General features: G+C 44.5%; 7 protein-coding genes across 31 annotated transcripts; 4 read left to right on the top strand and 3 right to left on the bottom strand.

Annotated features, from left to right (window-relative positions):
- Nucleotides 1-3,793: 3,793 nt before the first annotated feature.
- LOC111840685 (sp9 transcription factor) lies at nucleotides 3,794-6,268 on the bottom strand. Its single transcript, XM_023805758.2, has 2 exons — nucleotides 6,106-6,268; nucleotides 3,794-5,751 (listed from the first exon to the last, which is right to left on the bottom strand). The coding sequence occupies exons 1-2, from the start codon at nucleotides 6,124-6,126 to the stop codon at nucleotides 4,453-4,455; spliced, it is 1,320 nt and encodes a 439-aa protein (XP_023661526.1). The 5' UTR covers nucleotides 6,127-6,268; the 3' UTR covers nucleotides 3,794-4,452.
- Nucleotides 6,269-6,449: 181 nt separating this feature from the next.
- On the top strand, nucleotides 6,450-57,984 carry ola1 (Obg-like ATPase 1). Of its 3 annotated transcripts, none has more exons than XM_023805932.2 (11): nucleotides 6,450-6,552; nucleotides 13,235-13,335; nucleotides 17,344-17,487; nucleotides 17,907-18,034; nucleotides 34,580-34,755; nucleotides 41,517-41,597; nucleotides 41,929-42,026; nucleotides 51,756-51,896; nucleotides 52,382-52,478; nucleotides 54,336-54,458; nucleotides 57,464-57,984. In XM_023805932.2, exons 1-11 carry the CDS (start codon nucleotides 6,547-6,549, stop codon nucleotides 57,563-57,565), a joined length of 1,197 nt encoding a protein of 398 aa, XP_023661700.1. In that variant the 5' UTR covers nucleotides 6,450-6,546; the 3' UTR covers nucleotides 57,566-57,984. The 3 variants fall into 3 exon arrangements, with proteins under 3 accessions (XP_023661700.1, XP_023661701.1, XP_023661702.1); XM_023805933.1 differs by lacking the exon at nucleotides 6,450-6,552 and adding an exon at nucleotides 12,501-12,607; XM_023805934.2 differs by lacking the exon at nucleotides 6,450-6,552 and adding an exon at nucleotides 13,043-13,150.
- Nucleotides 57,985-65,446: 7,462 nt separating this feature from the next.
- LOC111840812 (transcription factor Sp3) lies at nucleotides 65,447-72,051 on the top strand. Of its 4 annotated transcripts, none has more exons than XM_023806081.1 (7): nucleotides 65,447-65,617; nucleotides 65,921-66,018; nucleotides 66,211-66,306; nucleotides 66,866-68,156; nucleotides 68,955-69,144; nucleotides 69,611-69,807; nucleotides 70,113-72,051. In XM_023806081.1, exons 1-7 carry the CDS (start codon nucleotides 65,611-65,613, stop codon nucleotides 70,409-70,411), a joined length of 2,178 nt encoding a protein of 725 aa, XP_023661849.1. In that variant the 5' UTR covers nucleotides 65,447-65,610; the 3' UTR covers nucleotides 70,412-72,051. The 4 variants fall into 4 exon arrangements, with proteins under 4 accessions (XP_023661849.1, XP_023661850.1, XP_023661851.1 ...); XM_023806082.1 differs by having other exon boundaries at nucleotides 65,447-65,656; XM_023806083.1 differs by lacking the exon at nucleotides 66,211-66,306.
- Nucleotides 72,052-74,541: 2,490 nt separating this feature from the next.
- Nucleotides 74,542-76,013, top strand: LOC111840772 (dynein beta chain, ciliary-like). The gene is made up of 4 exons (XM_023805995.1): nucleotides 74,542-74,787; nucleotides 75,095-75,238; nucleotides 75,376-75,575; nucleotides 75,794-76,013. The coding sequence occupies exons 1-4, from the start codon at nucleotides 74,542-74,544 to the stop codon at nucleotides 76,011-76,013; spliced, it is 810 nt and encodes a 269-aa protein (XP_023661763.1).
- Nucleotides 76,014-76,336: 323 nt separating this feature from the next.
- On the top strand, nucleotides 76,337-144,242 carry dnah9l (dynein, axonemal, heavy polypeptide 9 like). 11 transcript variants are annotated; one of them, XM_072714491.1, is made up of 78 exons: nucleotides 76,337-76,412; nucleotides 76,685-76,896; nucleotides 77,170-77,403; nucleotides 77,815-77,982; nucleotides 81,447-81,563; nucleotides 81,896-82,033; nucleotides 82,353-82,477; nucleotides 82,924-83,119; nucleotides 83,234-83,338; nucleotides 84,594-84,989; nucleotides 85,297-85,629; nucleotides 86,230-86,442; nucleotides 86,710-86,879; nucleotides 87,092-87,314; nucleotides 87,740-87,856; nucleotides 88,779-88,865; nucleotides 89,213-89,371; nucleotides 89,562-89,645; nucleotides 89,746-89,904; nucleotides 90,037-90,159; nucleotides 90,248-90,370; nucleotides 91,641-91,865; nucleotides 92,964-93,055; nucleotides 93,136-93,262; nucleotides 93,340-93,498; nucleotides 93,946-94,179; nucleotides 94,341-94,472; nucleotides 95,405-95,565; nucleotides 95,880-96,036; nucleotides 96,122-96,267; nucleotides 96,479-96,595; nucleotides 96,784-96,922; nucleotides 97,027-97,119; nucleotides 97,480-97,674; nucleotides 98,430-98,507; nucleotides 98,724-98,856; nucleotides 99,901-100,028; nucleotides 100,155-100,303; nucleotides 100,571-100,721; nucleotides 101,114-101,245; nucleotides 101,326-101,499; nucleotides 103,063-103,267; nucleotides 104,796-104,961; nucleotides 105,291-105,393; nucleotides 105,714-105,953; nucleotides 106,262-106,423; nucleotides 106,993-107,186; nucleotides 107,282-107,444; nucleotides 108,194-108,317; nucleotides 111,537-111,679; nucleotides 112,369-112,530; nucleotides 114,351-114,584; nucleotides 117,601-117,747; nucleotides 117,982-118,095; nucleotides 118,204-118,347; nucleotides 118,614-118,796; nucleotides 122,249-122,350; nucleotides 123,854-123,988; nucleotides 124,104-124,277; nucleotides 125,763-125,998; nucleotides 126,511-126,633; nucleotides 126,724-126,928; nucleotides 128,407-128,571; nucleotides 129,366-129,506; nucleotides 129,615-129,785; nucleotides 129,899-130,021; nucleotides 130,213-130,406; nucleotides 130,494-130,642; nucleotides 132,138-132,265; nucleotides 138,398-138,625; nucleotides 139,059-139,250; nucleotides 139,350-139,469; nucleotides 139,787-140,029; nucleotides 140,197-140,379; nucleotides 140,704-140,819; nucleotides 141,412-141,524; nucleotides 142,319-142,459; nucleotides 143,745-144,242. In XM_072714491.1, the coding sequence occupies exons 1-78, from the start codon at nucleotides 76,340-76,342 to the stop codon at nucleotides 143,990-143,992; spliced, it is 12,591 nt and encodes a 4,196-aa protein (XP_072570592.1). In that variant the 5' UTR covers nucleotides 76,337-76,339; the 3' UTR covers nucleotides 143,993-144,242. The 11 variants fall into 11 exon arrangements, with proteins under 11 accessions (XP_072570592.1, XP_072570594.1, XP_072570588.1 ...); XM_072714493.1 differs by having other exon boundaries at nucleotides 86,188-86,442; nucleotides 89,213-89,281; XM_072714487.1 differs by having other exon boundaries at nucleotides 86,188-86,442.
- map3k20a (mitogen-activated protein kinase kinase kinase 20a) lies at nucleotides 144,233-178,458 on the bottom strand. Of its 4 annotated transcripts, none has more exons than XM_023805826.2 (20): nucleotides 178,237-178,458; nucleotides 175,492-175,670; nucleotides 174,985-175,072; nucleotides 168,720-168,821; nucleotides 168,045-168,110; nucleotides 167,585-167,613; nucleotides 167,347-167,484; nucleotides 166,984-167,070; nucleotides 164,155-164,229; nucleotides 162,659-162,765; nucleotides 160,946-161,081; nucleotides 153,926-153,970; nucleotides 153,699-153,729; nucleotides 153,346-153,485; nucleotides 152,590-152,652; nucleotides 152,398-152,484; nucleotides 147,640-147,756; nucleotides 146,530-146,604; nucleotides 145,911-146,061; nucleotides 144,233-145,772 (listed from the first exon to the last, which is right to left on the bottom strand). In XM_023805826.2, the coding sequence occupies exons 2-20, from the start codon at nucleotides 175,648-175,650 to the stop codon at nucleotides 145,069-145,071; spliced, it is 2,400 nt and encodes a 799-aa protein (XP_023661594.1). In that variant the 5' UTR covers nucleotides 175,651-175,670; nucleotides 178,237-178,458; the 3' UTR covers nucleotides 144,233-145,068. The 4 variants fall into 4 exon arrangements, 3 of the variants coding, with proteins under 3 accessions (XP_023661594.1, XP_023661593.1, XP_023661595.1); XM_023805825.2 differs by lacking the exon at nucleotides 178,237-178,458 and adding an exon at nucleotides 177,936-178,164; XR_011992409.1 differs by lacking the exons at nucleotides 144,233-145,772; nucleotides 145,911-146,061; nucleotides 146,530-146,604; ... (2 more) ...; nucleotides 152,590-152,652; nucleotides 178,237-178,458 and adding an exon at nucleotides 177,936-178,163 and having other exon boundaries at nucleotides 153,387-153,485; nucleotides 153,894-153,970.
- A 69-nt stretch (nucleotides 178,459-178,527) lies between these two features.
- LOC111840792 (rap guanine nucleotide exchange factor 4-like) lies at nucleotides 178,528-220,597 on the bottom strand. Of its 7 annotated transcripts, XM_023806027.2 has the most exons (30): nucleotides 220,500-220,597; nucleotides 216,636-216,778; nucleotides 216,344-216,432; nucleotides 214,300-214,446; nucleotides 204,253-204,325; nucleotides 203,021-203,085; nucleotides 197,413-197,519; nucleotides 195,298-195,419; nucleotides 194,886-195,069; nucleotides 194,634-194,718; nucleotides 194,481-194,541; nucleotides 194,205-194,281; nucleotides 193,930-194,076; nucleotides 189,794-189,909; nucleotides 189,384-189,469; nucleotides 188,931-189,009; nucleotides 188,674-188,824; nucleotides 188,335-188,423; nucleotides 188,182-188,212; nucleotides 187,745-187,820; nucleotides 187,418-187,564; nucleotides 183,969-184,066; nucleotides 183,436-183,561; nucleotides 183,084-183,262; nucleotides 182,515-182,605; nucleotides 182,154-182,204; nucleotides 181,038-181,125; nucleotides 180,245-180,309; nucleotides 180,035-180,089; nucleotides 178,528-179,583 (listed from the first exon to the last, which is right to left on the bottom strand). In XM_023806027.2, the coding sequence occupies exons 1-30, from the start codon at nucleotides 220,580-220,582 to the stop codon at nucleotides 179,456-179,458; spliced, it is 3,039 nt and encodes a 1,012-aa protein (XP_023661795.1). In that variant the 5' UTR covers nucleotides 220,583-220,597; the 3' UTR covers nucleotides 178,528-179,455. The 7 variants fall into 7 exon arrangements, with proteins under 7 accessions (XP_023661795.1, XP_023661798.1, XP_023661800.1 ...); XM_023806030.1 differs by lacking the exons at nucleotides 214,300-214,446; nucleotides 216,344-216,432; nucleotides 216,636-216,778; nucleotides 220,500-220,597 and adding an exon at nucleotides 206,307-206,610; XM_023806032.2 differs by lacking the exons at nucleotides 214,300-214,446; nucleotides 216,344-216,432; nucleotides 216,636-216,778; nucleotides 220,500-220,597 and adding an exon at nucleotides 206,246-206,265.
- Between the last annotated feature and the right edge of the window lie 12,539 nt (nucleotides 220,598-233,136).

The raw sequence follows: 233,136 nt of genomic DNA, 5'->3' as shown, positions 1-233,136 counted from the left end.
TGCTATCCATACAGCCTATAGGAAATTGACGTTTATAAAACTACATAAAATGTTTGGTTTCTTTAAATTTCATGGTAGGCCTATTTTATATGCTGCGTAATTATGAACGTGCTGATAAACTTGGTTTCCAGCATCATGTCTTGACCAAAGTCTTGTAATTTGTTGATGCAATCGATCATGAAGGGAAAATTATATACTTGATTATATAATGTTTTTTTCGCCATATAGATTTATAGAATGCTCTTTTAAATGTACTTTATTATGGTCATTGTTATTATTATTATTATTATTATTATTATTATTATTGATAATAATAATAATTCTATGCATGTAATTTCTGTAGACGCGTCTACATTATTTTCAAATAACAATAGTTTGGCTATTTAGGGTTTGCATTTGAATTTCAGATTTATTCGGTCTTTGACCTATGTTAAATAACTTCGATGTTGGTTCACCTTTTCATGTTGAATGTCAGCTACTTGGGGCTTATATTGTGTTTTATTCATGTATTTCAGAAATTCGAAAAAAGACAAGTTAAAAATATGCGATACATATCGATGAATACTTTTTTCATCAGTTGAACCACCTTTATTCACCGGAAACAGTAATTCCTTTCAAAAGTTATTATAGATGAATATCACTTTAGGTTCTGCAATACTACTTGCATTTTTTGTTTCAGGCAACTTATTTCTGAGCAAACACTTTTTATAACATACTTGAGTTTGGTCGTTAATGGTCGTTAGCTCTTCCCTAAAAAGGCATTTTAGAGCGTTATACAATACACATTTCATGGATGATGTCATTAACCATTATTAAGGATCAGCGCAAAAGGTGAAATATTGGTAAAAATTTTGTGTTAAGTCAGGAAAGCACATTAACGAAAATATTTCTGTAAAAAAAACTTCGAATAGAATATAAAATAGCTGGGTTGTGTAGCTAAAATGCTAAAGTGAGAAATTAACCGTATAAATTATTTTGTTCCTTTGTTTAAAGAAGTCACCGAAATTTGTCGTGAATTAAATCTGAAATTTGAATGTCGTATGAAATATCAGGTTTGTTATTGGACGAGTCATCTAAAGCATATTTAGGAACATCACATAGCGATACACAATACTCGTAATATACCTAATTATACATTTATCTCTGTGGAATGCCATTAATATGGTAGGCCTATATTTTGTTTAATGTAGTCCTATTTATTAAAGTGTATTTCGTTAACTGAATTTGGTACTTACATATTTTTTTTGGTGTCATTCTGCATTTATGTCCATCGGTAAAATGACCGTCAAAGTGTTTTAACCATTTTGATTGAATGGAATTATTTATTACAGGATTTTTTGTGTGTTTTAAGTGTTCCGCTCTTGAAAGTTAAATTAATATTTATTAAGTGCCGTATTTATGTTGTCATTGATTAATGCTTCTTCTCAAGCTCATTAGATTTCGATTAAGAATGATTTGATGTTAATGTAATTAGTATGTAATTCTGATGTACATAATTACTGTAATTACAACACTCAGGTAACCCGGTTTGAGCAAAAAGGTTAGCTTCAAGCTCCATTTACTTTTCATCCTTAACAAGACCAGCGTTCGTATGTTTATCGCTGGAATACTTAGCCCATTTACTCAAATATTGCGGTTAAGCGTGCGTGGTAAAAGATATTATTAATTCATGTCATGTTAAGTTAATTTGTTTCAGGATAACAACAAGGTGGAACAACAAGATGATGCAGTTATCTCAAAGTTGATACGAGAAAGCATTTCAATTTTATCGTCTAATTTTTTTAGCGAGATATTCACTTTAACCTAAAGGTGGCACTAATGTGTAATTTTCATGCCAAATGTACGTCAATAACAGGACACGAATTTTATGTATCTATTTTATATAGATGTTTCAGTTGCATTAAGTTGGGTGCTCCATAGACTTGTCGCATAGCCTATTTTCTTCCGTGTTTCGTATTTAATATAGAACCTTATTCTTGCAATTACATTAAATGGAAACATTGTTATATGAATGGTGTTTAGGTATTTAGATAACTGTTACTATAATTAGAATAGAATATTTGAAGTGATCAGTAAATACAAGCCAGGTGGAATTCTGCATTTCATATGTAATGAACAATAAAATAGTTGTTCTTGCGTTTCAATGAAGGGAAATGCCTTACAATTTGCTATCCTTAAGACCTAGATGCCAGCATCGTAAAGTCCTTGATCATCGAGCCGGACGGTATAACCCCGTGTCCTGCTAGGCTGGATGTAGGTTCATCTCTTTGATCTCTTTTCATTGTGTCTTTCAAACAAAGATGACTTCTACTCAAAGCACAGCGAGAGGACATTCCAGTGTAATGCAAAAAAAGCACTGACTGACAACAACCACTGTCCGCGACCCCAGGCGTCTCATTGCCTCAAAAAGCAAACTTACTTAGATCATGTCGTATACAGACCCGTTTATAGATTTTAATATAACCATGTAATTGCTTATTGTGTTCCTCGAATTTCCATCAGTTTCTATGGCATTTCTTCTTTTTATAAGAAAATTATAAGTCATTTGAAAACAGTCGGAAGTTGATCGGTGTAGAATAAATGTAATCAATCTTTAATTTTTATTATTGTGTTTCGTTACATTTTGGTGTATTTATTTTTGGCTGTGCAATTTTTAAATTAAAAAGCATTGTAAGGGTATATATCTGCTTGATTTTTGGTGTGAACCATTTCCCTTAAAAAGCTTATATTAAATTCCAATTTGGTTTGGCAGGTGGATTTTTTTCACGCCAGCATTTTATGTTGTTTTAACAGTCGTCCGTGGACAAAGGGAAATGAAAATAATTTTCGTCAAAATAATTGCCTTCTGGTCAATTTAACTTCCCTGATTCTGAAAGAGATTGCCTAAATGAGATTCCTGATGCTAACGTGTTTCCCAGGCCTGTCCTCGCTCTCTAATTATGCCTTGGGTTTTTTTCCCCTTTAGAATCGGACGCTGCACTGGGTTCGCACAAAGAAGTCAGAAAGCATCCTCCAACCTTTTCAATGCGGGGCCACTGATATTCAAATAACATGCAGGCAGCACTGACGGCGCGGCGACAGCGGCATTTCAAATTCCAAATTTGCATTTATCTTTTTTTCCTATTCAAAATGAGTAAGAAACAGTTGCCTTCCCATAATGTCAAATCAAGTGCCACGTTTTTATATACAATCTTAAAAGTGGCTTATGGGCTTATTAGCAACTGTTCATTTGACATGCAAATATAAGCAGTTAATTTGGACAATTAAAATAGATATTCAAGAGCGCTTTGTCACCAAGTCCATAGTCCTCTTTTCGGAAAACCTCAGATAACACAAGGCAGGACAAATTATAGAGATTAATTAGATATTTCATAAGACACGAATCCCCAACCGGGAATACAAGACTCGCGGGACTGGTGTGTGCTCTAGGTCATAATTAATAACATTTAACAAGATTTTCATTTGGACATAAAATGCCTGTTCCGTACAATTAGCTATTCATATATTCAATACAGAAATGGCTCGTCGAAGCGTCCACATATATCCTTTATTTTATACTGCAATAAACTTTAGCAGATTTGTAATTTTGAATCTGTTAGTAGTGAAGATGTAAATACAAACACACTCACACACACACACACACACACACACACACACACTGAGCTATTCTTTATAGCAAATCACTATAGGTAATTATTCACTGATTTCGGGGAGATGAGTTTCACTTCGATGTGAAAACGGGTGTTTAAAAGTAAAAAAAAAAAGGTATTTGGCAGTATTAAACCACAAACGCTTTCGGATTCACGCAGATCGTTTTAATTATAAGAAAATGAAAGGCTTATACCTGCGATCTTTATACAAGTAAACGTTTATAATATCTTTAGAATGTCAGAGGCTCAAATGGTTAACTAATTTTTAAATAGCTGTTTACATACAGAGTGATATCCACAAAGTGCGTCGAAAATAATGGAAATTCCCTGAATTTCAGGAACCCAACCACGGACAGAACGATAATAATTAAAAATTTACAAGAAAAAATAACATGTTCCTCATTATATATACACAATGAATGTCAACAATACACATTATCTCACGAAATTCATTGGGTTTGCTCACCTCTGTGTGCACTTATCCGTACAAAAAATAATTTGTTTACGTTTTTATATTATCTGTCTTGAATTGTCTGAAATACGCGTCGTAGTCTTTGCGTAATAGAGGCCATTGGTACATTAAATAGCATTTCAGATTACTGGGTATAGTGAAGTTATCTGAATTAATTAAAAAAGAAAGGAAAAAAACATTAAATATGTTTCTGGTGTCGGTCACATTTCGCAATAAGTCATGTTAAACAAATCCCAGACCCGTTTTATTAAAACAAATGCAAATTTTAAGTAGCTAATTTAAAAAGCAATCTTCGAGGTCATTCGTATTTCATTGCGATGGCTCTACTTGTTACTCGTTGTGCGGGGATGAGTCCTTGACCGTGACGCTGGTGGAGTTTACCCCCTCCAGAATGAGTTCCGGGGACTCGGACCTAGGAGTCTCCAGGTTACTGGTGTCCGTGTCGCTGTCGCTTCCTTTTTTGCCTCCTCCTCCAGCGGTGTGGGTTTTAATGTGCTTGCTCAAGTGATCGCTTCTCATGAAACGCTTGTTGCATACTGGACAAGCAAACCTTTTCTCCCCAGTGTGGGTGCGAAGATGCCTCTGAAGTTCGTCAGATCTTGTAAATCTTTTACCACAAAAAAGCCAATTGCAAACAAACGGCCGCTCCCCAGTGTGCCATCTCAGATGAGCCTTGAGATGAGACGTTTTCCCATAAACTTTGCCGCAACCAGGTATGTGACAGCTGTGGAGACCCTTTCTCCGGAGGCTTGCCCCTGCAGGCCCCAGGCGTTCAGCCTCCTGACAGTTCGGGCAGTCGCACGTTGCCCTACCTGAGTACCTTCTGGATGATCTTGACGAGCCTCCTATCCCCGAACTGGCTCCTGAGATCATTGCATTTGCAGTGGAGGAGTCCGTATACGTGGGGATCACAGTTTTGAAACCTTCCTGTGTCAACAGGTGCTGGCTAGTGGACAAAAGGTGAGAGGCTGTAGGACTTATTCCGGTGGAGCTGAAAGCGGAGTGGGTCAAAGTGGAGAAATCTGGATTGTAGCCGCTCAGTTGAGAGTGTATGGCCTGGGGAGATCCCGAGTGCAAAGAGGTTTGCAGGGTGTTTGCTGGATTTTGAACTTCGAGCCACGAAGTCGGGTTTGTGTGAACGTCCCACCAAGAAGACGCCCCGTTTGCAACATCGCCAGAAATGGTTGAATGGAAGCCAGGCTTGTACCAGGACTCATACGGATGAGCCATCCCTACCCTCGGATACAGACTGTCTGTTGAGGTGTGAACTTTGGAAATGAACGCAGATTGTCCCGATTCTTGTGAAGATACGTTTGCCGAGTTGGAAAACAGACTGCTGTACTCGACAGTGAATGCAGAGGAAGTCGGGGAGGTGGAGGCTAAGCAGAATGCGCTGTTGGCTGTGGCAGTCGTTGATGTTAGTCCAGCGGATCCCCGACTTGTCGCCACTGTGAATCCAGGGAGGCTGGATCCCAAATTGCAACTAGAAGGCGATCTCTTCCATGGATGAAATCCGCCCTTCGCGAAAGCACTAGAATCGGGCAAAGTGGTAAGAGGACTGGTGTTACCAATTTTGTTGCAAGTCGCAGCCAGCATGGCCAGAGGAGTAGTTCCAAATCGTGGTTCTTCCTGACAAGAGAAAGAGTAAACTTAAATTTTATCTACACTAACCTCTACGTTATGCCATATATACATAGGCTATATATTTATGTCTATATGTGTGTGTGGGCGCGCGTGTGCGCACGCATTACGTACTTGGTCCGAACAACTAATTTTAGTCGTGTCGATAAAATGAAATTGTACATGTATTTTTTACGTTAGTAAACGATAAAACAATATTGGCAGTATATTTTTTAAAAAGCACGTTGCATATAAGAAAGCAAAACGCAAACTAATACACCAGTTCATCGGTTTCGTCTTAATTTAATCACTTTTTCTACGCATGGGGAAGATACCGAATATAAATTATTTTTTTCTACTTACCCCAAGTATAGACGTAGCCATAGCCAAGGCCTGTGCTATTTTTGAAGTGGTCACAATGACTAATCTGTGTAATTCGATTGGAATCAAACACTGCGAGCTCTCCAGCAGTTACACGACTGATTACACACTTGGCTCAAAGCTCCTATCTCTATCTAGTTGTAGAGAGCGCCTTCTTTGAAGTGCAGCTGGCTGGAGCACACAGCCAATCTAAACACTGGAAATCTAAGCAAGGAGAACGGCTCAGCCAATGAGAGCATCGGAGATGACAGAAGCATTATAGTTGCGTGTCAATCAATAACTGTTGCATTAAGCGTTTTTGCACTGAAGCATTAAATGCATTGATTTTTGAACATTTAGTTTTATATATAAACATTGCCCATCGAGCTCGAATTTCTTTTTTAGATTTTGTTGACAAATTGAAATGAAAGGCACCAGTTCTCTATGAGGGTAAGCATTAAAGTAATAAGGAAACGGCAGTTAATATTTGTAGTTTTCCGGAGCAAGGGCATTGATACTTTGGCATTTATATATTTTTAACTCAACAAATTTAGCCACGATAACGATCAAAAGCGAACTGCGTATTCGAAATTGATATAAATGAAATTGCTGCATTTTCAAAGGCAAGTATATCGTAATGGTCACATTTAATTGTCCTACTATTTGTAATTCTCTAGAGGCATTTTTCTACCGTCGTCGCGTTTATTCGAACATATACATTACCATGCATATGCACCTGAGGCATTTAAAAATACAATGATCACAAAGGAATTACCTGTCTTTTAAGAAAGTGTGTTAAATCTCACCGTGTCGGCACTTTTGTTAGTGTCTTTATAGCCAAATTGGACCGATGTCCTCTCATGGTTCGCCAGTCGAAAGGTTAACTTACAGCTTTAGTGCCGGTGTGAAATATTCTGTAGCATCCTATTGAGGTAGTAGCTCGGTCAGACGGAATTTATCACTATACGGGATAATTTGTGAAAGGTGGTACAATATAGAAGACGCATCGGTATCTTCCATGATGACTAAAGGATTTCATACAACAGGTGACTTTTTGTGCTTAGATGTAACTTGGTGTTCCCGTGATGTACGTGTATGTGCTTGCGTTTGTTTAAAGTTGTCATGAAAAAACAGTAGGACTACAAATGGACGACACCACGAGTGATGTTGTTTCGTTAAGTTAGTAATTTATTTGCTTTGCAATATAACACTGGTGTATGGCTATTACGACTGAAGGAATTTTATTATTAGCTGCGTCAATATTGAGTATTACGTAATTAGTAATAGCCTACTAAGACGTAGGCTATTTATTATTTGTTATTATTTTAAATAATTTGACAGTGATCAGAATATATTGAAGTCATTACTATTAACACCAATATATAATCTATAAAAATTCAACTGTAAACTCCATTCTATCAATGATTATCTGTTTTCCACGTGACGTCCCTCTTTTACCCTTCTTTTTTAAAGATCAATGCATTATGCCAATGTGTTGTAAAAGCTGTTAAAACATTAGTTGTAATGGCATAATGTAACAATGGTCCGCTTTGAGGGAATCGTTGTCCCTTTAAAAGTTAAAGCAATTTTCAAGAGAATGGCTTTCACCGAAAGCTGTGCATTACAGTATTCAGAATGGCCAAATAATGCTCTATTATGGATCCTGAATGCTGCCAGTCAGTCTAAGTGTAATTTGTTCAAAGGCGCTGTGCCTTAAATTCCCACCTATGGAGAGGTGAATATAAAACAATTTCTTCAAATCCAAGGCATAGAGCTTAGAAAATTGCTTCATTTCTGCAATCATGGCAATTTGACTTGAGTGCAATTAGCACTATTAAATGTCGATTCTGCATAAACAAATTTGATTGAAATGCAAAAAATGCAGACCTTACGAAACGAAAGGCGCGTGTGTATCTGTTAAGGTAAACGCGTATGTGTATCATCTTGCTTTAGCCATCTAATGTTTCCACTTTTAGTGCAGCAATATGTATATGTAGGTTCATAGGGTGGGCGACTGCATGTTTGTATATTCTAAATCTATTGAAAGTAAATGATTTGTTCGACGGATAAGCTACTAAATCAAATCCGGAATAAACAGCAGTGCACAACCTGACCGATTTCTGTTTAAAATTTCTTGTCGAGGTACTTTAACTTGAAGATAAAAGGAAGCAGATCGTTTGTCCGCAAGACGACAATAAATGTTCTCTGCGAAGGGTTTTAATTACAGACTATTTCCAGCTTAGTCAACACACATCTGGAAGTTCATGTAGGCCTACCCCTTAAAACATTGTCACAGAAAAAGAGCAAAGCTCTGCCCAAAACAGCAGCATACCAAAGAACAACATATACTTGTATGCACTCAAAAAAATAAAAAATAAAACCGGAATGCAATTTTCGGTTGTGTACTGACAATCTAGTGTCCAGTAGTATTTTAGAATATGTTTTTCAAACATGTGTGCTATTGTTTCATATGTTGGACTAATCGAATTACTGTCGCGTGATATCACTGCAGGTTTCGACGTGAAGTCATACTTAAACACGCCAAGTTTGGTCTCGACCTCGTAAACATGATACCTGTATATATATACATACATATACATAAACACATATACAGACATATAATTTTGGGGAAACAATGCCGGTAAATGTAATGTTAAATGCGTGTTTAAATGTAAAACAGAAAGCAGGCGGAGAGTCTCCCAGCACTACACGTGAGCCCTATAAATACTTTACTCTAAATCAGCAAAAGGGGTACAGAGTAATAAAGAAATTAACGTGCTATAGGATGGCTTCCTATCACTTCATTTTCAGGCACAAGCCGACAATTCCATGATGGCAATTAGGAGCCTATTAAAAGGCATTAGATTGATCAATGTACCTTAAACAACTACAATGATTTATTTGCTGACAACAAAACGCTCGGCATCTATTGTATTGAGCCTGAGAGAAGGTGCATCCATCACGACGTTAAGCAACAAAAGATAAATGATTAATCCAAGCGTATTCATTATGATACTACGTACAAAGAACCTCTGCATTCCTCCTTTTCTGTATTATTTCAGTCTCGTTTTAAGCATGTTTAACGAACCACGGTGTAGGATTTAAGGCATATCAAAGTGAAAACCAAAGTTCGTTACTCAACAGACTAATTAGATATTTGCCTCCAGGGGAAAAATAAATTATTTGTAAACAATTAAGACTAATCTGCATGATCTTAAAATGCGTCGTGATAATAAACTGTTAATTTAAAATGCCTGGTTTGATTTAAGTGTTAAACGCGTGTAATTAAATAAGATAGGACAAGTTCGAAATTGGTTCCTAGGTCATGTAACGAACAGATGTTTAAAAAAGCGATGCCAGATGTAGTCGTTATACGCGTCATGCTTGTGTATTACGATAAACACAAGTAGCCTACAAGCACAAGTATATTCTAAAACATGCATAGAAACTGACTGCACTGTACGTCCCTTTTGACTTTGACATGACCTTTTATGAAATAATCAGTCTCTGGGAATATAATTAAAACACGTTACACTGGTATTTTATTTAGATTTCTAGACGATATTATGGCATTAAGTATCTACTATTATTTAAGTATCGTTAGAGATTCATCTGTGTACATGTAATACATTCTGTTTTCCTTAGAAGACTAGGCAAGGCTGAATCATAGAAACGTGTACATTTACATATGCAAATGTATTACGCAGCATGCTTCATCATGGAGCTGTATTTTCTCTTATCATGCCCACTGAACTATATTAATAAAAACAGCTATAACGAACAATGAAAAAAAAAAAAAATATATATATATATATATATATATATATATATATATATATATGACCTATAATATACACGTAATTATAAAATTCAATCGCCACCTGAATTGCTGGTGAATTGTAAACCGACACCGGTGTCCCACAGGAAAGGAAAAAAAACATAACTCAGCTAGAGTTATATAAATACCTGTATTTTAATTGGTTTGTCTTTGCTATATTGTAAAACAGTATACACTATATTTATAGCACATTTTCAAAGACTGGACAAATTTGCATTCATTTAAATAGAATACACAAAATAGGCATACATACATATATACAGGCTACACACACACACATATATACATGCATACATATGTGTGCGTGGTATTTCTTCGTGCAGTACAGTACTGCATTAATGAAAACTGAGGTGAATATTTTTGGAATTATTTAAAAATAAATTGTGTAACAAGTCATGTCATAAACAAATTATAATTGTTATTAGATATACGTCAAACTACCGCTGTACAATTTATTTTTCTGCACGTAGTCCCTTTAACAATTGTATTGAAGTAGGTACAATTTCAGTGTGGAGTAGCCTAAATGTCATGAATCATGTGGACGTTTACAGTGGCGCTTCACAGCTCATTTCTCCGACGCAGGTGAAACAGAGAGGTTATCTGTCCTTTTACAATTAGATTAATTTATCTGCGAGAGTTTGGTTTTCATGCCACTTCGAATAAATGGCATACAGTCAGTCTAAGCATTAAGCCACATATAAATAGCACAATTAGGACTGTTAACGCATGATTAGCTTATTTAGATGCATAGTATATAAAACTTCATATGTATAGAGGCAATAAAAATATAACCATCTATAAATAACAGGGGCGCAGAGTTCAATGACTACATAAAGAGTTTTTCTGAATGCTAATTTTATATTTGACTGCTACTGGTTACTTTGATTTATTTAACTTTTATTAAACCATACTTTTAAGAAAGTTATAGCTAAAACTATTTGATAGCATTATATAATATAATAATATATACATAATATTTGTGTAAATTTACTGTTAGCGGGTGGTTCTAAGATTGGACTAAAAGTACTAAATAAGGTGAGAAATTGTTAAAAAAACAATCCAAGGATCCAAAACTCCTCGGACCCCTAATAAGTCGACTCAGTAATGGACATTATTTTGCAAGATATTTTGATAAATACCGTATAATTCAGTATGTATGAGCCTTTGAAATTGCACAATTGTATGTGCAGTAGAATATGTACTAGAGGGATCTGACAGTTGTTAAAATTACTTTGTTACACTATTTCCTCTTTCAGACGTTAAAATGTATTTCTATGATGCCATTTAGTCATAATTATATGGCTCCATTAAAAACGGCGTAAAAGCGTATACTGTTTACCGTTTTATCTAATTTCTTATACATTTTCCCTTTAAAGACTAAAAAGTCTGTCAGCAGGACACTGTTGGCAAATACATTAAATTTGACAGACGCTTGACGACAGTAGGTACTTGCGTATGAGTGAAAACAGATTACACACCAGATAGGGACATACTGGGTTTGAGATCCGTTATCAGAACATTTAATCTTTTAGTAGAGTATTAATAAATTACTTACACAGAACACTCTACACTCCCTCTCGGTTCAAGATTTTATATAATGTCCACATATACACTTTGTTACGTTATATCTTCTTACCTTGACATGGCATTCACTTTTTTGGGACAAAAGTTAAAAAGCACATCTATTCTAGCACATATATATATATATATATATATATATATATATATATATATATATATATATTCACGAGTAGATATAATTTGTTGATTTAAAATAAAAATACCCCCACTATAAATGTAATATTCATTATAAATGTAATATTCATGTTACTTTTTAGATTAATTTATCCAACGCTTTTATCCAAATCGATTTAGTAAATTGTAAAGGGTGTAAATGGTTACAGTTTACATGTTCCCTGGGATTTGAACCCACTACTGGTTAACGTAATGCTATACTTGTTGAAGTACTTAATTTTATCGTATTTTGTGTATCATCTCTCTGACACGCATAGAATACATTTAATATACATTCGACACTCACGCTTTCAGACTCTCACACAAGAAATCTTACTGCATACATATATTATTCCATTATAAACCTAAAATTAGCTACATCAAAAGCGTTGGGGTAGTTTGCAAAGCCCACAGATTATTTACAACGTAATAAAACTGTTACATACATGTAAATGCGTGTGCATGTGTATGCAGACTTGTCACGAATTGAAAATCTCGCTCCAGCCAACTGACCAAAGTTGGCAACCCTGTACTTGTTACGATGTTGTCAATACAAAAGTAACAAAATAAATTAAAAACTAAAAAAAGAATTTTGTATTGCAAGCCTTTCTTAACGTTTACTGTGAGATATATGAACCTCGTACAAGACGTATTTACCACGAAACTACAAGCATCTGCAAGTTATAACGATACATTGTCATAAACAACAACACCGGCAATCGCAAGGGTCGTCTTTACGTCTTCTAGTTTCTACGCAATGACGCAGACGCTTAGCGCAACACATTTTATCCAATGAAAAGGCGAGGATTGCTGACTCTTCCGGTCTACACGCTAGCGTCCTCCTTTTCTAATTCATCCTGCTTAGGGTTAGCGCGTGTTCCTGTCGACTACTGTCTCGTCTCTTTTCCAGAAGACAGCTAATTAGATTTCAAGGTGAACCCAAAGTGTTTCCATCGCCAAACCCATTGTTTTATAAAATTTGTGCATTCTATCATGTATTCTGCCATAATTTAGCTAGTTAAGAAACCCATGTTTCTGGTAGCTGCAAAGCTAACGTCAGCTACCAGAAATAGTGGAGTCTGGGTTATGTGTTCCACAGGTTTAGATAGCTAGCATGTTAACAACAACTAGTAGTAAGTAATTCATCATATTCATCAGTCACGGTATCCATATATATTCCATATTATTTTGTAGTCTTGTGTATGTTGTAGTCTTATCATAAATACATTTTGGTTTTAATATGGTTCTTATCGGCTGGTTAGCGAAATAGTAACTAAATATAGAAGTCCAGGGAGGCCACGGTCTCATCTTTCTTGTCTAACAGATGCGCGGTCTATTTTAGCTCTGTGTGGCTGCCTACTAGCCAGTGGAGCGATTTGTACTAAGCGGGGATTTTTTTAAAACGCAAGTTCATTGGAAGTGGCTTTCATAGTTGTCAATGTATTGCAGTGGTATGAAAACATAGCTCCTAAAAAGGTTTGTTTGTTAGTTTGAAGCTAGGATGAGCGTAGCAGGATCAGCGTCTGCATCGAAGCACTGAAATCACGTTGTCTCTTTCAGATGCCTCCAAAAAAGACAGGTGATGGACCAAAGCCACCACCACTGATTGGACGGTTTGGGACGTCTTTGAAGATTGGAATTGTTGGATTGCCAAATGTCGGGTATGTTAATAATATGCTATAAATAAAGCTTCCTTTACAATGATAAATCCTAGGTTAAGTCAGATGTCTAAATATATTGAGTGCAGGTTTTGTCAGCTATTAGGTGCTAACATTGCTGATTTTCATGCAGCCAATACAGGAGAGGAGTAATGATTGGGATTATGGCTCATTGTAAATATGTTTGTGTCATGACTGCTTATGTATTCTGTGTCTTAATTGGCATGTTGTGATTTCATTTTGCATGTCACTTGAACTTTATCCTCTCTCCCACCGATATTCACCATTGTACAGCTCACATGAGAATATTTAACCTGCCAAGATGTCATAGATAAAACTGGTCCCATCAAAGAGAAATGCTCAGAATTTTGACTGCATTATAATTGTATACAGTGCAAGTGTCATTTATTCACCGTTTCACTTTTAGCATGCTGATGGAGTATAAAGAGCCAGCATAATTGAAACAAAATGAATATTTTATAATAGGCGTTCATCTTCCAGAATCTGTGATCCCTATTGTGCAAAACATCTTTTCATCAATATTTTTCATCACAATATTCTGTGTCAACTAGATTTTCCCCCAGATGCCAATCAGAGTAGGAGTAGAGTTCACAGCTCCCTGTTGTACCCACTGCCCACATATAATAACTGCCAGCAACCTTTGGTGACTGACTTAATGTTGTCATACACCCAGCCTCTTGGGCGGGGGCGCTGCGTATATTTTCTTATAGGAGTGATGAGTTGCTATATACACTTTTGATTTTAAGGGCATATAGCTTGTGAGTTACACATACCTTCCAGAGCTCAGAAATGTTTTGGTTTATTTAAAAAAAAAAAAAAAACACTTGCAACGTAGTGCCTTTTCTACTCTGTGGCTGGCAAAATCATATTTCATAGTGTTTTCTTATGAGGTATAATCTTTTTACTGTCAGAATTACCTGGCTCAGCTACAGCTCACTAGAAAGCTCAGATACAGTCCTTTTTAATAATGTGCTGAAATCGAACTTTTCCGTAAGTCAAAGCTTCCTCAAGGTCAGAATTTCAGAGTTCATCTCGTGAACTAGGGTTTTTTTTTTCTTTTTACTACTTAGTTTACTATTTTGTTAAAAATGGCTTGAAGTAACACGTCAGTTTTTGTAATGAAATATGTAAGTCTCCTTGTATATAGAACATTTAATCTTACTCTCTTTTTTATCTGGTTCTTTCATAAAAATAGCTTAAAATATACCTAAAGGGTGTGGAGTATTGTATGTAAATATGTTGCTTAACATCTGGGTTCTGTTTTGTCCAATAGGACGTTAGGCCACTTGGATGGTATGCAGACATTAAGTATACTGTATGAATGGTATATTGCATCTGTACTGTACCTGTGCAGCAAAACAAAACAGTGTCTTTTTCTTTGTGTGACACATTACACATTACTGTGCTTTTATCATTAATATAACATAAATACATAAATGTGTAACATGGATGTTTTATCACTGTCAAGTGTTATAGGTATTATAAGTTATATATGTACTGTAAAATGACATGGCTGGAAAAGTAATCGCTCTGTTTACACCAGCTAAACATGGGCCACTCTGTCACCAGGACACTGAGGGCAAATACATTGAATTCGACAGATGCTTGACTACAGTAGGTAGTTGCGTATGAGTGAACATGGGTTACATGCCAGATAGGACATACTGGGTTTGAGATCCATTATCAGAACATTGTTTCTTCTTTTAGTAGAGTATTAATGAATTACTTATATTGAACACTCTTCACTCCCTCTCCGTTCAAGATTTTATATAATACCCACATATAGGTTTGGATCGGCATCAATAGCGATCCGAATATCGGATTGGTGCATCTCTTAGTGGAAGTGTTTTCTGTGAAGTGACAAATCACACTTCTCTGTCTGGCAGTCTGATGGACGAGTGTGGGTTTGGCAGATGCCAGGAGAACTTTACCTGTCTGACTGCATTATGCCAACTGTAAAGTTTGGTGGAGGAGGGATAATGGTATGGGGGTGTTTTTCAGGGGTTGGGCTAGGCCCCTTAGTTCCAGTGAAGGGAACTCTTAATGCTTCAGCATTCCAAGACATTTTGGACAATTCTATGCTTCCAACTTTGTGGGAACAGTTTGAGGAAGGTCTTTTCCTGTTTCAGCATGACTGTGCCCCAGTGCACATAGCAAGGTTCATAAAGACATGTTTGGGTGAGTTTGCTGTGGAGAACTTGACTGGCCGCACAGAGCCCTTCCCTCAACCCCACTGAACACCTTTGGGATGAATTAGAAAGGAGATTGTGAGCCAGGCCTTCACATCCAACATCAGTACCTGACCTCACAAATGCTCTTCTGGACAAATGGGCAAAAATTCCCAGAGACACACTCCAAAAACTTGTGGAAAGCCTTCTCAGAAGAGTGGCCACTATTATAGCTGCAAAGTGGGGGGGGGGGGCACCTCCATATTGATGCCTATGAATTTAGAACGGGATGGATGTCATAAAATGTCCAGTAGGTGTAATGAGCAGGTGTCCCAATACTTTTGTCCATATTGTGTGTGTATTTCATTATAAAGAATTTGACTTGTTACTCCAAGCTTTTCACTGTTTTTTAATAACCTAAAGTTGCAAAACAAATGCTATAGCTGAGCAATGTAGCTGTTATAGTAAAAAAAAAAAAAAGTTAAAGCTCATAGGATAACACTGTACAGGTTTCCCCGCTTTATAAATGTCCATTTTATGCTACTTGACTTTTATGAAAGTCCCACATTGGCACCTGGTTTCACTAGCTAATGGAAGTCTGAAGAAGTTTTTCGTTTCTTACGAAAAAGGAGAAAAGTAAAGATGGCATTTAGCGTTTATCAATGAGCCAGTTATAGATGGACAGTTTTGCGTTGCATAACGACTCTTCAGTCAACCACACGTGGCAAATATAATGGCGGTCCCGTAGGATTGTAATGGAGCTGAATACTTCCTATTGCCCAGCGACGTCGTAGCTGTCTTAATGTCATGGTGCAACACGTTGTTCACTTGTTTGTGGTGATGCTGGTGTAAACACACGTACTGTACTGCCAGTTGTATGAAAGTGTAGCACATGCAATTATGTACAGTATGTAATGCTTGATGATAAACAGCTAGTTAATGGTTTATTGTATTTACTACTACTTATTGGTTAGGCTATGCCATGCAGCCTAGGTGTACAGTAGGCACGCCTTTCTAGGTTTGTGTAAGTATACTCTGATGCTTGCACAATGACAAAAATCACCTAATCATGCATTTCTCAGAATGTGTCCTTACGTTAACCGATGTATGACTGTAAAGATTTTGGTGGCACTACTCTGTATTTAAATTATTTCTAATTTGTAGAGGCCGTATATTTATCATATTCTTGCTTTTACTCTATTTTAGTGTTTTATGTGAGGTTTTATTGCTGTTAGGTATGATTCGGTTTGTTATTTTTTGGGTCTGGGAACACTTAACAATTTCCCTATAAATTAATGGTAATTGCTGCTTCGCTTTATGTCGTTTTGGCTTACAAAAGGTTTCATAAGGAACACATTACTTTCGAATAGCGGGGAAAATCTGTATTGTCATTTTTTTTTGTTGTAGAAAAGTCACTATCTCAAAGTGTTTCTGAGCTCTGAAAGGTATGTGTAATTCACATGCCAAGTTTCTTCAAAATCAAAAATGATAATGCAGAAATTATTGTTTTGGAAATTTGTTGAATTAAAATGGAATAACCCTGTAGTGGAATTGATTATTTTGCTATCTTATTGTTTTTGGATTTCTCTGACCTCATCATTTCCTTGTCCAATTGCTGTGCGTGGTGGAGAATATCATTCTGTCTTCTAATATCCATTTATTTTGATGTAACAACAAGGTCAAATTACTGCTACCTTTTTATATTATCTGGTGGCATATTTGTCCATTAATTTCTCCACATGTAGTGGACACAAAGCCTTTAGTGGCTGTTTCATATATACATGTTCCAGGTGCTAATTCCCACAATGTATTTCGATGACAGGAAGTCAACTTTCTTCAATGTGCTCACGAAGAGCCAGGCTGCGGCAGAAAATTTCCCATTCTGCACCATCGACCCGAACGAGAGCAGGGTGCCCATCCCTGATGAACGCTTTGATTTTCTCTGCCATTTCCACAAGCCTGCCAGGTATGGACATGTCACTTTCTTCTAATAGAACTTACCTTTGAAGGACTGACTTGTTTTTTATGCATTGAAAAATTTGAATACCACTGAATACCAAATGGATACTGCCGGAAAAGTATAGTTTCTCTGGAGAGGAGCTGCATAAATATCTAATGAAATTGGGTAAATGAACATTTACAGAAGTATCCTTGCCTTAATTGTGAAGGTTTGGGTGAATATTTAGTTTTAATAGATGGGTCCAAAGCTTTACAGTGTAACTTTTATTCAAAGTTAAGAATGATATTTTTGGGGATGTTTTCCAGCAGTATTTATTGGATTGAAAGTTCTAGAATATGTCTTTTTTTATATGGCCATATAGCTTATGTGGTCACTTTTGTAATGTATTGCTTACATTCTAATTAAATTGGCTGTATCCTGTGTAGTAAGGTTCCAGCATTCCTGAACGTCGTGGACATCGCTGGATTGGTGAAGGGGGCTCACGCCGGGCAGGGCCTAGGAAATGCTTTCCTGTCGCACATCAGTGCCTGCGACGCCATCTTCCACATGACACGTGAGTCACGGTGCTGCAGGACAGTAAGGGCGCGTATTTACACGGGGAGGTGGGTGCATGAACGTAACAGCAACTATTCAAGGCGCTGAAGGGAAGCCAGCCGCCTTCGCAACATGCCTGTTGATTTTCCCCTCCTGAGATGCAGACCTTTGAGTAAGAGGATCTCATTCAGAGAGGATGTCATTAGAGTGTCAGAGTTACGATACTCATAAACATGAGGTGTAGCAGGGATAACCTGGTGATTCACATGCTGCCTCATACCAGAGATCTTAGCCTGCAAACTACTCTAAAATGCCAACATTTCATAAGAAAAACAATAAAGTCAGACAGATCATTGTAATATTAAAGTTGGCAGTGTAATGACAGTTAGAGATAATACCAAGATTTTTGTACAGCCTTTATTTTCTTTTTTTTCCCCCTCGATTTCTCTTTTGACTGCAAATTAAACTTCAGCAATGTGTCTGGAAAGCAGTTAAATTAGCCTTTTTTTGTTTTTGTTTGCTACACCCACTAATTTCCCATCTCTCCCTTTAGGTACATAAGCAGACTCTCACAAAATACTTATCACATCATCTTACTATGGCAGCATAGAAATTACTTGCAGTTCTCCGTCTGCCACAAGTTCCTTTGTGTCTTAGACATTGTCTTTGTCTGCCACAATTAAAGTGTTACACGCTAGAATAATTTAAATTGCTGGTGCTAAATGGAGATGGGGGTTCTTTCAGAAATAGCTGCATTTGTTTACTGATTGTGTGCGGCTATTGACGTTACCATTTTGTGAAAAGGGCTCCTTGATTGCTGGATCTTTCTGGGCTTTTCCAGGCAAAGACAGATCAGACTTGGTCAGTGTTACAGTATAGTTTTTCCTCTTCAGTGCCCCTTGTCTCTCGGACAGTGGATTGTTGTAGTAATTGTGGCTTTTTGGTTCTGAAATTGTGATCATGTACTGATAGTGTCTGGGTTTTCCTTATATCAAGAGGCTGGCACCCCCCCCCCAGTGATGGATACCTGTTTGAAATATTTCCCAGGTTTTTTCCCCCCAAGATAAATAATAGAAATGCCCAGCTTCTTGCACTTCTTATCACATTAAAATGTTCCAAAACAACAACTTTGCTTCTACAGTGAACTGTAGGTGGTTAGTGTTAGGAGTTTAAACGGTTTATATGTGGGTTTTACCAAGAAGCCATATTTGGTCATTGTTCTGTCTTGTCCACAAATTAGCAGCTTGATGAAGTATATAACTTGTAATTACGGGCAACTACAAATTCATCAAGTAGGAGACTGCATTGTCATTGCCTGTCATTTTGTGTTGTCTCAAGGCACAGAAATGTCCTTACAGGTCATGGCATTAGTTACCATTTCCCATATTGGAAAAGTCACACATTCTAGTTCATTATATGCTGCTTTTTGTCTTGGCTCTTGGTGCTTTTTTATTTTTATTTTCTTGAGTCCACTGCGATTAGGTTGTCTATTACTTAACAGTTAGCTGTTAATTTTCTCTGGTGGTGTTTTTTTAATGAAGGTAGTAGTTTTATGTAGTGTCACGGAGTGCGTGCTACCAGCATTTCGCCTGCTGCCATTATATTGCTTGATTATACGCTACAGAAAGAGAGACTTTTACAGTCTGCCGTGGCGTGTTTGGCTCCATGAGAAATTAGAAACAGGTTCCACAAATCACACGTGTTACGAAAGGGACCAAATCTGTGTGGCAGCTGTATGTCAAATCCATCTTATCTTTCTAAGGTGAAGCTTGTTAGTACATGATCCTACACCTAAATATTAGCTAAATTAAAAGGAACACTGAAGCAAGATTCAGGTATAATTTTCCGAACGATTTTCAATGCAACTGGCTTTGTTTTACTTGACCGGGAATGATCCTTAAGAGTTTTTCTATAGTTCTTCAACTGTGCTGCTTCAATCTCATCATAATCATCCATCATCATCATCATCATCATCATGGTGTCTGTTCTTTATAGGGCTTAAAGGATTAGAGAGAAATCAAGGCGTTTGACCAGCACTCCCTAGTTAATAGATTCAGGAAACTTCAACCTGCTAACAAAGTTATCAGTTAGGAAGTGAACACAGTTGTATTGCTCCCAAACACCTTTGGATGGAGTAGAATAGAATGTTGCTGGTTGTTCTGTCGATCAGTTTTGACATTTTCCTTTCTCCTTCTTCTACTTGGCAGTATTTCTGTAGCCAATTTTTAAAGAATTACCTGTATTATAATGATTTGTCTCCAGTTCTGTTATATTGACTTTCTCCAAAATATGATCCAAGTATAGTCTGTTCTTAGACTACCCACAAGGCTAGGCAGTGACCAAACTGGATTCTCTGCTTTGGAAAATGAAGACTTTATCTCTATGGCTTGGTGAAGTCCTCGTAGGTTTGCTCTTTACTTCTGGCAGGCTTTTACAGCAGTTGGGGGCATCCTTCCCTCTGTCATCACAGAGGGCATAAATTTCAGGGTGGAGGGGGGTCATCGCTGACTGAGGAGAGACTCTCCCACAGATCAATAATGAACAAACTATCCCTGACTCGTTGCACTTGCAGTGTGCTCCTGAGTTCCCAGCCTTTGTGGCTCCATTCCCCACATTCAGATGTGCTACTGAAATGTACACAGTATACAGCCTTGGGCAGGCCTTTTGTCTTTAGCTATGTGGTATCACTAACCCTGCCCTCCTGTCTCAAGCGTGATGTTTTTTTTTTTTTGCTTTTTGCATAATTACTCTTCTCTCTGATGTTTGCATTGTTTTCTCAAGGAAGCAATAGAGAACTGGCTGTAAAGTGAACTTTCCAGGCGTAATGGAAACTGTCAATGGGATTTTTGTGTTATTTGACTTCCGTTGTCTCCTTGTTGGAGAAAAACTGTGCAGAACCAGCACTGGAGCCTGCAAGAAGCTTTATAGCCCCCATAGAGTAGTTTCCGTAGTTTCTGTGTCCATTTCTTCTGTCGCACTCCTGTGATCTTTTTCAATAGGACGTTGGTGAAAGACTGTGGACCACTTTTGAGTTCAGAATGTCTTCTCTCAGGAGCTGGTCAAATATGAAGTCGCCTAAAGCAGTATTATCCTGCATATGCTTATGGTAGATCGGTTTCATTGTAATCAGATGGTCAACAGGGTTACTAACCAACCCTGAAAGTCACATTAAATCCGTGTCTCATTGCACTCAACTCAATGGTTTCCTCTTAATGCTGGAGTGGGTGGATGTCTCACGTCTGTCATGAGCCTTGTTGAAGAAGTGAACCTCTTAAAAGCCCACACCTGTGCATTTGCCTGTGTGGCTCCGCCTTTTCGTCTGGTTTAAAGGATCTGTTTTTAGTGGAGTGGGCGAGAGCAAATTAATGTGACCCTGTGTCAATACGTGACTATGGGACCGGAAAAGAAGTGAGGTGTGATTTACTTACAGGTTACAGGATAATGTACATAGTGTTCATTTTGTCTGTTTTTGCCTGTACCTTTACCATACTGTAGATTTTCTTTAGATTTTCTACAGTCCTACGGTCTTTATTGGATTCTCTGCAGTCACCTATGAAATGAAGCTTATGCACTGAGTGTTGTTGAAGAGCATCTCCCGTTGACTCCTGGAGCTGCTCCAGTCATCACTTATACGTCGGTATTTTTTTTCCCCCTTTACCATTGAAGGGTAAAGCTGCAAAGGACAAAATGTGTGCTGGACAGGCTGTCAGCTGAAGTGGCTGTTACACACGACGCTGCATAGATTCTGCTGTCCCCTATTTCCAGGCTAAAAAAGGTGTTTTTCTGCAGGTCTGTCTCTTTAAGTGGTTATTACAGTACATGACTGCCTGAGTGCATCGCTCGTCTCGCCGCAGAATGAAGCACAACAGGTAGCCAAGCTGCTTGTGGCAGATGCTGGCCTTCAAAAAGGGCAGAATAGAGAGGACAAAGAAGCTTCTTACTGCAGAAGAAACATCCATGTCCTGATTGTAATCTAACTCTGAAACTCACGAGGATTGCTTTAGGTGTGCTAGATGTAAATGTTAAACATAGCCGATTACATTTATAATTGAAGTTTATTATGCATTAGGACTTCTGAATGGAGTCTTGGGTAAGGAGACTGGTGACAAAGCAGTTCTCTGCAGTGCATCCCTTGCTAGATGGATGCTGTGGTAAGGTTTTGGTGCATAAACTCTGTATTACACTTAAATTCCTGTTAATCAGTGGAAACGGTCCTGCAGTCAGATGCATCTTCAAAACAGAGGTTGAGTACATGTGGCTCACGCAAAAACGAGCTTGTAGGGTTGTCTTCCTTACCATGTTGAAGGGTTCTAGTGTGGGCTGCATTTTCCTGGCGTGGTTTCGTTGCACTTAGAAAGGCAGAGTGAAGGTCGGTACATACGCTACCTCTCCCAAGTTTTTCACACCAACGGTTTTCACAGTCATTTCATAAACTGCAGTGTTTTTATTCTTAAGCGTTGGAAATTTGAACGAACAACCATAAATGAAAATATAAGTCAAATAAAACAAGTTTGCTTTATAACATGGAAAGAGTATGTAGCAATGCATGTCTGACATCCTGGTAACTGGTTGTGTGGTGATGGCATAGTCAAATTCTAGGCCGTCCTTTAACATTAAATGCACTAGTTAACTTTCATCCCATGAAACAGAGCAGCATTTAATGTCCCTTGTAGAAAGACTTCCTCATTTTCTCTGCTGTTGTCACTGCTAGAAGAGGTTACTTTCGACGAATCAAATTTTCTTGCTAATAAAGGTACTTGAATGGTGAACATACTGTACATTTATTTCTTAGCGAAGAATATTGAGTGTATTTTTAGTAAATGTTACGTGAGTAACAAATGCAGAAAATGTCATTGTGTGCAAAAACTTTTGACTGGTAGTGTATGAGACTGCCCAGTGTGGTCATATTCATACTATCGTGCGGCGTTCTTTTTTTAGATGGTTTGTGGAGTCCTCCAGGATGACAGTGCTCCCATTCATAGGGCACCAGTGGTCAGAGTGTGGCTTGGTGGGCATGCAAATGCATCAAAGCCCGTGCCACTGCCATCCCAATTTCCAAATCCCATCCCAATCCAACACACATGGGGGGTTCTGGAGCGGAGTCCTAAGTGGTAGTGTCCATCAGATGCAGTTCCTCATGGAGGAATGGTTTTACAACCCTCTGACACTGTTCCCAGTAGTGGTGGGTGATATGGCGATAATTTATCGTGACCGGTTGCAGTTGTATCTGTAACGACACTGCATTTACATTTACTTTGATTTAGCCGATGCTTTATCCAAAGCGACGTACAAGTGAGGCAGATAACACATTACAAACATACGGGTTGCTGAGGAGTGAACCGGGCATAAATGTAGACTGAGCTTCCAAGTACTACAATTCCCACGTACCCTGCCATACACATGATGCAACAGAAAATGGGATTGAAGAGACCAGGCGACCTTCCATTGCTTTAAGGTTCAGTTTTGACTGTGGAAGGGCTCAGCATGGGCGCTCTGACTGACCTGCGGGTACGTTGCCCCATACGCAGCAGGGCTTGATGCCCTATGTGTCGTGAGACTCCCTTGATCGTCGTCAAAATTATCTGCCATTTGTACCACAATAGCCTTTCTGTTGGTTTGTACCACATGGGATAGCCTTTGTTTACAGCCCACATTGACGAGTCCCGTCTGCTCAACACCCTGTCCTTGATTCTTGATATTTCCCTGCTTGGCCCACTCTCAGTAGGATCTTACCCTGGCTGACCGTGAGACAATCCTTTCCATGTTGGAAATGTTCCAGTTGTAGAGCAATGATAATAATAACAACAATAACAATAATGATAGATTTTATTTATATAATGCTTTTGAAGATCTCAGAGAAGCTTTTATAGAATAAACAGATATGAAAGCCACGTTGAATCCATTTAATAATAATTTGCCCCTTGTCGAAGTAACTCATCTCTATCTCTGGCTATTTCTTTGGCATTCTACATGTCGACCATGAATACCCAATGTTAGCTTTCTGTGTAATATTTTTTACTAGATATTTCAGGCAGATTTACTATTCGAATTTCTCCAGTCATTATTTGAATAATATTTGGTTAACCCTGCCCCCACGACACACGCAGAGGAACTTATATGGAGTATAGATCAAAATATTTAATTCTTTCCACACAAAATGAGAACATACGGCATTTAAAAGTAGCTTGAATAAATTAAATTGAAATTGAAATTAAACTAGTGACAGCTCAAGTGCAGGAGCATGCAGTAATGTTTAATAGCCTTTTTCTTGGGCAGTTACAGCAAATGACGATTTATTTTTAACACAATTCTAATAATACTTTTCTGGTTTATTGGATACTCCATTAATTTATTTCCATAGAAAATGATATCACTCATTGCTGCAAAATGATAACATATCATTAAAAGTAACCTTGAAACTAGGATGGAATGATATTGGAAAAATGTACATTGTGATGTTTGAAATATTTACAATAAATATTCTGATACTTATAAAACAAAAAATACCCAAAATAAGTTCTATTTGGCTATAGTTTATCTGCCAATAATGCCTGACAAACTGCATACACAATGGCCTTTTTCTAGATAAGTAAGTAATTCTTCTAGGATTGGCCACCTCTGGTATATACCTTTAGTGTATGTGTTACAGTCCTGTTATGTTACAGAAACTGTCTGTCATAGTGCAAAAGACAAATAGAATACAAAACTTAAACATATAAAAACCATAAATAATATAAATGACATTTTCAAGCATGGACATGGAATACAAGGAGCCACCCAATTGGGGCATGAGTCTGTAAATTGTCACATATAGTAAGACTCAGTAATGGTCAGTAAATATATGTATAATTTCAGACCTTCAAATCACAGCAAGGACTCAGGTAAAAACACGTTAACGTTCACAGTTCCAGGCGATCCAGCCTGTACTTCTAGAAATTGTACAAGTTGGTGAGTGTGGGTGAGTAGAGATTAGATGGGCGGAGCCAGTATTGGGGCTGTCTGGGGAGCACAATGCTGTCGTTTGTGACAGCACCAATTTTAATTAATAACTAATATGTACATATGTATTATTATGTGCGCCCTTTGCTAGTGTTTGATCATGTTTTTTGTTCATTTTTGTTTACTTCATTCTCATTACAGGGACTCGAAAGAGTCCCGTATGGTTATTTTTCGTCGCTACCTCCCCATGTCAGGAGTGGGTAATTTGCGCGCCTGCTGCCTTCCTTGGATGTGGGAGCCGTTTCTCAGGCTCCTTCTCTGGAATCGAACCCTGTGTCCCCGTTACCTGTGGTCACCATGGTAGGCACTTATAGTACCATCGAAAGTTTATAGGGTAGGCATTTCAATACATGTATTAATTAGTTTCTTTGTGCGTACTGGACCAAAAGTGATGTAGTATAAACATCTGAGAGCTGTGAACAATTTTCTTTTGTGAACATATTGTATGTATTAATTGAAATTTAAAAATTACCCAAAATAAACTCCTCAAATAGAACTTATCTACCAATAGCCTGTCAGATAAGTTGGTGATGTTGCCACGAGCTGTGCCCACAGACACAGAGTGCCAACAAATCTCTTACTTTTGTTCAGTATTATTTCTGTGGAATCTAAAATATTACCATACAACGGAAGGCAAATATTTTTTGGTGGCCAATATTTTCTAGCTGTTGTTCTCTGTACTGATTTTTGTGAAATTTCTCACAAAGCCGCCACACGGCCTATGAGTGCTTCCATCTGCAAGGACGAGAATGATTGCAATTGGCTCAGAGAGTCATGCAGAGACCTTGCAAAAGCAGCAGCGGTTAACTTAATCCTTTTTTTTAACATGCACTTAATAATCCTGGAATCATCAAGTTTAATTTCCTGTGACGGAGTTAAATGTTATAGATTAGCTATTTGTCTCTATCCAGCTAAATATCCCGATTCTTCCAATGATTGTGTTTGCATAACATGCAACGGTGACATTAACATCACACTCGGTGCAGACCTAGTACTGAGGGTGGTGCACTGGGGAGTGCTTTCGCGGCACAAGGCTGCTTTGTGCGTTTGGAGTTTGTGTGTTCTCCGTGTGTGTGGGTTTCAGCTGGATCCTCTGATTTCCTCCCACAATACGCAACTTTAGTGAACTGGATAGCCTAAATTGAGTGTGTGTGTGTGTGTGTGTGTGTGTGTGCGTGTGTGTGTGTGTGTGCGCGCGCGCATGCACCCTGCGATGGGCTGGTGGCCTCTGCAGGGCTTCTTCCTGCCTTGCGCCAGTTGCTATAAGTATTAAATAAGCCATAACACGATTAATCGTCAAATTAATAGGTAGATTACTTGATTATTAATGAAATAATAAATTGCAGCCCTAAAGCTTGTGTCACGCATGGTTTTCTTATGTTATACTACAAGCTGCTTTGGAGATTGTTTGTTCCTGCATGCAGATGGTATGTGTTTTAATGTTTGTTACAATTGTTATAAGCTCTTTGTCAGCATTCTCTGATCTGTTGTAGGGGATGTAATCATACTGAAGTACAGCTTGGGTCTGCTATGGTATTGTGTTCCCAGCTAATGAGCGTTTTGGTTTGTCGCATGTAAGAGTCCGTGTTGGCATCCACTCAGTGCGGGTGATTAGACTAAAATGTCTGCCTGAACTGCCTGGATATTGCTGTGTCTTCATCTCCAGACGACACCCTGGGTGACTGAGGGCTGAAATATTTTGAATTCTAATCGGCCCCCGGATGAATTGCCTGAAATAGATTGTAGAATTTGCCGGCTTTTTGCTACCCCATCTGCTGTGAAAAGAAGCTCCGAGAGCAGCCAGACTTGATGATCATAGAATTACTGGATGGTGATTCTAAACCCTTTAAAGACAAGTTGCTATGGAGATCCTGTACTGAACAGCACTGTGATTCACCTTTGAAAGGCTGAAGGGGCTCAAAGACGAACAAATCATTGTTCAGGTGGCCGCTGGTTAGGAAATTGGCAGTGGCTGTGCAATCAACACTCTTGCAGTAGTTAAAGATCTAAAAAGGGTTGTTCTCTGGATGATGTGGGACAACAGTGATGTGCATAAATGTCTTCCTTTCAATCAAGCCACCACCACCCATGAAACACTTGGCTGGAAAAAAAAAATGAGAAGGGAATGATTGCCTTTGCTCTTTTCTGAAGCTAATGAGATCTGAAACCGGTATGTGCAAATCTGTACATTTACAATACGACCGAAATAAACCTTTTCCTGGATTGTTGACACCGTGGAAGAATGGCGGTGGCTTTGGTTAAATTAAAAAAAATGTTACTTCAACATTTGTTGTGCATAAGTAAGGTTAACTTGTCACTGATTTCCTAAATGTTAGAATCCTTTTCTAAGAAATGAAAACCATGCACTGTCTCACAGCTTTATTATGTTTTGTTCAATTGTTTAGTAATTTTTAACAATAGTTATTCATTTTTGTAGGTTGTGTAACACCAGAAACATTTGTCGCTGATAACACAGGCCTGAGTGAAATCACAGGACTGCATTTTTCGTTTTTATTTGTTTGGATGCCAGTGTGTAACACTTTACTTACAAACTGGTGCACTTCTTTGAATACCTGGAAATTGCAGTTGCAGGCTTCCGTGGATCACCCCCAAGCTAGCTGAGCTTCCGTGGATCACCCCCAAGCTAGCTGAGTTTCCGTGGATCACCCCAAGCTAGCTGAGTTTCCGTGGATCACCCCCAAGCTAGCTGAGCTTCCGTGGATCACCCCCAAGCTAGCTGAGCTTCCGTGGATCACCCCAAGCTAGCTGAGGAGCATACATTTTCTCGCTATGCTCCTTCCCTGCATTTACATGTGAAAACTTGCACAGGAAGTTAACAAGCTTGGAGGACTGTAATTTGTTTCAATCATGTCATTTGATCGCATGCCTGCCTGGTGATAGAACCAGTGTTGGCTGTGCCAGGATTAGCGAGATTGACATTGATCTGGAATGTCCCTCTTCCGTTTCTGCCGTCTCTTAGCTGGCATCATCCCAATACCGTAAAGCTGTTGTTAATCTTGTTACTGGCAAACTAACTCCTCACAGTTGTATGATTAAGTATGCAGAAGCAGGATTGTAATTAAAAAAAGTGGGAATGAGTGAGGGACCTACTCCATGGTACAGGTGCTTGTTTTGTGTATTGTTCTTCTTAATATAGAGTTTCTGTAACAGAGCCTGGTGTTGTTGGTAAGTTATTCTGATTTGCAGAACTATGAAGTTGGGTGATTTTATTGGACACTGCAATATACAGAAAGATATTTCACATATAAAAAACATCTATAATCTTAAATCTGGTACACTCATGGGATTTTTGTATCCTAATATTTTGTGCTGCGTATGATTGTCTTATGTAATTTGAAGATAATAATGGCAAGAACTAGGGATGCACCGAAATGAAAATTCTGGGCCGAAAACGAAACCGAAATTTTTGGATGCACTTGGCCGAAAACCGATACCGAAACCGAAAATGGCTTCATTAAAAAACATGTTTAAAATATTTTCTTTTTGTTTGTATTAAAAAAACTACAAATTAATTAAGCAATCAAACTTTTATTGATAATAAATAACAGTAATAAGGCTGTTTAACAATAACAAAACTAAATAAAATTTCTTTCTGTAACAAAATTGTGCAAAAAAAATGCTAGCTGCTTTTTTACTTCAATTTTAAATTACTGTACCAAACAACAGTGCACAAACAGAAGAAAAATAAATAAATCCAACCTCTTACTGTAAACAACATAACTATACACACTAAATTGGTCTGCTTTTAATTTAAGCAAAAGAAGCAGGTTTATCTTTATGAACAAAAGTTTTTCAGTTTTCTGGCTGAAGACACAGTTCCTCTTCTCATGAAGAACATACTGCACTGAATAAAATCACTCAGTCTGTGCTAGCTTTTAGTGCCTTTACGAATTGTGCAAAATATTACCTGCATTAAACGTTTTACTTCAATTTTAAATTACTGTGCAAAACAACATTGCAATAACAGAATAAATAAATCAAACCTTTAACTGTAAACAACATCAAATTAGGCTGCTTTTATTTTAGCAAAAGTGGCAGATTTCTCTTTATGAACAAAAGTTGTTCAGCTTTCTGGCTGGAGAGACGATTTCTGTTCTCATCAAGAACATGAGATGCTGCACTGAATAATCTCTCACTGTCTGTGCTGGTGCTTGGGGCAGATAAGTACTTGCGCGCAGTCCATGCAAGCAAAGGAAAGCGATCTTTTTTCGGGAGGATGGGAGAGGCGTGGCGACAATTTCGGCTTTTATTTTCGGCGCTTTCTTACGTTTCGGCCGAAACCGATAATGCTATTTCGGCCGAAAATTTTCGGCGGCCGAAATTTCGGTGCATCCCTAGCAAGAACAGATGCAACTAGCAGTTAAGAAACAGTATAATACTTTCATGCAGTCAAAGCTGGCTTTTGATTTCTTTAAATGGAATTGTTTGGAATGGGATTGGCAGGCCACTTCCCTTGTGGGTTGTGGTTAATGCTCTGTTTTTGTGGGTTGTATTTTTCATCCAAGCACCAACCTGTGCCTGATAGAACAAATGAGTCCTCAGTTTGTAAAAGTGATTTCTGGGTGGGGCCCGCATGCATCCAGTCATGCTTTGGTGTACAGGTTGGGTTCTGTGGGGCCCGCATGCATCCAGTCATGCTTTGGTGTACAGGTTGGGTTTTGTGGGGCCCGCATGCATCCGGTCTTGCATTGGTGTACAGGTTGGGTTCTGTGGGGCCCGCACGCATCCGGTCACGCTTTGGTATACAGGTTGGGTTCTGTGGGGCCCGCATGCATGTGGTCATGCTTTGGTGTACAGGTTGGGTTCTGTGGGGCCCGCATGCATCCGGTCATGCATTGGTGTACAGGTTGGGTTCTGTGGGGCCCGCATGCATCCGGTCTTGCATTGGTGTACAGGTTGGGTTCTGTGGGGCCCGCATGCATCCGGTCTTGCATTGGTGTACAGGTTGGGTTCTGTGGGGCCCGCACGCATCCGGTCACGCTTTGGTGTACAGGTTGGGTTCTGTGGGGCCCGCATGCATGCGGTAATGCATTGGTGTACAGGTTGAGTTCTGTGGGGCCCGCATGCATCCGGTCATGCATTGGTGTACAGGTTGAGTTCTGTGGGGCCCGCATGCATCCGGTCATGCTTTGGTGTACAGGTCGTGTTCTGTCATTAGCCGATTAACAGAGCGCTCTTGCTGCAGCGGGGTTTGTTGTCTCTTGCCATTTGACCAAACCTGTCACGGTCACCATGACGCCCCATGGAACCCGAAGGACAAAGACTGAGCTTTCAGATATAGGCTGAAGGCTCACAGGCTTCAGAAGGGGGCTGGGAACCATCTCTGTAGTAGCTTGACAGCTACAGAAATAGATCTTAAAAGTTCTTGGGTCCTTGTATTGAATGTTTAAAGAACAAGCAGTTATAGTCTGGGTTGTAATAGTTAGGCTTGAATATATTGAAACGTTTTACCCTTTTTCTTTTTTTCCACATTGTGATGGGAATCCTGCCAAGGGCACAGAGCTGATCTCCCAGGCTGCTCTCTGGTCAGTTTGCCGCCCTCAGGCTTAAGCTGCCTGTGTCATTTAAGGCCTTTGTTCCTCTTTTAAAGGCACACCTGCTAATGCTCCTTTCAAAACATACACTGATGGGAATTAAGTTGTAAAATTAAGCTGTAAACTGCCGATAGACTTCAGGAACCAGCCCCCCTCCCCAGATTTTTTTCTCTCTTCTTTTTTTCTTTTACAGTCTTACTTGTGGCTTTGTGTGGCGCCATAGTCCTATAAGAGCTGTCTTCACAGAAGCCTGCCCAGACCCAGTCGTTAAGAGCCTAATTGTGCAGATCCCCCCTTTTCCTCTGCTCTGTCTTCTTTTGCTCCTTAGAGCAACTCTGCCATTAGGGCTGAATGGGGCCGGTGTGAAGTACGGGGTTAAACTGGGTGAAATTAAAGCAAATTACGGCGAAATGTGGAAACCCAGAAAGCAGACGGTGCCGGTGGTTCCTCGATGTGGCTGCTGATCAGCTGCTTGGGCTCAGGGTGGCATGCGGGGCCGGAGGGGAGGAGGCCTGACCGGCAGGCAGTGAAAGAGCAAGTAAATGAATGAGTAAGCCTGCAAATGGCCAAACGGCCTCCCCCACCTGGGAAATGGACCCCCGCAATGCTGGGATCCATGGTTCGGGCTGACCGTCGAGGCAGCCTGACAGTAATATTCACTCCTCATATTCAGTTGCAGCTGGAAACCACATTATGCGTGTTGTCATACATGTTGCGTCATCCCAGCTTTCTGTTTTTGGCCAGGAGGATGCTTTATATCGCCTCATAGCTAATCATTTTATGCATCCCTTGTGAAATGTGCATTGTTTTATGCACAATTTCTACAAAGCCAACTGTTAAGCGCATTTTCCCATCAAATCAAACCAAACTCTTTAGAATTAATAGGTGAAAATAAAGAGACTTGACATAAATATTCTTTCCGTTGTGCTCTCCTCCCCTTGAAGTCTTCATTTTACATGTTAATGGTCATTCAGGAAACAGCCCTTTAATAATTCCCATGCCCCCCCCCCCCACCCCTGAGTAGTTCAAACATGAGCGTTGCACACAATAGCAAATTTTCATCCCAATCAGTGTAGAACCCGGAGCCTGCAAATTGTAGCAGCAAAACAATAATTCCACTGATTAGCCCCTTTCTGTGTCTTGTAAGTGAACTGTTTATACTGTGGAGTACCTCTGGAAGGGGAGAGGAACCCAAACAGGCTGATTAGGCAAAGAGTAATTGGATAACTTCATTTCACCCAGAGGAAGGATTGTTTGATGACAGCTCACACCGAAGTGTATGCCCTCTGTTGAGTTAAATAAATAATTCCCAAAGACTGAAATACATGTTTTTTAAAGTGTACATGGGTTTTACATTTTCTGATGGTAAAACAACATTTATAAGTTTTACATTCCATAAAAATTTTTATTGAACAGATCTTTTTGTTGTATCTTGATCTTGCTCTGTCTCTGGTCTGGAAATGTGCTTGAAAAGAGGGGACTTACTTTAAATCTCTGGCACTTCCTCAATTGCTTAAAATTTTAATGATGATAATTAAAAAGGTAATCCACCCCCGAAGCAGAAGGTCTTTGTCTCTGGGAGGATATATCCATGCTGAATTGTGTCCCATCCCCCTCCTGTGATCTCTGGAGGAGGGTTGGTTTGTGATCCCTGCTACTGAGGTGGCGGGGGGGGGTTACAGGCGCGAGCTGGGCACGTGAGTAGGATCAGACATGGACAATGGGAGGGTTTGGTCAGGCCTTTCCTGGTTGGGGTCATTTCTGCCCATGTGATTGACGTACTCAGCATCTCCCTGGGATCACTGCACTAAAATCAGGGGTGGGTTGGGGGGGGGGGGGGGGGTATTGTCAAAACATGTTGAATCCCCAAAAAATTGTACTACTTAATGCAATGTTTCTCAACCCAGTCTTGAGGGACCCCCAGCCTGTCCACCTTTCTAAGAACATAAGAACTATACAAACGAGAGGAGGCCATTCGGCCCATCGAGCTCACTTGAGGAGAACTTAACTAATAGCTCAGTGTTGTTAAAATCTTATCTAGCTCTGATTTAAAGGAACCCAAGGATTCAGCTTGCACTACGTTATCTGGAACACTATTCCATACTCTGACTACACGCTGTGTAAAGAAGTGCTTCCTTAAATCCAGTTTGAAATGTTCTCCCGCTAATTTCCACCTACCTTTCTGCTCCCTCCCAGCCCCCAAAGTGTACTATCTGGGGGTCTCCGAGGACCAGATTGAGAAATACTGGCTTGGAGACTAAAGATGATGATCACAAACCTTCAGCTACATGATTAAGCCTGCCCCCCCACCCCATTTAGTTAGTTTTGTACCTGTCTGCAGTGTTCTGCAGTGTGCTGCAGTGTGCTTCTGCTGTTTATGAATCATTACGTGTGTGGCACGGTGACGAGCGGCACACATACCATGCTCCAGTGCTCCTGGGCTTTGCCCACCAGCTGAGGTCTGCTGAAGTGTCTAACTGGACATCAAGCCCTAGGTAATGTCACTGCGCCCTGCAGATCAGAGCAGGCTGCAGTGTGGCCACCTCAGTATGTACCTTAACGACACTCATTTATGGAGAAACTTTGCTGAAAATAGGGGAAAAAAAGTCAACTCAATCAGTCACTGAAGTCTTTCCCAGATTGGGCAAACGAGGTGGTGTTTAACTGTGACAAATTAAAATAAAAGTTAATTTAGTTCCCTTTACCCTTACTGTCTGAGAGAGCGGGAGTTGTCACTAAAATAGAAGTCCCTAAATTATATGCATCGTATTTCTGTTGGCAGTTTCTAAATGATGGCTCTGGCAGAGTTCGGTAATGGTATGTTCACGTAATGAGGGCTGGTGCTTAGATAGCAATGTGGTAATAGGCATCACTCACATGTGACAGATGACACCCCCCCCCCCCCTGCCCGGCCTTGTGATTGGCCACTGGAGCACCTACCTTAGAATCATGAGTGGGCAAATGAGCCGCTGGCTAAATTTCGTGCCCGAACGCCTCATTATCCAATCGCCATCAGGGCCACTGTAACAAGGTGGATTCATCTGAAGGAGCGAGAATCTGATTTTTGCTTCTGCCTCCTCTTAACGTTCCTGCTGGTGAGAAGATATGCAGCGTCATGCCTCAGATTTGTAAAAGCGCATAGTTTCTCCGAGCCAGTTTTGATTGTCGCAAATCGTTTCGTGTTCAGAATATAAAGCGAGTCTGTGAGGGTAAGCACATCATTGCTGGGCCCCAAGAGATGTATTAAATCCTATTACTGCATAAAAACAGATGGTTCAATTTCTTCCTTCACTTTTGTTGTGGCTGCAGAATAAACACAAACACATTCTGCCACAGTTAAATATTGTGGTTGCATAATTCACAAAAACACAGACTATTCATTTTATAGAAATGAATGCACATTATAAGAGGGAAGAACTCGCCGCAGCAGGAAGAATTAGACAGTTTTATTGTTCAGTTTACAGTGTGTTAGCTCACTTGTGAAACTAACGCAGTACTTGAGATATGTCTATAAAAACAGCATTTAAAGTGACTTTCAAGCAAGGTGTGTCTTACGAATCTGGGTCAGCGGTTACATGTTAAAGACCTGTTAACACGGTTGCATTTACAGTCCTCCTTTGTGTCGTAATTCTACGATTTATGCATCCTGAATGCCTATATTAATTCCTCCTTATTTTCATATTCCTGATGTTTAACCTCTAACATGTATAGTGGAGTATATGTAAGCAGCATTCTCTCATTTTCATCTTGAAAGAGTGGACGTGTATTTGAGATTCCTTTAGTGTAGTATTTCCCAGTCTGCTCCTCAGGGACCCACAGACAGTCCACGGGAGGAAAGATGTTGACTGTCTTGGCAAGGAGCAAAAGCATGGAGCGCCTGGAGGTCCCTTAGGGCCGGGTTGGGAAACACTCATTTAGGTGTCTTCTCCGGATTCTCTGGGAGCCGTCCAAGCTTTCTGTCTCAGAGGGGAATAGGTCGGTTTTCAAGTCCCACCTGTCCCTCTTCATAGGTGCGTTTGAGGATGAGGACATCATCCACGTGGAGGGGAACGTTGACCCGGTGAGAGATATCGAGATCATTCATGAAGAGCTGCGACTGAAGGACGAGGAGATGATCGGACCCATCATTGACAAATTGGAGAAGACTGCAGTGAGGGGTGGCGACAAGAAGCTCAAACCTGAATATGTGAGTCTCTACCTGGATGGGTTCCTTGCACACGCTTTGGTCATGTATGCGCAGGCTTCTCCTTCAAGCCGTAACACTAACCAACATTTAGGCCACACACCTCAGGTAATTTGCATTAGTGTTCCACCGAAGTGGAATTTTTGGCCAGTATTTTTATTTGTCTTACTGATAACTGTAACTCCTGAGCTCCACAAAACTGTAAAGAAAACCAGCGGTGCTTCCTGAAGCATCTCCCACAGGTTGGGTTGGATTGGCTTGACGGGCACTTCTTATGTACCATTCAGCCAAGCTGCTCCTATAACAGCTCAATACAGTTGAGATCCAGTGACTGTGCTGGCTACTCCCATTATACACAGAATTCCAGCTGCCTGCTTCTTCCCTAAATAGTTCTTGCACAGTTGGTAGCTGTGTTTGGGTTATTGTCCTGCTGTAGGATGAAAATAACTCCAATTAAGTGCCGTCCACAGGGTGTGGCATGGTGCTGCAAAATGGAGTGATAGCCTTCCTTCTTCAAGATCCCTTTCACCCTGTTCCAATCTCCCACTCTACCATCAGCAAATCAGCCCCAGACCACCGCAAATCAGCCCCAGACCACCGCATTGCCTCCACCGTGCTTCACAGATGGCGTCAAGAGCTCCTCCAGTGTCTGCTCATGTGATCTGTCTCACAAACTGTCTTCTTTGTCTATCCATAAATAGCACTTTTTTCCCCCAGTCTTCCTCTGTCCAGTGTCCATGTTCATTTGATCTGTCTCACAAACTGTCTTCTTTGTCTATCCATAAATAGCACTTTTTCCCCCCAGTCTTCCTCTGTCCAGTGTCCATGTTCATTTGATCTGTCTCACAAACTGTCTTCTTTGTCTATCCATAAATAGCACTTTTTTCCCCCAGTCTTCCTCTGTCCAGTGTCCATGTTCATTTGATCTGTCTCACAAACTGTCTTCTTTGTCTATCCATAAATAGCACTTTTTCCCCCCAGTCTTCCTCTGTCCAGTGTCCATGTTCATTTGATCTGTCTCACAAACTGTCTTCTTTGTCTATCCATAAATAGCACTTTTTTCCCCCAGTCTTCCTCTGTCCAGTGTCCATGTTCATTTGATCTGTCTCACAAACTGTCTTCTTTGTCTATCCATAAATAGCACTTTTTCCCCCCAGTCTTCCTCTGTCCAGTGTCCATGTTCATTTGATCTGTCTCACAAACCTGTCTTCTTTGTCTATCCATAAATAGCACTTTTTCCCCCCAGTCTTCCTCTGTCCAGTGTCCATGTTCATTTGATCTGTCTCACAAACTGTCTTCTTTGTCTATCCATAAATAGCACTTTTTCCCCCCAGTCTTCCTCTGTCCAGTGTCCATGTTCATTTGATCTGTGTCTCACAAACTGTCTTCTTTGTCTATCCATAAATAGCACTTTTTCCCCCCAGTCTTCCTCTGTCCAGTGTCCATGTTCATCTCAGTCTTTTCTTTTTATTGGCCACTCTGAGATACAGCTTTTTCTTGGCAATTCTGCCTACAAAGCCAGCATCCCGGAGTTGCCTCTTCACTGTTGACGTTGAGACTGTTTAATGATGCTGCCAGTTAAAGACCTATGAGGTGTCCGTTTCTCAAACTACACACTCTAATATATTTATCCTCTCCCTCACTTGTGTACCGGAGCCTCCCTCTCCCCTTTTTATTGTGGTTAGAGCCAGTTTGTTCTGCTCTGTGAAGGGAGTAATACACAGCATTGTACGAGATCTTCAGTTTCCTGGCAATTGCTCTCATGGAATAGCCTTCATTTCTCAGAACAAGAATAGACTGACGAGTTTCAGAAGAAAGTTCTTTGTTTCTGACCATTCTGAGGTTGTAGTCGAACCCACAATTGCTGATGCTCCAGATATTCAACTAGTCCAAAGAAGGCCAGTTTTGTTTCTTTATTGCTTCTCTAATGATAAATTAACCTTTTAAAATGATAAACTTACATTAGCAAACAACATTCCACTGGAACACAGGACTTATTGTTGCTGATAATGGGCCTCTTACACCTATGTAGATATTCCATTAAAACGCAGCCGTTTCCAGCTATGATAGTCATTTACAGCATTAACAATGTCTTTCTGCTCAGTCTGATGTTATTTTAATGGACAAAAAACTCCTGTTTTTTCAAAAGCAAGGAAATTTCTAAGCGACCCCAAACTTTTGAACGGTAGTGTAAATACATTAGTATGTCAGCTAAACACATACAGTTATATGTTTTTTTTATTAGTCTAATGGTAAAACATCATGTATATAAGATGAGCTTGTAAAGGAACACTTACCTGGTTGGCGAGATTCTTCAGGGTTATGAGGACACTAAACAAAGAAATTGTCAGATTTTTACTTGAACAGTTGAAAAGAAAGAATAATGTTTTTTTTTTTTTTAAGATCATGATGTGAAAATAAAAATCTTTTAGCATTAGCAGTTGACACAACCAAAGTTAACCCTTGAACATTCCTCACAGATCAGGCACATGATAATAGACCCATGAAACAGGTTGATACAGTGGTATTTTTTGGCAGAGAAATCACACTGGTGTGTTCCTGACTTTGGTGTTTAGAAGTGGAAAGGAGCAACAGTGCTGGCCAGAAATGGAGACAGCTTCAGGTGCAGCGAGCGACATGTGCGGCCCCCTACACTAATGAGTGGGGACCATTTCACCTGCTGGACGGGGGGCTCTGGACGATCCCCCCCACCCCCAGCGTAAACCCCCTCGACTGTGCCAGGCAACCAGGGAGCCATTCAGAACAAGCAGGTGGCTGCTGACGCACGTAATTGCCGACACTTTTAGGCAATGAATAAAAATGATCTACATTACTTGTCAAAGACTGTATGTGCCTTGCCAAGTGGCATCTATGGGAGGCCTTTTAGAGTTTAAAGAATAGCTCTTATCAAGGGATGCAGAGCTTTTTGGGGGGAGGGGCTGCAATAATGTATTTCTCAAGACCCCTATTTTGGTATCTGGTATCTTCAAGTTGGCTTAAATTAGGTAGAAGTGGGCAATGGTTGTTGTAGGAGATATGTCTTATATGGGTTTAAAGTCAGTTTGTGCTCCTATTTATGTATTTATTCATTTCTCCTTCATTTCCCCTATGGGGGATCCTCTAGCTGCCTGATTTTTATTTTCAGCTTTTCAGAGATTTGTGTGCAAAGAACCCAGTCCTTTGTCCGAGGAGCTTTTTCTGTTTATTTAAGCTGAAGTCAGTTTTTAGGCTGAGCGTACTCTGAAACTGACATCTGAACTCCTGAGACAGGCTGCAGTAGAGTGTATCGTCTCAGCCTCTCCGCTACTTTCTGCACACTTGTTTGGCTGTGATCTTGGTCGCAGGCAGCGCAATGTAGCCTAGCATAGGACACTGACCCAAATCTCACCAGTTTGAGACTGTCTTAAGCTAGCCATGTACTTCAGGTGGAATTGATGGAGTCCACGTTGTTCTGGCAGTGCGACGTTGTATGACGCGTAATAATTGCAGTGATCACCGTTTCGGCACATCCTCTTTGCTGGGTCCCCGAGGTGAACTTTTTCATTTATGATCCCACTCACTGTCCACAGTAGGCTGACATAAATGTGACACTGTGGGGTTGGTCAGCAGGACGAATCACGCGGTTTACTGTCATGCTTCGCATTGCACCGCACGTTAAATAGTGTAAATAAATGCAGGCATGTGCATTCCTGTTAATAGTAAATGTCAAACTGTGTAATGTTAGTTATGGAATGTATGCGTTTCGTTAGTGGCATTTAAATTGACGACTTCCCTGTCTGTGCACACAAAGTCTAGCTACTTATCAATGCTTAAAATATATGTATAGTGTGGGTTTGTAGGACCCCCGCACCCCACCCCCCCATCCCCCGAATGTCCTAGCTAGAGGTGTTTTATCTACTCACCTAGGGGAACAAAAAATTTTCAGTGGTTTTCCCAGAACACGGGGGACCTGCGCCCCTACCCCCCCTCTAGGGTTGTGGTGTGATAACGAAGGAACAAGGTGCCAGTGTCCTTTTAAGTATGTGACAGAGTGTTCTCGCCCGACGTGTTCGATTTTGCTTTGTCCAGACGTCATTTGAAGTACATGGCCACCTCTAGTTTATTAGGCAGAACAGCTAAGCTATGACACATTAATTGGTGCATTAGTGAGCAAAACTTTTATGTTGCGAGTGTTACTTGTTTTAGTGTCTGTACTTCTTGCCCTCGCAGCCTTGTGACTTGCTGACACTGTGTGTTGGCTTTGTTGGTTAGTTAAGGCTACAGTACAGCAGTAAGCTTCAGCAGAAGCTGCAGATCTTTTCAGGATTCAGTATGACAGCCATTGCGTCCCATTAAATGCCAGTTGCTGGACCAACATGACACCACATAGGGATTCGGTCTTCAGTCTGCTTTCCAACTCAGCGAGAAATTATTAATCAATGAAAACACATCTGCTTCTTGTCAGCTTTTTTTTCTTTTTCCCGGTGCATCTTTATCATTGTGTTTAATTGTGCTTTTTTTGTCTTGACGTGTATTGGGTTTAATTACAGGTAAGGCAGGCAAAACGCAGACGGACAATACAATGACCGGACTGGTGAAACAAACTGAAACGCAGACTAAATACAGAGGACTAATGACAACAACCAAAAACAGCTGATCACACGGGGATTCCACACGGGGTTAACGAGGGGGTGTGGCACATGGAAGGAGCGGACGATCGGGGCAGGACACGTTTTTTTAACTTTACACATTGTTTGGATACATTTATTTTCTTACTTTACAAATTACTGTTTTGATAAATGTGTTTAGATGTGTTTAGTACAGTATATGCTGTTCTTGTTTTATACGGTTCATTTTGTGTTTAAATGCTAAAAATGAATTGATTTTCCATTATTTCTTATGGGGAAAATTCGATCACAACTCAAACTTTTTAGGATTTGATCCGGAGTTCTGAACGGATTAAATTGGAGTTCTGAGGTACCGCTGTATGTCAGTCCTAATACATTAGTGTTTCCGTTGTTTGTTAAAATGCATATTTGGTTTATGAGGTTTGTACTGGAGGTGACATATTACTATGGAAAAGGCACAGATTTGTGTGCAAGCAAGACACCAGAATTGAAATGGCATCTCTTTGGGAAAGGCATGATGTGCTCAGGAGATTTCATCAGGAAGCAGGTCTGTAGCATAGACCAGCCAAAATAGATTTAAAAATCTATCTGGGGGGCTTGTAGTGAGTGGATGCCTTTCGGGGGCCCCGTGACAAGAGCCCCACAGTGATGTGTTTTTGTGGGAAATGTGGTGGAAATACCTTAAATTCTTTTTCAGAGAAGTGAACCTGAGTCTGCAGGCTGGGAAAGACTGAGATTATTTGGCTGGCAGTAAATTCGGGCATATAGACCCAGAAGATGTTTACTTCCTAAACTGCTACAAACCACTGCCCTTGTTATCCAAAGAAGCCGTCCTCTAAGCCTTCCAAACGCAGTGATGCTCTATCCTAACTCCAGCCTCTTTCTTGAAATATTAAATGTGGCTAATATTGACAAATCTACATTTCCTTGTTTATCTAACACTTGTACCGATAGTGACTTACAGTAGAGGGAACGGTAACAATTTACATGTGATCCTTGGGATTTGAACCCTCAGTCTTTGCGTTGCTTGTTGCTGACTGGTAGGTAGTGGGTTGGTGGAGAGTGGTGTGTTCCTTCACTTCCCCCCTTATGAAGGAAGCGAGTTGTCAGCCCGCCCGCCCGCCCTTCACAGTGGTACCGGCAAAGCCGTTGGCTCCTGGAAGCCCCCCCACGGCGCCTGCGAATGTGTCTGACCCCAGCTGCACCCCGAGCGCCTTTTAACAGCACCTGCCCACGAGCGGGGGGTCCCACCACGGCCAGCCCAGACCAGACGGGGTCCTGGGGGGGCGGGGGGGAGAAGAAGGCAAAGCCCGTGTCAGTCGCCATGTGCTGGTTCCATTTCACAGACGATTAGTCTTTCTGTGAGGGCGGGGGGCTGGCTGCCCATGACATGTCCCCCCCCCCCCCCCCACCTCAGCCAACAGAGGCACTGAATGGCCTTTAGAATTCCTGTGGAGAGAGATGCATGCAGTGCGAATGGGCCTGGCTGGGGGTCAGGGCTTGGAGTATTCCCCCTCCCCTCCCATTGTGACTGTTACAAGCCACATTCATTTTGGGGTTGTGGGGGTGCAGACTTGAAGTGGCACTGGCAGTGGGCAGGGAAATGGAGCACACGGTTTCCTTACATTCTCTGGGGTTGGATTAACAATAAGAGGCTCACTTTCTGTGTTGCAGCATTTTGCAGTGTAGCGCTGTCAGCATTGTGTGACATGCTCCTGAAACAGAGCAGCTGACATGGCAGCCATGACTGGGGGGGGAGGCGGCTAAGCTGACCTTAATTGCTGCCTGCGCCTTGCTAATTCAGCATGAGGTCGTGTGCAGCCGAGAGACCGGCAGGGACGCCGGAGAGCAGCGGCCGTCTCCCTGCACCATGTTCACGCTCTCTCTGCGGCCTGGTCAGGTGTACAGCAGCGCTGTTTGTCATCTGTGTGAATGGCACCCTCCGGAAAGCATCCCTCCCTGAATCGGGAGCCCCCCCTGGCCCCCCTCCCCGTACACATTCAGCCTGTCATCCTTCCAGTATGGGGGTACATTGTTTCAGTCTTGGCATCGGGGCACTGCGCATTTAGGAAATAATTACCCAGGCCCCCGCTGGGTTTACGTTCTTTTTCATCTCTGCTAATGACGTCTCTCTCGTTCCCTGTTAAACCCGAACAGGACATCATGTGCAAAATCAAGAACTGGGTAGTGGATGAAAAGAAACATGTCCGCTACTATCACGACTGGAACGACAAGGAGGTAGGCCTTTGATGCCGCCCCCCAGCCCCCCTAAACACACAGATTTATTAATGGGCTTTATTTATCAGTGGAGTCTTTTCATCAGAGCTGAAAGCTATGATTCTGCTCTGCTAATCACAACTTAATGTGCCTGTTCCCATTCTAAGGAAATATTTCAGTGTAACTTTTAACAAACGAATGTCATCTGTCATAACTGACACTGATCTCTTTGTAGCCCCCCCCCCACAGTGCCCAGACCATAATTTGGTTTAGTTGACCCCCCTTTGTCTTGAGCATTCCTCCGTCTTTTTCTCCCCATAAGCAGAGCCTCTCCCTTCCTGAATTTTTGCAGATTGACGTATTGAACAAATACTTGTTTCTCACATCCAAGCCAATGTTATACCTCGTCAACCTCTCCGAGAAGGACTACATCAGAAAAAAGAATAAATGGTAAGTGCCGGAGTGCTGGGAGGGGCCTGCGGGCCCGGCGCCTGTCCGCTTAGGGAAACACACCATCTATACATGTTAGGTATGACTGAGCAGCAGCTTTCTCTGTGTCTCTGTAATTGGCACTTTGCATGCAGATGATGATGTGAGTAAATAAGATGAGAGGTCAGGGGTCTGCACCGAGTCCCCTGCACTGCAGGGGGGGGGGTTACTGTCAGTACCTTGGGGAACACAGAGTTTGCGAACTGTATGAGGGGTGGGGTACCAACCTGATCCCACTAAACCCCCCACCTCCGCATCCAGCCTGGCCTCCCATCCTGCATTTCATTAAGTACTTAACTGCACATGGCTTCCATTTTCCATTAAAAAAATTCTCATTTCCATGTGATATCAAAGAGGGGGGAAAAGGCCTTAAACCGAAAAAATAAACATGCATAGACTGGAAGCCAAAGCAGTAATTAAAGTCATATGGTCTCAGCCAATAAATCATCATCGGAGGCTCTCTTTGAATCCTGCACTGTCCAGAATTGTCTTCTGCTTAAATCTGGTCTTTCTGACATTTTCTGATCGTTTACTGTTTTCAGATGTTGTTTTCTTTGTTTGGGGAAAATTATAAAGTATTTATCTCTTTTTTTGGTGTGTAAATTCTCAGATTTTGATAGATAACATATGTGAATGTAAAAATGGTCAAGAGGAGTTTGGAAGCTGGCCATCATACAGGCTTAAAGCCAGAACACTCCGTTGCTTCAGGTCTCAGGCTGAAGCTGGCCTGCATAGAGGTCTGAAGCTGGAACATTCTTCATTATAGGCCTCAGGCTGAAGCTGGCCTGCATAGAGGTCTGAAGCTGGAACATTCTTCATTATAGGCCTCAGGCTGAAGCTGGCCTTCGTAGAGGCCTGAAGCTCTAAAGTTCTTCATTACAGGCCTCAGGCTGAAGCTGGTCTTCACAGAGGCCTGAAGCTGTAACATTTTTCATTACAGACCTCAGGCTGAAGCTCACTTTTACAGAGGCCTGAAGCTGTAACATTCTTCATTATAGGCCTCAGGCTGAAGCTGGCCTTCATAAAGGCCTGAAGCTCTACAGTTCTTCATTACAGGCCTCAGGCTGAAGCTGGTCTTCACAGAGGCCTGAAGCTGTAACATTCTTCATTACAGGCCTCAGGCTGAAGCTGGCCTTCATATGGGCCTGAAGCTGGAACGTTCTTTGCTACAGGCCTCAGTCTGAAGCTGTTTCCTGAAGTTTTGTAGGAGATCTGCAAATCCTTTTTCTGCTAGAAGCCAGTGACCTCTCACTGGGGAAAAGCAACAGAAGTGTGTGGAAACTTAAAACCCCAGGAAGAGTGGATTGTGCTGTCAGTCTGCGATGAGTTAATAACAGAGGGAAGGTTGTGCTCTTCACACCACCTCCAATCGGAGGCCGCAGGACGGATGCTGGCATCATCTTACTCTTTTTAACTTGATTTGGCTTTTTGACTTAGCTGACGCCGGCTCCCTCAATCTTCAGTTTTAAGATGTTCTTTTTTTTCAGAGAGTGCATCCGTCTGTCTGGCATTGTGACGTGGCTCCCCTCAGTGGGAGGAGAAGCTTCTGTCAAATAAATCAGGTGATTCATGGCTTTGTTACCTGTCTGTCATCCACCGGATGGCAGATGCAGGTTTTTGTTCTCTCACGTTGTTTTTCAACGGAGCAAAACACAATAAATCTCTGGCTGCTGTCAATCGGCGCCCTCTAGTCCCAAGCTACCAGCCACGCAAGCCTGAGAGGGCGTCGCGCTCCGCCTGTGACTCGCCTCCTACCCCGTCCACCTGCATGGGGGGGGGGGGAGGGGGGCGCTGTGATCACAGGTAGATACGACGACTCCTATTGGACAATGCAGGCGTCCCTAATGCTGTCGCCTGGTCCTTCCGTGATTCCCTCCAAAGCCACTGGGATGATGAGACGGCCGGCGGGGGGGTGGGAGGCGGCTGATGGGGGGTGAGAGGCGGCTGATGGGGGGTGGGAGGCGGCTGATGGGGGGTGTTGGGCTTTAATGTGCAGGGAGATGTAGTTTGTGCTGAGATTAAGCGTAAGACCAGTCAGGCTGGCGGCTGAGAGCTGCGGCGGTTTGTGACGCACATGTGCCCATGTTGACTCCTCGCCTTTCCTCAGGTAGAGATTTTGGGCCATGAGAGCTTATCTTACCGGCCTCCCAACCCAGACCGATCCAGTTATGTTCCAAATTTTTTAGGGCCCCTGCTGCTCCGGGGCCCGTGTAACACTCCCCTGCTTTATGGTGCCCCTGTCTGAAACATTTACGTTTGTTTAGCAGATGCTTTTATCCAAAGTGCCGTACAGATAGCGCACTTTAAGCCTAGTAGCATCAACGTTTCAGTTTTATTTTATATGCAGACAGCATGTCTGACCTTCATGTTTAAGTCTGCAGGGTCGCTGTCCTTGAATTTTATTGAAACTAAAGAGTGTCCATCCCAAAAGACATTAATTTAAGCCCCCCCCCCCCCCCCCCCCCCGCTGGATCTCTGCGCCCATGTGTGTGTAATCCCAAGCCGCGTGTGCTTGCTGGCGCATGGGAACGCACGCTTGCGTACGTTTGAACTCACAGCCGAGGCGACTCTCGGCTCATTTAGATCGCAGCGTAATTGCAGCCCGGGAGATCAAAGCCGGGCCGGTCCCAGTGATGTTCCTGAGAAGGGTCTGCATCAGCGGGGCTGCCCGCTGCTCCCTCCTGCCCTGCGGCCCGCCGCTGACGACCCCCTGCGCATCCCCGCTCGTAAAGAGCCGGCGAGGAAGTGTGTGCCACGTGTTTACGAGCGGCAGGCATCGCGTGACGGGCGCTCAGCCGGCCCCAGACGCCTGTCTGCCTGCCTGAGCAGCGCAGGTTCTGCGGGTTAGGAAGCGTGAGATGCTTTTGCTGTGCGTCAGGACAGCCGGCGGCGGCCTGGGCTGGGAGAGTATGGTGGCCGCCGTCATCCTGTCTGCCGTCTGAGCTCACCGAGACACTGAGCTCAGAGCCGAGGTGGCAGCGTGTGCCGCAAGCTTGCCGGCTCTTTAGCAGGGCGTGAGGAGTGTGAGTGACGGGTGAGTCATCCAAGCCGTCATGTGCATCCGGTGTTTGTCCAGGTTGATCTTTTTTACAGCGACAAATATCAAGGTAGTAAAAGAGCCCACTTTAAGAACGATGGCATCCTTTTCGGCACATGCCCCGAAGTGTGTTTGGGACCAGTGTAAGAAAAAAATAAGCTAGCTTGACTCGTCCGACTGCATTGCATGGTGGGTCGTCAAAGAGGATACTGAAGATTTGAAGCTTTGGGTCTGTGCGCATTCCTGCACGTTCATTTAATGTAGCAGACGTGCAAAGGTGAAATCACTCTGCCGACCACAGGACCTAACCTGCGGCCTTCTGATGGGAGGCATGAGCCATGCGCTGCCCCCATCCCTACGTGTTTGTATCACTTTTAGTGTTTTTAGTAGTGTGTAGAAAGTGGACAGGAGGATATTTCAAGTGAATAGATTCTCTCACCTGTCTGCAGGTGGCGCTGTGATAACAGATCACAGCACAAATAGCTAGTTGGTGCCTCTAAGCCCCTAATTCTCTAGCACGTGCACAGGCCTCGTCGGGTATCTGCTCAAATCCACCACACCTGGTCCCCCAGGCCTACCCTGAGCTGCCCTGCCTCTGGGGGACCAGTCCTGCTACAGGAAATGCCAGCTGAACTCTCCGTTTTGCTGGGAACTCTGTTTTGCATGCCGTGCCTGTCACCCAGTCAAGAGTCAAGAACCATAGTAACCAAACTGCTTTGAAGACAACAGCCCCATCCAGCATACACTTTAATAACTTTATTTTAATTTTTTTAAAGTGATGCTTTACTTTTGGTCGGGGAAAATTCAGAAAGATTTATGACTATTCATTTCTGTGAAGAGGAAATTTGCTGAATGGGATCCATGCGAGGAATTCCTCTAGTGTGGAGCCCTGAACTCTCTTTAGTGGTCGGATTTGGATGGATGGATGGTCCTAATACATTTGTGATAAATACAAATGAGAGAGAAACCATCCAGTTAAACAAACACCAGTGGAGTCATGCAGGAGCCCCCCCCCCAGCACAGCTGATGTAGCCCAGTGTATCGGGTCGCCGCGTGATTCGCTGGCCTGTGTAGAGCGAGGCCGGCGGATGTCTTATCGCTAATGAGATCCGGGCCGCCGGTGTCACAGTGCATCTCCTCCCCGGTGGCCGGCCCGAGGCTTGTTTGCTCCAGTTGGACCTGTCACCATAAACTGGCCAAATTGGGCGAGTGAAGAGAGTAAAGAGTAAAGCGGCGACAGTTTGCAATCTTAAAGCAGCCAGCAGATTTTCAGCCCGGCTGCCTGGCCGCTGATCAAAAGTCCCTCCTTATGAACAGGAATACACCATTAAAATCCATTTTTTCCCCCCAGTTTTTATGCAAAGGTTGCATTTGAAAAATGTTGCTCAATGCAATGGATACATTCCTGCCAAAACAGAAAGCCAGGCTGCCCTGGTACTAGAAAATAGCTCTTAAAATGGCTATTAAAAATAAAGAGAGTCCTATTTAGCATTCCTGGCTGGCTTTTCATTTGATATTGAGCATAGAAATGCGTGTGACTTTCGCGGCTGGTTAGTGATCCTCGTGATCGTTGTGTGTATTATAGTCGCGTCGCAGTAAGCGTGCTGCGGCCGACCTTCTTAACAAGCTAGATAAATGAATTTCATGTTGACACACACGGCCTCTGAAAGCTTGTTATAAGAGCGATTGTTGAACTGTTGTGAACGGGGCAGACAGAGATGTTGAAACAGGGGCGCATGATTGCCTGATGTTACATATGTCCCTGATTACCTTCCTCCTGCTTTTATTCTAATAAGTGACATTCTTTGTACTCCCCTGGACGGCTAGACAGCCTGACACTAGATGAGAATAAATATTGCATGTGCTGCACATTAAGCTGTCAGCGGCGACAGCGTCTGAGACGGGGAGACGCCGAAATCGGCGAGAAATCGGCTCCTCTTCTTTTTTTTTAATTTTATTTTTTTTGCCCATTCTTGTCAGGATTGTCAGTTCTTGACAACTTTCTCTCGCCTCGTCTCTCGCAGTCGGTCGTGGTGGATGACGGAAGCCACTGCCTGTGCGAAGATGGCCCAACGAGATTCCTGCTTTGCTTTCGTTTATCACGCGGATCCGCCGCTCTGAACCGCGCAGCCCCGGGATGAATGCATGGGAGCGGGCAAGCATGGCCACGTCTTTGCCGGAGTAACTAGCCTGTGAGGATTTTTAAAGTGTCCCTGCTTTTTGTTTGTAAGACTTTTGAATCCAGCAAGGTTTCTTACGTGCGGATATACCCAGGATTTTTCTCTGGCTCTTCATTTCAGTTTCCTGACCCACAGTTGCACCCCAGATAGTACTGCTTACTGTTACCTTCAACAGTCACACTGTTGGATGTGAAGTGAATCAGCTGCCTTGGCCCCTTTGTCAAGGACAGAGTGGCAGGCTTTCCGTACTGGGACACCCGGCCTACCTTTCCTTACCCGGCCTGCCATGCATGAGTGCGGGCTGGAAAGACCCGAGTGCCATTAGGGTCTGGTGGCACAGGGCATCACCCGGAAGGGTTCCTGGCCGCTGAGATTGTGCCAGCACTCTACCTGTGGGGGAGTTCAGTAAGAGCCCCAGGGGCGGGAAAGCCCTTTGCTCAGACGAGCCCTCGGAGGATTACCCCTACGCCCTGTCGGCCGGTTGCATGTGAAAGGGGGTCTTCCCAGAGCCCAGGTGCGGGCTGCCCTTTGTCACCTGCTTTTACGAGCTTACCTGCTGTAACGGCTGTAATAAAGCCTTTCAGCTGAAAGCAGGTAAAGCGACGGACCGGCGCCGCTCATCAGATCGGGTAGTCGCACCTGTCCTACTGCCCCCCCCCCCCCCCCCCACCCCACGTTTCCGCCTCCTAAGTCATTATGGCAGATCAAAGCTGTCCCACAGCCTGGGCCGGCCGGAGGCAAGCCAGATTTTTAGAATTGTGTGAGATTCTTGAAGCAATAACAACATCTTATAAAAAGCCCAGCAAAGCCATGAGAGATTCTTAGCTCCTCTTGCAACCCGCCCCCCCCACTTCAAGTGGCCTGTCTCAGTCGAGCAAAATCGGTCCATTATCCCCCGTTTACACCTTAAATGGACCATCCCTGCCATGCAGTATGCAGACACAAGCAGGCTCGCTAAATGCATCTTTTACTCATTTACTCACTGGCTGTTGCGATCTTAATTGCAAAATAAATAGTGGAGCGCAGTGCAGGCGCTTGCTAATCTCCAGATTGCACATTGCATAGCTGTGCTTTCAGCAGCGCGTGGGAGGAATACCATTCCGATCGCAGTTTCTCTGCTTGCGTGACTTCATATGCGACTGCGTGCGTGCTAACATGCGTCAACAGGCTAGCGCTGACGTTATAGCTGTTCATCGTCAGCCGTCTTCATTTCATTATCATTTTCAGGTATTTTAATATTCCTCACATTTTCGGATATAGCTAATGTTTCACCAGTTCACGTGTTAATGAGGTTTGAATTGAGTGTTGTTAACGCATGCTAATTGATACAGTTGGAATTTTCCTCGTAGACTCTCGCCTACATGCTCCTTAATCGAACGAATATCGCTAATCCAGCCTTACCATGTGCGTTAAGGATAAAGTCTAATTGTGAACATCTTGAAATAAATTTAACGCATCTTAATTTAAAGAATCCTCGTTACTCTGCATTGTGTGTTTTCTTTTCCCCTTGTGCCGATGAGGTACCAGTACCACAAACACTTCCTCTCCCACTGCCTTGTGCGGGATTTTTTTTAAGCTGCTGAATGATTAGCAGAAATAATGTCTTTGTCAAACTTAATCACATTAAAATGTATTTGACATCTAATTCCCCCACAAACACAGACACTTAACATGCGAGAATTTCCACTAGATTTGCAGTGAAGTCCTCTGGAATTCCATTAGAAGAATAAAATTTTTCATGCATCGTTTCTTCAGAGGGGGTCTGGGCTGGGAGATGCTGGATCTCTGCATTAGCAGCTGCGTGCGGCGGTGAGGTGCGGGGAACTGCTGTCTTATCCACTCGGTGCTGAGGCGTCCTCACTATTCTGCACACGCTGTTTATGTGCCCAATTCTACCAGTATAACTGATATGTGCCATCTGTACTGCGGTCTCCTTACGGATTGGACTGTCCCAATTCTGTCTGTACCTATGGTGTCCTTCGACTACCCTTAGTTCTGTGTGCCATTCAGATGACTGTTAGGTGAATTGTTGCCTGTAGTTCATTCCTGTATTCCTTGTGATAGCCTGGCTGCCTGGGATGGACTCAAGGCTCAACGCAACCCTATCAAACATAGACAAAAAAAGTATATCAATCATTTTGTGGATTTGTTTGTGCTTCATGTTTGGAATTTAATTATTGTAAATTTGTGTGATTTTATTGAGATAATATAGCAAGCTTCATAGCTTGGGAATAATCCGATGAGGCAGAAAAAAATGCCGACTGGCTCCTGATAGTTACCAAGCTTTTTGTGTGGGTGTGCAATGGAGATGGGCACTTCTGTCCTGGTGTTTGATGCCTTCTGCTCTGTGTTAGGCACTGGGGGGGTCCCACCTGTGCTTCGTTTGGCTCCACTTCTGACCTCACCCTCCCTCCACCCCCACATTATGAAATCCCATCCAGCTTCTGGCCCGGGAGGATCTGGGCTCTTGTTGAGTCTTCACTGATTACAGTCCCAGGTACAATGGCCTATTGACGGGCCCTCATGCTGCCCCCCTCGGATGAGTGATTCACGGATCAGTGTCCGGCCGGCCGCCTGCACCGGGCACGGTACCTGAGGAATGCAGATGGTCTGCCAAGGCAGCAGACAGCCGTGTTCGGAGTGACAGACCACAGCTGTTATTATCTCAGATTGGCCTGTTTTCTTCTCCTTGGGGCAGCCGTCTCCTGCACTTTCCAGTCCTGTGTTTCTGTAAACTGTAAATGTTTTTCTGAGAAGTGGCCACCGTCTCAAAAGTAGCGGCTGTCGAATTTTAAAAGTCCAGTTCTAACGATAACGGGCAATCACAGAGTGGGAATATATTCCAACTCAGTGCAGCATAATTGGCAAATCACTGACGTATCAAACTCTGCAGTTGTTGAATGTGGGGCTATTGGCAAGATACTATAGTCACAGTAATGGTGATGCTACACAGGGCAACTTTTTGAGTAATGTTGCTGGGCAGTTGCCAACCAGAAGAGATAAAGGGCAACTCATCTTGATCTGGATGATCGCAAAAAGTTGCCCACTGCCCACATAGTTTTTCAAATAGAAATTTGTTGCCCAATATCAATGGGAAAATGCCCTAGCAACACTGCTCAAACAGTTACCCTCGTTTATCATCACCCTTAGAGAAGAGCTTCCAGCCTGCTGCTTGTTTAACAAATACCCAACAATAAAGGTCCAAGTCCAACATCCAGGCTCTTGTGCAACTATGCTATGCACTTCCTGTGAACTCCAGCGTCTAATGAAACTGATGTAAATGTAGGGACTCTCCTAATTCTACCTTGACCCTGTATCAGAGGACTGTGACCTTCCGACCAGATGGCTGCCTGCGGGAATAACGGTCACGTTGGACAAATCCGCTCATGGGGAACTTTGAACTGATTCTAAACAGGAAGCTAAGATTACATATAATAGCAGGAGTCCTACTGGCAGTGAGTGGGGACAGACCCAAGGTGTGAAAATTGGCTTTGTTAGGCCTCTCTTTGGGATCGGCCCAGAAAACCTGCTAAAAGGGTGTTGGCCTAAGCTCATAATTGCTCCCATCTCCATCCACTTTGTTCAGGCATTGAATCGTGATTAAGTGCCAGGTTATCTTTGCCCTGCAATGTCAGGTGTCCTGCTGTTTCTGCCTCTTGGCTAGAACAATTATTTCGTCTCCAATTGTTAAAAAAGTCACTCTTGAGAGCTTTACAATGACTGAATGACAAAGATATTTAAGCAGATGAATGCTTCTCTGTGGTCTGCAAGTCCCTTCTGCAGTCAGAGTAAACCCCTATCCAATAAACAAGAATAAAAAAAACCCTTAAGTAAGCAAGCAGAACCAATATTTTAACATTCCCACTCCTGCATTACACGTCAAACATAATGCTCCTAAACTAAGAACTAAAATTAAAAAAATAATTTTGTTCTTTTTACCTATGTGCACATGTCTTATTAAATTATAGTTTTAGAATTACAGTTGCATGGGCTGGTTAACAATACTTTCTAATGCCTAGCTAGCATTCGGTATCTGTTTTCCTAATCCAGGTAGCCTAATGAAATCAGGTTTTCTAAATACAAAACATTTAAGTTTAGTTTATCTTGGTTCACCTGTGAATTTCATAATTGTAGTGGTTAAAAAGGCTTGAGTGGTCATGTTTAGAGAGTCATTTTGATAATTGGATGAAACTACATAAGACAAGGTGTGGATTCAAAGCCAGTCTGGAGTTAGGCAATAATAGGCTAAATCAAATTGTTAAGTTGTATTCAGAATTACTGTGTGTTCATTCCTAGCAAAATATTGACTGTTTTCATTCCTCCAGCTGGATTGGAGCCCCAGGTGCAAGGTGATTTTAAATCTGACCACTTCTAGCTTGCTTGTTCAAACATCTGAGAAGAGAGAGTCTTCAGGTGACCCCAGAAGAAGCTGTGCAGTGACCCGGCGGGATGACCTGTCCTCTGTGTCCCCAGGCTGGCGAAAATCAAGGAGTGGGTGGACGTCCATGACCCCGGGGCGCTGGTCATCCCCATCAGCGGGGGGCTGGAGAACAAGCTACAGGACATGAGCGAGGAGGAGCGACAGAAGCACTGCGAGGAGCAGAAGACCCAGAGGTTCATTAGCATGCGCTCGCCTTACACTTTATCATCAACTGTTTCCTTGTACTCACTTAATTGCTTGTGCTGATAGAATAATAAATGGCAGAGTAATTACCATTATAAAGAAGGAATCCTTCCCTTTACAGAACAACTCACTCAAAGGATTTTATTCTAAATTAAGTTTTTAACTGTCATCTGCCATCTTGGGGATAATTATAACTTGGTGCTTTTTAGGTACATTGTTCTCTGTATAAAGGCCCAGGGAAAAACGGTGAGCGGTATATTTCTGGAATAACGATGTATGGTGGATGTGTGAGAGGTGCTGAGTATGAGGCCTCCGATGACAGCTGGGCCACCATGCGCAGGAGCTGCAGCGCCCGTGTCGGCGTGCTGCGTGTCATGCACGGTCACGGCGGTACCTGAGCGGAGGCAGGCCCACACGAAGGGGGGGTGAGTGTGTTAGCGGGCTTCTGACGTTGTGTCCCCCTCCCCCCGAACAGCGTGCTGCCCAAGATCATCAAGAGTGGCTACGCAGCCCTGCAGCTGGAGTACTTCTTCACTGCGGGGCCGGACGAGGTGCGAGCCTGGACTGTCCGGGTGCGTAAGACCCCCCCCCTCCAAACTAGGAGGGATAAACCAGGATTCTGTGTGTGTGTGTGTCTGCGTGTGGGTGGGTGGGTGTGTGTGTTTCTGCATGTGTGTCTACATGGGTGTCTGCATGTGTACATGGGTGTGTGTGTGTCTGCGCGTGTGCATGCGTGCACCTGTGTGTGTGTGTGTGTGGGTGTGTGTGTGTGTCTGTAAGCTGCTGGGCAGTGAAAGTGAGGAGCGCATTGATTGAGGAGGCCCAGCTGAATGTGTCCATTACGTACCGGCAGTGTTTCCATCCTGCCAAGATCAGGCCGACCTCCTCCTGCGGCTGCAGATAAGGTTGTCCCCCCATTGTGCTGCTTAATCTGCCCGACTGCCTTCGTCTCCAGCCAGACCGATGCAGCTTTTCATTTGCCGGTTATTTATTATTATATTCCTGTTTGCCGGGTGGATCCCTTTCCGCGCGCGTCTCGGTTCCCGCTGCCCGCTGCGTCACACGTGCACCCCAGACAAAACAATTACATGAGTGCGACTGCTAGAATGTTCCACTGGGATGGATGCGTAGAGACAAAGGAACAGGGGAACAATCCAGAACATATTAAGAAGAACTTCTTGTGCAATATTTTGCCCCAAACTTCCTTTAGCACGTAATAACAGTTCTTGTACATCGGCACTCTGTTGACGTGTGTGGCTGCATGTTTTTGTCTGAACAGCAGCGCAGTGTTTAGGATGAGATGGCAGACAGCTGCAGTGCCCTACAGAGTTATTGCCCCCCCTTGATAAATAAAAGCAAAATGGGCTTTATTTATTCTCTTGATCTTTAATTCAAGATTTTAAGAGAAATCGTTAATTGAAGTAATTGAAAGGAACAGAAATGATCATAAAACAAATATTTTTCTCAAATAATATATGTGGGTGAATTCTACCTGAAGTGCATCATGTTTTACCTTTTTAAGTTCATGTCACTGATTACGAAGTCGGAGGAGGTCAGCCTGTGAAGACGCACCACTGCCGGGCCTCCCCCATCTCAGAATAAGGAGGGGGTGCCTCTGTCTGGCAGGCAATGGGATTAACCCTGTTCATTTTTACAGCGCAAGATGTACAACAGAAGTCCCCCCGTAATTCCCTGTAACCATGCTTGGTTTTCCCATCCGTCAGCTTGCCTTAAACTCCCAAACACTCGCTCTGTGTGTTTGATGCACCGTCTGCCACCTGGGCAAACCCCCGATGATGCTGATTTATGTGAGCCCGACTCCCTCAAAAAAATGACGCCATGGGTCATAATGTATTGGGGCCATTAAATCCGCATCATTCTTTTGGCATGAAATATGTTGACCCCAGCTTTATTATACAAATAATTAAAACTGTGTTGTGGTGCTGACTGAGAGGAGCAGCCGGCAGGAAGCTTTGTGATGCTGAATAGTAATGTACAGTGTGCCGGCCCTGGCTGTAATACTGCACGTTAAAGCTGCTCATCTTATTGGGGTTTCAGGTGGTCCCACGTCTTTAACAGCGCGTTTGAAAGGGCGACGTGCTGTTTCCCTCCCGTCGCTGTTAGTGTAGCAGTTCCGCCGGTGCACATGTGGCACAGTCTGTGCTCCTTGCATGTCCTTGCACTGCGGGCTCAGTGCTTTTGGGGTTTGGAGCAGGTGTCCAGCGTGCAGCTCAGGTGGGAGATGGATACCAGCAGGGGGTGGTGGTCAGAGATTTCCTGGGGGAGCACTGAGAGCAGCACCGCCCTCAGGGATGGGCTGGTACAGGAGTGCCGTGCCCCCCACCACCCACTCATGCTGACTGTGCTGCTATGTATCCTCCCCCCCCCCCAACAGCAATTCATTTTCCTTGTGCCCCCCTCCCTGACAGAAAGGCACCAAGGCGCCGCAGGCCGCCGGAAAGATCCACACTGACTTTGAGAAGGGCTTCATCATGGCCGAGGTGATGAAGTTCCAGGATTTTAAAGAAGAGGGTAGCGAGGGTGCTGTCAAGGTGAGGGGCGTCTGGGTGGAGGTGCACGTGCGCACACACACGCACACACACACACACACGTTTGTATTCATATCTTTGTGGGACCATCCATTCATTTCTATGGGCAAAACCCTAATCGCAGCTATAACAACCTTAACCCCTACCCAGCCCTAACCTTAACCATAAGTAACCAAACAAATTGCAAACCATTTAGCATTATTAGTTTTTTGATTGGTGTTTCCCCTTGTGGAGACCGAAAAAATCACCATAACAGATTTTTATCACATTTGGTCCCCGCAATGTAATATTTACGTAACCCACACTCATGCGCAGAAACGCACCATGATTTCACTGGTGTATCTCTGCTCTCTGGAGGTTACTAAAAGTCAGCCGGCGTGCGTCTTTACCGCACTGTTTGGGTAATGTCGTGATTTGGCCCGTCTGTAATTCCCACGGAGACCCTCAGGCTAGAACAACATTCCCCAGTCCAGCATGTCACACGAGGGATTACGGCTGTTCCTTCCCTCGGCGTGATGGGACTTGGCTGAAGTAATGGCTTCGCCTCCGTATCCTGCTGCCCCGGAGAAACGAAAGCATCAATGTGTCAGCGGCTCTTGTCGGAAGTCGCTCGGATGAGTTATCGCCAAGCCCGCCTGCGCCGCTGCTCCTGAAGCGACTGACGAGTGACGGCGACTGACAGGCGTCCGTTTGCGAGGGAGGCCCACGCTGACACAATCATTATCTTGGCTGTTTTGATAATTAGGTGTCAGACATGATCAAACATGACAGGAGCGGCGTGTACGTCTGACTGCAGTCAGAAGGGTCAGGCCTCGCTAGCATAAATACATCAATCTGCTCAGAGACAGTGGGAGCTGCAGCAGAAGCGGTGTGTTTGCAGCTTCTCCAGACACTGCGGTTCCTGTCCTGTGTAATAAGCAGGCTTTTTCCTCCTCTCCCCCGTCGGTACAGGCAGATTAAATGATCACTTGCACAGATCAGTACAAAGCAGAGATCACAGGCGAGCTCGAACCTCATAAATTACTGTCAAGCGGCAAAGGCAGACAATGCCTTTTGTGTGGGATATTAGTGTGTAATTGAGGCCGGTCCTTTAACCCTGATTAGAGTCGGGTGAGGAAAGAGACACGCAGGGAGGAACATGCAGGCTTGTGCTAATGTCACTGAGGGGACTCTGAGGGCACCTCTTCACCCCCTGGCAGCGAGCCGCTCCACCAACGCACACTGTACTCTCCACTTCCCGTAAATATTATGTCAGTCCTCCTCGCCGCGTTCACACTGCCATTAGGGTGGACTCTTGTTATGCAGCCCTTATATTTATACCTGTTTCATGCTATATTTCAACAAGAAATTGGACTAGATTCTTAATTAATCTCCCCTGTTCCAGCTGCTTTTGTACTTCAGTATTTAAATATATTATGCATATATTAAACATATATGCAGCCATTTGGCTACCTGGTACTGTAGGTCCCCTTTTGGCCTCAGGACCACTTCAGGGGTTGATGAGATGTTCATTCAGAGTTGGCCTTTTTGCACACCACTGTGGCACTGAGCTGTTATATATGAACTTGTGGCCTTCCTGTTAGCTTTAATGAGTCTGGTCATTCTCCTCTGACTTCCCTCATTAGCAAGGTGTTTTTGTCCCCCAGGAATGCCACGGGCTGCATGATTTTCGTAAAGTCTGCGTACTGTTGGGCATAGACATCATAGGAGGATGACTATTTCTGATGCAGGCAGTGACTGAACCTCATGACCCTGTGTGCTGCATGTATTCAGCTGCAGCCTCACGATTCGTTATTTGCGTTAATGAGCAGATGTGCCGAATATTGTAGCTACCGAGTATAATGTAAACATTGTAAACATGCTTGTCGGTTTTTTCTGAAAGGTGTTCTGCAGACATGTGTAGAACGTAGATTAAACTGGCATAAGCTAGTTTATTTTACCAGGAAGAGTTTGTGTTAATTGTCAATAGCTTAATAAAATTGTCACTGAGACTCTTGATGAAAAAGAGAAGTGGAGTAGTACGGGTTCAAGTGAAGGGAGGGACACTCGTTGAATGCTTGACGACAGTGTAGATGCGTAATGTCAGGTCACTTTGCTTGTATTGTAAGAAACGTAGACACGTCGTGTTTCTAGTCGAAATAATAAAACTGCCCTGCAGTGTTAAATGTTTCAGAACACAGTTATTTAAATATACAGTTGTGATGGTCAGCATGACGATGACCAGAACAGAATTACTTAAGGTTCTATACTTGCCCAGTATAGACACTCCAAAATGAAATGCGTCGCTTGGACAGCAGTAAGCAGATGCCTTCCCACGGGCTCGTCCTGATGGCCTGGATCTCAGCATCCCCACGAGGTCGGGATCTTGCTGCACGCCGGTGAATTTGTCCCCGGGTGCAAAGCCACAGTGGAGGCTGCTCTGTCAGAACGTCACTGGGCAGGAAGCTGTAGCAGGGATGGACCAGCATGCCGGGAGTATTACGTTATTAGTAATCATATCTGCACGGCGCCAGCAGATGGTTGCTTTCAAGTGCAAATGAACCGCTTCGACGTGTCTGGTTTTATACATACTCAGGAATTACAAAAGGCCATTGATTTTTTTTTCTTTCTCTTCTTCCTCTCCCTCTTCTCCAAACGCGTTTTCTGGTGGCATTGAGTCTGGATTAACCGGTCTCCTGGGCCCCTAAAAGGAACATTGATTCCTTTAATTAATTGTACACTGCAGAAGCAGAATGCATAACCAATCCATATTAGCACTTCAAGTCAATTATTTTGAGTTTGACTGGAGGAGGGTGCTAGCGCAGGCTTATAGAAAAGTCATGGAAACAGTTTTTTTTTTTTTGTGAAATAGTGACATAAAATACATGTTTTTATAAACAGTTCACTCATGTTTATGAATATAAATAGGAGGAGGCTCGGGAAAATGGCAAAATGGATCCATGAATAAAACATACTTTTAAAATGTGTTTTTTGTGTGTTGTTATTTTAAATGAAATGTCTCCCCACAGTCTGCTGGAAAATACAGACAACAAGGCAGAAACTACGTCGTGGAGGACGGCGACATCATCTTTTTCAAATTCAATACTCCAAACCAGCCCAAGAAGAAGTGATTTGGGTGGGGGGACCCCACGCACCCACCTGGATGAACTGCTCACTGAGGAGAACGGGGTCCTTTGTTTTAAACTGAATGAAACCAGGAGGTTTGATTGGGACCTGTGAGCTGCCCTGATTCCTGTCCATTGGGGTGGAAAATATAGGGCCACTCCCCTCCCAACCACCACCACCTTCCAAAAAAGTCCACTAAACATGTGACAGCTTTGCTATTTAAGATTAGGATCCCCCACTCAGAAAGGGGGCTTTTGAAGAAACGTATCACTCTCCAGATACTTCATTAATCTCCGTCACAGGTGCCAGGGCTGACATGCCAGACAGCCAGGACAATGTGGCCTGCTCCTCTCACAATCTACAGATAATGCATGTTTTACAGTAGCCCAGATGTCTACACTCAATAAAACATTTGACAAAACCAGCTTGCGTGTGCTTGTACGTCTGTATTGACTGGTACCCGGCAGGCAGGGGGCGATATGGGGACCTGCTGGGCACTGATTACAGAATTAAAAGGCGGGATGACAGTGAGGAGACAGCTTTAATTGTATCTTTTGAGATATTCCTTTATTGAAACAAGAAGGGGGGCTGCTAACGATTACATGCAGCGTTGTGTGGGAGGGGGTCCTTGGTTTTTGGTTATCGGGGTAAGACGCTTTTCAAATGAACTTTCCTCCAGAGTTATGAACTCTGCCGCGGCTGTGTCACTGTCACCAGGCTGAGAAAGGGGGACCCTGAGCACTGATACAGGTCCCGTTTTATTTTCGTGTGGTCACGTGTTTAGTGAATCTAAGGCATTTTACGTTTTGCCCTAAATCTTATTATGTACCAAAAATAAAAGCTAAACATCTCTGTGGATTGATTATACTCAGCCGGTAATCAATCCATTCCAGTGTCTGTAGAGAATGGTTAAGCATTGGAACTAGAAGACATTGCATTTTATTAATTGTGAGTGGAATCATTTAGATATTTCGAGATGTTGGAAGAAATGCTACTTTATCCCACAGTTTAGCTTCTGTGCTGTATTAATGGTAATCTGTGATGAATTCACCGCAATTGGACCGAGCTGACAGACACCACTGCTGGAGGCTTGATGCCCTGGTGGAGGAATGAGCGGCTGTGGAGCAAATCAGCCGCATTCTGGTAGATTCCTACCATGTAAACATCGCAGTGTGCCTGGGGAGTACAACAGCCTGTTGACAGTACAAAAAGTTAACAGGAGATGTCCCTGCGCAATACTGGAGGTATCGCAAAATGATGCATGTAAAGTTTCTTCTTCTCCAGAGCGTTTGATGATTGGCATCACTGTCCTTGTGGTTTAGAAGAGAGAGACAGACTGACAGACAAGGTCAGTGATTAAAAGGAAAGCTGAAAATGCGAAAATTAATTTGCAGTTCAGTTTAAGGTAACACTGGGAAAACTTGTCTTTTTGCTTAAGGGATCAAGGACTTGAGAGACCAAACGGACTTGAGACCAAACGAACTGATGCGGAGATGTATCAAATTAAGCACTCTGGGATGTCAGGGAGTCCGGGATTCAAGTTCAGATGTCTGTGCTTCTAATTAACAAGTGGAAGTTGGCAGTAACTGCACACACATGCACACACAAATACATGGTCTAGTATCCCAGGTACTGATATGTATAAATAAAATTGCCAGTTGGTTAGTTATTTAGTGGCCATCAATGTAGAAACCATAGGAAATATATAAAATATAATATATAAATATAAAAATAAGGAATAAAGGGTACTGAATAAAGTATAAATATTGCACGAGATTATAACCACTTACTGTTTTGAAAGGTGGTAGTTAGATGGCTTGTTGCTAAGTTTAAGGAAGATTAATCCAGCTAAGAATACCAAGGCTATTTTGTGGATGTGGATCTAGCCTTAAGCATGTGGTCTCCCCAGTTTGGGAGTTCTCCAGGGCCTGTATGCTGTGATGGTTTTGAAGATAGACTGTGGCAGAAGTGTTGGCCAGTAATGACTCCCCCCTCCCGGGCCGCGATTGCAGCCCCACGACCGCAGGATCACTCTGTTTACTGTGGTTTGGCCCAACTCTTCCCTTTTCAGTACAGTGAGAGAAAACTTGAACAAACAGCAATAAAGTTATTTAGAATTATGCAGATGAAACCTGTATACAAAACAACATAAAAATTCCTTTGGTCTTCATTCATTTCATTGTGACACAGTTTGAGGTTAACAACCAATAGGCTGGATGCAAGAGTGACAAAGTCTTACAGATTTAACTCTTGTCTAATTAAACATTGCCTGTTAGGTCTCATACATTCTTATCTGACATTCTTCAGGTGCAAGAACATATATGTGTTTAAATACTGGACAGATGTTACAAAAAAGCACCAAAATGTCCTAATCAGATCGATGCCCTAAGCCAGGGGTGGGCCGGTATGTACGCAGGGTTTTGGCATAACCTTTAGTTCAGTTGTTCAAACCCAGGTGTGAGGACTCTTCAGCCAATCAGTCCTCTGATTAGTAATCTAATTAGGGAGTTGCAGTGAAAACCCGCATACACAGCGGCCCTTTCTGGATAAGGTTGCCCACTCCTGTCCTTAGCAGATTTCTGGATATTCAGCAGATGTAATGACAATGGTTACACATTTTTATGGAAATGTATTGATGTATTTTGTTTTATTTCCACTGAGAATTATTTAGCTAGTGATGTCATTTAATGTTGTTTGTACAACTGGTTGCGAGTCTGACTCTTTGAGCCAGAATGGCATTCCGTCAGTGTCATCAATCAATTGGTGCCAGTCCACCCTAGAGGAAAACCACTATGACAGGGCACCACTGGCAAAGAGAATCCAGTCCGCCCCCATCAATGGGAAAGTATGAACACATGAAGAACCAAAGTATGGTATTATAAATCACACCATCTGAATAATAACTCGTACTTTGAAAAAGTCGTCTTATTGAACATCAAGGAAATACATAAATAACTAACAAAACAAGTGAAAATAATATTTGCTCATCTCTGTTTTTCCTGCTTTAAATAACCTTTACAACATGAAAATAGTGGTGGATTACAGATACTGCAGCAGTGAGGGAAGTTGTGTCTGTTATCGACGCCAGTGTACTGGCCTTTACCTTAATGCTTAATCTTCACATCGTCTGAATTTTGTGACTGAAACCGCACTGGAGCTCCTGGAGGCACCATCTGTGCCCTTGCAGCAGAAAACCTGTAGCTGATATGCGTCGTGTTTCACTTTCTGGCGGAAAGTGTGGATTTTACGACAAGTAGCACAAACAGAAGTTTATATGGTGATATACTAGTTTTACCCAGAGGTTGAATAAACATATAGAGTCATTTTTAAATTTATTTTGGTTAAATCGTCCTATGTGTTGGTGACTGGTCTGAGGCTGTTGACATTTCCTCTGGATTTCTGCTATAGATTAATCGTTTTGCTGCAAATTACATCCAGAAATGTTAATATGCAAAATGTTCACGTTGCATTACTTGCATGTCAGTTGTACGTTTTTTTTTTCTGAAGGATGACACAAACCTCTGAAGACTACCTTACAATGTCATACAGAGTTATATATGTGAAAATGTTTTTCTTTTATGCTCACAGATAATGTGTAATGGTTACTGACACCGTTCAATGCAGTACGGCCCTGGTCTGTTATCCTTTTCCAGTGCTATAAATGACCCACGAGGGGGCAGTGTTTTGCGAAATCTATAAAAAATGTTTGCCCGTCGTATTTTATGCAACACGTTTATAATTCTCTTGATTATTCATTAACATTAATAACAGTGTATAATTGTCAATAGTCGGCATTGCAAAAATGACAATCCTTGTGCTATGGGATGCAGTGAACACAGCTGCTGGAAGAGTGCTCACATTGAATCAAAATACAAGTTTAGATAAATATGAAAAATGGATTTGAAATACTTACCAAATTTTAAATCAGCTCCTCATCATGCTGCTCACAGTTGTTTTAATTGTGGAATAAAAACGAGCTATTTTGAAAACAATGTCAGACTCCAACTGTTATTGTTTATCAAAATAATTATGTGTCCGCTTGACTTCCTAAGTGACAATGGAGAGTCTGGAATGTGCTAGAACAATGACAGCTGAAATCAATTAGGACACTGTGGGACAATCAGATGACCCTCTGTTTTAAAAAATTAAGGAAATGCATGCCTGGTTCTCAGACCTGAACTAGGTTTGCAATAATCTCACTGATTTTCTAGTGGTTGGACTGAACTATGTTTAGGAAGCCAATCATTATTCACTGTGGTTAAAATGAGACAACTTCAGTTAAAGGCTTTGATTTTAGATTCAACCCCCTGCTGAAGTGAATCTTATTTGCACTGTCTAATGTTTTTGCTTGGCATTCATATAGCAAACCATAAGAAATGTAAACCCTGACTTCCTGTTGAGAATAAACACGAGATCCTAGTTCATTAAGATCCCAAGTAAGGCAGTGTTTCATGTTTCAGGTCATTTTTCAAAATTTGAAAATCATTTTTTGCTGTTGAGAAGATCGGCAGTTCAGGGTGTAACACTGTGGCCTTGTGTCTCCAGCATGGCCGCGGCCTATGCTAACTGGCACTGCCCTGTGTGTGGAGCTTGCATGTTCTCCCCACTTTCTCATAGATTTCCTCCAGATACTCTTCTCCTGTGGTTCTGTCTCAGAGTACCCCATGATGACCTGGCTTCCAGTCAAGGTGCCATGTGCCTCCTGGAATAGTTTCTGGCTCACTAACAAACCTGCACTGGATGAGCAGTCACAGAAAACGAATGGATGGGCTTCTTCTCTTATCTGTGTGACCCTGCAGCATTTGCTTGCCCGTCACTGAGAAATGTAAGTGCAGGTGGTGTGTGTGAGTTTGAGATGGGACACAAATGTGCATCTTCAATTACAAATAGCATCGGTGGCTATGCTGGACGGATGTTCCTCTGTAAGGGTTTATTGATTTAATTGATTTAGGTTGCACAGAGAATTGTGTTAAAGTGTAAAACTTTCTGGTTTCATTTCATCTGACCAAGATTAGCAATGTGCCTTTTACATAGAACCAAATTCACTGCAAGTGACTCATCAGATTTTTTTCCCCCAACCTTTTTTACAATGCAAGCTACAAAATATGCTGAGTGGTAATGGTTTATTTTGCTGAAGGGGGGATCTCCTCAGCTGATTTTGCCAGTCAGGGGGATTCCCCCTCAGTAGATTTAGCCTATCTGGAGGGGAGGGGAGGGGGGGGTCCCTTTCAGTATATTCTGCTGTTTGGGGGGCAGGCGTGAAGGTGTCATGATTGACTACGAATGACTTAAAGATCGACTGGTTGGTGATAAATGATATGTATGATCTTTTATGGTACTAAGATACTGACTGTTAACTTGGCCTAGCATGCATTTACATCAGTGTAATCTACATTAGGCGGAAAGACAAGTTTTTTTAAGCCAAGTCATATGGTTTTACTGCTTTACTTGCAACAGTACACCAAATCTTGCAATATTATCATAGTGGTGTTTTTTTGGTAATAGCAAGGTGTGTATAAGTACAAAGGGGTGTGTTTATTATTAACCTACTGCAAGGCTCTTATATTCTCCACTTTGCCTAACTAATAAAGAAGCCTTGCAAAGCTGTTAAATACTCCAGCTGTTCTCCCATCATTAACGCGGCTAATGTGTTGTGTAAATATACAAAATGTCATAAAAGACACGGATGCTGGGCATTGTATGGTCTATTAGTGCAAAAGACTGCAAAATATAATCCTTGGATATTTTATTAAATGAATCTGTCTAGACCAGATCCCGGCCAGATATTTTGCAGCAAACACTTCTGTACTGTTGTCTATAAAGGGTCTTTCAGAATAAATATTTATGATGATGAGACAACAATTATGAAATGGTTTGCAACAATACGTTTTGTATTACCCAAGACACATTTCTTATAGAGTGCCGAATATCTGAAACTAAAGCAGAGTAAAGTGTCGAGTGTTCCTGGAGGCTTCCTGGGTCTAACTAATGAAATTCCACCTCTCTGTAGGGCATGGTCACCAGAACTATGTGAAGTAATTGCTGTAATTAAGCAATTGACAAATTGGGTGATGAAAAAATAGATATCTTCATCATTTCAGGACCAGGTTAAAAGAACTTTCTTTGGTTACCGGGTGTTTAAATTTCATTATTAGAACTTAATTGCTGAAAATATTGATTAGTGGTTAAATTTAGAAATTTTGTCAAATTTGTAAGCAGTTTTTGTAAAATGTTTTGTTAATTTGTATATATACTACATTTATAACCTATAGAGTCTTTCAATATTTAATTTCAAGAGTCTGAACAATTACATGACCACTGACTAATACAATTATAAGTAAAGTAAAACAATTAAAAGCACAAAGAAAAGCACTTTTGTATAAAATTTTTGTGAAATTATAGATATAACGAAAAGAAAAACCTCACAATTCTACTCCCGCAATTAGCTCTCTGCTCTATCATCTCCAATTGCTGTTGAAAATGCTGGATTATTGGTCAACCACTATTGCTACCACATAAAAGACAGAAATTATATATTTTTTAAACTCTGAAGCTTTTAACAGGGTGACTGCAGATATGTTGCTTTCTGGCTTGCCGTGAGCGAGCGAGAGAGACCGTCACGTTGCTCTCTAAAGGCCATGTTTCTGCCGGCCTGTGTTTACCTGACACTTGGATTGACAGCAGAGCAATTGAAAATATCCACCATTCACCAGCATGAACCCCTCAGTGCAAGAAAAGTGCTTTTTATAGTCTGGCTGTAATGGGCCAAGTTTGAATTGCAGGTTGGGGGAAAATGACCCTGCTCTGTGCCCACTTGGAGGGCAGCTGACATACTGACAATGATGCACAGCAGTGCTTGAAGGTCTTGCGTGGTGGAGTGAAAGTGAAACAGAATGGATCCTGCGCTGATATTTATCAGGGGATGTCCTAAATCATTTGTGTGCAGGCTCTTAGACATGACATGAATGTCATTGTCTGAAAAGTGCATGATGTTATACCAAATGTTCCACTATTTGGGATGCATTTTATTGAATTTCATCTGTGTTCCAATTTCTGAGGCATGACAGTCATGTATTTTTCAATTTGATAAGGTGTAATGACTAACTCATAATGACTATGGTTCTAAGTAGTGCTTGTAAAGAAATAATACGTTCAAATACAACTAAGATAGATATGTAATAATGCAAAAATCAATTTTAAATATACCGATAAAATTTAGTCTACATTGGAAATTATATTTTTACATTTTTATTACTGTTTTCTGCTCAACAGAATGAACCTTATACATTACAAACTACCTTTGGGAAAATGCCATATTTAATAAGTCCATCGTTTGACCCATATTTTAATTCTCGAGTATGCAATGTTTCTGAATGATAGAGGTGTTTAAAATGACATAAAAAGCATTTTAAGTGTCACACATCTGTTCCACTGAAGCAGACATTTGCTGTAGCTGTCAACAGCGCGGGATTTCTGATCTCGGAGGTGAGCAGCTATCAGTGGTCTTATTGCCATTTAAACGATTAGGTAACTCGGTCCAATTTGGTGTGCCGGCAATATTTCTATGTTGATTTGCTTTTACTAATTATTGTAACTGTTTTATTCTACATAACTGACATTCACAGTGCATTAAGGGAAAATCCGTCTAACTATAACATAGTAACGTTAATGGCCGAATTGCTTTCACAACCAACGTTACTTCCTGGCATTTGCTCGAGTTCCACTAGAAATTCCCTGTTATTTTGTATCTAGTTCTGTTTAACAGGAAGCAGTATGACGACAAGTTTGACGGACATGACATCTGGCGAATGGTACCCCAGCGACGCGAAGCAAGAAGCCAATCGCTTTGAAGAAGAACGGCGGGACTTCCGGCGCGTGACGTGAAATTTTACAGTCAAGGCTGGAAGCCCCACCTTTTGTGTTTCCCGCACCGTCAATCAAAATAGAAAAAAATCGACTCGAATCACCGATCGCCGCCCGCCTTTGATTAAAATGATCATGTTTGGCGTTTAAATAAACCGAAAATCATCCGATTTAAATCATTCGCGTTATGACTGGTACGTAACATTTAAGCTGATTCAAGCATGCCAACACCGGTGAGTTTATGCAAGCCCTCAGCTTGCAATGTCTTAAGCTAATCTTTTCAGCAGCTCAGCCAAGAGTGAGCTGGCTACGATTTAAACACAAGGCAAATCTTTAATTGTTATCGAAATAATTACAAAGCGTTAACAGGAGGCAGTATACGAGTTACGAGCCCTGTGTTGTAATTTGTCGTCTGTTTAGTGTGGTTTTTACCGTGCTGTAATTAAACTTAAGCGGTTTGTTTTGCTCCGTTTCCCTCTCGCTGCGCCTTTCTGTAGCCCCTGAACAGCCAGTGAAACAGGAGGAAATGGCTGCCTTAGACGTGGACAGCAGTCAGAGCGACTACATGCAGCACGCCAGCGCTGGAGGCGATCAGGTATTTTTTATTTTTCCAAAGAGCTTCCCCCTCGGTCGCTCCTTCTGCCAGCTTTGTCGTGAGACGCATGGGGGTTTTTGTGAAGTTCACACGTTTTAAATTTTGATGTTCCAAAAAAAGTGGCACTTCCTGTGTAGCTGCGGACTAACGGCCACCCACTTTCTCCTTTTTAAACCCGCCCATTGTGGGTAGGACGCTCAGCCGTCACCGCTCGCGCTGCTGGCAGCTACCTGTAGCAGGATCGGCTCGCCATCGCCGGGGGAGGATAACGGTGCCGCCGATGGCGCGGTAAGTCTGCCGGTCCCGGGGCTTTGCCGGGCCGTGTGCCTCAACGGCGGAGCGGCGCAGCGGTGTCGGCAGAGCGGAGGGGCGGCTCGGCCTTCCTGCCCCTGCGAACTTTCTTTTTCTGTGACCATAACGAAGCCTCCAGCCTCTGGGCTTTGGCCGTGAAGGGTTTAGTGAACCCACAAAAGTCCGGAAGCGTATTGGAAATAAAATCCTTTTGGTCATTTCTTTTTTTCCCCCCCCAGTCAAATTTTTTCACAAAATATCAAAAACGTGTGAACTGTTAAGGGCCCTTTCGTTTAATCATGTGTGGTACAAAGTGCTTTTAAGAATTAGTCTTGTCAAAAGATCATTCAGGTGAGACCTCTACTCAACTCAACTCTATATGCAGTTGAGTTAAGTAGTGAACCAGATTGAGCTAACGGTGACAGAAATTGACTTTATGGTCAAGATGGACAGAACTATGATGCACTGTCCTCCTGGGTTCTCATATGGTTTTCCTAACGTGGCTGTGTATATTGCGGCTGTCACAAATGTAATATTTATCTGCTTCTTCTTTTAGACCACAGACCTCTCATCTATACACTTAACAGGGACATCTGAGAGATGGGAGGTTTTGACTCCATCAGCATCTATAAAGGAGGAGCCGGGCATAGTGCGTATTCCCAGCGCGGGGATAGTAACGTCAAACGGACAATACGTTCTTCCTCTCCAGAATATGCAGAGCCAGCCGATTTTCGTGACCTCTGCGACGGACACGTCCACCAATGCAGTGCCTAACATTCAGTACCAGGTGATCCCGCAGATCCAGACCGGAGATGGACAGCTGGGCTTCGCTGCCTCTGCAGTGGAGGGTGGCTCCCTAAGCCAGGATGCCACGGGGCAGATTCAGATCATGCACAATGCGGGTCAGAGTATAAGTGCCACCGGGACCTCTTCCTCTGACATCCTTACCAACAGCCAGAACCTCGTATCACAGACTGGGCATATCCAGCAGATTCAGGGCGTTTCCATTACTGGGTCATACAATAGTCAGGGTCAGGTTGTCACTAGTGTGCCTGTCGGCTTGCCAGGGAATATTACCTTTGTTCCAATAAATAGCGTGGACTTAGATTCGCTGGGACTCTCTGGAGCTCAGACAATAGCGACGGGGGTCACTCCGGACGGGCAGCTGATCATGGCCGGCCAGGCCGTGGAGAACTCCAATAGCTTGGAGAAGTCTGGAGACGGGATCCCTCAGACACTCTCCATAAGCGAGTCGAACTCTAACCAAGAGATTTACGTGCCAACGACAACCTCGTCACAGCTCCCGGAGACGATAGATGGCACGGGGGTTCTGACTACGGTCACGGCTGTCTCCGGCGCCCAGACTGGAGACTCTGCTCTCCAGGAGAGCTACATCAACCAGAACCAGGTGCAGAACATTCAGGTATCGTCGGCGCATCCTGTCATCCAGCTGCAGCCGGTGCCCGTGAGTGCGGGCGACGCCCAGGTGGTGCAGGGCCTCACCCAGCCCCAGGTCCAGGTCGCGGGGCAGAACCTGCAGCTCATCAACCCCGGGACATTCCTGATCCAGGCACAGACGGTCACGCCCTCAGGGCAGATCCAATGGCAGACTTTCCAAGTGCAGGGCGTCCAGAACCTGCAGAACCTCCAGCTTCCCAGCACTGGGGCGCAGCAGATCACGCTGGCCCCCGTTCAGACACTCTCGCTGGGCCAGGGGGGCACGCTGAGCTCCAGCCCCGTCAGCATTAGCACTGGGCAGATCCCCAACCTGCAGACTGTGACCGTCAACTCGGTGTCCCAGCCCGGCATGCCATTCCTGTCGTCCGAGGACACGGACAGCCCCGCAGGTATGGCCTCGCCGGCAGCCCCAGGACCCCTTTTATTGATGACACGCACATCTGTATGTGCCATTTGCTGGAGGAAGGGAAGATTGCACTCCAGTTGAATTGGAGCCTTTACAGCACTGTTGTGCTAGGTTCCCTGAAAGGATCATTCAGGCCTACTTTGTGAAATTAGCCTTAATACATAACACATGCACTTTTTCCCCCCATATATTTTTCTTGGGTTTTTCCACCCTTCTCCCTTGTGAAATACAGATAAATTCTTGGCGTGGGCAAGGGGTGTGACTTTAAGGGAGCCTGCGTTGAAATATCTGGATCGTTTTGGCTTGTTGCTCAACTCCCTGAGTATTTTAGATGGCGTGTGGAGCCGAAAGGCACTGGGGAAGCCAGAGATGTGGGCGGATGTTAAATTTTCCTGCCTTCATAATGAGAGTTGAGTAGTTAATGCCAGGCTGTCAATTAAAACTTTGTAAAATGTGCTTTTTATGGGTAGGGAAATGACCTTGGGTTATCTTTTCTAATGTAGACTCTTTTTAATGTGGAAATGATGACCAGCAGTGTTTTATGGAAGCTCGTAGCTACGTATGACTTGCATGAATGTGGTTTCTGAGCCCTGATATTTAAAATGTAGGCATCTGAGCTGGGCGTTGCGTTATGAGCAGTGCTGCTTTATGTTGATGGTTATAAGCTGCCTCGTATCGCCAGCAGAAGAGCCTGTGTGATGCAGAGGAGACTAGCAGCTGACCGCTGTTTGTCGAAGCCACCTCACAGTGCCCACCCACTGCTCCTCTTATTGTCTGACAGATATACAGATCAAGGAGGAGCCCGACTCTGAGGAGTGGCCACTGGGCACGGACTCCACGCTGAACCCCAGTGACCTGTCGCACCTGCGCGTGCGTCTGGTGGACGAGGACGGCGAACTGCACGGACAGGAGGGCAAGAGGCTGCGGCGCGTGGCCTGTACCTGCCCCAACTGCAAGGAGGCTGGCGGCCGGTGAGTGTCGTGGGGGGGGGGGGGGTGTTGCAAAGATCACATTTGGGGACCAAAACGTCCCCAAAGTGTGTGAGATCCTGAAACTTCCTTACTGTTGGGGACATTTTTCAGGTCCCCATTTGGATAACCTCAATTTTACATCTCTGTAAGATAAACGTTCCCGTTGCAGTGAGTGATGGCATTTATCAAATTACCCTGATCAATGTTGCTGCATTCATTAGGGGTTAAATACTAGTACTAATACATGCATACATGTTACTCAGCAGTGGCTCACTGGATAGCGCTGTGGCTGGGGTTAAGGGTTTGAATCTCACTGGGTGTACAGCAGTGGGCTGGCATCTTGGTCTGTTTGTCCCCTGCCTTGTGCCCTGGCCTCCCTGTAGCTCTGTACTGGAAACACAGCCCCATGGAGAGGGTGTCCTTGCTTCCCCCACTAGCCATTCACGGCTCTGTATCCGCACCCCAGGGGCTCCAACACGGGCAAGAAGAAGCAGCACGTGTGCCACATCCCCGGCTGTGGGAAGGTGTACGGGAAGACGTCTCACCTGCGTGCCCACCTGCGCTGGCACTCGGGGGAGCGGCCGTTCGTCTGCACCTGGATGTTCTGTGGCAAGCGGTTCACTCGCAGCGATGAGCTGCAGAGGCACCGCAGGACGCACACGGGTGAGGGCCGTGGGGAGCTGGGCCTCCTGGGTGATATCTGGGCACAGTGTGTGGCTCAGAGGTTTAGGACTCCGTGCCTGTCATCAGAAGGTCATGGGTTCAAATCCCATAGTCCGCCATGTGATTTCACCCTCGGGCCTTAACCCCCAGTTGCTCCAGGGACGTTTGCTGTATAGTGCTTTGGATGAAAGCTAAATGAATGGGGTTTAGAGCAGGTATCAGATCCAGGAGTTTGGTAGAATTGTCCTCGTTTCTTACTGCATCTCTCCTCGTTAAATTAAGCTTCTCATTAATGCCTTGGACAGGGGAGAAGAAGTTTGTGTGTCCGGAGTGTTCCAAGCGCTTCATGCGCAGCGACCACCTGGCCAAGCACATCAAGACCCACCAGAACAAGAAGGGCGTGGCCGCCGGGGCAGAGGTGGCGGGAGTGTCCTCGGACGGCATCCTCACCGCGACGGGCGCCACCCTCATCCTCACCAACATCCAGCACGGCTCCGCCCAGGGCCTGGGCACGGTCAACGCCGCCAACGCTCAGGAGATCCTCTCCAACACGGAGATCCCTCTACAGCTGGTCACCGTCTCAGCCAGCGAGGTCATGGAGTGACGGCTGCCTGTCACTGGGACTCCCTAACCCCTCCCACCCCATTTTTAAAATAAATATATATAAATATATGAATATATATTTTAAAGAATTATCATTTGGTCTTTTTACAGATTGGGCAAAAAATAACAATACATGTGGTTCCAATATTCACACTGAAAATGCCTTATTTTGTATCATAGTCTGTAGTATAAATGGCGTTGCATGTATTATATTGTTTTTTAAGCTACTGTTCCATATGTAAAGCCTCTGAAGGAAACGTTTCCAAAAATGCAAAGGAGTGGTACAGGAAACTGGAGTCTCGTCAGCCGAATTTCTCCTGTGTGCCCTAAGAGGGGCTGTGCTCAAAAGATCTGCCTCAAGTTTGCGTTAATGACCCCTGATCTCCCCCAGTCTGGCCGTCTGTGTGTCTCTCTGGTTTTCCTGCTGTTCCTGAAGTGCATCCTTAAGCCCCTCTCTCCTGTCATTTTTGTTTATTTCCACCTTTAAGTATCAGCTTTTTAAAGACATCTTGTAGATGTTGACAATTAAATTGGATCTTTCCAAAAAAAAAAACATAAAGGATTTATTTCTAGTCATATGTTCTGTTGCAGCTTGAATAATTATCCAGATGGTAAATAACAATCATGTAAAGGTTTTTTTTTTTTTTTTTGGATATTTCATGTCTTCTGTCCTTCCTGTACCAGCTTGTATTACAGTACAAGTTACTTGTAAATCAAGTCTTTTGATCGAAAAACTATTTATAGTAGGCTGTACTTAGTAAATGGGTTTTGTTGTAATAATCGCCTTTTTAAAAATTACTTTTTAAATATGTAAGATTTTTTTTTTTTTTTGTAAAAATTTCGAAATGGATCACAATTAAAGTCCTTTATATGGAAAAAGCCATGTTAGGAAGGTTGATTTGCCAAACCAGACTCCTCTTGATGCGGAGCTGTCGGTGTGCCGTCTGCCCCACAGCCTGTCAGGTCCAGCTTTGGGTTGTACGACGGATACAGTGTGGTGATGGACCAAAAAAAACTTTTATGCAGTTTTCCTCTCTTCTGTGTCGTGTCACTACGTAATATGTCAGGGTCTTAAAGTTACAGCTTTTCTTTAAAATAAGCTCCCTTTTCCTGCCAAAGCCAGGTACGAGAATCTCATGTTACTCTAGAAACACCCTCAGCAAGCCAATGCAAGCTGCAGTCACTTGATGGCTCTTCTTTGTTCAAGTGGACACCTTTCTATGGGTGACTCACACTGTACTAACCAACTACAGCTAAATAACTTTCTACTTGTATAAATTTTTTTAAATGTTTGGCCAGGGATGTTTTAGGCTGTACAATTTCTTTGTTGTCAAATATGTATTTCCTTTTAAGTATGTACCTATATGATCTGTTTAATTTTTCTATATAGAAATGTTTCTGACATGCATTATGCAGATTGTATAATGTAAGATTGTAAGTAGGTTAAAAATGAATGAATGCTATACAATCTTGTTGCTGGAGTTAATTGCTCTAGTGACTGGAGTTTTTGGAAGAAAAGGATTTATAGCATTTTATGATATTATGACTCACAGGGCCCTGAGTCCCAGAATCTACTTTCATGTAATTGAAATATATTCTACCATAAGTGGTAATTAATAAAACACTATTTTGATATTTTGATTTTATAGTATTCGTTCCCAGCTTTGTCTGAAGACCTGTCTGTCTGTTGTCTTTTTAGCCCAGACTTGTGCTGTTTCTTTGTCATTATGTTTGTACTGTTCTGTTTTTTTTTTTTCCTGATGCTGTATTTTTGCAAGGGATTTCAGGGATATCTTTTCAATGTGGCAATTACATTTCGATTGTATATCACAGAAGCTCGCCTTGGGACGTTCTTTGGCCTCGGGAATAACACATTTGCTTTCTCTTTGGGGACTGTGTTGTGCTCTCTGTGGCTTCGATTGGCTCTGCCGTCCGGTGTGAATATCCTACTCAGTCCATTTGGCTGTAAGCATGCTCCCTCGTGACAGGTAGAGCTCCATTACAGCCAAGCTCCTGCCGCCCCCATCAATCACCTTAGTGAATGAGTACAGGTGGCGGCCGAAACAATGTGTTATGTCAGGCTGTATAGGGAGTTTTTGTTAATTTTCTTCCTTACCTGCTTTTCCCTCAAAACCGAGAATCATGTGGCATTGATACCCAAATAGGGGAATAATATGAACAGAGATGTACTGTATATACAGTTAATACATTTTTTTGGTGGTTTTGCATCACGATTATATATACAATTAATTGGCAAGGTGTTCCAGCACTGCAGAGGGCTTCTAAGAGCACCCTACATCATGTAGCTGTTCTGGACCAGCCAGTTTCATTTTGTCTTGGATGGTGCCCATCTCGCCCCCTCTGAAGTCGGTGCCCGCCTATGCCCCCTATAGCACTGGCCTGCCCTGTTTGGCTTTCGCTAAGATATGTAAATGTAAGTATGTGGAGCTTCTTATTTAACAAACGCGAAAGCCACGTGAAACTGCAAATTCAGCACTCATCTGGAAGATGTTTAGATGATCATGTTTCAGTGGTGCCAGGACATCCATCCATTTTCCATACCCAGTGTCATAGGGGTCTGGAGCCCATCCAGGAAGCTAAGGGCACAAGACAGGGAATAACCCAGAATGGGGCACCAACCCACAAGATGTCAGTCCATGTTTCAGGAGTTTCATTTTTAGTTTAATGTTTAAAATGACCACTTATAAATTCACCCATATCCCATAACTGTTTAGTATAGTCGTGATGCGCTTGCAGTCTATTGTAGGACCACCTGTAAATATGTGTTTGAAGTATTGCTTCGGTATTTAGTGGTGGACAGGCATCTAAAATCAAAAGCAAGTTGAAAAAAATGTAGTAGTGTCCTCACCCACACCGAGCCTCAGACCAGCCGGACCATACCACCTTTGACCCAACCTGGCTCCTTTAGCCTAGAGGCGTTGAGATTGCTAGCTGTTTGTTTACAAATGTCGCACTTTTCCAGCAGGGGTGCAGCCTTTGTGACACTCTGCCTCTTCTGCTTTCTGTGAGTCCAGAACATAAGTCTGTTAGGGCTGATATCCGACACTTCAGGGCAAACAACAGCTGGTTCTGAAATTTTGCTGGTTTGAGGAGCTCCAAACTCCAAAAGAAGTAGAATATAAACCCGAAATCTGTTTTTTTTTTATGAGTCCGTTTCATAACAACCTTCATTTGCATAATCAAATTAATTCAATTCACTGTGAAGCAGTAGCGAGTGGCCCAATGAACACAGAATGACAGTTTGAGTTAATGAAATGTGTCAGTGGTATCATCATTTGCTTGTATGTTAATTAGCCCAATTAATTTCCACTGCATGCTAATCCGAATATTGTATTAATCCTGTTTTCCCCTACAGAAATGAAACCCCCCAAACTCGGCTCACGGGGAAAGCAGAGGAACAAGCAGGTGAATCATACCCTTGTGTTGTTTATCAGTGCAAAAGGTCATTTTAATAAAGATAACTAGATTTCTAGCCAGCTTGATATACTGTATTAGGAAATGTATCACAAAATGTACTTACAGGTAATTCTTAAACTTATTCTTTTGGTTTAAACATATGAATCCTTTGGAGATTGTCTAGTCATCCATCATTCCACTTAGCTTGAGTCTAAACAGTGATTCGTGGTAAACAGTTTCTGATAAAACAGAAGAAGTTCTAGAAGCATCCACAGTTGAAGATCACGGTCCAGCACAGCCGGCGATGCTTCTGTAAGATGGCTGCAGGTGCATGTTATGTGTTCCACCTGGGCTTCTCTGTAGGCACAGCAGATAACGGGCCAGCTTGGGTTTCCCTGGGAACAGGTGCTCTGTGTGCTGTGCTGAGGTGAGCTCAGGTTACAGTGAGCTCACGGTGGCTATATAGCCCGTGAAGCACAGGATATCACTGCCCACATCCACAGGGGCAGCTGGGAGAACAGGAGTACTTTTCTACATGCATGAGTGCAATTTCAATGGGAGCTGTTGCTTATAATTTTTAGCGTTAGGAGCCAACAAGAGTTTAGATTTTTTTTCCCTAAAGAGTGAGTGGGCAGGGATAGGAGGGCACGCACACATACCTGTGCTCTTTCTGAGTGTGTTCCCTTGCTGAGGGGGGGGGGCATCACTACCATCATGGCGGAGAGCAGCCCCCGCGTCTCCCTGGACCCCTCCCGGGTGGCGGCCGTGGCCGACGAGCGCGTCGAGTTCATCCGCCAGCAGGCCTTCGCCTCCCTGCGGCTGAAGACCGATAAGTGGAATCGCTTCATCGCCACCGAGGAGAACCAAAGGCTTCTGCTGGACTTCCTAGATAAAGGCTGCCACCAGCGCCTGGTTCTGCTCACTGGGCCGGGAGGGAAGCTGCATGCTGGCGACGGGCAAGTGAGTCTGACAGGAACCCAGCCGGGCCCAGGCTAGCGGCAGGGCTCCTCTCACCCAGTACCAGGAGCTGAGCGATTAAAGGGCAGCGCATTGTTTCATGGGATACTGGGCCAATGGCATTTCTCATGTCATTTACTGTATATAAATCTGTCTCTTTGAAACAGGCCAAATGATTTATATTTATTTAAAAAAAAGAACCCATTTGCATGTCAAAGATCCTTAACGTTTCTTTCTTTGAAATAAGTTGCCGCTTATTTCCAGTGCTTTCGCCAGTGAAAGCATTCCCGATTTGCTTTCTTTTTCGAAGACCCCTGCACTGTGGAAAAGCAAGCTTTTGTGCATCCTGAAAAAAAGGAACACGAAAGTGTCCCAGTCCAACTTCAGGAGAGAGCTTTGGCTGGGGGAGGTATCAAGCCAGTCCCTGGAACAGGTGTCTGTACTGGTCTCTGAGGTAACCCTAGTCCATCGATACTGATGAGTTACGGAGTCCGTGGGTCTTTAATCATTGATGGCTGCTCACAGTGGTATAACTTATCCTGCTTTTCATCGCGTCCGTGGGGTTGGGGTGGGGGTTGTCCACTCGAGCAGGTGCTGGTTTCCATCCTGGCCAACACCAGGAACCATGGAGGCTGGCCACAGGCTGTGTCGGAGGACGTCCGCAAGCACATAGAGAAGCTGAAGAGCCGCCTCACCACCCTAAGGGGCAGAGCGGAGGGCCGGACCCTGTTGCCGCTGCCCCTCTGTGTGGAACAGGCCGATGAGGAGGACGAGAAGGGTGCCCTCTTCAGGTCAGAGGCCGTCACGACTCCCCCATGCTCACATTTTAGTCCCCTGCCGATACTCAAACATCGGCATGTTGTGGTGGAATAGTGAACATAAATACAGCTTGCAATGTGCTCAAAAAGCATGCCTGAGCGTAATCATTTACGATTTTTCTTGCCTTAAAAATAATATGTTGTTAACACACTGCTTGTTGTTTTTTGACGGTCTTTCTCTGCGCCCGCAGGTCAGCTGAGGGCAGCATCGACTTGCCACTGCTGTACTCCATCGAGACCATGGTCATCCAGTGGACTCAGCAGATGTGGGAGGTTCTGCAGAAGGATTCCAGCCAGGTCCTGCTGCGGGAGGACAGTGCTGGACCTGACGCTGAAATCAACTTCTGGGTCACGCAGAAAGACGACCTGCTAGGCATTCAGAAACAGGTGCGAGCCATTACAGGATTTTAATTTCACTATTAATGACATTTTGTTATTACATCAAACTAATTAAATCAAACACCTTTCTGAAAACCTCTTGGGTAGATATAATCATTGTTCCTCTCACAGTGATTATGTTTTGTGTATTAAGTTTCTTGTAGTTCCCTGCTTTATTCATTCTGCCTTCATAATCTCTTGTGTCAATTAGAAAAATCTTAAAGAAAATTAATAATTTGCCTAAACAGGAGCGCTCGGCCGGTAAAGTGCTTCATATAATGGAAAAGGCTTGTTTTACCCTTAATGTCATTCTGTTGTTCTTATTGGCACAGTTACAGAATCCCAAAGTGGAAAAGATTATGGAGATTCTCAAGAGGATCAACAGCAGTTACGACTTAGCTTTCAGTGACATTGTTACGAAGGTAAACCGAGGTAAATATCGGAGTCGGCCCCTCGTCCTTCTTGTGGAGAGCAGCTAATCACACTTGGCTTGGGCCATCTTGGGTGTTATCAAACACCTCTTCCTCCACTGATTGTTACTGTTCATTTAAACCCAACCCACTTGAGACAGTTAATGGGGACGCTTACAATTTATCACCGGTGGAGCTGAAGTCCATTCGGCGTGAGATTAAAACGGCTTCAGGCCAGTTCTTCTGATCAAGTGCGTGTGGAGTGAAGTCACCCTGTGTCCCTCACCCACACAGCCGCCCTGGAGGCCGAGGACATCGAGCTGCACCTGCGGCCTCTGAAGAGGCAGATCAGCTACCTGGAGGAGTGCAACTTCGCTGGCGTGGAGCCTTTCATCGGGCCGCTCTTCCACACCCTGTGCCTGATCTGGAGCCGCTGCCGCCATTACTGCATTCCGGCGCGGATCGTGGTGCTGCTGCGAGAGTTCTGCAACCTACTCACTGAGAAGGTGCGCGTCCGTCGTCCTGCCTTGGGCTGCCCCTGATGACACCTGTCTGTAAATATTTTGCATGTTTTTGAACTGCAAACATTTCTTGCTACCCGGCCGATCAACGTCATTTCACTGCCCAATTAAACAAGCCATAGGCATTCGATTGTTTTGTATTGCAGTGCCCGATATTCAGGAGGACTATTTGCGAGGAGAATTTTGTTTGTTGGTTTTTTATTGTCTTTGCTTTCTGGTTGTTGAACTCTTGAAAACCCCGTTCTGTATCTTCTCCAGGCCTTCAGCTACCTCATTCCAGAGGAGCTCTTTAAGATGGAGCTGGAGGAGGGGGTTGAGAGGGTCCAGCGCACCATCCACATCATCAGGTGCTTCAAGCAAAGCTTCCACCTGCACAGGGAGAAGATCAGTCAATACTACCCCAAGGGGGAGGAGGTGAAACCCTGGGACTTTCCATCCAGCCTGGTCTTCCAGAGGACTGACCGCATCCTGGAGAGACTGCTGATGATAGAGGTGAGGGTTGCTGTCCTGGGAAGGACAGTGTGGCTTCCTGTAGTCAGGAGACTCGCTCCTCTGCTAATTAGCAGTGGGCTACTTGAGTTCATGCATATTCAGTTGTTAACAGAAGCAGAAAGGACTCAACCAGCTTTGATATGCTTTGCATAAAATAATCAGCTAACCAATTGAATATAAGCATGACTTTAGCTTTTGGGGCTGTGAGTATCTGTGCTTATGCCTGCTTAGTCCCCCAGGCATCCTGACTGCCCCCCCCCCCCCTCCAAGACCCCAAGCTTTCCTCGCTTTTTCATCACCTTGGATAAATTAATATCTGTAATGTAATGTAAATGTATTATTTAGTTCCATACTTGCTTCATAGCTGTGATAACGCTGGCCCCGTGTCCTGCTCCATGATATTATGTCCAGGAGCTGTTCGCGTCGGCCCTGGACTTCCTGAAGCTGGAAAAGGTGGAACTAGGTGGGTGTAGGGGGAATGTTCTCAGCGAAATGGTGTACAGCATGAACGAGGACTTCCATGACAGCTGGAGAGGCCTGCGGGAGAGCAAGGAGGACCCCCTGGACTACACCAAGAAGGTGACGTTCAGCTGCACTTCTGACTGCTTATATATAAATATATATCCCTCCCCCACCTCCCCAGCCCTGTCATTTGCCATGGTGCACAGTTCACTGATGGCACCATCACAATGCCTCGTTTGCTGTCCAAGTCAGAACTGTTCTTGAGGGAGCGAGACATTCTGCAGGCCAGCGGTAAGACAGAAGGGGCTTTGTTTCTTCCAGAACACTGTTTGTAATGAAACTTACAGTGAGTTGTTTTTAAAAAAAAAAAAAAAAAACTGAAAAACAACAACAGGCAGTTGTCTGCGAGGGAGACAGCTCTCCAGAAGAAGTGACCTGTAGGAAAAGAATACATGATTGAATAATAAACGGAAGACATTTCGACTCTCCGGCACTCGCAATTTAGTGCACAATTTAGAGTAGAAAGGAGTCGTCCTAAGTGTCCATCTTTTGAGCTGGTTTTGGTTTCGAGGGTGTCGCTCTCTGCCGAAGGCTCCCTTTCAGTACGCCACTCTGCCTCAATTGCTCTGTAATTGCTCACAGTCTACCTCATCTTCTATTTCATCCTGTGCAAAGTACATAAATACCATAAATGTCCCCAACATGGGGACAACTCAGTAATGTCTGGAATAAAACTGGGAAGATGTGCTGTACTGGTATGACAACTAGTACTGTATATTGCTTTTTTGTCTACTAACATGATTTTTGTTACATGCGCTGTTATTTGGCTACATAGAACTTTGATTTCAATATACTGTATCGGCCAACTATCGGTATCGGCCGATATAACATGAGCCGATATTTACTGCCGATAATTTCCTTTAAAATGGTGACTCATATTGCTTTGCACACTTGCATACTAAACAGTTAGAAAAATGTTTTCTGTGTGGATATTAGCGATAATGACGTTATAAATGTTTTTTGCAAACATTGCTAAAATTGAGTGAGAAGAATCTATAAATAAACATTTCAACACCACAAATTTGATTGCACCCCTTAAAGCCAGACAGGGAAGAGTATGAAGAGTTTGCTAAAAACAAATCCTACAGTACTGCAGAATAATGCTGATCCATCAGTAATGCAAACATTTGACAGCAAAAGAAAATTCAGAGCAGACAATGCAATGTAGCTGCTTGATCCCTGTGGTCCTTGGTTCTCTGTGGCCCCTGGCTCTCTGTGGCCTCTGGTTCTCTGTGGCCCCTGGCTCTCTGTGGCTCCTTGCTCCCTGTGGCCCCTGGTTCTCTGTGGCTCCTTGCTCCCTGTGGCCCCTGGTTCTCTGTGGCTCCTTGCTCCCTGTGGCCCCTGGCTCTCTGTGTCTCCTTGCTCCCTGTGGCCCCTGACTCTCTGTGGCTCCTGGTTCTCTGTGGCTCCTTGCTCCCTGTGGCCCCTGGCTCTCTGTGGCTCCTTGCTCCCTGTGGCCCCTGGCTCTCTGTGGCTCCTTGCTCCCTGTGGCCCTTGGTTCTCTGAAGCTACTTGCTCCCTGTGGCTCCTGATTCTCTGTAGCCCCTGGCTCTCTGTGGCTCCTTGCTCCCTGTGGCCTCTGGATTTCTATAGCTGCTTGCTCCCTGTGGCACCTGGATCTCTGTGGCCCCAGGCTCGTTGTGGCTCCTGATTCTCTGTGGTTCCTTGTGCCCTTTGGCCCCTGGCTCTCTGGGCCACCTTGCTGTGTGTAGCCCCTGGTTCTCTGTGGCCCCTGGCTCTCTGTGGCTCCCCGTGGCCCCTGGCTCTCTGTAGCTGCTTGCTCCCTTTGGCCCTTGGTTCTCTATGGCCCCTGTCTCTCTGTGGCATCTGACTGTGACCCCTGGCTCTCTGAGCCACCTTGCTGTCTGTGGCCCCTGGTTCTCTGTGGCCCCTGGCTCTCTGTGGCTCCGTGCTGTCTGTGGCCCCTGGCTCTCTGTAGCTGCTTGCTCCCTGTGGCTCCTGGTTCTCTGTGGCCCCTGGCTCTTTGTGACATTTGACTGTGGCTCCTGACTCTCTGTGGCTCCGTGCTCCCTGTGGCCCCTGGCTCTCTCTAGCTGCTTGCTCCCTGTGGCTCCTGGTTCTTTGTGGCCCCTGGCTCTTTGTGGCATCTGACTGTGGCCCCTGGCTCTCTAGGCCACCTTGCTGTCTGTGGCCCCTGGTTCTCTGTGGCTCCGTGCTCCCTGTGGCCCCTAGCTCTCTGTAGCTGCTTGCTCGCTGTGGGCCCTGGTTCTTTGTGGCCCCTGGCTCTTTGTGGCATCTGACTGTGGCCCCTGGCTCTCTGGGCCACCTTGCTGTCTGTGGCCCCTGGTTCTCTGTGGCTCCGTGCTCCCTGTGGCCCCTAGTTCTCTGTAGCTGCTTGCTCGCTGTGGGCCCTGGTTCTCTGTGGCTCCGTGCTCCCTGTGGCCCCTGGATCTCTGTAGCTGCTTGCTCCCTGTGGCCCTTGGTTCTCTATGGCCCCTGTCTCTCTGTGGCATCTGACTGTGGCCCCTGGCTCTCTGAGCCACCTTGCTGTCTGTGGCCCCTGGTTCTCTGTGGCCCCTGGCTCTCTGTAGCTGCTTGCTCGCTGTGGCCCTTGGTTCTCTATGGCCCCTGTCTCTCTGTGGATCATGTTTACTGTCACGGTCTGTTGCCGGCATTTCAATTCACTTGACAGATGCGAATGGGGGGAGCGTGGCTGTGATGGTCCCCTATGGAGTCAGAATAGTGCCATATATACTTGTATGTGTACTTTCCAATTTGTGCCCGTAAAATGAAATTTGCAATTTTCATTCGCAAAATACTAAACAGAAATACGCGTCACGTGATCTTTACTTGTATATGAAGATTTGTGAATGAACGTGAAAAACATTTTGCAAATACACGTCAATATTTTTTGTAAATACGAAACCAAACATCTTCATAAAAATATTTTTTTACAAAGATAGAATTATTACAAACATACAAGTATATATGGCACTATTCTGACTCCACAGTCCCCGCTCTCGCTCTATACAGCAAAGAGTATTTATCATTGGCTGTAATTAAGTGCTTTCTTGTCTTGGCAAAATTGCAGGTTTACATTGCAATGCAGACATTGTTATTTTTGAAAGGTGTTAAGTGAAATTTTACTGTTTTTTAACCAATATAAGTAATATATTATATATATCTATCCAAATTCTGAAAATTAAAAAATTTCGAGACGGCATCCTTGTTACTGGCTTGATGATAAATAATGACACCATCAGTACATTACATGTTCTGAAAGAAACTTTGTGCTAAAATGACTTTTTCGTCTATATACAGACACACACATATTAATGCAGAGACTCAGGGGTTAGCCTGTGGGTGCCCACAGAGGCAGAGATGATTGTCATCAGTCTCCTGGTGGTAGTTGCGATGTCTCCTGGTCCCTTCGGGCCTCTGATGGCAGGGTTGGCAGAGGTAATACGCGCAAAGCCAGCCAGCGTCTGGGATGTGTGCTGGGGCCAATGATGTACATATCATCTTCCTCACTTACTGATTGAAGACTGTAATCTTTGCAGGACTTTCTCTCTGATTACACCCGTCTCATGGAGCAAAACAAGGACTTTGATCAGCGGATGGGCACCGTGCTCCACCTGGCCTTTCAGCATTCAAGGGGGCTGCAGTCCGCCTTTAAGGTGAGCACAATTTTACCCCCATTTACACTGTCATTACACGCCGAGTGGACAGTTGGCAGGCGCCCAGGGGCTTCAGCGGACCCCACAGTCATGCTGCTTAGTTTGATTTCCACGGCTGTTTGCCCTTGTCTGTGTTCTGAATCTGCACACTTAGATAAAATTGCTGTTAGATATGGGAAGCTCTTACCTGCCGTTTTCACCAGCATTGTGGACCCAAAGTTTTACCGTAAACTGGAAAGCAGATTGGGCCGTTGAAGGGCTTCACCCTGCGCCCCTCTTTGTATGAGTATAGTGTGCTGAAAGCAATCAGCTGCTGCCATTTGTTGTGGTAGCTCCTTCAGATGTTCGGAACCCTTCTGGAGAGACCGGGGATCAACAAGCTATTTACCTCCAACTACGTCGTCCTGCTGCACGTGTTTGAGGAGGAGATGAACTGCTGTCAGGAGGTCCTCGACAGCCAGAGAGAGAAGGTTAGATGGGTACTGTTAAGACAGAAAATAGTAACCCTCCAATCAAAATGTCATTATCTCCACCATCCTGGTTCATGGTCCAGAAGGTACTTTATTGCTAACGAGAGCATGTTTAGCTCTTGAAAGTTGTCTTTCTAGGCTCTGTGATGATGAGAGTATATTCAGTTCTTGGGGTCACATACCTCATACTGTCATGCTCATTTCTTTTGCATTTATTTCTCTATCTTCCACCCTTTGTGTTCTCTAGCTTTGAAATAGCTACTCTCTTAGACCCAGCAGAGCAGCACTGACTGAATTCTTGTTCCGTGTGCTATTGCAGCTGCAGAATGGCTGTGCTGTGCTGGGTAAAAACGCACCTGTGGTGGCAGGGCACCTGAAGTGGTCCCAGGAGCTGCGTGACAGAGTCCTGGCCAGTCGTAGCAACCTCACTAACCTGAGCCACATGTAGGCCATGCCCCTCAGCTTCCCACCATGCTACTGGAGACAGAAAGACAGCATCTTCTACCATAGTCTAATTTCCTGATAGACCATACTAAGCACAAATCCTTATCTGACAGTATCAATAATGAAAATGCATTGTCTTTTTCAAGTTATCTTTGTAAACCACTTTCATATAGTTGTGAAGTTATTTTGATTATTTATTAAACACAGTCTCTTACACTTTGATTACATGGACGTTCTTGAGTTTAGCCAGCATCCGGACAAGGATCTGACATGTGATCCGCTCCTAGATGTGATGTTCTGCCATTGTCAAGCTCACAGTCACCTCAAACATGGAGATGTAGTCACAGGAGATGTAGTCACAGGAGATGTAGTCACAGGAGATGTAGTCAATATGTCTTGAGGGCATCAGACACTATGCTTACATGTATGTGTGCGTATTTGTTTAGGCCTATCGGTATAGGCAAAGTAGAACAGGTGCTGAAGAAATGTGAAAGGCTTTTGGAGCTCCTGGAACAACACGATGAGGAGATCTACTCATCCTGGACAGCAGGGCTTGAAGAGTTGTGCCATACTCACCTTCAAGAGCCTCCGCTCACCCTCAACTCGGAAACAGATCTTCTCGAGGTTAACTTCAACCCAGCTGTAAGTCACTCAGAGCTCCCTAAATCTCATTAATGGGACATTGATTGTGAATGTTCAGATAACACCCACTGGATTAGGGATCTTGACCTGATGCTTGCTGCCTGTATCTGATAGTTGACTTCAGTTTTGCGGGAGGTGAAATATCTGGCAATGCTGAAATACAGTGACATACCAACGGCGGCCCTCCAACTGTACTCAAAAAGAGAGACTTTGTACTTGGTGAGTTTTTCCACTTTGTCTGCTTTTGAAAGTTCTCCCCTGTTAGTCGTTCACATCACGCAGAACCATGTTTTTTCAGGGAACCACCGCCATTCAGCTGTAACTCAATCAGTAGAAAATAGAATATGCTAGATTATGTATCTCACACCAGCTGCCCTGACAAAATGAAGTAATATACTGCAGACCATTTCATTAATCTTGTTTGTCACAGTAGACTAATTTTGTTAAATGAAAGCTTTTGACAAGAAAGTAAATACCCACTTTATCGAAAGTCCATTTCTCATTAGCCAAGAGTCTCAGGAGTGAAAGATTTACGGAAATTGCCCCTTTTGCTGAGCTTTACTGCATGTCCTGCAACTTTAGAGCTGTCATCATCATCACCAACTCCTGTTCTGTTTCCAGAGCAATCAGGCAATGGCATCATAGTATAGCTGAGCGTGTTGGGACTCCTCAGTGTAATCTCCACTACATTGTCCCTATAGCCCTGTAATACAGGTATAAAATATGCAGTATGTTGAATATATACCTGTTAAAGGTTCCTGTGAACACGAACATGTAACTTAACCGTGCTGAAAGCATGATGCTCTATGGCAGGGCTCTCAAACTCCAGTCCTGGAGGGCCGGAGCCCTGTGTAGCTTAGTTTTTTCCCTGTTCCAACAGAAGTGATTCAACTCAAGAGCTGTGTGGTAATTAAGTAAGTAGTTGAATCAGGTGTTTTTAATGAAGGTAAACCAAAAACTGTGCAGGGCTCCGGCCCTCCAGGACTGCAGTTTGAGAGCCCTGCTCTATGGTGACGATTAACGCAGATTTGACCACAAAAGCACAAGTGCAGTATTTATTATATTAGCAGCCCCGCTTATTCAGGGTACTTTCAGTTCCCCTGTTTCCTGGTGCTGCCTGCTCCACGGCAGGTGAAATGTCATTTTGTGCTCGCATCAATCCACTAATCTCTGCGAATCAAACATCTAGATGCTTATTTATTTATCATTGATATGTATTTTTATTTTGATTTATTTTTGAAGTGCTGGTGAAATGAATAACTTAGTAGTAATATGTTCCATGAATATAGTATAAAATCCGCTATAATACACCATGCTAGTGATGCTACGTTTTGAGCTCTTTGTCTTCCATTGGATTTTGTTGACACTGTTAGCCATGTTAGCTTGTGGGATTGCTGTACCTGGCTCAGTGGTACAGTAGCAGCCTTATCTCCAGTTACTGGTCAATCCCTCGCATGTCTCTCTCGCTGTGTAGTACACCCAGACCCTGTCCCTGGTCACACGCTTCTACAACAGACTCCACAGCACCATTCTGGAGGTGGAGCTGCATTTAGTCCAGGAGGACATGGAACGGGTGAGAAGGCAGCTGCGTCCTGCACTGGAGAGCCTCTGCTGGGGTCAGGAGGACCTGTGGGATTACATACAGCAGAGTCGGGACCTGGTGCAGGATGTGGACGGCCGGGTGCAGAGGAGCAAGGCCAACGTGGAGGCCATGCAGGAGCTGATGCAGAGCTTCTACCAGGCTCCCTTTGCGGGTGGGAGGGGCCAGCGGCACGGCGGCCTGCTGACCGTCAGTCTCGTGGATGACAGTATCCACAGGCAGTATGCCCAGATCACTGCCACCGGGGAGAAGATCCAGCAGCTGCTCCTGGTAGCTCCTAACCCTAAGCCTGGTCACTCCATGGTGTTCAGGTTGCATGCTATTTAATTAAATCAAATGAGCATTTCCAAGCTGTCATTTTAATTTCTGAGGGCCTACTGTCATGCAGATTGATCCGAAACAAAAAAAGATCATGACAGTGACTCAGCTAAACATTTCTGAGTCATTTGTGGAAATAGTTGATTTTCTTGAAATTGCTCGCGCAGTTCTAAATGTCAGTGTACATGTTTTAACAGCTTTTGGGTCGTACTGTGTATGTCAGGTACTCATCTGAGCGGATTGTATTTCCTGTACCCAGGAGAATCAGGAGCTGCTTTGTGCTGACCCCGGATCAGCAGAGTGGCAAGCGTACACAGATTACATCGACCGCATCATCCTGCGGGGCTTTGTTGGCGCTGTCCGCTGCCGCTTGCAGTACTTCGTTGAGAACACGGACCCTGCCTGCAGTATCACACCCCTGTTTGAGGTTCAGCTTGTCCTCAATGGCAGTGACATGAGCTTTAGGCCCCCAATTAATCTCACCAAGAAAGACAACTTCTATGACATGATTGACAGGATGTTGGATAACATTTTTAAAATGGCTTCCTGCATACGAAGAGTAGCCAAGCACAACCAAACAGAGACTTATCAGGTGAGAAAGTCTTCCCAGAAATCATGTACAACTTAAATGGATTTAATACAGAAATATTGTGAGTAATTCAAGCAGAGGATTTACTGTGGTGCATAGAAATCTTACTGACTTCCCAGATTTGTTTTTTTCCCCTTAGTCCTCAATCCCTAACGAACAGCTGGATGAACAAGTTTTTGTTCCAAATTGTGCCAAAAAAGGATGGGAAATTATGGACATTGTTAGATAATTAGGCTTGTCTTGGGAGACAATTTAATAATAGCCAAAAATGCAAAAGATGTGTCGTTCTTTGCCCAAGGTGCTGATCTTCAGTGCGGATGAGCTCAATAGGGAGAAAATTGTTCTGGGCGAACAGCATCGTTACTTCTAGCTGCCAGGCTGCTTGTGTGTTTGCACAACACAGTTTGAAGTGGCAGGATGCCCTTTGCTGACATGTCTTTGTGTACATCCTCTGCATCCACCAACAATCGCTGTAGCACAATAGGCCTTAAATGAGCAAAGAGCAATGAGCAAAACTGGTAACACCCTCACTAAAACACGACCCCCCCTCTAAACCTTCAGCCAGATCTTGACCAGGTAGCGGAGTTAGCTGAACTTTCCCAGGTCATCCGCAGCCGTGTCCGAGACACCATCGCCAAGGTAGCGGAGTTCCAGGGCACATTTGCCAGCTACCGCTACCTGTGGATGGACGACCGTGCGGAGTTCATGAGGCAGTTCCTGCTCTACGGCCATGTGCTGAGCGCCGAAGAGAGAGAGCTTTATGCTGACTATGAGCTGGCCAAGAATCCACCCAAGCTGGAGAACTTCAAGGAGCAGGTACCTTTGACAGTGAGCCTTAGGTGGGCCACTTTGTCCTTCTTTAAGCAGTTTTTAGTTGTCTTGAGGTAATTTCCTCTAAATAAACAATATTTTTCTATTGTTTAATTATTTAATCTGTTGATAAGTTATGTTTACCTAGGTCAAAACAGTGTATATATTATCCTGCTTGTAGTACTTCTGGAGTACTGCTATGCTTCAGACTTTGTGTAAATCGCTTTCTTCAGTCTTACTCCATAATTTCGACTGATTTGGTTCTTTCACTAGATCAGCAGCTTCGAGTCGTTGTACGTCACAGTCAGTAAGTTGGAAGACAAGAAGATTTTCGCTGGCTGGTGCCAGGTTGACATCAAGCCATTTAAAGTTTCCCTGATGAACATGATCAAGAAGTGGAGCTGGATGTTCAAGGAGCACCTACTCAATCATGTCGTCAATAGGTTGGTGTTGGGCTCTTGGTTGGTACAGTGAAGAGAATGGGGTCCCTTTCCTTACCATGAACTCTGAAGAGCTGTAAATTGTTAAAATGAGCACAGAAGAACGTATCCAGTAAAAGCTATTTAAATCAGTCAATGCTTCTGAAGGGTTCCTAAATATTTTGAATTTAGTACTCTCTATAACGCCTCATCTCACTGACTTTCTTTGCTTTCAGTGTCCAAGAGCTTGTGACCTTCATCCAGAGAACAGAAGAAGGGCTGTCCAGCAAGGTGTCTGACGGAGACTATGCAGTCCTGGTGGACATTATGAGACACCTCATGGCTATTCGGGACAGACAGATCTCCACCAGCCAACACTTCAAACCTCTCAAGTGTACAGTGGCCCTCCTAAAGAGCTATGGACAGCAGCTCCCAGAAGAGGTCTACATGCAGCTGGAGGTAAGGAGAACCACTGTGACCACTGTCATGCATCATATCAGTATGTAATAAACGATAATGAGAAGTATAGATGCTGGCAATGACCAAATAAACTTTAAAGAACTTACCATTTAGAGAAGTAAAACAGTTTGTCAGCATCACCTGAACCCAGGATTAACTATAGCTAAAAAAATGACTGCCGATCAGATTCATCTGGATTGCTCCTGGTTGGTGTTCTCTGGGAAAGATTTTATATATTTGCCCCGTTACATACTTGCTGATTGCGGGACTGTGCTCTGTCTTTTCTTGGAATAGAATCCAAGGAGTCAGTTTTGTCATCTCGGTAATTCATTGCATACATATGTTTATGTGTTAGTGTAAATAGTATAAGTGAATTTGACCACCATAGTTAAACAGGTTTGGGGCCATTTTGACAATCTCTCCAGGAGCTACCGGAGAAGTGGGAGAATCTGAAGAAGGTTGCGCTGACAGTGAAGCATGAGGTCGCGCCGCTGCAGTCCAGCGAGGTCTCTGTTATCAGGAGGAAATGTGTCCGATTGGAGGTGAGGGAGCCTTTGTGCGCAGAAGCACAAACCACTTTTCCCCCTTTGTGCCCATAACAAGCTTCCAGTAGGCTCCAGCGAAGCGACAAATTGTGAACTCCCCGGCAAGGCCCCGTGGAAAGAAAACCATTCTGTTTTTGTTGGTAATGTGGTGGGGGCCGGATCAGATAACACTACTCTGGAATGCAGTGATGGTACCTTCCTTTGTAAGGAGATCGGTGTTTACTGCCCTATCCTCATATTCACCGATTGCCAGAAATACCTTCATTTTTCCACGATACATATTTCAATACATATTTATTAATAATACATGTATTTCTTTTTTAGTCCACAATATTGTGTATAAGTAGATATATGTGTGTGTTTGCGGGCATATATATCTGTGCATTTGCATTATTGTGAACCAAAAAGCAAACAGGAATGATATCCGTCTTTTTTGATGCATTGTAAGGAATTTTTAAAGCTTTTTCTTTTTTTTTTTTTTTTTTTTTTTTTTAAAAGATTCCTTTTCAAAACTGAAATTGCTTATTCTTAGAATTTTCATTCTGAGCAGACAGAGCAAATTTGTCATTGAACACAGAACCTCAGCTATCTAATTAGAGCTTAATAACATGGCAAATGATTTAATGCCACCGTAATCCATATTCTTAAAGGTAGAATGGTAGTTGTCCAATAAAATAAGGCTTATTAAAGGGACGTTTTATGGTGTTCTCTTTCAAACTCTTGTATTTGTGGTCTGATCTCTGTAAAACTGTGTGAAGCTCATTATAGCCGCCACAGTTGCGTTTCAAGGCTGTTCCCATTATTTCAGCGGTGTGAGGCCTGTCAGATCTCTACCAGCACCCAAATCAAGCTGTCAATTACAGCATGTGTTTATGGAAATTACATATTTGTTAACATGCAGGGGAAAATGTGCTTTCAGATCAAGCAGCATGAATTCAGGGAACATTTTCGCAATGAAATCATCTTTCGGATTGACACACGTGATCCGTATGTGCTCATAGACAAGGTAAGCACTTCATAACTCATCACGCATGGATTGAAACAATACTCATAAAAACAAGTGTCATGTTATAAATTCTCCAGGTAAAAGGATTTACCCATTAAATCTTCACTGAATAAATGGGAAAATAGAAATGAATGGGAAATAGAATAGAATGATCTTGACTTGCCTCTTTTTGTCTCATGTTGTCTATAACATTTCACACCTAAACAGACAGGTGATCGGTTGTCTAAGAGCTGTTTCTTGTGTAATGTCTGTGCATTTTTGCGCTAATCTGTAATTTAGCCCAGCTTTATACTGAGGCTGGCATACATAGTTTGGGTAGCAGAGCTGTGCACTTGTGCGTGGTCCAGGTGAACCGGGCCGTGGTCCAGCTGGAGGTGGAGATGAGGAGCTTGCAGGACACAGCCAGCCTCTTTGAGGTCAGCTTCCCTGACTACAAACAGCTCAAACAGTGCCGCTCTGACATCGTCCTGCTGAAATCCGTCTGGGACCTGGTCGTATTCGTCAAGGTGACGGAGGCCATTGCATGATCTCATGAAAGTCATAATAGCTAATCCTAGTGCAGGGACGCTATTGTTATGCTCAGTTTATTTAGGTATTGCTACTGTTTCCTGAGGGTAAAGTAAAGTGAAAGATGAATGCAGTCACTTCCATCAGTAATTTAATTTCAAATATTTAATTCCTTTTATACAAAAATAGAGCAGCATTAAAGAATGGACGAAGACGCCTTGGAAAGAAATTAATGTTGAACAGATGGACATGGAACTAAGGAGATTTGCAAAGGCAAGAGCAGCAGTTTCAGCTTTTTGTTTAAGTGTGCAGAGATGCCGCCAGTCCTCAACCTCCAAAAAGACGGTGCTGCGTTTGCGTTGGTTTTCCACAGGAGATTAAGACCCTGGATAAAGAGGTCCGTACATGGGACGTGTATATAGGCCTCGAGTCCACCGTGAAGAACCTGCTGACATCACTGCGGGCTGTAAATGAGCTTCAGAACCCAGCCGTGCGCGAGAGGCACTGGAAGCAGCTGATGGCTACCACTGGAGTACGAGACCTTGCTGCCCATGGCCTGCCCCCATGCCTGTCCTGCTCCACACGCTACACGCTACACGCTACACGCTGCGCACTTCAGTCCTGTGCTGTCTCCTGACCTTCTTCAGTGTATCCTTTCCTCCAGGTCTGCTTTGTCATGGATGAAACCACTGTCCTGGGGGATCTGCTCGAGCTGCAGCTGCACCGCTTTGAGGACGAGGTGAAGAACATTGTGGACAAGGCTGTCAAGGAGATGGGCATTGAGAAGGTCTGCTTCTTCTGCCATTATAGGCTTAATCTGAGTAAGAGTGTACAATAGCGCCCGTGGTGTAAGCTGCCTGTCGTCATTGCTGCAGGTGCTAGCAGAGATTAATCAGACGTGGAGTGTGATGGAGTTCTCCTATGAGGTGCATCAGAGCACAGGAACCCCGCTTCTGAAATCCGACGAGAATTTGATCGAAACCTTGGAAGATAATCAGGTCACTGAAATGCTCCATTACCAAGGGTTGCTTCTCAGTGGTTTTCAATTACTATGGTTTGAAAATACAGGATAAATATAATAAGCTTAGGCATCAGCCTACACCTTTTCAGATATTGATTAGTTTTATCGTGTTATGGACTTGTGGAAATTATCATTGTTATCGTGATTTTGAAGTCATTGTAAAAGAGCCAAATAAATTCATTCATGTACAGTGGTACCTCAGAACTCAAATTTAATCCGTTCAGACCTCCGGATCGAATCCTAAAAAGTTTGAGTTATGATCGAATTTTCCCCATAAGAAATAATGGAAAACCAATTGATTGGTTCCCACCCCCAAAAAAATTACACCTAAATATGTATTTTTTTTTAGCATTTAAACACAAAATGAACCGGATACAGCAAGAAGAGCATATATTGTACTAAACACATCTAAGCACATTTATCAAAACAGTAATTTGTAAAGTAAGAAAATAAATGTATCCAAACAATGTGTCCTGCCCCGATCGTCCGCTCCTTCCGTGTGTCACGCCCCCTCGTTAACCCCGTGTGGAATCCCCATGTGATCAGCTGTTTCTGGTTGTTGTCATTAGTCCTCTGTATTTAGTCTGCGTTTCAGTTTGTTTCCCCAGTCTGGTCTTTGTATTGTCCGTCTGCGTTTTGCCTGCCTTACCTGTAATTAAACCCCGTATTCCCCGATACCCTGACGTCTGCGCCTTTGTCTCCGTTCCATCCCCGCTGGGCACGACAATATAATTATAATTAAATGTATTAATGGTTTATTATTAATATTAAAATAATTAATAAGAAATCTTTATTTTAAAATGTATTTTATTATATAATCATAATTACTATCATTGTCTAAATGTATTTTTACTGTCTAAATACATGAATTCAGCTAGTGTAAACATGCAGGTTGCTATCACAGCTAATGCAAGGCTGAGACTGAAGCTTTACCCTTTGTTTCTGCTGAGAGACGTGCTGCGTGACTCATTTCCTCGCGCAAACAAGTTCTTAGGTCGGCAACCATGCTTTGACTTCTGAGATTCAGTTCAAGCTCTAGGTAATTTTTTTTCGAACTGGTTGGTTCGTCTTTTAAGAAATTCGAGTTCTAATGAGTTCGAGAACTGAGGTACCACTGTATTTGTATATTTGCTTTTGAATGGGTGTTTACAGGTCACATGAATAACCATGCTATTGGTTGTGATCCTGTGAGAAATATGTAGTCCCTTAGAGATGACAGGTTTCTTGACACCGAATTCCTTGCACAGGTACAGCTGCAGAACATCCTGATGAGCAAACATGTTGAGTACTTCCTGGTGCAGGTGAGCACCTGGCAGAAGAAGCTGATGGTGGCCGACCAGGTCATCTCCATCTGGATGGGTCTGCAGCGCACCTGGGCTCACCTGCAGAGCATCTTCACCAACTCGGAGGACATTCGGAACCAGCTAGCACAGGACGCCCAGAGGTTCGAGGGGATCCACCTCGACTTCCAGGTGCCACACTCGTCTGCGAGTGCAGGAGTGTGAAAATGCCTGTGAGCAGCCCTGTTCCAGTCGTGGATGCTTCTGCGTCAATCTGTGGAAAGGCACGAACAGCTTCAGCCAGAAAGAATCTCATCCATGGAAATCTTTATTTTAAGCTTTCAGATTTTTGATAAAATAATAATAATAATAGTAGTACTTCATAGCATTACAGAATGGGTGAGCATGTAAAGACCCTGAGGTACTCACGGTCAGCCGTACCCCAGAATGCTCTCAGGAGGGAAAGACTGTGATCCGCCGACAGGGTGTTTGGTGGTCAACACCCGTCGATGGGTGTATAAGAGAAGGCTATCCCGTCTGGTTCAAACCAACATAAGGGTTACTGTGGCACAAATGGCAGATAATGTTAATGATGCCCACAGGAGTTAACATCGAATGCCCTGTGCGTTGTGCCAGAGTACTCCTGTCATTAAAATTAGCTGCCATTTGTGCCACAGTAGCCCCTTCATTCAAATCTGACATCGGCGAGTCCTGGCTGCCCAACATTCTGTTAGTGGCTTTTGGTTTTTCCACCCTCGGCCACTTTAGGTAGGTACTCACCATGGCCGACAATGAGCGCTGCACAGGCCTTGCTGTTTCGGAGATGCTCTGACCCAGTCGTCTTGCCATAACAATTTGGCCCATATCAAAGTCACTCCTACCTCTACCACTGCTCATTGCCTTTGCATTAAACACGTCAACTATGAGTACTGGACGCTGGCTTACAGTCTAATGTATCCCAGACATTGAGTGGTCAGAATGTTTTGGGTCATTGGTGTATGTTATACTCCGGTTTCCCTCCACAGTCCAAAAACATGCTAAGGTTAATTGGTCTTGCCAAATTGCCCATAGTCGTGCGTGTGTGAGTGAATGGCGTGTGCATGTGCCCTGCGATGGGTTGGCATCCCATCCTCGATTGTTCCCTGCCTTACGCCCATAGCCTCCAGGATAGACTCTAGACCCCCCGCAACCCTGAATAGGATAGGCGGTTTCAAAAGATGGATGGATGGATGTATATTAAACATATTGTATGTTTATATTACGTTTCTTTGTTCGTGGTCTGGGATTTAGACTCTGATGGCAATGGTCGTCCAAACGAAAAATGTGATTGACGTTACCAACCAGCCTGGATTTTTGTTGACACTGGAGGATCTCCAGCAAAGGTATCTGTGCGCCTGTTTCTGTACACAAGGTAATTATCCATAATCCTCATGCGAGAGTGACTATCGGTGGCACCTTCCAGGCTGTCTGTCTGTGAGAAGTCCCTGGCTGAGTACCTGGAGACCAAGAGGCTCACGTTCCCGCGGTTCTACTTTGTCTCTGCCGCCGACTTGCTGGAGATCATTTCCAAGGGGACTCAGCCAGCACAGGTATGACGTGGCAGCCCTTTCCCTGCTGGCATGTTTATCATGACACACCAATCAGCTGCTGTGTTTCCGTGTTCTAGGTCACCCGGCACCTTCTGAAACTCTTCGACAATCTTGCGGACCTGAAGTTCAGGGAGGCAGGTGGTGCAGAGGAGGGGGAGGAGACAGTAGCGGTGGGCATGTATAGCCGGGAGGGGGAGTACGTGCCCTTTGCTGAGCCCTATGTCTGCAAGGGACAGGTACTTTCTCTACACACACATGTACATGTGTTAGTTATTAGTTATTAGCATGGTGGTTAATGGTACCAATTTCCTAGTCTGGGACTCTGTTGTATTGCTTAGCTCCAGACCGGCTTTTTACAGGAAATAAGGCATTTATCCATCTAACTGCTTCACTGGTATAGGGTCGTGGTAAGCCTGGAAGCTGGAGTTAGGGGGCACCAAACGTGGGGTGCAGGTCCAGTGCAGGAAACTCATACTACGGACAATTTAGCAACACTCATTTGCCTAGACCACGTTTTTGCACTGAGAGAACATGCATATACAAACATAGGTAGAACATTCGTTACAAAGTGTCAGTATGCTCATAGTGCTGTTTTGCCATTTCGTATTTTGCTTACAGCAGGTCGGCATCATTTGAATCCGATCCAGCTTCTCCCCATGTCTCACAGCCTCCTCTCTCTCCAGGCCGAGCACTGGTTGGGTGGACTGGAGGCCAGTATGCGCCACACCGTCCGGCACGAGATCATGGAAGCTGTGGCCGCCTATGAGGACAAGCCACGAGACCAGTGGCTCTTCGACTACCCTGCTCAGGTGGCCCTGACCAGCAGCCAGATCTGGTGGGCGACCGACGTGGGCATCGCCTTTGAGCGGGTGGAGGAGGGCTTTGAGATGGCCCTCAAGGATTGCAACCGAAAACAGGCAAGCCTCCTTCAAAGCAATGCATGCTGGGTTGGAGTTGAAAATAAACTGGATTTGCTGGTATTCTTTGGCAAGTGGTTGTTCTGCAGTTGTCCACTGATCATATAGTGCAGTGACATAGCTTCAGCAGTCCCTGCAGACTGATGCGGTTTCTCCTGCAGATTGCCCAGCTGAATGCTCTCATACACATGCTTCTGGGGGAGCTCACGCCCGGGGATCGTCAGAAGATCATGACCATCTGCACCATTGATGTCCACGCCCGAGACGTGGTGGCCAAGCTCATCGCTCAGAAGGTAATTGTTCCTTTCCACTTACACCCCTAATGCACTCTGAAAGTGGGGGTGGAGGGAGAAACAACTCATTTCCTCGTTAAAAGGGCATTTTCCCCAGCATATGTCAGGCCAAGACGGCATGTTTTGATTTTTTGCACAATTTTGCCTTTCACTTTTGAGCAGAGAATAGCAGAGCTATTTCCCGCTAGCAGTGGCACTCTGCCGCCTTTCTGTAATGGCTCTTTTCACTGACACTTCTACAGTTCAGGTATTTATGGTAAGAAAGTGCACCAAATTAAGTCATACAGATGAGGAACACTGAAAAGAAGTAGCGTGTAAGGAGCTGAAATGACAGAGCTGTGGATATGATGGGAGTCATGGAAGGAGATCTGCTTACAGTGGAGCCATTTCGGCAGAGATGGTCCTCACCCATGATCACAGCTCGACCCATCGATGAGCTTGTCAGCACAGAACTGCTTTTCACCTCAACTGCCATGCAGTCAGACAAAAGACTGCAAATCTGCTTCTGTTTTAAAATCATGCTCCAAATGTCTGATGTGCTACTGTTGAATGTTTGTGGTGATGCCAACATCTCAGAGGTACCCTCTCCATCTTGCTCCTCTAAGAACACGGAAGTCTGAAGTCCATCAGACCTGAACAGACTGTCTTTGTTTTATCTGTGTGTAGGTCTACATATGAGTGCTTGTGTTCTTCATCATTTGCAAAAGTTCCATGTGTGTACACATTCCTGTAAACTGAGAGTGTCGAACTGAGCTCGGCAGTAGTAATGATTCATAGCAAAACAGACTTTGGCCCGATTGAACAAAAACCTCGTAAGATGGGTATTTTTAACCATAAATAGGCCTGTGTCAGAAGTACTCCTTGGCGGTACTTGGATAGACAGAAATTGTGTTCAGTGCTTCAGGCTTTTGTGCTAAATGTTTTTCTCCCAGGTGACCAATGGCCAGGCGTTCGCGTGGCTGTCCCAGCTCAGACACCGCTGGGATGAGCACCTAAGGCACTGTTTCATCAACATCTGTGACGCCCAGTTCCAGTACTCTTATGAGTACCTGGGTAACACACACAGGCTGGTCATCACCCCGCTCACAGACAGGTTAGTCAACCTCCACATGCTTCCTGGATTTCTCTACTGCAACATAAGAAGGGTGTTTACTATTGACTTAGGAGGTCTTCATGAAGCCTTTTATATAATGTTACACTACAACCACTCATTTTACAAGATAAGCTTTCAGTTCTAAGATGAACTCTTGAGTCTTTTGTAGCTCTTGTGGTACTCCGGTCATCTTAGCTGAACTGTAAACTTAACAAATTAAACTATTGATATAACTGAAATATGAAACTAAGTAAACGAGTATTTTTTAACCAGTAGGCTTCTGACATTGAGCCAGTGTGTGTGTCTCATGAAAGGTGCTACATCACCCTGACCCAGTCTCTGCACCTCACCATGAGTGGAGCACCTTCAGGTCCAGCAGGCACTGGCAAGACAGAGACCACCAAAGACCTTGGTCGCTCCTTGGGGATTATGGTCTATGTTTTTAACTGCTCAGAGCAGATGGACTACAAGGTCATTGTTATATAGACAAAATAAGAGTGTTAGGCTGAGATTTAAAGGGAGAGGATCCTAACTTTGTCCTTTTTTGCCCTTGTAGTCTATTGGGAACATCTATAAGGGTCTCACCCAAACTGGAGTGTGGGGCTGCTTTGATGAGTTTAACCGCATTTCTGTGGAGGTGCTGTCGGTTGTAGCAGTTCAGGTCAAAACCATACAAGATGCCATCCGAAATAAGAGACAAAGGTCAGTTTTTATTTTCCAGTTTGACTTTGATCGGTACAGTCATGTAATGTGACTTTCTCTGTAACCAAAAATTCTAGTAATGCAAGTTTGTGTGCACAAAAATGAGAAGCACTGTAACTATCAAGAACCATTGTTGATAGCAACTACACTCTATATTAGATGTATCTTTTTACAAAATAATATTACATATTAATGATGTTTTTCTGGCTAGGTTTCTTTTCCTTGGGGAGGAGATCGAGCTGAAGCCCACAGTGGGCATCTTCATCACACTGAACCCCGGTTACGCTGGGAGGGCTGAGCTGCCGGAGAACCTTAAAGCTCTCTTCAGGTCTCGGCCGGTTCTTTTCATGAGTATTTCTGTAAGCCCTATCAATAATAGGGCAAAATTGAACAATTTGGATTCATAAATATTAATATAACAAAAATAATTTTCTACAAAATCATTTTAAAAATTATTTCATATTTTACTTAGTCTTGTTTTACTTTCTTTCCTCTCGGTTGCACTGGGCCCCACAGACCGTGTGCCATGGTGATCCCAGACTTTGAGCTGATCTGTGAGATCATGTTGGTGGCAGAGGGTTTCATTGATGCCCGTGTATTGGCACGCAAGTTTATTAGCCTGTACATCCTCTGCAGGGAATTACTGTCCAAGCAGGTAGGAGGAACCCCCCCCCCCTCGACCCCCACACACCCTCCACACCCGAACGGGCATCTTGTTTTCAAGCGAATATGGTTGCTGTTGTAATAATGTTGTTGTAGGACCACTACGACTGGGGTCTGAGAGCCATGAAGTCTGTGCTGGTAGTGGCGGGGTCCTTGAAGAGAGAGGAACGATGCAGGCCTGAAGAGCAGGTACTGGAAACATCTCGCACTCAAGCCACGCTGGGTGTAATGATACGCTCCGGGCACCAGGGCTGTTCTTAACAAGCAGACTGAGGAATGACAGGTCCATAAACATTGCTTATGTAGTTTGCACTGTGACAGTATGGTTGCTAATTGCAGTTTTCCATCAGCTGCAGATGTGTGGTAATTGGAGTAACCAAAAAAAACACCGTCCATCTGGGTATGAATAGAACGTTAATAAGCCAGATGGGCTGAGATTGTTGGCATCTGATCACTCTTTTGTTTTAGGGCTTTTATGTCTTTCGTTATGTTTTCCTCCCTTTTTTTCATCATTGATCCTCCCCTGGTGCGTCATGTATACTCTTGGAGGTCCTGATGCGGGCCCTGAGGGACTTCAATCTACCCAAGATCGTCAGCAACGACGTGCCCATTTTCCTGGGTCTGATCAGCGACTTGTTCCCCCTGCTGGACGTCCCACGGAAGAGGGACCCTGTCCTGGAGCAGGCGGTGCGACAGTCAGTGGCCGAGCTCCACTTGCAGCCAGAGGAGAACTTCATCCTCAAGGTTGGCATGGCGCTGTTCCACACAGCTTGCCCTGGAATGAAGGGGGGGGGGGGGAGCTTTATTAGCTGCCCCCCTCCCCACCCCCATCCCCGGAACCACTGCCAGCATGTGACTAATGTCTTTCCAAACCTTAGTCATGAATACGCATTTTGAATTGGCTGGTTGACATTGCACAGTGCATACCCAAAATGGCTCATCGGTCAACAGAGAGCATAGTTGGATGCATGGGTGTAAATTAAGGGGGAGTTGGGGGGGTTGTAACCCCCCCAATAAACCTGCTAATACACCCCCCCCCCCCAATAATCATGTTTCCCCCTAAATGGATGGAGACTTTAACCCCCCCAAAGTTCAAACCAAAGTTACACCCTTGGTTTGGTTGGATGCACCCAAACACCCAGTTCTTTCTTTGAACCATCGATACTGCAGAGTCATAACTAGCTCTGACATATATGGAGATACCCTGCTTATAATTAAGAAACAGGGGTTTGATGCTTATTAGAATTACTCGTTTGTCCTCTATAAGTCCAAATGTACATGACCAACCAATGCCTACATCTTACATTGACTGGTCGATGGATGTTTAATGATCGATGAAGTGCTGTACCCGAGCGCGATTAAACAGTGTCCTGCAGCCTAGCCTTAGCTATTTTAAGTAATAGCAGAATCAGGCCACGCCAATGGGGAAATTCACTGTGAATGTTGTGCAGAGAGAGAGGCCGCATGGATTGGACTAATTGTCCCACGTGTTGGTACAGGTGACTCAGCTGGAGGAGCTGTTGGCTGTGAGACACTCCGTGTTCGTGGTGGGGAGTGCAGGAACGGGGAAGAGCCAGGTGCGTCTGAACACATGAGCTGCTCTCAGGAGACTTCACTGGCAGAGAGAGAGAGAGAGAGAGAATGTTCTGGATGCTGACAGCAGAGTCATTTAGCATGAAAACAAGTCTGAATTAATGACTATTCTTTATTTTATTTGCTGAATGAGTAGAGGAAAAAAAATTAAACAGCCATGGAAGATGTGATATTGTCTCTCCTTATGTGTGATTTGAAAGATCCTGAAAACCTTGCATATGACCTATGCCAACATGAAATTAAAACCAGTGTGGACGGACATCAACCCAAAGGCCGTGACCACAGATGAGCTGTTCGGCTTCCTCCACCCCGCCACCAGAGAATGGAAAGATGGTGAGATAGACACAGGGTTATATGCTCAGACCAGACGCTGATTTTCTTGTTCTCTGGTTTTTGATAAAATTACCACTCTACTGCAGTAACATAAGAACTTTTAAAAATTTATTTAAATCACTAATGATTCCTCAGAACAAAACAAAACAAAGGTAATATACAGATGTTTGTCTGAAGGCCATCCCAAAAATCACAGGGTGCGAGACAGTGGACAGCAGTCCATTGAAGGGCACACACTTACACACTTATGGGCAATTTAGAGAAATCAGCTTGAATAAATTGCATGTCCTTGGATTGATGGAGGAAGTTGGAGTATGCAGAGAAAACCTGCATAAGCAAAGGGGTAACATACACACTCCACAGGAATCGAACCCGCAACAAGCCAGGAGATGCCAGACCACAGTGACACCTTGTTAGCCTCCCTGCGGCACTGATATATAGAGAATATATCATTGTATTCCGAATTCTGAGTATCAAATGACATAATTAAATATTTGCGGTCACTGGGAAAAATGCAAACACTAGCGCACAGAGACAGTCTTCTTTAAGCCACACTGGGTGCCATGCGATGTTTAAAATGACCTGATAAACTGTTTTGGGCGACATTTTCAGATTATCCCTCTGAGGTTTAGTTGAATACCACTGCGGCTGGTTGCAGCCGGCTGGTTGAAACGTGGGAGGCTGAAAGCAGCTTGAAGTGAAATGGATTATAATTTTATTCCAGTCGCGAAAATCTCAATGTCAGTGTGAAAACCTATTTTCGATGTTTATGACAGATTTGTTTTTCCTCCCCACAGTTCTGTGGTGCGGCAATCGCTTTAGTGTGTTCCCTGCAGATGCATTTTCTGGCCAGTGCTTCTATTTTTGCGATGTAATGACTTCCAGGTGCCTCAGATCTCCAGATCGCAGAAACACATGTAAATGCACATTTTATGAACCGCAGCTGCTTTTCTGAGATGTCTGTATAGGCTTATTTCAGAGCCCTCCGTGGTCTATTTTGAAAGTTTGAGAATGACAACAGAAGTATTGGTATTGCGCGTTTAGGCCTCTTTTCTTCGACCATGAGAGAGCTCTCCAGCATGTCCCACGATGGCTCTAAGTGGATTGTTCTCGACGGGGACATTGATCCAATGTGGATCGAGTCTTTAAACACGGTCATGGATGACAACAAGGTTAGTAGCTTCATCCTTGTAAGGAAGCCCCATAATACGCTTTGTGTGTGACCTTTACACTTAAGGCCTTGGTTTAAATCTCTCCAAAAGCCATACTAAGCTAACAGTAGCTCCCTGTCCCTAAAGGTCCTGACTCTGGCCAGCAATGAGCGTATCTCCCTCACAGCCTCCATGAGGCTGGTTTTCGAGATCAGCCATTTGCGGGCCGCCACACCAGCTACTGTGTCCAGGGCGGGGATCCTGTACGTCAACACGCAGGACCTTGGCTGGAATTCGTAAGTGTCCTCCCACCTTTCATATCATGCAATGGTAATAAAATCCGGATGCAGGCAGGGTTTGTCCCGGCAGTGCCTCTCACATCAGATACTTGGGTTGGCCGCAACTTTCCATTTTTCTTTGAAACCACAGTTGTGTCACGACTTCAATTCGAGGCTGAAAGAGTTAACTCTCCACTTTTCCAAGCCGCCACCAGCTGGCTTTGTCGCTCTGTGCATTATGCCCATAATTGAGTCTCTTTAGAGGTGCTTTTGTTTCTTTTTTAGGTATGTAACGAGCTGGATTGATACTCGACATGCTCAATCAGAAAGAGCTAATCTGACTATATTGTTTGACAAGTATGTTCCTTACTGCTTGGAGCAAGTAAGATGTAATCTGAAAACAATTACACCAATTCCTGAAAACAGTATGGTGCAGGTAAGTAGCATTTTAGCTCTTGTAAGGTTTAATTTTCCTGAATTTTGTCTGCTTTTGGTGGCCTCTTACTGGAGTTTAACTTCTCACTTCGAGAGTGAAAGTACTTTGTCAAACTTTTATTCCTCAATTGTGCTCCCACCGTTACTTGCAAAATTATTAAGTCTCACGGTTTTCTGGACCTCCGTCTTTTGAGACAAAAAGTGCAGAGATACAAGGTGATTTTACATCATTTATGTGAAAATGTCATTGGCAGCATATGTTTGTTTTGCTGATTGTTGAAATCGCATTGTCAAAAGGCTCCATTATATCTGAACAAACATTTGTCATGTGAGTGTGTTGTAGGAAAGTAACTACTGAAGAACAAGTTCTGGTTCCTCCATCTGTCCCATCAGACCTTGTGCTCCCTGCTGGACTGCCTGCTCACCCCAGAGAATACCCCTCCAGACTCCCCCCGGGAGCTCTATGAGATCCACTTTGTCTTTGCCTGCGTCTGGGCCTTTGGGGGTGCACTCTTTCAGGACCACGTGAGTGTCCCACTGTCCTTCGTGTTCACCTTCACGTGTGATGGCAGCTGACCGGTTCCCCGTCGCATTTCTTGCCACAGCTCATCGACTACCGCGCCGTATTCAGCCGCTGGTGGGCCAAGGAGATGAGGGTGGTCAAGTTCCCTTCACAGGGCACTGTTTTCGACTACTTTGTTGACCCCGAAACCAAGAAATTCACCCACTGGAGTGAAAAGACACCTTCCTTTGAGCTGGAAGCAGACATTCCCCTACAGGTGGTGAACCGTAATTTGACTGTGCCACTGCTTCTGGTGATTGTGGGATCTTAGGAGAATTCTCTGACTGTTTACCTTTTGGGATAGAAATGAAATCAAGGTCTGAGTGGATTTCAGGGTGACAGTGGGGTGCTATCCCAGTCCCAACTGGTTTCTTATGGTTTTATCTCTCCTGGTATTTTGTTCTCAAAGGCAAATTGTGGGCTCGTCGTCATGCCATTCCGTCTCTTTTCTGAAGATGAGACCTAAATTTTGTCTGACTGCCCAGATTTATGACTTTTCTGTATTTCACGTGGCAGAATCAATAACGGGACTAAAGTAGCGGAGATAAAAATTCATGGTATCTTGCAATTTAATGGTTGAAAAGATGCAATTTGAAAGATCATAAATTGTGAAGGAGTCTCCGCTTCATTGCCCTTGATTCAGTGCTCGCTGTTAGGACTTGATTTGTGAGTGCCTGCAAAGTGTGATTAACGAGGCGATCGATGCACTGTGCCTCTGTACAGCGCCTAATGCTCCTCATTAGAATAAATAAAATAAATTGACTGCAGCTCTACAAAAACTCAGTAATGGTTAAAAATCAAACGATGTCATCCCCCTTCCAACCCCATGGTTGAATCCACCTCCACCGGGCCCCCCCCCAATCGTTCCTTGCCCCCAAAGCCAGGAGAGCCCCGCTGGCAGGCTTGCAGTGTGGGGGGCGGATGTGGGGGTGGGGTGGGGTTAGCTGTTCAGTTGACTCCACTTTGTCTGCATGATTTTCCTTCTGTTCGCCCTCCCTTTTGTTGTTTGATAATCATAAGTCAGGCTTTTTTGCCATAAATTGTTGGGAGAAAAAAGCAGTTTGCGGTGTGTTAATGCAGAAAATTGCATTTCAGGCTGATAAACAGCCTTTGGAAGGGCTTGTCTGTAGATTGCTCTTCTGCACTTGTTTTACATGAGCAGGACTCCTTCTCTGTGATAACATTTACTGGGGGGAGTGATGCACTGCAGCCCCCTCGCCTGTAAGGGCAATAGGGGCACATCTGTGACGCTGACTCAAATTCGCACTTAAGGGGTTTGTACTAATACATACATGGGTGTAAATTATGGGGGGGATGGGGGGGTTGTACTCCCCCCAATAATCAAAACCAGCCAATACAACACCCTGGAGCCCCTTAAATGGGTGGGGACCTCAGCACCCCTGATGTTCAGCCCAAAGCTATGCCCTTGAATACATATCCTTACATATTTTTAATGTTATTATTTTCAGCAACTAATTAATGTCTCTCATTGCATTCATTTGCTAAATCCTTTTTAATGTTATTTAAGCATAGATTCTTTATAAATGTCTTTATATGTTTTTAATGCAGTGGTTCATAACTCATTTGTATGGGAAATAAAAATGCTTTTAGCACATTGTGTTTACACATCTTCAGTTTTTTTTGTTTTCTCAATTACAGTTCCGCGAGTAGATGAATCTATTTACATGCACATTTTAGAGACCTGTAGGTCGCCTCCCAGTGACCCCCCGCCCCAGATGCTGCAACAGGTGAGCCCAGTATCTGTAATCCCCTTCCCCAGATGGTCCTGGTCCACTCAGCGGAGACCATCTGCCTGACGTACCTCATGGACCTGCTGCTGCTGAAGGGGAAGCCAGTGATGCTGGTGGGCAATGCCGGGGCGGGCAAGACCATCCTGGTGTCAGACAGGGTGGCCCGGCTGAAGGAAGACTACGTGTTGACCAAAGTGCCCTTCAACTACTACACCACCTCCGCCATGCTGCAGCGTAGGTGGCCGACTCCCCCCCCTCCCACTCACCCCCCACTCACACTTGCCATGTTCTGGTCCTCGTTGGTCGCGTTCCCACCATACCTGACCTAAACAGTCCATTTAGTGCAAGCACTGCATGTTGCCATGGCAGCGCACTGGCACTTGAAGATGCATGCGCATGTGCACGAGTACAAAACGCTTCCTGTTCCATCGCCCTCGCTATTTTAATTACTTGTTGCCAAAATTAAACACACATGCTGCCTTTTTAAATATGAAGCCTTGTATAATGTATGAACGAAAATGAAAGATTATTATTTTTTGCTCAGTTACAAATCATATCACAACGTGTTTGTTAAAAGGTTTGCAAATAATTACTAATTACCCTATTTCTGATTATTTCATGATGGTCATTGAAATTATATAATTGCAACTTTTGGTTCTGACAAAAACACTTTGCGACCCTGGCAATAATTTGTTCAAGTGCCTAAAGAAAATAATTTTCCGTCTTCATGTACAGGCAGCCTGGGGCCCCCATTTGTGTCGCTGTGTCCTTACATCTCCAGGGATGTGCATTTGAAACTTGGCCCTGGCTTTGGGTGTTCAGGCGTGTTCAGTTTGCAAGGCCTCATTGTGCTTGCAAATTGTCTGTGGCCTGTCATGACCTGGAATCCTGTCCAGGGATCCCTGTGCATCCTGGGGTCAGCTCCAGGCTCACTGTGACCCTGCATAGGATGTACGGGACCCTCTGCGGTCCTAGTGATGTCGTGGTTACCAGAGGTTGAAAGTTCGGGTCCAGAAAGTACAACTCCAGACCAAGATAGCAGATAGGGTTGGGTGATATCACATGCATGCACAATAATCAGCAGGACTTCAGATGATGTGTGAAACAAGTGACCGGACCCCAGCTTTTCGATACTATACGGGTGTTTATTTACGCCCACAATTTGTTAAGCTGATTAGTAGTATGGCTAAAATATTAATGAGGTGTGTTTTGTGACACCCCTCGTATCGTTATTAAATCCGGTAAGCGAAGCACCCCCCATAATACTGTATAGGTATACTGTGGTTTGGTATATCGCACTGAAGTGGCGGTGAAGAAAGGAACAGCTCAGCAGCCACAACATCGTTTAAAGAGGAGATCTTGTGGATAAACAAGGTAAAAAGACGTGTGTGGGGTGGCGACACTTTTTGTAGTTTAAAATGTGACAAATTTATTAAACATAAGGATAATCAGAATTTATACTGATTACTAACTTTTGGACATCATAAAATGCATCATTAATATTTTAGCCGTACTACTAATCTGCTTAACAAATTGTGGACGTAAATAAATGTCCATATAGTACCAAAAAGCTGGTGTCCGGCCAAATGTTTCGCCCGTCCTATGAAGCCCTGGTGATTATTATGCGTACGTGATATAACGTTGATGTGATATCGCCCAGTCCTAGTCACAAAGTACTGAAGTAATCTTGGTTTGGATTTGTACTTTCTGGACCTAAACTCTCCACCTCTGGCTGTTACCCAGTTCTTCATCTGCGCCGCAGGTGTTCTTGAAAAGCCTTTGGAGAAGAAAGCTGGCCGAAACTATGCCCCTCCCGGCACCAAAAGGCTCATATACTTCATTGATGATCTGAACATGCCAGAGGTGGACACCTACGGCACAGTGCAGGCTCACACGCTTGTGAGGCAACACCTGGACTACGGCCACTGGTACGGCTGGGGCAGCTTGAGGGATCTGCCGGGACTCGCTGTGCATCACGGTGGATGCCAGCCCAAGTGGGAGCTGGCGCATTAATGCTGCGCGGCTCCTGTCGCCAATAACTACTGTCAAAAAATGTGTCTGCTAGTTTCTCTGTTCAGTAATCAGCAAATGAGACACAGTCAGTGATAAATTTTTTCCCCCACTTTTCTACAGCAACATAATATATCCACATTATTGCACAAGTATAAAGCATACATTTCAAAAAGAAATTACTTTTGGATGTGGTAGCGTGCTAATTACTTGTTAGTTAGTTGTTGAATGTTAGCTCATTGTTCAGGTACGACAGACAGAAGTTGACCCTGAAGGAGATCCACAACTGCCAGTATATCACTTGCATGAACCCTACAGCTGGAAGTTTCGTTATCAATCCTAGACTTCAGGTAAGTACTACACATACCATGCTTCATACATAGGTGCTATGTGGCCATACCTGGTCCTTTTAGGAGAATGTTCCCTGTTTTATTTTCTTAAACAAGTTTCATCAAAAAGTGAAAAAAAAAAAAAAAACACCACAGACCAAATGAATACATGGGATAAAATACCCAAATCGTTTATAGTGTTTGAGAAAGGTATTATCTAGAGAAACGGTTAAGGTTGTCCATGGTTGCAGTACAAATAAAGTTTTCCTCACCTACTTACATTCACATTGATGAGACAACTGACAGGCCCTCTTCCTTTCTCTCGCTTCCTGCGATTACAGAGACATTTCTCTGTATTTGCCGTCCATTTCCCGGGCCCGGAGGCTCTCTCCACTATCTACAGCAGCGTTCTGGCAGCCCATTTCCAGCAAGGTGGCTTCAGCTATGGGGTCTCGAAATCTGTTGAGACCCTTGTCCAAGCGGCCATATGCCTTCATCAGAAGATGACCCAGAACTTCCTGCCCACTGCCATCCGCTTCCACTATATCTTCAACCTGAGGGATTTGTCCAGTATTTTTCAGGTGTGTTCAGCCTCCTTGAATAAGCTGGAAAGCACTGCAAGAATTCTTCATAGGGAGAAGGTTGTAGAGTTGTGGGCACCTTGAGATTGATGAAACTTCCATGTTTAAACACTTCTACACCATAATGGATTCATTTACACTCCTGGTCAAAAAATGGGCCAAACCATAATTGCACAGCATTAAGATTTGGCCTATTTTTTTGCCTAGGAGTGTAGATTTAAATTAAAGGGAGAACCTGCAGGTTTCACAAGCTTTGAGAGCACCTGCTGAGGGTAACGTCACCCTGTCGGTTGTTGGTGTGTCCTCAGGGGATCTTGTTTGCCCTTCCGGAATGCATACGTTATCCCATTGATCTGGTGCATCTATGGCTGCACGAGTCCTCCAGGGTGTACTCAGACAAACTGATGGAGGAGAAAGATGTTGAGCTCTTCAATAAGATCCTCCTGGATACAGGGAAGCGTTACTTTGAGGTGAGAATCACCAGACAGTAATATCTAAACTTATTTTAGTGATTCACTTGTTTGGCTCTGTGACACACAGCATTTCAGACTGACTCGGTCTGACTTCAGGTAGTTTTGATCAAAGTCTCTAATTCTTAGATTGAAGCTTGCAGTTGTTTTTTCATGTAGTGACATTATTTCAAGCGCTAATTAATTATGCTATAAAAATGAAAAAGAAGCATACTATGAATGTGAGTCATTAGTAGCATCTTGATCTTTTTCAAGCTTAAAAAGTTGGTGGACTTTTATCTAGGATTTTCATCTATATTTGCTTGAATAATAGAATAGAATCGAATAGAATACCCACAATACTAGGCAGCAAATAGTCTCTGGCTTTATGAAAATATAGTTCTGGGGTTTATCTTATTGATTGTATACAATTTTGAATACCTCCCCCCAACTTTTGCTCCAAATTAAAAAGTTTTATGCTTTATCTTCTCACGGCGTCCGTTAGGCATCCACATCCCTGCTGCTCTTCACTGAACCTGCTCTCAGTGCACACATGACTTGCCTTTATGCCGGCTCTCTCTCTGCTTCAGGGCATCGACGAGTCCATCTTCATCCACCAGCCACTCATCTACTGCCACTTCGCCCACGGCCTGGGGGAGCCACGCTATTCTCGGGTGTCCGACTGGGAGCGGCTGCAGAAGACGCTGGTGGACGCTATGGAGCACTACAACGAGCTACACGCCGCCATGGACCTGGTGCTGTTCGAGGAGGCCATGCAGCATGTGTGGGTCTCTCTGCCCGCCCACCTGGCTCTCCTCCATCCCTTCTCCTGGCAAGAAATATGCCTTCAGAGGTTCCTATGCCTCTGTTCTCTAACAGGTGCCGGATCAACCGGATTTTGGAGTCCCCGCACGGCAACGCTCTCCTGATTGGAGTGGGAGGCAGCGGGAAGCAGAGCCTATGCCGTCTTGCCGCCTTCCTCAGCCTCCTGGAAGTCTTCCAGATCACACTTCGCAAAGGATACAACATCGGCGACTTCAGGGTATCACACCAGAGTCATGTGACCACACTTTGCATTGTTCCTTCAGCTTGCAGGTCGGTCTGCAAGGGCTTGTTAGAATAATAGTGATGATACTTCTTCCATGAGAGGGACATTTCAAGAGACCCATGCAAGTAGGTTAGTTTTTATGTTAATTTCTATGACTATATGACCAAAAGGTATATAGGCACTCCTGTTAATTAGGTCATTAAGCCACACCCATTGCTGACACAGGTGTATGATTAAGCACATAGCAATACCAACTCCCGTTATAAACCCTGGATGGGTGATTGTATGGAAGGTTAGTGACATTCAACTTGGCACCATCTTTCCAGCAAGTCAGTTGCTGCCCTGGTCAACCACAAGTGAAGTGATTGCAAAGTGGAAATATCTGGGTCCAGTGGTACCCACACACTCGCAGAGAGGGATCTGATGCCCCAACTTCTGTACCCAACGTGAATGGCAGCAGAATCCACCAGCAACGTTCCAACCTAATGGAGTGAGAGGCTACATATGTTGCTCCAACCTCTTAGTAATACCCTTGGATTTGGAATGAGATGTTGGATGAGTTGGCGTCCACATACTTTTCGCTATTCAGTGTATGTTTCAAATGGCTGGTGATGAGGTAGCTGGAGCAGACCGACGGCTTTCCAGCCCTGCAGCCATTTCCTTAAAGTTCAGAGTGTCTCTGGGTGCTCGGAAGTGCAGCTAAGCTCCTCGCACCCTCTCCCCGTTGTGTGTCCTTCCCCTAGAGCGACATCGCCGCCCTTTACATGAAGGTGGGGGTGAAGAACATCGGTACGGTCTTCCTGCACACGGACGCCCAGGTCCCAGATGAGTGCTTTCTGGTTCTTGTCAACGACATGCTGGCATCAGGTATGTGCAGAGTGGGATGGGGGTGGGGGGGGGGGTTCACCATAATTACAATCCCCTCAGCAAACCTTTAATGGAACGCGGTTCGCCACGGAAGACGGCAAGGGGTGCGAGGTCGCCTGGGCTGTGAATAGGCCTCATCAGCAGAGGGTTAGGGGCCAAACGCACGCATTAGTCTCACCGCAGATATTAAGTCACCTTCGGCGACCCAAGGAAAATAAGCCGCTTATCGCAATTATTTGCAATCAGTAAATGTGTGATTCATTATGAAAAGCTTTTTTATTTCCAGATATAATTTGCTATTGTTCACATGAAAAAACCCACACAAAAGAACACAGTTTAAGTGTTATTGTAGAGAGCGAGGCCTCTGTTTAAGTATCTCATTTTGCCTGCCATGAAAAGCTGATTTACCCTTTAAATGATGAGAGGGAATGAAATAGATTCTTATTATAATCAACTGACCTTTACAAAAGTACTAATGACTCCTGTCTTCTGGAACAAATCTATATTATAGAGATTTCTAAATAAAAGCTTGAAACAAAAGGAGGGAAAAGGTGGACAGCTTATATCCTGAAATAAACGTCTTACTCAGTCATCAGCCTGGCCCTCTATAGCTGTATTGATTATTGCACATTAATATATCATAATACCCCCTGTGTTGATTGTTCTGCATTATGTTCGTTCCCTCTCAGCACTGTGTAGTTTATGTGTACTTTGGCATCATGTCGCTAAGATCTCTTGAGATCCTAGCAGGTTGTTTTTGCCTGGAGTATATTTTGACATAGTTCTCAGGTTGGCAGGCTGCTCCGCTCTGGGTTTCATTGAGTATATTTATTGTTGAGGACAGAGGTCAGATCTGGAGGTTAATATCTTGTCCCTCTGCTTAGCAGCACTGCTCATTGTGCAGGTAGGTTTGTGCGAGTAAGGCAGTGTAGATAAGCTTGTGCAGGTAAGCCTGTGCACCTGCGTAGCAAAGTTGGTGCAGATAAACCTGTGTAGATACTCCTGTGCGGGTAAGCCTGTCTTGCTAAGTCTGTGCAGTTATGCATGTGCAGGTAAGCCTGTGCAGGTGTAACGAAGTGATTCCTCTGGTGTGTATAATTAGTCCGTACAGCAATGGAGGGATTACTCCATTTCAGCAGGTAGGCCTGTGCAGGTATAATGGAGTGATTCCTCTGGTGTGTATAATTAATCCGTACAGCAATGGAGGGATTACTCCATTTCAGCAGGTAGGCCTGTGCAGGTGTAATGGAGTGATTCCTCTGGTGTGTATAATTAATCCGTACAGCAATGGAGGGATTACTCCATTTCAGCAGGTAGGCCTGTGCAGGTATAATGGAGTGATTCCTCTGGTGTGTATAATTAATCCGTACAGCGATGGAGGGATTACTCCATTTCAGCAGGTAGGCCTGTGCAGGTATAATGGAGTGATTCCTCTGGTGTGTATAATTAATCCGTACAGCAATGGAGGGATTACTCCATTTCAGCAGGCAGGCCTGTGCAGGTGTAATGGAGTGATTCCTCTGGTGTGTATAATTAATCCGTACAGCAATGGAAGGATTACTCCATTTCAGCAGGTAGGCCTGTGCAGGTGTAATGGAGTGATTCCTCTGGTGTGTATAATTAATCCGTACAGCAATGGAGGGATTACTCCATTTCAGCAGGCAGGCCTGTGCAGGTGTAATGGAGTGATTCCTCTGGTGTGTATAATTAATCCGTACAGCAATGGAGGGATTACTCCATTTCAGCAGGTAGGCCTGTGCAGGTGTAATGGAGTGATTCCTCTGGTGTGTATAATTAATCCGTACAGCAATGGAGGGATTACTCCATTTCAGCAGGTAGGCCTGTGCAGGTGTAATGGAGTGATTCCTCTGGTGTGTATAATTAATCCGTACAGCAATGGAAGGATTACTCCATTTCAGCAGGTAGGCCTGTGCAGGTGTAATGGAGTGATTCCTCTGGTGTGTATAATTAATCCGTACAGCAATGGAGGGATTACTCCATTTCAGCAGGCAGGCCTGTGCAGGTGTAATGGAGTGATTCCTCTGGTGTGTATAATTAGTCCGTACAGCGATGGAGGGATTACTCCATTTCAGCAGGTAGGCCTGTGCAGGTGTTATGGAGTGATTCCTCTGGTGTGTATAATTAGTCCGTACAGCAATGGAAGGATTACTCCATTTCAGCAGGTAGGCCTGTGCAGGTGTAATGGAGTGATTCCTCTGGTGTGTATAATTAATCCGTACAGCGATGGAGGGATTACTCCATTTCAGCAGGCAGGCCTGTGCAGGTGTAATGGAGTGATTCCTCTGGTGTGTATAATTAGTCCGTACAGCGATGGAGGGATTACTCCATTTCAGCAGGTAGGCCTGTGCAGGTGTAATGGAGTGATTCCTCTGGTGTGTATAATTAATCCGTACAGCGATGGAGGGATTACTCCATTTCAGCAGGTAGGCCTGTGCAGGTGTAATGGAGTGATTCCTCTGGTGTGTATAATTAATCCGTACAGCAATGGAGGGATTACTCCATTTCAGCAGGTAGGCCTGTGCAGGTATAATGGAGTGATTCCTCTGGTGTGTATAATTAATCCGTACAGCAATGGAGGGATTACTCCATTTCAGCAGGTAGGCCTGTGCAGGTGTTATGGAGTGATTCCTCTGGTGTGTATAATTAATCCGTACAGCAATGGAGGGATTACTCCATTTCAGCAGGCAGGCCTGTGCAGGTGTAATGGAGTGATTCCTCTGGTGTGTATAATTAGCCCGTACAGCGATGGAGGGATTACTCCATTTCAGCAGGTAGGCCTGTGCAGGTGTTATGGAGTGATTCCTCTGGTGTGTATAATTAGTCCGTACAGCAATGGAAGGATTACTCCATTTCAGCAGGTAGGCCTGTGCAGGTGTAATGGAGTGATTCCTCTGGTGTGTATAATTAATCCGTACAGCGATGGAGGGATTACTCCATTTCAGCAGGCAGGCCTGTGCAGGTGTAATGGAGTGATTCCTCTGGTGTGTATAATTAGTCCGTACAGCGATGGAGGGATTACTCCATTTCAGCAGGTAGGCCTGTGCAGGTGTAATGGAGTGATTCCTCTGGTGTGTATAATTAATCCGTACAGCGATGGAGGGATTACTCCATTTCAGCAGGTAGGCCTGTGCAGGTGAGCTGCAGGCATGTTGGGAAATGACAGCTGTGAAGCTTGGGCTGGATGTGTGTGTGTGACAGGGGACATTCCAGACCTGTTCAGCGAAGAGGAGGTGGATACGGTCATCTCCTCCATCCGTGTGGAGCTGCGGGCTTTGGGACTCCTGGACACCAGAGAGAACTGCTGGCAGTTCTTCATCGATCGCATACGCAGGCAGCTCAAAGTCAGTATCCTCCTCTTCTAGTCAAATCCAGTCCAGTCCACTGTTTTAGTTCCTAATGGTGTTACTCTTATGCAAAATGATTTACCTCAGACATTGTAACCAAATTGTAAAGCAAACCTGTTATCATCAAGTTTTTATCACTGAATGATTCCCTCACATACTCTCTGTGCTGTAAGTTTTCTCGTTCCATACGAGAAAGACCAATCAAGACCAGTATTTTTGTGGAATAATTCTGTTTTTAATTCACCCAGTTCATTATAAAACTGAGGGCAGGTGATTATTCCATACAGCTTTAGAAAATGATTATCCTGTGTAAAATTAATCTGAGGGTCGTACAGAAGGAATATTTCAATAATTCGGATTCAGTGCACTGCAAATATGGATAATGACAAATAATACCTTTCCAAGGGTACAATGCCTGGTGTCCCTGTGTTTGAATAGAGAAAGGATTAGATACTAAAATTCTCAACTGAGCTTTCAAGCTTGTGGAATATAATTTTACAAACTGTTTAATATGAGAAGTCTACCACCTGTTCAACTGTACAGTTACATACTAGGCCTGTGTCCGTGTTGTTTTGCAGCTGTGATGCAGTTTCCAGGCTGACTTTCAGTGTGGTTTTTGTAAGTGCTGCAGTGAGTGCTCAGGATGCCCGTGTCTCCCTGGCCTGCACCCTGCTGTACCCTCGCAGGTCGTGCTGTGCTTCTCCCCCGTCGGCTTCACCCTGAGAACCCGGGCGAGGAAGTTCCCTGCCCTGGTGAACTGCAGCGCCATCGACTGGTTCCACGCCTGGCCTCAGTTGGCCCTGCAGTCCGTTAGCAGGACCTTCATTGAGAAAATCGACGGCCTAGAGGTGAGTGCCGGAATCTGTTCCCCTTGGTGTCTGTTCTCTGCCAGCTTCATTTGTGAGGTAAGAGTTTCTGTTTGCGCTTCATCTCGCTGGGGCTCCTCACTCATTCCGTCCTGGATGCCTTATGCACGGTGGTTCCTGGAATATGCTCATTAAAAATGGGTGGACTTTTTACATCAATTTATTAAAGGACCTCACATCTGCACTCTTTGATATGGATTTTTTTTTTAATTCATGCTACAGTAGGTCCTTTTTTAACACCTTACCCAATTAACCTTAATCAGAACCTTAACATGCAAATAAATTTGTATTAAATTATTTAGCGTACTAACAAAACAATAAATTCAGAGTGTAACAGTGTAACAGTAAGATGCTCTCATCACGATGCTGCTGCCTACTTCTTAATGACATCATTACCTTGTGGCACGTTCTTTTGGGAAAGACCCAAAGTCTTTGGGGCTGTTTCAGGCTGTGCTGTAACCATGGCCGTGAAATGCTGCAGTCACGTTTTGGATCCATGTCGCAAAAGCGGGTTCCTTCCTCTGATGGGGGCCTTGTCCCCCCCCCCACCCCGCCAGACACCTGAGGAGGGGCCTCTCCCCTCGCGGCGGCATGTGCATCTGTGTGACAGCCCCGTGCTGCAGAGCCCATTTGCCGCTGCCCCTGATCAGTTACGGCGCCGCATTAATAATTCATGAGCTGGGAGACTGCGTTAATTAGCACACAGTGGGGGCCTTTGATAACGGCGAGCTCCCATTCGGCCGTCAGTCAGCCCGTGATAGATGAGCATCTGCCATCGACGAGGGCTCGGTGAGCGTCCTGGTGAAACCGAGTGCCCCTCGGAGGCAGTGTCCCCCAGCATGGGGAAAAAACGCCCCCCCCCCCCTCGTGTTGAGCAGAAAGAGCCCCCTGTGCGCCATCCCAACATCTGTGCCAATAAGCTGCCCTTTAAAGATAAAACATGATTTACTCAAAATGCCTCTGCTGTCTTTGTGTTTGAATTTTAAAACTATCTATTTATACTGATTTGCACAGTATTTATCTGCTTATAGATATAATCCTTGTGTAATTCACACTAGAGTTGAAAAGTAGATGTTTTAACTTATACACAACTTTATATGCAATTTCATTTAACTTTTATTTACTCAGAAAAGCAAACTTTTGTACAGGGAAAAGAAAGGAAATGTCTGAAGCACTATTAAATTTCTTTGTCCCTGCTGAGCGTAAAATGTGATTATGAACTCGCCGGGCAGCTGAGTGTAGGGCTCCGAGCCGTCAAGGCTGGCAGTCAGAGGCACGGGGTGGGCGGGAAGCCTGCCTGTCACCGGAGCACGGCAGAAGACAACAATAAATGGCTAATAATCACACTTAATGAGCTTGATTAAGTTGATTTGTTATGAAATAAATTAAGGAGCAAAGGGTGAATGTGGGCGAGGTAATAAGTGGCTCATTTCAATTGCGACTAAATTCGGCGGGGTTTCAGAACAATCGCGGTGGAGAGAACGTTCTGGAATGAACAATTACGAAGCGGCAAGGAACACATCACGTGCAGCTATCTTTTAGATAATTGTGCAAGAATGAGATACGTCTCCAATTTTTTCATAACCCTCATTGACCCCTTCAGCATAATTTCCCAACTGTTTTGTGTGTTTTACTTCAAAAAAAGATTCCGGTATTGTGTTTAAAAATACAGTGGTAAAATGTGAGTCCTGGTTTTTATTTGGTGTCATTTTTTTCATGTTTTGTGCACAAAAAGAGCAAGACATACTGTGATGAAACTGTGGAAAGTAAGCTGTCCGTCGCTTTGTGTTTTTTCTCTGTAGCCTGAGGTCAGAGCATCGATCAGCGAATTCATCTCTTACGCTCACACCAGCGTGAACGAGGTGAGCGTGAGGTACCAGCATAACGAAAAGCACTACAACTACTCCACACCCAAGAGCTTCCTGGAGTTCATGAAGCTCTACGGCAACCTGCTGAGCAAGAAGAGAGCGGAGTTAGTGCGGAAGATGGAGAGGCTGGAGAACGGCCTACAGAAGCTGCAGACCACTTCGTCTCAGGTGAGAACCTCTCTGCCGTACCCTAGGCCAAACCCGGCCCCAGCTCCGAGATGTAGGGTGGTAAAGTGTAAGTTCAGAAAGTGTATCTCTTTTTGGCTTACTTTGTTCATTTTTACAATTATTAAAATAGTCTGTGATTGGTTGGCATTTGCTCAGCCTTAAAGTGAGCCAATCCTGGTGCCCCTGCAACCAATTTAGCCAATGTGGAGAGGAAGCTGTGGATGCCTGAAGGCTGAACTCACCGAGAAGTTGTCTCCTCTTACCCCCTCAACCAAGGCGCCTTTCCAAACATTTCGCCCCTTAAAACAACATGAAATTCTTATTTTCTAATGACATTGTTGAGGGATGCAGATAAAATGATTACTTTTATTGTGTAGTCGGCAGTGAAAGTCAAAAGGGCCTGAAGGAATACTGGAAACCTTGTATGCTGAATTATCTTTGCTCTGTGAAATAAAATGGATTTAAAACAAACAGCAGAATATTTATTCCGAGCCGATGAGCTCTGCTTTATACAGCTTCTCAGATGCAAAACATAAATACCTAGAGTATATTTACCAAGCCACCATTTTCCGAAGAACTTCAATCGAATTAGTGGTGACATCTATTAATGTGTAAAAATCCTTTGATTCATTTACCAAAGATGCATTTACCTGACACCTGCATGTCGTTTTCTCATTTAATACAACAATGGGAGGCAAATTTGTGGATTCCTTGAATACTCACTTCAGACAAACCCATTGTAGTGTTTGCCACACAAGCGAAAGCCATTTCTGACTTTCTTTGTAAACAGAATCGGATATTAATAATATCGTAACAGATTTCCCCCCTCCCCCATTCCTGTTGCCAAAACGATGAAGTGGGAGACTGGGGGGAAGTTTAATTACGTGAGGACCTGTTGTGGTGGGTTTCCAATGGCGGCCCCTCCGTATGGGATAATTCACAACGTTCATCTGTGGGCGACGTTCTTTATTTACGCACTGAAATGCGGGTTGGTGCTCTCCTGAGAGAGCCGCTTAATGGAATACATTAGAGGGGGAGGGCCTGGGGCCTTATTTGTGTTTTTACTTTTCTGAAACTTGTTTAAATGAGACCAATTGCTGTTGCAAGGCGTCCCTTAGAGTCTGCGCTGTGTCTCACCGGGGCTGCTTCTTCGTACAGAGGGGGGTTACTTAACCTTAAGGTAATTTGAATTCCTTCTGTATACCGAAGAACTGAAATTAATACGTGGTGGGGTGGGGGGGGGGTCTTATTCAGATGGTAATGTAAGTGGCAACATTTGTCATTAACATTTCAAGGTCTAAACATCAGTCAGCAGGAACAGGGATTCAATCAACCATTGAAAAATGAAAAGCAGCTTCCATCAAAACTGTTCCGAATAATTTTACTGTGAAACAGGCTTTGCAGAATTCTTTTGTAGTCTTTAAGAAAATATCAAGTAATGTTCTGGAATGTTTTTAATGAGGTTTTCTCTAAATGGTATTTAAATACACATTGATCCTCGTTGTAGGTTAAAAAATGGACAACCATTAAAAACATACCGGCTTATCAAATAAAATGGCAGTGACCAAAACAGGATCTGTGGGATCTGAGTTTTAGGAGGCCTCCAGTACAGCATCTGTAAGCAAAATGTTTTCACAGTTTCTTAATTACTTTATTGGCACAGTAATTAAGTAACTCTGAGCCGGCAGGTCTTGGTGCATTGGTGCCTTTTTAGATAAATGCGAGAATTCCACTGGCCAATGGGCCTTCTGTTATAATGAGCCAATTTGAAGAGGGCGGTGGCACCTACAGATAATCTATCTATCTATCTATCTGTCTATCTATATCTATCTATCTATCTATCTATCTATCTATCTAATCGTATTTTTGGTGAGGGGTAGCAACAGGGCCGGTCATGTTTTTACCTGGGGAGGCCATTACTGGAGGAGGGAGGGGTGTAGTGTCGGTCAGAAGCACTGAGACATTTCCTGCTGGGTCAGTGGTGTTTCTGGGCCAGTCGAGCTGCCACACACTCTTTAAGGTTCTCATAACTAAAAGATGGCCCCTCCCTACGTGGTACAACCTTACTTTGCGCGCATGTAGCTATCGCGGAGATAGTTGCAGATCCCTCCTAACAAAAAACAAGATTCAAACCTGCTTTCCATGAAACTCACCCATAGGATGGGCGATACGACTGATTTTCAGTTTGATTTCAGTTCAATCCTAGGTTTGTTTCGGCAATATCGATCTCGATAACAATATTCAGTGTCAGGCCAAAGCTGATACAGAAACTTCCAGGTGGGGAGAAGGGGGGGTTACTGGGGGAGGGATCGATTTCACTAGTGTCTGGGCCCCTTCCAGTAGTAGTTCAAGTCCTTCTCCTATAATAATATAGACATTTAAATTACCAAGCAAAAATCAAAACTTTTACATTAGAATAGATTCTCAGAATCAATCCACACATGCCTATCACATTGCATTCTACGATGGATGGCCAGCCAATAAGAATAGAGAATGGTGGTGCTGAGAGATCACGCCAAGGAGGCCATTCCTGATCTATGCTGGCATAATATTTGTCAGATATTCTTAAGCTTTGAAACAGCACAATACACCTACATCAATCCATCCATCTATCCACCCGTCTGTCCTTTATCCGTACCCACTTGTATTCAGGGCCCTGGGGGGTCTGGGGTCGATCCCGGAAACTATGGGCTCAAGGCAGGGAACTCACACACCATTCATTCACACACACGCACCCCATTTGATAATCTTTTAGTAAATAGAGTACATTTTCAGTTGATTTAGAAATTGTGTAATGGCACATAGTTGTATACTGTTATTCAGTGTCCATTAATAGTTTGCTATGAATAGGAAGGTTTGGTCAGAGCCCTAGAGCTGTCACTGCTGGGCTGGCAGGATATTGTAGATTCTTTCTGCTTTTTGTACCTGTTTGCCCTGTCATCAGATTCGGGTACAACATAGGTAATGTGACAGTGAAACTATGTGAATAACAAAATACAATAATGTTTCCAATCAGGTGGAAGACCTGAAGGCCAAGCTGGCCGTACAGGAAGTTGAGCTGAACCAGAGGAACATAGACACCGAGGCGCTCATCGCCAAGATTGGCCAGCAGACAGAGAAGCTCAACCAGGAGAAGGTTGTGGCTGACGCGGAAGAGCAGAAGGTGGGCTGCCCTCTAGTGGACAGGAGGATTGCTGAACCTTGGGTCTGAATGCACAATAATTGCCTGAATCAATTTACATAGATATTTCCTTAAAAAATTATTTTGAACATTAACTAAGCTTCAGGAAATTGCTTCTATTTTGCAAAAGGTACTGTGAGGAACAAACATAATAAATTGTGCATTAACCACTGGATGTCAAGCGCTTCACCTTCATTACCTCCTCATAACCTGAAGGTTGCGGCAATCCAAGCTGAGGTCTCAAAGCAGCAGCAAGAAACGGAAAATGACCTCGCCAAAGCCGAGCCGGCCCTCCAGGCTGCCAATGCCGCGCTCAACACCTTGAACCGGGTGTGTCTCTCTTTTTACTCATCCTCGGTGTGTGGGGTGACTGTCTCCAGGATCGGCCTCCCCTGCGTGTGTGTGTGCCCTCACCTCACCTGCTAATCTGTCCCCCAGCTAAACCTAACGGAGATGCGCACGTTCCCCAACCCCCCCACCATCGTTGCCAACGTGTCAGCTGCTGTCTTGGTCTTGCTGGCTCCACAGGGCCGCATCCCCAAAGACCGCAGCTGGAAGGCTGCTAAGATTTACATGAGTAAGGTATGCTAATGTTAGCCATTGCAGCATTTCCAATTCCACATTGGGGCATACAGATGTGACTCACTTCATGATAAATTATCAGGCAGTGGTATGATACAGTTACAAATTCATTCCCTGCGACATAAGCACATACCCCGAGATAGTCAAACTCATGGTCTTACATGGCACATGAAGAAAATGTGATTGGTCGGTATATTCACTGGGCTAAAGGGTGCATATTGGTCATCACTCATGATTGGACGTCTGGTTTGTCCCTTACCTCTTAGGTAGATGACTTCCTGCAGGCCCTGATGAACTTTGACAAGGAGCACGTTCCTGATGGCACGATCCGGGTCCTGAAGGAGGAGTACCTGAGCGACCCGGAGTTCAACCCCGAGTTTGTGCGCCTTAAATCATCCGCTGCAGCGGGACTGTGTGCCTGGGTCATCAACATTGTCCGCTTCCATGAGGTATGGCCTGCATATATATTTATATATTCTTATGCAAGAAAAGACTAACCTGGATGACATGCTCGCTCAGTGGGAAGTGCTCTCAACTTACTAACTAGTACATTGCCAATCCTTTGTGTGCCCTTAAAAGGACTGGCATCCCATCTACACGTTTCCTTGCTTTGTGCCCTGTGTAGCCCAGGATAGCAGCAGTTGGAAATTATGGTCGGCTTTTATGGCTCTGTTTCATAACTTTGGAATGTGAGCATTTGAATAAGTGGTCACTGAAATTAATGACAAATGTGCATCGTGCCGTTTAAGCTGAACCATAGTGTTGCTACGGCAATACTTCTGCCATTGCGTACATTTGAAAGACCCAACCCATCAGTGGTTCAGCGGCAAAGGTACAAAGCAAAAGCGGAGAGCCGCGCTGCCGGGTTGAGTGCGTGGCCGTTATTCGTCACGTTCATCGCTTGCGGCTCGTTAATGGCGCCACGCGAAATTCACTCCCTGCCGCTGCTGTGCTGTGCAGCTGCTCATTGTTGTCATTGTGTCTGTTCCCTCTTTCTCGTTTCCCCCATATTCTCTGCTGCCATCTCACCATAATCACTGCTGCCACCAATAAGATGTATGTAAGTATGACCCTTATTTACTACTCTGATGCCTTGATTTGTTTTCGCAACGTTTGCCTGTTTTTTTTGCCTTGGATAACGCCGGAGCTTCTTTGCGGGGAAATGCCTGCCGAACCAGTGCTTTTGTAGATGTTTCTGGATTGTTTCCTTCTTGGCGTGTTTTTTGTGCCTGGCGCGCTGCCTCCCCCCCTTACTGGGAGAGGGTACCACTTCCTGTCAGCCGCTGGGGACATGCCACAGCCATTGTGGTGCCAGATCACACTTCAGGATGCGCTGCGGAGGGCAGGATTTCATTAAGCGCTTTGACTGTGGAATGAAGAGATATCACATGGTTACACCCCCCAGCCCTGTGTGTTATTAATGTTCACCACTGCATTATTCTTACCCAAAAGTCCCCCCCCATCAAAGATCTTCACTGAGGTGTTTGCTTTAATGTTGTGTGACCCCTAATACCTGTTAATATTTGATTATTAACTAGTCCTGACGCTGAACATTATTCATTTAGTGAGAGAAAGTTAAAAATTAACACATCTGCCTGTACTATTCTTTTGGAACCAAAATGTTAAATGAGTTGTGCATTTTACAAACCACACAACCTGATACATAGGAGTTTTACATGCGTGGCATGATAGACTTGCGGTTCATGCCCGGTCTGTAACCTGGTATGACAGACTTGCGGTTCATGCCCGGTCAGTAACCTGGTATGACAGAATTGCGGTTCATGCCCGGTCAGTAACGTGGTATGACAGACTTGCGGTTCATGCCCGGTCAGTAACCTGGTATGACAGACTTGCGGTTCATGCCCGGTCAGTAACGTGGTATGACAGACTTGCGGTTCATGCCCGGTCAGTAACCTGGTATGACAGACTTGCGGTTCATGCCCGGTCAGTAACCTGGTATGACAGACTTGCGGTTCATACCCGGTCAGTTACATGGTATGACAGACTTGCTGTTCATGCTCGGTCAGTTACATGGTATGACAGACTTGCGGTTCATGCTCGGTCAGTTACATGGTATGACAGACTTGCGGTTCATGCTCGGTCAGTTACATGGTATGACAGACTTGCGGTTCATGCCCGGTCAGTTACATGGTATGACAGACTTGCGGTTCATGCCCGGTCAGTAACCTGGTATGACAGACTTGCGGTTCATGCCCGGTCAGTTACATGGTATGACAGACTTGCGGTTCATGCCCGGTCAGTAACGTGGTATGACAGACTTGCTGTTCATGCTCGGTCAGTTACATGGTATGACAGAATTGCGGTTCATGCCCGGTCAGTAACCTGGTATGACAGACTTGCGGTTCATGCCCGGTCAGTAACGTGGTATGACAGACTTGCGGTTCATGCCCGGTCAGTAACCTGGTATGACAGACTTGCGGTTCATACCCGGTCAGTTACATGGTATGACAGACTTGCTGTTCATGCTCGGTCAGTTACATGGTATGACAGACTTGCGGTTCATGCTCGGTCAGTTACATGGTATGACAGACTTGCGGTTCATGCCCGGTCAGTAACCTGGTATGACAGACTTGCGGTTCATGCCCGGTCAGTAACGTGGTATGACAGACTTGCGGTTCATGCCCGGTCAGTAACCTGGTATGACAGACTTGCGGTTCATGCCCGGTCAGTAACCTGGTATGACAGACTTGCGGTTCATACCCGGTCAGTTACATGGTATGACAGACTTGCTGTTCATGCTCGGTCAGTTACATGGTATGACAGACTTGCGGTTCATGCTCGGTCAGTTACATGGTATGACAGACTTGCGGTTCATGCTCGGTCAGTTACATGGTATGACAGACTTGCGGTTCATGCCCGGTCAGTTACATGGTATGACAGACTTGCGGTTCATGCCCGGTCAGTAACCTGGTATGACAGACTTGCGGTTCATGCCCGGTCAGTTACATGGTATGACAGACTTGCGGTTCATGCCCGGTCAGTAACGTGGTATGACAGACTTGCTGTTCATGCTCGGTCAGTTACATGGTATGACAGAATTGCGGTTCATGCCCGGTCAGTAACCTGGTATGACAGACTTGCGGTTCATGCCCGGTCAGTAACGTGGTATGACAGACTTGCGGTTCATGCCCGGTCAGTAACCTGGTATGACAGACTTGCGGTTCATACCCGGTCAGTTACATGGTATGACAGACTTGCTGTTCATGCTCGGTCAGTTACATGGTATGACAGACTTGCGGTTCATGCTCGGTCAGTTACATGGTATGACAGACTTGCGGTTCATGCTCGGTCAGTTACATGGTATGACAGACTTGCGGTTCATGCCCGGTCAGTAACCTGGTATGACAGACTTGCGGTTCATGCTCGGTCAGTTACATGGTATGACAGACTTGCGGTTCATGCCCGGTCAGTTACATGGTATGACAGACTTGCGGTTCATGCCCGGTCAGTAACCTGGTATGACAGACTTGCGGTTCATGCTCGGTCAGTTACATGGTATGACAGACTTGCTGTTCATGCTCGGTCAGTTACATGGTATGACAGACTTGCGGTTCATGCCCGGTCAGTTACATGGTATGACAGACTTGCGGTTCATGCCCGGTCAGTTACATGGTATGACAGACTTGCGGTTCATGCCCGGTCAGTAACGTGGTATGACAGAATTGCGGTTCATGCCCGGTCAGTAACCTGGTATGACAGACTTGCGGTTCATGCCCGGTCAGTAACGTGGCATGATAGACTTGCGGTTCATGCCCGGTCAGTTACGTGGTATGACAGACTTGCGGTTCATGCCCGGTCAGTAACGTGGCATGATAGACTTGCGGTTCATGCCCGGTCAGTTACGTGGTATGACAGACTTGCGGTTCATGCCCAATCCCAGGTATCATGTGAGGTGGAGCTGAAGCGGCAGACTCTGTCCCAAACCCATGCCGACCTGCTGGAATCAGCTGACAAGCTGGAGGTCATTCGCAGGAAGCTGGCCGTGAGTGTGGGAAGAAGCTGGTCCGAAATGGGGGGGGGGGGAATCTGCCGTCTGCAAGGACTCTTAGACATCGAGCCATTATTGGTTCTGAGACCACATTACACACTATGCCCACATTACACACTATGCCCACATTACACACTATGCCCACATTACACAGCCTCTATTACAGTCTGCCCATATTACACAGTTATGCAGTATGCCCTCATTGTACAGTATGCCCAAATTAATAGCAATATTTATTTAGCTGTTAACATTTGTACTTTTTTGGCAAATGTACAAGCTACAAATGTAACGTCTGGGGTAAAAATATAATACATTTTTACTCTTGTGAAAAATACACGAAGAAAGTAACATTAGCAGTTAATTTTTGAATAAATAGTGTGAAGAGACGTGGTCTTGGCTGACTGTTCAGTAAGATGTTTCCCTCTTTAAGTCTGGTGAAGGCTTTTATTTGAAGCCTGAAATCCTCTTTAATAGGGAGGCTAAAGAAAGTTTTAGAGCGACATGGTGATTAAGAGCAAATGTGTGAGGCATTTATGTAGCAAGACTGCAAGGTAATTAACTGGCGTGTATGAAGATTCATGCTTTAGACCCAAATTTTAATTTGGCACATAAATGTGCCTGATGTAGGCAGCATTTAATCACCTATCTGACAGGAGCAACTACTTTCATTTAACCTTGACTGAAGATCATGAATTCTAACACGCTTAATTGCATACACCATTTAATAGAATGAACAGAGCAAATTTCCCCCAATTCAAAGGCTCTGATTGACACACTGTAGCAATAAGGCCTGCCACAATTAAGGTTGATCTGTATTCGCAGCCCCATCACCATAGTGATGTGATTTTGTTTGATCACTACAGCAAAGAAGACTTCCTGAACTTTACCTTGTTTTGAATTAGCCCAGAATCAAAGGCTACACGGACCCCATAGAACAGGATAGTGCTCTTCACCCCCACATCCCATTAGCTCTAGCATTAGGCTGCCGATAACCCTGGTCCTTACCCTGACAGCACAGGGGACAGCAGCTCCACCGTTCCGCCTCAATATGCCATAAGCTGAAACTCATGAAAATTACTTTGTATGCTGTCGCAAGGTAATTGTTTTCTTTCATGCTATGTTTTCATTCATAGGAAAATTCCCACTTCCAATGTGAAAATCTGTGTCAAGTGGCTCACGCTGAAGCGTCTGTCTGCAGCTTAATTGTTTTCTTGCTATTACACCAGCACAGGAGGGCTTTCAATCAACTTGCCAGACTTCTCGCCTGTAACAAAAACACAACCTGCTGAAAGACACTTAGCAACCAACTTCATGGGTTTTAATAATCCCCTGTAACTTTTTTTGTCAAACAAAAAGAAATGTTATTTAAATTTGTTTTCTCAGCAGGTAGTCCCAGGTTCCTCAGAGCCTTTTGGCTATAGTGATGATTTCCAGGTGTGAGTTAGATCTCTTTGTAGGGTGAAACTACACACTGATTGATTTTCATTGCTGTTGCAGGAGCTGGACACCAGTCTGGACACTTTGACGGCAGCCTTTGAGAAAGCAACGGCAGAGAAGCTGCGTTGTCAAGATGAAGTCAATAGGACCAACAAGACCATCGAGCTTGCCAACCGACTGGTGAAAGGTCTGGAGGTGAAGACCCAGGGAAGGTTCTGCTTGGCCATCTTCTCTCTGGATCATCATATCTGCATGATCTTTTATATTTAATGTTTTAAATGGTTTCTCAATTTGTGTACGTGTGTGTCAGTCCGAGAACGTGCGATGGGCCCACTCCGTGGCTCAGTACCACGAGCAGGAGAAAACCCTATGCGGCGATGTGCTCCTGACTTCAGCCTTCATCTCCTACGCTGGCTCCTTCTCCAAGAGATATCGCCATGAACTGCTAGAGAACCTATGGATACCATACCTCCACAACCAGAAGGTAGGCATCATCTACCAGCCTCGAAAAACAGGTTATTCTTACCTAGCTAATTCCACAAGGTAATGCGGGTTCTGAACTCATAAGATGGGTTTTATTAATCAATGTCTCAGGTATCCCAGTGGAAACTAAGAAAGCAGTTGTGTTTAACAGCATTTTAAGTTCAATTGTTGGTTTACAAGCATTATTTCTCGCATCGCCGCTGCAAGATGCCCTTTGTGCCAAAGATTTATAAGGCATTACTCAGACACAGGACTGAGTCGGTGCTGGATATTGTGTGCTCTGTGCTTTTCTTCTAATGTTAAGCCTTTGAAAGCACAAGTTAATAAACTCTGGCTTTCTCCAAGAAATCCAAGGGGATGTTCCACAAAGCAGGGTTTCTCAGTTAGCTAGGTTAACCTAAGCTAGAGGTCAGGATTGTCCAATAGGAATGCTCCTTACCTAAACTCTTACTGGATGATCATTACTTCTAGCTTAAGTTAATCAAACTAACTGAGAAACCCTGCTTAATTAAACCACCACCCCCCCCCCCCCGAAATGTAAGTGGACCATTGTTATTGTCGTTGTGTTTGAGGGGCATGGATGAAACTGAATCAGATTTAGCTCGATGAAAATGAACAAGAAATACTTAATTTTGAAAATGTAGCTTCCTGAAAAGGCCTGACGTTCAGGTTAATATGTCGACAGCATTTTGGCTTTCTGGTTTAATACTGGAACTATGCACAATAACCATCTTACGTTACACACTGGGGGCAGGTGGGTACACGTCACAGGAACTGTCATGGTAGCTTTATTGTTACATTAAATCGAGGGCTGTTGGTGAATGCATTAACACACTTCCATTTAATTTTTCCTTCTAACAATTCAGTACCCGTTGCACTGCTGAACAAAAAAAAACAAATTCAAAGTATTTCAAAGAAAAGACTTGGAGTAAAGCCTGTAGGCATTGAGTAAAAAAAGCTTTGTGACACGTAAATCCTGCCCCTGACAGCTGGTAAGGGTCTCTGCAGATGTTCTGCAACAGGCAACAGACATATGTAACAGGCAGCACAGATCACGGAAAGGAAATGGAAACCATTAAATTCTTGCACATTCTGTTGGCCCACAATAGAAACAAGTGGAGGGAATAATTTTCAGATTACATAGTACTCTTCTGGTGCTAATTGTCTGAGAGCTCTTCTCATTCTTTCACTTAAAATGTTCTGCATAGTGATTTAAGTAAATTTGTAGGGGCATTTTATGTGAACAATTTGCTTGTTTGCTGGGGTTATCGTATGATTGTTAGACTGTTTATGTAAGTAACATATGGCAAAACAGTTTCTCTGGGATTTTCTGTAGAACCATTACAAGCCATTTTGTATTAAAATGCAGAGATGTTCCTATTTTGTGCATCAAAGAAAATGAACCAGAATAAGAATGAATCAGTATTTCTATAATCTTCCTTTAAATGTATTTGGAGTTTTTGGAATTTTGCGTTTCCTTCTTCAGATCCCTATCCCAATGACAGAGGGTTTGGACCCTGTCTCCATGCTCACTGATGATGCCACAGTTGCCAAGTGGAATAACGAGGGCCTGCCTAGTGACAGAATGTCCACACAGAACGCCACCATCCTCATCAACTGTGAGCGCTGGCCCCTCCTCATTGACCCCCAGCTGCAGGGCATCAAGTGGATAAAGAGTCGCTATGGTGCTGACCTCAGAGTCATCAGCCTGGGGCAGAAAGGGTGAGGGAACGTCACTCAATGACACGTCGTGCCCAAAAGTGTGACAGGGGCTGCAGGTCGTGACTGACCTTTATCTTTTTCATTCTGTTTGCTCTTTGCTTCTTCAAAGAAATGGAGTGAAGGTCCCTCCACTGTGTGAGGAACCTTTGCCTTGAATTTGTGCTTTTCACATTCCATCTGGCCCAGAGACCAAAACCAAGAGCCGTGCACAGGCCGGCCTTCAGAGCTGAAAGGCTTTGGAAAGGCGATTATCTTCCCTGTTAAAGATATTCTATGGTACTTAGTTTATCAATGCATACAATAGTTAGTCTATGATTGTAGCCTGAGAGCTGTTATGATGGACACGCTTTTTGGTCTAGTTGTTTTTCTTTAATTGTATGGGTGCAGGTCCTCTATCAATTATCTACCATTATCTAGTGTGCAGGACAATGAATTCACTGTCTATTGTCCATTTTTGATATTGTTATAAACAATGTTATTCATGAATGTATTGCTTGACCTCCCCTCTCCAGGTATGTTGATGTCATTGAGCAAGCTGTGGTCACAGGAGATCCCGTTCTAATTGAAAACCTTGAGGAGACAATCGACCCGGTGATCGACCCGCTCTTGGGGAGGCACACAATCAAGAAAGGAAGGTGCGGATTCACTCAGCTCCTGTCAAGTTCAGCCCATTGATAAGTCAGGTAGTGTGATTTATTTTCCTCCTGATTCTGCTCTCTGTGAAGATATATCCAGGTGGGGGATAAAGAGTGCCACTTTCACCCAAACTTCCGGCTCATCTTGCACACCAAGCTGGCTAACCCCCACTACAAGCCGGAGATTCAGGCCCAGACGACCCTCATCAACTTCACAGTGACCCGCGATGGCCTGGAGGACCAGCTGTTGGCTGAGGTGGTCAACCTCGAGAGGCCTGACCTGGAGCACCTGAAGGTAGGTCATTCAGGAGTCTCCCCCAGCCCTTTGCCCGTCACCGAGTGTGACTGGCCCCATATCCACAGGGTCAATGAAGACAGCAAAGTAGCTGAGTGCAGAGGAGCGTACTCCTGCCTGATTGATATTGTTGGGTTAAAGACTATAATATTAAACAAATGAGCTGTGGAGAAGGGTACAGAGTCGCACAAAGGTTGAGTGCTGTGTGCAGCAAGTAGGCAGCAGTTAGGGAGATTGCTTAATCATGTTTCTGCCGTTTTATCTCCTAAAAACCTTCTGTTTAGATGCACAGTGGGCTTCCTTATCTTCACTAGCATGTTATTGAAAGACAACCTCATTGATACAAACAGTAATTCTAAGTGAGAGCAGGCATTTACCAGACATCTGAAGTATTCCGTTTTGTGTGTATCTTTCAATAAGAGAAAAGTTGTAAAATAGCAGTAGTTGAAATAGAAATGGAAAAACAGAGGCTTTGGAGTGTTTTCACCTCCCGAAGAAAGGTGAGACACATAACTCTCGCGGATAAGATTGCGAATTGTGCCTTTCTGAGAAATGATACCTTGGAAAATCTACCTATCCATCCATCTTCTAACCATTTATCCCAGTCAGTCACAGGAACCTTAAAATATACAGAACAGAGAAACAACGGAAATGAATATTTTGTTGCTCAGGTGTCTTAGTGTGACTAAGCAGTCTTCTCAGAGTGGTATTTGACCTTTTTTTGATAGCTTCACCTTCACCATCCCCCTCCTCAGAGGTCCATTTATTTATCATAGACAGCCCTGGAAAAAATGAAAAGACCGCAGCAACATTTTGTGTCACTCATTTCTCGATTTATGGGCATGTGAATAATATGTGTATTTTTTATTCTCTGCTTCTCATTAATGAAGGGCTTCTTCCTTGCTTTATGGGACTTCAGTCCTGCTTCTAGGAGCCTGATACAAACTGTCCTAGCAGTGCACTTCACACCTGCACTTAATGTTTGCCATTCCTTTTGAAGGTCACTTGATGTCATCCTACAATTCATGAGAAACTTTCAGATAAGCTGACAGTCATCTCTGGCATTAGAAAGTTGTTTCCGCACTTTAGCTGATTCCCAGTGTCTCCTGCTTCACCTTTTTCTTGTGTACTGCTGTCTTAAAAAATTTTAACCTGGAAGCAACCTGCTGCTCAATGTAGCCTTCTGCCAGCAGAACCAGAATTAAGCCAGAATTTAACAATGCAGATTTAAAAAAAATATAGAGTGGTCTCTTAATTTTTTTCCATAGCTTTATGTTGTATGTATTTAATATGTTACCCTTAGCTTTCAGTTGTAGTACTGGAGAATTAAGACTAAACAACAACTGACAAGCAATGGTACTTCTAGTTAATAAACAGAGTAATGGGGAATTTGTGTGTGAGTGTTTTGGCCGATATCCAGCCTCCTCCGCTAATCCTCCCCCTCCTCCTGTTGGTTTTGCTGTCTGTGGTTTTTCCAGTCGGATTTGACCAAGCAGCAGAACTCCTTCAAGATCGAGCTGAAGCTTCTGGAGGATGAGCTGCTGACCCGCCTCTCGGCAGCAGAGAGCAACTTTATAGGGGATAATCTGCTGGTGGAGAAGCTGGAGACCACCAAGCACACGGCAGCTGAGATTGAGATGAAGGTGGCACCTTCCTCACTTAGTTTCTCACCTGAACCACATATTAAAACACTTTAAACGTGGTCACCCAGAAGGCCTGACTGCAATCACAGCATGATCAGCATAATACGTGGGTCACCCAGAAGGCCTGACTGCAATCACAGCATGATCAGCATAATCATCACACGGGTCTGAGAAAACCTGTCTACACTGATAGTGAAGCCTGAGATAGGAGGGACCTTCGTAGCTGTGGTTTGTTAGTAGTCACAACTGATTTTTGTAACAAGTTTTATTTGTGGTGAAGTGTTTTAATGTCATAATACTGATCTTGACCAAAATGCCATGATAGTTTTAACTCTTCACCTTTGTGTTTTACTTAGACAAACAAACCTGACGTCCTGTTTTGGTTATTTCTGTTGCTTGCTTTTCAGTTAGTTTTTCAGTTTAATATGTAACATGTACCCTTGGAATAGACTCATTGCTTTTTTTTATGACCTCCATTTTGCATGTAATCGAAAGACGCCTCCTGACATCATGTAAAACGATTTTTCTAAACATTCCAGGCAAGGTTAAGATTTCAGTAAAAACAATGAACATTAACTCATGTTTTCATGACACCTCTGTTTTGCGTGTGTGTATCTGCGTGTGTGTGTGTGTGTGCGTTCGCGCGTGTGTGTGTAAGTGCGCGTGTGTACGCTTGTCAGTGTACCACAGTTTGCGGCTCTGAAAAGCTCGAGCTGTTGGAAGTTGTGCTGGATTACTGCTGGCCAGTGACCAGGGCCTCTGACTAATGGACAACCATGAATTCTGTGTTGTAGGTCCTGGAGGCAAAAGTTAATGAAGTAAAAATTAATGAGGCACGTGAACACTATCGTCCTGTGGCCGTGAGGGCTTCACTGCTCTACTTCATAATGAATGATCTCAATAAAATCAATCCAATGTACCAGTTCTCACTTAAGGTAAGATTTAATTTATACATTACAGCTCCGCTCTTCCCCCAGCCCCTCTTTGCCCCCTCATTCAGGGTGAGCGTGTTCCCGACCAGTAATTTCCCTCTTCCTCCTTAGGCGTTTAATGTGGTGTTTCACAAGGCTGTGTGCCAAGCCGAGCCCTCTGACGATGTCAGGAGGAGGGTGAGCACTCTCATCGACTGCATCACCTTCTCCACCTTCAACTACATCAGCCGTGGCCTGTTTGAGCGGGACAAGCTCACCTTCAGTGCTCAGTTGGCCTTCCAGGTATGAGCACACTGGCTTTGGGGCTGGAAGCATCTTCTAACCATGTACTGAATGCATTTTTTCACACCCCACCCTTGGCATTTGACTGAAACCCTTCTTTTCTGAACCTGTAGCTTTTGCTTATGAATCGAGAGATCGATGTCCGTGAGCTGGATTTCCTGCTAAGGTTCAACATTGACCACAGCTATGTCAGTCCAGTAGAATTCTTGTCCAACTCAGCCTGGAGTGCCATTAGGGTACGTAGATATCCATTAGGATATTGCATGGTCTATGACAATTATGGATCTCCACGCTGTGATTTTTTAAAATATAAACCTAAATGTGCTTGGTATGTCCTCATAAAATGTACCATTGCCAACAGAATGTGTGATTCCAGTCATTGACCTGAGCCTTCGCTAAATTCACCCCTTCTTGCACGCCTCCATAGACCATGAGTTTCACAGATGAGTTCCGTGGGCTGGACCGAGACATCGAATGTTCACCCAAGCGCTGGAAGAAGGTGGTGGAGTCTGAGTGTCCAGAGAAGGAGAAGTTCCCCCAGGAGTGGAAGAGCAAGAGCTCCCTGCAGAGACTGATTATGATGCGCGCCCTTCGGCCAGACAGGATGACCTATGCTGTCAGGTGACCCTCCCACTGTCCTTCGATCCCATCTAGACGTGTACGTGCTGCAGGCTTTGGGCTGGACAGCTCAATCTTGTGTCTCCGCAGGAACTTTGTGGAGGAGAAGCTGGGAGCGCAGTACACGGAAGGACGCAAGATCGAGCTTGCAAAATCCTTTCGAGAGAGCGGGCCTGGCTCCCCCATGTTCTTCATCCTGTCCCCCGGCGTGGATCCTCTGAAAGACGTCGAGTCCCTGGGTGATACAGCCATTATGCATTCCGCGGGAATGATGGGCAATTAATTCATTATCTTAATGAACTACTGGTGCGCTCTGTAGTCAGACATCAGTGTTATGCAAATAAAATAAGATGATAGCACTGAGCACTAGGAAATTAGTTTTGGGAAATATCCTGGAGTACCAGCTCCAGACTGGGATTTCTCACTCTGAATAATATATTTTATACAATTACATTTTTCCCTATATTTTTGTTGGTGTATTAACCTATTTATATATTCAAAATTTGTATATGGGACTCCCAGCTGCAAATGTGCTTGCAGTGTATGCAGTCTCTAGAGGGTTGGGATGTGCTTGCAGTGGGGTAGGGGTGTGGTGATAGGAGAGTGTTTACAGTGTATGCGGTCTCTGCAGTGTTGCGGTGGGCGTACAGTGGGTTAGGAGTATGATAAATGGCGTGTGCTTACTGTGTATGCAGAAGCTGCAGTGTTGGGGTGTGCTTACAGTCGGTTAGGGGCATGATGAATGGTGTGTGTTTACAGTGTATGCAGTCTCTGAAGTGCTGGGGTGTTCTTACAGTGGATTCGGGGTGTGCTGAAAGGCGTGTGTAGTCACTGGAGTGTTGAGGTGTGCTTACAGTGGGTTGGGGTGTACTGAATAGCATGTGCATACAGTATATGCAGTCGCTGGAGTGTTGGGGTGTGTTTAAAGTGGGTTAGGGCTGTACTGAGAAGCGTGTGCTTACAGTGTATGCAGTCGCTGGAGTGTTGGGGTGTGTTTACAGTGGGTTAGGGCTGTGCTGAGAAGCGTGTGCTTACAGTGTATGCAGTCGCTGGAGTGTTGGGGTGTGTTTACAGTGGGTTAGGGCTGTGCTGAGAAGCGTGTGCTTACAGTGTATGCAGTCGCTGGAGTGTTGGGGTGTGTTTACAGTGGGTTAGGGCTGTGCTGAGAAGCGTGTGCTTACAGTGTATGCAGTCGCTGGAGTGTTGGGGTGTGTTTACAGTGGGTTAGGGCTGTGCTGAGAAGCGTGTGCTTACAGTGTATGCAGTCGCTGGAGTGTTGGGGTGTGTTTACAGTGGGTTAGGGCTGTGCTGAGAAGCGTGTGCTTACAGTGTATGCGGTCGCTGGAGTGTTGGGGTGTGTTTACAGTGGGTTAGGGCTGTCCTGAGAAGCGTGTGCTTACAGTGTATGCGGTCGCTGGAGTGTTGGGGTGTGTTTACAGTGGGTTAGGGCTGTGCTGAGAAGCGTGTGCTTACAGTGTATGCAGTCGCTGGAGTGTTGGGGTGTGTTTACAGTGGGTTAGGGCTGTGCTGAGAAGCGTGTGCTTACAGTGTATGCAGTCGCTGGAGTGTTGGGGTGTGTTTACAGTGGGTTAGGGCTGTGCTGAGAAGCGTGTGCTTACAGTGTATGCAGTCGCTGGAGTGTTGGGGTGTGTTTAAAGTGGGTTAGGGCTGTACTGAGAAGCGTGTGCTTACAGTGTATGCAGTCGCTGGAGTGTTGCATTTATGGTGTGCCAGGTAAGAAGCTGAGATTCACCATAGACCTTGGAAAGCTGCACAATGTGTCCTTAGGACAGGGTCAGGAGGTCGTCGCTGAGCTGGCCATGGAGAAAGCGTCCAAAGAGGGTCACTGGGTCATCCTGCAGGTGAAGTAGCACAAAGGATGGATAGACTTGTCTACCAATCTATCCCCAGACCATCATATTCCCCTTTTCATTTGTTACCTCAATCAGCACTGTCATTTTCTTTCCTTTGACATCTTCTGCAGTCAGAAAAGTAATTGAGATAAATACAAATAAATGTCTGTAAAACTAAAATAGACTGTGTAGCTGAATGAGTAGAGCAGATGGTATCTGAAGTACTACTGAGGATGTTAACATTAAGAATGACAGCCTGAATTCCAGCACCAATTATGGGAAATGTGTGGTGCTGTACTTCAGTATTTTTATACTGCAGTTAATAGCATTTGGCTGCAAACCTATGAACAGGGCATTAAAATATGTATCATTAAATATCACATACCACAAAACCTGTTCTGGATGTAGAAGATTCATGGATGGATTACAGAGGGAAATATTTATCAAGCCACCATATTCTTCTTTCAATGCCACACAAAATGCAACACAAACAGTGTATATTAAAAGGAATTTGGTAAGTGAAAACACTAACCGAGTTGTTCATATGGTTCTTTGAGGTCAGAAACAAAAACTCAACAGGAAAATATTTTGGTTTGTTTTAAGCCAGTGAAAATGATGCAGGCTGTCAGCCTGACAGTAAATTTTGTGCCTGTATATCTGTCTAAATTGTTAAGTACTAATGAATAGGTTTGCTGGACTTATAATGCAATTATATGAAGTAATATACCAAGACACATACTGTCTCTCTCTCTCTCTCTCTCTCTCTCTCTCTCTTTCTCTCTCTCTCTCTCACACACACACATGCACACACATATATAAAAGATATGTAATATATATGCATAAAATGCAGATTCAAGCCCAATAAGCTGATACAATATACAATAGAAAAGCTAGAATGTTTGCTTAGATATATACAGTCGATGCAAAAAAAAGAGAAAATGTTTAAAGCCATTTATCGAGCTGATAAGAGCATATTTGATTAAAATAACAGCCCTTCAGTTTCCAAAACTCTCCTCAGGGGCACCCCAGCCATTCCATATATTTGTTTAATTTCACAACTAGCTCACTTAATTAACTTAATCAATTAATGGTTGCTGCAAATACTAGGGTGACTTTAGGACAGGTTTTGAAATGACTATGCTAACATACTTTAATAACACATAATAATTTTCACACCAACATTACGACCGTTTACACCGTTTTCTTGGACTTCCTGAGACTTTGCTGGAATGCTGTTTGTATATGACAGTGCCCCTACCTGGAATGCTGCTTGTACTGTATATGACAGTGCCCCTGACTGGAATGCTGCTTGTATATGACAGTGCCCCTGGCTGGAATGCTGCTTGTATATGACAGTGCCCCTGGCTGGAATGCTGTTTGTATATGACAGTGCCCCTGGCTGGAATGCTGTTTGTATATGACAGTGCCCCTGGCTGGAATGCTGTTTGTATATGACAGTGTCTCTGACTGGAATGCTGCTTGTATATGACAGTGCCCCTTGCTGGAATGCTGTTTGTATATGACAGTGCCCCTGGCTGGAATGCTGCTTGTATATGACAGTGCCCCTGACTGGAATGCTGTTTGTATATGACAGTGCCCCTGGCTGGAATGCTACTTGTATATGACAGTGCCCCTGACTGGCATGCTGCTTGAATATGACAGTGCCCCTGACTGGAATGCTGTTTGTGTATGACAGTGCCCCTGGCTGGCATGCTATTTGTATATGACAGTGCCCCTTGCTGGAATGCTGTTTGTATATGACAGTGCCCCTGGCTGGAATGCTGTTTGTATATGACAGTGCCCCTGGCTGGAATGCTGCTTGTATATGACAGTGCCCCTGGCTGGAATGCTGTTTGTATATGACAGTGCCCCTGGCTGGAATGCTGTTTGTATATGACAGTGCCCCTGGCTGGAATGCTGTTTGTATATGACAGTGTCTCTGACTGGAATGCTGCTTGTATATGACAGTGCCCCTGGCTGAAATGCTGCTTGTATATGACAGTGCCCCTGGCTGGAATGCTGCTTGTATATGACAGTGCCCCTGGCTGGAATGCTGCTTGTATATGACAGTGCCCCTAACTGGAATGCTGTTTGTATATGACAGTGCCCCTGACTGGAATGCTGCTTGCATATGACAGTGCCCCTGACTGGAATGCTGCTTGCATATGACAGTGCCCCTGGCTGGAATACTGTTTGCATATGACAGTGCCCCTGGCTGGAATGCTGTTTGTATATGACAGTGCCCCTGGCTGGAATGCTGCTTGTATATGACAGTGCCCCTGGCTGGAATGCTGTTTTTATATGACAGTGCCCCTGGCTGGAATGCTGTTTGTATATGACAGTGCCCCTGGCTGGAATGCTGTTTGTATATGACAGTGTCCCTGGCTGGAATGCTGCTTGTATATGACAGTGCCCCTGACTGGAATGCTGTTTGTATATGACAGTGCCCCTGGCTGGAATGCTACTTGTATATGACAGTGCCCCTGACTGGCATGCTGCTTGAATATGACAGTGCCCCTGACTGGAATACTGTTTGCATATGACAGTGCCCCTGGCTGGAATGCTGTTTGTATATGACAGTGCCCCTGGCTGGAATGCTGCTTGTATATGACAGTGCCCCTGGCTGGAATGCTGTTTGTATATGACAGTGTCCCTGGCTGGAATACTGTTTGCATATGACAGTGCCCCTGGCTGGAATGCTGTTTGTATATGACAGTGCCCCTGGCTGGAATGCTGCTTGTATATGACAGTGCCCCTGGCTGGAATGCTGTTTGTATATGACAGTGCCCCTGGCTGGCATGCTGTTTGTATATGACAGTGCCCCTAACTGGAATGCTGTTTGTATATGACAGTGCCCCTGACTGGAATGCTGCTTGCATATGACAGTGCCCCTAACTGGAATGCTGCTTGCATATGACAGTGCCCCTGGCTGGAATACTGTTTGCATATGACAGTGCCCCTGGCTGGAATGCTGTTTGTATATGACAGTGCCCCTGGCTGGAATGCTGTTTGTATATGACAGTGCCCCTGGCTGGAATGCTGCTTGTATATGACAGTGCCCCTGGCTGGAATGCTGTTTTTATATGACAGTGCCCCTGGCTGGAATGCTGTTTGTATATGACAGTGCCCCTGGCTGGAATGCTGTTTGTATATGACAGTGCCCCTTGCTGGAATGCTGTTTGTATATGACAGTGTCCCTGGCTGGAATGCTGCTTGTATATGACAGTGCCCCTGACTGGAATGCTGTTTGTGTATGACAGTGCCCCTGGCTGGCATGCTATTTGTATATGACAGTGCCCCTGACTGGAATGCTGTTTTTATATGACAGTGCCCCTGGCTGGAATGCTGTTTGTATATGACAGTGCCCCTGGCTGGAATGCTGTTTGTATATGACAGTGCCCCTGGCTGGAATGCTGTTTGTATATGACAGTGCCCCTGACTGGCATGCTGTTTGTATATGACAGTGCCCCTGGCTGGAATGCTGTTTGTATATGACAGTGCCCCTGGCTGGAATGCTGTTTGTATATGACAGTGCCCCTGGCTGGAATGCTGTTTGTATATGACAGTGCCCCTGACTGGCATGCTGTTTGTATATGACAGTGCCCCTGGCTGGAATGCTGTTTGTATATGACAGTGCCCCTGGCTGGAATGCTACTTGTATATGACAGTGCCCCTGACTGGCATGCTGCTTGAATATGACAGTGCCCCTGACTGGAATGCTGTTTGTATATGACAGTGCCCCTGGCTGGAATGCTGTTTGTATATGACAGTGCCCCTAACTGGAATGCTGTTTGTATATGACAGTGCCCCTGACTGGAATGCTGCTTGCATATGACAGTGCCCCTAACTGGAATGCTGCTTGCATATGACAGTGCCCCTGGCTGGAATACTGTTTGCATATGACAGTGCCCCTGGCTGGAATGCTGTTTGTATATGACAGTGCCCCTGGCTGGAATGCTGTTTGTATATGACAGTGCCCCTGGCTGGAATGCTGCTTGTATATGACAGTGCCCCTGGCTGGAATGCTGTTTTTATATGACAGTGCCCCTGGCTGGAATGCTGTTTGTATATGACAGTGCCCCTGGCTGGAATGCTGTTTGTATATGACAGTGCCCCTTGCTGGAATGCTGTTTGTATATGACAGTGTCCCTGGCTGGAATGCTGCTTGTATATGACAGTGCCCCTGACTGGAATGCTGTTTGTGTATGACAGTGCCCCTGGCTGGCATGCTATTTGTATATGACAGTGCCCCTGACTGGAATGCTGTTTTTATATGACAGTGCCCCTGGCTGGAATGCTGTTTGTATATGACAGTGCCCCTGGCTGGAATGCTGTTTGTATATGACAGTGCCCCTGGCTGGAATGCTGTTTGTATATGACAGTGCCCCTGACTGGCATGCTGTTTGTATATGACAGTGCCCCTGGCTGGAATGCTGTTTGTATATGACAGTGCCCCTGGCTGGAATGCTGTTTGTATATGACAGTGCCCCTGGCTGGAATGCTGTTTGTATATGACAGTGCCCCTGACTGGCATGCTGTTTGTATATGACAGTGCCCCTGGCTGGAATGCTGTTTGTATATGACAGTGCCCCTGGCTGGAATGCTACTTGTATATGACAGTGCCCCTGACTGGCATGCTGCTTGAATATGACAGTGCCCCTGACTGGAATGCTGTTTGTATATGACAGTGCCCCTGGCTGGAATGCTGTTTGTATATGACAGTGCCCCTGACTGGAATGCTGTTTGTATATGACAGTGCCCCTGGCTGGAATGCTGCTTGTATATGACAGTGCCCCTGGCTGGAATGCTGTTTGTATATGACAGTGCCCTTAACTGGAATGCTGCTTGTATATGACAGTGCCCCTTGCTGGAATGCTGTGTGTATATGATAGTGCCCCTGGCTGGAATGCTGTGTGTATATGACAGTGCCCCTGGCTGGAATGCTGTTTGTATTTGACAGTGCCCCTGGCTGGAATGCTGCTTGTATATGACAGTGCCCATAACTGGAATGCTGTTTGTATATGACAGTGCCCCTGGCTGGAATGCTATGTGTATATGACAGTGCCCCTGGCTGGAATGCTGTTTGTATATGACAGTGCCCCTGGCTGGAATGCTATGTGTATATGACAGTGCCCCTGGCTGGAATGCTGTTTGTATATGACAGTGCCCCTGGCTGGAATGCTGTTTGTATATGACAGTGCCCCTGGCTGGAATGCTGTTTGTATTTGACAGTGCCCCTGGCTGGAATGCTGCTTGTATATGACAGTGCCCATAACTGGAATGCTGTTTGTATATGACAGTGCCCCTGGCTGGAATGCTGTTTGTATATGACAGTGCCCCTGGCTGGAATGCTGCTTGTATATGACAGTGCCCATAACTGGAATGCTGTTTGTATATGACAGTGCCCCTGGCTGGAATGCTATGTGTATATGACAGTGCCCCTGGCTGGAATGCTGTTTGTATATGACAGTGCCCCTGGCTGGAATGCTGTTTGTATATGACAGTGCCCCTGGCTGGAATGCTATGTGTATATGACAGTGCCCCTGGCTGGAATGCTATGTGTATATGACAGTGCCCCTGGCTGGAATGCTGTTTGTATATGACAGTGCCCCTGGCTGGAATGCTGTTTGTATATGACAGTGCCCCTGGCTGGAATGCTGTTTGTATATGACAGTGCCCCTGGCTGGAATGCTATGTGTATATGACAGTGCCCCTGGCTGGAATGCTGTTTGTATATGACAGTGCCCCTGGCTGGAATGCTGTTTGTATATGACAGTGCCCCTGGCTGGAATGCTGTTTGTATTTGACAGTGCCCCTGGCTGGAATGCTGCTTGTATATGACAGTGCCCATAACTGGAATGCTGTTTGTATATGACAGTGCCCCTGGCTGGAATGCTGTTTGTATATGACAGTGCCCCTGGCTGGAATGCTGTTTGTATATGACAGTGCCCCTGGCTGGAATGCTGCTTGTATATGACAGTGCCCCTGGCTGGAATGCTGCTTGTATATGACAGTGCCCCTGGCTGGAATGCTATGTGTATATGACAGTGCCCCTGGCTGGAATGCTATGTGTATATGACAGTGCCCCTGGCTGGAATTGCACGCAGCTGCTGATGGTCCTTATGTTTGTCTATGTGGTAGAACATCCACCTGGTGGCTAAGTGGCTGGGCACTCTGGAGGCTCTGCTGGAGCGCTACAGCGAGAGCAGCCACCCCGACTACCGCGTGTTCATGAGCGCTGAGCCCGCACCCTCGGCCCTCGAGCACATCATCCCCCAGGGCGTCCTGGAGAACTCCATCAAGATCACCAACGAGCCGCCCACCGGCATGCTGGCCAACCTGCATGCTGCCCTAGACAATTTTGACCAGGTGATGGGGATGGGGTCTCACTGCTGCCGAGGCGTTACCTCTGGGTGGCTGGGTGGCACACTGCTGTTATGGAGGGGCATTGCTGGGGCCCCTCCATAACACACTGGAATCAGCTTCAGCAGATTGACAGACTGACAGTGAAATCCAGCTCAAGGAATAAAGATCAGCAAAATCTCTCTCTCTCTCTCTCTCTCTCTCTCTCTCTCTCTATGGAATATATATATATATGATATGAAAAACTGAAACATTGTAGAAAATAAGACTGGAATAAATGCATATAATCAAAGTGATATTTGGAAAACTGGAATGAATACATATAATCAAAGTGATATTTGTGTTTCATTTCATGTGTGAGAAAAAGATTGTAAGGAAATGACAGTAATAATAGTAAGCCTTGTAGGGAATGATGGTTCTCCACTTTGTCTCTGTTTAGGATATTTTGGACCAGTGCTCCCGTGAGCAGGAGTTCAAGACCATCCTCTTCTCTCTCTGTTACTTCCACGCATGTGTGGCAGAGAGACGCAAGTTCGGTCCTCAAGGCTGGAACAGGAAGTACCCCTTTAACACTGGTGACCTCACCATATCTGTCAACGTCCTCTACAATTACCTGGAGGCAAACTCGCAGGTGATGTGGTCAGTTGGGCAAACCAAAGGTAGTCAGGATATGGGTTCTAACATGATTGTGGAACCACTTTTGTGTAAAAGTCCAGTTTCTTTTTGACAGGTGCCTTGGGAAGACCTCCGCTACCTCTTTGGGGAGATCATGTACGGGGGTCACATCACTGACGACTGGGATCGCCGGCTTTGTCGCACCTACCTTGAGGAGTACATGCAACCCCACCAGGTACCTGGTCAGATCGCGGCTGGCTTGAGTAGCCCCTAATATCTTTGTGTCTGTGGCGACCTCACTTCTCAGCCATTATTGTCTGAGCCTTCTTACAAAGAAAACCTCAGAAAATGTCATGGTGAATAGAGTCCTTAGTATTAGAACTCCCTCTTCTGGAGGACAATGGAACTTCAGCTTTTGATTGGAGGGAAGTCTTAAGATGAACAAAAGCTATGAGTTACTATGAAATGAGCAGAAAGTACTGCGCATATTTAACTGCTGACATGAATATTGGTTAAAAGAAAACATTCTTTGTGTTTGCTTCCATTTCCTAGTTTGATAGGAAACTGGCTCTAGCTCCAGGATTTCTGGTACCATCCAATCTGGATTATCAGGGTTACCATGACTACGTTGATGAGATGCTGCCACATGAGAGCCCAGTGCACTATGGGCTGCACCCCAATGCCGAGATCGAGTTTCTCACCGTGACCTCCGACAATCTCTTCCATACCCTGCTGGAGTTGCAGTCCAGAGACTCCGTCATGGGCGAAGGTGCCTCGCAGACGATGGAGGAGAAGGTGACCTGGCGTGCTCAGACTGCGGCCGCAGCTCCACACACGCATCAAGCCACCAGAACACCTCAAAAACACCGGCTGCCGACTTGCCACTCAAAATGCAAGCAATCTATTTTTATTGACTATTTTACCACTTACGAGAGCACTCAGGTGTTTTGCATGCCTTTCAGGTGAAAATGATTCTCGATGACATTCTGGAAAAATTGCCGGAGGAATACAACATGTCGGACATCACCTCCAAGACGGCCGAGCGCTCGCCATACATCCTGGTGTGCTTCCAGGAGTGTGAGCGCATGAACATGCTCACCTACGAGATCCGGCGCTCACTCAAGGGACTGGACCTCGGGCTCAAGGTGGGGGGAACGGAATGGGGGCAGAGATAACGTGCGTCAGTCAGTCACAGTGCACATACGATTTAGTGCTCTCGCGGTTTGAGGGTGTTAGGTAAACATCTGACGTCATCGTCTATGATCTATCAGGGCAGCTATTCGGCAATAATTAGCAGCTACATTCAAATTGCTAACATTTTCACCTTGGTGCATGTAAACCTTAGCAGGCCTAAATGTGACTTATGAGAACTGTCAGGTTCAGGTGCCTGATGTTCTCCTCCCACACCCACCCATGTGGGGGGCTTCCTGAGCTCCCCACCAGTCCAATTACTCCCCCCCTTTCATCAGGGTGAGTTGGCCGTTTCCTCGGAGATGGAGCGGCTGCAAACGGCTCTTTTCCTCGATAATGTTCCCGACACGTGGACCAGGCTGGCGTACCCTTCGACATGTAGCCTGGGGCAGTGGTGAGTGCACCGTCCATCAGTGGTGCCCCTTCAGTCAGAGACAAGGTTCTTGCTGTTTGACCTACATGTCAGAGGCCCTCAGAGAACAAGAGAAGCACTCAGAGTCTTGTCACTCTGACCGTAGCGCCTCCCCTTGCTCTTGCATTAATGATCAGTGTTTTTATAAGGAATGCTGTGAAAATCTGTTTTTTTAATGCAACTGAAAAGTACTGAGAGATGAATATATCCTGACCTTGATGTTGCCAGTGAAGATAATCATTCCATTCACTCCGAACTTGTCTGCCTGATCTGATAAGTTCCTTACACCTGAAATTACACCCCGAGGAGAACAGCCCCGTTAGAAGGTGTGTCTCCTCCCAGGCAGGAGAAGGTGATAGATCACCTTCTCACATGATCGTACAATACGGGTCATCAGAACGGGGCTGTAACCGGCACCGCGAGCAGCACTCGCAATAAGAATTGGATCCAAAATCACAGCAGCATCTCTAATGCCGTCAGATACAATGGCACAGGTCGTTAATCCATTGTCTGTTGAAGCTATTTTTAGATAGCATGCTGGCTGCTGATCTTTACCTGTCTGTAAAACACGCAGGTACTGCGATCTGCTGCAGCGGTGCCGGGAGCTGGACAGCTGGACGCAGGACCTGGCGCTTCCCAACGTGGTCTGGCTCTCGGGCCTGTTCAACCCACAGTCCTTCCTCACAGGTACCTGCAGGCTGCCTCCCCGCCACCGCCGCGGCGGCGTTGCTAATTTACTGCTACAGCGCTTTCCGTAATTAGCGCCGCGAGGCCTCATTAAGTCCGCTCTAATGAATAAATATTGTATTTCATAGCTTGATTACCAGATCAGCTCGATGCTCGAGCGTCGTAAACAATTATTTCCCTAAATATTCATCACCCCAAAGTGGATGATCATTGGTATTTAATGCTGGTATTTTCAAGTACATCTTTATTATGCTAATAGATTTTGAAGCATTTGTGGTTTGAAGGAGAATTAAAAAAATAAAACATGAAAAAATAAAAGAAGTGATTTAATGTTAACTATGTATTGTATCCCTATTTAAAATACAGTCTGTATGATCTTTTAAAGATCTTTGTATAAAAAATTGTGAACTGTAAATTTAGTTCTTTTAATTTTAGTATTTGCTTTTTACATAGTTGCCATCTACAACTACTCGTCTCACTGAGTGCTAGAGTTTTTGATGTTTAAACTCTACAACTGCCTGCACTATGTTCTTCTTACATTGAAATGTAAAAAAGTTCAAATTTGCATCAATGCTTGAGCTCACGTCACCTTCAAATTTCAAAGAACATACTGAAATACAGTGTAAAGCCATAAGGTACCTGTGTTTCCCATACAACATTCCTTTATTCCTGTATTATAGTTGAGTAATTGGAAAGTTTCTAGCACCTGATGATACCCCATTGGCAGACTGCGAGTGTTTACACCAATCAGCAGAGGCCCTTTACCTGCATCTACATTTGCACTTGTGTTCCAGCTGTAATGCAGAGCCTGGCCAGGAAAAATGAGTGGCCCCTGGACAAGATGAACCTCACTGTGGACGTCACCAAAAAATTTAAGGAGGAGTTCAACCAGCCTGCCAGAGAGGGAGTCTACTTCCATGGGCTGTACTTAGAAGGTAACTGCTATTGTGCATTCCTATGGGACTAATGTGTGATTAAAATACACTATATTGCCACTAAGTATTGGGATACCCCTCCAAATCATTGAATTAAGGTGTGCCAGTCAATTCCATAGCCACAGGTGTTCTCTGGAGTGACAAAGCACGCTTTTCTGTCTGGCAATCCGATGGCTGAGTCTGGGTTTGGCGGTTGTCAGGAGAACGGTACTTGCCTGACTGCATTGTGCCAAGTATAAAGTTTGGTGGAGGGGGGATTATGGTGTGGGGGTGTTTTTCAGGGGTTGGGCTTGGCCCCTTAGTCCCAGTGAAAGGAACTCAATGCTTCAGCATTCAAAGCCATTTTGGACAATTTCATGCTCCCAACTTTGTAGGAACAGTTTGCGGATGGCCCCTTCCTGTTCCAACATGACTGTGCACCAGTGCACAAGGCAAGGTCCATAAGGACATGGATGAGCGAGTCTGGTGTGGAGGAACTTGACTGGCCTGCAGACCCCTGACCTCAACCCGATAGAACACCTTTGGGACGAATTAGAGCGGAGACTGCAAGCCAGGCCTTCTTGTCCAACATCAGTGCCTGACCTCACATATGCTCTCCTGGAAAAATGGTCAAAAAATCCCATAAACACACTCATAAACCTTGTGGACAGCCTTCCCAAAAGAGTTGAAGCTGTTATAGCCGTAAAGTGTGGGCCAACTCCATATTAAAGCCTGTGTATTAAAGTTCATGTGTGTGTAAAGGCAGGTGTCCCAATACTTTTGGTAATATAGTATACGATACTTGAGTGCAGTACAGTTCTACCCCTGCCATACTGGTAAATGTAGCGACGTCATCCAGTGTCCAGGATGGAGAATGTTTCGTGGATCATGAGCTCTGGGCATTAATGGGTCCATGACCGTGAAACAATCCCGTATTAAGTGGGCTACCCAGTAGATCAGTGTAGAAAGCTGTACTCAGGCACATCCCTGCCAGGGATCAATGGAAAAGGGAACATGAAGGTGAGAGCTGGGATCACTGTACAGTTGCTGATAGCTTTGCTGTTATTAGCAGAGGTGGACATTTCAGGTCCAGAAAGTAAAAATCCAGACCAGGATTTCATTTCAACCAACCTACTGAGTATAAATATTCACAGCCATATAGTACTCAACTGGTTGGTTGAAACAAAATCCTGGTTTGGATTTTTACTTTCTGGACCTGAAATGTCCACCTCTGGTTATTAGCAGCAGTCAGGGCTCAGACCAAGTCGGGTGCTATTGGGAGGGTAACGGGCTGGACTCCTTCCAGGGGCCAGGTGGGACATCCAGAGTGGCAACATCGCAGAGGCACAGCTGAAGGATCTCACGCCAGCCATGCCAGTCCTCTTCGTGAGGGCCATTCCCAACGACCGGCAGGAAACACGTAACATATATGAGTGTCCCGTGTACAAAACCAAAATGCGGGGCCCAACCTACGTGTGGACCTTCCACCTGAAGACCAAGGAGAGGCCCGGCAAGTGGGTGCTGGCTGGTGTGGCACTGCTGCTGAGCGTGTGACGGTATTTAGGCGGCCCAGAACCAATGGGGGATGAGCTGTGCCACAGCTGCACTTCCTGATTGGAACACATTTGAACTGTAAGTTCTACATAGTTTGTGCATTGTTTTTCTTTGGATAAGCTCCATACTATTAAATCAGACCTAATTGATGCCATTTCAAATTGTTAAACTGTAAAACAATACATTGTATCTGTGCAATGAAAACTTCTCTGACAGATGAAAAAATAAAAAAATAGTCACTGAATTAAAATTCATTTATTTAGCAGATACCTTAATTCCTTTTATCAATCTGCCGGTCGGTGACATGATCACACCCGCAGAGCCATACAGCAGGTACTGCAACTGACATCACAAACTCTAACAAGTGGTAAAGACTGGCACATGTCCCAAGGTTTTGGCAGAGGTGTGAGAGAAAGGGGGATGTCCTGGAAGGTGGTGACAGCCAATCACCATGAGCTGAGAGAGGGTGTGGCTTGGTATGGACAAATAGGGTTGTTTCCATTTCAGAACCGACGACGACTGCACAGGTTCTGGCAGTAACAGGGTTGGGGTTTAGCGTAACTCACACTCACACTGTCCTTTTGAACCTTTTACCCTCTTTACCCTCACTGGTGCCTTTTTGTCTCATACCTCATATCTCTTAACAAATCCAAAGAATTAAAACACCCACATTAAAAAAACTTGATTTTAAATAGTGGGATATAGCAATATATACAAAACAATATGATAAATATACATACATAATGAAGATGATCCCAGTATTAATGTATAACAAGATATGACAGTTTGGTAACACTGATTCATCTACTTTTCAAATGAAATAAAATGTTAAAACATTGATTGCAGGAACACCGACTATTTTACCAAGAGGGCAGCCTCAGAGAGACTGGGTCCTTATGCTCGTGAGTGTTAGTGTAGTTGGTGACACCTAAGTGTCAGAGGTCTATAAAACTTAGGCTGGGGGCTTAAACCAACACCGAAACCTGCTGGGTTGGTGCCGCATGGAGGACAGTGAGAATAATTCTTTTAAAAACACAGCGTCTCCGAAAACATCCTCGCCTTTTGGCTTTTCGCCTCTAGCTCCTTCCGCGGCCTCCCCGACCTCCCCTCCTGCCCCGGCCCCTGGCCTGTCTATGGTCCTGCTTTGGTGGCTTCTTCTGCCGCTCCACTTTGGTCCAGCCGCCGTCGTTGGCTTTGGCCTCCTCTGGCTCAGTGCTACAGCGGTCCGTCACTGTGTACATCCCAGGTATGAGTCTTGGTGGATTTTCTGCCCCTGCACTGCTGCTGCTGATCCTCGGCTGGCCCCTGTGGTGGGAGTCTCTGCCTGGCCTGTCTGTGTGCCTGGGTCCAGAGACAGAGCAGCGACCCCTCGTGTTCTCTCTAGCGCCCCCTTGTGGTGCCACTGGCATGCAACTAGAATAGCTATTCTTCCTGTAGCTGTGCATAGGACTGGCACTAGAGGGGCGCCCCCTCTCGGAGGTGCTCTCTGAGGTGGTGCTGGAGGGGCTGCTACCCTTTGAACCCAGGGGCATGGAGGCCAGCTTGGAGGAGATCCCCAAAGTGGGGGATACTGTCCTAGAGTCAGTGTAGGGGGACAGAAGGCTGCGGGTGGGAGACCTCTTGACCGCGGCCGCATAGGAAGCCTGGTTCTCGCACAGGGTGAGGAAGTGATGCAGCGTCTCGGTGCCCGTGGAGCTGGGGGGCGGCCTGCTCCTCGCCTGCTGCACCGCCTGGTTCTCCATGTGCTTTTTCCTGAGGTGGTACATCCACTGATCCACATCTGGGAGATCAAACAATACATTCAGTACCTAAAACCAGAATTTTACCTCAGCAGAAGAAAAGTTCTCCTTCTTACATCTCAAACCGAACGTTAGTGAGCATCACGGAATGTTCTAAAATGCCCCCGAACCCGGCTTACCAGAGTCCGGCCTGCTCCTGGAGTCGGCCCCCGTGCCAATCTGTGCAGTCTCTATCAGCAGCTCCACCTTCCTGATGACGTCCTGCCCGCTGGAGGGCATCCATCGCATGCTGTGGTTGTGCCTGGTGTTCCTGGGTGATCGCACGTCATTCTTGGGGGGGGGATATGATAGAGAAGATCAGAGGCATGCTTTTTTTTTGGGGGGGGGGGGGGAACACAGAGGACTATATTTTTAATAGACAGACTTGATCCCAAGCTATATACATATGCATTTTCTATACACCTATTTAGCAGATGCTTTTGCCCAAAGCGAAATAAGAACATCAGGGAGAAGGTCGGCCATTATTGATGGCAAGAAATCACTTTGACAGCCATGAGAGTTTTGAACCAGCAACTACCCGCACAATGTCCTAACAGCAAAGCCACCGTTTCAGGCTGCTGCTATGAGGACATTGCCTGCAGTCTACAAGAGGTCATCTGAAACTCGTGGTTTTGTCATATAAGCCAGAAAACAATGTTAGCCTTCCCTCACTGTAGCTGACACCTCTTATTATATATACAGTCTTAGCTCACTACACAACAGGTTTAAGAAAAACTTTCATCCTCAAATACAGCTCACCTCATAATTCACAACATATTCCACAACCTGGTTTTCTTCCAGTCCAACTATCCACTTGTCCATCACGAACGGTGGCTGCAAACACAGGACATGCATCTGTCACCGTACACCGAATGTTTACATGTAAAGAAATTTGATCACTCAATTAAAAAACATGTAATATGTCATTAAGCAGTCTTCCTCCGGCCCTGGGTGCAAAACTTTTTTTTGTTGACCCATGCACACCTTTTCAGAAGGAGAAATGTCAAATTGCATTGTTGCAAGAAACCCACCTCTCTGATACAGAGCACATGAAGTTGCGGAGAAACTGGGTCGGCCGGGTTTTTTTCTCTTCTTATAAGTCTAATAGTAGGGGAGTTGCAATTCTTTTTCATAAAAATCTATCCTTTAAATTTGAAAAATCAGTTACAGATAATGAAGGTCGTTACGTACTTCTCCCAGGCTTCTTGTATGGGGAGCATGTTCTGATTGGTTGTATCTATGCTCCCACAGTATATGAGCCTCAATTTTTTTCTAAGTTATTGGCTGACATTTCTTCATGTTCATGCTCTCGCATACTCTTGGGAGGGGATTTTAACTGCGTTCTAGAACCATCTATAGATCAGTCCCCTACAAGAAGAGTTAGGCAAAGGAAAAGTCTTAGGCTTTCAGAATTTTGCAAGGATCTGGAATTGTTTGATGTTTGGAGGTTAGCTCATATGAGGGAGAAAGACTATACTTTTTACTCTCAGCCCCATCAAACATTTTCACGCATCGATTTCTTTCTAGTATCGCAAGAGTTATTGGATAGAACAGTGGACTGCTCCATTGGGATTAGGACTCTGCCTGACCACTCTCCGATTGCAATGTCTGTTTGTCCTCCGTATAGAGATCCATGCTGTAGACAGTGGCGACTTAACCCTTCATTATTGAGCTGTCCTAAATTTCTGCAGTTTCTCAAACAACAGTGGAAATTCTTTATTGAAACTAATAAATCTCCCGAAATCATTCCGCCAGTCTTATGGGAGTCAGCAAAAGCTGACTTATTAAGCTGTAATTATATCTTACACCTCAGCTAAAAAGAAAGCTGCAAGGGAAAATATAGTGGAACTCGAAAAGACCCATGCACACCTTGGTCATCTTAACAACATCCGTCTCGGGTCTGTTGACGTTGAACGTGACATCTTTAATGTAAGCTATCGCGACTTCATCTCCGTCAAGCTCCACGTACATCTTCCACTTACAGTCCTGTGCGGGGGAGGGGAGTGGGGGGTGAGAGAGAGAGGGAGCGAGATATGTAACACCATGACTGCAGCATGCTGGGAAAAGTACCTTCTGCCACGGATGCCAGTAAGGATTTTCATAATATCAGTCAATGCCATTAAACCACACTTTCAGTCATTCGATGACCTGGATCAACAGTGCAACCTAGAGGTTGTTCTCAGGCAAAAACTAACACAATTCTTCAATATTTTCTTTGTTGTGCACTGTTACAATGTATGTGAATTAAAAACACATAAATTAATGTTGCTAATTACATATCAGATATACATATATAATATATACTCACACACATCTATCTACTGTAACAAATTAGCATATATATTAACTATACAATGGATAGAATATACAAATTACACTTTGGGAATATATATTCTATATATGTATTGTAGATATGGCAGTTACTCTCCTGCAGCTCCACTATAATTAAATACTGTTGAGAGCATGCAGCAAGTACCCAGAAAGAGTTTCTACTAAAAGCTTGTGTTCTTCTCTACAGGAGGTGTGTCTGCTATTTTTATCTTGGTTTGGGATATGATGGGAGCTTTTTATAATAGGCCAAGAAAGCAAAGAAAAAAAACAGCAGAGCACTTAAAGCCAGGGACGGCTGGGAACCAGCCAGCAGATAAACATCTCCTCCAATCAAGTCCCTGCCAACAGCTATTAACAGTTTATAAAATGTCTAAATAAGAGACAAGACAGCGAATGAAACAGCGTCCAAGAACATTAGTATTTCATACAGAGAGGGGAAAGCAAACTGTAATTGTTTTCTTCTGGTACCTCCTAAAAATTTTACTAAAGAATTTAAATGCAGTGTCTTGATTAAAGTGTTCCAGTTCGTATCTATAAGCTGTAAAAGGAAAAGCCAATGTCTGGTGTACAAAGAGATCACAGGAGTGGCTGTAACTTACAGGAGGAATGGCGGTAACTCAAAAAAGGGGCTGTGCCAGTGGTGGAAAAAGTACTCACTTTTCATACTTAAGTAAAAGTAAAGACACTTATACTGCTGCACGCTGTTGTGAGCATTTATACTTCTGCATGCATGGAGTCTATGCAGAGCTTATGCCATGTCTTACGCTGTTGTATTTATACTTCTGTGCCGAGTACATGCAGAGCTTACGCCATGGCTTATGCTGTTGTGAGAATTTATACTTCTGCACCAAGTCTATACAAAGCTTACATCATGGTTTGCGCCGGTATGAGCATCTATACTTCTGCGCTGAGTCCATGCAGAGCTGACGCCATGGCTTACGCCGTTGTAGCATTTATACTTCTGCACTGAGTCTATGCAGAGCTTACTCCTTTGTGAGCATTTATACTTCTGCGCCGAGTCTATGCAAAGCTTATGCCATGCCTTACGCCGTTGCGAACATTTATACTTCCGCGGCGAGTCTATGCAGAGCTTACGCCATGGCTCACGCCGTTGTGAGCATCTATACTTCTGCGGCGAGTCTATACAGAGCTTACGCCATGGCTCACGCCGTTGTGAGCATCTATACTTCTGCGGCGAGTCTATACAGAGCTTACGCCATGGCTCACGCCGTTGTGAGCATCTATACTTCTGCGGCGAGTCTATACAGAGCTTACGCCATGGATCACGCCGTTGTGAGCATCTATACCTCTGCACCGAGTCTATGCAGAGCTTACGCCATTGTCAGCATTTATACTTCTGCGCTGAGTCTATCCAGAGCTAACGCTATAGCTTACACTGTTGCAAGCATCTATACTTCTGCGCCGAGTCTATGCAGAGCTTATGCCATGACTTACGCTGTTGCGAGCATTTACCGGTATACTTCTGCACTGAGTCTATGCAGAGCTTCTGCCATGACGTACGCTGTTGCAAGCATTTATACTTCTGCACCGAGTCTATGCAGAGCTTACGCCATTGTCAGCATTTATACTTCTGCGCTGAGTCTATCCAGAGCTAACGCTATAGCTTACACTGTTGCAAGCATCTATACTTCTGTGCCGAGTCTATGCAGAGCTCACACTGTTGTGAGCATCTATACTTCTGCACCAAGTCTTTGCAGAGCTTATGCTGTTGCGAGCATCTATACTTCTGAGCCAAGTTTATGCAGAGCTTACGCCATGGCTCATGCCGTTGTGAGCATCTATACTTCTGCGCCGAGTCTATGCAGAGCTTACGCCGTTGACAGCATTTATACTTCTGCGCTGAGTCTATCCAGAGCTAACGCCATGGCTTACACCGTTGTGAGCATTTATACTTCTGTGCCGAGTCAATGCACAGGTTACGCTGTTGTGAGCATCTATACTTCTGCCCTGAGTGTATGCAGAGCTTAAGCCATGGATTATGCTGTTGTGAGCATTTATACTTCTGTACTAAGTCTATGCAGTGCTTACGCCATGGATCACGCCGTTGTGAGCATTTATGCTTCTGCATCGAGTCTTTGCAGAGCTTACGCCATGGATCACACCGTTGTGAGCATTTATACTTTAAAAATCAGTATAAAGTTTACCGCCACTGCTTTTGCACGAGCTCTGCATGTGCTCTCTGGGACAATCAATTATTTTCATCCTTGCTGTTTAAATTACTCATAGACAGATTGTACGAAATTTATTTTGAGCTCCTTTTTGCTTTCTAAATATCAAATTAATTATTGCAAAAAAAATCACATTGCCATATCTGAAAACTTCTAATGCTGTTCAGCCCTAGCGTGAATGGTTGCAGCTGTGTTTTTTTTAAGAATGTGAATGGCTGCAACCATGATGAAACAGCAAGCTAACAATGAGCTAAACACAATTTGTCCCACACTAAAATCCCCCCAGCTGGAAACAATCAACAACAAAACATTTTCAAAGGAGAAAATGTGATTCTACCAAATGGACCAATCTCAGTTGTTGCGGTCTGTGTTGCTGTGACATGTTTCAGGGGATTTCAGGGGAGGTGTGCACCAGGCAACGGCGTAGGTTACAAGGTAGGATACATGGCAATGTAGATTCCCCACAGAAGTATACATCAACCTATAGGCTACACACAAAGCAAGATAAAAGAAAGACTTAAGAGATTTATATTTTAGCTTTCAGTTAGCCTTCTACACAAGGATAATATTTTCTGAGGTGGTACTTGGAGCTCCGCTAACTAGAAGGAGCAGGGCTAACTCACAGAAGGAGTGGCGCTAACTTGCAGAAGGAGCTGCAATAACTCACAGAAGGAGTGGCGCTAACTTGCAGAAGGAGCTGCAATAACTCATGGATGGAGCACTGCTAATTTACAGAAGGAGCCACGCCAACTCACAGAAGGAGCAGCGCTAACTCACAGAAGGAGCGACACTAACTCACAGAAGGAGCTGCGCTAACTCACAGAAGGAGCTGCATTAACTGATGGAAGGAGCTGCACTAACTTACAGAAGGAGCGGCACTAACTCACAGAAGGAGCGGCACTAACTCACAGAAGGAGCGACACTAACTCACAGAAGGAGTGGCACTAACTTGTGAAGGAGTTGTGCTAAATTGCAGAAAGAGAAGCGGCCCAGTCCTTCAGCATCCCCGTGGGATGTGACAGGGCTCAGTGAAGGCAGGCTAACGACTCTGCAGCAGGCTCGCGGTCCATGCCGGGCCTCATCACGGCGGCAGAAACAATGTCCGGTAATGATGCGGGGAGCAGAGTGCCTCTAATGACACTTCATACATAATTCAGCGCAGCTCGCTTTGGCAGAGTACTGATATCCTCATTAACGGGCCTTGCCGCTGTCAGACGCTGGACGCACAATCGCGGGCCTCATTTTGTCTTTGAGAAGTGCAGCTGCTTCCATGACACCGCCAGCGAAAAGGGGAGGGGGGGAAAGAGGAAAAAAACAGCACACGGGTTTGTTTTATTTGGTGCGAAAAACCTTACAGTTTGTAAAAACAAGACTGACATGGAAGCTGACATCAGGCAGGGAGAATAATTAGCTCTCATTTTCTCAGCCTCCTGTTTCCTTCTCCCCGCTGTGTTTCTACGCACTAAACCACCACATGTCAGTGGAAATGGGAGGCAATTAGCAGGCTCATTCCAGCCCCGCTGAACGCACTGAAAAGAGACTATTTATGATGGGAACAATGAACAGCTGAAAGATTAAATAACATTTGCCTTTTAAAAAGAAAATGACTTCTGGCTAAATGGGCCATTTTTGATTATATTCAAACATCAAGTGGAGGAGCAGGCATTTGGCACCCTCTAAGAGGCTTACAAAGGACTCTGAGCAAGTGGGGGATGAATCCGAAACATTACCCACATGAAAGATTTATCTATTTCTTTTATTTTAAATAAAGAGCAGCAAATGGGTTGTTTTGAAAGAATCTACTTAGCGAAAGAGTGGTCAATATTTGCTTGCAATAATGGGGAGCATTACCTTGCGATGAATATGAAATGAATGTGAAAATTGGAGGCGATGAAAGGCGACGTGTTTTAATTAGCATGCAGCTAATAACAATGCGGACAGAGGGGTCTGCTGTTCAGCTGGGGGTGTCGGGCGGCGCACAAGACAGGAACATGTGACGGCTTTAACGTTTTTGCCCATTTTAACAGAATATGACCTCGCATCGATTAGCTTTGAGAAGTTCAGCAGAAATGTCGTCTTTGCCACCCTGCCACCAGCCACACGCTACCTGGGGGCCACTTCCAGGTTTCCAGTGGTATCCAAAAACCAGCTCCAAGTTTATGACCTTTTCTTCATATTCCTCTTCCTCCTCATCCTGCCAGTGAAAAGACCACAAATAATGACACGTTAAAAGGCATTTTCATCCATTTGCTACAGGTAAACATGCATGTTCTTTTAAATAAAAATGACAAATCCTTACCTTCATTAATGGGGGGAAATGGAAAATTGCCAAGTAGTCGTTGGTTAACTTCTCGATTTCGGACTGCGGAGAAAATGTTCTTACATTATTATTACATATGGTCTAGGGGGCAGGGATAGGTGTGAACACAATGCATCTGAGAGCAGTTCCTTACGTGTCTGGTCAACCTCAAAAGCCTGCACTCAAACAAAAGACCAGTTTATTGCAGGTATTGTGGATAAGTATGGACGATTGTGTCTGGTGGTCTATAACATCTTAGTGCTCCGCCAGACCAATGTACCTGATGCTTGAGATGACTGACTGAATAGAAGCTTTTCATTCTAAACCTTTTAAAGTGAACAAGTGTCAAGTCTCGTTCTAACATGTTTTAACATTTAGCTGATAATAGCCAAGGAACTGTAATGGTGAAGAGGTGTCTGTGTAATCATTTCTGCTCATTGTTAGAGGTTAAGCGCGAAACGTTTGAAATTAAAGGCTTTATGCTATGAAAATAGATTTTCCATCAATTTTATTCATTTATAAAAGAAACAAGCCATTAAACATTTGTGTCAGTAGTTTGTTTTGGTGTTATTCATTTGCTAATTTTAATTAAATTATAGCAAGCTCCTACACTTAATTTGAATACAGCTTAAATCAAAGCAAAATACACCAAACATCACACAGAGACAAACCAGAAGTGGTGCGTGCAGAGCCAGGACTGGGAAGTCCCTGTTACGGCTGGACTCTGTCAGGTGGAGAGCAGAGCCCAGATGGTACCTTGAGGTGAATGATGTGCCCCTTGGACCTGATGCCTATGTCCTTCATGTCAGCCTCTGTCAGCAGCAGCAGCCGTCTGCCAGTGATGTGGTTCGACTTAAACAGGTCTGCGTAGAGCTGCACATCACCCACTGAGTTGTCTGCAGCCACGGCGAAACAAGCAGACACAATGAGCTCCATTGTCAAACGTGCATAAGTACATCTATATTGTCTGCTCTAGTGAAAGCAGTTCATTGCAATAAATGCATTGCATCCTATAAGCTTTTCAAATATGCAACTTTATAAATCTTTCAGAATCTTACTCATTGTATCACCACATTGCACTGCATGAAAAGATGCTGCCAATGACCCACCTGAACTTAGAATTTGCTGCATCCAGAAATGCTGTTGGATAAAACAATGAGGAAATCAAAAGCAAACTCAATGATCAATTTATTATTATTACTAATGATAGTAAGGCTAAGCTAAAATGCAATCATCTCAAGAGGCCTAACATTGTTATATTAGGATACTAAAGATTGACAAAGATTGGCCTTGGAGAGCCAAACCTGATTATATGAAGAACGCGTCAGATACGAACCACATGCTCTTCAGTCCAAGCATGAATGTCCAGGGATGGGAGGAGCTGCAGGGAAGGAAAAAGATGTAGGACAAAGGAGCAAATCAGCAATCACTGCAAGGCTCACCTGAAGCGGCCTGTGCAGGACCAAAGGGAACAATACTGAACCTTTGCAATGTGGCCCCTCCATGGAAGTATTGTGCTTGTTATTCACAGGGCAACTTTGACCAAAGGAATATAGGTCCCTGGATCACATTGTGCCATGAGTGAGTCAACAACAGAGCTCTGGGCTGAGTATTCCTCATGGCCTGTTCTGACACTGCAATGTTTAGTAACTGTTACTGAGTGTAATAAGCCAGAAATTCCCCAGCAACACCAGCAAGTGGTGTCGATAAAAGCACTTAATATCCACCGTGAGGCGCTGTTCTGCAGCCTCATTGACCCACCCATAAGCCAAGCCTGTCGTCCTACTACTCCAGTGCTAAAGAATTACAGAGCTGCGAATATGCCACTACATATATCATTTAATGACATTGCCGTAATCTCACTCAATTTGGAAATGACGCGGGTCATTTTATTTGAAGCGTACTGCAGACGAAGGGAAACAAACGTGTGTATGGGGCAAAGGAGAAAGTCAGAAAAACATAATACAGGCCTGGAACAGAGCAGCACCAAGAGCCCCTTAGGGTCAATTCTTACTTCTTTGTTTTGTGCACCATTACGGTCCATGCACAGGGGGAGTGACGTAAATTTCACCATCGGGGTGTCCAGCATACTGTACATGTGAAGCCTAGATTTTTATGTCCAGTGGACATAAAATTATGTGTTGATGCGCATAGACTGAGCTTGTGCTAGAAAATTGATTAGGTGTTTCCAGTAGGTGGCAGTACTGAGTATCACAGAGCAGCGGCCAACGAAGAAAGAGCAGAAGAACAGCTGTTGTAGAGGTAATGGTGATCAGCTGTATGAGGAGATGAAGAGGTACCACAGTATTCAGTATTTTCAAAAGCAATGTTATTCAAGCATTTTGAAATCTTGGTAATAAAAAATCGCCAGGCAAGGGGGTGTCCCAGCTAATTTTATGCTGTAACAAATGTAGTATGTACACAAGAGTCCACTCGCATGACTGTGCACGTACACAGAAAAGTGAAGGATGAACCAGGCTTTGGAGTTTGGTGCTTCATGTCATGTGCTGCTCCCTGGTGGCTAGAACGCACACCACAGTTCAGTCAGCAGTTAACAATGGGGAGAGTTACTCCTCTCAGGCTGTGGAGCCCAAAGACTAAAGGCCATGCACAGTGGATATTAAAAAGTGCACACACCCCTGTTAAAATTCCAGGATTTTGTGATGAAAAAGAGACCACAATAAATCATTTCAAAACTTTTCCCACCTTTAATGTGATCTATAACCTGTACAATTCAATTGAAAAATGAACAAATGTTAGAGGAATAAATGTAAAAAAAAAAAAAAAAAAAAAGTGTTGCACCCTTAAACTAATGCTTTGTTGAAACACCTTTTGATTTAATTACAGCATTCAGTCTTTTTGGGTTCACACCTGCCTTCAATTAAAGTGACTCTGATTAACCTCAAATAAAGTTCAGCTGTCCTAGTAGGATTTTCCCGACATTTACTCAGTTGCATCCTACAGCAAAGGCCATGGTTTGCAGAGAGCTTACAAAGCATCAAAGGGATCTCATTGTTGAAAGGTATCAGTCAGGAGAAGTGTGCAAAAAAATCCCACTGCATTAGATACCATGGGACACAGTGAAGACAGTCATCAAGGAGTGGAGGAAAAAATGGGACGAGTGACATTACTGAGAACTGGAGGTCCTTCCAAAATTGATGAAAACGAGGCTGTCAAGAGGCCTACAGCAACACTGAAGGAGCTGCAGGAATTTCTGGCAAGTACTGGTTGTGTACTACATGTGACAACAGTCTCCTGTATTCTCCATATGTCTGGACTATGGGGTAGGATCACAAGATGGAAGCCTTTTCTTAAAAAGAAAAACATCCAGGCCTGGCTAAATTTAGCAAAAATACTCTCCCAAAAGCATGTGGGAAAATGTATTATGGCTTTATGAAACCAAGCCAAAATTCCAAAAGATATGTTTGGAGCAAAACACTGTGCATCACCAAAAGAACACCATGCCCACAGTGAAGCCTGGTGTGGCAGCATCATGCTTTGGGGCTGTTTTTCTTCAGCTGGAACTAGGGCTTTAGTCAAGGTGGAGGGAATTATGAACTGTTCCAAATACCAGTCAATTTTGGCCCAAAACCTGCAGGTATCTGCTAGAAAGATGAAGATGACTTTCACCTTTCAGGACGACAGTGACCCCAAACATACATCCAAATGAACAAAAGACAGGCTTCACCAGCAGAAAATTAAAGTTTTGGAATGATCCAGCCAGAGCCCAGACCTACTGAAAGTCTGTGGGGTGACCTGAGGAGGGCTGTGTGCGCAAGAGATGCCCTAGCAATCTGACAGAGATGGAGCGCTTTTACAAGGAAGAGGGGGCAAATATTGCCAAGTCAAGATGTGGCATGCTGAGCCTCCTATCCAAAAAGACTGAATGCTGTCTAAATTAAAAGGTGCTTCAACAAAGTATTAGTTTAAGGGTGTGACACTTATGCAACCAGCTTACTAAACGTTTTTTATATTTCCCCCCCCTAACAGATTTAATTGTTTTTCAATTGAATTGTACCGGTTATAGGTCACATTAAAGGTGGGAAAAGACAGGGGTGTGTACACTTTTCATATCCACTGTACCTATTAAAGATATTATCAGTACAGTGTAACATTGAGGCTACATGCACAATTCACACATTTGGCTTTTCACTAGGGCTGTGAATCTTTGGGTAGACAGCGAATCGATTCGATTCACGATTCAGAGGTTTTTGATTCGATTCAAAAACGATTTTTGCAAATCAGAACGATTCGATTCGATTAACAATGAAATTTGATTCGATTCGATTATTAATGATTCTATTCTGTAAATTTTAGTATAGTTTATATTGTGACGTGCTCTCTGAAAAATTGCGAAATATTCATCTGTTCGTTTCCAGAGTATTTTAACTCAGATTTACAATGTCTGCAAACTGCAACGGACTTGTCAATCTTTCCATTTACTTTGTGAAAACCGAAGTAATCCCAAACCTTTGATCTCATGTTGGCTGGTGCCTTGCAAATTTCTCCTTCTTCGTTGCCCTCCATTGTGCACTGCTGCGTTTATTCAGATGACAACAAACAGGCGCGAATTGAAGATTAGCGACGTAATCCACTGCGCCACTGCAGTGAGGGTGCACTTTACGTCGAAGACGCAACTAATTTAAGATTTATATTTATTTTTTTAAATTATCCATCGTATATTCGTTATATAATCTCGATTCATTCGATTTTAAAATATTAAATCGATTATTGACTGAAACAAACGATTCACGATTCAAAAATCCATGTTTCAAGATCGATGCATATGCATCGGCAGGATTTGTAATCGATGCATCGAGAAAATGAATGAATCGTTACACCCCTACTTTTCACACAAAGAAGTGAAAAGATAACCGGGTAATCTCACTATAAGTGCTGTTTAGCTATAGTTGTAGGATTGCGTTGACCTTTTTAACGCCTACTTGTAAGCCATGCATTTTCAGCAATGCTAAAGGTTTACATTCTTTTTACTTGTCATACAGCTTAGAAGTTTTTCCAAGACAAGAAAATCACGTCTTAATCTTAAGAAATGATCATAACGTCTCCGAAACAAATGATTTATCACAGTTGAAAACAGCTACTACTGTTTAAAATGCTGCTCCCACTTTAAAATCAAGTAGTCCAAATAAATGGTTAATACTTAGATCTATTTTTCAGACATAAGTCCACATTTAACAACCATTTTGAAAGATTTCACATCATTTAAAATTAAAATGTGTTTGTAACATCAAAATATTCAATGTACTTCATAATTATCAGGATAGCTTCTCTGATGTTTATCAGAATCAGGAAGTTAAAAGCAAGTCATACAGGAAGAAAAAGAAAAGCGAAGAAATCTAAGCAAGAGAAATTTTAAGCCAAAGTTTATTGAAAAACAAGCATATGGAGAGGACAGTGATCCAGCAGACCGGCGCCAAAATGCGTTTCGAAATGCAACCTACAGTATCAGACGCACAAAAATCTTACAAGTAGTCAGTGTCACAATATAGTATGAAAACGAATAAAGCGCTGGAATCATCTGCTGATACGGCCCCCAAGGGCATAGTGTGTAAGACACACCGGGGGTCAAACAGAGTGCCAGCAGGGGGAACTCAGGGGAAGAACCCTATTATAACAGCCCAGATTACCCTGTAGTCTCTCGGCTGACAAACTGAATTTCAAAGAAGGGTTTTGTGGAGATACCCTGATGGTGTAGTTATTTTTTCCCAGTGAAACAGGAAACTATGTTACGCAAATGAGGTCAGACACAGACTGTCAAATACCATGCGAGACTCAGAACTGTCATAGCTGTACTTTTGTATTTTGATTCAAAAAGAGGCACCTTCTCACGCAGAAGAGTGTGGTGCTCCAGGCCCCCCCTGCACATCCCTGCTGGCTGTGTCCAACTGTAAAGGTTATTAGTGGAAGCTGATTGAAAATGAAAAACATTTTTCTTTGGAAGCTGGAAAAAAATGTGCCATTTCATGTTTGAAAGACATAAAAATGGAACTGCAATGGATTGCACTGGATCATATTAGATTGTAAAGCTGACTTTTTTTTTTTTGCTTTGTAGCATGTTTAAGGAAGAAGCCCAGCTTTTTAAAATGAACTATGAAAACTAATCAATCACCCAAAGAAACAAATCCCATTTTTCCAGAATACACACACACACATACACACACGTTTGTATTCACATCTTTGTGGGGACCATCCATTCATTTTTATGGGCAAAACCCTAGTCCGAAAAATGACAACCTGAACCCCTAACCCAGCCCATTTTTAGTTTTTTGATTGCAGCCACCGATTTTTATAAAATTGAGTTTCCCCTTGCAGGGGCTGAAAAAATGGTCCCCACAATGTCAAAATACCGTCACATTGTGGGAATATTTGGTCTTCTTTGGTCACGCTGTAATATATACATGCCCCAAAAAGCCATAGAGCACGCACACTGTCACTGGCTGGGCCGTCACATCGCCAAGAAGCCTAAGCCAATCTAAACTGCTTCACATCCGCGGCCATCCCTCCCAGCCAGTCGCCACTGTATGATTGGCCAATCTTCCAGGGAGTAAGATGTCGGCTGATTGACAGAGCGCAGCCTCGTGTCTGTGGGCACCCGGGCGGGCAGCCTCCTCGCGGCTTGGGGCTCTTTTGGTGCCACGCATCAGATACGAGTGGCTCAGTGGAACGTGCCTCGGACAGTGCCAGGGAGGGGTTCGGTGAACCCAAATGGCTGCTTTCGATGCCACCCCTTCAATCAAACCATTTAGCATTCATGTATAAACAAACACAGGGCTTTTTATAAAAAGTCCTCAAAGATGGCAATTACTTGAAAGTGCACGCAAGTGATATAGTCAAGCAACACACAAATGAAATCAAGCAAATGTAGGAGGTTTTACAGAGAAGTACAAAAGAAACTTGTATAAGACACCCATCGGAGTAGACTCATGCTGCTAAGCAAAACAGGGGCTGGGAAACACACAGCCAGCAGGGGGCGCCTCAGTCACTGTCCTCGCTTGACCAGTGGAAGTCTCCCACAGCCAAGGCCATGTGAATCTTGTGCCTCTTTCGGACTCTGCAGGACTTGGAAGAGTTCTGCTGGGCCCGCATGTTGACCCGTATGCTCGGGCACAGCGTGGGCCTGGGGACGAGCGTGTCCCCAAGTGCCTCCATCATGGCCTGCAGGCTCCGCCCATCCACCTCCCCGTTACTGGGGGCCCTGATCTCACAAGCCATCTCCAGGCTCTTCGACTCCTCCATCCTTGACTCAAAGAACAACTCTGAGCTAATCTTTGTGGCAACGGGCAAGAAAGGCTGAGAAGGGAGAGAAGACAGTAGGACAATAAAAAGAAAGGATTAGGAGGAAAGGCGCAGTGCGACAGAAGCTGTAGTATCATGGTCATTGGGAAGATTGGGTACAGAAACCATGGCATGTACCTTTTGAGAATGATAATACAGGAGAAAGGGAAATAAAAACAAACAGGCACGCAAGATCAAAATCAGAGAATAAAAGTCAGTACTGGGTCATACCGTGAACTTCAGCAGTGAAGGAGATGGAGAACAGAGCAGGTAAGGCAATGCATTCTGGGGGGAAAACGAGTGTAGTGCCGCAGAACGGCATGAAAAGTAGCATGAGGAGACTGGGGTTAGTCAGCAAGAAGCCAGAGGGACTAAGGTCAGGTACCAGTGCAGCATGATAACCATCTTGAGACTGGCCAGAGACACACAGACTGGAAGCTCTGGTGGTCAGAGTGCTCTATGAAAAGGCAGAATGGTGAGCGGGAGAGAAAGCAGCCCCCTGCCCTTCAGGCCAATGTGGGCCACTCCCTGCTGTATGCGGGGGCCCCCTAATGCCAAGCTTCCTGGGGCCACTCCCTGCTGTATGCGGGGGCCCCCTAATGCCAAGCTTCCTGGGGCCACTCCCTGCTGTATGCGGGGGCCCCCTAATGCCAAGCTTCCTGGGGCCACTCCCTGCTGTATGCGGGGGCCCCCTAATGCCAAGCTTCCTGGGGCCACTCCCTGCTGTATGCGGGGGCCCCCTAATGCCAAGCTTCCTGGGGCCACTCCCTGCTGATTGCGGGGGCCCCCTAATGCCAAGCTTCCTGGGGCCACTCCCTGCTGATTGCGGGGGCCCCCTAATGCCAAGCTTCCTGGGGCCGCTCCCTTTTCAAAGCCGGGGGCCCGGTAACAACTCAATTCCTGCGGGCCGCTCCCTCCTAAACGCAGAGGTCCGGCAGGCACTCAGCCTGGTGCCATATTGGCACCACGTCACAGAATGGGCAAACAACACAGATCCCTACATGTGCAGCGCAGGAAAGCAGGCTTCCACGAGTGACGCGCTCGGGGGGTGGGGGCTCACCGGCTCGCTGGACTGCTCGGTCAGCTTGCGCTCCCAGATTTTAAGCCGGTGCTCCCTCTCCTTCAGCTCCTGTTCCTTGGTACTCAGGTCCCTCTCCAGTTTCTTCAGTCTCTCCAGCGTGGCCTCGATCTCGCACCTGAACCGAACAGGGTCACATGGTCAGCATGGACATGTGACACAGCCCACTTCCTGCTATTTCATTCCCAGTCTGAGAACAAGATACCGTGGCAGCCAGCTAGTGGCAACTAGCTGGGAGCATTTGATGCTGCTACAAACTGACAAGCACAAGTACAGTTAACTTGCTTGGGGTGATATATTTGAAAAATTGGGCTTTAGAACATGAGTAAGGTACCGTCTTCATTTAAATGGATGAAGGCAGCTCGTAACTGGGTGGAATAATTTAGATAAATAGAAGCTCATTTAAACCAGTGGTATGATATGGTTTATAGGGACAATCAACAGCAGGTGGCGCTCTCTATTCCAAAGCCTAGGCCTTGCGGAGTCGGAAGAATTTCCAGCCCTCTTTTTGTGGCTATTTTTAAATATGTAAGTAAGATAGCCCAAAATTCCCACCCTAACTTAGCCACCCCTATCCCCCGGCCCCCATCCTCAGATCTTTCCCTCTACGTTCAAAGCTCCTCTCATGAGGAATTTCATTGCTAGCCGCTTTCCTGACAGATGCTTGGGGAGCACGTTTTGCTTGTTCCTCTTCCTCACACTCTTCCCCCCAGCTTCCTTTGCCCCTCTCCACATTGACCTCAGGTGCCCATAGCGGTGATAGTGGAAACAAGATCACCCCCATCATGGTACCCTGGACCAGCTCCAGAACAAGGCGTTCTTATTATAGACCACAGCTAGAATCTTCTGGACCAGAATTAACTGGAAAAGGCATTCCCTTTTCTCCAGAACTGAGTACTGTTTGCCATCAGTGTTGCCACCGAGAGTGTTTCTAGTTTTAAAAGGAGCCATTGGGAATAGCCAGAACCTAAATAATACCTTCCATTTTGCATTGTGACATCATAAGGGGAGACTACAGCATGAAATCAGTGCAGGAAATCCTGAATGCCCTCAATGAACTTTCCTCTTGATGAAGGTAAGAATAGGAGACAGAACTATTCATCAGGATCCACCTATTTCCCCGGGCGAGGAGACGTCATCGCCAGTCTCAGGAGGAGGAGGAGGACCTTGTGCTCTCCTCCATCTCCTCTGAGTACGCTCAGGTGCCCGTCCTGTCCCTGGGGGCCGACTGATCTAAAGCTGCTGATTGGCCAGGAAGGCTCGCCTTAGCATAAGGGCAGGATGTTACCGCAAGACCCCGGCTGATCTACGGAGGGGAGACGAGGCAACGAGGCAGACGCGACTTACGCTGCAGCTGCCCTGCGCAATCATGCCTCGCCTGCGCAGCCTTCTACAGGCCAATTAAACACTTTAGCTTGAAAGGAACTTTGATTCTTTTCAGCTTGGGGCACGACGAGAAGGAGCAGCAGATGGAAGATACTGTGCCTTTAGCCTTCAACTTAGAAATGCTTTTAATATCTATATTTAATATCAGTGTATTGCATTCACGCCCGATTCAGTCACTTCTAGATGTTTCTCTGCACCAGTGACAACATCTGTGCAGACTGAGGAACCAAATGGAAAGTCACTGCTGTGGCGTGTGGGACAGTACATTTACATGTATTTTTAATTAGCAGACACGTATTTTCGGAGTACCTCCACTCTGCCTTGTTCTGCAGGAAGGAGTTGCACTGCTCAGGAAGCTGACTGTCGTTAGACATGAACTCCAAGGTTGACAATATGTGCTTGAATACTGGCCTTTCCTGGAGAAGGAAAAATTACAGTTACCCATCCATCCATTTTCTATATTGTCCTATTCAGGGTCACGGGAGAATCGACTCCTTCCCAGAATCTATGGGAGCAAGGCAGGGAATAACCTAGGATAGGGCACCAACACCATTCACAGGCAGGGAATAACCTAGGATAGGGCACCAACACCATTCACAGGCAGGGAAAAACCTAGGATAGGGCACCAACACCATTCACAGGCAGGGAATAACCTAGGATAGGGCACCAACGCCATTCACAGACAGGGAATAACCTAGGATAGGGCACCAACACCATTCACAGGCAGGGAATAACCTAGGATAGGGCACCAACGCCATTCACAGACAGGGAATAACCTAGGATAGGGCACCAACACCATTCACAGGCAGGGAAAAACCTAGGATAGGGCACCAACACCATTCACAGGCAGGGAATAACCTAGGATAGGGCACCAACGCCATTCACAGACAGGGAATAACCTAGGATAGGGCACCAACGCCATTCACAGGCACAGAATAACCTAGGATAGGGCACCAACGCCATTCACAGGCACAGAATAACCTAGGATAGGGCACCAACGCCATTCACAGGCACAGAATAACCTAGAATAGGGCACCAACGCCATTCACAGGCACAGAATAACCTAGGATAGGACACCAACACCATTCACACCTACAGACAATCTTGTAATTTCATTCACCGTAACATGTTATTGGATTGTGGGGGGAGGGGGAAACGATACAGGGAGAACATACAAACTCCACACACATGGAGCCAGAGCAGAGACTCGAACCCCAGTCCCCAGCCCTGAGATGGACTGGCATCCCTTCCAGGGTGTCCCCAGCCCTGGGCCCCCTGTTTCCAGGGAGAGGCTACACCATGACCTTTATTTTTTTACTGAAAAAGCAGGTTTGAATGAAGAATATGAATGAAGAATATCTTAGGGTATATATAGCTTTTGTCCCCTTCTCTGTGGGACAGGCCTTATTGGTTCCATCCGGCAGGCTATTGGCTTGCCTGACAAACCCTTCATTCTTCATTAAACTGACCCTGACAAACAATGAGCTACAACCCAAACCTGTTGGTAAATCCCATGCTGCCCCACAATTCCCAAGCACATTTACAGACATGTGTGTGCAATGTGTGCAAGCCTGCATCTACCAAACAAACAGGTTACAGCAGCAGTTTCGAACATCTTAGACCTGCCCTCTGGGTATGTTTGTCAAAGATCATCAAACATGTTTTTGCACAGTTTCTGCTTGACTCAGCAAGCAGGAAACATCAAGCTGGCATGTTGTCGAGAGTAGTTACAGTGTATAGATAAGGCTGTGCCTGCAGTACTGGCTGCATACTGTGATCATCCCGGACACAAGGGGGCGCCATACCTTGGGCTCAGTCAACCAGCACTTCCTCATCAAGTCAGCAAAACTGGCTGGGCAGCTGCTGGGGATAGTTAACCTCTGCAATGTGAAAAGAGCCAACGTGTGTTCATAAAATAAACAGTCTGAACTGGTTTGATTGGTTAGACAAGAAGAATCCTAAAGCTTCTCTCCCATATTAAATGCAGTAACTGAAACAGTAATATAATAAAGATAAGCTTTACATTATTTGAGAGTGAAATCACTTTGCCAACCCTGTGATTTGAACAATGACAGGCTGAGCCGAGCCACACACTTGGGGGGAGGGGGGAGAGCCCGACTCCACCCAACAAGGTGCAGAGATCTGTCCGCTTGGTAAGTCATGACTATGCAAGAAGTGGCTGTGTAAACTAAGTTGCCGTTTTCACAATTTTTCATGTTTAGTATTGGGATATAATGGTCCACAATTGACGGTTTAGTACAAACCTGGGTTTTGGGTTCACGGTTTGGTGCAATTTTGGTACAGCAGGGATAACAGAATTTGTTGTGAGATTTATTATTATTAAAACCGGAAAAACAATTAGGAAAAGTTGTAAACCAGAGGCAATGCATCTGTCCACGTGTCTGAATAACAAGATTCAGTTATCCGCACATTGTAAAATTTATAAAAATCGAAAATATAACACTGTAAACTAACTTGTTTCAGGCTTGCTCCGGTCTGGTCATACACACGTTGTCTCATGTATTTTCAGAAACATATTCAAATTCAATATAGCAGCCAGACAGCCCTGGTTTTTATCAGCGACTCTCTCCAGTGTTGGTGCAATTTATTAGAAAACCAAAATGTTCCCAGACCAGTCATTATGACTGATTGTAACCAGGATTAGCCATAGCAAACCCACAGCCACAATTAGCAATGTTTAGTTTTTTTGGAATTTAGGCTCTGCCCTTGTCAAGAAATGTGTTCATTCAGAAAACTGAAATATGTATTGCCAATAAATCAAGAGAAAATTAAGTAAAATATTGAAAACGACTGTAATTTTTTTTATAGTTAATAAAACACACCTTTTTAAAAACGTCGTAAATGTACGGTAATGATCAATGAACATGTCGCCATGAAGCTAAATATACAGTGATAATCAATAAACCACGTCGCTATTGAGCAAAACAAAACTGAAACTGAAAACTCATGTTTTGATGTTGAACTTCAACAAAAACACAAACAAAAAACACAACAAGGTATTCAAACTAAAAATTTGATTTTTTTGAATAAATATTTAATTTTCATTTGCATATATATTTTGATATTTCAGATTCAGGTCTTATTTTTTTTTACAGTTTCAAATATTTCTTCCAATTTCAGACCTTTTTTCATTTTCACATATTATTTTAATGTCATACGTTTGGCACTGATTTGGCGTAGGCGCGTGGCATTAACTGAGAGGGGCGCGGTATCAACTGAGAGGGGCGCGGTAGCAACTGAGAGGGGCGCGGTAGCAACTGAGAGGGGCGCGGTATCAACTGAGAGGGGTGCGGTAGCAACTGAGAGGGGCGCGGTATCAACTGAGGTGGGCGCGGTATCAACTGAGAGGGGCGCGGTATCAACTGAGAGGGGCGCGGTATCAACTGAGAGGGGCGCGGTATCAACTGAGGTGGGCGCGGTATCAACTGATAACATTAATCATCACGCTTGTGTCATTGGCCAAACAACTGATAAACACGTAACAAGTGTGGTGTTTATCAGTTGGAAGGAGATGGTGGAAGAGATTTTGCATGACAGCTCAATCTGACAGGTGAAATGTTCACATGCTGAGTATGAATGCATGGTGTTCGGAAATAAAATGATTTTTCTTAGTCAACATGTTTCAGGCAGTTTTTTTTTTGTTTATTAGACGTGTTCATTTCGCGATGATGGAAAAATGATTTATCAATCAGCACAAATGCTCAAAACAAAAAACATAATGGGTGGTTAGGGAACATTTTGGTTTACCAATAAAGTACACCAGCACTGGAGAGACCAGCACTGCAGAGACCAGCACTGCAGAGACCAGCACTGCAGAGACCAGCACTGCAGAGTTGATAAGACCAAGAACTGTAGTTGATAAGACCAAGACTGTCGGCTCGGTTATGCCAGACTTGGAGATGTTGCTGGAAACATCCCATACTGTATGCTAACCTCTTTCAGATGTAATCATCTGAATGTGTGTAGGACCACAGCGAGGCAGAAACAGCCTCTGCAAGGCAGTCTCCCCGAGGCGCGGCCATACCCGGTAGTAGAGCGACACGAATCAGTTCATTATGATTAGAATAATCATATATAACGATAGTATTTGTTTGTCCTAAAATGTAATCGGTTCCATTCCGGCCCCCTTAAAATGCCTCTGAAAATTTTGAAAAAGACCCATTAAATCATTACTCAGTTACCATCTTATAATGGGATTAAGTGTCAAAATTGCCCTTTTTTGCATATTACTATGAGGCGCTGGGTGGAGAAAACAATTATAAATACATGGGTAGATAAAATTAGAACTCATCTTATCTTACATGGCATGTCATTGTCTAGAAGCCTACAAGAAACCATTGTCCTAAAAGGTCATAGGCAGGCAGGGTTATGTTACTGCCGTACCTGGGAGCCTGTTATTCTGGATAGAGAGTCAGCATTTCAGGGAAATCAAGTCCAGGTTCAGAATTCAATGAAGAGCTCCAAGGAGACAAGGCTACATCCAGTCCCCATATCTAATGATTAAGCATGCTCTTCCACTGGCTGAATGATGGTGGTCCTTCAGACCAACCAGAAAACCTACCTGCAGGGTGCAGGAGAAGCATTTATGGCAAGGAGTCACCATAGGAACGTACCTCATTTTTCTCTACGACCAGCCAGGCCACCTGCAGGCCCTCAAGACCTTTGAAGGGAACCTCACGGGTGAGCATCTCCCACAGGACCTGCGAGGCGTTCCAGTAACGTGTCTTAAATTACAAGGCCCATGACCGAGTTTCCCGAATAAAATGTCCATTAATCATTAAATGTGGCTCAGGAATGAAATGGAGCAACTCTACAGTGACATACAAATGACATGAGCCAGAAGTATATTTTGCAGGCCAGAACCATCACCAAGCCCTTGTGTGACCCTGCAGCCCCAAACCCCCTACACGTCTCAGTGATTTACGAGCACAGCAGTCAGACCGGGAATCCGCACGTGACCTCGCGAGCTCACTCACCACTCCGTAGGAGTATGCGTCACAGGTCTCTGACACAGGCAGGCTCTGGATCACCTCAGGAGCCATCCATGGGAAGGTGCCCACCAGGGACATGTGCGTAGTGTGCGAGTGGAACTTAGAGGCACCAAAGTCACAGATCTGGGACACATCAGAAACACGGGCCATTCAGCAGACTGGACGCCGCAGGGCCAATGGAAAACTGACACAGGGAAAAACTTGCTCGGAAAAAAGCAGATACCTTCAGCACTTTGTCTGCGGTCATCACCACTGCAGCACAACACAGAGATTCCACATCAGTGACAACAAATAAGATACAATAAAACCACTTTATACATTAATAGATAATATATAATTAAAATATACAATACAATTTTTCCCTGCTTACCCATACTCCCACATTTATCAAAACAACAAGTCATTCTATTTCTATTGGCTTTCTATGCACAATGATTAAGAACACCTGTAGACAATCTTATCCAGAAAAGGCCATTGTATTTGCAGGTTTTCTCTGCAACTCTCTAATTAGATCACTAATTAGAGGACTCATTGGCTGAAGAGTCCTCACACCTGGGTTTGAGCAGATGACCTAAAGGTTATCTCAAAATACTGCATACACTGGCCCTTTGAGGATAAAATTGTCTACCCCTGATTTAGAATACAATTAATTATATCGGAGAAACTTTTTTTTTTTTTTTTACCATTCCTGGACTTCAGATCTCTGTGGATAACCTTTATTGGAGCTTCTGAGTGCAAATAGTGCATTCCTATTTTAGGAAGAAACAAAGATTTTAATGTACAACATCAGTGGAGATGGCAAGTAAATAACAAATATTTGGAACCTGCACCCATACAACACAAAGTATGCGGTACTTGAGACTTTAATTAGCATGAACCCTGGGGGTCACATCTGGCCCACACCCAAAGAAAGACACAATGACGGCTTTGCTTTTCATCAGCGCTTGGCAAACAGGAAGTGGTTTGTGTCTAGGGTGCTCTGCTATTATGGCTATGCTGCACTATGAGCAGGTATAGATGCACCAGATTCATTAATAAACAACTTGAAAAAATGCCACCATACTGTTCTGATAATTAGTTTTGCATTTATAACTGGGTAGGTGGCTTATTTGGCCTCACAACTCCAGCGTTGTGGGACCCATTGGCATCCCTGGTCCCGTGTGTGGAGTTTGCATATCTGCCTGGTGTAGGTTCCAGGGTCACTGAGACCCTGTCCTGGATAAGCAGTGATGGAAAATGGATGGAAGGTTGATTTACAACTTCAAGCAGAAGCTCGAATCACAGAAGGTAAGAACCTGCACTTCAGCCATCAGCTGATCGATTACACGAACAACAAAGAGGTCGGGAATGCCTCCTACCTTTGGCTATCTCCATGGCCCAGGTCATGATTTGTCTGATGTCCATCTGCTCACTCTCAATGCTGGACAGATACTCATACAACGAACCTCTGCTTGCATATTCTGTTACAAAACACAAAAATATCATCTTTATAATACGTAAAAATGAGTGGCAACTCATTGCTTTGATTGTCCCGATAACCTTGTATAAGTTTTGATTTGCTTTCATTATATTTTTAAATCACACCATCTCTCGTCAGTATCTCCTCAGTTAAAGAGATGACTCTTGTGAAAGTGAAGACGGGACCAGAAAGCACAGGAGCATCCTCCATCGGGATCACACGCTGAGTCCTTTATGTGAGTCAATGTGAGTATCCTCCATCGGGATCACACGCTGATTCCTTTATGTGAGTCAATGTGAGTATCCTCCATCGGGATCACACGCTGAGTCCTTTATGTGAGTCAATGTGAGTATCCTCCATCAGGTTCACACGCTGAGTACTGTAAGCGCGTCAATGTGAGTATCCTCCATCGGGATCACACGCTGAGTCCTTTATGTGAGTCAATGTGAGTATCCTCCATCGGGTTCACACGCTGAGTACTGTAAGCGCGTCAATGTGAGTATCCTCCATCGGGTTCACATGCCGAGTACTGTAAGCGCGTCAATGTGAGTATCCTCCATCGGGTTCACACGCCGAGTACTGTAAGCGCGTCAATGTGAGTATCCTCCATCGGGTTCACACGCCGAGTACTGTAAGCGCGTCAATGTGAGTATCCTCCATCGGGTTCACACGCTGAGTACTATAAGCGCGTCAATGTGAGTATCCTCCATCGGGATCACACACCGAGTCCTTTATGTGAGTCAATGTGAGTATCCTCCATCGGGATCACACGCCGAGTCCTTTATGTGAGTCAATGTGAGTATCCTCCATCGGGATCACACGCCGAGTCCTTTATGTGAGTCAATGTGAGTATCCTCCATCGGGATCACACGCCGAGTCCTTTATGTGAGTCAATGTGAGTATCCTCCATCGGGATCACACGCCGAGTCCTTTATGTGAGTCAATGTGAGTATCCTCCATCGGGATCACACGCCGATTCCTTTATGTGAGTCAATGTGAGTATCCTCCATCGGGATCACACACTGAGTCCTTTATGTGAGTCAATGTGAGTATCCTCCATCGGGATCACACGCTGATTCCTTTATGTGAGTCAATGTGAGTATCCTCCATCGGGATCACACGCTGAGTCCTTTATGTGAGTCAATGTGAGTATCCTCCATCAGGTTCACACGCTGAGTACTGTAAGTGTGTCAATGTGAGTATCCTCCATCGGGATCACACGCTGAGTCCTTTATGTGAGTCAATGTGAGTATCCTCCATCGGGTTCACACGCTGAGTACTGTAAGCGCGTCAATGTGAGTATCCTCCATCGGGTTCACACGCTGAGTACTGTAAGCGCGTCAATGTGAGTATCCTCCATCGGGTTCACACGCTGAGTACTGTAAGCGCGTCAATGTGAGTATCCTCCATCAGGATCACACGCTGACTACTGTAAGTGCGTCAATGTGAGTATCCTCCATCGGGATCACACGCCGAGTCCTTTATGTGAGTCAATGTGAGTATCCTCCATCGGGATCACACGCCGAGTCCTTTATGTCAGTCAATGTGAGTATCCTCCATCGGGATCACACGCCGAGTCCTTTATGTGAGTCAATGTGAGTATCCTCCATCGGGATCACACGCCGAGTCCTTTATGTGAGTCAATGTGAGTATCCTCCATCGGGATCACACGCCGAGTCCTTTATGTGAGTCAATGTGAGTATCCTCCATCGGGATAAACACGCCGAGTCCTTTATGTGAGTCAATGTGAGTATCCTCCATCGGGATCACACGCCGAGTCCTTTATGTCAGTCAATGTGAGTATCCTCCATCGGGTTCACACGCTGAGTACTGTAAGCGCGTCAATGTGAGTATCCTCCATCGGGATCACACGCCGAGTCCTTTATGTGAGTCAATGTGAGTATCCTCCATCGGGATCACACGCCGAGTCCTTTATGTGAGTCAATGTGAGTATCCTCCATCGGGATCACACGCCGAGTCCTTTATGTCAGTCAATGTGAGTATCCTCCATCGGGTTCACACGCTGAGTACTGTAAGCGCGTCAATGTGAGTATCCTCCATCGGGTTCACACGCTGAGTACTGTAAGCACGTCAATGTGAGTATCCTCCATCGGGATCACACGCTGAGTACTGTAAGCACGTCAATGTGAGTATCCTCCATCGGGATCACACAGTCCTTTATGTGCCTCAGCCTGAATATCATCCATTGTGATCAACACAGAGGCCTTTAAGTTCGTCAATGTGAGTATCTTCCAATGAGTCCTTTATGTGACTCATTATTAATAACTCTGGGGGCCCTTATACAGTCAACTCCAGAATTATTGGTAACCCACACAAATACAAATATGAATGTAAATATTAATGTATGAAATGAACCACAAATCCAATTAATCATATTCTGAGCTAAAACAGTAGTGCAAAAACCCTGTATTTTTTTTCAAACGGAAAAACCGCTAAATTTTTGGCTAAAATGTCCCAGTAGTTTTTGGAATTCATGATACAGTTGACCTTCATAAAGACCCACCACCGTATTTGACCGTAGGCAGTAGGTGCTTGCCTTTGTAGGCAGTCCCTCTCTTGTTTGCCAGGCGTGTAAGTGGTGTGCATTACCAAAAGAGTTCCATCTCTGTCTCATGTAACAATCTGTTCCAGGAAAGTGGTTGTGAACCAATTTGTACGCGAACCAAGGAAATTTTTCCCATAAGAAAGCATTGAAATTCATTTAATTTGTTCACAACCCTACCAAATAATAATTTTTGTTAATTAATTTTCTGGATTTTATAGTAAAAACTCTAAAGAAAAACAATATAGTGTGGGCACGGGCGGACCGAGGCATCGCGGAGATTGCATGGAGATTGCATGCTGGGGAAATCACGCTCTTTATTAACAGTCCTGAAAGCCCTTGCATTGTTGTTGTTGTTAATGGTTGCATTTCCCTATTGTTTGCCCGTGACTTGTGTGTACCCGGTCCAATCCTCGCATGTATTTAGCGTGAGTAAATCTTCCACCATGTGTGCATCTTGCAGTTCGGTGTCTGACAACTTTGTGTTTTTCGTCTGTGCATTTGGGTTCCGTGCGTTGGTTGCCTGTTGTAGTCCTTCTTTTTACAATTGCACGCAGGGCATGCTGGGACATGCTGGGGCATGCTGGGACATGCGCCCTGCCGGTGATACACTAGTATAAAAAAGGAATCCGGTTGAGGAATCTGTTCGTTGACCAAATTTTGTACGCAAACCAATGCATTTTTTTCACAAAATTTTTGGTTGCAAATCAATTTGTTCGTAGACCACAGCGTTGGTGAATCGCAGGCACCACTGTATTACAGCCCTGAGATTCAAGCAATGCAGTTCAGAAACTGGTTTGGTTTCTTTTTTTCCATATCTCTCACCATAAGTCTCACAGTGCATAGAGGCAGTGTGCTGATGTGTCTTCATCCAAGTAAATTTTCAGATGTTCCATATCTATTGATTTTTTAATAATTGCCCTAATTGTGCGCAATGGTATTTCTAACAATTTCTCTATCTATAACGGCCACCTAATCTGTAAAAATTAATCATTAATCTCATTTTGATTTACCCAAAGGGCAACATGTGGCTCAGCAGGCTAAGCTGACCGGAAGGTCACCGGTTTGAACCCCTGGGATCAATAAAGTGTCATCATTATGTTGATGAATGACAAAGGGATTTTGCACCTATGTGATACCTACATATCCCAGCAAAACAGGAGGTACTCACAGACAACCAATTACATCCTGTGCAACAGGAGCTATATAAAGACATCTTTTCTCCATCAAGAATGCAAATGTCTTTGGTGTTATTTAAGGTAATCTTCAGTGGTGCAAATAATTTTGCTCTACATATTCTTGAAAGATTCCTCGAAAGTTAATGCAATGTTTTTACCCCACTTTCTTGGGCACTGCTGGAGTTGACTGTAGAGAATATACACCAGAGCCGTGGGAGGTCACACAGTCAGGCCGGGGGTCAGACGGAAACCAAGTGTGTTCAAAAACAAACCACTGCTATCTCCACTATGAATCACCTCAGGTCTGTAATTCACCAATAGGCAGAGCCGACTGAGAGAACGAGCCAATGATGGGAAGCCAGGAAGCTGCTGTTGGGCTAATGCAAATCCCCGCACGCCCTGACAAACACAGGCTTAAATCACGCAAATGACCTGACACAAAAGCAGAGACTCTGGGGGAAAAAATCCCAGCTGTCATCTTTCTCGAGACAGTATAAGAGTCATTCCCAGACCGCGACTACTTGCAACCTCACCCCAGCTCAGCGCAGATGGCAAATGTGATCATTCTGTATCACTTGATGCAGCCACAGTGATGCAGGGGATCCCGAGGCATTCCGTCATGCGGTACAACACGCTGCACCAGCGCATGCTCCCCAACCTGACCTGGCCTCACCTGACAGTGGTTCTATGAAAATCTTCTGGTCACCAGGACACTTCTAGTAAATCAGTGATATCCTTTATTATCAGGAAAACACTGTACTTTACACACGTGTACGGGCACATTCCACAGATAATTATCTCCCTATAACCTTTTGCTCAGTACTTCAATGTTGAAACTTCCTGACAAGTCTATGAAAAAAAGCAATCTCATCCACCCCAGGAAGACTGCTCTTTAAATTTTACTTCAGCCTTGGGGGTTTAAAATCACATGTTACTTTTTCAAATGAATCTGTTCAGAAATGGCAAAATTAAATGGTACAATTCGTATAAACAGCTCCACATTTTTTGCCTGAATTAAGTTTCCCAAAATAAATCAAACAATGGCAATAGAGTGAGAGCATATAATGACTTGATTCAATATTTCATTTTAGCTTGGGGCTTATGGACAAAGATTGCTGGTAATCATTAACAGTCTCCTGCGGGACTGGAGCCATCCTGGGGTATCAGTCAAACAAAGGCTTTCCTGATGAATATCACATGCTATAAAGCACGGGTGTATGTCACTAATACATAAACCATGACAGATCATTTATAATTGCTCTTATGGCTGTAGTAATTCCAGGGTCAAGCCTCCTGCAAACATTTTCCTTTACCTGGCACTAATTGGATTTTGCTTTGATAAACAGAGGAATAACTAGTGAAATGTCTCATAATCACATGGCAGCTGTCAGAAGGGATGATGAAACTGACTCCTTTATATATGGGATAGATGGTCCTGCTCTGCAATCAACACCTGCCAACTTGTTTTATAAAAAGAGAGAAATCCCTCTCAGTTTATGAGCCCTGCAGCACGGATCTTAAAGCCTTTTTGGAGAAACATCAAAAGGAGCCCACTAGGGTTGAAGATCTTCTTAGTGAGGGTCTCCTCTCAGAAACAGTGATGCTACACGTGGAAAGTGCACAGGGAAGGAGACAGGATCTGATCTGCATTTCCAAACCAGCCGCACCCCTTTGATGTCCTAATTAAAAATGCTGTCCTCAATCACAGTGTCCCTCAGCTGTCAAACGAGCTTCATGGGCCGAATGGCCTCCCCTCGTTTGTAAATTTCTTATGTCCTTATGCTCCAGTACTTCAACCAAAAACGTTAACCTGAATGCCACAGATCTTAAACTAGCAGATGGTGGTGGCTGCAGATGAATATAGCAATGATATTTCAGTATTACTTTCAGTATTACAAATTGACATCAAACGGCAACAAAATTATGGACAGCATTCATTTGGTTTCGTCGTTTGACGAGTACTAAAAATTGGACATGATAAATGTTTGTATAATATCCTTGCTTACTTTGAAAATTAAGATGTTTGTTTAAATGTCACACAGATCAACTACAAAATTTTCATGAAAAGAAACAAGACAAAAAGTCTAAAACAAAACCCTTTGTTGGCTGCATGAAATAAACACAATGAGTTTGTTCAAAATCAGCAAAACACATGGAGACGGCGGACAGACAGGACCTGAGTGAAATGGGCCCCCCCTGGAATAGCTGGTGACCTGATGGCTTCCATAGTAGCATCCCTGGTGTGATCTTACAAGAGCTCTGAACAGTGGCAACGGTACCGTAAAGCAGACTACAAGCCATCTCAACGCAGATGACAAGCAGAGGCGTGCAAACAGCGGGCTGATTATTGCTGTTAAGCTCACGCTTATCCTAGGATAAGACAGGCACATACTTCACAAAGGGGACAGAAAACGCAGCCTTACCTGTGACGATGGCGTAGTTGGGTGCCTCTTGAATAGCTCCGTAGAACTGAATAATGTTTCTGTGACTGAGAACGCTGAGGATTTCCACCTAGGGGCACAAAACACGCAGGAATGTAAACTGTCAAAGGCACCGCGAGAGGCATCAAAACAGAGGGGCGCTGAGGACAGCGTTAACCAGCTGCGCGGGATGTGTCTCGACACGCCGCCTACACGTTTACAGTAAAGTGTCGCTGAAATAACTGTGATCTGACACGTTAACCTGAGACGTGATAAAAACAAAGGGAAGAATCGCCTGATTCAGATGATATAAGAAGACTGGGAACCTAATATGGATCCCTAATTGGGCCTAATACACCGTCAGGAGGAAGATGACCTTCCTGCACCAGAGCCTTTCAGCACAGAGAGACACTACATCTACACAGCCTGCACAGACCCGCCGAGCGTGGAGGAGGTTAAAGTGTTCATTACACAGGCAATTAATAATCACCGAAAATTCATTAGGGGTACCTCATTGTCCACCTTCAGCAGCTTCTTCACCGCCACCTCTCTGTCCTGCGACATCCATCTGGCACGGTAGACGCTGCCAAAGCTGCCCCCGCCGCAATTCTCGTAGAAGATGATGTCGTTGAACCGGATCTGCACGAAGGAGACGCCGCCAGCCGACATGGCATAATGACCCCCTGGGACTGGCAGGAGAGAAACACACCGAAAATCTGCTTAAGAAAAGCAGCAAAACAAGGCACAGAGGACACACTCCAAGCCGGCTTTTTGGGAGACAGGCCTGTGATTCCTGGGTGAGGTGTACACCCTCAGCTCCACACAGCAGGGGTAAACCTTCACGCCAGGACAGTAACCCTCCAGCTCAGGCTTCAATCCCCAGTCTGATACCCCTGCATAACCTCCTCTTATGAACTCAACCAGGACCAGAGCTTTTCCGGCAAGTTCCACCTGCTTTGACCCACAACGCCTTCCCAGGGCCTCACCAAGACCACGTGGACGACGAGGATCCTCTGTCAGGTGGCATGAGGCCAATGGTACCCCAGGCATGTGCTCTCTCTCACTCGCTCTGTGCCATGGTCACATGACTAAAACCCACAAACATTTTGCTATATTTTCAACATCTGGAGGAGCATGGACCCACGGACTTACATTTACATTATTTATTTAGCACTTCTGTCCAAAGCCACATACAAGTGACACAAATAGCACATTACAAACAGCCTATTTTGGTTAATGGAGATAAAGAGGAACAAAAGTTAGTGATATCATTCTGAACGTGAGAAACATTTATTTAAACCCCCATGCGTATGGGAAACAGATACTACAGCACAACGTGTGATGAGCTCTGCTCATTGCTTGATTATTGGATTGTTTGTTGGATATTTGGATTACTGTGTATGACTGCTTTCTTTCTTGACTACGGCTTTCGCTTTTTCCCCTTCTCGGGTACTGTCGCTTTGGTTTATTGATTTACTGGTTTTGATCTCTCGCCCGGCTCTCGACTATTCTCCTTTGCTCGCCCCCTCGGATACTGTGACTTCTTGTCCTTGTGTACTGGCTGTTTGTTTGTCTCATTTTGGTGCGTAAGGAGTGATTGCTTTTTGGTTTTGCGGATCGTGGTTATTGTGTGTTTTTGGTTAGGGAGTCAGGCGTAGTATTTGTCATTTGTTTACTTGTTTTCACTTAGGTATTAGCTTAGTTGGGACGTGTTCGTTTAGCTGTTTTTGTTTGTTGTTTTGGCATAGATCACTCCCGAAGTTCGTTGCACCTCGTGTTTGTGAACGTGTTTGTGAAAAATAAAAAAAACCATAAAAAAAGAACCTCTTGTGTCCCTTGTTCCCGTTCCCTTATTCCCTGGTTGTCTTGTCTTCCCCTTTCCCTATCCCTTACCTTTCTGGCGGTCCCTGACCCTAGACCGGGGATCGTAACACACAAATGACATCATACTGGTTACAGCCATGTGGCTCAGCCTGCAGTGGTCACTGCATACAAACCCCAAAACAGACACTAAACTCTACATGCACATTTCCATTATTTCTATGTGACAATTCAGACCAATCTGATATAATAATAATAATACAATTCAGAAAACTACTGTCTGGTTATGGCATCATATGATTTCCAGCCTTGCTTTGTGATGGTGCTTTTTAAGGGGGTATTCAGGCCAGCCGAAAATGCCTTCATTGTCACAGAGTGAAACCCATGGTCTTACTGGGTGTACCACCCTCCAGTTACATTTAGGTATAAGCAGTGACTCCGCTACGACCAAATTACCGATGCAGGTTAACCTGAATGCAGTGACTCGCAGAGGAAGCCTGCATGATATGGAGAGATCACAGAAACTCCACGCACACATGGCGGAGGCTGGATTTGAACCCCAGCTATACGTACCAGTGAACCCTCTATCCCTTGAGCAGTATATGAAGAGAATATTTAATAAGAATAATTGGATTAACAAAGATATATGTTACAAAAACAAAATAGTGACAATCTCATGCATACAGGGCGAAGATGGGACTCGAACGGACAACCCTGGAGTTGCTCGGCACTAAAGCGCAGAGGTGCCCGCGGGCGTGATTAAAAATATATAGTACATCGGTGAAAAGCTAGGAAATGTCATACTGTATATGAACGTCTATAAGAGAAGTGAAGTTTATTCCATTATTACTCAAGCACTACTCAAGAAATAATGAAATAAACCATCAATAAGGGAAGTTGTGGTCAAATGCGAACATGCCCGGCTGCCTTTTTTAAGGTGCCTGGGATATTAACACAAAACACGCCTTTATCCGGCCTATTGTAATTCACACAACGGAGCGATCTTAAGTATTTTTTGTCATCTTTGAGATCTCACACCAAAGAAAAAAAATAATTCATAACAATAAATAAAACCTATACTGATTAAACTAATCAGACCAAAGTAAACTTCACTTACGGGGAGTGTCTCTTACCTTTACGTGTCTGCAATAACATGCATATCTTGACGAACTAGAATTACCCGGCATTGTCAAACAGAAAGTGGACATCCGGGGGACATTTGCCTTTAAATGCTAACAATCGTGACACTTTCTTATCAGATCAACCTGGAAATGCCAGTACTAGCAGAAACCATGGGAACATTGAGCACTGTAAAACGCGTAGCAGTATCAAATCTCTCCCAGCGATCCGTACAGCATTCCGGTCGATGAGAAAAGTTTACATGGGTTTTTCGTCGCTATAACCACTTAAAGGAGATTCAATCTGCAAACATACCTTTTCAGTTTTCTGTAGGTGATTCCACAAGCCGGCTCACAATCGTGGGAAATCAGTGTCTAAACTTAAGAGAAGACGAACCTCGTGAAGATCCACGCTGGTTTCTCCGGCGGCTGCACTTCTTCCTGAACCACAACTATACCAATATAGTCCCGAATTTCGAAACTGTGCAAACAAAATCAGATGACAACAGCTCCCCTTGGAGGAGAAAGCGAGAAATCCTTCACTCCGCTCCTCGGTAAAATAAAGCATAGTGGTTGCACAACTAAGCAAAATTATTAAGCAACAACATTTTTTTCAGGCAATACATTTAATAGGTTTACATTATTTACACCATACACATACAATAAAAATCCAAATAGGCCCCCATTTGTAGCCAATACCCCACAACGTGTAATCAGTACATTTCCTCCATAAAAAAGGTCCTCTTCAGTGTAAATGCATTGAATGATGACATCCATGGTAATAGCCTACATTACGTGTGTGATAATCATGGAAACGAAAATATTTGTAAATATGAATTAATGAACAGGCACATGGATTGTGCTAAGTGCTTGGGTGAGTGACATAATGCTCAGCGACTATCACATAACTGGCTTTATACCCCCGAGAGGAAGTCAAAAGACCTGTTTTTAATGGTCATTATATCACAGTATTAAATCACGGTATAAAACACAAAAAAAACACTCTTGAGTTAATGCAGCCTGATCCACACACTCCGTGAGGAAAAAGTATAGTGAAATTCATTTGTTATGTCAACCATCTGGAAGACAATTTTTTTATCCAAGCATTGTTTAAGAGTATAACTGATATTAAGCCAGTTTATCTGCCAATCGAAGAAATTTATCTGCCAACCAAAGAAACTTTCTAATTCTGATCTACAGACACATTTGGAAAATGACAGAACAGGAACTCCATGTTTTCAAAATTTCTGGATGCTGTTTCAGAACAATCCGGAATAATTATTTGTGCAGGCACAACTCTGAACATCTCTGGAGCCCACTGCTTCTCCATGCTGCTTGCTGTAAACAATCAATGAAGATACCAATTTCATTGGAACACCTGAAAAGGCTTCCACTGAACTCATGTCCCCATGTGCTGCAGAATCTGGGGGTGTCGTCTTGTGGTTGGGGGTAGGGCTTGGATGAGGTGGGCGGGGCATTACACATCAAGCAAGGTTATGTTTGGAGCAGCACCACGAGTGTTATGTTGTAACAGCCTATGCCCTGCGGGGCTCCAGTTTATGGGAGAGGTGGGACAGGGCCCTCTGACTGTCAATCACGTGAAGCTGCCGCACGTAGCTCCTGACCTCCTGGTGGTTCTTACTGGCCAGGGAAGCATCCAGATCTGTGGGAGGAGATGGGACAACCAAATATTAACTATAGATATTTCCATTTCAGTCAGAAAGGCCCCAGGCTTCTCAACTACAATAATGTTTTGGCATATCATTCTATGCTACGTAAGAAGGACACTTCATAAGATGTGGCAGCTTAAACGGCATGAATGGTCCATGAACACTAACTTCCGTCCTTAGAAAAAAAGATGCTAATTTATATAATTCGGCCTACTGGTGTGTGTGTGTGTGCGTGTGTGTGTGCGTGTGTGTGTGTCTGTATTTGCAAGACAGATACAATATGGGTATGCAAGACTGTCCCCAGTCGAGACAGAGAACAGATTCATTATGGGTGGGGGGGCAACAGGTAGTGAAAACAAAACAAGACATGTGTCGTCAGGAAACAATAACTACCCCCCCCCCCCCCTTAGGGACAGATACTGTGCCGCAGTAGGCGTGGCTTACTGAAAGGTTGGCCCCGGCAGTACCGCATCGTCCGCACCGTGTTGACAATCATCCTCTGCGGAACAACAGAACAGCTCACAGAGAAACTCACTTCTTACATTTACTTAGATATAGAATACAAAGAGACACAAACGCTGTAGGATAAAACAGTAACACCTGCTGCCCTCACCTGGGACTGCAATGCAATGCAATGTGGGCGTAAATACTCACCATTTTCTCAAAATTAACCAGATTGTCAATAAATGTCTTGTTTCCTTCATGGGTGAAAGTCGTATCTGTAATGATAATGACGACATTAATTTATTGCATAATAAATCTGGAAAGTGGGAGTTTGAAAGTAGGCCGCAATCCAATAATCTGCAGTTACAGCATAATCACCAGTGAATAAAATTATGGATGTTGCATAATATTTGTACAGTCCCATTCCATCCATTTATTAAGTTTTTTGTAGGATACTGTCCCCAAACAGAGTAATCAATATTTAGCTGATTTTTAAAACCTTTATAAGAAACAGGAATGCGGCATGGTGACCTCACGACTCCATGGCTGTGGGTTCGAACCCTCCTGACCCTCTTGTGTATGGAGTTTTTATATTGTCCATGTGTCTCCCTAGTTTACCTTTGCAGTCCTAAGCCATGTAGTTAGGCTAATTGCCCATGGAGTTTGTGCCTGTATATGTGACCTACTACAGATCGAAGGTGTCATGCTTCCTGGGACGGACTCAGTTCTGCCAGCCATAGTGCCATATTGGATGACTGATAAATATGTGAAATTTAAATATTTTTTGGGAGTACAAGAGCAGTGTGATGACTTAAGGAATCCTATCTAGGATTCTCATTTTAATTTCCAGAGATCTATATTGATCATGCAGGGTGATGTTTACCCCGAGGGGAGGGCCACAGTAACCAAAGGGCAGAGCAGGCAGGTACCCCAACACTATGAATGCCCACAGCGGCTGACACAATGGCACATGCCGCAGGTGACTGGCACGTCGTGCCCTTACCTTTAATGAGCAGTGGCATGAAGGGGATTATGGGTGCATCCAGCTTGGCCATGGTGAGTCTGTAGGCACGGTGGTTTCGCGAGGGGTCCTGCGTCATTAAACACCTACAGTTACCAAGCCGTAGCTGCAGTCACCTCATCCCACAAAGTCCTTACAGCTGATTCATTTACAGAGAAGCACTGACAGATTAGCTCAATGATACATGGCACAGGATATCTACTTTAGCCAAATTCAGAACGTTGCAGACTTAATTAAAGCTTTAGCTTCGAATGGCCTAAAAAAAATCTCATCTTATCCACCTGCAGTTCTGCATACACCGCAAGAAGAACCCAAACTTGCTCTACTTATTGACAATTTCTCCTCTTTCCCCTCTATTTTCACATCGCGCCTGAAGGGCAGGTGTAAGTGTGTATAGAGTTACCATATTTGGTGAGATAAAAAAGAGGATGTGTCCGGGATCAGAATATTAATGGTTTTTCATATTCACTGGCCAATCAGGCAGTGCTTCTTATGAATATTAATAAGCTTTCCCTAAACACCCTGTAAAACGAAAATTTACGTCCATGGAAATCCAGACATATAGTAACCTTACAGTCAGCTCTCATTTACAATCTACACACAACTGACACAATATATGTGTACATAAGTCTTTTCAACAAAAGTTATAAAACACTAAGCTAAAGTTTGTTAAGGTTGCCATACGTCTGGATTTCCCAGGACACATCCTCTTTTTGGGGCCCCATCCGGGTGTTTTGGCGGTTTTCTAAAAATCAACAGTTTGTCTGGGTTTAATGTTGCAACCCATATGATGCAATGTTGCAAATTACAGTAGAGTTCCAAGTAAAGGAAAAGTTACCAATTCCTCAATATTATACAGCAGCCAATCAGTATCAACACACAGCGTTTGCGAGGCTTAATTGTTTATTAAACGATATGCACATCCCTACATGTCACACTGCACATGAGTGACATCAACTTCCAGAAAGCACTGGCACTTGGACACTTTTTGTTTTCGTGTAAACAGTGAATCGCATCGTTTGTTTGCAGTTAAAGCGTGTAGAACCAAAGTCACGCAGGAAGTTGCCCCAAATGCTCTGCCGTTCTTTTTTGACTCACCAGTAGGCTTTCAAACTCCCCATAGAACTTCTTAAACTTGCTAGGAAGCTTCTGCCAAAAAAAAAAAGAAAAAAGAGACGGACAGGTTTAAGAGATCCCCTGTTGTTTTACTGTAAAACATACATGTGAGCACAGCTTTCTATCCATCACAATCCATTTAATAATGCATACTGGTTTGGCTGCCTGTATAATGTACATATTTACACACATGGAAGAAACGCAGCTAATACATTGGCAGGTCTCACTAGAGGTCACCTTTACGTACACCTTTCCGAATCGGGTGACTTTAAGTAAAAGCTTAAGTAAATGATGCCAATCATGGTGGCCAGCAGAGTAAAAGGTAAACTGAAGCAAAGGCTACCTCCCACGTCTGAGTCAGCCTGCTCACAGCCGGGTTGCTCATCCCCATGATGATGGCAAAGAAGGAGTTTAGATTCTTGTATTCCTTGCAGCTGGAACGACACGGACAGAAACCACCCCGATGTCTGTCAGTCCAGCAGGAAACAAGCTGACGTGCCTGTTGCTATGTCAGTCGCTAATGCTGTCACCGTCAAACATGGAGACCAGGCGCATATCTCAGATCATCCGTGCTTTGTCTTGGTGGTATGGGGATAAAGAAAACTCTGCTGTGTCCAGCGTGAAAATTATTTTTCTGCAGCAGGTCTGAATACATTTAAATAAACATAGCATGAACGGCAGGGTACATCTAAAGGTTATGGAGTACCATCACCTAAACACAATGAAAGAATTTCAGAGTTACGGATTCACTTCCACTGTATCACTTTGGCTAGCGGTTGTTAAATGAGTACAGCCCCAGAAGACGGTGCCCTACACAGCCGCCCGTGTTGCCTAATAGGTTGACCAACACTGGCTGTGGGGAAGCGTGTTTTGTTCCAGGGAAGGCATCATGCTCCGTAAGAGCTCACTCACTGGGCGGCGATCTTGATGAACTTCTTGAGCAGCTGCACGCGTTTGCTGAGCTGGGAGCATAGGCAGACCTCAGTCACCACCCACAGCTGAACCTCGTTGAACCTCCTGAGGAAAAGGTCCAGGTTGGCTGTGGTCTTCTTGAAGCGCTGCCTCCCAAACGTGTGGTACATCAGCTCAAGCTGTGGAGAGGGATTCAGGGCTGGTGTGAGTGGTCATGTGACATGGCATGTAAGGAACAACAGCAAAAACATTGCCAGCACACTAGTAAAAGGACAATGGATTCACTGGCTTTTAGCGTTGCCTGCTATTTTAAGCTCAAAATAAGCGACGAGGAGTTGATATTGGCCAGCACCTCGTGTACACAGTTGAAGAGCTCCCAGTCATAGATGGTCATCTGGTAGGCCAGGTCTTTGGAGCTCATCAGCTCAAAGGTAGCAACTGATCCTGTTGATGGCCCTTCCTGCTCTGGAAGTGGAGTCTAAATAAGGAGGACAGAAAACATCCGAACATGAAAACTAAGATTTTACTTTTCAATTTATGATTAATCAATGGTGTAAAAAGCAGCTGAATCTTTTTGAGCAGAGAAAATGGAAATAAAGTCCCTCTCTAAGCCCCTACAGGGGTCTATTTTTTTGGATCCAGTTGAGATTTGCATAAAATGTTTTAAATTGTTTTCTGCAAAATATAAGGCAATGCAGTAATACTCGTCTTTGTGCTCTATTAAAAACATTATTTATCTCATTTAACTGGCCTTACCTAACTAGACTTTCATATAATTGAAGCCAAATGGAGTAATCTTATAGTAAGTTAAATCGATGCTGTTCAGACAGATTTTCAGTTTCATGTGAACGTGAATGATGCATTTCCAGTGCGGGATGGACACACCAGTGAGACGAGCTGGTTTCTGGGGCAGATGAACAGCCGTCCATTGATGCCAAGTGTGAAGAATGCCGAAATGTCATTGGGTTTCAGCACCATCTTGTCTGGGACAACAAGAGATCGCATAATCACGTCATCTGAATATGCTAGTGCTGGAACACCCTTGTGAAACAACATTTCATTCAACTGATTCTACATGACTATTAATGCTCAGAAATGAAAAATGCAAAAAATATAATTTAAAACTTGAAGAATTTACTTTAATGAATGTGAAGTTTACAGACACATTACATACAAACACACATACAAAAAAAATTTGCAAACTCCAAGCAATATATTAATATTAAGAATCCAGTACAGGGTAAGGCCACCCTTTGCATCATTTTCAATACCTTGAAACCTTATGGAAGCCCTGAGATGTGTGTGATGGGATATTGGGCCATTCTTCAAGTTAAAAAAAATGTCAGATGGAGAAGGTTTGAATTTGATTCATACTTTGTGCTCTAGAACATCCCAAAAAGGTTCAATGATGTTTAAATCTGGCACTTGATGAAGCCACAGAAGAAACCACTGTGCTGTACCCAGGGACAGGCAGCAGGTCCTCCTGTGACCCTGACCAGAAAGACGAGTGGACATACTGCGAATGTCGATTCAAAACATGGCAGTCTGTCTGATATACATTCAGCCTAAAGATTCTCAAGTCACTCCCCTCAGTGTCTGTCTTCTCAGGCTCCCTATTGGCGCTTGCATCAAGTCCTCAGGTCCATCAGTGGACAGGCAGCCATCTCCATCTCCTCCTCCATCTCCATAAAGGCTCTTTAAGACTTACAGTGCATTCAGAAACTACTCAGATCCATTCACTTTTTTGACATTTTGTTATGTTGCAGCCTTATGCTAAAATCATTTAAAATTTTTCCCTCATCTGTCTACCCTCAATAACACATAATGACAAACCAAGAAATGTTTGCAAATTAAAAATAAAAAACTGAAACACCACATTGACATTAGTATTCAGACCCTTTGCTATGTAGAGCTGAGACATGAGATTATATTGAGGTTGAGATATGACAACATAACTACAACTACAACATTTGTTTCAGTATTGGAGTATCTCAAGAGCACATTGGAATCCATTATTCTTAAATGGAAAAAGTTTGGAACAACCAAAACCCTTCCTAGGGCTGGCTGTCCAGCCAAGCTCAGCAACTGGGGAAGAAAGGTCTTAGTAAGATAGATGATCAAGAACTCGATGGTCATTCTGGCTGAGCTCCAGAGATCAGGTGGGAAGATGAGAGAAACTTCCAGTGGGACAACTATCACTGCACCATGCCACTGATCTGGGCTCAGTAAAAGCCTTAGTAAAAGACAGATGAAAGCCCACTTGGAGTTTGCTTAAAGCCTCCCAAAGGATTCTCAGACAACGAGAAACAAGGTCCTATGGTCTGATGAAACCAAGACTGAAATGTCTGGCCCTGGGGAGTTTCTAGCTATTGAAAAGCTAAGCCAAGTTTACCCAGGGCCTGACTTTGTTTTTTTAAGAAAGATCAGAGCTAAAATACTCGGGTCTATAGCCCTGAGCGATCGGACCTAACAACACCCATGGTCTGCCCTCAATTATAAGTGACATGCCTAAGGGAAATCATGCACTGCTCATCACCCGTGCAATACCAGTGGTGAAGAATGGTGGTGACAGCATGATGCTGTGGGGGTGTTTTTCAGGGGCAGGGACTGGGAGACAAGTCAGGGACGAGGGGACAGAACAAAGTAGAGAACAAAGTACAGAATAAAGTACAGAGATGTCTTTAATGAGAACTTGCTCCAGAATGCTAAGGACCTTAGACTGAACTAAAAGTTTACCTTCCAACAGGACAATGACCGTAAGAATGAAGCAAAGACAATGCAGGAGATGCTTACTGACTGCTCTGTGAATGCACTGGTGTGGCCCAGCCACAGCCCAGACTTGAACCCAACCAAACATCTATGGAAAGACCTGAAACTAGCTGTCCACTGACAGTTCCCATCCAAACTGACAGTGCTTGAGAGGATCAGCAGAGAAGAATGGCAGAAAATCCCCAAATCCAGGTGTAAAAAGCTTGTCACATCATAGCAACAATTGCTGCAAAAGGTGCTTCAACTAAGTACTGTGTAAAGGCTCTGAATATTTAATTCACTGTGATGTTTCAGCTTTTTATTTGAATTAATAATTTTTTTAAAGCCAATTTTTGCTTTATCATTATGGAGTATTGACTGTAGATTGATGATGTAAAAATTACTTAAAATAATTTTAGCATAGCAACACAACAAAATTGGATAAATGTTTAGAGGTTGGAATATGTTCTGAATCCACTGTATGTCCCATCTCCCTTCAGTCAACAAAGTGACACCACTTGTTGAGGAAAAAAATACATTGGTGCGTTGGACGGCTGTTGCAAATACTGTGGTGACTTCGTAAAAGTTTTTGAAATGACTAAGCTAACACATTTTGGCAGACATGATACCATAGCCTTACACCACCATGAAGATATTTGAAACATCAGTTTCTTTGATTAAAACGTTTGCACAGTACTGTATGTTTGTAATGTGTTATCTGCCTCACTTGTATGTCACTTTGGACAAAAGCTTTTGCTAAATATAAAGAATGTAATGTGAAAATACTCAACCTAATGACTCAGCTTTCTAGCTACATTTAAAATTCTGATACTTTCATTTCATTAAGTCATTTTCCATGGGATGTTTCTGTTACTTTGTTCCCTGCATATACACACAGTTAAATATAATGATGTTTAATTTTGGCTGTTGTACTGTCATAGCTCCTCTTGGGAAGCATTTATTCATTACCATCCACAGAGGAATTACTGTTTTCCGGCAATTTCTGCCAAATCCTGCCATCACACTGACCATATGATAAACACAGTGGACATCCACAGAAACAAAGACTCCTAATAACAGACAACAGGTCATAGTACCAAAGGAGCTGAATTTGTAGTGACATTCAGAAATAACAGATGCATACTTGATTACTCGGGTCAAGCTCAGCATACACTGCCGACCTTAGGAAACGATGGGCCAAGAGCAGCCCATGTAGATGTGGTTCAATATACTTTGGCACAGAGAATTAACAGGGAAGGTCCGGATGTTTTAAGCTGCAGCAGGAATTAAGTATTGCACTGGGGACTTTCCAGCAAGCCCCATGTTTAAATTTAAAGTGTCACATCTGGGAAATTTTCCCCAGTAAACTGACCTGGTGATGAAAGGAAAAAAAAGAGGCACAGGCTCCGTGCAGGCAACAACATTGCTGAATGCAGTGATCATTTCAGGCACTGCAAAGGCAGTAAACATTTCAGGCACTGCAAAGGCAGTGAACATTTCAGGCACTGCAAAGCAGCGATCATTTAAGGCACTGCAAAGGCAGCGATCATTTAAGGCACTGCAAAGACGGCCGCCACCCTGCTCACCTCCTGCCGAGCCCAGGCCCACCAGGAGCAGATCCTCTGTTAAACCTAGCTTGTCGGCAGCAGCGGCAGCCAGCTCACGTGCCGTGGCGGTGAGCGGCACGCGGATGGTGGTGTATGTGTGATCCAGGCAGTAGATCTTGAGCAGCACTGGAGGGCACAGGAAATGAGTGACAAAGAGTAACAAACACCAACTGCACCCTGGGCTTTAGCTGCTGCTGAGTGCGTCTATGCGTCTATGCTGACCCTGAGTGCAGTTTCAAACAGACTATCCTTGCAAGTTCATCCTTATCTTCGCTACAGCAGCATGTTTACCACGGGATCACTCACTTTCATCATTACTTTTGATTGGCTGCTGCCTTTGAAGCCGCTCTTCTCCTGTGTTGAACTGTCGCAGCACAGCTTTCTGTTAAGACGAAAGACACATGGGGGTGAGCATGACCACCAGGAAAGGCTGAGGATAGGCTCTGACATTTACAGAAGAGCCAGGGGCAGGGGTTGGGCTGTCCTGCTTTATGCATATGTGGGACACTCTGCCCCAGGTGAACGACTTACTCAAACACTGAACCCTGGCTATACGCCAACCACACCCTGGGCCTCAGACACCCTCCTAGCTATACACCAAACTCACCCTAGGCCTTAGACACCCTTCCTAGCTATAACCCAACCACACCCTGGGTTTTGCATGTAGTCTTCATTTTCTCAGCGTATCTGCTTATTATCTGCATGACCATAACTGTGAAGAACAGGAAACAGTTTGTGCTGACCTTTTTTTGGGTGGACTTGGTATCTTCTGAACTGAAAATTTAAAGGAATAGAGTACTGGAAGTTACAATGACTGCAAGAAATGTGCAGAACATCACCCAGACATAATGGGCATCTCCAGAGCAGAACAAACTAATGGCAAAGGGCATACGTACTGGCGCTTCACCACCTTCTCCAGTTCAGGGAGCAGGTCCTTCAGGGTCGGGATGGTCCTGGAGTCGTCAGACACAGACATGTACAACTCCTGAAAGGCAAAGAGAGATCACGTTTGAAGAAAGGATGGACACACACTGCTGGAATGGGGGAGAGTCATCAGGCTCTGCAAGAGATCGCAATAGACTGAACAAATTCAGTCTCATAAGGTCCTGCTTACATTTAAGTCTGAGCAAAATTGTGTTGTACTATTTCAGTAGAACACCTTTCCCTGAAAGAATAGAATAGAATAGAAGGACCACTGAGATGTAGAGGAGATAGGGGGGCTTCCAGTGACTGACCTCCAGGAAAGCTAGCAAGGCCTCCTCCTCCTGGAGAAGCTCTCCATAGATGGAGGCCCATTGCAGCACCAGGCGCACCACCCGCCGCTTGCTGCTGAGGGCGTAGTCCTGCCTCTCCTGCTCTGAGACCTGGGACATCTGAGCATGGTAGGTGGAGCAACGGTTAAGGTTGAGGCACTTGGAGGTCAGGTATGCTTCTACCCCCCCCCACCCCAATTCCAGTGCCCAGAGGGAAAAACAGGAACCTGAAAGGATATTGGGCCATGAGCATCGGACACAGCTGCTGATTGGGGAGGAAGACGCAGTGTGTGAGCACAAAGTCATCCAGGGCTGGATCTGTGGGGACAAGGAGGACAGCGTCTGATGTCACGGAGGGCTGGACACAGCCATACACACTGATATTATAATGGACACAGCCATACACACTGATATTATATTATAATCAATACAAACTTACACACAATCACACACCACTTACCACTATAAAGGTTTCACACACACATACACAAACAAGCCATTTACACACTGTACAACTTACACACACACACACACACACACACAAATAGTGAATGTGAGTATTATGTGTGTGTGTGAGGTAAAATAGTGAATGTGAGAGCATTGTATGTGTGTATATGAAGAATTTGAAATATAGACTAAATGGCACCACATAGTAAGTGGCTTGTAATGACATAAGTAACTGAAGCCAATACCTAATTCTGTGAAGTGTGAGTCAAGTCGTATGGTCTCAAGGAAATGTTCTAGTATCTTCTCTGGTGTTCCGGACATTACATTGTACCTATGAAGTAAAGTTTTGTTAATATCCATGTCAATAATGAAATATGTCACCATTACTTTTCCTGACAGCCTCCGGTTTGTCACATCAAACTGGAGCCCCTATTGGCCCCTTACAGACAGGATACTGTGTCTTTAGCCAGCCAGGGTGGTGGGGGGGGGGGGCATTAGGTCAGACAAAGATGGAGGGAAAACAGCTGAAGGGACAGCAGCTCTCAGAAAACAGATACCGGAGCTTCAAGTGAGACACGCCGCCGAGTCTGATGCGAGAGGCTGAGGGGGCTTTGGGGTATTAACCAGAGGGCAGTTACAGTGAGGAGGGCATTACTTGTAGTGGGCCACCGTGCTGCCGTTGCTGGAGGGCCGCACGCCGCTGGGACTCTTCTCCAGCACCAGCACATCCTGCTGGTGCTCCTTCAGACGCACAGTGTTTGCCTCCACATCCTGCAGACACACATACAAACCATCCGGAATGTTCCAGAACATCATACACCTTCGTAGGTACCTGGCTCTCACCACACAGAACAAACCTGGATACACCTAGAATTATTAGGAATAACAGAAAATATTCACAGCCAGTAGTTTAGTGATTTCAGAAGTTGTAATGGTTGTATTGTTTACAGTAATTATGTTTCTCCATAGAGCACTTTGAAACCTATTTCCAGATACCTGCATTTTGGTGGCCAACGGTCCACCAAGGCCCCTGCCTTTCACTGCACCCGATCGACACTGCACCCGACCCCGAGCTCCCCCTGCCTTTCACTGCCACCCGATCGATACTGCACCCGACCCCCAGAGCTCCCCCTGCCTTTCACTGTCACCCGACCCCCAGAGCTCCCCCTGCCTTTCACTGCACCCAACCCCCAGAGCTCCCCCTGCCTTTCACTGCACCCGACCCCAGAGCTTCCCCTGCCTTTCACTGCACCCGACCCCCAGAGCTCCCCCTGCCTTTCACTGCACCCAATCGACACTGCACCCGACCCCCAGAGCTCCCCCTGCCTTTCACTGCACCAAATCGACACTGCACCCGAACTCCAGAGCTCCTCCTGCCTTTCATTGCACCCAATCGACACTGCACCCGACCCCCCAGAGCTCCTCCTGCCTTTCACTGCACCCAATCGACACTGCACCCGACCCCCCCAGAGCTCCCCCTGCCTTTCACTGCACCCGATCGACACTGCACCCGACCCCCAGAGCTCCCCCTGCCTTTCACTGCACCCAACCCCCAGAGCTCCCCTGCCTTTCACTGCACCCAACCCCCAGAGCTCCCCCTGCCTTTCACTTCACCCGACCCCAGAGCTTCCCCTGCCTTTCACTGCACCCGACCCCCAGAGCTCCCCCAGCGTTTCACTGCACCCAATCGACACTGCACCTGACTCCCCAGAGCTCCTCCTGCCTTTCACTGCACCCAATCGACACGGCACCCGACCCCCCAGAGCTCCCCCTGCCTTTCACTGCACCCGATCGACACTGCACCCGACCCCCAGAGCTCCCCCTGCCTTTCACTGCACCCAATAGACACTGCACCCGACCCCCAGAGCTCCCCCTGCAGGTGGTGGGCCCATGTTACCCCTTCGGGGTTTTGCCCGGCCAGGCCCCATTGGTCTCCACCAAGCACTCTCCTTCGAGCTCCTGCCCCAGGCCTGGCTCCAGGGCCAGGCCCTGGCCTCCCCAGTCCAGGCGGAGTAACACGCTCCTTGGTTTTATTCTTCATGGGGGTCAATATGAACCGCATGTAGTCTGGCTGCTCAGTCTTGCCTCTCTACCAGTGGCAATTGCCCCCGACAACATAGCTGCTAGGATCATAAATGCATGCAAACCCCTCCACCACGAATGATGGGTGGTATCAAAAGGAGCCAGTTGAGGTGGTTTGGGCATCTATCGAGGATGCCTCCTGGACGCCTCCCTGGGGAGGTGCTTTCGGAATGTACAACCGGGAGGAGACCCCAGGGCAGATAACATCTCTCAGCAGGCCTGGGAACGCCTTGGTATCCCCCTGGAGGAGCTGGAGGAGGTGGCTGGTGAGAGGGAGTCCGAGCATCCCTGCTTAGACTGCCGCTCCCGTGACCTGACCCCAGATAAGCGGCAGAAAATGGATGGATGGTTGGATGGATGCATGCATGCATGCATTTCCCCGTTGGGCGGCCTCAAGGGGTAACACTGCTGCCTTACACCTCAGGGGTTCATGGTTAAAGGTCCAGCCGTTGTCTGTGGGTATGGAGTTTAAATCCTCTCTCTGGTTTCACACAGGATTCTCCGGTCTCCTCCCATAGGCCAAAGACATGTGAGCTTAATTGGCCTGGCACCTCTAAACTGTCCATACAGTGTGTGTGCACTACAATGCACTAGCATGCAGTGTGGCCCTGGGATAAGCTCCAACCCCCAGCTACTCTATACTGGATACAGAGGATGGTTTTAACCATTGTCAATTACTGCATTACATGAGATTGGCTCTAATGCTATATTGCTAATGTACCACTAGAGGGGACTAGTGTTAAGGAAAAAAATACATCCACCCATGTAGAATTAGAATTTAGTGATCAGTGTCAACACACCACAGCACACAACAACCAAATGTGACCTCTGCATTTGATCCATATGTGACTTTCGTGACATAGCAGGGGGCAGCTAATTAAGCGCCCGGGGAGCAGTGCTTGGGGACGGTACCTTGCTCAGGGTACCTCAGTGGTGACTTGCTGGTGGGGGATTCGAACCTGCAATCTTTCAATTACAAGTGCGCTACCCTAATCATCAAGCCACCACTGCCCACAACTGCCCACTACTTGACGAGCCACACACACACACACACACACACACCATTCACGCACATTCATAACCAATGCTGGAGAAGTTATTCAGAAAAGTAATCTATTACAGACAGCTCAGGTCCAGAAAGTACAAATCCGGACATAAGTTTTCTTTCAACCAACCTATTGACAGTAAACGGGCACAGTCACAGAGTACTCAACTGCTTGGTTGAAACAAAACCTTGGTCTGAATTTGCACTTTCTGGACCTGACCTGTCTGTAATGGATTGCTTTTCTGAGTAACTTTCCCAGCACTGTTCATAACCAATGGACAATGTGGAAACTCCAGTTCACAGTAGCATGTTTTGGACTGTGGGAAGAACCTGGAGACCCCAGACGAAACCCCATGATAACAAAGCGAGAACAAGCAAGCTCCACACACGCAGAGCCGGGATAGGGAAGCAAACCCGGGTGTGAGGTAACCATGCTAAACACATCCCCACCATGCCACCTGAAAACGATACAGAACAACCCAATCACACTTGAAACAAAGATAAATGTAACTTCCTGTTTCCTATAGACAATCTTAAAGTCATTAAATGTACCATCCAAGATGTGGCTTTAAAAACAAAGAAGTGCATTCATTTAGATTGGATTTGGTGCCCTCTCACCTGATTTGTCTACTGCCTAAATACGTTTGTCATGTTACTGTTCATATATGCCATAAATTAGCTTTAACAAAACCAAACTCCTTCTCCTTTGTATCAACTATAACGACAGCATGTTTAAAATAACCTGCATAAGACCAGCCTGAAGAACTCAGCAAGAGAAGGACCTATATCATATATACTCAATGACCAAAAGCACTTAGAAGTAAAGGTCTGACTTAGACGTAATTTGGCACAAACGCAGACCAGCGATGGGTATGTAAATCATTCGATTTGCAAGGAGCTGGCACGTCTAGTGACCAGACACAGAGGATGCCTCATAGACGCATTAGACAGCATTACCAGCACTTGATAGAGTTTGATAGGAGTCACATTCTGGGTTTGCATGAGGCCAGGTGATCGTATCGTGCAATTGCCTGGCATCTGGGGTCTGCCGATGTCATAGTCACCCTGATGTTGGAAGCAATGGGCACATGAGGGCACCCACACACATTGTAATGATTACAGTCACTCAAGACAGACCACACCAAGGGAGGACTGTCGTATTGTGCACCAAGCATTACAGAACCCTATGACAACTGCACCTGCCGTCCAGACTCTCTACAACACTCCGTGTCATCACACACCGCGACTCATCAGCCGGACTATGGGTTCACCATCCCATTTGTAGGCTGCCATTAACACCAGCGCTGAGATGGTAGCATTTGGAGTGGAGAGGATATAACGGCTGTACGACTCCCTTTTGCACTGTATTGCCGCATGTATCCAGGCCCGGGGGGGGGGGGGGGGGGGGCTACATCCTACTGACATGGGACCAGCATGCCCATACTGCTAACTCTGTTTGATCTGATATTATAATCACTGTGATACAGTCACATGACCTTTCATCACACGCAGCTTCATTTCATTTCCACTCCATCTGGCTGCTTAACTTTTTCTGTCACTGAGTGTATATTATTACTCGAAATCTTTCTCTAACCCCGCCTCCTGTGTCACGACATTGATCAACCTGCTGTGAGACTGCATGCAAAAAATGACGGAACATTCACCCTGAGGATGCGGTTGAAGTCCTCCTTGTCCACGCGCAGGAACTGACAGTCATCCTCGCGCAGCACGATGGAGGCGGCCCGCGGGGCGTCGTTCACCAGGGCCAGCTTCCCGAAGTCGTCGCCCTCGTGCAGCGTGCACACGACGCCCTGGATGACAAGGCGATGGTTCCACTATGAGACCTCAGGTGCATCAACAAAGCCTGTAAGCATTTAGCGTGATTACCAGGCACAGACTGTACGTGGGATTAGAGAATGAAATAAAAGATCTATATTACCTTGCCATATATCACCACATTGACTGATCCCTTCAGAATGATGTACCATGACGTGCCTTCTTCTCCTTGATTAAACACTGCTCAGGAGAAAATTAACACACTTATGAGGGTAACCAATGTCAGGCTACCATACACAGCCAGTCACAGTGGGGCTGGCAGACAGTATAGAGTAATTTTGGCAACATTAGTTTCCACTGGCCTACTTCAAATCACATCAGAAACAGCATCGGAAACATAACATGAGTCACGCGATGAGCGAGGAAGGCGTTCACTCACACACTGTCCCGGCTTTAGCGTGGGCCTCGAAGATGAGAACACCGGCCAGTTCACGTTTCACCTGTGTCAGACAGAGAACGCCTGTGAGCTTCACCGTGAGGCTGCAACGTGGGGAAGGAGACCTGGAGCAATCGCGGTGGAGCTGGCACTCACGGATGTGGAAAGGTGCGACAAGGCTTTTATATGGAGAAGCTCTTCGTAAATAATTTCCAAATCATCCACTGTTCGCTGACCTGGCCTGCAGTGGAAATGTGGAAAAAAGTGAGATCAGTTAAAAAAAAACCTTGAAAAAAAATTGCAGTGATTTGTGTGATTTTTGTTTAATTGTTCACAGTAAACATAAGAATCTTAACGGTTATGTTGACCTCCTAACAGAAGAGGGCGATATTTCTGGCTTATACTCACACTTTCCTCAGGATCATGCGCATATGGGCATCGGGGCCTAACCGGGACAGCAGCAGCAGGGTGTCCTGCAGCTCCTCCTCACTCTCCTTCTTCTCCTCCTCACTGGGAGGCGGCACGTCCTCTTGCTCGTCGTCCAGGAAGCGGTAGAACAGGTACTTATCCTGGAAGTCGATCTCCTGGTCAACTGGAACCCAAGTAAATACAGAGCACTTGGAACCAGTACCAGCTTGGTGCGGCCAAGAGCACAAGCCAGTATTTATTTCTCAAGTTCAGTTTCACACTAACTGAAGTGATAAGTATGATTATGACACATCTCTGACCACATGGAGACTTGGAAACAGGACTGAGAAATGCTTCCCTGCACAGGACGTCCCATGCAGGATAACATCCCCGGATTGAGTGAGGGACTCACCGTGGTTCAGCATGCCCTCCTCCAGCAGCGCCTGCCACATGCCCACAGCCTGTGGCCGCGAGTGGATGCAGGAGCTCTGCTGAGCCAGCCAGTCGACTAGCTCTGTGCCTACACAGCACTGCCTGCACAGGACAAAGATACTTACTGCAATGTGAGGATACACATGCTCACACACACAGCACTGCCTGCAGGGACAGTGATACACACTGCAACATCCGTACACACACACTCACAAACACATAGCACTGCCTGCAGGGACAGTGATACACACTGCAACATCCGTACACACACACTCACAAACACATAGCACTGCCTGCAGGGACAGTGATACACACTGCAACATCCGTACACACACACTCACAAACACACAGCACTGCCTGCAGGGACAGTGATACACACTGCAACATCCGTACACACACACTCACAAACACATAGCACTGCCTGCAGGGACAGTGATACACACTGCAACATCCGTACACATACACACTCACAAACACACAGCACTGCCTGCAGGGACAGTGATACACACTGCAACATCCGTACACACACACACACACACACACACACACACTCACAAACACACAGCACTGCCTGCAGGGACAGTGATATGCACTGCAACATCCGTACACACACACTCACAAACACATAGCACTGCCTGCAGGGACAGTGATACACACTGCAACACCCGTACACACACACTCACAAACACACAGCACTGCCGGCAGGGACAGTGATATGCACTGCAACATCCGTACACACACACTCACAAACACATAGCACTGCCTGCAGGGACAGTGATACACACTGCAACATCCGTACACACACACACTCACAAACACACAGCACTACCTGCAGGGACAGTGATATGCACTGCAACATCCGTACACATACACACTCACAAACACACAGCACTGCCTGCAGGGACAGTGATACACACTGCAACATCCGTACACACACACACACACACACTCACAAACACACAGCACTGCCTGCAGGGACAGTGATATGCACTGCAACATCCGCACACACACACTCACAAACACACAGCACTGCCTGCAGGGACAGTGATACACACTGCAACATCCGTACACACACACACACACACACACTCACAAACACACAGCATTGCCTGCAGGGACAGTGATATGCACTGCAGTATCAGTAAACACATACTCACAAACACGCAGCACTGCCTGCAGGGACAGAGATAAGCAATGCAACGTCTGTACACACACACACACAAACACGCAACATTGCCTGAAGGGACAGAGATATGCACTGCAGTGTCAGTAAACACACACTCACAAACACGCAGCACTGCCGGCAGGGGCAGAGATATGCATTGCAGCATCAGGACACACACACATACACACACACACACACACACACACACAGCACTGCCTGCAGGGGCAGAGATATGCATTGCAGCATCAGGACACACACACACACACACAGCAATACCTGCAGGCCACATAATGACATCACTCCACAAATGCCATACATGTGTGTTTTTTTGCAGGGGGGAGTAACATGACCACGGCTTGTGGACTGATTAGAGCTGCCAATCTCTATCCTGACACACCCACTAGGGCATCCTTATTGTTCACATGTCCACGCTGTCGTCTTGCTCCCCTTTTCTGTCCAGTTCCTGTTGCGCCGAAAAGGAAACTAGAGTAAAAGCCTCCATTCCCTGCCTGTCCGCCATGCATGCACTACTGCTGTCTAATGGCCACGTGACCTTTAAGGCCTTGTCGGTGTTTCTACCCCCAACGTGAAGTACTGTAGGCAGAACAGCGTCTCATGCCACTTTCTGTGGTCATGTGACATAAAAAAAACCAATCATCCGGTTGGTGACCAGATCCAAATTACAAGGGAATTGCAGGAGGAGGCAGGGGGATGTTGTTAACGCCCTCTGGGTTTAGTGAGCATGCAAGCTAAGTACACTGCTCCCATTCTCTGTTGTTGTGTGCAGGGTGAACTTTCTAAGAAATCTCATTATAGTGGAGCAGACATGTTTGTCCCCCAAAGCAACCGCACCCTCCCCCATGTCCCACATGACACAGTGTGTCGGCCGCCCAGTGCGCTGCCACCGCGGCCCATGCTACCGACACCCACCGGTATGTCTTCAGGTGAAACTTCCTGTCCCTGATCATGTGGGGCGCCCTGGCCAGGATGCAGTGCCGTACAACCTTGCCTGCTCTCCGGATCCTTTCTGAGGGAACCTGTCGTGAGACCGGAAGGGCAAGGGGGGGGCGGGCTGTGATTTAGCAGCGAGCAGCACCAGCGAGCCGCTCATAGGAGCGGACATTGACAGGACAGGGGCGAAAGCGTCAGTCACAGCCGATATCTGTACCAGCATGAGAGATTTAGGGCGGGGTTTGGGCTGACAGCCAATGAGTGGTGTCTGAAAAATAGAATGGCGAGATGACACTGAAAATGCAAGAAAAAATGCACTACAGGGAACAAAAGATGAAGTCAAAATGCGGTGTGGCATGACGACAGCTCGCTTTCTGCTTATCTGGCTGCATGAAGTAAGGCGTTCCACTAGCATCTGCACCTGATTAATAAATTCTTAACACAGCTGAAATCTTCCTGCATGACTGTTATCAAATACAGTAAAAATTAAGTAAAAATGAAAATATATTTCTATTTACTAACCTACCCAACCTACAATTACTGTTATGCAAAATGCAGTACTAGCTCAGTGAGGAGCTCATTAATCTAACCTTAATAAGGTCCATCGTATCTTACATTTACACCCATTAGCTATAATATTAAAACCACTAACAGGTGAAGTGAATAACATTGACTATTGATTCTTACAATGGCACCTGTCAAGGATGTCATTATGCACAATATGGAGAAAAGTATTGGGACACCTGGCCATTACACCCACAGGAACCTTAATGACACCCCATTCTAAATCCATAGGCATCAATATGGAGTTGGTCCCTCCTTTACAGCTATAACAGCTGCCACTCTTAGAAGGCTTTCCACAAATTTTTGGAGTGTGTCTACCGGAATTTTTGCACAATCATCCAGAAGAGCATCTGTAAGTGTGGACGTGAAGGCCTGGCTCACAATCTCTGTTCTAGTTCATCCCAAAGGTGTTCAGTGGGGTTGAGGTCAGGGCTTTGTGCGGCCAGTCAAGTTCTTCCACACCAAACTCACCCAACCATGTCTTTATGGACCTTGCTATGTGCACTGGGGCACAGTCATGCTGGAACAGAAAAGGACCTTCCCAAAATTGTTCCCAGAAAGTTGGAAGCAGAAGTTTGTTCAATATGTCTTGATATGCTGAAGCATTAAGAATTCCTTTCACTGGAACTAAGCGGCCTAGACCAACCCCTGAAAAACACCCCCATACCATTATCCCTCCTCCACCAAACTTTACAATGGGCACCATCAGATTGTAAGACAGAGAAATGTGACTCGTTAGTCCACAGGATATATTTCCTCTGCTCCAGAGCCCAGTGGTGGCGTGCTTTACACCACTCCATCTAATGCTTGGCATTGCCCATTGGTGATGTGACACTTGCATGCAGCTGCTCGGCCATGGAAGCCCATTCCATGAAGCTCCTGTCAGTTTTTGTGCTGGAGTTAAAGCCAGAGGAAGTTCGTAACTCTGCATTATAGGATCAATAGAGCACTGCCAGCTTGTATGTACTGTGTACCTCAGCGCTCGGTGACCCCGCTCTGTCACTTTACGTGGTCTGCCACTTCATGGCTGAGTTTCTGTTGTTCCTAAATGCTTCCACTTTGCAATAATACCACTTACAGTGGATTGTGGAATATCTAGCAGTAATATGCTTGAATTCACTGAGCTCTAAAGAACAACCCATTCTTTCACAAATGTTTGTAAACTTGACTGCATGGCTAGGTGCTTGATTTTAAACACCTGTGGCAATGGATCTGAATGAAACCTGAATTCAGTGATTACGAGGTGTGTCCCAATACTTTGTCCATATAGTAAATATTAGGCAAGTGAATAGCCAGTTCTTGGAGTTGATGTGTTGGAAGCAGGAAAAATGGGCAAGCATAAATTATTATGGCTAGATGACTGGGTCAGATCATCTCCAAAATGGCAGGTCTTGTGGACTGTTCCCAGTATGCAGTGGTCAGTAACTACCAAAAGTGGATGAAGAAAAGACAACTGATGAAACGGTGATGAGTGCCCAAGGTTCACATATGTGCACGGGCAGCGAAGGCTAGACCATCTAGTCCAATCCCACAGGAGAGCTACTATACTATACTATCATAAAAGGTGTCAGAACGCACAGTTCACTGCAGTTTGCTGTCCATGGGGCAGTGTAGCCACAGACTGGTCAGAGTGCCCATGGTGACCCCTATCCACCGGCGAAAGTGCCTACAGTGGGCCTGTGAGTGTCAGAACTGGACCATGGAGCAATGGAAGAAGGTGGCTTGGTCTGATGAATCACGTTTTCTGTTACGCAATGTGGATGACTGGGTGTGTGTTCATCATTGACCTGGGGGAGATTCAGCACCAGGATGCACTATGGGAAGAAGACAAGCCGGCGGAGGCCGTGTGAAGCTCTGGGCAATGTTCTGCTGGGAAACACTGGGTCCTGGCATTCATGTGAATGTTACTTTGACATGTATCACCTACTTAAACATACACATACAAAGTACACCCTTTTATGGCTATAGTATTCCATGATGACAGTGGCCATTTTCAACGTGATAATGTGCCCTGCCCCACTGCAAGAATCATTCAGGAATGGTCTGTTTTTATATATATTTAGTGTGTGTGTGTGTGTGTGTACAGTGGTACCTCGGTTCTCGAACTCACTAAAACTCAAATTTCTTGAAAGTCGAACAAACCAGTTTGACCTAGAACTCGATCTGAATATCAGCAGTCGAACCATGAACACTCATCTAATATAAATTGTACGACCCAGGAAATGAGTCATACTACAATGCAATTCTTACTTGAATGCCTTCTTCACAGACTGGACGATTAACCAAATAAAGCAGCGCAACATTACAGTAACTAACAATAAATAAACCACTAACTTACGTGTATATTAGAGCATTTATGTAATTTATTTTAACTTTATTTTACCAGGTAAATTAACTGAAAACCAGTTCTCACTGCTTTATGTGATATTCGGGAGAAATAGCAGATTATGCATCGGAACTGCCTGTGATACAAACGTCATGCGTGTAACTAAACTCTTCAGCCAATAAGGGCAAAGGTGTGTCGTCACGGAGGCGATTCCAGTTTGTGCGGCCGGGTGAGAGGTCGCAATGCATCTAACCGTAATGCATTTTGTCAGGATCAGAATGCATTGCTTTAAGCCAGCGCTGTAAGCAAGTCGAACGCACCCAATGACCGGACTGGGGAAACAAACTGAAACGCGGACTTAATACAGAGGACTAATGACAGCTGATCACATGGGGATCCCACACGAGGTTAACGAGGGGGCGTGGCACAATCGGGGAGCGGACAATCGGGGCAGGACAGGGGTAATGTTGGGATAAGATTAGGTGTAATTTTGGTGGGCCGGGAACCAGTTAATTGGTTTTCCATTATTTCTTATGGGAAAAATACGATCAGAACTTTTTAGGATTCGATCCGGAGTCCGGAACGGATTAAGTTCGAGAACCGAGGTACCACTGTGTATGTGCGTGTGTGTGTGTGTGTGTGTGTGTGTGTGTGTGTGTGTGTGTGTGTGTATATATATATATACATATATATATATATAAAAAAATATAACGGAGTTTATACAATATGGATGATGGGTCTATGATGGCTATACACACACACACACACACACAGTAATACCACTATGTTCGAAAAAATGACGTCATATAACCAAGACAAAAAGGCAGATAAAACAACTGGGGACATTTCCTACAAACCTGCAGGGGGCGCTGTGTTTAGCCTGTTGCTCTCCTATGAACACGCATCTCATTTTTTGGGTTTCGGTTGGTTGTGTTTCACATCCATTGTCTGATAGTTAATTACACATTATATCCACCCTGTTACTGCCCAGCCAGCTGTGCTGCCTGGCACAGAGGTTAGAGAAGCACTTATGTGGTAATAAGACATCCCAGGGGGTGCTCCAGGGGGTGCTCCGAATGCGGCGATAAGCGACAGTAAGTGGCTGGACGGGATGTTCAGGGCAATTTTACAGAGGAACAGACTGAACTGGAAGTATAGAGTGAGGTTACTGTGATTTCTGTGCACCCTGCAGTCCTGGCGAAGATAAAGGGCCACAAAACATCTCAGCCATCTTTTGGGAATTACGACGGGCCCACATTAGATGTGTAATCAGGAGCTGTACAATCACTAATGTGGCAATAAACAGCAGAGCGATTCTGTCTGCCTGTAATAAGACCACTCTTCTGCATTATCCAAAAGCATTTCTGCCAGACTCGCAGTCCACTCCCATTTCATTTTGGTGTTTCATTCAAGACGCAGCATACCGCTGCAAATTGAGCGCTTTCCTGTCCAAAGCCAGCGCCACCGCCCTCTGTAGACAAACATTTCATCCAGGACTTGACTTGTCTTGGTGCCACCTCCTTAAACAATGCACATCCCAGGATGTGTGTTTACCTGTTCTTTTTTTTTTAATCTCTGGGAGCAGTGCCAGGTGGGACTGTCCCTGGAAGGGTGAGCGGGAAGCGCCCGCTCCTGTATATTTAGCCGTCCTGTTCCCTCGCCCTCGTAACTGCGGAAGTCTGAGCCTAAAGTAGACACTGCTGCATCAGTCCTCACGTAAGCAGCAGATAAACACGTATAGTCTTTCGCCGCTCTGACGTCCTTCAGAACATCCTGAAGCGCAGAGGCTAATCGTTAAGAGCCTGGTGACAATTAGCCAGCGTCTTGCGTTTAGGATCAGAGGCTCGGCGCTGTAGCCTTGAGGGTGAATCCCACCCCAGGGCAGCTTGTTGGGTGGACTTTCACAGCCCAAAGTCATGCAGTTAAGTCAACAGGCATCTCTAAAGTGCCGTGTGTATGTGCCCTGCAATGGACTGGCATCCCGGCCAAGGTCCTACCCAACACATACAAACCCTGCCCATGGTAAGAGTTTCCGCTGTTATTTTTTCATTTCCACTTGTAAATCATAACAAAATCCTGCATATTCGTAAATTCATAGTTATTTTATCTCTGAGACTTTTGTTAAGGCTGATAGACAGGAAGCCCAAAACACTCATTATATCCACTTTTTAAGTCATGACGTTTGAATCATATGACAACACTTTTGCCATGACTAACTTGGGTACAAGCCAATATGGTGCAGTGTCTCTACTGCTTTTCATGCAATGAGAAAGAGAAGAGGAAGTAGCTATGTAAACTAAACTAAAATTCACAGCTCAGTACAAACCATGGTTTTGGATTCATACTTCATTGCAATTTTGGTATAGCAGGGAAAACAGAATTTGTTCTGAGATTGTATATTATTAAAACTGAATAATAAGACACCCTTATTTGCACGTTGTGAAAAATAGTAAAAGTTTGAAAATTGAATGTATAACTTCAAAAATTTTTTAATGAACTAAATCACATGTTTTCTGCTACCAAGTATGGTTGCCTTTCCTGAAATGCCACGGAGAGACAAACTGTTCCTGCCTTGTTCCCTTCTTTCCCACACGAATGATGTTCTCTCAGGTGAGTTAACTCATTGGATGTGTTTTCAGCAACATATTCAAGTTCAATATAACAGAGCTGACAGACAGTCTTGATTTCATCACCTACCTTGTTAAGGTTGCTAGACAGGGAGCCCAATGCACTCTTGCTCATGTTTTCTTTGTCCGGCATTCCTGGGAAAACAAAAAAATGAGAATGTTTCTATGGGACATCCAGCAAAAATGCAGCACCTCCCAGAGCACGAGACATACAGAACCAGCTACCCCAACTGCTAATTTTAAGACAGATATTTTATGAGTATGGCACAAGATTACCCTGTGATATCCAATGTCTGTAAATCCTCTGGATCACAGGGTAGAATTGCCAGATGATAAGGGAACAAGTCTTGATGTCCATCTCATTCTCCCTGTGTTATAACCACCAGGGCCACCGATGCTGGACGCACACCATTGCAAACCATGCACCATCATTTCTCAGATGGAAAAGTCTGCGGTGTTTAGGTTGGTGCACTTTTGCCAAGTTGTCTTGCTTACATAAACTCACATGATGGGCAGATTTCTACTTCGGGACATTCGATTCATCTGGCATCAGCTTCTCTCCCTCACCCCGCTGTTTAGGTAATACCCCACCGTGGCACAGGGACGACACAGCTCTGAGTTCATTACCTACTGGGGAAGTACTCCTTATTTTTAGAAGTGACTTACACTTTGTGCTACTCATCTCCTGCTCCAACTATAAAACATAGTCAAATATATTCAGTCTCTCGTAACCTCTTGGTGTGGTGATGGCCCACTGGGTACCTGAACCCCTCCCAGCTGTGTGTGTGTGGAGTTTGCATGTTCTCACCATGTCGTGTAGGTACTCCAGCTTCCTCTCACTGTCCAAACACGTGCAGTTAGGTGAACTGGTACCCTTACACTGCCCACAATGGAAACACCTAGCATTTTTGGCATTGCCCTTTAAAAATTACTACTTGAATATTGGCAGTAATGTTTATAAACGATCAAAGAATGTTACAAATATCGTACACTGGATGATTAAATAAGTAACTGGAGCAACAGTTGAATAAAGTTCTGCAGTCTCTAAAAATTGGAAGTGTTTCTACAATTTTGGCCACTAGTGTAACTGCATGTCTTTGGACTTCAGGCGGAAACCTGCTAACACAGAGAGAACAGGCCAAACCCACACAGAGTGGAGGTGAGATTCCAGCCCCCAACAGTGACTCAACAGCGCTGCCCACTGAGCCACCATGCCACCATTTAGTCTTTTTCAGCACTTTATCAAAGATGAGCTAATCCAGAAGACTTTTCAGGGATGCTGCTGAAGTAGCCAGTACTTACTGTCATTGTTGAGTCCACTTTCCATAGCACCGTAGGGGGGGGCCAGGAGTCCAGCCATGCACTGCCGGTATTTCTGCAAAAAAAAAAAAAAAACAGAACAGAATAGCATCTGCAACTTCAAGAAGGTATTTCTCCTCATATTCCAATGGTCAGAGAGCTGAAAGAGACTGTTCAGGTTATACCTGTGGGTGATGTAGCGGTAATAAGGATTTGATCTTTTAAGCCGAAGGACTTAAAGTGTTGCAGTAAAAACACTCAGGTGGATAAATGAGTTTAAAGATGCTTGTAGAACAGAATAAAGGCATTAGCTGAAAAAACAAATGGAAATGACATATTGTCTAGCTAGTAAATGTCAGACACATCAAATATCCTCCATGGACATCCAGTGCCGTTTATTGTGCTGCAAAGGAAATAGAAGAGCTGTTTCTCAGGGCCCTATTTTTAGACTCACAGGTTTGTACCTCACATCTATTTTAGGCACGTTCACCAGTACACTTTATCACTCTCTTTGCACCTTTACATGTTTTGCATCACAAATTGATGGTGAAACACGTAGGCTATTAACCTTGTAAAAATGCACGCTTGTTTTCTGGTTTAATTTTGAAATAAACACAATTCATTTGAATTAATTATCTGCCAAGAAAGCTGTTCATTTAATAAAACTGCACATATGTTCTCTCTTAACCGGAGGACTGTGGTTTACGGATTCATTGACTGTGAAAATAATGGTTTGGTTAAGGAATAATGCTGCCCAACTCACGTCATCCTCACATAACAGCACTCTGTACGTGCATCTTCAGTCAAATCTGTCAAGAGCATGAAGTCTGTACTCCAGTGTGCATCTGTCCATAGATTTTACAAGTTCCTGGTGGGATATACTCCAGCAGCATGTCCGCCAAACAATAATGCATGTCTATCAGAAGAAGAATTATTCATATTTACGGAAATAATGACGGATTCTGACATTTTTCGGTCTCTAATCCTATCATGGCTTAGAGTGTACATATTACATTGTTTAAATGGATTTGTGGGAGAGCCCTCAATATATAGTAATTGTGGATTTGAAGCAAATACAGGAAATTAAAATTACCTCTTCTATTTTGGAGAATGAAGCCGGGTTACCAGACATTAAACTCCGTAAAACGATAAATCCTTCTCACTTAATGCAAGAATCCACAAGAAAAAAATCCAAGGACACTTTAATGCCTGGGCTTACTGAGGCCAAGGACCAAGGACTGTTTAACAGACTCTAAAAACTTCTGTTTAACAAGCAAGCAAGCAAATATATGTGGGTGCGTGTGTGTCCCTCCTGGTATTCAGCAGCAGCCTAATGGGTGTTTACCGATTATTATAAAATTATAATCGCGCTCATTGATTTATTACTGTGATTCGCCTGGGCGATTCAGATTCAAGTATTCGATAGTGATGTAATATAATATGCAACAACGCATAGTTCACTGCAGAAACAGTTAACAGTGAGATGTCGGTAGTTATTACTGTATATGACCTGAAAAAGATAACATAATACATACAAGTACAGTCACCGAACATATGTAGACCAATTATATCAATGGTTGAAAATTATTTCGGTAAAATCTAATTAACTGTGAACACTGTCATCATTTCTGAAAATAAGTCAGACAGATGTTACTTATTTTGTTAAGCTATAATATCCAAGGAAATGTCTAGGGATGTATAGAGAAAGGCACGCAAATGCTTTCAAAACAGTTAGACGCAAAAAACAAACGAAAAAAATCACAGCCCATTTAAGACGACAAATAAACACCGCAAATGTTTTGTAGTTCGCGGGCTTACCCCAAATAATATGCATTGCAGTTAGGCTATATTTCACAAACATTTTATTACACCACTAAGCATCACATAATGTTAAACAAGCGCGTTCTTCCAAACGCCCAGTGGAATTTCACAACACGCACAAGAAGACACATCCTCAAATGGACATTTCAATACCTCTCCGAATTAAACCACTTACATCGGGCGACGTCGCCACTGCTTCACCTAAACTGTTCTCAAACTTCCACAGTGGGACTTACCGATTCGATGTTATGCTGACAAATGGGCTAGCAACTGACGTATGGTGTCGATCAAGGTCCAAGTAAATAATAATTCACAGTAAATGCATGAAACAGAAAGCCGCCTCTGCTTCACCGTTATTAAAGCCGGTGCTCGAACACGCCTTCGTCGCAATTCTTTCCTCTCGCTTCTCCAACTTTTCCCTCCGGTACAATCAGTACGGCAGGACAGAGCCTAAAGACACGGATACATCTAGCGCCCCATAGGTGACCGCTGTGTCGCTGCCCACCCGAAATCACTTTCCCTCTGACAAGTGCGAGGTTGGTGGCAGCGCGAGGACAGCAGAATAGAGTTACATTAATTATTTATTGTAAGTGGTGTTTATACCAAACTCCCATTTGTGCACAAATCCTAAAGTCACGGTATATTATAATAGAAATCCTTTGAGGCTTACGCCTTTTTGAGCCTTTTACTGCAAGATTAACTACAAGCATAACTGATAACATTATATCGTACGACATTTAAATGTATGAAATAATGATGCGGGTTGTGATTTATGAGTAATATGCTGTAAATTCAAATAAGTGTTTTATTTCCGTCTTAGTGGTTGTCAGCAGAAAGTGGGCTCATTTAATATGAATACATTTGCGTCGTTACATCCTTTTTAGACGTTTATTTCAATTGATAAATTTTAAAATTTGCTAAAAGCATAATTTGAAACGAGATTACTGTTATAATAAAAAGAAAACACTACATTTCTAATGAAAAACCTAAAAGCATTATCTATCCAAAACAAAAAAAATCCAAATCATTAGTGTTTAAAACATTAACAAATATCTTTTCAAAATGCGTCTTTTTGTATATTTGTATGCGCAATATTCAAAATGTTGAAGAAGGGCAGAAGTACATAAATGTACCACCATTCATTTCACCATTGCCCATGGCCAATCAGAAGCAAGCTAACAAATGACACCTCTGACATTAAGAATGATTGTTCCCTCTTCTAGTGGTCAGTTCAGTCCAAACACAATCCACTATGGGCTTTGCCATTTGAGCATTTAAAACCACAGCACTCTGTTTGACAAGCAAGCAAGCTGCTCACTGGAGACAGAACTTGGGACCACATTCATGAGGAGGCACTGCGCGCTGAATCTTTAACAAGCTACAAAATATATCGGGCCCTCGCTGTTCTTCTGTAATGTCTCATGGGGTTCACTATTCTGCAGTGTAACGGTATTTCATGAAACAAAGTAGTCAGGGGCAGATGCGGAATAAGCAGGCAGGTTACATTAACACGCGCAGGTGGTCATAACAGCATTAATTCTTCATATTTCTAGAAGTTCCTGCAAGGGTTTATTCTGTCTTACTATTAACTTTATGGCACTATTAAGCATCAATATGTTCAACCATATAACTCTATCATGGAAATATATTATATTTTCAAGTCATATATATGAAATGCACTACCAAACACTACAGTGAGAAGAAACGTGATCTATTATTTTAATTGAAGGAAGTGCAGTGTTTTTTTCTAAGCCGTAGGGGCATTGTGGGTCTTGACCATCTGACAGTAAACACTAGGAGACTGAGAGCGCCTGCGGCCATCTGTGTCTGACCTTGACGATGATGTAATGTGTCCTTCTAATTTGTTATCGTTTCATCTGATTAGATGTCCTGCTTGGAAAGGCCAAGGGAGGGGCAGGAGATTAGAGGTTGAAAACCGATCTTAAGATACGTAAAGTTTTTAAGAGAGGCTGAAAGCAACGTGTTAGCATAAAAACATGCCATCTCATAACCTAGGGAGTGACTCGGGGTTCGTGATGTCTGAAGGCACCGAGAGCCGCAGCACAACATCAATCTGAAAATCAACAATACATTTCTGGGTACTGACCCTATATGCTAAAATGTAACTCATGAAAACATTTGTTTTGGTTTGGGAAGAACAGTTAATTACATTCTAAATGGTCTCGGATTATTGGTGCTGAGTTTGTGCTAAATAAGAATATGTAGCACTCAGAGATACATCTTTTACCGACAGGTGAAACACATAAAAATGTCAAGGCATGTCAGACTATGTCAAAAGTGGCTGACAGACCTCAGGCCCCAGAGGGTTAATTGGGAAATAACTTTGAAACCATGACAGTGGTAGATTCTGATTATTCTGCACTTTCAGAGAAAGCCAATTTGGATCTAGCTGCTCTCTCCAAATGCCAGCTCCTGTTAATCAGCCTTCCCCGCTGACACTGCATGGACACCGTCTGCCATTACCGACGGCCAAAGCATATATCCAGCACATGAACTAACACTGGGAATGACTCGATGCAATCAAAAATTGAATGGTGGACAGGAGATAATGATTTTAATCCCATGTGGGATTCAGAATAGAATTAATGTATGAAAACAACATTATTTCATTTATGGCTTGCTTTCCACAGTATACTCCAGAATTAAAACAAGACCTGCTCACTGGCTGTCGTTCAGCAGTGGTGCCCTTTTCTGTGCCTGCGCAGCCTCCAGCACTGGCAACCTTTGTCAGTACAACTGAATGCAGCTGAATGTGGCAGCTACGCTTAGCTGCAGAACGAAACATCAGGCGAGACGCAGCCAAAGATGATCCAGGCCACTATTTTGGCTCAAGTGTTTGGAATAAAGTGGCAACAGCAACTTCCTGTTTTAGCAGCGACGACACTGCAGCTCTCTGTTATACAAGCATCTTTATTACACTGTCCTTTTTCATTTGTTTTCCCTTAACCTCAGTGAACCTGCATATGCTACAAAATATACTGAGAGCTCCCTGTTTTCTACCCAGAATCATATAGCCAGCAAGTATGCATATGAGTGTCTATAAAACCACTGCCTAGCGACTATATAATGCAATCACTGAACATTATACATTATGTAGGTTCAGCAAGATGTTTTTAAATTCAGATGCTCATAGCTGACCAAACCTTATGTTAAATAAGAAGCAGGCGCACTGAATTGAATGTGCAGTGAATAAATAATTCCTCAGCAATGAATAACATACACAAACCCACAGACTTTTGGGTAACCCAGTTCTTTCTCAGTCATTTTGAGGGAGGCTCCTCTCAGCCAGGGGCTCCCAGCATGTTTTGAGATTGTCTGTCTGCCCAGACTGGGCACAGAGACAAAACCCAGTCGGGGGTGGGGGGGGGGTTGGGGCCACAAAAACAATCTCCATTTCCGCAGATTTGCATTCACAACCTGGTCAAAGCCAGCACTTTCTGCTGTACCTTTGAACAAAGTACCCAGCTTTAAAAATATATTACAGCATAAATAAAATGGATTGACACAGTGTGTTGGTGGGTAGTACTGTTGCTTGTGATGGACTGGCATCCCGTCCTGCATGTCCCCTGCCCTGTGCCCTGCGATGGACTGGCATCCCGTCCAGGGCGTCCCCTGCCCTGTGCCCTTGATGGACTGGCATCCCATCCAGGGCGTCCCCTGCCCTGTGCCCTTGATGGACTGGCATCCCATGCACAGTGTCCCCTGCCCTGTGCCCTTGATTGACTGGCATCCCGTCCAGGGGGTCCCCTGCCCTGTGCCCTTGATGGACTGGCATCCCAGGCACAGTGTCCCCTGCCCTATGCCCTGTGATGGACTGGCATCCCGTCCAGGGCGTCCCTTGCCCTGTGCCCTTGATGGACTGGCATCCCGTCCAGGGCGTCCCCTGCCCTGTGCCCTTGATGGACTGGCATCCCGTCCAGGGCATCCCCTGCCCTGTGCCCTTGATGGACTGGCATTCCGTCCAGGGCGTCCCCTGCCCTGTGCCCTTGATTGACTGGCATCCCATCCAGGGCGTCCCCTGCCCTGTGCCCTTGATGGACTGGCATCCCAGGCACAGTGTCCCCTGCCCTGTGCCCTTGATGGACTGGCATCCCGTCCAGGGCGTCCCCTGCCCTGTGCCCTTGATGGACTGGCATCCCGTCCAGGGCGTCCCCTGCCCTGTGCCCTTGATGGACTGGCATCCCGTCCAGGGCATCCCCTGACCTGTGCCCTTGATGGACTGGCATTCCGTCCAGGGCGTCCCCTGCCCTGTGCCCTTGATTGACTGGCATCCCATCCAGGGCGTCCCCTGCCCTGTGCCCTTGATGGACTGGCATCCCCTGACTTGCAGCCTATGCCCCCTAGGGTGGACATTTGGCTCCCTGCGAATTTGCAATCATTAAACAGTTACTAAATATAGATAAATTAAGAGAAAAAAAAGATAAAACTTGTAATACCAATAATAATACTACCATAACAATACAAATAATACTACCAAATATTTCATTGTTTTGAATAGATGAATTTGCAAAGAGCCAACATAAGTCCTAAAACATTATCTTTCTATTTGTAAGTAATTATAGATTTTTTAACTCTGGTCAAACATATCACCAACACCCAGGTCTGTATCACCAATTCTCAGTGTGTGTGACCAGTCCCAGTTTACACAAGACTTTGTGTTAAAAGTGCTCCATTATTTATGTATTTTCCACCTGTAAGTATGACCTATCAACACGATAACAGCGTTATTAAAACAAGTTGTCAGTTGGCTTTTTTTTTTTTTGACAGTTATCGGTTTTTTCGGCACGTGTTATGTTTTCTGTGCTTGAGCTCAGTGCAGAGCTGGCGAGAGCTGATAACATCATTTACATACGGGAAAAGGCAGCTTGACAGCTGTTTGCCTTAGAAGCCCCTTTAGGTCCTGTCGGCCTCATTCTGGTACACCGCCTCTCCTGGAACCACATGGAGACAATGGCAAGTGCCCCCATGTGGAGGGATGGTGCAAAGACACGATGGCTGGACACTAATGAGCTGATAAGGGTTCTGGCACAAAGCTTTTGTTAAGAATTAAAGCGGTTGTTTTAAGTAAACAACTTTCAGCAGCTTATCCAGTACGGGGCCTGGCGCCTATCCCAGACAGCACAAACACAGAGAAACGTGCTGGACAGGATATCAGTCCACTGCAGGGGACACACATGCACAAAGTCACATGACATTAGCAATTTTTTGAGACACTATCTGTGTGTCTTTGAACTAGGGTTGGAAACCTGTGCAATGCAGGGAGATCATGCAAATACCATAGACAAACAAAGGGGGGGGGGTTCAAACCCTCGGCCCTGGAGGGGGGAGGTGACAGCACTGCCCAACAAGCTACTGAGTCACCCCCATTACATGCGTTTCTTATTATATGTATCAATAATTATTATCAATTCAAGTACAAGTACTTTAATAAAAAGTATCAGTGCAGTAAGTACTAGACAGTACCAGCATTGTGTCATGGTTACATAGGGCTCTGTTTTGGGAGCTTCTTCATCTACCCGCCGTGTCTTATCCTTTCCCACAATCCTGTGGAGGCGAGTTTCCCAAAGGCATCAACATGCTTAAACCGAGCTGGCATTGTTAAAACCAGCAGGAACTTGGCCATATTACATTCAGTCTGGTTTCTAATAGTTTGAATAATTCTTACAAAGCGAGGGATAATATGAAACTCTCACAGGACGCAGAGAACATTAAACAGATGGCGCCCGCATGCGAGATCACAACACGAGCTGTCAGTATCAGTGCCCAGCCAGTGAAAGTGCACGGCTGTGTTAGAGCCTGTGAGAAACTGTGAGTGACACTCCTCTCACTCTCAAGCTGCAGATATCATAGTAACAAGACTTTCGCATTTAAAGAAGCACTGCAGGGAACAACACTACAATGGTGAATCATTTGGTGAATAATACATACAAGTCTCACTGTTTCCTCACACTGAGATACATGCCACACACTCTGCATTGGGCATATAAACCTTCTTAAACTGAGTTATGAAAGCACCCAGCACTCAGGGTTGAATGTCAATTAATAAAAGTTAGAGCAGCTGAGAGCAAGGTCAGGAACTGTGATTCAACCCCGTCGCACAAGTATACAACTCAAACCCTTCCAGTAAACTCGCGATTCAGCACTGTTGGAGAAACCTCAACTCAACCCTATACCACATTAGAGCAATGTTTAAAAACACCAGGCTGAGTAGAAGGATGCTTAGCATGATCTGGCTACCCCATTTGGCTTCCAACCTGGACCCAGCCTGAACACAACCTGAACTCAGCCTGAACCCAGCCTGGACCCAACATGAACCCAACCTGGACTCAGCCTGGACACAACCTGAACTCAGCCTGAACCCAGCCTGGACCCAACATGAATCCAACCTGAACCCAGCCTGGACCCAACATGAACCCAACCTGAACCCAGCCTGGACCCAACCTTAACCCAACTTGGACTCAGCCTGAACACAAACAAAACTCAGCCTGAACACAACCTGAACTCAGCCTGAACCCAGCCTGGACCCAACATGAACCCAACCTGGACTCAGCCTGGACACAACCTGAACCCAACCTGAACCCAGCCTGGACCCAACCTTAACCCAACTTGGACTCAGCCTGAACACAAACAAAACTCAGCCTGAACACAACCTGAACTCAGCCTGAACCCAACCTGGACCCAGCCTGGACCCAACTCCAAAATAGTCCCGTCTCCGTCCACAGTTCATGCAGAGCTGATGCAGCTCGTAACTTATTCAGCCCCTGGCCCCTAAAGGAAGGAAAGCGATGTGGCATTTTTGGATCAGGACCAGAATGGTGGCTTCCAGACAGGCTGTCACCACCCAGCCCCTTTGCTGCTTTCTTGCTGGGGGGTAAGAGAGCAGGAAATAGAGAGGAGCTATTAACCCAAGCCTGATGTGAGCCTCCATCATCTCCCCCTGCCGTCTGTGAAAACAGTGAATCAATATGATATGCAGTAAAATCACCTGATATACAGGCCACTGCCACAATACCGACACTGCATTTCCATGAATTTGGAAGGCGGTGCTTTTTTAAAAAAAAAAAAAAAAACTTACATTGTTCAGCCATCTGTTGACCAAATTTCATATATAATCATTTATCATTTCAAAAAGACAAGAGGCAAACATTTTAGTATGTATTTAGTACTTTGCCTCTGCCTCTAAAATCACAATTTAGATTATAATGGTTATATGGATGATGCATTTTCAAGCATTATATTCATTCACACGATGGTGAACTGAGCATGAATAAATACCAGCAATCCTAATGGCCAATGTAACCAGAGCAATCACATTTTGTCATACTTGGTATTGATTAGTACAGTGGTTCTCAAACTGGGGGCCGCGGCCCCATGGGGGGCCACCAGATGGCACTAGGGGGGCCGCATCGAAATTGTAGAATCTAAAGAAAAAAATTACCTGTTTGTAAATCAGGCTTGTCAACCTATGTAAAATATAATGTATTTAAAAAAAAAAATAGAAGTATTAAAAAAATGTACATTTTACTGTTCAGTATTCAGTACTTTTGTTGCACTTTTCAGACAATGTTAGTTTTACTGTCAAAACTGTTTTAATACAATGTTATATTTTGTGAAATGTAAATTTAACAAACCAGAGAAATAAAGACTACAAACAGAATCTAAAATCTAAAATTAAGTAAAATTGTAAGTTTGAGGATGTTTTGCGTCATGAGATTTTTTTTTGAGGAGGGGGGCCACAAAAGGATTCACCCTACACCAGGGGGCCTCCTGCTGAAAAAGTTTGAGAACCACTGGATTAGTATAATAAATTAATGCAAAGGAATGAGAGAATTAAGTCAGTACATCACTGCTGCCACTCATGCTCATTGTAGCATTTCAAATGCAAAATCATGCTCTACCGTTGGTTCTAAACTCTCATGACAGGTTCACCACTGTTAAGCTCTTACTTATCCCTGATCTAGAGTTACTCAATGATCAGCTGCATCTCACAGAAGCTCCTAACGAGGTATCATGAGTGGAATTTGGAAACTGACCCGAGAGAATAGCTACGATGGACGTAGCGCTACATCTTGGGTTTGTTTTTCTTATGCATTCATACTTCCATTTGCGGAAAAGTAGAGTGATATTCTGACACAGCAGAGGTCTATACAAACCGCTGAGGGTGCCAGACTGCCCGCACCCTCCTCCCCTGCCCCGGGAGGCCCTTACCTCCCACAGAGACCGGAACTCCCGCTGCTCGATCCGCAGGAGCTCGCAGGACTCACGGGTGACGATGGTGGCATGCCGTGGGGTGTTGTCCAAAATGGACTCACCAAAGGCCGTTCCAATGCCCAGGGTACAGATTGTGACAGCATCCTTCACAGGGAAAGAGAAGATGCCATGAGACAGCCTGGACCTATCAGCAGGACAGGACTGCAGGGCTGGATGATACTGACAAAAATTCACATCACAATATTTGAAATCTTTGCGATAAATACTGGGATATTTATAAAAAATTTGAAATTGTGTTCAGGCTGGGTCCAGGTTGGAAGCCAAATGGGGTAGCCAGATCATGCTAAGCATCCTTCTACTCAGCCTGGTGTTTTTAAACATTGCTCTAATGTGAGTTGAAATTTATCTGAAATTAACTATAGCCAATAGAGTCTGTCAAATAAGTCGGTGGTGTGTCCGTGAGCTGAGCCAACAGAGGCAAAGCCGTACTGACAAGGCACTTGCTTTTGCTCAATAACAGCTATGAAATCCAAAATATTTTCATATGGTAGAAGTCAAGCGTCTTTTGGCAGGGCTGCGCAGGTGCTTGACCGGTAAAACTGGCCAACCAAGGGGCACTCATGACTCAGGGCTCAGAAGGGAGCCGCTTACAAACGTTCATGCCAAATGAGCAGCTGATCAGGCACCCCCAGCCGTCCCCCCAACCCCCCCCCCCGTCACGTCCCTGTCTTTCAGTGACGAGCTCTCGTTTGCTTTTCTCCTCCTCACCCATTATTGTTAAAACTCTCACAAACACGCCACACTGCCTATCAGTGAATCCGTGCAGCGCTCATGCAAAACAATGGTGGTCAACTTTAGATTTATTTTTATTTTTTTACATATACTACATAATCTTGAAAAGGAACTACCTTTAAAATTGCAGAGCTTACCAAGTTTTGTTTCCTATGACGGAGTAAAAATGTTTCAGCATATCTTATTTTCTTAACCCAGCTGACTATTGTGGTCCTTCCGCTGTGACAACTACATGTGCATATTAGGCAATGTCAATATTAAAATCCTACATTGTGAAGCACTATAGGGAAGACAGCAAAGGATTGTTTTAACAGAAGCAGAATGAGAGAAGCCTGCATTTCAGCCCATGGAGGGATGCTACCATGTGACACTATTCGTGACATCTGTCATGAAAGCCACTTTATGAGCTTGGATATAATGACCAGCCAGAGAGATAAAGATGTTCTAGATTGAAACTGAAGGTCATGCAGAGATGAAACTGATACAATTTGGGCTTCATACAGTGGAGACTCAGGAATGAAAGCAAATGTGCAGTAATATGCTTCATTTTGAAGGTAGACTGTCTTTCATCTTGGGGGGGGGGGGGTAAGGTGGATGGAGGGCTTGACTAATTAAATGGATTTCATTTATATAAAAATAATCACCCAATCCAAAAGGCGTGAACAACTTGGGCACCGATTACATAGTCTGAACCAAATAATGAAGAGCGACCAAGGTGACTGAAGTTAAGGGTAACATAGTTTCTGAGTTCCCTGCAGGTCCAATGCGAAGCACGCTTCATCTTACATGAGCTGAGAGATGAGGGTCAGATCTTTATAGTTTCGAAAGAGTCAATAAATGTTATGTGCTTTAATATTTGACAAGTGCATAAAAACGTCCAAGAGCAAAAAAGAGTCATAATAATAAAATTTAATTAAACCGATGTCAGCAGGTCAATATATCATTGTCTGTTCTGACATGTTGGCACAAATTGCATTAAGTCTGAGGAAAATGAGGTGAATTACAGGCAGTGTATGGATTCTCTTTATATAGCACCAGGAACCAGTGGAGTCCAGACTGAAGAGCCCGTCGGTGAGCTCAGAACGGCATACATAGGATATAGACATCGATACAATAATATAAGTCAACAATGGATCACAAAGTCATCTCAATGCACCTGAAGAAGACATTGGTCGGGGGAGCCAGTTTACAGTGAAAAATGACATGAAGAGCCATGCTACATCCTTACAGTGCTTCCAGGAGCTGTTACCTGGTGGTTGGCTGTCTCAGACACTTTGACATCCAGTGAGCCGGAGAGGACAGCGTACCAGCTTGTCCCGATGTCCCCCTGACGATACACTAAAACACAAAACAAAAACAAACAAAAAAACAACTGTAACCATCAGGGATAGAGGCGACAGCATTCTAGCACTGCCTAACAATGATATAATCTCTGTATTTTCAATACTCAGTAATCTCCATATATGATCATGATGAGCCCAACAGAACATTTTTAGAAGTGTGGAGACTAGAAAATGCTTCAGAAATGGAATGTGACATACAGGTGATGCCCTTATCCAGGTACTCGTAGAATCCACAAAGACAGATCTGCTGAAGAAGATTCAGATGGAACTTCTCAAAGGCCTTTACATTCTTTAGCCGGGCAAGTATAATGTCTACATCTTCTCCAGAACGTTCAGCAGGCCTGGTGGAAGGAGAATATTTCTGATCAGTCCTTCACTGAGAACTCAGAAAAAAAACAGCAGTAGCAATTATAACACAATAAAAAATAACATAATAAAAAATATAAAATTATGATCTCAGCCAGTTTTTGCTGTGAATATGAGAAAAATAAACACGTTGTAATAACTACATTCATTACTACTGGCAAGAAATAAAAACCAATATCTTAAACATGTAAACCTTTTCATAAAACTTAAGAACAAATATTGAAGGCATTAATGAAAGTATATATAGATATATACTTAGGAATATGTAAGATTATTAGTTAGTTATGCTTAATGTTGGTTTAAGTCAAAAAACAAAACTTCGATCACAGCTTCTTCTGTAATTCCCTTCTATGTACAAACCATTCCGAATCAGCCTTTTCTCCAGCCCTGGACCAGCATCTTGGCCCCCAAATACCCCCCACCACCCCAAAACCCAACCTTGCACTAACACAAATATACGCACAGTGCTCTAGTTGCACATCGATGCCAACCAGCCTGTGTGGAAAAAAATGATAAAAACCAAACCCTCTGAAAATATACCCCATCTGTAAATTTTATCGTGGGGGACCCCGTATCGTTAACACTGGACTCAACTACTGCATATCGAGACATAAACAATAACACACTGGTTTCCCTGTAGGTTTTCACACTCAAATACACTGTCTCTTCATGTGACCTAGAAGAAACCTCGACTCAGCTCTGCTTCACAGTAATGAATGGTTTCTTCATGTAGCCTTTAACGACGCAAAGAGCTATAAATATTTTCTGACTGATGACTTTAGCAGAGTTGTGCTGAGATGCAATATTACTGCTTATCAAAATGATCAGAAGGGAAAAACGGTGAGACTAAGATTCACTGTTAGAATACCAATCAGAATATGTAACAATATACAGTACTGGAAGATCCAAAGAGCGCTGCAGAATACAGTCAGGTCTCAGGGGGAAATGTAACGGATTTGCAGTATGCAAAAATAATTGTACGTTGTTCACATTTTCAGCACCATTTGTGATGGCCAGTGGTGCTATGCAGTAGTAAACACACCTGTTCCAAAAAAACAGCTCTCTACAGCAAATTAGAATGTGTCGTGGGTATTTGGAATGTGTTGCATCGTGGGTATTTATACATAATGTTACATGGCAGGACTCCTTTTGTCCTGTTTGAGGCAAACTTTAATATTGTGTCCAAATGTTTCTATGACTCAACAAATTCCCAGTATCCATTTCCAGTGGGATGTATGAGCAATAATTTTGATGTGAAGAAGTGGAAATTCAGCTCTTTCCAGATTCTATTTCAGAATACAACACAATGAAAAACAAAAAAGTATGTGTAGTACTGGTATAGGAAAAACAAATTATCAAATGTAAAAAAACGGCACTTTTCAAATGCCATCCTACATGTTTGAACTACAACTGTCATTCATATTACTCACCCATGGATCTTCCAGACACTTAATCAGTACAGGATCACAAAGCAGTATACTGGGCACAAAGCAGGAAACCACTCTGAATGGGATGCCAGTCCATTGCAAGGCACACACTCTCACGCAGTATAAGCAATTCCAGTTTGCTTAGCTGCATGCTTTTTTAACTATGGGAGGAGAGCCCTGCACACTGAGGGGAACTTGCAGACTCCACACACACAGAGCAGAATGGGACTGGAACAGCAGCAACACTGAACAGCGGCAACATTGTCATTCATCCATCCATCCATATCCATAACAGTTAAAATATGCTCAAAACAAAATTCCAAATCACCATCTAACAAATATGCAGAGTATAACGTAAAAATGATTAATTACCTACATGCTTGTTATACCCCATGTCATTTTAACTGAACATAAACATGATTTCATGAAAAGCCAAGTGACACTCTGGACCTGTCCCAAAATGGATTACAAAGCTGTCTCATGCAATGCACCCGAAGAAGACATCAATTAACAGAAAATGGAGACTGGAAATTAGCACAGAATGAACTTACTTCATGTCTCTCCACTCCCTCCATATGGGTAAGAAATAAGCACCTTTACCCTCACACGTAATCCATGAGTTACGACAAGGACCGTCAGACATAACTAAAGTGGCAGACACAGAAGTGCAATGGTTGAGAGGCAAGCTGTCTTGCACTTGTGTCAGCAGTGTCACGCTTCTAAGGGGTTCATTCCCAGATTCTGCCTATTTGCGTTTTCCAAGCTGTTTTGATACATAGCGGTTTACAATGGGAATCCTCAGTGACATTTGTTCTCTGAACAAACGGCTAAAGACAATTCCTCCTTTGATGAGGATGCTGTCGATTTGCCTACCGTGATTCTAAAAAAAATATCGTGCATTACGCACCATTGGTGCAATGCTCCTAAAGCCTGAGTCATCCAGGCTGGATGTAAGGCGTGTAGTATGAATGTAAGGCTATTGATCGGCACACGGATGTTACAACAAAGCAAGTCTTTCTAGGTAAAAGGTCAGTGTTCAGAACTTTCAGCATGTCACAAATCAGGAAGACATCAGATGTCTGCCCCCAAGACATATTATACTGTCTGATGAGATGTAATTAAACAATGTGAGGGAGTGGTTTCAATGGCTGATATGGCTATGGGTGGCTTTCACACCAGCCAGGATGCTGATAATTAGTTCATTAGGGTACATAATACTGAAAGATCAACAACAGAATATTAAGTGCTACGTAGGAAGATATTGGCAATTAAACATATATTCATATTTTTTTCAGTTCATTTTTTTCAGCATCTTGGACTGATTGTAAACAGTGATTTAATGCTTTATCTCCAGAGGTCATCAATTTGTCTGAACACGGACAAACGTGATAAGAGATCGTCTGTGTCCGTGGCAAGATGTTTTAACTGAGAAAAAAACCTGTGTAACCTGCTTATTTAAATACCATATCCATGTAAAAATTGCAACTTGATAAAAAATATATATAAATCCATCAGAATGCACCATGGTGATGATTTATATCAAAATTATTTTTTCTTCTTAATGATATATTAAATTGTGATCATATTTCAATAAAAAAGAGTTTGTACATGCAACAAACACGCATATAGTTTTCCACCTGCGGGGTTATTGATATCAAATTCGTTTATTTCTAAATATTTTATGCTTGAGAAAATGACAGAAAGAGACGTACTCCACAGGCGTGTTAGTACAGCAAACCACTGGATGAGAACAGCAGCAGCGTGAACCATGTAACTGCAACAAAAGACATCTGCGCTTCTGTCCCCCCTCCAGGTGACGTCCGACTATTCTACTACAGAACAACGGAAACGCTATTTATGCCGCTCTACAATGAATCAGCCACCACAGTCATGACACTAACGTGCCATTTACATACATTTATACATCCGTTTATTAAAAATAATTAGGCAGCAGAAGCTTGGATCATTTTTAATAATATATATTGTACACACGTTTCAGTTGTGTTACAGTAACCTACGAGCGATGCCTTTTAAAGGAACTACTCACGCCCGATTGTGTATTTCAATTAACATTAACAATATATTTTAAGAGACGTAAAGGTTTGACAAAATATAAATAACACATAAGATTTACCTTGTAGCAAAGCCGCATAGTACACAACAGAAGTGATATCAAACAGAGCTTTGTGAAATCAGTCCATAAATTTCTGTAGTCACAATGGAGGGCAAAAATAACAAAGAAATACTAAGTGGAATTTGTGCAGCTCACCTTTTATCAAGGCAAATGATCCATTCTGCGGATGCGGAAGGATGGGTGGACGTGTGCGCCGCTACCATCTTTGACGAAATCATGGACCCGGTGTAGCTCGAAGATTTACATCATCCGCACATGATAACGAGCTCCCCGGCTCCCCCGGCTGGCAGGCGCATCGCTACGCTGCCTGCTTCTCCATTCACAGCGGGGGGTCTCACTATGTGTTCGGATTTTCACAAAAAAATAATCAGTGTTTAAAAACAGTACGTCTGGCGCTTAAAATATCCGTAATATTATACGCAAATGGACAATAAAACGTCAATATCTTCATTAATCAAAAAGATACTGCAGCATTTAAACGTATGGTGAAAACTTAAACACCATCTGTTGTAATGTGCTGAATAAGTTCAGTTCCTCACAATGGATCCCAATTTCATCTGTCCGTTTTTCCATGCATTCTTCTCAAGTAGGCCTGGGCTGGGATTTTTTGGTCCTGGACTTTGGGGTCTCCGACGGCCCCATAACAGGGGCGTAGCCAGACTTTTTTGCTGAACATGTGTGTGTGTGTCTGTGTGTGTGTTGGGGGGGACTCAGTTCAACCAAGTAAATTTTGCTGGCCCAGATACACATCGGCTAACTGTGAAATTTCCCGGTATGCCAGATCACCAGTCCAGCCATGTTCTCAAATAATGTTTATGGTGTGACACTATTGCATGCATACGGTAGCCCATATAATATAATAATAAACTACACGTACAGTGCATCCGGAAAGTATTCACAGCGCATCACTTTTTCCACATTTTATGTTACAGCCTTATTCCAAAATGGATTAAATTCATTTTTCTCCTCAAAATTCTACACACAACACCCTCTGTGAATGTCCTTGAGTGGCCCAGCCAGAGCCCAGACTTGAATTGAACATCTCTGGAGATCTTAAAATGGCTGTGCACCGACGCTTTCCATCCAACCTGATGGAGCTTGAGAGGTGCTGTAAAGAGGAATGGGCCAAACTACCCAAGGATAGGTGTGCCAAGATTGTGGCATCATATTCAAAAAGACCTGAGGCTGTAATTGCTGCCAAAGGTGCATCAACAGAGTATTGAGCAAAGGCTGTGAATACTTATGTACATGTGATTTCTCAGTTTTTTTTATTTTTAATATATTATTTAATCCATTTTTGGAATAAGGCTGTAACATAACAAAATGTGGAAAAAGTGATGTGCTGTGAATACTTTCCGGATGCACTGTACGCATTAGGGTCCACGTATCTTCTTGAATTCATCCAAACTAGGATGCCCAGGATTACACCCAATTTACCCAAGTATAGCTTTACTTTAGAATAAACACAAATAAATGTTTTGTTTTCAAATAAATAAAAATCCTAAGAAAATCAGTATGAAAACTGTTATATTATAGTGTCAAAGGCATCAAAATAGAGACATATTTTCCACGGGAGAGGCACAAACACTGACATTCGAGCGTCACATCAGATCCACACGCAGTGAAGCAGATTGTGAAATCTGGGGGATCACCCATTAGTGTGAAGAGTGCTAGACTAGTATGAGGCGTTAAACTGAGAAGGGTCTGGCTGCGGAAAAATGGGGGTCTTCGCTAGGAGATCTCCACTGCGGGGCCAGAAATTACGTGGACTCCACTCCTGGGCCGGACATGACGTTATGCAAACTTCAGGAATGGTGGGGAAATGTAGGGTAGTTATATTATTTTTATTTGTTAATGATTACTATGGTATTATTATAAATTAATATAATTTTATATATTGTAGTGCTGACAGTGCTGAAGCAGAGAAGGACAAGGAGACTTGTTTGCCGAGGAAAACGCTTTCTTTAACAGCAGACCTTAACAGAAGTATTACAGGCACCCAAGCAGCACCACACCAAATACACAGCGGAAACACAAGGTTGTCAGACGCCGAACCGTAAGGTGTACACATGCTGGGAGATTTATACTGTACAAGCTAAATACACACGAGGATCGGACAGGGTACACACAAGATAGAGGCAAACACGCGTGCGACAATAGGGAAATGCAACCATTAACAACAACCGTACAACAAGGGTTATTTACAATTGCACGCGGGACATGCACTATGTATATGTGTGTGGAATATTAAATGTTATTAATTTTACATATAGAATTATAATAAGTATTATTATTAGTAATAATAAATCATAATAATGTATTCTAATAACATAGGATAGGATATTATCATCTCCACTTATATCGTATTATTCTGTGTAACGGAGGATATACTACCACTAAGAGGCTCCACAATAGCGCTGGATATGACGTTAGTGCCACATCGGGAGCTATTACTTTAAGAGAAGTATGTCTTTAATAATCCAGTCCACTGAGTTCACTTTAGGAGCGTCATGTCCGGCCCAGGAGTGTCCACTGTTCTGATTCTTCATTTGGTAAGCTAGATTTAGATTAATCTTTTGTGCCAATCCATGTCCACTAACTGATGAATCCGCTACCAGTGACTTTCTCTTCTCTCCCCACAACTCTAATAATCTACTCTGTCCTCTGTCTTCCAAGCCAAATCGTACTTCCCCCTTGACCCCATATACCAAGACCAAGACCAAGACACACTAAGGCGAGACCAAGACCAAGATCAAGACTGGTCGAGACCAAGACCAAGACTGAAAACAGACTAGGGCTAGAATCGACATCACATTACTCAGATCAACTATAGAGAAAAAAGGCATTTCTGTAAAGTGTCATTACTCGTTATATGAAATTCATGTTATCTTATCAATTATATTGTCCATATGTCCATATGTCTCTCATTTAAAATCTCCCAGATTTGTCATAGTTACGAGGCCTGATGGAAAATAATATTCTCAGCAATCCTCTCCTATAACCATTTTATCAGACCTCGTCAAGGGAAAGAGATGGGATGTACCAGAAAGATGTTCATATTAAGGATCTTATACCAGGGACAGAGGCCTCAGGTAAGCTATGAATACAGCTATGTAATGATCCTTTGCTTTGAATTGAAGAGAATGAGCCTCCAGATTGACTTGCACCTCCAAGACCGTGCTTTATAATGAATGTAAAATACCAAATTTATTTGAATTATAACTATGCTATAGACTTCGCGGACATTTTCGGACATTTCTTTGCCGACTTCACTATGATGTGATGTGTATGATGTGTGTGGACTGTGAAGCACTGGCAGTGTCCATTGAGAAAATGTATACAATGTAACGTTTTTAAAATAGATGCATCTGACTGGTTGCATTTGAACTGAGGCGCGTAATAAATAATGATACTGTTCTGTGAGGATGTGCTGTTTTCTCTTTTTTTCCCCATCCCATCGAGACCGCTATGTCCGAGACCAAGACAAGACCGAGACCAAATAGAGTCGAGATCAAGACAAGACCGAGATCAAATAGAGTCGAGACCAAGACAAGACCGAGACCACAAAAAATTGGTCTCGAGACCGGTCTCGAGAACTACAGCACTACCATGAGGACGTGTCTCAGATCCTGACAGCCAGCAACCCCACCACATGTTCACTCAACCTGGTTGCTTCTGGCATGTTGCAGCTTATTTCTCAGGATCTTCTCCCACACATCACGCAGGTAGCATGGCAAGGCTCCCAATCAGCCTCAAGAAGGCTGGCCACTGGTGTTCCTCAGGGCTCAGTCTTAGGACCCCTTCTCTTCTCCTTATACACAGGTTCTCTTGGGAAGGTCATATCCACACACGGGCTCTCCTACCACTGTTATGCAGATGACACTCAACTCTGACTATCAGGTCTCAACTCAAATCTCAGACTGCCTGACTGATATAACCTCTTGGATGACATCCCACCACCTCAAGCTAAACTCCAGTAAGACTGAACTGCTGTACATCAAAGGCAATTCATCACCGACTCTTAACCTTGCCATTTCCTTTGAAAACTCTCTAATTGTCCCCTCAAAACAGTAAGAAATCTCTGTGTCATTATGGATGATGAATTATCATTCTTGTCACACATTAGCAACCTGTCCAGGTCCTGCAGATACCATCTCTACAACATTAGAAGAATTCGTCCCTTTCTCAAGACAGACGCTACTCAGTTACTCGTCCAGTCCTTAGTCATCTCCAAGTTGGACTACTGCAACTCCCTTATGGCTGGTCTTTCACTGAAAGGCAACAAGGTCACTTCAGTTGATCCAGAATGCAGCTGCGAGACTCATCTTTAATGTTTCTAGATTCTCGCACATCACACCTCTTCTACGGAACCTGAACTGGCTCCCTCTGGCTGCCTGCATCAGGTTCAAATCCATAACACTTGACTTTAAGGCCAAGTCTGGAACAGCTCCTCCTTACTTGGCAACACTGATCAAGAATCGTGTCCTCTCAGAGCATCAAGCGCTGCTTGTCTCGAACCACCAACACTTAAAAGAGGACGACATGCATCAAGACTTTTTGCAATGTTGGCTCCTCAGTGGTTAAACAAACTTCCTCTTGCCATAAGAACGGCCGAGTCCCTTGCTGTCTTCAAACGTCATCTGAAGACACACCTCTTCAAGGAGTACCTAGGAGACTAATACTCCTGTTACTGTCCACTCTCTCCATTGAACAAAAATAAAAAAAAACCCATTAACAATGTTTGCCTGTGCACAGTCTCATCTTAACAAGGTTTTTATACAATGTACTTAGCGGCAACTTGGTTTTAAGTTGTTGATTTTAGGTCTAGCTTATAGATCGAAGAACAGTCATGGACTACAAAGCACTGTTGTAAGTTGCTGTGGAAAAGAGTGTCTGCTAAATGCTGTAAATGTAAATGCATGGGTGGTGAATCAGCTGGGAGTAGGGAAGGATCTGTGGTATCCGAGGTGAACTTCTCCAGGCTGGTGGTAAGGCTGTCCTCCAGGCATTGCAGTCATCAGCAGCCAGAGCAGTGTGGTTTTACGCCTATGAAGTTTACCATCGACCACATCCTGGCACTGAGGGTTCCCATTGAATGCAAGCGCGAATATCGGCAGAGGTTCTTTGCAGCCTTTATTGATTTTCATAAAGCGTTTGACTAAGTTGATCGAGTTGCCCTGTGGGACATCCTGAGACTTCGTGTGATCCCCCTGAAGCTTCTGGACATCATGGCCAGCCTGGACACTGGTACAGTGACTGCTGTGCAGAGTGGAGTTGATTCTGGAGTTTGCCAGGGGTGTGTTATTGCTCCTACTCTATTCAATACTTGCATGGACTGGGTGTTGGGCAGGGTTGCAGGGTCCAGCAGTTGTGGGGCATTTGTTGGTGAAGAAAGTTTGACTGAGCTTTTACCATTTTACTGATCCGACGATGCTGTGGTCTTTGAGCAGTCAAAGGAGACTCTGACTGGGACTCTTGAGACTGAGCGAGGAGTCTGAGTGTCTGGGATTGCGAGTGTCCTGGATAAAAACCAAGATCTAGGCCTTTTAATGACTTTTTAGGCACAGCCATCAGTAGTCTGTCTATCTGCAGGGAAGGTGTCGACCTCACTGAGAGATTCACTTACCTTGGCAGTGATATTCATGTCTCTAGTGACTTTTCCGATGAAGTCAGCAGATGGATTGGAAGAGCATGGGGGGTCATGAGGTTACTGGAATGGGGTGTGTGGTGATCCCAATATCTTTGCAAGAGGATGAAGATCCAAGTCTTTAGAGTCCTGGTGTTCCCTATCTTGCTATATGGCTCTGAGACTTGGACGCTATCCAGTGAGCTGAGACGAAGACTGGACTCCTTCGGTACTGTGTCTCTTTGGAGAATCCTTGGGTACCACTGGTTAGACTTTATGTTAAACGATCGGTTGCTACAGGAGTCCTGAATGAGGCACATTACCTGCATTGTGAGGGAGCATCAGTTGCGCATTTTCCTGAGGGTGACCCGGCTCACAAGAGGATCCGAGGGGCTGGAGCAGACTGAAGGGATGCCCATGTAGCACCTGGCTGCGTCATTTACAGAGGGTGGGATTTGAACCGTGCGTCTGCCTCGGGGTTCTCCAGCCGGGATCCTGAGGAGTTTTGTTATGGGGTATGTGAGGCAACCCAGTGCATCAGCGCATGCTCCCCAACCTAAGCTGACCTGACCTGGTGAGTGTCTGCAGCACCTCGCCCAGGGTGAGTGTCTGCAGCACCTCGCCCAGGGTGAGTCTCTGCAGCACCTCGCCCTGGGTGAGTGTAGCAGCACAGAGCACCTCACTCACTCCCCCTGATAGAGCTGCTGCAGGTACTTACGATGATGGAGATATGTATCCTGATGGAGATACTGCAAGCACTCACCCTAATGGAGATATGCACCCTAATGGAGGTGCTGCAGACACTAACCCTGATGGAAGTTGGAGGTGCTGCTTAAGCCTGGCCTTTACTTCACATGATTGCGACACAACAGCGCATGGCAATGGTGATATGATTTTCATCATAAGGGCTGACCTTAGATCCCACTTAGGGGTGTTGCATGTGAAGCAGTGAAACACTAAAATTATTACAACACGGAGCCTCCGTGGATTAAAGATTCCATTTAAATGCCTTTTCTCCCCTCTATGATTAGATTGATAGTTTTTATATTATTGTTCCTTTTCATTTGAAATCTAGTTTAGTTGTAGTTTTTGGTGGGGTTTCATTACTTTTTATTTTAAAGATGTAAGTCTATTTAGTTGTTATATATTTTACTTTGGGTTTTCATAATTTTATTTCCAGGGATAGACTGAAAATTGTGGGACTTGTTGGTGTTGCGATGTTGTGCTGTTGGCCATTTCTATGGTGCAAATGCATTGGATGAGCAGGCCAAAGAAACAAATCAATATTTTAGCTAAAAAGTATTTTAAAATACTAATGGGAAGTATTTGACCTTTGTGTGACGTCCGCAGTGCAGATGGACAGGCAAACAGAGGCTTGGAGCCGGTAATATGGGCAAACGAGGTTTATTGAGGACAGACGAGCAAACACGGCAGACAACATCAATGACCGATCTGGGAAACAGAGGAAGACGCGGACTGATATACACAAGACTAGCCGAAATAACAGGTAATTGAGGGGGCGTGGTACACACGAGGATTGTACGAACCGGGCGTGACAGAACCCCCCCCCCCAAAGGGGAGGCGACGGACGAGACGAGACCAGGGACACAGGACCTGAAAAACAAGACCAAACCATCAATGAAGAACAGGGAACAAAACAGAGACACAGAACTGGCACAGGGGCAGAAACCACGACAAGATCTGACGCAGAACGGGAAACGCGGACAGACAGACCAGGAAGGGAGACACAGGAGGAACACCGACAGGCGGAACAAAAGGGCCAAAAGGGGAGGAGGAGCAGAGACAGGAGGGACAAAGGGACGAGGAGCAGACAAGGGAGGCCAGACAGGAAAGGTCGAGGGAAAAAGGGGAGCCCGAGGGAGCCAAGGCGGGCGACGGGCGGTGGCTGGAGGGGTCACAGGTGAAAGGGAGCCAGGAGCAGGAGGGGACCACGAAGGGGGCAAGGAGACAAGCCGAGGGACAGACGAAGGGGACGAGGAGGGAGGCGGAGGGGGCACCGGTGAAGGCAAGGGGGGGGGGAGCCGCAGCAAGCGACGGCGCAGCCATAGCTGGCAAAGGATCAACCTCGCCAGAGCGAGGGCAGAGGAGTCATGAGGGAGGTCCCCGAGGGGTCCCACTAGAGATCCTCTTCCAAGGGGGAAGGAGCGGTGGTCGAGAAGTCTGGGACCTCCTCGGGGATATGGACCGGGGTCACAAGAACAGGAGTCACAGGCGCGGGCGGCGCCGAGACCTCGGGCGCTGCAGGGGGCGGAGCAGCAGCCAGAGGCGGGGCCTCAGGCGGAGCAGCAGCCGGAGCACTGGGAGGCGCCGGGACCTCAGGCGCGGGCGGAGGTGGGGCCGGCGCAGGAGCCCCTGGTGTAGCTGCAGGCGGAGGAAGAGCTGCAGCAGAAGCCCTGGGTGCAGCAGCAAGCTGAGCAACGGGTGATGCCGGGACCTCCGTTGGAGCGGCAGGTGGAGCCACGGGCGGAGGTGCTGCAGGGACCTCGGCCACAGGGGCCGGAGCGTTAACCGGCAAGACAGGCAGGATGGGCGGAGCTGGGGAGACAGGCAGGATGGGCAGAGCAGTGGCAGCCGGGCTGCAGGCGTAGCGGCGGCAGGCGGGCTGTAGGCGTAGTGGCGGCAGCCGGCACCGCCAACTCGTGGCCAGCAGAGGGCGCTGCAGCAGGCACCGCCAACTCGTGGCCAGCAAGGGGCGCTGCAGCAGGCGCCGCAGCAGCCGGAGCCTCACTGGGCGGTACGGCGGCCGCCGGAACAAGAAGGACGGGCAGGACAGGTGGCACCGGCAGATCAGGCGTGACGGGCAGGACAGGCGGCGCCGGCAAGACAGGCGGGACGGGCAGGACAGTCATTTGACGACACTGAGCCACAAGCTGTCCCCCATTTAAATGTTTGTTTGTATGTTTGGATGTTGCAGTGTTGACGTGGCTTATTGGCAGATTCTGGTTTCCTTCTACTGTCTAGAAATATGCAACGTAAATGGAGTGCCTCAACTGACCATATGGGTGACCCTGCAATGGTTACTCTATTCCTGCTTTGTGCCAAATGCAATGTATATATTGTATTATATAATATCATAGCGACAGCAGAACCCAGCAGGCAGTGCAACAGGTTGGACTGATGTCAGCTTGGAATTAATGTAAATATCTTTGTGTAGTCATGGTCTCTTGTGCTGTTATTGTGTTGTAAAGTAATGTCACATATAGCGTTTAATGTTAAGTGTCATAATAGTGGTGAGCGTGGGCCCACCATGCATGAGCTGGGGAGTGTGTGAGTTTTCAGAATGAATGGGACAGGTGCAATAAACACCACCTTGTGGTCAAGTCATACTGCCTCCTGCCTACCATTATGTCATCCAACACCACAGCTGATCCTGATGCTACAGTGGCAGGAAGAGCTCTGGAGAACCTACCAAAGGGGTGCAGCAAGCCCGAGGGGACCCTCGGGAACCAATGTCTTCGCCTTCTAGGAGCAACCCAACAACACAGACACAGGAATGCAGCCGATCGTGACAAGGACACCCAGAAGCTACCCCGCTATGACAGAAAAGGGCCCTTGGAACATTACCTGGCCCAGGTCCGGCTGGCAGTGCAGCTCAGTGGCTGGTCCCACAAAGAAACAGCGGGCCACCTGGCCATGTCACTGGGAGGCCCTCCTAAGCCTTTCTCCAGGGAAGCAGGACGAGTGCAGTGCCCTGATTACCACACTGCAGCGGCGGTTTGGTCAGCGACAGTCTGCGATGAAGAGGGAGTAGCTGGCTGATTGGTGACGGCGCACCAGCGAAAATCTGGGGGCGTTTGTGGCTGAGCTGCAGGACTGTGCCTGGCGGGCTACCTTCACTTTCCTCAGGCAGTGCAGGAAGAGCTGGCCCTCCACCCTTTCCTGTGGGCACTATCCCCAAATTGACTGCACCAGTACATGCACCTGTTGAATGCCAGGCACTTTGGTGACAGCCGCAGAGTGGGCAGAAGAGGTTGAGGAAGTGCTGGGAACAGCGCAGTGTCCACCTTTGAGCCCAACCTGCACCGCGGGACACGGCAAGGAAGAGGAGGAGGAGGAGGATGTGCTCCTGCACCTCACCGGCAGTGTTCATTTTCACAAGAATTTTAAATTTAGTTTTAGTCTTAGTCACTTACTGAAAATTGCAGTTGGATTAGTCACATTTTAGTCTTCTGATTTTGTTTTAGTTAAGATTTAGTCAGTGGAACTCAGGTTTAATTTTAGTAATTTTTTAGTCGTAATTTTCTCAGATAGGTTAATGATACTGAAATTTTGCTGAAGGATATTTCTCCTGGCTATATAAATTCGCTTGAGAAGCAAGCATACCTTATACATAAGCATACCCTATGATGCTTAGTTATCTAGGCTGAGAATGTGTTACTGACTTACCATGCTAATTTCATATATAAAAATGAATGCCTACAGTTTGATAGAAAAAGTACAATACAATCATATTTCCTTCACAGGTCATATTTTTTAAATATACATCAACAACACATACTTATACTTTTCCCTGTTTCATTTTTATTATTGGGGCATTAAAACACCCATCAAATTTAAGTGTATGGCCATTTTATACTGTAATATTTTTTGTTATTAGGGCATCTAAACACCTATCAAAACACCCATTTAACCATGTGCAAATCCTGTCTTCACAATTTACAATAATCCTTCTTCAAAAACAGAAAGTACATAAAACAATAAAATTGCTGAAACAACAAAAAAGGGACATTAGTGTGGCATTTAGGACTAAGCATTTATCTTATGTATTTTTCTCTTCTGTTTACAAGATTTTAGTTTCAGGAAGATACTTATCTCCAAGATGACCATTGCACATGTGTGGGTGTCCTTTAACACTAAGAAGTTCCTAAACAAACAACTTCTTACACCTTTCTAAATCGTTCCCTCGGGTTTCACCTTGCCCCGTCTCTTGCGTTTTCCTTGGCTGGGGCTTGTCGCCAGACACATTGCTATGGAGTTAATTTTGTGCCAAAGGTATTAATCAAAATTTTGAAAATTGCAAGCAAATCATTAAGTATCAGAATGAAAATATGTTTTCCAAATATCAAAAAAGTCGAATAAAATCATTTTTTTCCTTCTTCTTCTCTAATTTGTTTTGCTTCTGGAATGTTTTTCTTTGCTTTTGATTTTTTTTTTTTGCTTCTGGAATTTTTTTTTTTGCTTTTGTAATGCTTTTTTGCTTCTGACTTACATATATAGGCCTATACAGAGATGAACAGAGAGAGTGAGTTTATTTTCGATCTAGTACCGCTGTTAATTAAAAACGTCCGTGGAATTGACCTGTCAGTCAAAAACTTATTAGCCAGTGGGGACGCGTCCCTGAAAGAACCCGCACACGCGAGAAGTTTGTGTAAGAATTGTAAGCAAAAAGTCAGAGAGCGCAAGCGAGAAACCTGGCAGCGTAAACAGAGGAAAACAAGATCAAAAGACCAATCGTGTTGCAAGTTATAAATTTTACTTTTGAGATGACATTTCTTTTGCTTCAGTTAGTTTTTTTTCTTCTCGAAGCCTTGTTTTTGCTTGATTTCAAAAAAGTTTTGCTTGATAATATTGGCACAAATCTGATTCCATAATTTTGTAGGGCGACTTTCACTATAACTAACGGAATCACTGCTATCTGTTAGCTCACTGGAATCTTTTTCTTTTTGTGCGACTTTAACAAGGAATTAACCGGTCCAATGACAGCTGCTTTTGCCTCCTTTTCCATTCCGCGGAAATGTGACATTGCATTGTCGTTAAACAGATTCATCACTCGCACTGCTACGCCCTTATTCGGGTGCCGCTTTTCTACTAAATTTTTACTATACGAGTGAGGGACACCGACTGACACGGAGCATGGGAGACGATTACCCACAATCCCCCAGCGAGAGAGAGCCATCGGCTCAGTTGTGATTTTATTTTTTTTATTTAACCTTTAATTAACCAGGCTTGTCCCATTGAGATCACAGATCTCTTTTGCAAGGGAGACCTGGCCAAGGTGGCAGCAACACAGTGACAATGCAGAGTCTTACAAAGTAATACAAGAAAGAAAAGAAAACATAGTTAGAATTTACAATTACATATAGATAACCTCGATTCCAGAGTCTTTAGAAGAGTTTTAAATTCCTTGAGGGGTATTAAATTGTGCAAACGGAGTTCAACTTGAAGTCTGTTCTATGAGTAAGGTGCTGAGAACCTGAAGGCTTTCTTTCCTAGTTCGGTTCTTACTTTAGGAACAACCAGATTTAAGAAGTCCATCGAGCGAAGGTTATGACGTCCTTGCTTCCAGGATAGGAGTGAGGATAAGTAAGAAGGAAATTTACCCCTGATGGTTTTATAGATGAACATATGCCAGTGAGTGAGGCGACGAGCTTGTAAAGAAGACCAATTTACTTTGGCACAAAGCACACAGTGATGAGTTAGAGAACCGCTGTTTGAAATAAACCTCAGTGCTCCATGATAAACGCTATCTAACATGTGAAGACAATGAGCAGATGCATGCATGTAAATTACATCACCGTAATCGATGATAGGTAAAAAAGTTGATTGAACTAGTTTTAGTTTTACATGGGAAGAAAAGCATGATTTGTTTCTGAAATAGAATCCTCAAAGGGATTTCAGCTTTTTTGTTAAATATTTAATATGTTCCTTATAAGACAGATGGTCGTCAATTAAAAGTCCTAGGTATTTGAAATTTGACACCAATTGTATTTGGTGACCATCCCTTGTTAAAAATTTTCCAGATAATGTTAGTCTGTCTATTTTTGAGGTGGTGAAGAACATAAGTTTTGTTTTGTCCGCATTTAAACTGAGTTGTAAGTGAAAAAGTTGTTCACGTGATCACGTGACACTCATCACACAAAGCGAATACGTAATACTCGTATTGCAAGACCTCGCTCGTTTATCAAGTTAAAATTTATTTTAAAATTTTGCTCGTCTTGCAAAACACTCGCAAACCAAGTTACTCACAATCCGAGGTTTTACTGTATAATGTTTTTGAGCACAGTCATAGTCTCAGGGAGTAACACTTAAATGTGAGGTTGATGTGTATGCACGTGGCACATGAAGCTCCTTTAGGGCTTGAAGAGAATCTCTCCAGGTTTCCCATTTCTTCAGCTTGTCTTCTGG

This window comes from Paramormyrops kingsleyae, chromosome 1, assembly GCF_048594095.1.
Source record: "Paramormyrops kingsleyae isolate MSU_618 chromosome 1, PKINGS_0.4, whole genome shotgun sequence".
Classification (NCBI taxonomy): Eukaryota; Metazoa; Chordata; class Actinopteri; order Osteoglossiformes; family Mormyridae; genus Paramormyrops; species Paramormyrops kingsleyae.
Note: the sequence above shows the minus strand (reverse complement) of the source record. Positions and strands in the feature narration are given on the sequence as shown.

Bases quoted from the DNA above. Each gene is read 5' to 3' on its own strand.
- LOC111840685 (XM_023805758.2), bottom strand. From the start codon at position 6,126: ATGGCTACGTCTATACTTGGG. The intron at 5,752-6,105 runs GTAAGTAGAAAA...TTCTCTTGTCAG, and splicing joins TGGCTACGTCTATACTTGGG to GAAGAACCACGATTTGGAAC.
- ola1 (XM_023805932.2), top strand. The intron at 13,336-17,343 runs GTATGTTAATAA...TTTCGATGACAG, and splicing joins GTTGGATTGCCAAATGTCGG to GAAGTCAACTTTCTTCAATG. The intron at 18,035-34,579 runs GTGAGTCACGGT...CCCTCTTCATAG, and splicing joins CGCCATCTTCCACATGACAC to GTGCGTTTGAGGATGAGGAC.
- LOC111840812 (XM_023806081.1), top strand. The intron at 66,019-66,210 runs GTATTTTTTATT...CATTGTGGGTAG, and splicing joins CCAGCGCTGGAGGCGATCAG to GACGCTCAGCCGTCACCGCT. The intron at 66,307-66,865 runs GTAAGTCTGCCG...TTCTTCTTTTAG, and splicing joins ACGGTGCCGCCGATGGCGCG to ACCACAGACCTCTCATCTAT.
- LOC111840772 (XM_023805995.1), top strand. From the start codon at position 74,542: ATGGCGGAGAGCAGCCCCCGCGTCTCCCTGGACCCCTCCCGGGTGGCG. The intron at 75,239-75,375 runs GTAACCCTAGTC...CCACTCGAGCAG, and splicing joins TGTCTGTACTGGTCTCTGAG to GTGCTGGTTTCCATCCTGGC. The intron at 75,576-75,793 runs GTCAGAGGCCGT...CTGCGCCCGCAG, and splicing joins GAGAAGGGTGCCCTCTTCAG to GTCAGCTGAGGGCAGCATCG.
- dnah9l (XM_072714487.1), top strand. From the start codon at position 76,340: ATGGAGATTCTCAAGAGGATCAACAGCAGTTACGACTTAGCTTTCAGT. The intron at 103,268-104,795 runs GTAGGTGGCCGA...TCTGCGCCGCAG, and splicing joins CACCTCCGCCATGCTGCAGC to GTGTTCTTGAAAAGCCTTTG. The intron at 123,989-124,103 runs GTGAAGACCCAG...CGTGTGTGTCAG, and splicing joins GACTGGTGAAAGGTCTGGAG to TCCGAGAACGTGCGATGGGC.
- map3k20a (XM_023805825.2), bottom strand. From the start codon at position 177,957: ATGTTATTGCAGACACGTAAAG. The intron at 164,230-166,983 runs GTACGTTCCTAT...TTCACATTGCAG, and splicing joins TGGTCGTAGAGAAAAATGAG to AGGTTAACTATCCCCAGCAG. The intron at 146,605-147,639 runs GTGTGCATGGGT...CTGTGTTTGCAG, and splicing joins ATGTTGTTAAGATGACCAAG to CCACCGTTCGTGATGGACAA.
- LOC111840792 (XM_023806027.2), bottom strand. From the start codon at position 220,582: ATGATTTCGTCAAAGATGGTAGCGGCGCACACGTCCACCCATCCTTCC. The intron at 188,424-188,673 runs GTCAGTCACTGG...TTTGCCTTTCAG, and splicing joins CCTTGCTAGCTTTCCTGGAG to GAGTTGTACATGTCTGTGTC. The intron at 188,213-188,334 runs GTACGTATGCCC...TTAAATTTTCAG, and splicing joins GAGAAGGTGGTGAAGCGCCA to TTCAGAAGATACCAAGTCCA.